Below are 230,082 nucleotides of genomic sequence, written 5' to 3' on the forward strand. Positions count from 1 at the left end.
CCAAATAAAACAATACAAGCAAAGAAAAAGCGAATTTACTTGCGTTTCAAACACACTGATTTACATGAGGTGTAGCCTGAAGGTAGCGACTCAAGTTTAAACTTATAGGGCTGCTGAAACCCACCAACAAACACATAAAGTAACAAAGCCATGGGACTTAACGGTAATAAAGTGTTTTTAACTGTAGGAAGAGTTTGCCTTTGGCAAATGACTTGGTAAAAAGCCGTTTATATGGTGCATCCAATAGCCTTAAGACAGTCTGAGACCTTACACTCTAAAGGAAAGGTGTTAATGCTCCCTGGAGATAGAGTAAGTAATACCAAACATACACCTATGATGTTTTTTTTTTTTAATTTAATTTCATTTTGTGTTTTTCGTTCGTTCATTTTATGTTGCGGGATGCCTTCAAAATAGTGCGCAGTTTGCATCATTTACATCATAAACTGTCTATTAGAAGCATGGGATATTAAACAAACAAACAAAAAAATTATAATAACATGAGTATGTTTTGAACGAAGTAAAATTCAGTAACACTTGCAAATATTTGACCGACGGTGTCAAATTAATTTAATATAATCATTATAATTCACTCCAGTAACTGTCATTTAAGGTTCAGCGACACAAAATATTCAGACAAAATATTTAGTTTAATTTTAATGAATGATTTCATTCATTTAAATCATGGAACAGTGCATACCACATTTTAATGGTAATAGATGATACAGTAATCTGGAAATAAATCTGACCTCAGGGGATTTTCAGCATCTTAATGATATTTAGAACAAGCGCACTTATAATTTTACACACTAGTCTAAAAATACATTGGTTTTATAGATGAGTTTAACAGTTTATATTTAGTTTTTTCCTCTAATAATTTAATAGATGGAAATTGATGAATATATACCCGAATATTCACTGCGTGTAATATATTAATACAGTTTAATGTACTGTGCGCGTGTAAATGCATAGATATACGTTTTTTCCCTTACGGCGGCATTTTTCTGCATTTTTTTAATAAACACAAATATACAAACTATTTTTACTGTAGAGTTTCATTTTTAATTCGACTGCCAAAAGGTGTTTTAAGGGAAAAAGCTGAGTGTTCTACAGCAAACATTCAAGTCATCCTGTCGGTCCAATTTGGGGCAATAAGGGCCACAATAAAACTCTCCTTCCATGTAGTAGTGTCCTTGGCCATGTGCACTCTATTGCTCTCTCCAGGTTGAAGTTAATCTCGGCCAGCTTTGCCATTACCAGGCCCAGGTGGCCGCTAGCCCCCCGGGTTTGGGCACTGAAACGAGGAGATTTGGGAGAAATTCATAAATTGAGTCCATTTAGGTTTTCAAACGCTGTGTCAATGACAGCTCATTTATGCAGACCGACTTAAATCTTTACGCGTGCAAGGTGAACATTTGTCAATCGCTCCTGCTCAAAAGGAACATATTTTAGATGGCTTAAATGAAGGGAAGTTGTTTTTACGTTATTTATGCGAGTATAGATATAGTACAATAACCTGTAAAATGATGGATGAGAGATATATTTACAGAAAGGGACATTTTTTCCTGCTGTGTGAGAGTTTTAAAGACAAAGGCCGTGTGTGTGTTGGATATTTACGCACTGGGTAAATCCCCCCAAATTCTAAAAATAATACCAGTACATGCTACTAAATTCAGATAAACTAACAGCTAGTGGTTCAAAGTCTGTGTACTCTTCCCCACCGTGGCCTGTTCCTTATGGGACACATGAGCCAGCAAGGAAACTAAATACATCAATTAATTATGTGTGCCCAGCATTAAATTGTTTTGGCCCGCACACTTCATGGTATTGTACAGGCATGGGGGCCTATCGATATCTTTGTGTTACAGTTATTAATTGTAGCTATTAAATCTTCATTTTCACAGCTGCCCAGATATTATATCCTCAAAACAGTTTACTCTGACCACTGGCTTTGATCAGGCCCATATAATCGTGGCCGAAGAGGCCGTTTGAGTCGTATCATGTTCGTCCTGAGTGCAGTTATGAACAATAATGCGGCGTTTTATTACATCCAGCGGAAGCATTTATTTTTCACGAGAGACAAAGGAGAAAGACTAGGTCCGCACGCATGAAGGTCCAGAATAGCAACTCGCCACTTGAACTGACACCGAATAGCCTCAGTGCAGCTCTCTGACTATGACAGGAAGCAAAAAGGGAGACGAGACCGCTGCCCTATCACAATCACATCGACTTTGCTAATAACAGTTTTAATACACTTGGCACGTACAGACAGTAATGTGTTTTGGAAGGGCGTCAGATGTTGTTAGTGGGTTCTTTGAAGAGGAAAAAGGGGAAGAAGACAAAGAAGAGTGAGCAGCTACAAACCAGCTGCTGTGCGTAAAGCTGAGCTGCATTAGTCTGAGAACCATCTTAAAAAATGAAATCATTAGGTCTGCATCCAGCAACCACTGCTTTCTGTGGTATCATTAAGATAGTAACTGTGTCCATGTTTACCACTCAAGGCAGAGCTTTCCAAATCCAAAACATTTGTGGCTGAACTGGACGGGATTGCAGATCTCTCCAGGTACAAGCCGGACATGCTGTACTTCAACCATTAAAAAGCCCCAGCTCAGCAAAATGAATAGCACATGCAGCATGAAGGCTTGGCACAGATGTGTTGCCTTATTAGGGCCCCCTGGAAGACTTTCTCTACCGCACGGCCCACTGTGGACCAGAAAGAAATGTGGAAACTAAACAAAAAACGGTTCTTATCTTAAAGTAGAAGGACTCTGATGAAAGAGGAGAGTCCACAGGCAGAAAACGCGACAGGGTTGTTCTTGTAGAAGAGCCAACTATGCAACCTTCAGGCTATGTTGACAACTTTTTACCTGCATGCATTTGAGGTGAGCTTGGAGACGAAAAGATCCACGGCCGTGACATTGGTCCCAATAGCGCCGCCCGGTGGTGGAGTAAAGTCTAATCCGGAGTCCAACCTTTGTCACCAAATCGAGGTGGATAAACCACGGAGGGAAAAACCTCTCAAATACAGTCGATGCAGCCAACAAGCAGAGGCTTTTCCTATATGTCCTCACTCTGTCGTTGCTCTCGCCTCCTTGGTAACACAGTTAATAACCTTGGGTCTCAGACGGTTTATTGCACTGCACTCCAATTGTACAAATGCTCCAGACTCTCAGACAGCTTTTATGGCTGCGTTGCTGCGGCAACGGGGAGGATGTCCCGTAATTAGGGACGGAATTCCTGCGCGCAGTAAAGGATGCGCAACGCAAGGCCGGACTAAGGCAGAGAGAGGCAACCATAAACTTCAGCCTCTCTCCCGCGTTTATGGCCCTTTTGACTGTCATATATGAACGCCAATGCGCTGCGGCTAGCTCCCATAAACACAGTGATAACAGCAGCAAATATGGCGACCCTCGCCAAAGGAGAATGCTGTTGGAACAGGGTTTCCAAAGCCAATCAGTGAAATGACAGCTTGCACAGCAATACGCACAGGCAACAAAGTAAGAGAGAGAGAAAAACGAGAGACAGTAAAAGAAAACAAAGTGTACATGTTGAAATGCTGGAGGTTTCTTCCCAGTAAATATTATGGGGCTAGATAAAGGTGGACTCAGAAGATATCAGCTCAATGACAAAGAGTCTCTGTACATGGAATACAGAGTTGTAAAGCCGCTTATATGGCTCAGAATACTGTGGAACATTTTTCAGAAATACTTTAAACAACACGAAAAGACAGCATGAGGACGAGAAGTTCTTTGTTTTTTGTTAAATTAAATCAATTTATATTATATCTGTTCAAGTTTAAAAACATTTATTATCATATTTGACAACTTTATTGGTTAAATTTTACTGCCCTATTCGATTAAAAATAAATACAACATGTGCATTTAATTTAACCTGAATTTGTGAGTCCGTGCGTACAATACGCTGGACAGTTCATAATTTTCACGTGTGCTCTGAAAGTCTGCTGCTGTTTAATCTTTTTTTTTCTCCTTGTTTACTAAATATCCTGGCACCTAATTGTTAAAGTTCTGCTCTAAGACTGACTTTTGTGTGTTTTTCCTGCGTGCGTAAAGAGCGTCACATGTGCGCACATCTATTTCTATGTTTAAAAGACAAACATATCGTAAAATAAAACAATAACCAGGCACAAATGGATTTTTTCAATTATCTTTTTCATGTGTTTTATTTGGAAATATAGTATAATACACAATAATTTGGGCATACCAAGCAATTGATTCAATGCGATGACCCTGACCAGCCTTGCCCTGGCAGCATGGTTGAAAATGTAGCTTTTCTATTGTTCAGACTGCAAGTACCAAAGGATCATGAGTCATGAAAAAAATATTTTCTTATGCATATCAATATGAGACCGAAGAGGCCCGTTGCATATACCTGTGAGAATATATTGGGCATGTACCTCAGTGCAACTCCACACGGATCCAGTGGACAAGCTTATCTCTCTGGTTTGGCCTGCATTATCAATATTCTTGTGATAGTCTTTTTAAAAAAATCAAAACGACAACATGAATTGGGTATTACACGCAAAACTCCTTTTGAGGTCAACTCAGACTGAACATGGAATTCCATTGGCCTGTCTGTAATCATGGACTTCGACTTGGTTAGCCGTGGCATCAAAGGAGAGAAACGAGTGGCTACAAAATAAATAAGCACACACAACAGAAACACGTTACATTCTCATCCTTTCGGACTCATTATTTGGTCACACCAAAGTTCGTATAGATTTAGTTTTGTCACATATTTTCCATCATCTTAAATTCACCACATTTTTAATCACTTTTCCGATTTTCAAACAGAAAAATGAGAATAATCTTTTGATTACAAAATACACTGGTTCAGTCACTTAATGACTGCTGATTCTGTCCGCGTGAAAACAAAATAAAACAAGGCGTCTGTGAATCACAATAATATTAACACAGGCCTCCGCAAGCACAGTCTTGGCGAGGACAAAATCCATTTCTACATTTTCCAAACAGTTTGAAGAGCGAAATTTAAGTCCACAAACTGTCTTAATTCATGCTCACTCTTCAGTTGATTCAGATCACAGGATACTGATGTCCTCGAACTTGAAATTAACCACTGAGCAATGTTGTTGCACTGTCTCGGCCACTGTGGTACACAATGTACACTGGAGAGTCACAGCCGGAGAATCAGTCTGTAAACGCAGTCAGCCCCACAGCACAGGACTGGAGGAGCTGGGGTGAACCCTAAAGCAGAGGATTAGATGTATAATATTGTAATCTATCTCTGTTCAGTTTCTTCTCCTTCATGCGACGATTCTGAAACCAAATCTTCACTTGTCGGTCGGTGAGGTTGAGCATCCGAGACAGTTGCAGGCGCTTCTCTTTGTTAATATACACACTGAAAAAGAATTCCCTTTCAAGTTCTCTGATCTGGTATTTAGAATAAGGGCACCTTTTCTTGCGGGTCCTCTGTCCACCTGGAGGTAAAACACAAAGTATAGTGGTTAAAAGAAAATATGAGCATTTCAAATGATCCATGACTATGTTATAAAAAGATTTACACGGTGTAGGTGTTACCCAGATTACGCATGAACGGATTTCCTCCACATAAAACATTAATAACATATTTCCCATTTGTACATTTCAAGTGTCATACTCTGCGATATTATATTACACTGAAAAGATTAGCAAACCATTCGCTGCTGAGTCTCTGGACAATACACTTGGGCTTTGACCTTTTCAAGCTAAAGAAAACAGTGCGTTTGTATTCGAATGGAATCAACCAAGGGTTAAACAAAGACCAGAAAACACTGCATCAAACAATTTCTATGAAAATAGTGTCCATATAAAAGACATAAAAGTAAAACGCATAAGTAGAAAAACAGTGCATGATAGCTTTAACACAAGAGCTTGTGTGTGTGCAAAACCTTAAGGCACCACCCTCATTACATGCAAGTGCTCCTTTAACGCTAAGAAACCATGAAACAAGCGCATTTATAAAACATGGAATTAACGCAGGACGATGGAAATTCACATTCATAGGAAGAGTGCTTTTTGGAAACGTCAGGTAGAGTTATAGAAAAATGACTGGCCTGATGTCTTTCACGGCCAATTTCAATTCCAAACACGTGATCCTGCAGTTTATAACAAAGTTTTGTTGGGGGTGGGGGGGTCTACAGGCCCTCTATAAACCTTATATGCTTATAAAACAGCATATAAAATTTTTAACAGCAGCGCGCAAGATTGCAAACTTTCTCTCATAACCGAGGCGCTGACTTTAATACATACTGCTGCTGCTGGATTTCTCCTCATTGTTGCCGGAAGATAACTCCGGGCTGCTCGTCTCATCCCGCGGATCCTTCGCCTCGGTGTCACGGCACGACGCTGCGTCCTCCGGCGCGGAGCTGGGCTGCTTGTTCGCCGTTTTGTCCCCTGAGTAGCCGTTCGCGGAGGAGCTCTCCGACGCGTTCCCGTACGCCGTCTCGTAAAACTGGTCGAAGGCTTGTGGCAGCACGCCATTCCTGCCCACGTTCCCGTAGAAATTGGAGGCAGCGGAGCCGGCGCTTGTGTGGTGGTGGTGGTGGTGGTGATAAGCGGCGGCGGCGGCTGCTGGACTGTTTTTACCGAACATGTCCCCTACCACAGCCGTTTGCGCCGACAGACAGTCCCGGTGCACCATGTCCTCTGCGCTGGGGTAACACTGGGGCAAGTTCCCCCGGTGCGGCCATTTACCGGACGCGTCAATGGCTGCATAGTCCCTGAACGTCACCTCTCTGACGGGTTGGACCTGCGGCAGGTTAGAGGAGTAGGAGTATGTCATGGGGCGGGTGGACGGGGTCTGGGATAAAAACGAGGGAAGACCGGAGAAATCAGCCCCCGCCGAGACGTAATAAGTGCAACTGGGTAAATACATGTTCGATCCGACGGGGACCCTTTCGTCAAAATCCATCATCGTAGTTCACCCTCTACTATAACTCTATGTTGGGCTTTGATTCGTCTATAACCGCCCTGAACATGGCTCTGAAGCGCCGTGCCTCTTGCCTCTTTGAAGCAGGTTCGCTAAGCAGAAATTTGGAGACGTAAGCTGACGTGGAGAGCCATCTCCATCCACTCCACGGAGGCGGAGGTCACGTGACCACGCGGCAAAAATTGACAGATTTTCAGGGCGTGTGTATGTGTGTGTGTATGTGTGTGTGTGTGTGTGTGTGCTTGCTTTCGTGCGTGTGTGTGTGAGTGTGAGAGTGAGAGAGAGCGAGAGCAGGAAAGAGAAGTGTGTGTGAGAGTGCAAAAGACATGACTGCTGTGTGTCCTAAAGCTTGACATTGGTGCTTTATCGCCATGTCGACCTAAAATGAATTCCTTTACATGCAAAACAGTCCAGGGACAGAGAACTGAGATTGGGTGCGGGTTGTCAAAAAAGGAAAGGATGCACGAGACAAAATATCAGCATAAAGTTCCTAGAGTTTTACTTGTAATTTTACTCTTAATCTGCTTTGGAATGAAATGTTTTTACTTCAGTTCAGCCTCAGTTGTTTTTAACTGATGTATCTGATCCACTGGAATAAATGCAACACGCAAACTAACCCTATCTGACAAAAACATCAAATAAAAATGTAGCATTAATATGAACTGGTAACACATTAGTCCTGAACTGGAGGAAGGTGAGCCCAGTTTATCTGCAAGTCTGCTTTTAGAAATGTCTTAGTCATCATCATTTGGTGGTTTACAACATAGCATTTGGCTCTGTGGGCATTTGGTTATCAGGGTCATGTTCAAAGTAGCGGCTAATGTTTCAACAAGCTACAATCGTCTTAGTACCAGTATAACAAGTAAAACCAGTAAAACAAGACTGGCTTAAAATGAATGGTCACTAGAAGCCAAATTTAACTTTAAGCCTCTGGCCAATAACAATATAATATAGACAAGAAATCTCGAAACAATAGCCAGTCTTTTTATATATTTTAAAGTGAAATCTTTTTCAACTAATTCAATCAAAGTCCATATATGACTTCCTATCAGTGATCAATAAGAACTATATTGATATCTAGAACCATTTACATGTTATAAACCATCAAAATAAGTAAAGGCACATTTTTAATATTTCAGAAATTCACATTTTTAAGTTTATATATATTATATTGTAGCATTTAGTTTAAGCCACAAAACAGATGATTCACTGTCAGAAATCACAGAATACTCATTATGGAACGTGCGTAAAAACTATCTGGGGAAGTCTGTGAGCCATAATCGCTAAAACAGCCTCAATAGTCAAAATGTTAGAGGACCTGTAGAATAATAAACTGGTCTTTTTTAAAGTGTAGTTGTTTCCCTGCACTGTTTTGTTTCATATTAATATTTAATGGGCCCTACTAACAGCTCCAAAACTCTTAGCATTCAAGGCCGCTCCATTTTTACGCACGGCTCTTTCTTCGCGTTTTACTTCAAATATTTACCCAAATGAGCGCTGTTTGGTTAGAAGACAGCTTCCAGAAATTTGCTAAAACACGTTAATGGTTTAATAAATAAAGATTTCTATCATGTCTTTGTTTTTTCCCCCTATATTCCAATGTGGCACATAAATGCACATTTGCGTATATTCAACCAATATACGCATAAAAAAGGGAAATGTGGAAATGTATTCTATCTTGTTGGATAAAGTTAATCAGGATTTTATACTACCCACGGCCGTATTTCATAGTTACTCGAAAATACAGACACGGCCTTGTTTCGACAGCTCTGCATAAAATGTAAGTCCTGATATGAAATGCAGATTATTTGGATTGGAGCTTTGCAGTGGAGATAAAACAAATTGAGAAAACCAACATGCGGTATGTTTTGAAACGCATGGATTTCTGCTGTTTGATTTGATAAACATGTCACCGTGCACATTCTCTGGCTCTCAGTTCAGAGGCCACCGTGGAGCTTGTTTTGAAGCGGCTGCAACTTGACTCTAATGTGCTGTGAATGAGAGACCTGAGCTAGGATTAAGACCGCTGCGGCTGGCCTGGCCCCACAGCCCGACACACACTTGGGGATACAAGGGGCGTCTGATGGCACATGTGAAACATAACCTTAAAATATCACATACACTAAGACGGTGCAAGTACCGAGTGGTCCTTTGTGACTGCATCAAAACAAGAAAAAAAAATATTCTCCCTAAGCTACTCTGCTTTCTTGCAAGTCATTTGATTAGGTTAAATTGCAGGGACACAAACAAGTCAACTGTCTTTGTGACCATACGCTCCGCCTCTCAGTCAATCCAGACAAATTCTACGAGTTGTGCTGAAGCTTTTAAGCTGTAATTGAGCACAGGATGCCCAGGAAAACCAAAGCCAGCTCTGCACAGACTTGCGTTTTTATAGCTGCCATAGTATTCTGGTGCGCTTTTTTCTCCTCGGCCAGACAGACACCACAAAACTGGCCATGCGTGATAGGAAGTCGCCACCTACATGGAGTCAAAGTCAGCAGCTGAGGATTTTCAACGACACAGATACATGCCATGTCTTTATACAATTCAGGTAAGAATGTTACCTACATTAAATAAGACTATCTGGAATCCGATGACTCAAATTCACTTGCAAATTTTTTAATTAAAAAAAACAAAACATTAATTAAATTGTTTCAATCAACACAAATGACATTCTGTTTGATATAAAAATGTGCTCTGTATTAGGTTAAGTAGGTCTGGTCATTCTTCTTTTGCTCTTTTGGTGATTAATACTTCTGTCTGGCCTGTGTAAAACCTCTCAAAGCCAAAGCTTTGTCTGTACGGTCGACTTCAAGTTCGGGGGAGGGAGAGGGTTCTTCACAGAGAGCAAAGGGCCCACCGTGCCCCGGATGGAGTTCCTCTAATTGCTTTTGCATTAACGCTGGCTTTAGGTTACATGCTTGGTCGATAATATAAGCCTGCAACTGTAAGAAATGACCATGTGAAGTGAACTTCACCTTCATATTATACTCTAAAATGTCTTATGCTGTTTGGAATAAACAGTTATATAGTGTTAATGGTAAAGGATATGCTGATCGACAGTTTTAAAGAAAAACCCTTGTGTTGCTTTTAGCAAATAATGTGTTTTTATATCATATTTGGGCAAAAGGAAAAATCTTCAGATGTTATCGTGAGTTTCACTCGTTAACAGCCACTATTTGTCACCGGTAAACGCAGACAGTGGATAAGTATTTACACTGGACACTATTGCCTTTAAATCCTAAAGCTAAGTCCTGATCTGCTTTCCCTGTGAATCCAGATAAACATACATTGAAATAAATCCACCAGCTGCTTCAAACAATCATTTCAATGACTAAACAAAGCTTATTTTACTTTTACTTAAGAGTTACTTTCCATTCCAGAGTGTTAAAACGGGCTGGTTTTGTCAGGCGACGTACAGATTGCCCAATCCGTGCGCCATAAAACCTTGTTAGACAACAAGTAAACAATTACGTGTTGGGGGGGGGGCACAAAAAGTATAGTTTAACGCCACGTCAGGTAGACCTAAAAGCTGTAAAGCAGACTAAATAGACGCATTTAGTGTCTTGCAAAGCAGCCTCCTGTAGTGTAAGTCTATGGGTGAAATAAAAAGCCAGAGCTTTAGTACAGGCTGTGTTTTGTTGTTTTGTCATTTTATGGCAGAAAACTGAGCAGCACACCTGCACTTTCCTGCATCTATTGACCAGATTCTTCATCTGAAAATAAGACACTTTAGTGTTGGGTAAGGAGGAGGCCGAATATGACACAAGGGGCAGGCTTTTATACCAAAAAAGAGAAAAATAAATGATCTATTAAATATATGTGTCATTTTCTGTAGTCTGTGTGCTTTCAGAGATAGTAAATAACATGTACTTTTTGTTTTACGCACAGACCTGAGTGCGAGCACAAGACAAAACACAGAGATGACAATGAATACAGATAAAAGCAAACGACTTAATCAAATAATCATAAAATAAAATAAAAGCTCCGTGATTTTATTTGAGGTATTTTCAGTATAATTCAACATTTATGAGATAAAGTTTTTGAACTTGAATGGTCCTCGTAGTCTTGGCTCAGCCGTTATCATGTTGCTGACTACAATGATATGAGCTTGGAGTTGGGGAGGTGGGGGTGGAGGGTTGTGGGGGGTGGATTATAAAACTATTTGACTGAAAAGAAAAACAGCCAGACTTCGCTCTTAGCTGTATACAAATGACCAATCACGAATATATCAGTAAACGTGAACCTTACCCCACGGACAACTGTTGATTTATCCACAGGTGACAGAAATGTGGGCCGACAGCGATGGCGACGACAGACGGACCAGGCGGACCACACAGGGGCCACGCGGGGAAACTGACCAACTCCACGGTCAATGGGAGTAGCCTTGACAAACCAGAGGAGACGCACAATACTGGACTAGTCTGCAGAGAAGATCCTGGAAACAAAGCAGTACATGAGGAGCGGTGCACGACAAAAGGACCAAACAGACTTCTGAAATGTTACCGAAAGCATACAGAACTGAAAAGACTTATTATTATTATTAACTCCAGGGATAAAACAAAGGAAATAAAACAAAACAGGACGCCAGATTATCCTCGGGGATTATGGGATTTAAAAAGTACATATTCAGTGAAGGAGAAAAAGCATTTACACTTTTATATCAGACTGTGTCCTAATGCGTAAAAACTATTTGGAATTTGTTTAATAAAGCCTAGGATTAAGCCTGATAAATAGTGCACATTCCATTGTTTAAATGTGTTTCACATCTGTTTGTTCATTTTCATGTTTTGGCAAAAGTTCCTTTTTGCGCTGTAACATAATTTAACATAATTTGATATTTATATGTGATCGCCAGACGTGATTTTTTTTTTTTAAACAAATATAGCAGGGCCTTAAGGAATTCCTCAAAGCAGAAATCTAAACAAACCAATCCGTGTAGTCTATTTCGAATGTCAAATATGTAAATAGCAGTGCATTTTATCAATTTGTTAAAACAGTTTTTCTTGCATTTACCTTAAAATAAATGTGAAACTAGTCTGAGTCGCAAAGAGAAAGGCCCACATGAAATATTTTTAGATTCAGTCGACATCAAAATGAGGAAAAAATGCACTAAATTCATTTAATTCGGTTTTATGAACACGCGTTCTACAATTGAAGATTAAAAGTTGATCTAAATGTGTCTATAAACTGTGGTTTATTTCACGTATTTCCTATTCGCTACAGAACCGTCCAATCCTATACCCATGAAAATAATATATATAGCTTATGAAGTGGCAAAAAAAATACAAGACTAAAAAACACTAATAACACTAATATTCATTCAAACACTAATATTTATTTTGTTTATTCTTCATCTAGAAGGATTCTGAGCTTGAATTTCCAGTGAAATTAGTTTTTCAGTCGATCACATTGTCAACCCCTCGTATTATTTTTTGTTCTAACCTACATTTGCTACATATACTGGTGTTATATAGGCAGCATCAGCTTCAAGTTTAAGTTTATTTTATTATATTTTCTATTAAAATGTTAATGGGTCAAAACACTGTAATGTCTTGTCAGAGAGCGAATTTAATTGATTGCCATTCCAACATTTATTTCAATATGAAGTAGCTCCTTGTTTTGGATAACCCCTTACGGTCCAACTAAAGCAAAAATTAATTTAAAAGTAAAAAATGTGGGTCATTTAGCAACACTAATCTGTCAGATTGCCTCTAAAATGTCCCGTCAGAGAGATGTTGAATACTGTGTTTTGACTCTAATGTTAAAATGTAGAATTCCAAGGAAATCAACCTGTGCGTAATGACAAAATAAATAACCCGAAGCAAACCCGAGCTCTGTGTATTACGTGGTTTAAAACAAACCCAACGTATGCACCCCGAGCACAATAAATATTTAGGCATTTATATTTCAAAACAAATGAGATGATGTACGAGGGGGACAGGAAAACACCATGTGTGAGAATAAGGCGCCGACTGGGACATGGAGGAGGCTTTCACATAATCTCGGTCAAGTGCTTCTATTTGACCGCTGTCACGGTCTTGGATAAGCTTATGTCTGCTGTGGTATTTGCGAGATTATCCACTAAACTCTGCTTTCAGGCTTGACCAGACTTATATTGTTGAGCTGAGTGAAGGCTACAGGCCTCGACTCTGTTACGCATGGAGACACCGAAGGTCAATGTAAAGAGCATTGTATTGGCCCCTGTCTGCGCGAGACCAGCGTCTGCTGTCAGGGCCCGAGACGCACAGGGCTGTTGGCTGGATGTGTGCTCTATCACAGCAACGCACTGAACCGACAACCTCAACGAACCCTGGCTGTCATGTGTTTATTCGACAATACTGCGTTTGTGCCATGACACTAGAGCGTACAATCTGTATTAACTGCGCATAAACGAAGCTTGTTGAATTCATTTAGATAAAACACAATAATAACCAGGCTAAATAACTGTATTTTAATGTCGTTTTTAATTTTGAGATTAAAAAAAAAATGTGATTCAAAGATGAAAATGACAAACGTTGATGTTAGTTGTAATCACACCTACAGAGGCCTATATGAAATGATCCCCATCCTACATCACTTACTATTTGCTAAATATAAAACGATGCGTAGAATTCCACGTAGACCTATAGCTTTATGCTTTAAATAAGTTTATTGAGCCTTTGCAGTGCAGTAAAATTAAATGCAATTCCCTGTTTGGCCTGAGTGTGGCAGCATAACTCAATACTTGCACAGTGATCCGGCCCAGCTTCCGTGTCTTCCTGCCACGGCTGGTGGGTTGTCCCATCACAGACAGCTAAATAAGAGCCACGGATAGGGGGAGCAATGCGCCTCGAGCCGGCTCTTTAGGTTTTGGAGGCGGGACTTGAAGGCTTGTTTTGGTTTTTGTCGAGCCAATCAGGTGTTGCGTTGCTTCCTCGCAGCCAATAGCCTCTGGGATTGATGACGTCATAGCAGAAACTTCCGCTCCCATTCGTCTCCCGTGATGTTTGGACTCCAGGATGTTCCTGAGCAGTCACACGTCGACTTTTTTTCTCCCATCTTTGACCATATTATGGAAGACGTTCGTGCGTGCCCTGTCGTGCTTACGTCAGAGGACGTGGGAACATGGCTACGCTGCATTCCGTGCGGGCGGACTGGGGCTACTGTCTCGCATTTCTTTCCCTGCGGCATGTCATAAGTAGGCTAAACGTTAGGAGGACTGCTCTGTGTACTCATAGGAGGACTGTAGGAGACACGACGCACGGTTTGTTTATGTGTAGACAAAATCCAATGTCAGATTATGTTTACAAAATAAAAAAAGAACATCTCCTATTGATAAATCATGAAACATTAAAATGGAAAAGACCACACTGCTACTACTTACACAGCAGGATTGGCATTTGGTGCATTATTTGTACTGCACTTATAGGTCTAATGTTTACGATTTACTATGTTTTTGGAATTATACAAAACAAGAAAAAAAAAAAAGGAAAAGAAATGGGACAAACTACAGCACAGGTGGGAAAGCAGGAGGATCTGTAACTCCAGAAGGAGGGATTTGGTTTCGTGCCTGACATTTGACTGCCAGTAACATTGAATCATATTTCATATGAAGCCAAACCAAGCAGTGAATTGATGGCTTTTGGCTGCGGCTGCAGTTACAAGAACACACAGACACAGTGACTCAAAAAGAAAGCTCTCTGGTCCTCTGTATTTGTTAATGCTTTAACAATTTGGAAAATAGAACTATGGCAGGATGGATCAGTTTTTTTCTGTGTGGAAATTACTTCCTGGTTTAACTTTTTTTTTTTTTTTTTTTTTTTTTTACACAGGCCTAGTGAACCGTTTGCAGGACTCAAAACCATTCCGTTAAAATGCAATATAGTAATCCTCATAAGAATCTAGCTTCAATTCACAAGTATTTACTTAACAAAAACGCACATTCATCTCATATTCATAAGCAAAACTATTTCCTCGTATTGCGCTAAAATGATGGGGGAATTATTATTATTATTATTATTATTATTATTATTATTATTATTATTATTATTATTATTAGTGCGCTTTTAGAATTTTCGGCATTTGTTTCGTATTTCGGATAAATCCGTGATCTAAAATGTACAAAATATAAATAAGAGCGAAAGGGGGAAATCAATTTCCGAAATATATTTCAAAAAATAGAAAGTGGGGATAAAATAAATTGATCTGTTTGACTGTTAAATAAATAAAATTATCTATATTTGGTCCCCCCAAAATTGTGGGGGCTTAATTTAATTTAATTTAATTTAATTTAATTTAATTTAATTTAATTTAATTTTTTAATCAATCACATCGTAGCCTACATCATGTTTCATCTCCGTAAACGTCTCAACAATTCCATTATATTTTATTTTTCTTTAGCGTCTTTAACAAGAACGTGGCGAGAACCGAGAATCCATCTGTACTTTAAGCGGATTTATGGACAAAACATATTTACTGAGTACCAATGATAGTTGTAGACGAAACAATATTCTTCATCTCAGTACATTTAAAGAATAAATGTTCAATTTTTTTTGCTGTGAACGGTCGCCTTCCTGTCACTGCTACAGTCACAAAGGCCAGAGCTTTACGCAGTATTTATACGTTTATTAATCCTACATTTTCCTCAGTTTACTCATTTTAACGATGACTCAAACAGTATATTTACAAGTACATGGTCAGTTGTCATTAGTTGTATTATTATTCCATGTGTTGCTGCAGTTTCCGGTTGCAGACACCACCGGTTTGTAAGCGAATAGATGTTCCCTGATGACCTTAACGCACAAAAGCGATAAAAAATAAGATAAGAGGACTCAGCGTAGCAGGAGATAAGATAGTTTAGTAGTAGAAGATTCAGATTAGTGGTAGATAAGGTATTTTAGCAGTAGAGGTTTCAGATTAGCGATAGATAAGAAAGTTTGGATAGTTTAAGCCCTTTTATTATTCAGTGTCGTTTAGAAATTGGCTCTTACGCACAGTAAATATTATCAGTATTATTATTGTTATTATTATATCATTATTTGCAGTAGTAGTAGTAGTAGTAGTAGTAGTAGTAGTAGTAGTAGTAGTGGTGGTGGTGGTGTGTTTGGTTGTAGGCCTTACAATCCGTATGGGGTGTTTTATCCATTCATTTAGTGACACTTGAGTTTGTCACTAAATCGTCGCTAGATGGCGATGTCTGCTCACGTTTCAACACAGTCCATGTTCCACTGACTCCTTAAAGCTTCACCCAGAGCAAAATTACGCACTTAAGTCAGCATTTGCAATACAAAACATTTCATTTGCGTTCTGTATGTATGTGTCAAATAAGGCAAAACGCCTCAAGTCGTCTTCTTTGTGTAGATCTAAAATACACACCATCGGGCGTTGACCTGATAGAAATATTTTAAAATTTCACTTTGGAGATTAATTGAAATGTTTCTTACAAAACATATATATATATATATATATATATATATATATATATATATATATATATATACACACACAAAACATATATATATATATATATATATATATATATATATATATATATATATATATATATAATATAAATATATAGCCTACGGTGGATGAACGAATACAAATGGAAGTGTCCATTTTAATGGTGTCATACGATGAAACCGGTCAATTTAAACCATAACTTTGGGTAAAATTCAACCATATTTTATTGGGACGGACTTTAACACCGACATATTTGACTCACACACAAATAACCTGAATATCATGCCGGAATTGACTTTATATACAACCACATGAATACGCACACATTATAAAAGCTATGATTGATATGAACACATATCCCGGACGATTATCTAAAGCGTTATAATAAGAATTGCACCATGGATTGGATATGAATGAGAGCACGGATTCATATGATAAGACTAAACTTCATACAAGCTAAGCATGTGAATACGTTTCAAAGGAAAGCCAGGAGAGATTAATATTTAACAGTCCCAAGGTCCAAATCCGGAATACCGTCATTTCCTGTGGATCCTGTGCATTTATCACTCTCGTTAAACTTGCAGATAAAGGTGTAGTTCGGTGGCGCACACCTTTCTGAGACTGGGCTCACTTTTCCTGCCTTAAGAGTGAACATGCCAAGAAAAAAAAGTCACACATACTGCAGGTATAGATACATATATCCCCCCTTTTTCCCCCACCTGTCTCCTTAAACAACATTTAACAACATTTGGAGGTGGGGAGGGATGGAGTGTCTTTAAGGAAAGGCCTGACTTCAGTTCCAAAAACTCCAGGAAAACATTTGGCAAGATTTAAATGAGTCATATTCAGTCAGAAAGGAGTTTTGATGTTCCAGTCCATTAGTCCGAACGTGTGTGTATGTGTGTGTATGTGGGAGTGTGTGTTAATGTGTGTGTGGGCCAAGTAGTTTATCTCCCACAGATATTGTCCGTAATTTAACAAAAAAAATAAAAAATAAAAAATTGGAAATTAAAAAACTAGCTGATGGTTTTCAATTTGTTGACAATTTTCTTCTCCTTTACGCGTCTGTTTTGAAACCATATCGTGACCTGCCTCTCAGACAGGTTCGTCTGGGCCGATATCCTCCTCCTTTTGTCCTTCGTTATAAATTTATTGGCGGCGTACTCGCGCTCGAGTTCCTTCAGTTGCACCTTAGTGTATGGCACGCGCTTCTTTCTTCCACGCCGATAAGAGCTGGAGTCTCCTCCGACGTGGGACACTGCGTCTGTGGAAAGACACACAAGAAGCTGTCACAGCCGCTTTCCCAACAAGTGGACACGTCTTTAATGAAGGGAGATTTGCATTTTTCTATTAACACACTGAAATCGACTTCTGATTGAATAAAAATCCACTTCATATAAAATATTTTATTTTTTATTTTTTTCACGGTTTAGTCAGTCTCTTAAAGTTGTAAATACATTAACATAATAATAATAACAATGATAATAATGCTGTTATTACTGTAGCGCCATTTTTATAAAGTGTCCAAATCCACTGGAATATCGTCTTTTAGCTCATTATTGTTGCTGTCACTTTATGAAAACGTACATTTTAAACCTCAACCTGTTGAAACACTTAAAATTATCCCCACATCATGCTGTTATGTTTGTATCTCAACTGAGCAGCTGACGTCTCCTACACTTTACTCCGCACTGTGTGTTCTGTTCGCTGCGTAAAAACCCACTAAGGTGCCAGACTGATTAGCCTGTTCCAGACTGGACCCTAACTCCTACCAGGTATGGGCTTCCACATGTGTCCGGGCTGCGGCTGCTCCTTGGCGCAGTAAACCTGGCCGCCCCATCCGTTAGACAGAGTCCACGGCTGGTAGCTCTCCATAGGCAGCAGGGAGTCGTGTCTGGCTTCAGACGGTGCACTGATAGTAGGCACCACCGGAACGTCCAGGTAACTGGGAACAGGTTGATATGGGCCCGAGGGGTAAGTGGGGTAGAAAGTGAATTCCTTTGCCCGAGAGGTGAAGTCGTCGCCCGAGGCGGAGGAGTCCATATATTTCTCTCCATAGGCGGAGGGGGGCTGCGCTCCGCAAGACTTTATGCTGCTGTGATGCGACATTCTGCACGGGTAATAACTGCTACCGAAGTACCCATAAGGCAAGGACGCACTGGATGAATTCTGAGCTGCAGAGCATGGGCTGCACTGTTTCACTGGCTCGCCCATACCGGAGGTGGGCACATCGCTGGATGAATACGCCGTGCTTGGTGCCAGGGACGCGGGGTGCGCCATCAGATTCCTGCACTGATTCGCAGCAAAGTTGCCACCAGCAAAACCCTCCATGTTCTTGCTCACTTCATCGGAACCTCCGCCGTTATCGTAGAGGAACATCACCGACGGGTCGACCCAGCGAGGACGGAGGAGCAGTGACGTTGTCATAGCACGGCATCCAACATTGAAGCTTCTGGCTCTTTTTTAAAAAGCCCAGAGACTGAAAAAAGGAGATACTGGTTCCCAGAGAGTAAAGCCACTCTGACGTGCGCAAGAGCGCTGAGGGTGAGCTGTCATTGGCTCAGCTCCTGTCACGTGGCCGGGCTATGCAAAGAGGACGGTAAACAGTACATATAATTAAATGGAGGAAAATGCGGCGAAGTAAGGTGACCGTACCTATCCACGGGTTTACCTTGTGTCGTGTCATTAAACTAGAAGCATTTTCAACACTAATAAAACCAGTCACACGCATATTGGAATCTTTTATTTTCTACAAGGTTCATTTACAGAAGATCTACAATTGGTTGAAATAAAAGACTATTGATTTTAAAGCGTCTCGTTGTGTTTAAAATGCAAAAAGAGCTGATTATTCGAATATGATCAACAGATTCGAATATTCATATGACTCATGCGTCTGTGCATGACTAATACACAAACCATATGGCCTTACACAAGCGCAAGGACCCGCATTTGTCTACGGCGCACGTGGAATTAGATGTTAGTACACAGCCAATCACCCACAGAGATCCACATTAATTATAAGTGTATGACATGAGTGGGACTGGTTCATACACTGCTGAAAAACTAGGATCCACAAACAATGAAACACGCTTTCGTCTGTCGCCTGCTGAGGCGTAGATGCTGTGAAGGGGTGTTATAATTGCCCGTGCTCTGAATAAACAGCGCTTTCAGAATGGCTTAGAAAAATATTGAAGAAAATTGTAAAGAAGGACATTTTATCTCCAGTGCATGTGTGCGTGCAGGAGTTATTGGATTCATGATCATGGACAGGGGCCTTCCTAAAACGGGGCCTACTATGGGGAGTTTCGGTTAAAAATAATGGAAATCTAATATGATGCTTAAATTTCATCTTTAAGACACCAGACTTGCGATATATTCACAAAATGCAAAGAGAGAAAAGAGCTGTGGAGCTGGCAGTGCGTGCTTGTTTTTCCATAGGAGGTAGACGCGGCTGGAGGCCAAGGTCAAGTTGAAAGTTGCTGTCTAGCCATCCAGCCTGTCGGGCTATTCAGTCTTTGAAGGAACCGTCTGAGCTCTTGAAAAGAGCGGAAGAGGGGTGAGAATTCCTGTCCCAATGAAAGCTATTGGAGGACATTAACTTTTACTATCATTTTGTTTTCTCCACCTTTATTCTCACAAACTAGTCTGTGCCCGCTATACTAGGGTGGTGCGTATACTTTTGTATCCATGCGCTGGAAATGCATAAGGAATGTTGTTGGTTTTTATTTGCAGATCTTTCGGAGGTGTTTTTGGCAAATACGTGTTAAAATGATGTGAACTCTGGAAAAGAGGGGACTGGATAGACATGTCGTGTGTGTGTGTGTGTTTGTGTGTGTGTGTGTGTGTGTGTCTCGTCTGCTGGTTCTTGTTTACGACCTGGGTGACTTTCCCGTCTCATTCTGTTTTGGAGGAAATGGACCTAGATAGCTTTCACTGCACTCTATCAAAAATCCTGCATGAGATTTGGTCTAGTTACATGTTGAATTTGTTTTTTTGTTGTTGTTTTTTTTTCTTGCAATGATCAGTTTAACTGAAGCTGCCTCTGAAAAGCATATATCAATTAGACAGATGTTAGGTTGCCAGTCTGTGGGCGGATTTTACGCATCAAAAGGTAAAACCCTGGCAAATATGAATAAACCTATTTTATAATGACATTTTGATATTAAATAAAAGTCCAAATTCATAAACTCTGATCACAGTTTGAGGTGTTTAAGTGACTTTAGTCTACTGCCAGTGTGAAAAATGCAAATGCGCAATCATAACCAAAACAAATGTCAATCAGCTGAAGCTATAGAGGCAATAAAGCTTCACTAATAATACGTAGCTCCCATTATATCTACCAAGGGGTTGTACGTTGCAGAAGAAATGTTTAAAAATGTACTATGTTTACTGGAGAAAGTGCAAATTTTTTGATTAAGAGAAAAGTGGAAGTACGTGTGAGTGCATTTATTATACATTTGTGTGTGTTTTTTTGGATCCAACTGATACAGTCAACCTGTCGGAATTTATATTTAAAAACCAAATAAAAGAAAAATAAAGGATTTTATTTCAAGTTGAAGGTTTAAAATGAGCTTATCGTTTAAATAATAATTAAGATATTATGTTTTTAAATAAAGATTATGAACACGGGCTCACGCAGCTCACTGGATGGAAGCTGATTGTGCGTAAAAACACAATAAGATGCCAAATGTTTTATGTTTCCCAGATCAGAATGCAAAAGATAAAGACATGTTCCTGTATTTTGACTACAGGAATAGTTGGAAATTGACTATGTAAGCCTACTTTTAGTATTGAAAAACGTTATTTTACATCTTTATGCTGCACATATGTACTTTAATTATGATTAAAAAAAAGCGACACCTTTAATTGAATTGAAGTGCACTTGGAGAAAACCCAGATAAAACGTAACGTAATTCATGTGTAACTGTGTGTACAGTAGCCTGGATCTGTCTGACATGTAAGACAAAGCGATGAAATCATTTCAGCAGTAACATGCAGCAACAGCTATGAGTCATGGTGTAACTGTTCAAGGTTTCGTTGGTTGCGCACTGCCCTGTGGCGTTTTTCTCCAACGTAGGCAAATCAAGCCTCAAAATAAATACAGTTTGAGTTAATGATTAATTGTTGCATTCATCGTGTTGTACAATTTAGATTTGTGATTTGTATAAAACCCCTCGTTTTCCCATCTCACCATGGATTTCCTTTCCCATCCTGTTGACTTTTGATGATTTAAGTTTTATGTTTTATTTTTGTTCTGCTTAGATCCGTTGCTCGGATCCGTGGGTTCTTTGTGTCCAGTGGTCCTCGCCAAGGTGGCCTCCGGCGCTCACATGTGGTCAGTCCAGACACGAGACATCCCACAGTACAATGAATCCACACTTGTGTGCAACAGGGGCGCGCGCAGTGTCCCGCCAAAGAGACGAGCATCGCACAATGGACTTGCACAATATGGCCTGGGGGGCCTTATGCAAGAAGTTAATTATTGTTGATTTGGTACTAGATTTTCATTCAGTTTTGTGAAATATACCGATGGTAATGGTAATGACACCGAAGATTTATGATCAGAAATGATATGCTACAAATTGTGGTATTCTTATTCCATGTCAGATTAGTCATGTAAAGTCACGCCAGAGTATTCCTGAGCTGATGTGCAGCCCCTGGTCCTTCACAGGGATCTCTGGAGGTTCCTTTTCCACTCTAGGAGTCACTGCTTGGCATCATAGCCTGCCAGGTTTTCTCTGAGGTCATTATCAAGGTTCAACCCCCTGTTTGTACTGGCATCCAAATTACGCAGTGAGGGAGAGAAAGAGCACATTTATTCCTCGGCCTGTGCGCCTGAAGCCTGGGCAGACCAGGCAAAGTAGGGGCTATATAAAGTTATGCTCAGCTATAAATTTATATGGATAATAACATAACTTGGGATAGAAAATGGGTTACTAAAAGGAGCTGCAGTCGGATTTGAGCCTTGGTGATGAGTTATTTTTAACGAAGACGGCTGTCAAAAAAGTGTCAAAACATAAGGGCCAATATGTTTTTGTGGTCAGAGCAGTGAACCACAGGGCGGTCACACATTTGACTTTTTTCATATTTTCTGGATGGTCGCCTGTGGTGCGATTATGAAGGCGTGCATAAGAAAAACACAAACCAACCGTCTCATTTTCGGACACACACACACACGAAGCCACCTAAAGCTCTGTGGTTCTAACAGAAAAAAAAGTTCCACCCTTAAGGTGCTTTTAATGTGTGATTTTGACTGACATGTTCCATTTACTGTGCGCTCTGATACACTTTCTCCTGCAGAAGTCTTAAATGTTGCGTTAACAGCCTGCTAAAGCTTCAGCCTCTGAGAACCACGTGAAATCATTTATTGGCATATACAGGAATGTGAGGGAATGTAAAGCTCTGCAGTGTCTTATCAGAGGCTTGCGTTTTGCATCTGTTCATGGATATTCGGGATTGCAGAGGCCACCGGCGTCTAACATCAGCTACTTTTTCATTTCCATTGTTTTAGCAGAGGTCTATAATCATTGTGACTGCACACACACAGGCGGCGAAAAGAACACCGCATTACAGAGCACAGTTTTACATGATTTACTTCATAAATGTAGTGTTATTTTGCCTATTTGATGGAAAGTCTGCCACCTTTCATCTATTCTTTTTAGATTATTATTTATAAAATCATCGCTTAATTAGTATTATTATTATTATTTCGTTTGTCGGGGGATGATGTGGAATCAATAATTGCTTTGGTCTTTTGTCTTATATAAAACTTTTAAAGCAAATAATATAATCACATAATAGCCAAGGTTTCTTGGCGTGTGCAAAATACGTACTATGATGCGAAAAACATATCAAATACTCCCGGAAACAGGAGTTTTAAGTGTTTATCACTTCTTATGGCCTTATTCATAAATTAAAAAAAAAATCACAGTGAAGATTTTGTGTTGCATAACTTTTCCGAAGTTATGGCACAAGTCAAAACTACACTAAATATTCACAAGGTTATGTAGAAGAATCAGATTCTAAAGTCCAATCATTTTCTAAAGAATTCGAATTAAAAAAAGAATAATCACATAAAATTTCCCCCATCAGCTAAACTAAGCAAAAAAAAAAAATCCTCTAAAAGAATGGAGGCTCATTTAGAAAAACAAGTAATTAAAATAGACTTCTAAATGCAAAAATGCGTTGTTTGTTTATTCTAAATAAGCATCTACTTATCGGATTACAAACTGTGAATATTTGCAGCTTTATTATTTTTCATTCCGACTCGTGTGATTTTTTTTAATGCGATCATAATTAATAAAATTGTTTGTTTAAAGTGACATTTTCTTCACACAAATGTTATCAAATCGAATTGATACTGGCTAAACTCTAACATTTCTTTACAATGTCTTTATTTAGTATTCTTCACTATTACATCGAATTATTAAACTAATGCAACTGCAAATATGGAGTAGATCCGGGCTATAAAAGGGGAAGTTACAGTTGAAACACACCTCAAATCACATGCATATCAGTCGGAAGCGTTTTGTAAATGTTAGACTGAACCCACTAAACATCTGTAACTGAACAGCGAGTCTCTATTACTAAAAAAAAAAAAAAAAAAGACAGGTCGAGACACAGGAAAAGAAATGTTAATGTAAGAATCGACAGCCTTATGTCAGTACCACCCAATAAACTAACACACAGAATAGTATATTAAAAAAAACGGTAATGGGGATATACAGTATACTTGCAACGGAGCTGATGACAGCAACATACTCCAAAAATAAAAGACCATTTGCAACGAGACGGACTTGTAAATATCTTTCTCAGAAGGTGGCAGGGACGCAGAAACCGGTCTGAAGAATTACATGCACTCTTGTGAAACGTCAGGGATTTGCACCTGGTGTGTTTCCTTGCTACTGCTGAATTGGTGGTAAGCCATGCCCCATGATGTTTTCCTCTTTAATAGGGTTACACGGGCCTGATTTCAGTGCCTTGCTAAGCCCTTCTTGTAATAGCGCACGGTTTGCTGGATGGCGCAGGGAATAGTGATAAAAAAAAAAAAAAAAAAAGAGTGAGAAAAAAGCGCAGAAATTTCCAGTTGTATAGTCATCAAGACATGTTTCGCTCCAAGGTCAGTGAGTTAGCTCTCTGGTAGCTGCGTCATCCTGTTTCAAGGCCAAGTTGAAGCAACAGGGACGGGAGGGGCCACGATAATGAAGGCTTGGCAATTGTTTTTTTTTTTTTTTTTTTTCTTCCAGGACCTGACTACTTATACTAGCTGCACATTTACCCATTTACGACACACTCAACATCCACTCAGACCCACTCATGCAAAATTCATCATCACATACTGAAAACATCTTTGGTGCGAGAAGGAAATATTCTGTCGGGTCTCTGCGCTGCCAGGGCCACGGATTGGATTACAAGCGTACTGCGCAGGCTCCATGGTCAAGTTCAAGTTGGACTGGCTAGTAAAACCGGGGGGCGCATTCTGCAGTGTCTGCCGAGGGGGGCGCTCCCCGTCTTTGATCTCCCCCCTGCAAAAGTAGACACTGAAGCCTTGCCTTTAACTGCACTCCAACGCTCTGCTCTTCTGCCTCTGAGTATGTGTAGGTTTAGAGCTGACTATTCAAACTAACTAAACGCTAATTTCCTCCATTTGGATGAGGATTCCACAATCAGTAAACTCTCCAAACCCATCCGCTGTCCTTCACTATCTAAAACACACACAGTATAAGTGACACCACTGCAAGGCCATTCATCTGTTGCGCAAAACCCTTTGTTGGGTGTTATCTCCGGATGATCACAAGATCCCATCTGCCCCGGCCACGACCTATTGCATAAGTCCCGTTAAGTAGCACAACAATGGGACCTTTGCCATCCGTCATAATAAAACATAGAAATGAATATGAAAGTAGAGGGAATGCAGCCCATGTTCAAGACAAATGTACAGAAGTGAGTAGAAGACGGATAACATTTGTCTCCAAATAAAAACACGTGTATCTTGTCTTCAACACTAGATTTATGATTAGATAGATAGATAGATAGATAGATAGATAGATAGATAGATAGATAGATAGATAGATAGATAGATAGATAGATAGATAGATAGATAGATAGATAGATAGATAGATAGATAGATAGATAGATAGATAGATAGATAGATAGATAGATAGATAGATAGATAGATAGATAGATAGATAGATAGATAGATAGATAGATAGATAGATCTTCTTTACTGCTTTTCTCAGTCATATTGTGCAGGCCACATAAAAGAGTCGGGGGAGAAAGCCAAAGGAATTTCCCTCTCCTCCTCTCTGCCTGCTTGGGGGATGGGGCTACCACCGCCGGGGTCCATTCCCTCTTTCGGACAGGCGAGGGCGCACAAGGACAGCAGAGGCTCCTGGAGCTCCACAGTCGGACTCAGCCTCCCTCTCCTCAGTTAAGACCACATGGCTCCACCTCTACACAACATCACCACCGGCCACAGTAGACCACCGTGTCTTAAATACACAAGAGGAATCACAACCAAAATGGGCTTTTTCAGGGGCATCAGGTATGTTCAGGTTCACCACAGGTTTCCAGTGTTGTCTAATATGTGAAGTATCTGCGGAGTGGAAGGAGTTATATGCGTGGTTCTGTGAAATAATTATAATGTCAAGGTAAGAGAACAGGTGCAAGTGGAGCTTCTGCAATAATTAAGTCGATTTTCATTTTATTTTTTGTGACAAGTGATGAAGCATGTGATCACATCAAGACTCACTGACGCTGTAAAGAAGTTCACATTTATTGCACTCCATACAAAACAGCCTGTGCCAATATTTGCACTTTCATGGAACAAGCACTTCACAGATACTGATCTAAATCGACCGTTTGACTTTCTGTATACAGTTTAATCAATAGCTAATACACCTAAACTGTGTTAAATCCAAATTAAACTGGCTCACCAGTAGATCCCCTCATCCGTTCCCTGGAGGCACAGGAAGTGAAAATGTGCTCATCAAATAAATCATATTTATCCTGAGAGAAAAAAAAAATAGAAGGTAAGTCTATGTGGAGGGAAATGGGATGGATGAGTTATATTAAAGAACTGAAACATGGACAGTGTAGGGCGAAATCTGTGTTTTCCATGAAACACACCGATATTATAACTATTAAAAGAATGAGTTTTTATATATGTAGCCGATGCAAACATTTGTTTATTTTAAAAAAAAATACAAACTGCATGTGTGTTAATGTGTTTGCAGTCAGGCTTTAAAATAAGACGAATAAGGCAAAACAAAACAAAATAATATATAATAGTATATATGAATTTTCCCCTTGTGTGTGTTGACCTTTTATTAAAACCCTGACCGCGACACCTGACCTATGTGGACTTAACTTTACTCCACTATATAAAGAGGGAAAAAAGAGAGAACAAAAGGGAGAACAAGGATACTAGGGTTTGGACATATACATGTAAGCCAATGATTTTGTATTGAATTTCAATAAAAAAAATAATATGTTAATATGCATTATTAGTGACTGAATTCATGACTGTGATATTTTCCAATAAAACCGCTGTGTTTCATGAAAATACTGTTTCAGATTAGCCTTTAAAAGTGTATTTATCTGTATTTATCTACACAGATGGAGATAAATACATGTATGGACAAAAAGACAGACAGACAGATCCATAGAAATGGTGTGTTTTACTGCTCCTCGTGCCCTTTGATACCCCCCCCCCCCCCCACCTCCATTTCGTCCTTCTGTTTACCCATAACCAATCAATGCGTGTCGTCATCGGGGGGGACCATCATGACGACTGGCCTATTAAGAATGACAGCTCCGGAGAAAGAGAGAGAGAGAGAGGGTAAATGGTGATCCCTCCCAGAGCTCCCTCTCCGCACTCTGGAGCGCTCTCCTCTCAGGGTCAGACCGGATTGGATTGCATCCCCTCTTTTTCCAGAAGCCTCTCCTTCTCCTCAGGACTCTTCCCCCCTTCCCACCACCACCGCCGCCACCACTAACATCATCACCACTATACACACACACACACACACACACACATATACACACCCCTCCAACCTGAAAGTCATCGCCTGGGTTGACGGCTTGCACTCTCCCGCAAAGTCGAGGTTTTTGAAGTCGTGCTTGTAATGGAAAGCAGAGAGGAGATGGTGATGCTGGCGGAGGGAGGTCAGCGTGGCAAGAGCGGCTCCAATTTGTCGGAGGCAATCGGAAGCCCCCTGCGAGAACCGCAAGGGAAGCCGGGCCACAGGAGCTGCCTGAGCCCCGGGGCTGCGCCTTACTCCCGGGACAGGACGGAGGTGGTTGTGGGGGAAGGTGCAAGGAGGAATATGTGCGCCGATACCAGGACAGTTGGCACGTCCTCCTCCGGAGAGAGACACCGGAGTGAGCACCCCAACAACAAAGACGCCAGCAGCTCAGACACTGAGTCAGACTTCTATGAAGAAATAGATGTGAGCTGCACGCCTGAAAGCATGGACTACCCAACAGCTAAAGGTAGGCACAGCTGCATGCCACTGCAGGTTTTCCGTGACTGCATGATTGTACTAAAGAAGTTCATATGCAAGACTAAACCACATGCACCACGGAGTATTCACTGATTATATATTTTTTAAACACTATAAAAAATTAAACGCAGAGGAGCGTTTATTATAACGCGGTGAAATGGGTCTGCAGTCGGTGTTGCACAGCTGTTCTGTCAAGTGACCACTGTGGCTGGAAACCCACTGAGGTGACACCCACAATCTAACCACGCATTTTCCACACTAGTACAGGAAATAAGCCCATAGCCTGCATAGTATTTTCTGTATAAATGTAAAGAAAACATGCGCAGAATGCCAAAAGGAAGGCCAGAGGATTTTTTTTTTTTTTTATCCGACATGTTCTAAAATGTAAAGACCCATGAGTGTTCACAATAATCGTTTTTTTTTTTAACTCGACAGTTTGGATCAAATACTGTTTCTAGAATATATTTTAATCACTCGTTGATGAAAGTAAGCAGATAAACTAATCACTACAGCCACATTATTTATTTTCCTAGTATACTATTATTAAAGAAAATGTTCATATTTCTTCAAGCAGCTCCAGCGAATAATTTTTTTAACTATTAGTATTCAGAACAGCAGCCAAAAAGCTTGGACTTGTCAAGAAAAAGTGAAATATTGTGCAATAATAATAATAATAAAATTGATAGAAAAATAGACACATTGAATAAACGAATTAAATGGATCCATGTAATTAATCCTTCCTAAATATTGCTTTACTTGTTTGCAGTTAATTATATCTGACAAATTCTGTTCACTATCTCAGGTCCAAATGGGGATTCTCCGGGTCATCCAAGTGAGACCGGTAATGACCCGGGTAAGGCCGTCCCAGGTCAGGGCTCTCTGTCCTACTCTGCAGACCAGATCCGCCGGTACCGGACAGCCTTCACCCGGGAGCAGATCGCGAGGCTGGAGAAGGAGTTTTACCGGGAGAATTACGTGTCCAGGCCGCGGAGATGCGAACTGGCGGCAGCGTTAAATCTACCTGAAACCACCATTAAAGTAAGACATCCAGGTCCCAAAGGGGCAGGTCTCTGTGGTACATCTGGGAGATTTCAGAGGCTTGACTGGCAAATTATCAAAGATGGAGTGGGCTAGAAATATTAGATGTTGGCAGGTTATTTTACACAGGATTAAACATTAAAAAAAACTAATACATGAGACAAATATTAACAAGTAACAACCACATACAGGCTTTGATTATGAGCAGAGGCCTTTAGTCTTATATTATTTTTGTCTAATAACAGAATTAGTTCATTTATAGAATTTATTTCCCCAATTTTCATCAAAGCACAATCTTACTGTAAATTCACCTCATACTCGTGCGTAAAAGCGCAACTCCTGCAAATGCTGTTGATGCTTTGTTGTTATGTGGTGTGTTTCTGTCACTATGTACAATGGTTAATATTTGACCCTTGTTCCCTCATTTCCAGGTGTGGTTTCAGAACCGCAGGATGAAGGACAAGCGTCAGCGTCTGGCCATGACTTGGCCTCACCCCGCGGACCCAGCCTTCTACACCTACATGATGAGCCACGCAGCCGCCACGGGGAACCTGCCTTACCCCTTCCCATCTCACCTGCCTCTGCCCTACTACTCCCACCTGGGGGTCGGAGCGGGTTCGGCCCCTGCAGCCACCCCTTTCTCCAATCCCCTGCGATCTCTCGACAGTTTCCGAATGCTGTCTCACCCCTACCAGAGGCCGGAACTGCTTTGCGCGTTCAGACACCCCTCCCTGTACCCGGGTCCGACCCACGGCCTCGGTCCCGGTGGAAGCCCCTGCTCCTGCCTGGCCTGTCACTCCAGTCAGTCTAATGGTATCTCATCCAGGCCCACCGGCTCGGACTTCGCTTGTTCCCCAACGAGCAGGACTGACGCTTTTGTCACTTTCACGCCTTCAGTTCTCAGCAAATCCTCATCTGTGACATTAGACCAGAGGGAAGAAGTTCCTCTAACAAGATAAAACCAAAACAAGCGACTCTTGTTCTGTATACGCCTTTTACCATAAGCTTTTTAATATATATTACATGATCAAGACTGAAACAGCATGAAGATGTAGCCTGTGCGCAGTGAAAGCCAGCTTAAACCTGGGCCATGATAATTAGCCAGATCTTCAGCTCTGTAACGCACAACGGATCTCCCATTTACACCCAGAAGAAAAATAATAATCCCCGCGTAGAACAAAGACAGTGGGGGCTGAAATATGACGGCATGGACTGAAAACTAGATTTGATTTTTACAAGATTAATTTGATGTGAAGGGGAGAGGAGGAAATCCAGCGAAACGTTTAAATCCCAGTGATGGATAGCGTCAAGGTTTTTATCATTATTTGTCGTCTCTTTACGCATCCAAATCGACTTACGTGTATTGTTAGTTACGCGAGAATGATGCTTTCCATCTCTCTTTTTAACAAGGGGATTTGTTAACATACTGCGGCCGTCTCATTATAAGCAGCTCTCCACCGGGGCCCTCAGTGCGGCCCGGGCCGAAATGTGCAGATGCTGGTAAAATTAGTAAGTGATGTATATGTACGACCGGGTGAATTTTGAGTGTTGAATTAATGATAATACCATGAAGGGATCGTTGCTGCCAAAAGGTAACAAGGCGTCAGGGGAACGGATTACAGCCCACATGGTTTTGACGAGGGGGGAAGAAGAAGAAGAGGAAGAAGAAGAAGAAGAAGAAGAGGAAGAAGAAGAGGATGGAGAGACAGAAACAGAGAGGACAATCATGATGAAAAACAGAAAATCTGGACATTTTTAAAGGACATCAGACTCGTCCTTTCAGTACCATCTTCAACAATAAGACTCTCTTTTTAGACCGATTTAAAAATAATAATAATAATAATAATAATAATAATAATGTGATTAATATATACCTATAGGCCTATTACCCTTTTAATAATATTTTTTATCGCTTTGCACTGCTGCAGTGGCACCGGTTAAATTGCATTTCGTGGAGAGAGCAGACTAAGAAATGATTTTTTTTTTTTTTTTTTAGATTTTTTTTTAAAGTTGTTTTTGTTTTCTTTCTTGGCTGGGTTGTCCTCGACGTCTAATTTGCAATAAACACTGTCAAAGAATCATTGGAGCAACTGAGTGTTTGTCACCTTAAAAAAATGTCCAAAACGCAGTTACAAAATGAAGATTCGTATCCAAATGTGACTTGAAAAAATAAGGATGAGTAGTTTAGAATAACTTTGGCACCCTTTAGATAATTTCGGGCTATTTTATTTAGCACAAGTGGACTATTACATCTTTTCGATACTCATAATTGGTCTACTCCCTCCTCCCACCCAGAACAATAATAACACTAATTTTGTTCTCAAGTGGTCGCTGTCAAAACACCACAACGCCCCCCCCCCCCCCCCCCCCCTTATCTCCTGACGTGACCGCTAGATTGACCGTGACAGTTAAGTGGTCCCCGGGCTCCGTTAACGCCACTCATATTTTTCTCTGCGACCACTTAATAGACACTGCAGAATTAGATGTCTGAAGATATTGGAAATGCAAAGAGATCGATGAGTCAGAGGCCCGCCACCAATCAGCGGGATCCTAATTGGCCGCGGATTTGCTCGGGTTGCGCAAATTAAAGGAGTTTTGTGAGTGTAATGGGATTGGAGAGATAGTACACGGTGGCCCACGAAGGGAAACAAATCACATTTTAAAGAGGGGGGGTCTTTTTTGCGTCATTGGTATAAATCAGAAGTTATGCATTAATATGTAAAATTAAAAAAAAAAAAAAAAAAGCATGCGTCTTTATGTGCGCAAAACCATTTGATCAAATGCAAAACTGCATTTTGAGAAACACCTATGTTGCATTTAAAGACGCATCCTCCAGCTTCCGAAGTAAATATAACAGAATATAATTAATTTCTGCAAGATGAGGTTATCACAGGACAAAAAAAAACTAAAAGTGTACGCCATTTTAAAAAAAAACAGTATTCTCATTTTCCTGTGATGCTGAGGTACAGGTTCATCCTCATCCTCATCCTCATCAGACAGACAGTGCTGCACCCACACACACATTGCAGCCCTCCCTCTCCACGCTCTCCCACCCGCACACGCGTTTGATTGATGGCCTTATTAACTGGAGTTCTTGTAAGTGTGACCAAGCTGATTAAAATGCATATGTTTGGAATAATACACCGTTTAAGCCGCCCGGGTCGAGGCAAAACTACAAGGCAGATTTATGTAAACTATCAGCCGGTGTCTTTAAGCCTGATGGGGACACGGGTCATGCAGGAAAATGGTTTTGGTTTGTGAATAATAAAACCCTTCCATAAAATAAAAAAACGAACGGATCGGGGTAGTTGAATATTTAAAGACGCAGGCTATCCAAAATTCTGCGGGTTTTCTTTTTAACAGTCTGGAAAGATTGGATCTGATTTTCATTTGGTTGCACAGGAGCAGCAGCACTATACGATCATCTTCTAAACCCGCGTCACACTGTGCCAGAATGACACATTAAATTGAGGCAAATTACAACCACATTTACCCGGCGACGCATATGGATCTCAATCTCTCTTTGCTGCATAAACTATCCGTCTGAATTCTCAGCGGCCTAATCCAGCAACAACATGCCATTTAATCGCCGGAAGATTGCCTATGACTGAGCTTCAAGATATGATGTGCTCGTAGACTGCGCACATAACAGCAATTACATCAGCCTTATAAGATCCTATTAGTGAGAAATGGCTCAGGGCTCCCCAGCTCCCAGAACTAGCACAAAGCATTTTGATAGGGGCGGTGCAGTGCAGCTGTCCACCGACGGCAAAATTCAGAGGAAAAAAAAAAAAAACACCAAATGGATCTGTGACTGCTGCTACTGCTGTTTAAATTGGATTACACCTAATTTACAGGCCCTTGTCGTAACGCAAGGGGCTGGTGGAGGCGTGGACGGACCAATCACACAGTAATGATGATGAATGGGAGATTAATGCGCATACAAGCAAGACAATTTAAGCCTTCATCTGTTTAAATAGGCTTCCAATATCATTTGGAAACGGAGGTCACGTTAAATCAATCGGGGGACGCGTGAAAGTCGTTTTCGGCTGCGTCTTTATCAACATTATTTACGGTGCACTGGAGACAGCTATATGCAGCAGGAAAATGGTCCGGCTGCTACGTGCTTATGTGACATAGAAGAGTCACAAAAAAAAAAAAAAAAAAAAAAAAACGGGATGGATTCAGGACAGCCTGGAAAAACACCCTGGTTAATCCTTTCATTCTGTTGGTCAAATGAAGTCTGAGATGCTCCATGGAGTTTCAGTGCGCATTTTTGCTCATTTTTTTTCGTTCTTGACAAGTGAACATCTCTAATCCAAACGTCCTAAATTGGATTTTTGTATAATGGTAACCTATAACACAATAGAACTCAATGAAGGGAAGTCCGGATGTGAAATAAATTGTCTAATAGGCACAGCTACTTGTGCAGGGTGAATAAAGTGCTCTTCATTTTATGCTGGCAATTTAATTCTGTAAATGACTGAAGTCCATGCAAATCAGAATATGCACCAAATCGGATTTGGAAGCTTTTACTTTACAGAAATGTCTCCCAATAGTAGATGTATTCAACTGTAACTATAAATCTTATATGTCCAGTAATCTCAACTCATAGCTGCAAAGTATAAGACATACAAAATATATATAAAATCAATAAATGTTCACCAAATAAATGAAAAGGAAACACCACAGATTAGATGTTTTATAAGATACTGAACTAGGAATGCCTGCCGCAGAGAACTTCATATCAAAACACTAAAATACAATAATGTAGACAGCATTTACATAAAACCTGCACAAACACTCAGTCAGTCTATATTCAAACACAACAAATCTATTTACATAAATACAAACTCATAGAACTGAACTATTGCAATGAGTCAAAGGAACAAATACAACAACATATCTAAGCTATTGCATATCTGCTTTATACTACCTTTATTTTTTAAGGCGGACTATTCCTGAGCTCTTAAGGAGGTCAGAGAAGTATTTTACCCCTGCATCATATACTTGGAAGTAAAAATAGGTGAGTTTGTTCAGTGCACTGAAGTGTTTTTGTCTATTATTTTGGTTCACACTTGCTGCAAAACTGCTGGAAAAAAAAAAAAATGAGCGTAATACTTTGCAAAGACAAGTGATGCATCAGTTCTCCATTGATTAAGATTAAAGGTTTAGGATGTGGACAGCGCTGGTTAAGAGTGTAAAACATCTGTTGGGGTGATGGGTGGTGAACCAGAACAGACACCCAAAGGATCCTTATTTGCATCAGAGTGGTGATCCCCTTTCATAGACTCCTCAGCATCGCTCCACTTTATGGAGGACAGAGAGTACAAGGACTGGTGTTACACTGGGTTTTATTTGTATCTTTTAAAAAGGACAGCATTTTTTGTCTTTAAATGGATCAGAAAAGGTATCGTTCTGTGATTTAATGTATTGTTAAAGTGAAAACTGAAATGGTGAGTGTGATCAGTAAGCAAAAAAGCTTGTATTTGTTCTAAAAATCACTTTCTATTCTTGATTTTTATGGTTCATTTCCAGTAATTGGTCACATCTATAATTGTTTGCTGGCTTCCCTCAGCTGTACATGTTCATATCAGACAGAGCTGCTGTCTGACACCAGCTGTTATCTAATTCCATCATATAATTAAAATAATTATAACTGAAATATTCAGGAGCAATAAGCCAAAAGGTATGATCCCGGAATGCAACCAGGACACCCAACAGGATGAGACTATTAATAAGTGAAATGTTATCGATTTTTTGATCAGTTTGACTCTAAAATTTCCCTCCTTTTTGCATAGCACGACTGATTCTAACCTTCTATATAATTCTCTAACACCATTGGTTGATGATGTTTTTTTTATTTTTTATATATATATTTATAAATTATCTCCTCCAGAGATTAAATTTCCTAAATCTTACACTTTAATCAGGTGAATTGGAAAACAAATGACAAAAGTGCTGGTTAGCCAATGTTTTACTGTATATGTTAAAGTGTTACTATACATATGCAGTCACAGAAAAAAATTATTAGACCATCAAAAGTCATTAAAAACAATGGTTATGCAATCAAATACTAACTCCTGTGTGTATCATGTGACTAAAACAGACAGAAAAGAAAACATGGAATGCCTAAAAGCACTGTTTTTGTCAGTACAATGCCATAGCTCTTGATGTAAGAACTTGGGTGATTTTGGTTATTATCAAGAAAACATGGAAAAGGGTTAGATATCAGCTCTGAAATTAAACTCTCGTGAACTATTTTAGTTGTTATCATTAAATTTGTCCAAACAAATGTACCTTTAGTTGTACCAGGCATTAAAATGAACAAGAAATTGAAGAAAACAAGGGTGGTCTAATAATTTTTTCCCCGACTGTATATTGGTTTATGTACATTTATATGTTACATTTAAAAATCTTCCACTAGACAGAACCTGTAAGGTGAAAGTGTTATAATGTGTAGACAGTGTATTGAAGTAGATCTAGCTGCTTTGAGACAGTACAACCCATTCTATCATTAATTTTCAGATTTTGACCAATGACTGTATCTTGGAAACTACATCCAAACAAAATTTTTAACTTAATTTTCATTCATTAGTGACTCAAATTTGGTAAAATTTCAGTACTTATATTCTATAGAAATGTTATTTGTTGACCAGTGTAGTCAAAGGAACCAAAATGTACTGGTTCTTCTTATGTTATGGTAGACAAGTTTGATATTTTTGAGGTTACGGGTCAGTATTACTTTAACTACTGACTACTAACTTATTTACATAAATGGTATAAGGCAATCAGGATTCTTAAAGAAAATTAAAAAAAAAAAAAAAACAACAACTAGTGAATAAACAAAGACATGCAAGAAAGTAGTTAGTGCAATGACCCAAATAAGAGGGCACAGGAAAAAAAAAACAGTTCAAATCCTTTTTGATATTGAGATAGTACAGTATGTTACACTCCTTTACATATTGATAATGTTGCTTTCCTAACCACACAGCAGTTCAGTGCATTCTCTGTTACTGAGCTGCACCACTTTACAGCCTCTCATTACTGTAATGATACACAAATCCATGTGGAGCCTCCTGTCAGAATGACCGCGCTCATGAGGTACCACTGATAGTGCAAGAATCCCCTCACAGAAGATCAATACAGCGTGAGTTTTACTTCAGCATCTATAGCAAGTGTGAGAGGACGAGTGCAGATAGTAAATGCAGTAGGACATGTGTTTTTGTATTGCTGTCAGCCTGATATAAAGACTGCTCGTAGCACTGCCTCAGGAGAAAATCCAGCATATGACAAACCAGTTCATACTGTTTGGGTACATTAGTGCCTGAGCTACCACGACCACACAGAAATACAAAGGCAGCTGTGCTCCTATTCTTCTGATGTAGGGTATGATAAGGGGGAATTGTAACATCATAAATTCTTGCAATAAGATACAGCATGTCATGTGATCAGTTCAGTATTTAGCCACTTCTACCTAAAATAAGAATTAATCACCCAAAGAGTAACTTGTAAGTGAGATATAAGAACTTATTTTTAGACTATTGATCTTGAAAATCTGAATTCAAGAAATCTTGCCAAGTTAATTTTCACTTGTTCCATTGGCAGATTTTTTTTGCTTAATTCAAGATTTCTTTTGCTTAATCCAAGCAAAAAAATCTACAGAGGAGGATTAGGGCCACTCAAAAAAAGGTCAAATATTTGATTATTATTATTATTATTATTATTATTATTATTATTATTATTATTATTATTATTATGAGGAAAAAAGTCAGAATTCTGAGAAATAAGTCAGGATTCTGACTTTTATCCCAGAATTCTGTCAGAATTAGTTTTACCGTCTGTCATCCTGTTGGGGGTGGTTTGGCAAAGCTGCTGCTCCTGGATCAGATCAGAATTCTGACTTTAATCTCCGTATTCTGACTTTTTTCTCTGAATTCTGACTTTTTTCCCCGAATTCTGACTTTTTTCTCAGAATTCTGAATTTAATCTCCGAATTCTGACTTTATCTCTGAATTCAGACTTTAATCTCCAAATTCTGAATTTTATCTCAGAATAATGCTAAAAAAAATTTTTTTTTTTTCTTCCCAGTGGCCCCAGTCCTCTTCCGTAAAAATCTGCCAATGGAACAAGTGAAAATTATGTTGGTAAAATTTCTTGAATTAAGATTTTCAAGATCTACTGTCTAAAAATAAGTTCTTATATCTCACTTACTAGTTACTTTTTAGGTGATTATGTCTTATTTTAAGTGTGATGAGATATTTTGACTAGAAATGAGAAAAATACACTTGATAAGATTTAGATTTTTGCAGTGTAAGTACATTTCCACTCAAAACTATACATTTTAGTACTTATATAACACCAGATAAACTCCTCTGACTTACATTAGATGATAATGTAGATTCTCAGGTGTTAGAGCTTTATGCAGGTACTCCGTAGAGTTGAAAAAAAATGACCAACACCTGTTATTAAACTTAAAATCTGGCCAAGTTTTCTGATAATGGTAACATGTGTTAGAATATACCATTGTCAATGAAGCATTGCAGTGCTACACAGATGCCCTTTTCTACAAATCATGTTCTCCAGGCATAAGGGAACAGGCTTGTTTTGTACAGATACTAGCAAAATCACACCACAATCATTCTTATATGTTTTTAGTGGAAAAATATTGGAATCACAATATGAGCTTTTTTGTATATCATTCTGCCCTAGATGTGGTAACTACTTGTTGAGATGAATCACATGGTGTAACAGCTGTTTTTCTTTTTTTATGCAACTCTAACAACCTACAGTAGCATGTGTTTCAACTGGATAGATTCTAATGTGTCATATATAACAATGAAAACTACTCATGCTACATTAAAAAAAAAAAAAAAAATCCCCATTCAGAGACTTTGCAATCCCTCCCAAGAACTTTTCATTTCTAAGACTTTTCTAAGATAATGATTAATTCAATACCAAATAGCTTTTCATGCCAGAAACATTCATTTTCATTGTTAGCTAATTTGTTGGGCACATACTCAAAGATGAAACAGTGCAGTCTCTCGGAGCTATCACCAGTTCCCCCTGTGGTGAAAAAACCTGCTGTCCAAAACATAATTCTCCATAGAACACAATGATAAAAGAGATGTCAGACAGGACACCAAAAACAGCAAAAATGTTAATATATTACTCTGTTTATTGCCTTTTTTTAAATAACAAGGAGGTTTTAAAAGTACTACACCCTCTGAATGGCCAACAAGGAGATATGCTCAACTGGTTTGATTGGGAAGGGTCAGACTGGGGTACCAGACGATGTGCTAGTCCACCTGAACAGTGAGTCGAGTAATCCAGATGCAACATGAAAGTTAGAAATATTTTAATAGGACAGGTGCAGGAGTAATATAAATGTGTATGTGGATAGGATTGTAAAGCCTCATCAACTCAAGGCTTATTAAGAAGTCTGTGGATACAGTATATATGCATATTTGTTACCCTATTTTTGGACATTTTGTTTGACTATGACATGGAACTGAGCTGGAGGTGATATCAGATACCAAGCTACCAAAACACTTATATATTTAAGAACTGAAATGATTCCATTAGAGAAGAATCATGCAGCAACGGAGCTACTTTTCCGTCATTACATCCTGAAAGCAGTTCATACAAAGCACTGTAGGTCTAATCTCTGCCACTGTAATAAATAAATAAATAAATAAATAAATAAATAAATAATAAAATAAAAATCCTGTTGTTGTTACAGAAAAGAACTGGTAGCTATGGTTACCAGAACACCACTGTAAAAAACACATCAAACTGTAAACATATTTAAGGAGTAACATGTAGATTTAACAATTTAAACATGTATATTTAACATTGGATTTAAATGGTAAATGGACTGCACTTATATAGCACATTTTATACACCTACATGGTGCCCAAAGTCCTTTCCAAAGCCACCAGGCCCTACTGGGACCACTCTAGGGTTCAGTGTTCTGCAAGGACACTTCAACATGTGGACAGTCGGGGTCAAGATTCAGACCCTTTGGTCACTGGACGACCCGCTCTACCAACTGAGCCATAGCTGCCTGTTAATTTACATGTTTGAAATGTTAAATTGTTAGATGTTTACTTTTTTATTACTTTTTTATTTAAAAAAAAAAAAAGCAAATAGGCTGTTATTTCAACATTGTGACATACGCCTGAATCATTCAGAAAATACTGTAATTTTATTGCTGACCAATCTTGCATATAGTGCTGTACATTACACATCTCTGTTCTGGAAACACTGGTATGACTGCCTCTTGAAAGTATAGAGTTTTTTATTTATTCATTTATATATATATTTTTTATTGTGTTTGTATTTATCTGTTTGCTTTTTAATGTGGACCATGAGTCTGAAATAAAGCTTATCTATCTATTGTGGTCTTGCAATTTAAACAACACCCCGTAGTGTTTAAATTTACATTTCATTTTCTAAAAACAATAGAAAGACATAATTTCTACATACAAATATGGTTTTGTTTACATACTTTTCCTGTAAAAACAACAGCTATATTTGATTTAATCATTAATACAAAAATCTTTTATGCATCGTATATCCACTTACAGTTTTTTTATGTTGCAATTTTACAACTTTTCGGTGTTAAATTCTATGGTAATTTTTTCATAGTGTGTTTCCATGTTATTTACAAACTAAATAATAAAATTAAACAATTATAGGCGTTTTGATAAGAAGTTACACCTAATTTTCATTCACAATCATCATTGGCTGATCCACACCTCTGTCATTTTGGACTGAAAACACCAAAAAAGCAGGTTCACCATATAGTTTTTGGAGTTACTATGGACTTTCCTGGAGAATAAATGTATTTCTCTGGAAATGTGAGTTATTTATTTTCTCCCCTGTTTCACAAGACTTGGCCTATGAGTGGTTATACATTTGCATGACATGACTGCAGTGAGATCTTGGGTTGTACATAGGTGAACTTGATCATGTGTAACAGGATTGAGGTTAGATAATACACAAGGAGACCAACCTGGCAAAATATAAGAAAAAAAAAATGGTTTAGACACTAGAGCATTAAGGTCCCAGTAATGGCTACATAATGTACAAGCATTGCTTTATTGATGATAGCTGCAGTAGGAGCTGAGCCACTTAGCTCTCCCAAAAGTCTCACTCACTCTTACTCAGCGTTGTGATGATGATCAACTAATTAAATTTCATTTGATTGTTCAGCCCAAGTGATCTTTTTGTTTTGTGGAACCATGGAGCACACCACGTTGCACGATATTGTTTAAAAATGATTTAATAAGCACTTTGTTTTATGACTCGGTGTTATTATTTTACAACCCTCTCGGCAGCCAATGGCTTTGCAGATCAGTCCAATTCTCTCCGCACCTCATTTTATTTTACTACACTTTGGCCGCTTTACTGCTCGGCAACGGTGGTGGCTGAGGGCGACAGGAAAAAGTTGTGCCCCTTCTTTCCCAGAGAATCATCAAACAAACTAACAAAAAAAAAAGCCTGTTCCCACAGTCAAACCGAACTACAGCATGTTGGATTTTACAGTGTGATTGTGCTGCAATTGAGGCTTGTCTGATACATTTGACTATTACACAATGATCAGCTCAGAGGTGTGATGGGGATGTGATGTTAGTATGGGCCATTGGTGCCTGTTGTAGCTGCATGTTGGTGTAAATACAGTAGGTGTGCGTCTGCTTATGTACGCCGAGTGTGGCTGTGATAGAGCACCTCATTTCTGCAGTGATGTATCCTCATTATGTCCCCATCCCATGACCGTCACACCCTGCCTATTGGTCCTCTCCTAGGGAATTGTTTTGTCTGGGTTTCCTCTTCTCTCTGCTCCTCCATCTCCCGGCCTCCCTCCTCCCTCCTCCCTCCTCCCTCCTCCCCATCCTCCAACGTGCTCTATATGAAGTGCTGAGTCGTCCTGCTGACCTCTGGCTGCTGCTGACCAATGGTTGTGGTTTTGTAAACACGATGCTGAAAAGCTTACGTTTGAGAAGTACTCCCCTGGTGGAACTTTGGGTCATATACTCTGCGCATAATAATTGAAAACATAGACAAAAACTATCAGAAATCGATCTGACAGATGTTAAAGATGTTCTGCAATTGTGTAGAACAGCATTGTGTGTGTGTGTGTGTGTGTGTGTGTGTGTGTGTGTGTGGTACTGTGTTTGCGTGTGTGGCTGGGGAAAGATACATTCGGGAGGTAAGGTTACACCATGGGAAAAGGAGAAGAGGAGATGGTGGTACCAGATAGTGAGGGCATCAGAAGAAAGGCTAAGAGCCTGTGCTTAGTGCCTTAATGGATGATTTGAAGGAACACTTACACTGTTTGCCAGGGAGCAGACCTCCGCAAAACTATAAAACCATAGTGACTGACAAGGTAGAGCCGGGGTCAGTGTGTCTCTGTGTGTGTTTCATGTCTTTTTCATGTCAGCTCAAAAGTCTCCATAAACAAGGCAGCGATAACCTGTCACACAGCGATCTCACTGAAAACACCAGAAATGAAAAAGATTTTTGTATTTCAATGAAGTAAATAAACTTACATTTGTTCTTTTTACACAAATGCAATAACCCAGTGGTTTCCAACCTTTTTTGACTCGTGACCACATTTTAACATCACAAAATTCAAAATGGAGAATTTATTTTTGCTAAAATTAATATGTTTTTGATCATCTAATAGTTTGCTATACTATGTTGCAAATAAACATTAATTTTAGATGACATTTAGTCTATATAATGTATATTATTATGGACAGAGGCAGAAAAGCCAGGTGTAGATTACTGCACAAAGTAAGAATTTTATTGTCCTTGGTCAGGAAATGTACAGTCAGTCCAGCTTGGATTTACAAGGATGACAAATAATACTGAACAAAATAATTCAAACTATGAATTATGAAAGAGCTGCAGCATCTGAAACTGACCACAATGAACATTTGACAGATAAACAGAACCACAGTGCTTCAGTTTCAGCTTCAATTTGTCATGTCTTTTATGGATTGGGATTGTCTCTCAGCTCTATATTTTTTAATTGGTAAGTTATTTTTTTATTTCTCTAAATTACTAGAATTTTCAGGCAACCCCATTTGAATTCCAGGTGACCCCACATGGGGTCCTGACCCCAAGGTTGAAAAACACTGCAATAATGCATCTGCTTTACATTATATTCTTGTACATTTTGAATTAATGTTTCTAGATTGTTTTCAAGATTCAAGATTTTTCTTTGTCACATGCTCAGGGGATGAACAGTGAAATGCAAGAACTGCCCACAAAGGCCAATCAATACAAATTATACATTCAAATTGCACATTAAAAAACTTATTCTTAAGGAGTGAAGCCATATAACATATGAAATATAAAATGTAAAATTAAACTACCAAAACAAACCAAAAAACAAAGTCTTATATGCACATAGTGCAGACACCAGAGAATGTGCATTGTGCAATATGTATTTTGAGTAATGTCCAAATGTAACATGTGTGTGTGTGTGTGTGTGTGTGTGTGTGTGACATCAAATGTTACTTGTTATTGAGAACATTTTTACTGTTAAATTAAATACTACTCATTTCTTTATCAGAGCTGTAAAGCAAATATTTCATGTGCAATATTTTCATGTGCAAGGTCTACTACTTAATTACAACGATGAATACATTTTCATTTTAATAATGTCAGAACTGTAAAATATGGCTGTGTTTCAATGTTTCATAAAGTACTGATTAAAATTAAAACCTCATTCTATTGGGATAATGTATCAATGGAAGGACTGGTGTTTTCCTGCAGAAGTGGATGAAACTGTTGGAAGCTTTAGGACTGAATTGTAATTTGGACTCATCTAGACATTAATTGTGTAAATGATTAAACAAATGGTTGCATCCATGTCTGAAGGAACTGTTTATTTCCTTTTGTAAAATTTTATTGTACTTATTCTGTTTGACCAGTCTTAATTTAATCTAAAATAAAGTTTAAAAAAAGATTTAAAAAGTAATTCTCTGCCACTATTTTATAGTTTTTGATACTCATGTCCTAATTATTTCTTCAGTTCAACATAGTTTGTATTTTACAACAATATAAAACACAACTGAGAAAGTAAAGGAAAGAGAAAATTAACAACCAAGTGTGAAGACTGCCATGCTGAGCTCATTACCAAATGGTGACAAAATTAAATGAAGTACACCCCGATTACCATTCGACAGTGTGTTCTTACTCTGTTTCTGCATAAACTGATTTTCTTATTTAACCAGATGCTTCTTGTGTGTAAGCAGAGTACTAGATTTTACACTCTATAAACACACTGTAACCAAATTTATTGTAGACCTGAAAGCTGTTAGTGAACGGACATGGACGTATGGCGAGACGGTTTAATAAGATAGACACTGTGACGCTGACAGATAGACCTGTGGCGTCTTCAGGTTGTGACTCACAGACCAGGAACCCAGGATTGAATGGGAAGGAGGCGTAACGATGGACTCTTGTTTTGGTCAGACGCGGTGGAGGGGGAGTTTGATATTTTAACCCATAAACACAATGCTACTTTGTGGCAGTTCCCAAATGAATTTTTCCCTGTCTTTAACCTTTATTAAGTGATACATCACCATTTATTCTAATATTATCCTCTGTATTTTAAGTGAAAATCAGATATTTTCTTATATTTAATTCGCTGATCATGTAGATGTTCATAAAACCTCAGATTAAAGTTGAGAGTATTATACCAGAAACAGAGAAAACTGAAGAAAAAGTGAAGTTTTCAGCAAAATATAATATTAATTGAGCATAAACTCAGTGTCTCCATCCACTGTCATTAGTTAAACTCCATGGGTTTTACTGGTGAATCAATGTTGTAGAAGATGACGGTGTTTCCACATTCACTACGGAGCCTCTGAACGTCCAAATGGGTCATATCTGATGACCATTAAAAGATGACAAACTGCATTTTACACCAATTATTTCCATGTTTTGATAGGATTAGTGGATCAACAGGTATTAAACATTTTACATCAGGAGATGGTTTATGTCGGTGGTGGATATGTGGGTCTTTATGGGTTAAAGACAAAAGGTAAGGAAGAGGGAATCTTGGTTTTGTGTATTTATATTTACACTGATTACACAGTTCCAATCTGATTTCAGAAGAAGGGAAAAGAGTGAAATAACTAAATGTAGGGTAGGATTCAAGAAAGATGGAACAGAAAACATGGAAGTAAGAGAAGAAGATGTGGTTAATGGTGATGCTCTGTGTGTGACGGCTGTCTGCTGGATGAAAACAGGGCCTCTTTAACTCCTCGCAGTTAATGGAACTTTTATGAGTTTGTCCTGCAATCATGTAACCCCTGGCGTCTCCTTTACTTTGTGTCTCTGTCCCTTTTTCTCTCTCATTCGCTCTTGTTGCCCTATCACAAGGCAGATCAGAGCTGTGCCGCTCCTGTCTTTCTATAAACATTGCTCTCTCTGCATTAGGTTTATGAGGACAAGGCCAGTTAGGAGGAGGTGGTGAGTCACTGGTCTGGCTAAGTTTACATTGGGTAAAGACGTGTTTAGGTAGTGGTCAATGTAGTCAGGTGACGACTGTGGATGGCTGCAGTATAATGTCTTAGTGATCGAGGATTTAAGCAAATCCAAGACTGATCAGAAGTGTTGGGAGTAATGCATCACAAAAGTAATGCATTACTGTAACGGATCACTTTTTGCTGTAACACAGTAGTGTAAGGCATTACTAATCAATTTTCAGTAATATTTTACACAGTGCGTTTAATAGTGCTTGCATTACAACACACTTTTCACCCATAATTTAACCCATAAAAACCCAAACAGCCACTGGCAACCAAACCATCTACTGATCTAAACTGTTTAATAACTTTTGAACCACTAAATCCATCAACACGTTGAAATAATTGGTGTAAAATGCAGTTTGTCATCTTTTAATGGTCATCAGATATGACCCATTTGGACGTTCAGAGGCTCCGTAGTGAACTTGGAAACACCGTCACCTTCTACAACATTAATTCACCAGTAAAACCCATGGAGTTGGATCAATGACAGTGGATGGACACACTTGGTTTATGTTCAGTTAATGATAGATTTTGCTGAAAACTTCACTTTTTCTTCAGTTTTCTCTGTTTCTGATATCATACTCTCAACTTTAATCTGAGCTTTTATGAACCTCTACATGATCAGCAAATCAAATATAAGAAATACCTGATTTTCATCTTTTGAAATTTTCTACAACATTGATTCACCAGTAAAACCCATGGAGTTTGATCAGTGACAGTGGATGGAGACACTTGTTTTATGTTCAGTTAATGACATACTTATTTTACTGAAAAAGTCACTATTTCTTCAGTTTTCTCTTTCTGATATAATGTCTTTTGACTGTACTCTAAGCTTTAATGAACATCTACATGACCACTGAATTAAATATAGGAAAATACATGATTTACACAGAAAAATGCAAAACACAGAGAATAATATTACAATAAGTGGTGATAAATCACTTAAGAAAGGTTCGATATAGAGGAAAATATATTTGGGAACTACCACAAAAGTAGCTTTGGGTCTTTATGGGTTAATTGCTCAAATGAGGGGGAAAAAAACCCAAAACAGCAAGACTGCAAGACCTTAAGGAATCAAAAATGAGGGAGGAAAGTTCTATTTCCTGTTGGTGTTCAGCCAAATGAGCCAATGGATGAAGATGGAAGAAGACAGTACATTGGCCACATGGACATACGCTAATTACTAACCCTAACCCTGCTTTAAGAAGCTAGTTAGCATGATCCCTGTGACCAGCAATGACAAGGTAATGGACATGGGTTCTACTGTGCATGCGTTATTTATGATGAGAGTTTGTATGTAACTCAAAAGTAATATAGGAGTCTTGTAACGCATTATGATTTTGAGACAGTGATATTGTAAGGCAAGGAATTACTTTTAAATAACAGTAACAAGTAATCTGTAATAGATTACAGTTTGGAAGTGACCTGCACAGCACTGCTGATCAGTGGTCCCTTATGTCTATCTGTGGCCTGTACCAGTGTGGGAAATAATTAGTTGCACTTTCCAGTGTGGCAATTAAAAACAAAAAGTAGTAGCTCATTTGTTTTATTACAGCAACCACATTTGCAACCCCAGACACCAAGACTTCTGTGGAACCACTCGCCCAAACCCCACAACTAAAAACGCTCCCACCACCCAGATAAAAGCGGTTAGACGCCAGACAGAGTGAGGTACATTAAGGAGGTGATGCTAGGGTGAGCAGCGGGAGCAGGGGCTCTGTAGGTGTGGATTGATGGCAGAAAAAGGCATTGGGAACCCGACCAGGTCTCCCATCATAAAGCACGGCTGAGAGATGAACCACCACCGGCCAGACGCAACTTTTAATGCTCGGCCATGACTCACGCTGACTGTCAGTAATGAGTTTTATTCACTTCCATCATTTGAGTGTCGATTGCGATCATGGGCTATCTGAGAGGCGTGATTGACGGGATGGACTCAGCGATATGGGGTGGGAGAGAGGGATAAAGGAGGACAGCACTGCCTTGGACACTGCTCCTGCCATGTAACCATCTTTGGTAGAAAAAGTGTGCAGCAAGCAGATATCGACTAGTTTAGAGCAATACAAAAAGAAAATGCCTTACAAGAAGATTCAGAGCATCATTTACAAATAAACAAAGTAATTTCAAAGACTGAATTTAGCTCTTATAGCCATATCAAACCATTTTCCCAACATATTTCTCAGTATTTCATCTTTGCATTCATATTCCACTTCCCCTTTGAGTCACAAAACTCCCCCAAATAATAAAACCCAAACAAAACTCATCAGAGTTTTTATATTGTTTCCTCAAACCTTCACTTTTCTGTAACATCTCCGGGGTATATGAGCTCCTGAAGCACACATGTTCAAAGACAGGCAGTTTAAAGATGATAATCAATATTGATCACAGAGTTATGGAGTCCGTGTGAGGCGGTGTGAGGGGGAGGGGGTCCTTATGTTGTCTGGATCTTGAGAGAATCAATGAGCTAGAGGATTAGAAATGGATAGTGTGTTGTGTATAGGCTCTGTGCTGACAAGAGAGATTACCCAACACGGGCCCCCACATCTCTCACATCCTCTCTCTGTTTCCAATTGTTCTACGTCTCAACGCTGTGATGAACATACATTTGAAAATGTCTGCGTGCGAAAGGTGTATGTGTCCAAGAAAGATGCTGCAGTGACTGGAGATGAATCGCTAGCCTTATTTTTTTCCCTGCTCTTCTGTATTGATTTGGAGGTAATTAGGCAGTAATGTGCCGGGCAGTTACATTAAGAAGACATGTGATGCAGCGGTCCTGTCACTGATCGTGGGTAAAGCACACACTGGCGCACACACACAGTAATACAGTGCATTCATTACATTCCCATTGTCTTACATCCAATCTTAATATCTCTCATATCATAATAGACAACAAAGAGTGCATGACTGGCAGCTCTACTCAACCACCTATAGCATATAACACACTTGAATACTCTTATTTTGTTTAGATGTGTCCTTAATGACTGAAATGAGCCAGAAGTGTATAAGTGGCAGCTACAATGAGATCCAATCAAAGTCTCTAAATGCCAAGGTGAAGTGCTCCAGTGCATCCTGTCACATCTCCTTCAGCATAAAACGCACTGGACCATCCTTTAACCCTTACATGCACGAATTATGAGAACCTTAATCAAAATTTTTTCCTGAGTGTTTTTATTCCTCTTTAGGCATGAAAAAAACAATGCGATTGAAAATTTTCTTCTGAAAAATAAATAAAAATAAATAAATAAAATAAAAATAATCAAAAATTAAAAAAAAAAAAACATAAAAAACAATAATGAAAAAAAAAAAAAATCTTATGAACCTATTTTTCATGAAGTTGCAAAAAATTTCCACTCAACTGGACACCATGTGTTTAATTTTTGACGCACAGAAACATGTATTTACTGATAAACTGTGTGAAAACTATGGGGAGGGCTTATGATTCTGGGGGTTTATGCTCAAGAGAGATCTACATGATGTTACCAATTCATGTCAGAAAAGATATGTAGTGTCTTAAAACTTTAATAAAGATATGTGTAAAAAAAAAAAACTAACAAAAACAATACAAAACAAAAAACCGAAAAAGAACAACAAAATCCATGAATATGCAAGAGAACAGCTGTAGAATAGCTGTCCACCGTAGTGACCAGTATACATGAAAGGGTTAAAAAAAAAGAAAGGAGATAATACTGTCCTACAATTCCTTTTAGTAGTAATATCTACAGTTGTGCTTCTAAGTTTATATACCCTGACAGAATGTGGATGGAAAGGTCTTCTAACATTTTCTTTGCTCTATTTATTATTATCGTGACTTCAAATTTTTAAATTTTATGTTCTTGTCCTGGTTTTTATCCCAGACTGTTTTTATCTTGTCTGGGTTTTTATTGTGTTCTATTGCATCTTGTTTTTATTCATTTGATCTTATTTATTTATTTTATTCTTTTATTTATCCATGCTGCTATACTGATGAATGGTGGAACACTGAGCACTTTTTGTCCTGTCTTTTTGTTCTGTCTGTAAGCTCTATCAAGTACCTGTCTCACATGTTCAATGTATGTCTTGTTGTAATATCAAAGCAATCACCTAGACTGCAAAACAAATCTACCTGCGGGTACAAATGAAGAAACCTTGAACCTTTTATATGTTGGTTCAGTGTTTTAACTATGAAAGACAAGAACAGTCTGCATGCCATGGTAAAAATATGTTCCAAGATCATCTGAGTCAGACTAAGAGACTTGTCTTACCTCTGGGAGCTTCAGATTGTGAGGAAAGCAGATACCATCATAAGGGACCCTCACTGTGTGTTGTGTAAGAAGTTTGTTTTGATGCCTTCAGGCCAGCGTTACTATGCACCTCAGAGGAGAACCAACAGATATTCAAAATCTTTTATTCCTTCAGCTATCAGACTTTTAAATTCTGACAGCAGCCATTTTAGTTATTTTATATGAGATTTTTTTTTCTGATCGCAGAACCAATAGGGTCTTTTAGTCTTCATTGGTATTTATTGATTATTTATTTTTGATTATTTAAATGCGTTTACTCATAGTTGCTTTCAATGATCTTGTATTTGTGCACTGATTTATTTATGTTTGTCATATTGCACTTTGGATGTGGGCCGACGTCTGTGGTAAGCTACAAATGAATTGCCCATATGGGATAAATAAAGTTTTCTGAGTCTGAATCTGAATCTGACAATGTCCTAAAACACAAGGCCAAGTCGCCCTGTCATTGCCTACAGCAGAAAAAGCGAAGGTGAAGGAGTGTCCATCTCAGTCTCCTGACCTCAGTATCATTGAGCCACTTTGGGGAGGTCTCAAACATGCAGTTCATGCAAGAAAACCCAAAATCTTAAAGGAACTGAAGGTGTTTTGCCAAGAAGAATTTGCAGCTTTACCATCTGAGAAAATAAAGTACCTCATCCACAACTACCACAAAAGACTTCAAGCTGTCATTGAGGTTAAAGGGGCCAATACAGAGGATTAAGAACTAGGGTATGTAAACTTTGGATCAGGATCATTTGGATAGTTTCTGTTGTCATTGTGATTTAAAAAGAGCAAACACATTTGTTTGATCATTTTTGGCTTCACCCAACCACTATCCATGAGGGAAAGAAAAGTTTTTGTATTCATATTATTATATCATATTATTAATTCATATTCTCTGAAAAATGGCCAAAGAATGACAAATTCTGCTAGGGTATGTAAACTTATGAGCACAACCGTATCACCAATGGGAGCTGGTGCTAAATAAGATTAGCAAGAGAGTGTAAAAACTACATTTTTGATGCATTAAGTGTGTGTCTGTGTGTTTGACTGAACACTGTATTTTAATGTCTCTTCTGACTAAAATCTGAAAAGAAAAATAATTGTAGGAATCAAACCCCACCTTCCCACATGCCCAACCTTCCACTGAGTGACCCAGTCACTAAGTATTTATTGTATACACTGGAAAAAATCTAAATCTTGCCAAGTGTACTTTTCTCACTTCTAGTCAAAATATCTCATCACACTTAAAATGAGACATAATCACCTAAAGATTAACTTTTCAGTGACATATAAGAACTTATTTTTAGACAATAGATCTTGAAAATCTTATTTCAAGAAATCTTACCAAGATAATTTTCACTTTTTTTTTTTTTTTTTGCTTAATTCAAGATTTTGTTGCTTAATTCAAGCAAAAAAATCTGCCAATGGAACAAGTGAAAATTATCTTGGTAAGATTTCTTGAAATAAGATTTTCAAGATCTATTGTCTAAAATTAAGTTCTTATGTGTCACTGAAAAGTTATTCTTTAAGTCTTTATGTCTTATTTTAAGTGTGATGAGATATTTTGACTAGAAATGAGAAAAATACACTTGGTAAGATTTTTTATTTTTTTGCAGTGTAGGAGTCTCACATTGTCTAGACGAACAGCCAAGCAGTGATTGACCCTATTTTTAATGTAAAACACAGAGGTAGACTGGACTACACAGAGGATTTAAGTAGCTCAAGAAAAAAACATTGTTCCAAGTTCTATCTAGAGTGGATGAACTGACTGATTTATGTCTGTTACTCTAATGAGTGTTTTTTTTGCTCACTAAAGATGAAAAAGGAAGTGTCTAGGGCCTTTGAACGATAACTTGTTGTAAAAGTTTTGTAATTTTCATCATCAGTCCTGCACCCCATGAACAGAAAGTGTGAACACACAGAGAAACGAAGTAAGTAAACAGTTAAAAACAACTTCAATACATATGAACATGGACTCCAGAGCATGGGATTAGTGTTATAATCTAGAAATTGTTCTTTTTTTTTTTACTTTTTAGAAACTTTTTTTCTCAAATATAAAGTAACAAAAATATCCTTTCTACTACAAGTCATGTAAAGTGGGTGTGGGGTCCCTGCACCCACCATGGAGCAGCTTCTACTGTCCACAGCAAAACATCATCTAACCATTCATTCATTCATGTAGATATATATGAGCAGACTGGAGGCTGAACATGTGTAACCATTCTTAGTGTCACAGTCATTTTGTTTTACTTTGTGATTGTAGCTTCTCTTCCTTTTCTATTTCAGTTCCAGCCTTGGTATTGAAATTATTTTTCTCAGTGTGTCACTGGGTTGTCCATGTTTACAGGTTCTGTGAATAAAACAAGTGAAAATGAATTGGGGAAAGTTCCTAATATTGTCTATTGGAACTCCATCTATTGATCCATCAACTTTTTTTGGATGATATCCAACCTCAAGTCATGTCTACTGTGTGTTAAAGTGCAGAATGTGCAGGAAGAATTGTGATATACAAACATCACTTAACATTCACTACCTTACAACCTAAAGAAATGGTTGTGAATGCAATATACAGTAGTGCCCTATTGGTGTTTTCATATTTTTAGAGCCAAATTATTGGGAGAGCCTCCTGCATTGTTCAATTTTTAAAGGGGAACAAAGTCCATCATAATAAGAAATGGACATAATAAGAAATACAACATCCTTGCAATGAATTACTTTTGAGTGGTACAGAAAATAGCAGGTCTGAGACAGAGGGAATAGCTGGGGAAGACTTGGACTCTGGGTGTGGAGGTGCAGATCCATCCCAATTGGTCATGCTTATCCTTGACAGTAACAAAGCTTTTTCTGTTCTAATAAAGCCTGTCCTCGCTATATTTACCAGCTTAGCACAGTCCACTGCTCTGGGGCCACTGTGACCTGGCTGCCTGTGTGTGTATGAGTGTGTGTGTGTGTGTGAGCTGTAGAGACACATAATGGTGACTTAGCACCTGGACACGTCAACAATATGTAGTAGATTCAGCGATGTTGATAGACTGGAATTGGCAGCAAATTTATTTGTGACCAATGTGTGCGCAGAGGGAGAGAGTTGACGATGTGTACTGATATTTGGGACATTTTGGGGCTGTGACGACCTTTTAGTCTGTTCTCATAAGGTTTTGAGGGTGAAGGAGGAGTTTTAAGGTTAGTGTTAGGCACAGGATAAGGGATGGGGGAATACAGTGTGTTCTCACAAAGATGCAGACATATACGTGTATGTGTGCACATATACAAGAATGAAATGTTTAACCCTTTATCGGGCGAGGGACTACTTTTGGTTATTTCCACATACATTACAAGACAGTGGCAGCAACAGTTCCAGTGAGGACAGTGAGTCCATAATCTCAGGTCCAATGTGGTCTACAGGGTCTGTAAGGTCCACCTCTGCATGAATGGTGAGTGTACCTGCTTTGTTAGGTACCATGAAGTAATGGTACTAATGTAAGGAATGATGTTCAAAGGGAGAATGTGGATGTGGACAGGGGTCTGGATCAGCACTTATGTTGGTCTAATGTTCTAAAAGTGTTATTCTAATGTTCTAAAATACATGTTCCTTTCAACTTTCATATTTTTTTCTTGTATTTTTCATATTTACTTCTTGTTTTTTTGTTTTTTTTTGCCTCATATGGGCAAGGAACCAAATTTGGTAACTTCACTGACCTTGATTTTCTATTTAACAATAAAAACATTTTGAAAAATTTCACAAAAGTAATAAAATCTTGTTATGTCCTCCAATAACAAACTAAGGTTGAAATTTTGAATATGAGTGCCAGTGTTTTTCAACCATGGGGTCGCCTGAAATTTCTAGTAATTGATAAAAAAATTTTTTAAAAAAGCTTACTAATAAAAAATAGATGGTGAGTTGAGAGAGACAATCACAATCCATAACAGACATGACAAACTCTGAAACTGAATCTGAAGCACTGTGGTACTGTTTATCTTTCAAATGTTCGTTGTGGTCGGTTTCAGATGCTGCAGCTCTTTCCTAATTCATAGTTTGAGTTCTTGTTTGTTCAGTATTAATTGTCAGCCATGTAAATCACAGCTGGACTGACTGTACATATCCTGACCAAGGAAAATAAAATTCTCACTTTGTGCAGTAATCTACACCTGGCTTTTCTGCCTCTGTCCATAATAATACACATTATATAGACTAAATGTCATCTAAAATTAACACTTATTTGCAACATAGTATAACAAACTAATACATGATCAAAAACATATTAATTTTAGCAAAAAAATTCTCTGTTTTGAATGTCTGGGGTTGCCAGAAATTTGTGATGTTAAAATGGGGTCACAAGCCAAAAAAGGTTGGGAACCAGTGGGTTAAGCATTTGAGGATATTGTGGCTGGTCCTACTGGGCTTAAATGTGTTTTGAGGGTTAATACCTGGTTTTAAGGTTAGAACTAGGTAAAGGTTAAGTTGAGGCTAAGGGGTTATGGAATATACAATATCGCATGCCCTCACAAGGATAGAAGAACGTGAGGTGTGGGCATGTAGGCACACGCTGCATCAGAGAAAGATGAAGATTTAGCTGTGTGGGTGAGAGAAGTGGATTAGAGATGACAGCCAGGACCGAGGAATCCCATCATGCCACGTCCAGGGAGCGCTCCATTCATCCGCTGACATGGCCTGTTGGGGTGGAGTAGGAAGGGGGTTGGTGGTGGTGGGGGGTGATGGTTACACCCTGTCAGAGAGTCTTATGACCTGATGAATATGGTGTTACGCGACATGGGGAACACCCTGAATATTGCCTCTCACACAGTGTCATTCTGCGGTACGCTCACTGACATGAATGCGGCAGGATCCAGAGCTCCTACAGCTGTCTGAATCTCACAGTGTCTTTTCGGTTCGCCATGGTTTTAAGCTCAGTACAGCTGCACAAATGCACAGATGAGCACGCAGGCACTTTGCAGGATCCCGTGTGAGAGTGGTGAGGAGCTATCCACGACTATCACTGAAATGAAACGCCCCAAAGTTGCATGTTCTTTTATTAGGATGGTATAATAACTATCCATCAACTCGGCCAGCCAACCGTATCTCTCCCTCCTGACTCCTCCATCCAATCGCCTACCTCGATATTTGAGAGCCAATTTGTCACAGTCAGCAGCGTCCCTCCCATTTCTACCTTTCCCTTAAGTGAGTGTTACTGTCATCCCAACTCTCTGAGGATGGTTTTATCATTCCTGCTTAGTACAGCACTGGGACACATGAGACACACACACACAAACATGTATCCACCCACACCATCCACCCTACCAGCCGCTTCTGATGCCTTTTATAAGCATTTAATTTTGCTCTTCTTTTTTTCCCTCTCTATTAGTTCCACACATTCCACATCCCAGTATTGGGTTTGTGTGTGTTTGTGTTTGTGTGCTGTCTCCCTCCACTCTGCTCTAAACGAACCAATTATGGGTGTTTATGTAGCTTTAATGCGTGTAAGTGTCAGGAGAGAAACATTGCATCGCTCACCACCTAATCAATGAGGCCTTGCATGCTACACCACCTCTCGCTTTTCTCCTCTCACTCGTCCTCTGTCTCATCACTCGTTCCTCCTCAGTCCCCTTCATTTTCTCCTTCTCCTCTCCTCTCCCTCCTTCCCTGTTCCTTCTCTGTTCAATTAGCGAGAGACAAGAAAGAGGCATCGGGTCAATTGGCCATGAAGAGAGCTTTAAACAGAGCGAGATGAGGCCATCACAGAGTTGCAACTAAGGCGTAATGGCTGGAGTTTGGTATATTCAGATTGAATTTAGGTTCAGTGTTTCAGATTGTGCAGCAGTCGTGGATTTTATCTAAAAAAAATTGCTGTCGTCTGATCCCATGAGAAAAGGTTATACTTTTTTTTCTTTTTTTTTTTTAAATTAGACTATAACACACATGGCATCACACTATCCTAAAACAAACAACCCCTAGATTTTAAAGCGTGCATCTTGTGATGTTCTGTATAAAGTGCTGCAATTAGGATGATGCATTTTTGTAGGCTAACTTGGAAGGTTGCATCACCCATGTTCCCTCTACCAAAGCCAATGGGATTTTTCTCGTTATAGAACAGGGGTGTCAAACTGGTTTTAGTTCAGGGTCCACATTCAGCCTAATATGATCTCAACTGGGCCAAACCAGTAAAATAATTAGTGAAAAAAGTTAAATTATATAATAAAAATGTTTACATCTACAAACAATCCTTTAAAAAATATGAATAACACGAACAACCTGAAATGTCCTAAGAAAAATAAGCGCAATTTTAACAATATTCTGGCTCAGTTTATCATTTACACATGTGCATTACAACTTACAGATCACAGTGGATCTACAAATACACCAAACATTTAGTAACAGGGAGAATATTGGTAAAATTATGCTTTCTTGTCTAAAAGGGGTCATATTTTGCTTAATCCACTTTTATTAGTTTATGGTCATTTATTTGTGTATTTGGGGACCCTAATAGTTAAAAAAAAGTTTGAATTTGAACCCTCCAGGTGCTGCAAAGCTATCTTTATGTTCATTTTGGCAAAAATCAAGAGGATTTCTACAACCTGTTTTAATTCCTGTTTAATTTGTTTCGTTTTATAACTAGTTACGTTGCAACATTTGCACATATAAGGTCAAGACTTCCGACAAACATTTCTCTGAGTTACCTAAAATGTTCAGTTGTTGGCTGTATTAATGAACACAAGTCCCTGAGCAGCACAGCCAACAATCTGGAGGGGGCGGGGTGTGAAGTGGCTCATTTGCATTTAAAGGGCCAGCGCTCAAAACGACCTTTCTAATGTCATTACTCAGAAATACAGTTGAAGATGGACCTGTGGAGTTGAATTAATGAAGAATTCAGACCCAGGGATTGTATTTACACTTTATATAGACCACAGAGAAATGTTTTAAAATGCATAATTCCATTTAAAAAAGCAAAATATCACTCCTTCAAGACATCTCAGGTTGATGTTTATTCAGGTTATTCACATTTTTGGTAAAAGGATAGTTTGTATATGTAAAGATTTTCATGTAATTTTACCATTTTACACTAAAACAAAGACAACCTATTGTAGTAGTCATTATTTATAGGTTATTTTGGTATTATTTTACTGGTCTGGCCCACTTTAGGTCACATTGGTCTGTATGTGACCCCTGAACTAAAATGATTTTGGAACCCTTGACTGGTAATATATACAGTGTAAATTTTGCATTTCACAAATTCATCCCACGAGCCGGATTGGACCTTGTGACGAGCCAGTTTTGGCCTGTGGGCCGTACGTTTAACACCTGTGTTATAGAAGATAATCTCTGTAGCAACCAAAAGTTTATGATACTTTCACATTTTGTTCTGCAAGATCATCTTCACATGAATGCCATTTTTATGATCTTTTGAATGTAAATGCAATCATGAAAAGTAAAACACTTAGATTAGGCTAAAAACAAACTACACCATGGTGGCTAGACACTGACATCACCAGTTTCTAAGATAATTTCATATGGGTGCTTCTGTGAAACTGGTCCCTGAAAACAGGACATGGGGCTAAAAATTCAAACCAGATGTAGATTAATGTTATGAAGCAAGTTTGGAAGCACTTTGGGTCTACTTTAAAAATAAATACTTACTGACATAAAATAGAAACTATTTTTCAGATAAAACACATTTTTATATTATTTTACATGATATTTAATACAAAAATCTGCATGTAACATGGTCAAAAGGACACGAAAATTATGCGCTACAATTTTTTTTTACTATCTCTTTATTCTCTCACAGGTACATTTTGGGAATGGAACTAATTATGCAAGGTAGAGTGTTTCACAAAAATGGCCGCTGTTGCAAAATCATTCACGATTAATGTGTTTAACTGGGTAGGTTCTGCATGTAACGCAAGTGGACACGATGGGTTACATACAAAACATGGAATGAGACTGAGATTCATGAAAAACCTGCATGTCTGGATGTCAAATTTAACACAGGTTCTTTATTTATTGCGGTATATAAGACCATTTCAAGCCATGTTTTCCAGATAAAATGCACTGACACCTAGGTAGTTTTTCATGTCCCAGTTTTGGTCCTATTTTTGGCCCCAATATTTTATTAAAACTTCATTAATTTTGGGATGGCTCAGAGCAAGAGTATAATTTTTTTGCATTTATCCGCGGTCATCATTAGGTACATCCTGGGGGGAAATATGTCTAAGTTTCTCTTTTTTTGTTGGGTCTAAAATGTACCCAGTTTCATAGAAGCGTCTATATTTTTTCTCTTTTCTCTGGGTATCTGCAGGTTTGATGAAGCATTTTTCAAGGGGTTTTCTTACATTCACAACAATAACAGTATAACAGGCCTCATACTTATTGCCTTGAAACAAATACAGCGACATCAATTATTGTCTGTAGAATTTTTAAGACCTTTGGGTGCCAGAATTAAGGATTAATTCTGAATTTTAAGAATAACTAAGGTTTTAATTTAGGACAATCAAATTCATGACTTTTTAAGGATCCATGTACTCCATCCTGTACTCTACAAATACCTGAGTGAATAGAAGAGTGTGTAACATAACAAGACTAAAGGCAGACTGGGGATTAGATGAGTGTTTGTTGTCAGCATTTTATCATCATCAAGCCACCTCTTAGTGTTTTAAAGACAAAAAAAGACTTGCATATTTTGCATCATTGAAAACAAATGTGAAACTCTTTTGAGGCTGTGTTTACCATAATTATTATTTTAAGCATCTAAATAAAAAAACGGGTTGAAAATCACAAGAGAAATGAAAAGTTGAAAATGCTGACATACTTGTGGGTTTTAAGTCTAATCTCTGCAGAACTCTATATTTATCATCGCATTCACTGAAAAGCCCTTAAACAACAATGAGCTGAGACCACAAAATGGTATGGCCTTAGACATCTATTTCATTGTAATTGAAAATGACTGAAAATCTATCACTGGTCCACATAGCCACTGATCCACATATTGTATCATCACAATGAATGCAGTCACAGTTCGTTTTATGTCCGATAGCAGTTTCAATATAACCAGCTTACAAAAAAGCTAAGCATCAATAAAGGCTGTAGTTTGACCTCAGTTCTACTTTATATACAGGAACTGCTGAGTAACTGGGTGTTGTCAGACGTAAAAAAAAATGACATCTAAAACTGACTGGATTTTGAATATTTTTGGGATTGTATGGTTGAGAATATGTTGACTTCCTTACACCATTTTCAACTATACTCATAAGCTTTTGTGGCCCAGTTTTTCCCAGCTTAAAAAAATTGAACTGAAATATTTCAGTTTGATGAACCGCACAGCCAATGCCCGAGTGGTACACGACCTGCGATTGCCTTTACAGTGTGTGTTGGTTTGCTCCAAAGCCTATAAATTAGTTGGGGCTCAGTATCTAATTTGTCATTTGAAACCATTATTATTACCCCACAAAGATCCTACTAGTTTTTCAGAGGCTGGTGTAAAACAGAAGGTGTTATTCCCTTCTTGATTAGACTTTTTTTTTATTCTCTGCTCTCACCCACCCTCTCACCTACTACCAGTCTGAAACAGCACCGGCAGCGTCGGGATCAGGCCTTACAGCTACTGTCTCCCCAAGCTGGTGGCAGAGATGAATGTGGCTCAGCAGGTTCTGCACCCCCCTGGGTATTTAGGGCCCACCCTGGTGGGTCCGACAGGATCGGCGGGGGCCGGAGCCCTGTACCGTTGCTAGTGATTATTTACTGGGCCTTTGGTCTCTGTGGGAACCAGGTGGTGATGGATTCTGACGGGCCTGATGATCACTCTTCCAATAAGAGTAATTAATATAATGAAGAGCTACTGAGCATGTGCAGAAGTGTGTGATGAATAGAGTGTGTGTGCTGTCGTTACTCACAGGTGACAGAGGGTGTGTGGGGGGTAACTAAAAGAAGGAAATGTACTGTAGGAGAGGAGGAGAGAGCAGACAGGGAGAACAAGATAGGAAGCAAGTAGGAATCAGTATGTTAGAGTATAGGAGTGTTTATTTTGTGAGCGAATGATTTAAACCATCTAAAATGAACACTACTTCTGGAGGTGGACAGTACTGTACTTAAGGACTTTACTTTGAGGTACCTGTACTTTGAGTATTTGCACTTAATTCTATTTTTTGTAGTTTATAACTGCAGATACTGTGCTTTTCACTCCACTACATTTGTCTGAAAGCTTTTATAAGATGGACATTTTACACAATGGATAATTTAACAAGCTGTGTGTAACACATTGTTAAAGATTAAACATGTGCTCTCCAACTTTTTTGGCTTCTGACATGTTGCAAAAAGCAGTGTTTAGTCAGTCACATTTCAGTGATTTTTCCCTCTTAAATTTCTCACACTGATCAACGTTCATACCATCAAATATCTTACCAAAAGTCATGTCTGGTTTCTCTATATAAAAAGGGTATATAAACGAGACCAAACTTTCTCCACCTCCAGCGGAAACAACACTGAAGCTTCACTATTAATATTAATATTAACCTAACAGAGTCACACAGGACAGTGACCAGGACCTGAATATTTCATCTATCACTGATCATGTCCAATTGTATAAAGGAATTAAAAACTGAATAGGAAAGAAAAAAGTTTACAGTTTGTCAAATCCAAGGCCAAGAAAGTAAGAGTGAAACCGAGGTGACGATATGACAAGCAGAGGTAGAACACACCGGTCCCCTTCTCCCTCAAATGTTTACTCATATTGTTAAAGTACACCCCTCTACCCAGGTAGTGTGTCTGTTTCACAACAACTCCCTGCATCCTTATAGATATTCTAATGAGGACTTCATAGTTATAATTAGCTGCTGTTATGTGCCTTGCTGTTGTTGTGACATGTCATGCTGACCTGCTGTCTGGTGTGGAATTATCTTCACTAATGAACCTAAGCGGAGTCAATGACTCAGGAGGGGGGGAATGTGTGTCTACAAAACAGGAAGAAGACTTGTGTGGGTGTTGTGCTGATGTGCAGACGCTGGGGTGTGGATATGGGCTAGGACTAAATAGCCTGACTATTATTGGTGGCTTCATGTAAAAGATATCAGGGCCACTTTACTACACAGTGAGACAGTGGCTCGTTACGCACCGCCAGGCGAGCTATTATACCTGCTAGATTCCAGCCACTAATTTAGCCACATGCCACTTTACGTGCGTTTGATATGAATCACAGGGTGCTTAGAGGAGCCTTGGCCCCCCTCCCTGCGCCGTGACCCCACTGCTCTCACTTCCTTAAAGAGCGAGTCGTTAAACAGCCGAGAGGATCCACCAGCACTTATAATGGGGAAATAATGAACGCTGTTGCCTCAGGTATTTATCACAGCAGCAACTCTCAGAGCTGAGGCCATTTTATTCTCTAAATAGCTGTGCATGGGAGGCAGGATCAGGGGGAAGGGGTTTACCAGGTGGGCAATTAACGTCAAAGTCTGAGAACACACCAGCAGAAATAAGAAAGATGCTGAATCTGATCATCTGTCTATGTTCATAAAGTCCACTTCAAGACTACTCAACACTGATTCAGTCTGATTTCAGGGCCTAGTAATTGAACATTGTTGCAGGATGCTTGGAGAACAGACTCCTATCCCAGCTCTGTACTAGGAGACAGAGCTGTAGTTCACAACCCACAATACAAACAAGAGTCAAGCATCAAAGAGTGAACTCTTGCTGACACACCAGACTGTCTTCTATCCTGGTGTGGACACAGTTCAGTGTGGTGTGTCTGGTGTCCCACCACTGGCTGCCTGGCTAAGAGGGTGAGGCCCTCTGGCTCAGACCGGCTGGCTCAGGACTCGGTCGGTCCTTCGGTCGCTCGCGTCCCCTTCAGACGTCAGCGCAGGCTGGTCTCACCACGGCTCCTTTACAGCCTGCTTTCATGTGTCCTTTAATGGGGAAACCGCCGGCTCAGCAGCCTGCTATAAAACACAAGCAAATTAAAACACCCAAATATGAATCAGCTACGTTGCCTAATTCAGTAGGCAAAGCCAGAGGCGTTGTTCTTCTTAAGACCTCATGAAGACCAGAGCCTATTGTCTGCAAAGGCCAAGAGAGATACTAAATCATGTCAAATCATGCCTGATAAGTGACCACTGCATCAAGTGTTACAGAGGAAGAGAGGAGACATTTGATAGTAAAGGCTCTTTAATCTGAGCCTGGAAGTATTTCCCTTCTTTTACACTTAGATGAAGATAATCTTCAAAGCACACAGCCAAGGCAAGTGCATATTTCACAAAGAACAATAACAGAGTGAGTCACAAGCCCACGACACAAACCCTGCCACCAATGACTCGCCACAGTCTGCTACAACTGCGGCTGCCACTTAGACAACAGCAGCTCCATAAAATGTCGCGAAGAAACACCAGCTTTAAAAAAAAAATTGTTAAAATAAAACTAAACCGCATTTGTTTTTTAACTCTCATTTCATTGTAATGATGGAAATAAGGGCATCATTCTGAGATTAGTGCTGCTATTTCGCCTCTACTGACGTTAAATGTTCTGCTGAAGAGCTTTGGAGAAACAATGGAACAACAGACCACTGAAAAGACAGGATGATTGGATCATAGACAGTTTGCACTTTTAAAACTACAGAAGACTGGTGTGTCAGCATCCAAAATATAGAAGCAGAGGAGTACAGATGCAAATACAAAAATAAAGCATTCAATGTTTTGTGCATTTTAACCCATAAAGACCCAAACAGCTACTGGCCACCAAAATTATCTACTGATCTTAAATGTTCAATTAACTTCTGAACCACTAAACTTATCAATATGTTGAAATATTTCAGATAAAATTCAATTTGTCATCAGATATGACCCATCTGGATATTCAGAGGCTCTGATGTGAACGTGAAAACACCATCATCTTTTACAACATTGATTCACCAGTAAAACCCATGGAGTTTAATACCTAACAGTAGATGGACACACTTGGTTCATGTTCAGTTAATGATATCTTTGTTAAAAAAAAAGTCACTTTTTCCTTCAGTTTCCCTTGTTTTTATATAATAATCTTTGAATTTACTCTGTGCTTTAATGAACATCTACATGATCAGTGTATTAAATATAAAGAAATACCTGATTTTCACCGAAAAAATCATTACAGAAGGTAATATTATAATAAACAGTGATAAATCCATTAAGAAAAGTTAAACAGAGAGAGAAATTCATTTTAAGAGCTGCCACAGAAGTAGCACTGGGTCTTTATGGGTTAAAGTAAATATCCAAATCTATTTATATAGGTGGAAATAACAGATTTTACTTTGAGAGCCTCTCCTTCATCCTCCTCTGGATGAAGAAAACCTTTAAAATGTTTGACACTATTAAAGACAATTCCTAAATCACGAATACACACACACACACATAGAGAGAACATCTTTTATTTAAGGCTACAGCGTGACCGATAGTCTCATGGAGCAAAGACAAACTGTAGACACTATGAATGATTTTTACTTTAAAAAAAAAAAAAAAGAAAAAGTGTTAGACCACTTAGATTCCTCTTTGATACTACACATCAATATGAAATATACACTATTTACATTTGTTCAGAGCAGAGAAGAACAAGTCCTCACTGACATTTTACACATTTTACAGGTGTCACAGGAGAGCGAGAGAGAGAGAGAGACAGAAAGAGAGAGAGAGAGAGACACAGAAAAAGAGATGGGAGGAACATATAAGAATACAACTTAGTTAAAGTAAAAAGGGGTACGAAAATAGCCAAACTTTAAGAACATTTTGTAGTGAACAATATAAAATTTCAACAGTATTGGTCACAAAGTAATACTCTGATGGCTCGATAAGCAGATGTAGACAGTAGAGTAGAGGTAATAGATTGTGTAACTATTTATCAAAATGGCGCAGCGTGTCACGCCACAATGTGCGTTGTAAAAATAACCAGACACATGTCACAGTATTTAGAAGAGCAGAACTGGCTGATCCAGCAAGTAGTGGCTTAAATGTAGTACCAAAACTCTGAAACCATTGCAACTGTAGTGCATTTGTGAGGTAAAAAGAAATAATACACATACTGGAGGATTGAAGGTTGAAGAGAACAAACATTAAAGCCATAAAATGTAACAAAAGCCCAGAGTGTGGCCATTTTTGGTTGCCTTAATTTATTGTTACCGGCTTAGTTTTTCCATCAGGAAAGGGGTCATCCCTAACTCTGCACTCTCTTGCATTTTCTGTTCAATAAAATTTTCAACACTATGTGAATGTTATCATGAATTTTTCCCCTTGTCCGCTGTCACTCAACAGAGACAGGCCTGAGTCAAGTATTTCAGTACCAGGCGAACACCAGTAACTCAGGAAAAACATACTAAAACAGTCGATAATCAATCATGCAAGTACTTCTCACCAAGCGTCCTGAAAAAGCACATAGTAATTGCATTGCTACACGTAAACCTGCAGTGCCTCATCCTACCTCATGTCCCCTCTCTGGTCTTTCACACCAAACAGGGAAGATAGTTGCTAAAGAGGAAGGGCTTTGTCTCTAGATACTGATCTAAGGTCAGTTTTAGCATTTCCTCCATGCAGAGAGAGCGTCATGAATTGAAAATATGATTCAGCTAATGCAATGAGGGGACATATGCCGACATACGGTGTATTAATTGGCCTGCAGATCTGTGCCTGAGGGCAAGGCCTTAGTCTCTCCTGAGCATAGTGGGATGAGGGGCACTGGGGTGTGTGCATATTTGCGTGTGTGTGTGTGCATATGTGTGTTTATGTATAACACCACAGTCGGCTGTGCTCCTTCTCATTTCACTGTCCTTCTTCCTCGCGTAGGAATTGGAAGACGGATGAGAAGTCCTTGTTAGCGTAGCCACGTGAGCACATAACTCGGAAGATCTGGTGGGCGAGGGAGCCCAGAGGGATGGGTGTCTTAGTGTTGGTGGCAGTGCTTTGGGCCAAACCGAGATCCTGGAAATCAGGCCGCAAAGAGAAACAAAAGCAAAGACAGGCAGCGAGAGGCAGGTGTTAAATGACTGGAATTAAATAATAACTACAACTAGGGGTTTACGTCTCTCCCTTGCGAGATGATTTACTATGTATGTAACCACGGAGAAGTCACAGATGATACATTTTTATACATAAGTTGTTTGGTATGATTCAATGTGATGTAACCTTGTTTTTTTGCTTAAAATAGACTTTTTTTTAATATATAAATATATACATTTTTAAATATTTCAGAAAAGACCAGGTAATCCTAGATGTAGTGAGCTGTGACTGTCAGATAGGAATTCAGTTTGCATATGACGTCCATGCATTGGATGTTATTACCACTTTTCTGCATTGGAGCAGTGGCAGGTTTTGGCTGGAAAAACTCATTACTATCCATGCCTTTGCCTTCTTGTTCTTGCTTGTGCTACCTGTGGCACCCACAAAGTCTTCAATGCCATCACAAGTTTACAATATCTCACAAGGAGATCGGTAATATTTGTTGTGCACCCTTAGACTTAAATGTTGTGCTCCAGAGTTTACAAGTAGCCAGCATTTTATCCAGCTTCCTTTCATTCTTATGAAATCCAAAACACTTGGAGACTCTGGGTTTTAGATTTGACGGTGCTCTCGAACACTGCATCTGTGTTGTCAGACATAGTTTGTTGATGATACAGTGATATTATTCAAGTTGGTCTCATAGAAAGAGAAAGGTCAGTGTGAGTTGATGCATGACTGACCCAAAAGTGGAGAAACTCTGCAGACTTGGCTGCCTCCACTGACCGATTCATAAGTCAAAACCAGGTCATCAGTGAGTTCAAGTTACATTTAGATTGATTCATGTGTCTGTAAGTTGGCAACGTCATATATTTAAAGTTAAGACTGGTTTCTGATTTGTATCTAAAACTTCTTACTGATTACTCAAAGTGTGTATCCTGATTCTATCAGATCTCCTGAGTTTGGTGAGTGTGATACAGCTACTAAGGCTAATGTATGCAGAGCACACTTTGCAGGTGTATTAATAGACACGGAGATGCACTGAGTAATACAGAGACATAGTCTGACCAGCACAGAGGAGCTAAAGCTGTGACAGTAAAATCAAGTAGCAGAAGAAGTCACAGATGGACTACTGAAAAGGAGAACCCCGGCAAAAGAACAATTCAAACAAAACAAATTACAGGGATGAGAGAGTGACAAAAGACACTAAAGAAAGAAGAGAAAACAGGGAATGAAGTGACAAAGCACTGAAGCACTAAATTAGTCTGCAACTACATTAACAGTCATTGATTCATTATTGTTTAACAGGAAACAAATGGAGCATTTACAGATAGCACTGCAACTACAGAAATCTATTTTTCTGTTTTAATTGACTGTAACATACAATTGTCTACATTCTCATGCTATGAAAACACTAATGAAGATGTTTTTTTTTATAATGAATGAATCATCACATGGTTAAGGTGATGATGAAGTGACATAAAAACAGAGAGTTGGTACCTTAGCCATTAATGTGGTTCCGAAGCCGCCCTGGTAGTTGTTTCCAGAGGGGACGCCCTCCATGACGCCAGGGACCGGATTGTACGTGTCACTAGACCAGCAACGCCCTGATGACATGTTGAGGATCTTTGCCAATAGCTTCGGGTCTAAACCCAGTCTGGAAGAGAGTGACGAGGATACAGTTGGTAACAGGGAAATCTATGATTGAATTTCCACCTAATATATAAACTGTGCAAAAGCTACTTGAAGAACAGTGTTTTAATCCACATTAAGCAGCGGCTCCATGCTGAAAGGAAAAACTTTTGATGAGATGTATGATGTAGAGTGTGTATACTTGTAATTTACGTATGTGGAGGCCAATGTAACACTGTCAGGGAAAGGAGGTTGGATATGGAATTCATTTTTAAAAGAGGTGTGGAGAAAGATGGGTGTTGGGTGGCCAGTGATTGTAGTGACCCCCAGTGAACCCTACGGTCGGCTGTGACCATTCCTCAGCGTTAATGGCTGAAGGCTTTGTAATGCTGGCTAATGCAGTATTGATGTTTACCAGCACATCTATCCTTCATCATCCCCCTTTCATGAGGAAAAAAAGTAAAGTGGAGAAGGAAGAGAAGTGGTTAAGCAGCACAAGGGAGCCATAAAGCTACCTGTCACCTACAGAGGCACACTCTTAGGTCTGCTGTCCCATTTTGCAGCAACCTATTTTCATATGCAAGAGGACAAATCTCCAGACTATGATAAGAATAAGCAAAAAAAGTGTAGACAGACAGAAGCAGGGAGTGAAACAAAGTGTCAAGCAGTACAGTGGGGAGGGTGTAACTGTAAGGTCTGTGTCGGTTGCTCAATCTGCCTGTGTAGTGCAGCTTTTGCATATTAACAGTTTAAAGGCCAGTGTAAAGCTGACCACATCAAGCCCTGGCAGCTTCAGTTCAGTATTACTTACAGGCCTGTAACTCTATTCTGCTCTCAATATGACTATTAAACCATCATAGGTCCTTAAGGCCAGCAGCCTCCCTCCCTCCCTCCCTCCCTCCACCTGGCTCTCATTCTGCCATTACTAGCACAGTTTTTATTAGCCGTCTACTAACTAATTAAAAATGGGAATTGCATTAACACTCTCTCCCTCCTCTTTTGCTCGACGTCTCTTTTGTGTCTGCTTACCCTCCCTTCATTTTTTAACAACCAGAACTGTTTTGGAAATGTGTCATAAATGATTCTCGCCGAAGTGTGTATACATGTGTTTTAGCTCAAAGTTTTTAAAAGGCAGTCTCGCTCATGATGGCTTTTTTAGTTTATGTCTGTAAGCATCCCTCGCCATCCTGCTCTCCTCTCCACTCATTCGCCTCTTCCTTCCTACCCCCTCCTTGTCTTCACTGCTGACACCTCCCTGTCTGAGGACTCTGGGGGACATATGTTTGACATCGCACACAATCCCCCCCCCGATCTGTCCACATACACACACAAGCAGCCAGCCCCTCCCTCCGTTCTGGGTCAGCAGCTGAAAAGGTTACTGGCTGAGCTACAATAAAGCGCGTCCGAGCGCGCAGATCGTTTGTTATAGCGACCAGAGACGCTGACGGGGAGCTGTTGTCCTCTGTTAACGATAAATCAATGAAGTTCCCCTCCTGCTCCCATCACACATACACACACCGGGACTCGCATACGTACAGCGGTGTGGTTATTAGCTGACGCAGTGGTGTTGTTCCTCGCCTGCAGTAATTTGCGTGGAGAAGAGGACATGTCACGCTTTAACAAGATTGACATGGATAAACACACACAGACATAGTCGGTGTTAACAAACGTGTTGCTGTGTGATGCTGCTGCAGATTAAAGAAATGTGCGAGATGGAAAAAAAAAAGAGGAGAGAAGAGGGGAGGCTGTTTATGATTTTATGATCTGAGAGCTCTGGCAGGTGGAGTTCATTTGCAGCGGTGATATTAACTGTCTGTTTCATTGCGATTAGGTCCTCATCCTTGTCTGACAGGAGAGGAAGCCCAGCCCGATCCCCATTTATTATTACATTAAAGAGGTAACGAGCACATATACACACACAAGCATTTACTATCCCATTTACAGAGGCAACAAGCGCATTTATCACCCAACTTTAATCTTCATCGGAACATATGCTGACAATTTATTTGAGCAACGGAGAGAGGGGAGAAGGAGAAATGTGTGTTTGTGCCATGTGTGCTGTAGAAAAGCAATTTATGTGTCTCAACACAAAAGGACTGTGTCTTGTTATAGCCTTTGATTCGCCTGTCGTTCTCCTCATAAAATGAATAAAGAGATAAATATCTGTGTGTCTATTTTTACAAAAAAAAAAATCACCATGTGGATCAGACGAGTGTATGCTTGTATGCATGAATGAGTGCAGGTACACAGGCATGCAAGGTGAACTGTAAGCTAGTAAAAGATCATATCCCTTCCTTGGCCAGGAGTCTCTTTCCTCCTCTTCCCCTCCTTTCATCTTCATGTGCGTCGTTAAAAATCGCTGCTGCCTCTCTGCTCTTTGCTTCTCATCTCCCTCTTTCACTGACTGCTTGGCTGCATGCAGAAATTACGGCGGGCGAAGGAGAGATGAGGGGATTAAAAGAATGGAATAAAAGGGAAGGAGGTAAAGCAAATAGGCATGGGGAAGAAAAACCAAAAGAGAAGGAAGAAAGGAAGGCGAGGAGACATGGTGCATGTGTGTGTCTGTGTGTGTCTGCGTGTGCACTCATAATTGTCATGCGTGGCCATTCCTTGCACTAAGAGAACGTCACGCTCTGTTGGAGACGGCCCGGGCTTCCATCTGAGATCAACAAATTAGCTCCACGGACATAAGTGTGTGTGTGTGTGTGTGTGTGTGTCAGTGTGGGTGTTTCTGCATGTACAGGTAAAAAACCGCAAATGCACATTTGAAGAAAGGGCAGCTCTATCGGTCCTAACTCCAGGATGATAAAATGTTATTTCTAGTTTCCTGTAAATTGGCTGTTGAGTGTTTCTTTTGTGTCACTGCGTGTCTGTACATATACACCTCTTTGCATACAAGCCTGGGCCGCAATGCAGCATGGGAGATTTACGGGTGTAGGCTCTCTCTAAACGACGACAGTCTTTGTCAAACCCTCTAATAAAGCCCTAGAGATAGGTTAGTAAGGAGAGGGGAAACACACACACACACACACACACACACACACACACACAGAGGCTTAGCATGGCTCAGTCATTCTAAGTTAGCATTTGTATATATTTTTTACAGGCTTAGATTATGAAGATGTGCGCAGTGAGTGGAAGTCATAGTTTGGTAGAGAACTACGGTGTCTGTGGATGTAAATCTGTGTGTCTGTATATGCGCATCAGAGATAGTGTGGCAATGTGTAAATCTGTGTTGCTCCCTTAATGCCTCCATATTTCAGAGGCCTAGTGGGGGGATTTATGTGCGACTGCTCATGCCAATTTTCCTCCTCTGTCTCAGCACAGATAAATCAGCTGCACTAACACAGCTGCACTTTGTGAGGAGGAATTCATGTACATGTGCACACACACAAATGTGAGATGCACACACCATTTAAGTTGCAAAACCCATAAAAACATCTAACAGCAATACGGAGTAGAGAGGAAACGTTCTGGTATTGAAAGAGGTTATGTATAAAGAGGGGTGATCATAAATTAAAATAAAAACACATCTTAAGTGAAAAATGAAAGTGAGGGTTTAGATAATTTTATGCATCAAGGAGATAACTAAAACATATTCATATAATAACCAAATCTTAAAAAAAATAATTATAATCTCCCTACCTGCTCCTATCCTCAGGTGAATCCATACTTTGATCAGACTTTAAACTATAACCTCATCATACTCTTGTTTTAATTTAGAAAAATTTACATCTCATCATTCTATATTTTTGTACAAAGAAGCTTTGTGCCAGGATAAGGTGAAATGAATGATGGTGTTTTAGCGACAGGGTTGTGACAGGATACTGCTGAGAGCTCAATCAGCAGATGTAAATCAGAGTCTGTGGCTCCACCCCCTCATTCATCTCCCTCTCACAGAGACAGGCCTGACTTTGGGCTGGGCTGACCTCTTTTCACTTCCATAAACTACACACACAGACACACATTTTAAACCAGTATTGAAGTAGTAAATCGTCACAGTTACAGCTATATTACTTGTACAGTAATTGTTTTTATAGTGACGGCTATATCTGAGCAAGTTCATAGATGAACTCATGCTCGACTAAAACATGCCACCTTTGCTCATACTATTCATACTATCAAAATGCCTGGAAGCTGTGATAGTTTGTTAACTCAGCAGCATATCCCTCAATAACCAGACCATAATGGACCTACTGAACCCCTGTTTAAAATACTCTTTTACATACAGTACTTGCAAACGTAACCAACTCACAGTGAATACATCTGCATGTAAACACCATACTGTGATTACAAATTCATTTTCTATTCAAGGTCTTAGTTGGAAGGTTGGAAACAGCTTAGCACAGCACTGGCTGACAATACCTGATGCCAAGGTTCATGGTCTCTGCAGTCCCAATCATTCCGATGGCCAGCAGCATGTTGTTGCAGATCTTAGCTGCCTAGAGGGATGGGCCGGAAAGAAGAAGAGACATTTTCACTATGTGTGTAAACTGGTAGCTTTGCAAAGACTTCAGAGATGATGTACAGGGTGGGGAAGCAAAATTTACAGTGAACATTTAGTTGTTTTTTCTCAGCAGGCACTACGTCAATTGTTTTGAAACCAAACATATATTGATGTCATAATCATACCTAACACTATTATCCATACCTTTTCAGAAACTTTTGCCCATATGAGTAATCAGGAAAGCAAACGTCAAAGAGTGTGTGATTTGCTGAATGCACTCGTCACACCAAAGGAGATTTGAAAAAATAGTTGGAGTGTCCATAAAGACTGTTTATAATGTAAAGAAGAGAATGACTATGAGCAAAACTATTACGAGAAAGTCTGGAAGATACTATTAAAGAAGAATGGGAGAAGTTGTCACCCGAATATTTGAGGAACACTTGTACAAGTTTCAGGAGGCGTGTGAAGGCAGTTATTGAGAAAGAAGGAGGACACATAGAATAAAAACATTTTCTATTATGTAAATTTTCTTGTGGCAAATAAATTCTCATGACTTTCAATAAACTAATTGGTCATACACTGTCTTTCAATCCCTGCCTCAAAATATTGTAAATTTTGCTTCCCCACCCTGTATAATACAATGTAAATAGATTTAAAGTAGGAAGTTCATAAACCCATGAAAAGGGGTAGAAGCTCTGGAAACATCAGATTTGACACAATAAAATGACTCCATAATTGAGATGTACAATATTTGTAACTAAGGGAATAGCAGAGTAATTTGAGACACAGCCTACAACGTTAACAGTATCCGGGTAATGGTTCTGTGATACTTAACACACTGCACGACAAACATCTACAATGTATCATGAGGTCTGTGTAATTAAAGAAAAAAATACCCTTGAAGCAAACCATAAGCAAGAATTGTGAATTTATTCACTATATTTGATGCCATACACACACTAATATGGATATTTTCCTTCTACTACTCTGTACACATGACCTTCTTCTTCTTTTTTTTTTTTTTTTTTTTTTTTTTTATAAAATATCTCTGGCCACATGCCAAATACTTGTACACTTCTCCTGGTGGACTTGGACACATGAGAGGCAGAGATTTTAGTCTGTCATGAAGCTCAGCAGCAACAAGTTACCTTAAGTTCGGTGTATAATCGAAGTGCATTCTGTATATTTTATCAATTTCACCGTAACAGCAGTACACACGTCTGTGTTGACTGCATCTGGGTAATACACTGACTTATGTACCTGTATAACCGATGTTCGATGGTTCAGGTCCATGTTCATTATACAAAGCAACAAAAAGCAAGAGCATGTTCAGTGCCATTTTGTTATAAGGTTCATAGATGCACACAAACTGGAGTTAATAAAAATGTTTACACTCTTTAAAAAAATAAATAAAAATACATTTTTAGCATCCTAAAACACTGTTCCACATTAGTGAGGACAAGGCATTCATTTGTTCCATTTATTTTGATGGGTTTTAATAATAACAATAAAACTAATAATGCTAATAATAATAATAATAATAATAATAATAATACTGATATCCGGCACTAGTGTGGTGAGAACACAGAAAAAGGAGGTATAATGATACAGTCCTCCAATGTTTGTAATGAAGTTACTGAAACAGAGTGTAAACCTGGAGTGTGTGTGTGTGTTTACCTGTCCAGTGCCAACTTGTCCACAGTAGACAACATTTGCTCCCATGCAGGTTAGTAGCTCCTGTGCAGCGTGGTATTCCTCCTCTACTCCACCCACCATAAAGGTCAATTTGGCCATGCTAGCAGCTCCAACACCTAAACACACAAAATATATACAAACTTCAGTGTTGTGTTCAACTGAGATAAATGGTACCTGAAAGTGCACATAAAAGCCATCATCTTGGTACTAAAATGATTTGCAAGACACAAATGTTGAGCCAGGAGCAAAAAAAAAAAACAGTTTTCAAAACTATAGATGAACTCATAACAGCCAACACTGGTAAAACAGGTGTATAGAGCTTAGATATCGGGATTTACTGCACAGAAGGAAACAATTTATCAGGCAGTTGATTGTTCCAGCACTACCAACTGTGTTTAAAAGGTCAGATGTGTACTTTTGTGTGTGTGTATGTGAGACACATAGTAGAACAGACGTGTTAAGTTGTGGTGCACCAGAGGGACAGAGGCATCTTTAAAAGCTGATTGTTGCCATCATCCATTGCATAACCCTCACGGGAGCCCTTGCCTTTTGTCCTGTCACCCTTACTTTCGCTGTCCACACACACACACACACACACACACACACACACACACACACACACACACACACACACACACACACACACACACACAGACCAACAGCTGTGCCTGAGGCTGGCCCCCTCATGGGTGTATCAGTGACAGGCGAGAGGGGTAATTAACTTTACACTTTATCATGTTCAATTAGGCGTCCCTCCCCGTGCCCGATGGCTTAAGGAGCGTGGCATGTTGTATGAGGCAACACCACCCCCCTCGACTCACCCACAGGGTCTTTAATGCAGAATTAAGCCCTTTTCAATGAGGGCTGGACATTGTAGGATTTGCTGTCCAACTAGACAGACTTTTTAACACAATAAATTGCTGGTGTACTGACAAGCAGGAAAAGACAAAAAACACTAATCTTTAACACAGTTTTGTAAACAGTGCTATAGCAGAGTCAAAGTGTTGTTGCAGGTCAGAAATAGGCAGCTTGGATAATTGTGCAAAGGGACAGGACAATTCACATGCCTAAAAGAAGGAACAGAAGAGAGAGATGGAGGGAGACGGGAGTTGAAATCCCTCTTTAGGGTGCCATCTAGCTGTAATGAAAGGCCTCTTAATAGTGAAAGCCTAATAATGTAAGTGTTAATAATTAAAAGGGAATTAGCCAGGACAAAACAGCTGAAATCACATTTTCAGAGAGGAGAGGAGAGGCGAAACAAGGAGAAACGAAGAAGAGGAGAGGAGAGATGAAGTGGAGAGGAGAGGAGAGATGAAGTGGAAAGGAGAGGAGAGGAGAGGAGAGGAGAGGAGAGGAGAGGAGAGGAGAGGAGAGGAGAGGAGAGGAGAGGAGAGGAGAGGAGAGGAGAGGAGAGGAGAGGAGAGGAGAGACTTCTACTGTACATTTTCATGACCTATAAACATAAATATACATCAGTTTTCGTCCCCTCCCCCTTCTATAATTGGCTATGGTGTTGTCAAGTGCGTGATGATGCCACTACACTGTATGTGTGTAGTGCGTGTATGTCAGTGATGAGCTGTCAGCGGGTCATTAAGGCCACATAATGAAGCCCACGCTGCGGCAGCTGCCTATGGACCAGAGCAAACACACGCTCAACATAAGGCCGCCACACACACCAATCATAGACACATATGGTCCACAGACCATGGACATGATAGATCTACTTTCTTTTCTGTTACTTGTTAATGTTTGGTGTAGTATTCACATCTGATTTAGAATGGATCTATTGTAGTTTAGGTTCATCCAGTTGCAAACTAACTTACAGACTGTGCCATATTTGTGAACACCATTTTTATGTATGATGTAGTGCGGAACTTCCACTGACAAAGTGTTTATTATACTTTTAGGTGGGTAAAACACCTTGCTGTAGTGTTGGAAGTGCATCTTGAAAGTTAAACTGTTCTATTGGTTCTGTTTATTATTTTACTGTTTCATGCCTAAAGGCTGAGCCTCTATTTATCTCTAAAATAAAAGTAAATATACACAAAGACACACACATAGAAAGAGCAGTTTGACAACTGTGCTGGTTCATTAGTGGAGATCACTGTTTGTGGAAGGACTAAAGAGGAGATTATTGATAACACAGTCAACATGCTGATCAATATATCGCACTGAGGATAGAAGGAATGGGAAGGAGGGAGAGGAGGGAGAGGAGGAAGGAGTGAGAGCCAACAAAGAAGAGAGCAGAGAGGGTAAAAAAGATGTAGAGACAACAGCGAAGAAGAAAAACAATCTTTCTTCTTCTACCTCCCAGCATCCCTCCCAACTCTCCCTCCCTCAAATTAACTAATCACCCATAATAAGCTCTTATGATCTGTAGTGGATTTCTATAAGCAGTGACAGAGGCATGATGGAAGATCCTTGTTGCTGGAGGAATAACACATCATTAGCATAACAATGTGTACGCGCGTGTTGGGGTTAGCACCAAGTCTGTTCATTGTGCATTGACTACAGTGCATTTGTGTTTGTTGGTGCGCTGTGCGAGTCCATGTTTGTGTCTATGTAGTGTGTACACCTCTATAGCAACCGTGTGTGTGAGGGGACGTCCCGTTCGTGGGCCGGTCCTGTCAGAGACGGATTAAAGAGGAATCCTAATGAGGCTTCCTGAGCACCGGGTCCGCCAGCTCATCCATCCCAGCGGGAGTGACAGTCCTGGATCGTTAGCACTGCACAACTACACAACGCCCCCTAGGGGGAGAAACACAGCGTGTGTGTATGTGTGTGTGTGTTAGGGGGTGGGGTGCACCTATGATAGAAGATACGAGGAAGAGAGACGAGAGGAAAGAAGCAAGGAGCGATAACACTAAGAAATTCAGAAGACAGTATGACGGAAGTTATGTATGATGCTACAGCAAATACTTATGACTGAAATGAGCAGATTTGGTCCAAAAAATATTACATACTGCCAAAAAGTGTTGAAAAAGGACAGAAATGATACTATCATGTGTAGCAGAAGATGGGCATTAATTCCCTTGAGAGAGAATCTGCTTTCTCCACAGCTCCTTTATTTCAATGTAGAGGTTTTGGCTGGGTGGGCAGTGGGTTTCCACCTCTTCACCCCCCAAACCATCCCATCCAATCCTGCTCTGCATCACTGGCTGAACTATTAATGAACAAGTCTTTGGCCTTGGTGCAACTGCAAGGATGAAGTCCTACAGTTAAGATGTATTATTGCGGGGGGGGGGGGGGGGAGTACTGCATGGTGTGTATGTCTGAGTTTTTGTGCAACTGCATGTGGCCTGTGTTTCTGTTAAGCTGCAGACACACACAACATGCTCATTCATCTGATCTCCATAATTAACAAGATTCAAGTTAATAAGCAAGGAATCAAACACTATTAGGAGAGATGCTTAACAGCAGGTTTTTGGCAGGCACAAACTATGATGAAAAAACAGATCAGAGGCACGACTCTGATTTAGCCTGTTTGTAGTCAACATTAAATTCATTAGCACTCCTTTCATTACGCACTCACACACACAATCAACCAAAGCATTTCATGAGAGCCTTATAACCTTTTAAAGACGAGTTCTTTTTGAAGTGGTGAAATGAAGTGGCATGTGTGTACAAATAGAGAGAATCTCTTTGTACATAGAAGTGCAGTGTCTGTGTCTATGTTTGTTTTTGTGTGTGTGTGTGTGTGTGTACCAGGAACAGGTGCAGATCCCAGAGCCGGCCACCAAGAAGACGTCAGTTGGAGCTTCTGAGGCCGTGTCTGAGAATTACGAGCCGAATGTAAACCAGTAGGCACTTTTTATTGGTGGTGGGTTTAAATTAAACTACATTTGTGAGTATGAGGCTGCACAAACAACGATCACACTCACAGATTCACACACACACATACACACAAAAAGGGGATGTTCCCAGGGTTTGGTAATGAATGACGCATTTGACAATGTGCCACAACACTGCTTTTTTTCCCCCCGCGAGAGTGTACGGAAAAACACTTCAAGCCAAACAACACCTATAATATCATTAGAGCTCCAAACACCTCATTTCCTTAAAAGATAATGCAAAGGCTGTTACTTTAGGAATGCAAGGAAAGATTTAGGGATATGCCAAATTTTATGTCACACCATAATCCAAATGCAGTTGGTGTAAACAAACTCTTTTGCCTTGGCAAACTATTACCTTGTTTGCTACTAAGTTTTTAACTATATGCACATGTAAGGTTAGTGTTTTGGCTCAGTAGCAGTCATCTATAATTTAGACTGAAACAGCTTTCACACTTAATAGTGTAACAGCCTTGAGTCAATGGGAGTTGACTGCTTGCAGCATAAGCCAGTGGGGGTAGGATGTTTACAGGCCAACAACACAGCCTCATGTGGTTCACCATTATAATTACACCCAAGGGCAGATCTTTTTCTCAAACAAATTAAAAACCCAAACAGGCCCTGTAAAAAGCATAACGGATATCAAGTAAATAAGTGAAATGGTACGAGGGTGTGCATTAACCAAAATCGCTTGCACACATAAAAAACAAAACAAAAAAAGAAATCAGCACTTTCAACGCTTTATCTGCCAACTTTGCTAATGCCGCTCTGCTATGTTAAAAACAGACTCTATATCGGTTCCACTTAACGAGCACAGAGCCATGAGAACCGACTGCTGCGCACGAAAACTTCATGAGAACCTCGAGCAAGTAGGTGACTACAGAAATGTGAGACGTGAGGGAAGATTTAATGCAGGTTCTTTTATAGTGTAAATAGTTTCTTGTGTTTACTACAGTCTTAAGGGTTTGCTAAATCTGTCCACTGACCACCAGACCAGCCATCATCATCATTATCATCATCATCATCGGTAACTGGTCTTTTCCGTAGGGGAGAGTCTGGTCAATGGTAAGTGACAGAGAATTGAGGAAGCCGTAGAGGTTCACAATCAATCCTTTCCCTTGGCCCAATGAGACTCATCTAGGATAGAGCAAGTTAATAATGATCCCCAATTAGGCTGTTAGTGGGCAGGGTCAGATGTACACAAACACACACATATACTCACACTCACATGGTTCAGGTGGACAAACTGTCCTTCATATAGACAGGATGCTAATTTCCTTTTATATGAGTGACATGTAGTTTGACATTTGGGATGCATTTGACAGACAGAGACTTTTTGGGTAACTCATACACCAGCTGACTATGTGTCCGCGTACACACACAGCAGATGACATAGGGCCAGAGATGCTAGAGCCAAAATGAGCCAGTTCCCAGCTGCTGTGGGTCTACCTCCATCTGGAGCATGCCCCCCCACACACACTCCCCTCCATTACCAGCCTCCCTCTCAATATCCCTGGTCACTTTAGTGCCCTGCACCCTCCCACTGCCCCCCCTTTTCTTCCTCTGTGTCACCACTCACCAGCACCCGTCAGTTAGAGGCTTGTTATGCTAATCTAGACGGCGGACCACTTTCTCTTCCTAGGACTAGTTAGCCATCAATGTGACAGACTACAGCAGCACCGGCCCCTGCACATGTGAGCTGAGTCTTTAACTCAGCCTCACAGAGTCATCATCACTAACCTCCACTAAACTGCCTTCAGGCTCACATTCTCATTAATCCCATTCCCAGACTAGATTAGGTTAACATAAGTACTCTCCTGTTCCTTCCTCAAACATTATCCATTAACAAACATAAGTTAGCCTTGACGTGCAGGAGATTAGGCAAGTCTTAAGCATGACACCATATTCGCTTTCCATTACTTTATTTAGTTGAATTACGGCAATCAAAGAAGTACTTCCACATGTGCACACTGCCACTACTGTTAAATTCCCAGTGCAAAATATATCAGCAAAATATTGTAGCAAAAATATTTCTTAATGTCTGATGTTTCAAATTACTTGTCCAGAGTAAACTACTCAGTGTTAATTATGTTGTAAAAGAGACATTCAGATACAAAGAGTGGTGTTTAGGGGTGATGACTGATATGATGACATTAGATTGTGAAGGATTAGAACGTATTGACGATCCAACAAAGCAGAGAGATCGTGGAATAGTCTATAATATGATGTAGTCGGAGCCATAGAGTATTCAACAGCTCTAGATGTAGTTATATGCTAACACAGATGCATCACAATGGTTAATGTCCACATCATGTGGATTCCACATTGTGTAGCAGGAGTCATGGCTGACACTGAGACGGACAAGTTGCTTCCTAAAAAGAACTCCACTTCCATCAATTGGAATTGGTTTGGCTTTTCCCCAAACGACAAAGCGCAAACAGTACCGTATTTTCTGGACTGTAAGCTGCTACTTTTTTCTCACGCTTTGAACCCTGCAGCTTATACAACGATGCAGCTCAAGTATAGATTTTTATGCTCTAATGGGCTCCAGGGGGCGCTCAAGCAGAAAGCGCAAAAGCGAGACAGACAGGTGGAAGAGGTAATGCGAAGAGAAGTTTTAATCTTAACTTTTAACAATCATTTTGCGTGTCATGTACAAATCCTCATCATGGAAAACACACGAAAAAATGCATATGATGCAGCTTTTAAGTTAAAAGCAATCGATCTGTCTGTCCAAGAAGGAAGTAGAGCTGCAGCACGTAAGTGTCATTGAGAGCGACAACAGAAGAGAGACTGAGGTGGTGTGTGACAGAGCCTTTCTGAGGCTGTTCAACTCCAAAACTGAAGAAGACCACTTCAGTGGTTTCAATGCGCAGAAGGAAGATGAAGATAGAGATCAATGACTTTTCTGGGTTTTTTGACCAGCCGTGTTACTGCCGTTTTACTGCCGTGTTACAGGCGCTGTTTGGAAAAAAGTGGTTAAGGTATGGAAATAAATATTTAAATAATCTTTCTGTGTAAATATCTGATGTTACAACGTGGACACCTGCAGCTTATAGTCAGGTGCGGCCTATATATGTACAATTTTTTTTTCTTTTAAAATTTGGTGGGTGCGGCTTATATTCAGGTGCGGCTTATATTCAGGCACGCTCTATAGTCCGGAAAATACGGTAATTTGCAAAATTTGCAGAGACATGGTGGCAACACTATGAACCTGTTCAATCACCTGAAGAGACAGCATCCCAAACAGTGTGCTGAGAGCCAAACTGATGGAGGACTAGCCATACCGCAGCCAGAGGCAACAGGTAGCATTAAACAAAAGCAAGCAACTTTTACACAACCATTTAGTAAAGGTACTCTTTATGAGGAAAGTAGCAAACGGTGGAAAGAGGTAATGGAAGCAGTGATTTTTTACCTGGCAAAAGATATGCAAATAAGTCTCAAAGATCAATGTAAAGAATCGTGATAAAATCGAGATCATGATTTTATTTTTTAAAAATCGTGATATGACATTTTTGCCATATCGCTCACCCCAAGTTTATACTTACTAACGTATATATCACAGATAATAGAGGTTATAAGGAGATTAATTAGCACCAATGGGATGTTTTACAAAAGCTTAGCATTGGTAGACTATGATTCCAATACTAATGTGACACTTCTTCATTGGAACTTCTGACTTAAAAAGGAAAATAATAATATTTTAACCAAACTTTAACAAAAATTCATCCCATCTTGACTTTTATGGGTGGTTTGACATTCAGTTCCAGAGATATTAATTACAAAGACGTTAATGTTTCGTTCAGTATTTATCAAGTTTCTAATTGTCACAGATGGTTCATGTCTGGACTTGCCAATTTTTTTTTTTCCAGGGGAGAGGAAGGGAAATTAATATTGGCTAATTCACTATTGGTTTATTACTGTACCAAATAGTCATTATTATATCCCATTTTAAATTTTGTGACCTTGTCAAACTGTCCTAAGAGACAAAAAATAAACATTTGATGAGACAGTTTTAATTCAAGGTCAATTATCTTCAGTTCTCAACCTCAGGAGATGCAGAAGTCTATTCTCATGTGAGGTTTTTATCCATTTTGATTTATCCACACTTTAAGACATTTTGATCTTGTCTACAATGGCATAAGAGACAATAAAAAGAGAAAACAAAAAATTGGGTCATGGCCATCAAAATTATAGCAATAAAAGAAAGAGACAAGTGACAAGACAATGTGAATGGACTTTGGGATTGTCTGTCAACTGTGACATTAATAACCATTACTAATCGAGTCAAAGTAGATTTTTATCAATGCAGCCTCAGGTCCTGTGGGAATGGATGGTGAGAAATAAAGGCTAGGTCTGTCAGCAGAGCAGTGGATTGGCAGCGTTGACTGACGACCCAACTGGTGCCAGCTTTGGCTCAAACAAGCTCCTACAGGATGGAGGATGACGTTCGAACTGTCGGCAAATGACACACTGCAACGCTCAGGCTTCAGTTGATGTGGTATGGATATGATTAGAGTGGTGTTGAGACTCAGCCTAAATAGGTAGTTAGCTGAGGATTATAAGACCTCGCAAATAAGCAACATTAGCCAGCGTGCCCATGGTCTCACAGCAACAAGGCTCCTTTTTGCTTTCATTTGCACCGATAGCTGATTTTCTCAGCGCTGGGAAAAACACAATGAAAGATTTTTTTTTTTTTAGGGCCTGTTTAAAGCCATCGTCCGTTAGCAATGTGGCAGCCCACCATAGGCACACAGACACAAAACACAGGCATTCTGGGTAATTACTGCTAACGACCCTGCCGCTTGTTAGCCAGACCTCCTATTTTTGCCATTACTGTGCCAACACCCTGAGCCTGTGACATCAGAGCTTGTTTTGTTGTGGGTCAACTTTGCATGCGGACACTTTTAAAGACACCAGACAGTGGAAGTGCTGTGTGTCTGTAAGCAAGCGTAAGCCTGCCTACAGAACCAGTGTCTGAATATAACGCTCTATGGTGGATGGCAGAAACAACAATGTGTGTGTTTATCATGATGCAGCTGGGTCATACAGGCTTAGGGCCAACACATTGGTCAGTTTGCAAGACTGAAAAGCAGCAGGATGCCAATGAGATAATGACAGGAGCTGAAAAATGGTGAGAAGTTGTTTTTTTTTTTCCTTGTTCTTTTTTAAAAAAAACGGTTTTGACTTTGCAGTTCGGCTCCCACAGTTGGCTGCCAAACCCCTAGTGACGCACAAAACATACACACACATTTTTCTGTTAAATATGCCACCTCACATACAAGAAAAGATTAGTTTTATATTGAAAGGAAAATCTAAATTAAAAAGTAAAAACCAATACAGAAGCCACAAAAACAACAGGCTGCATTTGCAAAAGTATAGGGGTAAGAAAAAACACAGTATGTTGGAATGTCTGTGTTGTGTGTATTGTTATCCCCTACAAACTAAAGGAATTTTAGTTCAACAATGCCTCTCCTTCAATAAGCAGTATGCGATTACTGCCACTAGGGGTCTCTCAATCATGAAAATAACAAAATACATCAGCAAAAACGGTGATTTTTTGTTGTCCCGTTCCCCTAGGAGACTAGTGGCAGATTCAGAACCATTCATTCCAATGGGAGAAGTGAACATGATTTACAGATTTGCACTGATTCTGCAATCACACACTCACCATAGAAAACATCAGATCCATTTCTCACAAGCTACATATCCTCCAAACATTCTGACATTAATGCGACATTTTTCAGAAATCAGAAGAAAACTGACTAAGCTCTAAGTCCATCTCAAACTTTCATGAGATCTGACAATAATATCTCATCTAAAATGATAATAAAAAAAGATTTAGACTATATCTATACTGCAGACAAAAGAGGCCTAAATGTGACTTCTTTCCCCATATGACCCATATCTGGTTTTTATGAGCCACTTTCATATGTAGTCCTAAATTGGATACATATATTTTCAGCAACAAAATCTGAATTGAGCATTAAGGAACAAAAGGTGAAGTATTTCATACTATAGGTTAAGCATACACTGTACCATCTTTGTATAGGAGATTTATAATGTAGTTTAATGATGTTGTGAGTTAGTGTCATATCATGGGAGTTGTTTTTACCAGCAATACTGATGAAAATGTATCTGATGTGACTCAATAATGTCAAATGCTACCTTTATATTAGATGGGTTGATGTATCCAATGATAAATAAGCTATTAACATTATGCAATTGTACACTTTATCTCTACTGGTCACTCTCTGTAGTAAAGTGGATCAAGACTGAAATATCACTGAAGTCGGTATCAACTGCATCACTATGTTTCAAAAAGACATGTAAAAAAAAAAAAAAAAAAAAAGACCTGGAAACTTGTTTAGTTGTCTTAACTTACAACATAACAGGTGTGCAATGTAAGACAGATGTGTCATATTAACTTATGTTCCTATTAACAAGTGTTTATTGTGATTTCATGTAAGGACAAGCTGTCAAAGCTGACCAACCAAATGAATCTGGCTGTTACACTGAATAAGAATACATAATTTACTCATATTTAATGTCACTGTAAAACACATATAAAACTGACTGATTAAATTTTTAAATGTATACAGCAAAATCGTCCAGTTGCCAATAAACAAACATATAAAAAATGTATTGTACGTAAGATGTATGTATGTAAGAGTATTATTTTTGTTCATGAAGGTACTACATATGCAGCAGCCAGAATCTTGAGCCCATTAATATTATTAGCTTAATAATAATAATAATAATAATAATAATAATAATTATTATTATTATTATTATTATTATTATTATTATTATTATTTATAATAATAAAAACAAACCAATAATATTACTTAGTAATAAAGGTCCTGAGCAGAAAAAGCCTCCTGATCATAATAGCCCTGTTGTCACTCATGCTGTCTTACTAACAAACCTTGTGACAGTACCTTATTTGGGTAGAGTGCCATCTACTGGTAGGAGCACAGCATGCAACTTCTTATCTGACTTAAAAGATCTGGAAAGTAGGGTAAGTGGGGGATGGGGGGGGGGTCTTGCAAAAGCTGCAAAATGCTAAAATGCTGAAACCTGGAACCCTCTTTTATGACCAGTTTCCACAGGTCTAACCTGGCTCCACAAGGTCAAACCATCACCACCAACAGTCAACTCAATCTGGAGCATGGGGAGAGGCTAAATCTGCAGCTTTCTTTTATCCATCAATAAATACTGATTGTTGTTTAGGTGACACAATTAATGTTTTTGATTTAGAAATGCCCGTTGCATATTCATTGAAGCTCAAGTTTACATTTTTTATTTATTTATTTTAATCTGTGGACTGTAACTCATAACATGCAGTAGTTCAGCATTTCCATTTTATGCAATTTTACATTTTAAATCAACCACATTTCACAGGGACAGATTGTATTTTTTTTTTACTTCACTGCATGATTAGACTTACCATTACTCAATCAATCAATCAAATTTTATTTACATAGCGCCAAATCATAACAAGAGTTATCTCATGACACTTTACATATAGAGCTTGTCGAAACCAGACTCTCATTATCATCAGGTACTATGCTATAATAACACTTTGAAAGGCGGCATTTTGCATAATGAGTACTTTGTACTTTAAACGATATTCTGCTGATGAACACATGTACTCTCACTTAAGTAACACTTTGAACTTTGACTTTTAGTTCTAATGGCATATTTTCATATTTGTACTTTCACTTAAGTTAAATATGAGTAATTCCTCCAGCTCTTGCTACTTTTTTATTCACTTACATTCACAATGAAATAAAATGAAGAAAACACAAGCAGAATTCTTGCTTGATATCTAATTTATCGCTGAGTAGTAAAATTACTCTTTTACTGTGTTATGTGAGCTTACTGTTTTTGTATTGTAAGATAAATATGAATCAATCTTTACTGTGGACAGGAGATGACAGTGGGTGGGCTGATGCATTCAGCAGGTATGCATGCATGCATACTTCTGTGCGTGTGTGTGTGCGTGTGTGCGTGCGTGTTACTTTGCAGAACAAGCTGCAGAGGCCAGAAAATTTAGGTAAATTATTGGTCATCTTAGACTAGTAGAAAAAAAAAGGCTTAGTTAAGAGACAGGAGAGGAAGGACCTTCACAGCCTGACTGCACACACTAAACGTGTCGTGTCTATAGTATGTAAACAGTGTGTGTGTGTTAAGAGAGTAACAGGCTTAAGACTCTGATCTCACCGACTGCAGTTGGTCTGTACTGCAGACGCCAGCTAGTAAACATGTCCGTGTGGGGTAAGTCTATGTTTGTATGGAAGTGGGAGGGAACTACAGTGTATTGTACAAAAACGAAAGCAGCACGAAGCAAACTGAGTAAAAAGTCAGTTACGCGGTCGTGTTAGGATATAGCATGCCTTAGCCGCATACTTGAAACTAAAAAAATATGCACGTGTGAATGAAAAAGAGAGAAAGCCAGAGAAAGGGAGAGATGGACAGTTTTACTGCGATGTGTCTCCTTGTCGTCTTATCTCCCACTTCTCTCCTCCACTCCATGCGAGGGCAGTTTCTCTCCTCTTTATGACTCTTTATCTGACATGAAAGGCACTAACATGGGATACCCGCCATTACGGCTCCATCAACATGAAAAGCTCTGACATGGGATTCTCCACTGCAGCTCAGCCCATTAAGGACGACTGGTGATCCTGTGCTCTGTCAAGAAGCCGTCACAAGTAGACAGCGCCAACATAATGAGGACTTAAAACCTTAACCTTGCCTTTAAGACCCTCGGTCAAAAGCAGCAATAAAACCTCAAGAGGGCACCTACTGGCTGGCCCACTCAGTAATTACAACCGATGTCCTAGCACTTACCCAAAAGGTCCCATAGTTTAGATATACAAAAGAGTGCAAGACAGTGCTGAGGAAAGACTAAAGGTCCAAATGCCTACCACTAGGACTGCCGTTGTCAAATGTGCACACTAGCTCTGATTCTGATGACACAGCCTCCTCTACTTCTTTCTTTTTATATAATGCCTGGGCAGGTGTGAGAGGATAAGAGGTTAGCCCTAACCATCACCAAATAAGAAGCCTGTCATACAATTTACAGATACACTACAGTTAAAAGTCCAGATATAGGAGTTATTATTTTGAGTGAACAGCAGAAGTGGAATTTTAAAAAATTAATGCAACCTCATGTATATAGTATATGTTAATATAGAATGGACATATGGACACAAACATTCATACTCCAGTGTGAGTGACACTGGAGGGAAGGTGGGTGAAGTGTCTAGCCCAAGGACACAACAGTACATGACTGGGGCAAGTTGGATTTGAACCACCAACCCTCTGCTCTACCTCCTGTGCCACAGCTGGCCTCTGATATGGCCAGTATGTATGTTTGAGTTGGAAAAAAAAAGCACAATTCACATTTCTATGCATTTCACATCAAGTAAACAGACTCAAATTGCAATCCCAAATCACGATACCCATAATAATCCCACTTTTTCAACCAATCATGCAGCCTTGGCTGTAGCGTATCCTTTCAGGCACAGCTTGCAGGAGCAATATCATATTCCATTTTGCGTATCTCGATTATCCAGCACTTTGAAAAGAAGCCAATGATAGTGACATGGACTACTCTTTATGTTATCAATTATGCAGAAGCAACAGAAACATTAACAGTGTTGTATGAATAGTTTATAACTATTAAACACAAAATCAATTATGCACAGGTACCTTTGTTGACATAAGATGTTTGGAATCAAAGACGAACCAAAAAAGGGATCATGAGAGAAACATTACCTCCTGACACTGGAGCATCCATGAACACAGCTCCCATCTTCTCTGCAGCTATAGCCATCTCCTTTGACACAGCGGGATCAATGGTGGAGGAGTCAATCAAAAGTGTTCCTTTCTTCACCTTCCTGAAAAGGAAAAAGAAAAAGCATTAACCCATGGATATGCACAAAAGACATTTACGGTTATCAGATTACAGGAACAATGTGTAGCATTCTTAAAATACATGTATTTGATAACATCCAGGGCTGCAGTCAGCATCCTGATGCTCGTGCTTGTACCCGAGTCAACCTGTGTGTATCTATGTCACATGGAGTTTAGGTTGCAGTCTGTGTTGTATAAGCTGGTAATTTGTCAGTGTTAGTGGGCTCCAGTTCTAAGCAAACAGTAGATAGTATTACATATCATTGCTGCTGTGGGAAGGAGATGAGAGGAAAATCCAATCTGCAACATGCACATCTTCTACAGGCTGATATCGCGATGCTGGCACTTGAGAAAGTCAGGTAATGTGCTAATTTCTTTAAAGGTATCTGTAACAATCTGTTCATATATTAGAAATAATAAAGCGATTAATACGTTTGAACTTCCTCACATTGTACACATGGTTTCTCATTGCCAGAGCCATATCTACATGTCATTAGTCCTGTCAGAGATGTGTCTGCCACAATCTACACTTATTTTTAATTTTTTTGTAAATTGGTATTTCACAGTCATCTTCAGCAGAAATTGCAGAATGCAATGCAATGACAGCGCCCTTGCAGAATAGCACTGGGGAAAAAGTTGGAACATTTGCATATTGAGAGGCAACTTATTCTTTGATGTTGTGGTACTTTAAAAATGGTAACACACAACTCAACAGATTATATTAAAACTTCACAGATTATATTAAAAAAAAGATGGGACATAGAATTGAATACTGTTATATCATGTGAACCATGGGACAATATGTGTGAATCTGCTACTTCAACCTCCTCTTCAGCCTGCTGGTGAGAATTTAGTTGGAAAAATTTAGTATGGTTCTTTATTTACATTTACATTTATGCATTTGGCAGATGCTTTTTTCCAAAGCGATTTACTGGGGAAGATTAACAATTAAGATCTCTCTCTCTTTACTTCTTTTGTAAAACACCTTAAAACAACCACAGTGGACCTAAGTGCTGTACGGAAGAATAAATAAAAACTAAGAATGGATTAAAAACCATAAAACAGCTGTACAATTAAAAACAGCATCGTACAGAAGAATAAAAATGCAAAATGACAGAATAAAAAACAAGAACAGATTGAAAAGACGTAACAACAGTTTTGTAGAAACTTAAATGCTTCTTCATGCTGGAGGGGTTGCGGGGACACAGAGGCAAACCACACCCACATTTTTTGGTCCTGTATGAAAATTACAACTTTTTGGCAAGATGTTGGAACAAAAATTGAACAGATTTGGGGCTTTAAATTACAGCAACCCACTTTGTCTCTATTGTTAGGAGATCCTCCTGATGATTTGACAACAAGTGATAAATACCTTCAAAAATCTTTGGTGCTGAAGCAAAAAAAAATATATATATATCACTCGAAAATATCTTTAACTTGATCCACCGGTGCTGGAGGACTGGTTGAAAATTGTTGATGAAATTCACAAATTGGAGAGATAAACATTCATACTGAGGCTGCAAGCTGAACTTTACATAATAAGATTAGTTTCTTTAAATATAAAAAATGTGTGGTTTGTCTCATAGTCCTGTGAAATACTTTGTAAACTGCAGCTCTAAAAATGTAACTTATTAGGTAACTTGATTGCCATTTCATAACTGTAACTTAAATTATTATTACTATTAAACTGTGACTATTATCTGCCGCTAATTGTTTAATAATAATAATAATAATAATAATAATAATACATTTTATTTATAGGCGCCTTTCTTGGCACTCAAGGACACCGTACAGTAAAAGAGTAAAACAGGACAGTATAAAACAAGCAATAAAGCAGGGTAAAAAATAAAAGGCAGGTTAAAAAATTGGACAATGCAATGCAATGTTTGTTATGTTCTGTATGACAAAATAATGAATAACTAATCAAAACTAAGTGTCAAAAAAAAAAAAAAAAGGTAATACACAGATACAGACAGTCATGCACAATAACGGAGACCATGGCAGTAAATTTGGCTTACTTGAGGATGCCATTGGGGCCTGTGTAGACCTCTAGGACGTTGGGACTGGAAGGCAACATTGTTATGATGCGGTCTGCTTTCTCTGCAACATCTGCTGGGGTGTCCATTACCTTAATATGGGACAGTTAGAAAAGTACAAACACAAAATAAATACCTTCATGAATTTATTGCCACATTCATTTATGTTGACCACAGCTCAGATGCATACACTTAAGTCAGAAACTTACAGGAACTGACCTTGGCCTTTTACATAATTGGTCAAATGTTAGCATAGAATATACAGGTTACTGAATATGTTTTACCTGAGCACCAAGGTCCTGCAGTTCTTTGCAGGACTCAGGGAAGACATCCGTGGCAATAACAGGATAACCGTTCTTTAACAGGTTTCTGGCCATGGGAGTGCCCATGTTTCCCAGACCAATAAACCCCACTGGAGTTTTTGAGGCCATTGATCGTGTTGACACTGAATGAGGAAAAGGAATAGGATGTTAGAGAGAGAGTAAAAGAAATATTATTACATTTTAAATGGTGTCCAAAAGACCCTTGTTTCTAAGTTCGAGACGTAAAAGAGGAGCTAAGACAGACTGAACATAAATCTGTGGTAGCACATTCATATTGTTGATATCCTGTAAGACTTCATGTAGAACCCACAACAAATTCTCATGTTTTCCCATGAGAATTGGAGTTATTGGACCCAATGATTAAGGAACAAAGAAATCTCTGTACTGTAACTCACAACCAGCTTCTGAGGAGTCTGGCCAGACTATTAAACACTACTGGCTTAGACAAGGTCTAGCCAGGTTAATAGATACTAAACAAGTGGAAACTGGCGATGAACCAGCCAGACTACAACAACAGGATTAAACCTGGTCAGTGAAGCTGAAACAAAAGTCTACTTTGATTTCTACTACAGCATTCTCTACTATCAATATGAAATGACCATAAACAATTATCTAACCTTTACATCAACTGTTTTGTTAGAGGCATATTCAACCAGACACACTATTGCGTGACACGGGGACTCAAAATGAACATTTTGGGGTTTTTTTTAACTTTACGCAAATGTACAAAACAGGCTGTTCTCCAAAGAAATTGATATTAAATGAAACATAGGGCTTTAGCTATGATGTTAAACTACAATTGTGATCAATATTGGATAAAAATGTTTAATGATTAGTTTTTCTGAACACAAATATGTTGTGACATGGGGACAGCAGCTTGTCACTTTGTTCAGTAGTCAGAATAAAAGACTGGAACTAAAACACTACAAATATGCTAATAAACTTTTATTTGACAAACATATTACAACTGAAGTGATATTTACAGCTAACAACAGAGCATATTTGACAAATAATTTGATTGTACATAACCATTCTATATTCTTGTACTGTTGAATAATTAGTTCCTACAGATTCACAGACTTAAAATATCACTTATACAAGCAAGAAAAAAATATTATTATTAAAGGTAATAGTGCATTTACATATTTTTGTTATTTTTAGGTTTCATTTTATATTGATTATATCTTTAAATCGTTTTTCTACAAGTGATACTGAAAACAGTTCCATGAAACAGAGTTCTTAAGCTAATAAATAAGCCTATTTGAGAAATAACAGATAAAACTTTAATTTTTGACACTGATGTTCTCTTTTGCTTGGTCCGGCCCTGTGGTTTACCACCGTTATATGAATTCAGGAAAAAAATTATGAATTATTATTCAGTCCATTGCAATATACTTATTTGATTGGGAAGTTTTGGTATGAAACAGAGAAAATGTGTTCAAATACACAACATTTTTTTTTTTTTAGCAAACACACTGAAAATCTTCAGACTACAAGTTATGTAAGTAATATAAATATGAGCTGTGTGTAGTACAGATGTGTAAACTCATAAGAAGCAGCTGTAGCAATACTTTGCACTGGACTTTGCCACACACTACACAAGGACGGGGTAAAGACCATATCTGTTTAGCAACATTGCACTGCAGTTTCAGCTGCAACAAGACAGAAGCCTTGCAGAAAATGTCTATGCTGGTGCAGTAATATGCAAAAAATAGGATAATTTCAGGTATTATCTGAACTAAGATCATCAGATGAATGAAGACTGTTGCTGGATCATAAGGTGGATGGTGGATAGTGGGATGGGCAGGGAGCAGTGCATTAGACAGGGTTTAGGAAGTGATGGATATATAACACTTAGAGATCTATTGTATTGGAAATGAGAACACCTAAATTAGGGCACAGCAACGTGGAAAGCAACAGATATTACAATTAAGATCTCACAAGTGTATACTGCAAACGGACTACTGTTAGTTGTTCTTCCTGGCCAAAGCTTCACATTTCATTACGCTCCTCTTCATTAAGCACATTGTCCAAACCCACCGAATGAATGCGAAACACACAGCAGGAGGTTAATTCAGGCACATTGTGTCCAAACTGAAACACTAAATTAGCCGGTAAGTACACACTTCCTGAGAGGGCTAACAAGCTAGCTAACAGGCTGCATGATTCGTCTGTCTTTCCCTCCAAACACACATTTGCAAACGGGCTAACGAAACAAGAGCACCGACTGTTAATGCAAATACGTTACCGAAGGCAAGGTCGACATGCTTATTCCACCTTCGCAATAAATTTCGTGACCCTCTAAATAACGCTGCCATGCTTCTTTCCCCTTGACCTCGGCGTGTAGTGACAGCTGTCAAGCCAGGAAAGCTACATAGAAGTGGTATGATTGATTGTTATTTGACCAATCGCTGCTGTCGGATTTTTCATTCAGCCAATAGAAATAGCGTTAAGGCGGGATATCCTGTTCTTTTATTTGTCAATGCCCTTTAGCTTCTACAGTGTATATTATGTGATGTACTGCATGGAAAACTCAAAATCTGTAATATTAAAAGATATTAAAATAAATCTGAGGGTTATGTATGTATATGAATAGTTTGCTTTAGAGGTAAAAATTAAGATTATCTCCAGAAATAAACGCCGGTACTGGTTTAAATCACCGGTGAAAGGCAACAGTATAGAATCAGTTATGTAATTTAAGTAACTTTATGCATTAATTGCACTCTTTTGAGCTGCAGAGACATCTCATTTTCAGTCGTTAGCTTCCTCAGCATCCTTGTTGCCACTCAGCATCCCGGAAGTTCAGCATCATTTGCTCCTCCAGGAAGGGACGCATCATCGGCAGGGCTTTGACAACAAGAGGAACAGGGGCACAAACATCGGCCTGTCCGCAGAAATTCACTCTTAATTGCGAGTGGAATATATATATATAATGGGTACTGTTGTTCTCCATTCCCAGCCCAATTTATGCCTGTAATTTTCGCCTGTTGTTTCCGACAGCTAGCTGTTCTACAAAGGTAATGTTTTGCTAGCTAGTGACTTGACAGGACATGGCCTGTTCATAAGCTAATGTTAGCAGCCGAGCTACCGTTAATGAGATTATCCTCTGGTTAACTCAGCTAAGCTAGTTTTATATGTCAAGCTGTATCGTGTGCGCTTTATGATACGTGTACTTTGGTTTATTTTGGTTGTTATACTTCAGTGTAGCTCGTATGCAATGTTTGGTGGGTGGTTTTAGCTGAGCTTTGCTGCAAAAACACCTCATTACTCTCATATGCATTATTTCCTGTTAGCTGTTAGTCCAGGGTTAGATATATGGAAATATAGGGCGGGGTGTTGTTTCAGATCCATTCACAGTCCCGAGGAAGATAAATGGAAAGCAGCTAAATACATTTACACTCACTGTTCTTCCTCCTATCTTGACAACACCCTGTGCTCACATGGAGGACTCCCTCCTCCCTAACCTATATTAAATATTGTTATCTACTCGGGAATACTTATTATCCCAATCAGTAATAAAAAACAAAATCAATGTCATCCTTTTAGTTGTAACATTTATGCAGGTTATGAAGTTAATTCAGTGTCCTAGTTATCCCAGTTATATTTTCTGAGATGGTGAAAGAAATCTGATGATTAGTTTAGTTTATGTGGGTCCTTGAAAAGCCTAAAATAAAGTTGAATCTGCATTTTATGTCTAAAATATCTTGAATACAGTTTGAAAGGCCTTAAAATCAGGTGGATTTAGTGGTTAGCTGTTGAACTTTGTGATAGAAATGCTCAAATTAAGGATAAAGCCACTAGTCATATGAGATAAAAATCTGCTGCAAATGCTTGTCATCACCTAATATTGTTTTGTAGTCACATTAGGAACATCCCTAAAAGCTCAGTCCCAGTGCAACAGGATGTGGAATAGATCTTAAACTTGTATTTGTCTTAAATATTTAAACTTACAGAGACTTCACTGTTTGAAGCCTGCATTTATTTTTATAGCGCTTATTTGCCTTTTGGTTGGGCATACATGAACTAAATAAGTCAAGATATCTTTCCATTCAACTAAATAATATCCTGCTTGTTCTTTTTTCCTTGCAGACAAATGAAGTGACCAACAGGATACAATGTCATCGTTCCAGGTGGTGGACTCGTCACCAGGCAGCAGCGTCAGCATCATGGAAACATCCAACTTTGCCCATGTCATCTTCCAGAATGTGGGAAAGAGTTTCCTTCCTCAAGTACCCCTTGAGTGCCGGTACACCCTGACTCCTTATATTACCCCCCACCCCAAAGACTGGGTGGGCATCTTCAAGGTAAGATCCATGCACCACAGGAGCTGTAATTTTGACTGAGCTGGAAAGACAGAACAGATTAAAGACTAGTCTGTTAATCATGTATGTTACACACTAATATTTAGAGACTGAAATTATAGCCATTACTGTGTATGACAAGGTGTTTGTGACATAGATTATGTGTTAGGGTTTTATTAATTGGCCATAGGTTTGCAGATGGACCACTAACACATACATCTGCTTTAACACTAATGGCTAAGCTCTTCACTACAAGCCTAAAACCTTACCACAACCTTTAGTGTGGTTGCTCTGCCTGCAGACGGAGGAAGAGTGTACATGGTGGGCTGGTTGCAGTGGGTCTCGCTGGGGGGCAAACATTTGGTGCTCTTTATGACACACTCTGATTCTTATTAGAACCTGCTTCCCCACTCCACTTCACTTGTTCATTCCCCACTGCCTTTCCATCAGTTGTTCTCTACTTCCTGCTAACCGCCCTTTCCCCTGCTCTTTTATCAAGACCATCAAATCTCACACGTAATTAAGAGGAAATGTGAACTAGGAAACTTAATGTCTCGTAAAGTCAAAAGACAAACATTTTATCGTTGTTTAAGAACTGACTTCAAATCCACCATGTTAATTACAAAGACATAAAGACGCTGGGTTTATTTGGAAAAAGTTGATTGGAAAATGCAATTATTTTAATGCATGCTAATGAAACCTGTTTGATGGTTAGATGATGTTTCATGTTGGGAAGCATGAAGACTCTTTAATCCCATTGACGTACTTGTCTGCCTTTTGTAAGTGTTTGTAAAAAATGTTTATACATTCATGTTATCACAAGAAGTTTAGAGAGATTAAGCGTTGGATAATTTCCTCCTTATTCATGTAAGGCAAGTCATTCATGCACCAATAAGTCCTCCATTATCTGTTTTGTATGCACCATTGAAAATAATAATTAGTCATTACTTAGGGTGGGGAAATAAATTATAATAATCATGGAGGATGTCTGAAAGCCCTGATGTTTGCCTGATCAGTAAAAATTGTTGATATCATTTGAAGTTGCAACAACTAGTGTGTCTTCTTTGAGTCTTTTTGTGTTGAACTCCCAGAGGCAAAACGTCAGCACAGGAATGACTCAGGGAGAGACTATTCCTCCCTCCTTTCCTTTCACATCTACAGGTGTTACCTGTTTCAGAGACAAAGAGAGAGACTGAGCATTACAGCTGCTTTGCTACAAAGATGACTCAGGCTGCTCATATACAGTTGAGTTGAGCACAGACACCCCCTAGTGGCTGAAAATGCTCACTGTCTTCTTCAGAGGGATCCTGATACAACAGGCTTTGCTGTTAGATGATACACACAAGCATTACTCACAAAGAGCATACTATACCCTCTGATCCAGCATTTTTTTTTTTTTTTAGCTATTTTCCAGCATGATAAGGAGTTTTTCCCGTACATAGGCTGTAGATGTGGCGTATTTATTTGAGCATATTTATCTTTCAAAACTTTTAGGCTTAGTGTGATTTGGTTCAGTTGTCACACACATACCCGAACAAAACTCCCTAAAAAGCCCTGTGGAGGATTTTGGTTGTGGCATGTTTGCAGGGAGAAACCCGTTGTGTGAGTGTATAATTAACATGTCATCAGGCTGTTCCCTCACACCTTGGCTGAATGATTGATAGCTGCTTTGCCTGTGATTATTTTATAACATCACTCCTGTGCTGGAATGCTACACCATACCTAACCAAATGTCAGTCAACTTCACTCTACAATTAGCAAAATTATTTATGTCTGTTCTCTCTTAAGCAAACACACGTGAGCGTAAAAGCAGGGCTGGCAGGAGTCCATTGAGAGCCTAGCCTCTCGCTGAGATACTGTGGAGGTGGAAAGAATGTTCTTGGCCCAGCTCTCCATGCTGACAATTACCATTTGTTTTGCACGGCATAATACCCACTGTAATGGTTTGATAAAGCAAACGCTGCAATTATGTATCATTTAAGAGCATTATCAAGACCTGAAATTTTGACAAATGTTTTAGTTGCTCATTTGATTTACAGTTAAGGCTTAAAATGCTTTGCCAGACCTGTTTCATGATTTACTGTTTACTTAAATTCATTCAACTGTCAATGTGATTGTTGATATTTTTATCAGATTTAAATATTTAACAGTACAAGTGGTGTTTCTTGAGGAGGTCTATTTGTGTGTTACTGTACAAGTTTTGAGAGTTAATTTTGATATAAACAAAAGTGGGGCACCCTGAGTGTTTAGTACATCCTATAGTTTCCTGAAGCATAGCCTGCCAACTACCCGAACTGGAATCTAACACGATTACAATGTGACAGAAATGACAAACTCTCAAAATGCCTCCTTCAGAATTTTTTGAATGTATAAATGTCCTAAAGTAAAACAGCTGGGTGAGTTATCCAGAGCCTAAGTGCAGTTATGTAACGTCACAAACATGTACTACACATGTGAGTTGAAATGAGGTGTGGGTATGTGTGCGAAGGGCCTCGACAGCTCCAGTGTGTGGTTGTGAGCGACAGATTTACGATGCAGGGCCTGAGTTATGATGTTCACTTTTCCCTTTCATCATATGTCACCTAACAACACATGAAATCCATAGAATTACATCTCCCTTGCCATTTTGTGTAAAATTTTCACCTTTTTTTCTCCTCGTTCTTATTTTTTTTCCGCCCTTGTATTTCCATGTGGGTCTCTAAAAATCTCATAAGTCTGTGCGTGTGTGTGTCTGTGCGTGTGTGTGTGTGTGTGTGTGTGTGTGTGTGTGTGTGTGTGTGTGTGTGTGTGTGTGTGTGTGTGTGTGTGTACACGCATGCTAAGCTACAAAACATATACCCTCCTCCTTCTCACACCTTCACTGCCCCTTTTTTGTGTATCCAAAAGGGGCAGGGACCCGGGGAGGAAGGAGGAAAGGGGGAGGTGGTGTGAGTGGAAGAATGAGTGGACTTTAAATGTTTCCATGCTTTTCCTTGAATTTTGCTAATAATCCACTTTTCTTAATGAAGCACATTTCCTAAAAACAGAAAAGTTTCACAGATTTCTTGTTTTTTCACCCTACAGTATTATTTTATGTTTTTGCTGCTGACTTGGGCCTGTTTCTTTTTTTTGTTTGTTTTATATAGTGTTGTATTCATCTGTGTTTATGTCCTTAGGTGGGATGGAGCACAGCCAGAGATTACTACACCTTCCTCTGGTCTCCAATGCCTGAAAACTACGAACCAGGAAGTACTGTGCACAGGACTGTGGTGTTCCAAGGTATGAAAACACACACACACTATGTAAACCACTATACAGACTCAGGGTATTCCAAAGTAACTCCTCCATTTTACGGTGCATATAAAAACCAGCACTTTTATTTAATAAGGGAACACAACCGCAAACGGCGGCCTGGGACCTGAGCACCTCTCAAACCACACACACAACACACAATCACACACACACACTGAAGGCCTGCAAACTGGTTTTACTGAGCCTCTAACGGTCAGATATTACACAGTGAAAATATGAGAGCAAGCTGTGGTGTGTTAGTAGTCAGTAAAACCGGTTGGCTACTGTGTGTACTGTACTTTGTCTGTTCCAGAGGCCCAGGTTTAATACATGGATTATTTGTTTGATTTGGATCCCATTGCGTGTGTCTATGGGCTCTATAATAATAAGCTTTATTTGTGTAATGCTTTTCCTAGTGTAATATTACAACAGAGGGGAGTAACGAGGATAACGATTGTAACACAATTTTAAGGTAAAGTTAAATACAAGACAATGTGTATACATATAATGGTGTGTATAGAATGTGTTTTACCTACTGAAACCCTTTCCCCAAATTGTGTCCACTCTGCTGTGTAATAGTCACCATTTTTCAAGGACTATAGTACTGGTCAAATAATTTTTTGGCCAGTGGTACTTGTACTGCAACCCAAATATATTGTTCTTACTATTGCTGGTCTGTGCTGTTTTTTACTATTAGTGGTATTTTAGTTTTCTTTACCATTGTTGGTATGTAATTATTGGTATAATGTAAATACTGTTGAATGAGTTTATTATGATTTGGTATAGGCCTATTTGTTCATTGTCATCAGCCCTGCGATGAACTGGTGAAATGTCCAGAGTGTACCCCGCCTTCACCCATAAGTAGCTGGGATAGGCTCCAGTGAGCCCCCCTGACCCTAGTGAGGATAAAGTGGGTTCAGAAAATGAATGAGTGTATTAGTTTGAAGTTTAAAGACAGGAGTAAGTATTTGAAACTATGTTAAGTTATTGATGAGAAACGGAGGTGGGATTAAGTAAATTTTCTTCTTCCCACTCCTTTTTGAGCATAAATGAATGAATTTGAAATATTGTACCTGTATTTATTCTGTTGATTGTATTTGTTGTATGCAGGTCATTTGTGTTGTAAAAGCTTACTCACTCAAAATAAATTAATAAATGAATGAAATAATAATAATAATAATAATAATAATAATAATAATAATAATAAAAGTAATAATAATAATAATAATGATACTAAGTCAGAACAGAACAGAAAAAAAAAAGCTTTTAAATGTTCTGTTCCCACTGCTTGGAACAGCCTACAGAAGGAGCAAATAATGAAGGAGCTGGTGTCTGTTAATACATTTAGACATTTTAAATGAATGGGAAAAGGATAAATCTGGATGTAGATGTCATTGGTGGTGTTTTGTGCGTATGTTTTTAGTGTAGTGTGTTATGTATGGTTTTAGAAGTTTAGAAGTTAGAGTTTTATTATGTGTTTTATGTATGTTTTTTGTGTGGATGTATGGCTGTAATTTCTATTTTCTGTAACTTCTGCTGCTGCTGTCTTGGCCAGGACACTCTAGCGAAAGAGATTTTCAATCTCAACTAACCTTTTTCCTGGTTAAATAACGATTAATGAATGACATATAAGGTTGTGTATCGGAAAGAATCTTGTGTTGTCACGAAGTAGGGGGCACAATTCAGTATTCCGTGTTTTTGCAATACTGGTACCTTTTTTTTTTCATTTTTGTAGTTGGGAAACTAGCACATTGTGTCTCAGTTTATGTTATGTTGGAGTTGAAGAGTCAAGTGAATGAAGAAAACAAACACTGTCTCCTATGAATCGTTGCATGTGAACAATACATGCAAAATCAACACACTGTTTTACTAATAGACACAGTATCACAGAAAGTAATACTGTGATACTCAGGTGTATTGACATTTTTGTATCACATTGCTAGTAAATTAGCAAAACAAATAGGGTTAGCTTAAGTGAAGATAATTTATAGCCTTTCTTTCTTAATTTGTTTTTTAGGGTATTATGTTCCAAAGTCTGATGGAGAGTTCTACCAGTTCTGTTATGTGACACATGCTGGTGACATACGAGGCGCCAGCACGCCCTTCCAGTTCAGGTCTGCAACACCCACCGAAGAGCTGCTGACTGTTACCGAGGACGACAGTAACTCAGACATACTGGTCGTCACCACCAAGACCGGTCTACTAGAGGTAGGCCACACACAAACAGTACAAAATACAGGCCGTGGTATTTATTTTGTTTGGTTTTATTTAGATTTATCCTGGATTTAGCCCCCAAACAGAGAGTCTCACACAAAAAACAGTATCACATGTAAAACAAATCACACCAATGTAAGGGCAATAGGTAAAGAAAGTATAAAAGAAGCATATAGGCCATAATAGTAATGTTTGTAACACATGTCCCCTCAGGTCAAAGATTATGAAACTGTTTATATAATACCTTGAAAGGTATTTTCAAGAAGGGAGTGTTTTTAGGCCAATGTCATTTTACAGCTCATTCCATGCCAAGGGTGCATAAAAAGACAAAGCTTTGAGTGCATTTTAGGAAGGGGTTCTGAGCCCCTTTCTGTGTATAGCCCTCGACTTTGACTTTACCGTCTGTAAGAGTCAGAGAGAATATTCCAGTGTGTAAAGAACTCCTTAGATATAGATTTATTCCTTATGGTGTAAAATATTGAGAACATCACTTACTGAATTTTAATATTGTGGTTGTTTTAATAATTGAATTCACTTACCATTCTTACCTTTTTTTCTCTCTGCGTGCTATCTGTGGCCTGGCAGCGTGTAGAGGAGGCCCAGCAAGAACGCAGAGAGCTGCTGAAGGCCATGCGCCTCCTACAGGAGGAGAAACAGCAGCTGCAGGAGGAGCAGAAGCGACTGGCCAGGGAGAGGGAGCAGGAGAGGGAGACATGCTGCCTTCTGCGGACACACAACCAGGTTCAAGGGAGAGGGCTGTGGAACCCACATTATTTAGAGGGTGGATAATGAGGGGATTTAAAACCAAAATAATGATTGACCATTGATATGATAGAAAAAATATTCAGCAATCAGGAGTCATTCATGTGACATTTGGGTACATTCAGCACGTCACCAAACATTTAACCATCAAATATGTTCGTATGCATCAAATTGGAGGCATGCAGCCAGTTGTTTGTTTTGAGCAAAGGTAACACCCTTTAAACATTGTATAAGGTCATGTGTTATCTGTGCAAATATTCTGGAATATGCCCAAGAGCTGGAGGGATGCACCTGAAACAAAAGACTGGAAGAAGAACAATGTCAGCAGTAACTGGAAACTTATTATTATTAAAGAATTAATTGGAGAGGTGGCACCCCATGCTGGAAATAACAAATACAGGGTTTTTAAAGGGCATCAGTGAGGAAACATTTTTTATTTTCCCCACAGTTTTAGTAATCCAGTCATCATAGGTACATGGTGTTCCATTTTCCTCACATTTAAATATGAAGTTTGTTTGCATTGGCGAGGTCTTTGCTTGCACTTTGTCTTTGGGTTAATTCAGTTTTGTTCAGTATAAAGGTGGTCACACCATTGTGCTACACTTGGATCAGTCAGATTCAATGATCCTGGACCCTAGAACATGTAGAGTGTGAAAATTAGATGCTGTTTTAACGTCTAAACTGTATGTGTAATAAGAATGAGAGCAGAAGAAAAAGAAAAATGTGTTGTATGAGGCTTAATGGGTGGGTATTCAGCTTCAGTACATTTATAGCACAGATCAAATTGCATGGCCCATATTGAAAGATGCCTGGTATCGCTTCATATCTTGTGATAAAATATTTCAGTTAGACATAAATTTCATGAACGTCAGTGCATGAATAGCTTTTTAAGTTCAGCGAGTGTATACAAGTGCAAATGAGTTGAGAAATATAATTAATGATTTGAATAGAAAAGGTATTTGTACCGATACCAGTATGAGGGATTTTGAATGACACTCAGCTCCAGCTCAGTGTGACTTAAGGTGAGGCAGTTTCAGTTTGTTGTACATGTGTGTATTTGCATGTCAGGATGTGTGAGTGTGTGTGTGCATGTGTAGGGGTGATTGTGTGCATAGACGGTCAGCCTCTGTTTGCACATGTGTGGAGCCAGTTCCTCTCCAGTGATCACAGGTCTGAAAACTTCAAAGGCCTGAATTTATGAATAATCTGCGTCCATGTCTGTGAGACGCACAGAAAGCCGCAACACGTGTGTGTGAGTGCAAATGTGTGTGTGTGTGTGCGCGCACGCCAATCTTTCTCTCCTTTTTAATGACCTGACTCAGCGGGCCAGAGCGGAATCGGGACAAAATTTTCCCGGGCATCTGGCGTCAGGGACGATGCCATCGCAACCACAGAGTGAACAAACATGACGTCAAACACACAAACACACACATGCTCATACGCGTACACATTGTGCACCCCCCTGTTTCAATTTCACATTCACATTCAGGTTCTACACCACAGGGCCTCTATAATGTGCATTCACACATGCGCAAGCGAACTCACACACACACATGCACAAACACAAACACGCTCATTATGCCACCCGCTTGCAAACCCTTTTAGTCTGTGTGTGGAATGAGAGGAGGGTAGTCCACAAACCGCCTGCCTGAAAAAAGAGCCCTGCCCAGCCTCAGGGACAAACACCACTCAGTCACGCGATTCAGTGGCCACTGCTTTCTCACTGTCTGTTTCCTCTCAGTCCGTCTGTCCCCCGTCTTCATTTTCACTTTTTTCAGTTGGCGTGACAAACAGAGATGTCTGAACAAAAAACAAGTTCAAGAATAAATAATCAAAATTGAGTCTAGGTTTATATCAGTCCATTTTACTTTTTACACAAACCCATTCTTTTGTCACTCTGGTGAGTCAGATTTTAGTATTCTATGACTTATTTGATAAGCTGTACATTGGCACACAGTGCTAAATGCAGTCAATTCAGGGAAACTCAATGAAAGCATAGAGGGGTGGGAATTGAGAGGGAGGGAGAGAGGAAGGTGAAACACTTGCCAACACTTCTGTGATCTCTAATCCAGTCTCTTATCGCCCCCTAGTGCTGCTCTCTGGTTTAGGCCCAAAGTAAGAACAGGCTGCTTTGAGTTAGTCCTCTGCTCTTTTTTTTTTTTTTTTTTTTTTTTACGAAGGACAAAAGTGCCATAAATTCCACGGTAATACACACACACACGCTGTTATTACCATGCTGCTTTTCATTCAACAGGCATGTCCATCTGTAGATATATGACTTGTGTGGTAAGAGTGTGTAGATAATGTGTGTGTGTGTGAGAGCAAAGTTTTTTTTCTTTCTGTAGAGCATTTACAGTAGGTGTGTTAGCTCATGCCACGCTGATGAAAATATCCTTTGAGTTTAACATGAAAACATAAGTACATATTTTGTGGCTGCTAATTTTACGACTACACTTTTTATAAGGTCTTTATGCACTGCTAAAGTGCTTCCCAAACGCCAGCCGTAAAAATCATACAGTAATCTACACAGAGCCAAGCCCAGAGGGAGACAGGCCTGAGTGCACATTGATGTGTGCATGTGCACTGTGTCTGCTCTGGATTGACGGGTGTACTGTGTGCTGTCTGTCTCTGTATGTCCTTGAATGTGCTGCTGTAGAGTCCATCTTTCTCTCTGCAGTGTGTGTGTGTATGTGAGTATCTGTGTGCACGGTACAAACAGAAACCAGGGTGTGTGCAGAGGTATGTTGTTCTGCCATAACTAATATTCGGTATGAATGATTTAATGTGGTTTGGGCTCCACTAGCCACAAGTTCAAACAAGGACTGTCTTCCGCAGGCACACCACAAGGAGAAAACAGATCTTATACAAGCTGTTGTACAATACCGGAAATTAGTTTTGAATCATTTGTTTATAATAGACATATTTGTCCTTCACCGCATATTGCTACTGTTTGTCTGATTGATCAATTTAACTGAGTGTGTCATACTTTGTAACTAGTGATTTGTGGTTGTTAAGATAAGATAAGATCCACTGAACCCCAGAAGGGAAATTCACATGTTCCAGTAGAAGCGTGAGAAGAAAACAGATCATCAGAGTGGAACAGATATCCAGAATATCCTCGAAGTTAAACTAGATTGTGGTTTTGTTAAACAGGCAGAGCACAGTCGGGTGACAGTAAATCAGCTGAATGAAGAGAAACTCTTCAGGCGTTCTTTTTGCTTCAGGCATCAGTTTAGATTTCTATCTAATGAATGACTCGGATGCTTCCAGATAAGACACTATTTTAAGACACACAAAAATAAGGAAATGCCAACCAAGTGGATAGAAATGAGAGGCAGATACAGCCAAGGAAACTAACACCTTGTGTATACAAATGGGTTCATATGGACATAACAGACAGTACATGTTGTGTTTTATTGTAAATGGCAGTATTGAACAAAACTGCAGAACCCCAACCCCTTCAGATCCGACAGCCTGAATAATTCCTCTGTGTTGTGAATATATAAAGCAACATGTGTTTATAAACCAATTCCTTGACCCTGAAAACATACCCCCAGGATTTAGATTTATGTTTCTGTTTTGTCGTTTCTTAGGGTGGACTGGATGAGATTTCACTGTTAAGACTTTCAGTTGTATTGTCAGACTAAGTATGAATAGATCTAATATGAAAAAAAAAGTCAGCAAAACATGTGAACACCACATCTGAAGTGACATTGCTCAAAAGTGAGGTTACGAATACTATTCAAATATGGCTGATTTAGAAATGGAATGGAAAAAATGCTCATTTCCTGATCATCTTCCGGATCAACAGGAAAATGAATGTGGTGATAGATATTTTAATGCAGCATGTGATGTGTGTGTGATGTGTGTGTGTGTGTGTGTATTTTTGTAAAAGCAGTAGTTTCCCTCATAATCTAGAATGTGGATGTGGATCCAGACTATCTTCAAGGGAACAGAGATATAATAGAAAACTACCTCATGTAAGACTGTCAAGTCCAAATGTGTTGTAGATGTTGAGTTTCTGGTGTAGACTCGATTGGAAAACCCCTGCAAGGGTTTTTCCAGATGACTTGAACGGCTGTATCTGGAAAGAATGAATATTTTACAATGGATGGGATGATCTTACAGGGAAGAGTCTGTGCATATGTACAGGAAATACTATTTTAAACTACTAGATAGATAGATAGATAGATAGATAGATAGATAGATAGATAGATAGATAGATAGATAGATAGATAGATAGATAGATAGATAGATAGATAGATAGATAGATAGATAGATAGATAGATAGAATATACTCTAAAAAAAATTCTAAAAAAAAAAAAAACTCTAAAAAAAAAACTTGCTCTAAACAACTTCCTGTATACTATTGTAAACAAAAGACTTCTAGTTTAAAAAGCTGTAGAAAACTAAATGTATTGTCAGTGTACAGCATTTACACATTTCAGGGCACAGTGATTTAAAGTGAAACAGTGACTCTTCTGTTGTGATTTTTGATAGATAAGGTGCTTAAATCCACTGGTTAACTCACCATGAAGGCTCATAGTATATGTTTTATTATTATCATTACTGCACATCTTCTAATATGAATATTTCACATGTGAACATTGTGGTGATGATGATGATGGTGATGCATGATACATAGTGCAGCTTTAGCAATGCATCTGTAATTGTAGTTTTGCTGTGAGTTTTGCCATAATATCCACCCTCTTCACTATGTCCCACCATTGTATTATGCTGGGGGGCTGTGACTTCAACCATTGTCTTATAATCTCTTTCCTAGCTGTCAAGAGCAACACTCGTAACAAATAACCATTATCTCTGTCTGTTAGGTCCTCAGGTCGTATATAGAGAGTAGTTTTATGTTATTATTTTACTGGTCTGGCCCACTTTAGATCATACTGGGAGGCTGTAGCACCTGAACTAAAATGAGTTCGACACGCCTGCTGTAAACCTCCAGTGGGATGATGTAGGGTGAATATATCCTGTCTGTCATGTAGGAGCTGCTGCGCTCGTCACAGGGTCTGTCAGAAGAAAGAGAGGAGGTGAGGAGGAGGCTCACAGAGGCCACTGACCGGGTCCGCCAGCTGGAGGAGGACCTGCTGGGAGTCACCCAAAGAGGCCTACAAAAGGAGACTGAGCTTGATTGGTGAGTGGGGAATGCTAACACATACCCATCAATCATCCAAACTCATTCATTTCTGTGAGGACATGACTGCCTAAATAACTGTGTTTGAAGAAGATTTCTTTCCTGCCTTCTGCTTTCTCAACATCTTCATCATACCGCTCATCGTATATAACGGAAAGTACAAACTAAGGCCTCAAAAAACTGAACAGAACCATCACATCTGTAAGACATATGTATAAAATGTACAATCATTACCAAGCTTAGTTGAACTATTTCTTACCTCAGTCTCCGTGACCGTCTGAAGAAGCTGACCGTGGAGAGGGACAGCTTAGAGAGCCAGCTGAAGAACGAAAAGGATGAACGAGACCTTTATAAGGTGAGAGGAAGCTATTCTTGGAGAAAAGGAGCCATAAGTGAATAGATTTGTGTTTTTGTGTTGTTGAGCTGTGTATGTGATCAAATGTGTAGGCCCACCTGCGCAGCACTGAGCTCGAGAACACGAAGCTGAGCGCAGAGCTGCAGATGCTCAAGGCTGTGGAGCTCAACAGGGAGGTAACCATCGCCCAGTTTCAGGAGGAGCTGGAGAGGCTTCGGGCCTGTGTGGCCCAGCGGGACAGCCTAGAGAAAGAGCTTCTGGCGCATAAAGCAGACAAGGTAAAAGTCACCATTTCTAAATCTATAGGCAGATTTCACTGTTATCCTGTGTATTACATTACATCATTATTATTATTATTATTATTACACACTGTTCGGAAACTGAGACCAAATATGTGATATAAACATTCACAGTCTTGTGTCACTCTGGTATAACAGAAGTCATTCATTCATTTAGTCATTTAACCATACAATATACTTATTGTTCTATTTAAAGTCAGGGACAGCTGTATACTATTTTTATCTTCAAGAGGGTTCCGTGGGTGCTGAAGTCTATCCCAGCTACCTATGGGCGGGGAACACCCTAGATGTGTCACCAGTTCATCACAGGGCTTATTTAATAATAACATGGGGTGAGTCGCTGGTAACAACATTGAAAAATGAGCAATGAACAAGTGAAAATCACTGAAAACAAAGACTTGGTGCCAAAAAGAAAAGCAACATCAGTTATCTGGAATTATTTCAGCTACAAGAAAGATGATACTGAAACACATGTTCTGCGTTGCCACAATGAGAGGAAACACAACTAATTAGTTTGACCGTTTACGTCAGCACCACACAATTATATCCTCCTGAGTAGTTTTTCATATCGCAATATATATCGCAGGATTAAAAAAAATTGCAATGTCCGTTTTTTCCGATATCATGCAGTCCTGTTATGTAATAAAATCCCTAAATTCAGATGTTCTTTCTTTGCCGATTCTTTAGGCAGAGCTTTCCCGTGTGCGCGAACAGCTCCGTCAGGCCGAGGAGCAGCTCCAGGCGTCCAGGCAACAGGCCTCCCTTCTGGCCTCGGAGATCCGCGACTCAGCCAGCGCCCGTGACCACACAATGACCGAGTTGTACCGCGCACGCGTGGAAGCCGACAAGCTCCGAGCCAGTTTGGCCGATGCTCAGGCTGAGTGCCAGCGCATGGAGAGTCAGCTTGACCGCATGAGGAGCACCGCACAGAAGGAAGTGGTTAGTGTAAAAACGTCCTCAGATTTGATCTCCATCTCACTTTTTATGGATTTTAAATTTATGAAGAAGTCCAGCTGTTTTGACAGAACAAGGGAGCCGCTGCAAATCTGGTGGAAAAAGTCAAATCCTCAGCTGAAGCAGATCTCTTATTTTGCTTCTTTTTTTTTTTTCCTGTTCCAGGGTGTTGGGACCTCTGGGGAGGTGACGCCCAGTCCGATGGTGGTATCAGAGGCTGAGGTGGAGCTGCAAAGAGAGGTGGAGGAGCTGAAGCTGCGTCTCCACATGGCTGCCGAGCACTACAAGGAGAAGTACAGGGAATGTCAGCGCCTTCGCAGGCAGGTGGCCAAACTGAACACGAGCGAATCACAGGGGGTGAGGAACCAGCAGGAGACATTCCAATGAACTCTCAAAAACACATACAATACAAATTAGTATCACAACAACAAATAAATACTGTTGATGATGTGTTTTTAGGAGCCAAAGAGAAATGTATCTACTGAGACAACGCTGGAGCCACTGACCCCCAGTCCAGAGTCCCCCACAGCAGGTACACACACCAAAGTACAAAAAAATAGACGTATTATATAGTTTAGTATCATAGATTTTAACTTAACAACATACAAATTTGCATGTGTGAGCAGCTCATCAGGAATGAAGCTTCAGTTTTTCGTAGTTTTGTGGATGAGCTACTCGCTGTAATGGCTTTTTTTGTTGTTGGTATTTGACTAAAACTATAAATTTTTCCACAGTTTTAACAAAACGGCTCAAAGGAAAACAAAACGAATCATCAAATGGAGTCAACATGTAATTCCAGTATTGTGAATGAAAGATGATGATCCCTGCTTTAAAAACCGTTATTTCTAATGCAAACATTTTGTATGGTGCCTGAAGAAACTGCTAAGTCTAACGTCAGATAACTGCTATACTATGATGTAACATCATATTCATTGCTATGGTCTGTTTTTTAATGATATGAAAGTATAAAAATATAACTTTTAGGCCCAAATGAGCCTTTTTTGTGTCTTTTTAGTCAAATTTGCCTTTATACTCGTTTTTGCTTTTGCTCAAGCTAGGGTTTAGTTTTGTTGAAGTTCAATACATTTTTTCCAGTTCCCAAAATGTATGATAAATTACGGTACACGCCTTGAGTTTTTTGCATTTTTATATTCAGAGCATGGTCATAAAATAAAAATTAATCACAACTTAAAATTGTCTGTTAACATAAATTTGGTATCGATTGTCACTAAACAATACTGGCTTTCTTTGATCATAAATGGTACCTAAGCAGTTTGGTTTGTACCAGTAGTTTGATACCCAGCTGTAGTTAGACTACGTTGGAAGTAAAAATAGTACAACTGTAATTCAAAACAGATAAACAGAGTATAATGAATTGCAAATCTCATAATTCCACAATTTCTTCACGTTGTGTTGCTGTTGTCAAGCTCAGCATTTCATTTTCTCAGTTGAAATATTTGATATGTTGCTTGTATTCTGTTGTGAATAAAAAATAAGTTTATGAGATAAGGAGATTATAACATTTTACATGGTTCTCCAAGCTTTTTTTGGAATTTGTATTGTATATAATTGTCTGTGTTCTATTTTGTATTTTTACAGGGAATATAGCAAATGCAGTTCTTCAAGAATCCGCTGAGATGACAATCACCCCTGAGTTTTCCACACATAAACCCCCCTATTTCGGCACAGACAAGAAGGAAAAGCCGGGAGAGAATAATCTGATGGAGAGGGCTGAGGTGGAGGCTGAAAGAGACGGGAACCGAGGAGAGGAGAAAGACGAGGAGGAGAAGAGGGAGAGCCTGCCAGAGGAGAGTCTGAGGATGACGAGCTGGGTGGAGGTGGAGAACGAGAGGCCGAGCACCAAAGAGGGCGCTGAGGTGGAAGGAGCAGCAAAGCCCGAGGACATCACGGACAGTGTGGAGATGGAGGATGGAGTGAAGGGGAGGAGCATGGGGGAGGCTGAGGACGAGCAGACCCGCTCAGTGGAGGAGGAACTGGCTATGATGGAAGAGAAGTGGAAGGAGCAGTGCGCCATCAATGAGACGCTCAAACAGAGGCTGGCCAATGAGGAGGAGCGATTCAGAGTGAGACGCACACAGACACACAAACAAACACAAAACAGCAAAAGAAACAGCGGAGGGACATTCCTCCATTTTAAGAAAACATACCTACATTTGTCTTAATAAGATACAGTATTCCAGATAATACTGAACCGGATTTAAAGGCCCAGTGAGTCAGACTTAGGAGGACTGAACTGCAGAGTTTAGTTGCACCACCATGTTCTCACAGTACTTGACAGGCTAGTTTTATCTTCTCGTTTATTGTCAAATTCAGTTTTAAGATGATTTACTGTCATTAAGTTCTTATCCCCTTATCTAAAAACCACAGAACAAATTAACCCCCTTAGACCCAACAATGCATTTTTGTCCTCTGTAGAGGACAAAAGTTTCACTGCTTTACTTTAAAAAAAAAAAACACTGTCCACAGCAGAGGACATTCCATAAAAATGTTTCTGGAAAAATGTTGCATTATGTTGTTAAGGAAATGATTTAATGTTAAAAAAAAAAAAAAGGTCAAAACTTTGACTTTCCTGGGTGTCAGGGGGTTAAATAAACACTGCCACCATAGGTAAAGGTTAGAAATGTTCATTTGGTGGCAGTCTGCAGATGTCCCTGAATATTACACACTGAGTCATAAACCATAACAGCTTAAATAACAGGTTTTCATAAAGTACCAGTGGAACAAAATTGCTTTCTTTGAACATGCTTTGTGTAAATTTTAGCTCTTGTTTTATTTTGTTTTCTATTTTGTTAATTTTTCAGTGGCTAAGACATTGTAGTTATAAGAATAGTATCCAAGCAAGTTTTTTTGCTTCTTCATACTATACAATTTGGCTATATTTAAGAATGTTATCTATCTATCTATCTATCTATCTATCTATCTATCTATCTATCTATCTATCTATCTATCTATCTATCTATCTATCTATCTATCTATCTATCTATCTATCTATCTATCTATCTTTCTTTCTTTCTTTCTTTCTTTTTTTAATGTGGCTGTTTGTGCCTGAATAATATGTATGACAGTTGATGGTTGCATAGGTATTTGGAAATGAAAACATAGCTTGTATTTTTTTCATATACATTTAATGATCAAGTAACAATGACTATTTCAATCTGTAGTTAATTTTTTCGTATTTTCTATCTAACATTACAACATAAAATCAGAAAAAGTTAGGATGATATGGAATATGAGCATAAAATATAAAGCAGTGAAGCAATATGAAGACAACATATACTTGCCATAGACATATGGCATATGGTGGTACTGCATGCCCAAAAAAGTTGGGATGGAGGACATTAAGGATTAGTAATGGGATAAGCCCTTGAGGTTGATGTCAGCAGGTGATTTAATTGTGGTTTGGTGCAAAAGTAGCATCAGGGAAAGATCTAGTCCTCCAAGCAATGATCATAAATTCCAATACAAGAGAAAATCATATAGTTTTTACCCTTGGCCACACTGGCCGCAGGGTATTGTCATCAGTTGGTCGTCCGTGTGTCCGTCCGTCCGTCCGTCCGTCCGTCCAAAAACTTTGGCATGCACTGATAAGTCAGGCCACTGGGTGGCAGTAGTGCTCCTGATTAGTCAGGGGGTTTCAAGTGTGTGCACATTAGAGCTGCACAATATATCATTTGAGCATTGTCCTCGCAATGTGCGTGTGCGCAATAGTCACATCGCAGGTCCTGTGATGTAGGAGGCAAATGAACTCAATGTGTTCTCTAGTTTCAGCCTGGGTACCTGACACACACTACGCACAGCATTCCACCAATCACAATCCTTCTTAATCAGTTTTCGCCGAAGCAGACCACACCCCTGTACATGGATGGAGTTGCTGGTAACACCATTGAAAAATGAACAATGAACAAGAGAAAATGACCGAAAATTAAGACTTGGTGCTAAAAAGAAAAGCAACATCAGTTATCTGGAATTATTTCAGCTACAAGAGGGATGATACTGAAACATGTGTTCTGCGGCGATAGTGTCTTGCACCTGTCACCACAACGAGAGGTAACACAACTAGAGGTAACACAATTTGTTTCACCATTTACGTCGACACCACACAGCCATTATATCCTTCTGAGTATTTTTTCATATTGCAATATATACCGCAGGGTTAGAAAATCACAGTGTCAGTTTTTTCCAATATCATGCAGCCCTAGCACACGTTATGTTATAAACATAGGAAGGGCTTTGGATATTTTACATCTGCATACCATAATTTGCAGATTCAAAGACTAGTGCTAGGGTGTAAGATGAACACTTTTTCCAAGTCATTTTCTTGCCTCAAAGGTATCTATGATGGATGACAATGCACTGCTATTTACAGAAGCTGACTAGACAAAACTCAAAAATATAAATACACTTTCTTCACTCTATCTGTAAAGAAAACAAGCTGAAGTAAATTTAGACACAACTGCTTTGAGGCTGTGGTCACATATACTCACTCAACACAGTCACAAGCAGTGTGAGTGCTGATGTTTACGTTATCTTTCTCCTTTTTTTTGTTTCATAAAACTAGAGCTGGAACTTTTATTTAGTTTTATTTCTAATCAGCCTAATAACTAATGAATCTACTAAGTGTTCATTTCGATTAGTAAAAGGTTAGTAGCTCAAGGAGGCATTTTTAATTAAATATTTGGTTTTCAGAAATTCAAACACATAAATAGAAAAGGCATCAGGATGTTAAATTTGCTACCCTGTAGCCTGTAATCGTTGTGCCTTTCTGTATACCTTTATAAGTGATTGAATTAGTTAAGAATTTTTTGTTAAAAAGGACTAGGTTCTTTTAGTTATAAAAATGATACCAAATCCTATTAGACAAATGTCATACAAATAATCCTGTCACTGGTGAGTAGAGGGAAGGTGTAGCTACTAGCAGTACTTACAATACACTGACTATATAAGGTATAGACCATGTATGGTACACACTGGAGGAGGATTGTATGTTTATATAATGATAACAATTCCATTTGGTTCCAGGTTTTCATGATGGTTTACCTGAGTATGCGTAACATGCATGGATCTGCTGTGGTGTATGTTACATGGGTGTTCATCAATGAGAGTGTTATAGCTGCTTATGTCTGTATGGATCTGTTGCATTTTGCGTGCGAGAGTCTGCCAAACTACCTACCAGCGTTTAATCTCCATGAGTGAGTGTGTGTTTATCAGCTCTGTAAATAAGGTTCTGCCCTGGCTTTGATAGAGTCTCCTTTCTGAGGCGATTCGCCCCGGGGCCCGAGCTGCTCTTAATGGCTCGGAGACTGACAGGAGAGGCGGCCGCAGAACGCCATGCTTTACGGCTGTTTACATCAGCCACCCGGAGGAGGGAAAGGAAGAGACGGAGGGAGGCAGACGTGTGTGTGGGTGGGAGTCGGGGAGGCGCAGAAATACACTGATGCAGGCTCCTTTCACCTGAACTTAACCTTCTAATGCTTGGCCGTAAATCCATGAAAGAGGGGGAGAGGACAAAAGGAGATGAAAGAGAGTGAGGGGAGGAGGGGGGTAAAGAAGCATGCAGAATTTAAGACTGAAAAAAGCAGCACAGACATGAAGCAGAAAGAGAAACCGAGAGACAGGAGGGGATTTGGAACCTTTGTAATGTGAAATGAGAGAAGAGCAGGCAACTAGCCATGTAAACTATCCCACAGGGTCAGTCCTGTTAGAAAGGAGGAGATTTACTGCGATCCCCTGGTTTGCTCCAGAGCTGTACTGCTCCCTCGCGCTACAGACCTGGTTCTGTGGCTTTAGTTGTGTGTTTTACAGTAACAACCACTGATGTGATGGAGGTTTAATAAATCTCAATGACCAGATATTTAGTTCATGTTTGCCCCAGTGTTTGCCTGCTCATACTCAGTTATATCACACAAGTAGAGTGAAAGTTAAAGGCTCCGCTTTCCAGTCATTGTAGTAGATGTCAAATTTGTACCTAAGATAATTACAGTCAGGGCAGTCTACACTGGTAACTAAAAATAATCAGCACATTTCAATTAAATTAGAATAATACACAAGGTAGGTCTCAGTCCTCCACAAAGATGGTCCTCATCTGGGTTGTACTGTTTTTTTTATTCTTCACCAGAATGGAATAGAATTAGGGATGTAAACAGTTAATCAGCTATCAATTAATTGTTAATAAGAATTTGCTCAATTAAATTATTAATTGTCGGTTAATTGCCCTTTTCCACATCTTGTCCGAAGACTGCCGGTTTATCCGCGCTGCGATGCCGCAGCTGGGATACCCAGGCGGCAGCAGTGGCATCTCGCTCCATCATGCCAGTGATGCAAACTTAGAAATGCCCATTTCTTCTAAACTGCCCCTCTTCAGATCCATTTATTTAATTGAATTTTTCTGCAGAATTTATTTAATTCTACTACATAAATGTCATTGCCTGTACTGTAGCCAATGGTAAAATAAATCAATCATTAAGGAATATGACGTGCTTTTTTCATGAAGTACATAAATAATATTTAGCTTTTATTCTTATAGACCCTATAGAAAGAGAAATTCAGGTTCTCAGGAAAATCACTGCTTAGCAATTAATCATTAATCGATTGATAAGGTCAACCAATTAACAATTAATGGATTAATTGATCATTTGTATCCCTAAATAGAATGTTTTCATTGTCATTGGAACGAGTACATTACGGGAAATTTGTAGGAGATAGAGCACTCGTTTAATATTTTTGTCTTGTTGCATGAAATCCACAAAAACAGATAAGTGTTCCTGACCTTGGTCCTGACCATAGTAACTTCAGATTTGGTATTTACACCTTCTTTTTACAACTGTCTCTTTTCTATCCGAATCAAAAGACTAAAAATCTACTTTTTGGAAATGATCTTCAGAAATAAAATGCGCTAAATCTTACATACTTTATCAGATGAACTGGAAAACAAATGGCAGAAGTGCTGGAATACTAATGTTATAACATATATGCATGGGTTTATATGTATTTACATAACAGATTTATAAATTTTACAATAGAAGGAATGTGAAAAGTTGATGTACTTTAATGTGCAGACAGTGTTTTGAAGTAGAACTGGTAGGTTAAGGATAAACAATTCTTTCATTAACTCATAGCAAAGCCATCTTTAATCAACATAGTCAAATATTTAACCACTGTACATGTCTGTGATCGGCCAAAATCTTCTGTCACAAAGTAGATTTCCAACAGCCTTTTGACAGATGTGTCCTGTCAGACCGATGGAATTACAATATGCTGAAAGATTAGTATGGAATTGTTCAGGGTTCATACGGGTGCCTGAACTCCTTGAAAATGCTTGAATTTTAATGTTACGTTTTCAAGGTCTGGAAAGTGCTTGAATTTTAGTTTCAAGTGCTTGAAAGTGCATGCTATTATAACTGTGATGAGATTTATTTGTTCATTTTTAATATTAGGGTCTGTCCGTGCTATCTGCATTACATTTTGGTGTCCCCGTTACGCGGTAACATGTATTTTGTCATAGGCCTTCTACGGTTACCGCGTAATGGGGACACCAAAGTGTAATGCAGATAGCACAGACAGACCCATTAACTCTGACAGGTTAGGTCAGCAGCTTCCCCTTTTTTTGGATAAAACTTTGTCTTTTGCCTGCTGGTCAGACTTTTAGTTTACTTTTAAATATATGTACCTGTTTTATTTATCTGAAACCATCGTATAGTGTCGTTCAGCACATCTGCCATGTTCAACCTCTGACAGAAAATAAATCATCCATCCATCCATTTTCACGGGAGCCTGTCCCATCTACTTATGGGCGAAGGCGGGGTACACCCTGGACATGTCGCCACTTCATCGCAGGGCTGAACATATAGAGACAAACAATCACTCACATTCACACCTATTTTAGATTAACCGATTAACCTATCTGTGCATGTCTATGGATGGTGGGATGAAACTGGAGAGAACCCATGCAGACACGGGGAGAACATGCAAACTCCACACAGAAAGGTCCCACCCCCGACTGGTGTTGGAATCGAACCCAGGACCTTCTTGCTATCCACTGCACCACCATGTCACCCTGAAAATAAATCATATTTAAATCAAAAATAACCTTCTGATGTCTTCACAACTAACTTATGAGGAACAGAAAATTTAAGCTTGACAAATATAGTGATTTGATTTATATTGTGATACATATCGATATTGTCTGATATGAAAAACAGTATCGCGATATGATTTTTTTCCCATATCGCCCAGCCCTAGCAGGCAAAGATCCTAATAAGATAAAGTCACATGAAATAAATGCCTTATTTTGTTACTCTGCTCTGATTTTTCTTTTCGTCTTCTGTGTGTTTTAGGTGCAGATGGCAGAGCGAGCGAGTGAGGTGACAGAGCTGAAACTGAATCTGGCCCAGGCCCTGAGGGACAAGGAGCAGCTACAGGAGGTATGGCAAAACAGCTGCACTAGGCTGAAGGAGAGGAGGTTTTCAGTATGATGGAAGTGTATAGTTTCATTTCAAAAAATCTGTTTACGTGCGGAAATTTCAACCGCGGCTGTAGAAATCGCATGTGTTTGGGTAACGCTGGCTCTCGGTCCATTTCAGTGCAAAGTCTGAGCTCACTTGTGTAACCGTTCTTTCTTTTCTTCTCACTCCCCACTAATTAATACACCTATACTTGCTTCTTCCGCCCATCGGTACAGCGCCATTAGACAGTGCAAATGCCATGCGACATGTCTGTTTCACCTTCTCAACCCTGGTTTAAATGTTAAACCTGATAGCAGCGCACTAATGAAGTCATCAAGAGAGGAGGGAAGCGGGTTGAAGGGGAGGTAGAAGAAGGAGAGGGTGAGTGCCTCTATCAGCAAAGCCAGAGCAGAGGGAGCCAGAGTCTGACACCCATTACAGTAATGAGTAGGGTACTAATGCTCTCGCTTTAGAAATAATCACAAAGGGCAGCAACAATGTAGAGAAAAACTTCAACTCTGGGCTCCAACTACTTACTTCCCATGTGGTTCCAACTGTAAAAGTGCATAATGGAAACACTGAGTGAATGTCTTGGATTACATCTCACTTCTCAAACAGATAATGATGGTGGGTCTTTGTTTATAAAATTGATTCTGAAATAGGTTTTAATGAAGAACAAAGCAAAATGGGATTTAAACATAATAGCAAAATCAGGAAAATATGAGAGTTTGAAAATTAAAGTGAGATATTACACAGAGTAAAAATAAAGCAGTAATGTAATATACTTCAGTTTAATATGTTTTAAAACAAAGGGGGTTATTGTTCATGGGCATTATTAAATGAATATAAGAGGATAAGAAGAATACAGAACACCAAGTTGATGAAAAAATGCTTTGACATTTCAGTCCCATTTGGATCTTCATCAGCTCAGAATGTTTGAAGAATGAAAAACACACACATCAGATTCACCAAATGGGTAAAAAAAAAAAAATCTCTACTGCAGGATGACAGGTGTAGTTAACCACGTCAGCTGGCCTGAAGCAGTTCATGGTTCAGTGAAATCCATAGAAGACAGTACAGAAAGTAGAAAGTAAGAGAGTGTTTTTTGCTGTAATTTGCTTCATTTTATTTTATTTTGTTTCTTTGTATGTTTGAAATAAATAAACAAAAAAACAGAAATGCAAAAGCTATAATTAGCATTCATTGGTTACATGTTGGGTTTTTTATGTTTTGTTGTTTAATGTGCAAAACAAAACATAAAAAGTCTTCAGTTTTTTGTTTAATGCCTTATGTCAGCCCTGCGATGAACTGGCAACATGTCCAGGGTGTACCTCGCCTTCACCCATAAAGTAGCTAGGATAGGCCCCAGCGACCCCCATGACCCTAGTGAGGATAAACCCGGTTCAGATAATGAATGAATGAATGTTTAGTGCTCATTTACTGAAGTATATTTTGATGTTTAACCATGTCACACCTATAAATTGTTCCTGCTGATTTGAAATATGATCATAACAAAAATATTGCTGATAATTGTTACGATAAATGTCAACTCAATATTTATTTGAAGCTTAAGAGCCTTTTCCTCCTGAATGAGAGGTGAAGAAACCCTGACAGTTACTTAAGGTTATTTATGGTCAGAATGTGCCAGATGTTTCCAAATTCTGGAGGTAGAACATTTAAAACAATTAGAATGATTTTTTAAAATTTCAGCGTCATTTGTCAGTGCCATTTTAATTCTTGCTTAATTTGTTACGTCTATAACTACACTGAACAAAAATATAAACGCACCACTTTTGTTTTTGCTCCCATTTTTCATGAGCTGAACTCAAAGATCTAAAACTTTTTCTATGTACACAAAAGGCCTATTTCTCCTTCATATTGTTCATAAATTTGTCTAAATCGGTGTTAGTGAGCACTTCTTCTTTGTCCTTTGCTGAGATAATCCATCCACCTCACAGGTGTGGCATATCAAGATGCTGATTAGACAGCAGGATTATTGCACAGGTGTGGCTTAGGCTGGCCACAATAAGAGGCCACTCTAAAATGTGCACTTTTACTGTATTGGGTGGTCCAGGGGGGTCAGAAAACCAGTCAGTATTTGGTGTGACCACCATTTTCCTCGCACAGTCTTCTTCATGAATTCTCTGAAACAGCTTTGGAGATGGCTTATGGTAGAGAAATGAACATTCAATTCACAGGCAAAAGCTCTGGTGGAGATTCCTGAAGTCAGCATGCCAATTGCATATTCCCTCAAAACTTGTGACATCTGTGGTATTGTGCTGTGTGATAAAACTGCACATTTTGGAGTGGCCTTTTATTGTGGCCAGCCTAAGGCACACCTGTGCAAAAATCATGCTGTCTAATCAGCATCTTGATAGGCCACACCTGTGAGGTGGATGGATTATCTCAGCAAAGAAGAAGTGTTCACTAACACAAATTTAGACAGATTTGTGAACAATATTTGAGAGAAATAAACCTTGTGTGTACACAGAAAAAGTTTTAGATCTTTGAGTTCAGCTCATGACAAATGGGAGCAAAAACAAAAGTGGTGCGTTTATATTTTTGTTCAGTGTAGTTACGTCACAACATTTGCACATATAAGGTCAAGACTTATGACGAACATTTCTCTGAGTGCGACATAATTGTTTGTCAGCAGCAGCAGCAGTTGTAGTAAAAGCTGAAAATATGTCCAAACTTCAAGCTGATTACCTAAAATGTTCAGTTGTTGGTTGTATTAATGAACTCAAGTGACTGAACAGGACAGAGCGCACCTGGAGGGGGTGGGATTATATGCATTTAAAGGGCCAGTGCTCAAAACAACCTTTCTGGTGTCATTACTCAAAGATAGGTTTAAAGATGGGCCTGTAGAGTTGAATTAATGAAGAATTCAGACACAAGCATAGAATTTACAGTTTATGTAGACCACAGGGAAATGTTTTAAAAGACAAAATTCCATTTAAAAAAGCAAAATATCACTCCTTTAACCTCAGCGATAAGGTGCTGTGCTGGAAAAATTTGAAAATATCCCTTAAAAATGCTTGATAAGTACTTGAATTTGACCTTGAAAAATGTCTACGAACACTGAATAGAATAGAATAGAATAGAATAGAATAGAATAGAATAGAATAGAATAGAATAGAATAGAATAGAATAGAATAGATCTTTATTGTCACTGTTACAGGAACAATGAAAAGCAGCTCTGTTCTGTTTGGCAGCACAACACTTAATGAAAAAAGGACTGTATAAAAGTATCACACAAAATACTAAACAAAAATGTAAGCATGTGTCCTTATAGTATTTATCATGTTTTGACCATAAACAGCTGTTAAAAATCACAACATAACACCCATGTGGTATCTTTCAGGACCAATACTTAATCTTAAAACTGCTGGGAGAAAAAGTAAACAATGATGTGACATTTATCATGAAGATCAATATCAACACAAAGAGAATCTTAACTGAAATCATGTGTTGAATCCTGTGTTTGCACCAGGAGCTGCAGCGCTACGTGTCCAGGCAGAGGGAGCAGGAGGCTGGTGTTCAAGGTGCCGAGGTTCGGCAGCCGATGGTGCTGCGCTACCCCCTCCCCTACCCCCAGGACCCCTCCCCTCCACCACTGGTACCACAGAGGCCTGCTGAGCTGCAGTACGGAAACCCCTACTCCACAGACACCACAAAAGGTGAGCGGAGTCCACTTCACCCCGGGTCAGTCGGCCTCTGCTACTCCCTCCCTCCTCACTGGGTCCCATCTTTTCTCTTTTTTTAGATCGGGCTGATGTCGCTCTGTCTCCTGACCACATGTCCCGCCCTCCGCCTGAAGCCCCGCCGCCCTGTGCCCCTCCCTGCGCTCCCCCAATCACACCCCCGAGCCCTGGTCCCGGGACACCAGGATGGGACCAAGAGGTGGTCTGCATCCAACCATCACGCAGCACAAGCCCCCCTGAGAGCCTGGAGCACCCACCCGAGGAGCCAGTAAGTGCATATGTAAAGGACTGGTCATTTTGCATAATCAGCTCCATTCACCTGCATGAACACAGCTGAATGAACAGTAGGAGGAATCTCACATGTCCACAGTGTTATTTCCACTGGTTGAGGTTTGATGGGTGCTCTTTTAATGACGTCATCTCACTGCATCCCCTTCTTCTGCCATTTTTATGGTATCTGAGTGGAGAGGTACTGCCACCACCTGAATCTTCATTCAGTCCAGCTCATTTTACTTGAATTAAGCAAAAAAAATCTGACAATGGAACAAGTGAAAATTATCTTGGTAAGATTTCTTGAAATAAGATTTTCAAGATCTATTGTCTAGAATTAAATTGTTATATCTCATTGAAAAGCTACTCTTTAGGAGATTATGTCTTATTTTAAGTGTGATGAGATATTTACCTCCGCCAAGGAGGTTATGTTTTTGCCAGGGTTTGTTTGTCTGTCCGTTAGTGTGCAACATAACTCAAAAAGTTATGGACAGATTTGGATTAAATTTTCAGGGTTTGTTGGAAATGGGATAAGGAAGAAATGGTTAAATTTTGGTGGTGATCGGGGGTGGGGGGGCCCACGGGGGGGGCCACTGATCAGCCTTGGCGGAGGTCTGCGCTCTCCGAGTGCTTCTAGTTTAACTAGAAATTAGAGAAAAACACTTGGTAAGATTTTGATTTTTGCAGTGTGTTATTTTTTGTGATTAATTTTTGTTTTCCAAACTTTGAAAAAGACAGTACATATTAATAACAAATGCAAAAACACAACGACAGACATAACAAGAAAAGCACTCGGAGAGCGCAGACCTCCGCCAAGACAGATCTGCACCCCCACCCCAGATCACCACCAAAATTTAATCATTTCTTCCTTGTGCCAGTATCAACATTTCCTGAAAATTTCATGATAATCCATCCATACCTTTTTGAGTTATCTTGCACACAAGCAAACAAACAAACACGCACGCACAACGCACACAAAGCAAAGTGATCACAATACCTCCTGGCGGAGGTAAAAATGAGAGAATGAGAAATTAGAGACCATGATAGTAAAAAACCAAAACAAACAAACAAACAAAAAAAAACAAAACACACAAAGTAACCCCCTCCCCCTTCCACCACCTCTAAGCCCCTCAGAACTACAAGCTACAAGCAAATTAGACAAAAATCACTGATTACAAAACTAGATTATTGGTGATTTATTGAGATGAAATATTTAAATCAAACCCCATTTTACTGAAACTGACTTTACTGAAAGCACTTTTTACTGCCACTATTCCACTGAAATGTTTCACTTTGTGAGGTTCAAGAAAGAAATTCAATTCAGAAAATTCAGAAAGGTGGTTTTTAAAGTCAAACACATCACATTATTATATCTGGAGCACTAACATTAGATTAATTCCAGGGCGAGTTTTTCCTTTTACTCTGAAGCTAAAATTGACCATAAATCCCTGTTTTAAAGCTGATATTTTAAGGATATTTGCATCTTGGTCACTTTTTCCATTCATAACGAGTGTTCATCCCTGTACTATAATAGTGGCATAAAATGTGATGAAAAAGACAGTTTAATGATCAATTGTCAGCTAAAGTTCCCTGATTGTCACAGCCCCTCATATACCGGGTTCAGTTATGGTTTTGTGGTTTTACAAATATGTATCATATTACATATACATCATGCACACATAAATTAAATCCTGTTTTCTTTAAATTAAAAATAATTTTCCGCTCAGCCTCTTGAAGATGGATTACAAGATGAAAACATTTTGCCACTAAGGTGCAGCTCCATAATTGTTTTGTCGTCGTATGCTAAAATATGCAATTTACACATATTGTTACCATAAATACATGACACATAACTGTGATCCCAGCCTTTATTTTTATTTTTTTCACCCATACATCGTGTTTTCCTGTCACGGTAATCTCTCCGTCTCTCGAGTCCTCCTCTTCACTGAATGAAGGCACTAGTGTCTTGCCCTTAAAGGATGAGGCTTTAAACTCATTTGCATAAAGCTCTAATTAATGTCACTCGCTCAGAGCTCAAGAGAGACGAGGATAACGAGGGCTGGGAGAGCACAATTAGGGGAGATTCTGCATAGGGACAGACCTAAGATCTGTTAGTGTCTGTCGGATTATATCTGCAGTTGTACCAGAGCAAACTGAGCTGAGACTAGTTAGAGGGGTTTACCGTATGCTAATGTCTAAGTTGAAACATGGCCGCACATGCTTTTGAACTAAGTTCTGGACCGGTTCAGTTATTTCATGGAATTTGAGGCTCTTTCAACCTTTATAAATATTTTACAGGCAACATATCTGAAGATGGTGTTTGCTATTCATGCCTCACTTTTGTTTTTGTCTTGTATCACAGGCAGGTGATGCTGCTCAGCCGTCATGTGATCATCAGGCGAATAAACGTGGTGACGCCAGGAGCAGCTTCTGCTTTGACTCCAGGTACGATAACTATGCATCCACCAGAAACCAGCCTCCATCATAACTTTAGTGAGAGCTATGCACTCTCAGTCTTTTACAGTTATAAGTGATTTCATATTCAGGTAACAATGCAGATCAGGTTTGAACACATCTTCAATGCTCCATGCTGCTACACTGCAAAAAATCTAAATTTTGCTGAGTGTATTTTTCTGATTTCTAGTGAAAATATCTCATCACATTTAAAATAAGAATAATCACCTAAGGAGTAACTTTTCAGTGAGATATAAGAACTTATTTTTAGACAATAGATATTGAAAATCTTATTTCAAGAAATCTTGCAAGATAATTTTCACAGATTTTGTTGCTTTATTCAAGATTTTATTTGCTTAATTCAAACAAAAAAATCTGCCAATGGAACAAGTGAAAATTATTTTGGTAAGATTTCTTGAAATAAGATTTTCAAGATCTATTGTCTAAAAATAAGTTCTTATATCTCACTGAAAAGTTACTCCTTAGGTGATTATGTCTTATTGGTTTTCCCCTGTAAGTCGCTTTGGAAAAAAGCGTCTGCCAAATGCGTAAACATAAACATATTTTAAGTGTGATGAGATATTTTGACTAGAAATCAGAAAAATACACTTGGTAAGATTTTGATTTTTTTCCAGTGTAGCACTTTTTTTTTTTTTTTAACATACCTCTGTGTAATTTTTTGTCCCGTATTATCACAGTTTTTGTTCATACCTGCACAGGGCGCTTTCAGCTTCAGCCACTGCTGTATATTTACTGTACATATGATACTGAACAATGTGATCTAACATGTGACTTATATATATGTATATAAAACCTACCCAGGGTTCCAGTGGGGTCTTAAAAAGTCTTAAAGGTCTTGAATTTACAAATCTGCATTCAATACCTTAAAAAAACTCTTTAAAAGGTTTTGTATTTCATATGGTAGGTCTTGAGTTATGTTACCATAAACTTGTTGGTTGTATTATGTTTAAATGTGTCTGGGAAATGTTCAAGCTGTGAAGAAAGGAATGTTATTCTATTTGGTTCCACCTGTTCCAACCCAACAATTTATACTGAAATTCGGAAGCTATTATCGCTAACTTTGCAGCCCCTGGTGAGAAATGACTCGGAACAGTGGGAATTAAGGTGTTGGAGTAAATAAATACATTTTCCTTAATTCTAGGGGTCATGAATTTTTGCCAGTATGGCTGTGAAATGGGCATTCTATTCTTTTCTAAGTAGTCTTAAAAGGGTCTTAAAAAGTCTTGAATTTAAGTTGTACAAATCTGTGGGAACCCTGTTTTATGTACATGTTCTAACTCCCTTTTCTGTATCCCACCCATCCCGTCTCCAGTAGCGACGTTCACAAGCGCTGCCCACTCTGCGAGGTCATCTTCCCGCCTCACTTCGAGCAGCGCAGCTTCGAACAGCACGTGGAAAGTCACTGGAAGGTGTGTCCCGTCTGCTCCGAGCAGTTCCCGCTCAACTGTCAGCAGCAGCTTTTTGAGAGGCACGTCCTCACGCACTTCGACGGCCACGTGCTCAACTTCGACCAGATCGAATAGGACCAGGTTTCAGCATACAGCGAAACCTAGAGTTACTCCTATGGGTAAATGTTTGTTGTCAGCTATTAGTTCATTTTGATCGGGGTTTGGTTAAGTTGTCTTGTTAATATACAATCATTTGCACTTTTTGCAATCAGCAAAACGTTGGAAAGAATGTAAACCACTAAAGAGAAGAAGCAGAGTCTGTAGACAGGTACTAGGTTAGCGTCACCACACTACACTGTTGGTAAAGATTATTAATGTTCTGGAATATCGTCAGTGCAGCCATGACTCACTTGACTTACGCACCATTGGTAGTGCATGCATATATTCTGTGTTTCCAACTACAAATGTTCATATTTTCAAGCTAAAATATTGAATTGTAGCAGGAGCCTTAACCACTTTGGAAAAAAATAAAGAACTTTTACGATGTTGGTTTAACAGAAATCCCTACTCAGCAAGCCAAGGCCATCACATTTTAATGATCAAAGATTAGAAAGGATTCCAGGAACTGTTTTTTAAGGTGTAAATGCAGAGTGAGATCTGAATATGTGATGTCTTAAAGAGTCTGTATTTATATCCGAAAGAGAAGTGTTGTGAGGCGGTATTTTTTTCCACTTGAACGGGACGTGGTCTCCGATCCCTCCCAGCGTACTGTTGTACGTTCCATAGTGTTTTGCAAAGACAGATGGTTTAACAAAAGAAAAAAAAAGCACTACGTTTTCATGTATCTGCACTAAATAAGGCTTTATTTTGAATGTACTGTACATATGAACATATGTGTAAGATGTTGAGAGACTTGTGAATTAATGTCGTGACCCTGCTGCCCCTTCTCCTTCCCCCCTTCACTGTTACTCCCCTCATGTTTTAATGATGAAAGAAATGATGACATGAAGAGGTTTTACTTCCTAGAGTGCACTTTCTGATCTTGGGTCAGTGTGTGAGAAGCTGGGCCTGGTCATTTTTATTTCTTTTTTTGGTATTGGAGAGATGATGTATGTTATTATTTGCAAGCAGACGGCAGGACACCGAGTCGACTCCGTTACGTACTTCCATGTTTTAAAGTCAGAACTGTGAAGAGTAAGTCCCTGCTTCGTGCACAGGTCAGTGTTGGCCCTCATGAATGAATGTCATTTATACGTGGCTGTACGTGTCTCCACAGGGCTCCATAACACCGCTTGTCTATTTTTGTCATTTAAAAAAACACTCCTGACAGTGTATTCAGGCTTTAAAACTTGCACATGCCCAGTAATCCCAAGGCAAACGTGTGTGTACGTCATGTGTCTAATGCAGCCACTTTCACGTGAGAATGTCAAGGTGGTGGTTTAAGTGTGTCCTGTAAAGATCTTTATGAATAAATTAAGCTTATCTTAATGCATCTCACCGTCATGTCCTTCATTATGGATTAAAAATTATAAAACACACACACACTTAAGTGAAGAAAACAAAACAGACAGAGCTTGAGAGGTTTTTACTTTATTTTGCTGTTTTTTTCAAGGTGTTTCCTGTTTACATTTAAGCAGCTTCGGTTTTATATAGAAAGACAGTTTGACATTAACAAGTCACTCTGCTCAGAACCTGTTGTCCCCCCATACAAAAAGGAAACATTGGTCTCCACGTTACATACGAAAATATAATTTAAAAGCACTTGACAACAGACACACGTTACAATACATTCACTGTACATGGTATACTGAAACCCCTCCCTCGGCCCCCTCCTCTGCACACATCCTCCTCCTCCATACGCGTAATACTGAAAGTGGACCCTGTTTAAAGATGAAACCGTCGCCATGGTGACAGTGCTCGCTCTGTGGGTGCAGGGATGTCTTTTTTTTTTTAACGAGTGTTAGACAGAGCTCACCTTGGGAGACACTAAGGCTCTTCCCAGATGTACAGTATGTAAACCGTTATCTCAGTCTACACGCTGATACGGTGATGTTTACAGGCCTCCGTTTGATGAGGTTGTGCTTGTTTGTAGCACAGGCTGAGGTTGGGGATCGAATACATGTCTGGCCACGTGTCTTTCATGACACTGAGTTGTACTTTTAACATTCACTATCACAATAATCATTCAATTAAAGGTTCAGTGTGTGAGATTTAGTGATGGATTGAGATCTGGCTGCAATTTTCCCCCACATTCCCATAAGGTGGTCACAAACAGGCCCCCGTAAGACCCTGTGTTTTGTCTGTTCTGGGCTTTGGGATATTAATTCTAGACCATCCTTAACCCATAAAGACCCAAACATCCACCGGCGACCAAAAGCATCTACTGAACTAAAATGTTTAATATCTGTTCTGAGAATTAATCCTATCAATACATGTAAATAATTGGTGAAAAATGCAGTTTGTCATCTTTTCATGGTCATCAGATATGACCCATCTGGACGTTCAGAGGCTCCATAGTGAAGGTGGAAACACTCATCTTCTACAGCATTGATTCATCAGTAAAACCCATGGAGTTGGATCAATGACAGTGGATGGAGACACTGGGTTTATGTTCAGTTAATGATAGATTTGTTGGAAAAAGTCACTCTTCCTTCAGTTTTCCCTGAATTGATATAATATACCGCAAAAAATTCAAAATTTCAAAAAAATTCAAAATCTTACCAAGTGTATTTTTCTCATTTCTAGTCAAAATATCTCATCACACTTAAAATAAGACATAAACCTATACAACTACCTACTTTTCAGTGAGATATAAGAACTTATTTTTAGACAACAGATCTTGAAAATCTTATTTCAAGAAATCTTACCAAGATAATTTTCACTTTTCAGATTTTTTTTTTTTTTTTTTTGCTTGAATTAAGGAAAAAAAAAAAATCTTGAATTAAGCAAAAAAATCTGCCAATGGAACAAGTGAAAATTATCTTGGTAACATTTCTTGAAATAAGATTTTCAAGATCTATTGTCTAAAAATAAGTTCTTATATCTCATTTACAAGTTACTCTTTACGTGTTTGTCTTATTTTAAATGTGATGAGATATTTTGACTAGAAATGACAAAAGTACACTTGGTAAGATTTAGATTTTTGCAGCGTAACCTTGAACATCTAAATTAAATATAGGAAAAATACATGATTTACACTGAAAAATGCAAAATAGAGGGAATAATAATAAAATAAATGGTGATAAATCACAAAGGTTAAATAGAGGAAACATTCATTCAGGAACTGACAAAACTAGCGCTGGGTCTTTAGGGGTTAAAGCAGGTGACAGTAATGGACAGTGTTGGGTAAAAGTCTGCTGTTTTTGCAGGGTTGTAATGTGCGTGTCTTTATTTCTAACAAGAAATATGCAGGAAATATATGCACAGTATTGAAACGCACGCACATATAGAAAAGGAAAAAAATCAGAATAAAGCAACTTTTGCACATAAAGTCAGTATTAGTGTGATTTGGATTCAGTAAATCTTCGGCTCTCTCAGCTTGACTGTCTAGATGTTTTCTTAAATAGTCATGTTATAGGTACGTTACACAACTTCAGAAGGTCCCAGAGGGATTTTTGTCTTAATACTGTTTACATATCTGCTGTATATTCCAGTACAGTACATGTATTACTACAAAGAATGGGAAATGCATATGGATGTGCATTTAGATATTGTAGAAGTGATATGGAATCATCTGGACATAGAAAGACCTTGAAGCCTCTGAGACACTGGGAAGGGGTGTAATATAAGGCAAGATTATTCCAGAAAACACCCACACAGTCAAGCCAACAGAGGTGAAGATTTAAGCATGTAAATGCAGGTCACACTAAATACTGACTTTACCTGGAGACACTGTTTAGTGATTTTTTTTTTCTTTTTCAATACTGTGCAAATATTTTTGTCATATTACATGTATAAATAAAGACATACACACATTACAACACTGCAAAAACACCACGGTACTGTACTTTTAACACTGGATGCTGCTGCTATAAAATGAAAAAAGTCCAAATCTGATCTGATCTGCTGGTAGAAACATGGCTGACTCCATGAACGCTCATTGACTGTACATATTAACAGCTCATCTAAAGGTGCATTAAAGCAATTTCTTCTGTTATACAATCATCCTGAATCTCACACACTGTACCATTAAAAAAAAAAAACAGCTAAAACATTGAACTTTACCATGGCAATAGCAGACTGGGAGGACAGGAGGATGTTTGCATGTCAGAGGTCATTGTACCCATCACATGAACAAAAACAGAGCTTGTGCTTTCGAGCCTTCGGCAGAATAAGAACTTTGTGCATGAGGAGGAAAATGATGTCATGAATGAATGTGTCTTGGCACGGGCACTGCTCCGCTCTCCTTTTTCTAGAGGCGATGAATGATAACATACCAGTCAGGGGCAACGAGTTTGGCGCCGCCGCAACACTACATGACGCTGCCGTCCTGCTCCATGGGAGCTGAACTGGTGGCGTGGCATGGAAACATGACAGATCTGAACACAGAACCACACAGAATACACAAACACCCTAGGCTGATGACTTGGATACTGCTGAAAAAAGTTAACACACACATCCATGCATACCGTGAACTGGAATGCTCTTGTCTACAACACACACAAATGACAGGTTGTAGATGGTAATCTCTTGAAAATACAAATGAAGGGCATTCGTTCACACACGCGCACATATTTCTTCAATTACAACACAGAAAACATGCATGAAGACATTCCACCAATGTACTACATCCACTCATCCGCACATTTCGGAGGCGTGAAGAACAAGAAAATCATTGCCAAACACTTGGCGACCTCCATGGTGAAACCATTATGGCAGGCTCCCCACCCCATTCCCACCCCCAACCCCTTCATCAGGCACATGGTATGGTCAATGTTTGGCAGTGGAGAGCTGTTGGCAACGATCATGGAAAAACAAAACAACAACAAAAAATAAAATTAAAAAAAGGCTTGGCAACTGGAATACAATGTGACGCTTAGTCTCTGAAACACAGCTCTGGCACTCTGAACGGAGAACCCTATCTGGAAACGCTGGACATCTGAAACACATGAACGTCTCTCTGTGACACTAAAATGATATGGAGCGTTTGTTTAGGAGGTGAATCGTTTGGCCTTGTCCGAATACGATCAGCGCTGAGCACCCCCCTCCTGATGGACAGTAGAATATCAAACCACAAGGCATATCAGCTCCTCAAGTCTAGGATGTGGTAAGAAAAACTAAATCTGAACCTAAACACGGCGAGCTGTTTGAACATTTATCGGACCTCTGAGGTGGAGAAAAAAAAAAAACAAAACAAAAAACTGGCCGTCTCAGTAAATAAGGAATGAAAGGAACACTTACTGATACATAGAAAAAAAACACTATCTAAAACACTGACAAAAATATATCAAATAAAGCTTGAAAATAAAGTGTAACTATTTATGCATATGCTCAAGAATACTTTTATATATCTTTATATACACATACATATCTGTCTGTTTATATATCAATATATCTATTTAAAGTATAACTTAACTCTCGCAGGCTTTGCCCACGTTAACGCCCAGACGTCACTGAAAAGGCAGATCTAAGCTCAGCCGGACTCAGGACTGGAGTGTAACGCCTACTGAGTTTAGATCAGCGCTAAAAGTCAACTTCATCCCGCCCGGAGACGAACGGGAGAAGGGGCGGGGCTTTGTTGCACTTCCTGTTTCATATCTTCTTCAGCTTCTTTCTCTTTTCTTCTCTTCTTTTCTTTCGTATCATTTGTTTTTTTGTCTTTTCTTTCTGTTTTTTTTTTGCAGTTAGCACCTTATGTAAGTCAAACAATAGAGAAACAAAAATGTGATAGCATATACGAATGTGCAAAATTACAACAATAAAAAAATACTACAAAGATACATTTCCAAAAAACACAAGTGATATAGCATGAATAGAAAAAAAATGTAACATAAAAAAATGATTTAAGGGAATCGAAAACAACTTAAAGCATGCACTTAACGTTTTAGTGTAGGGTGGGTAGAAAAGGGTCAGGTAAGGGGAATTGGGGCGGGGCTACGTCGTGGGGTGGGGAGGGAGAGGGGGAGGGGGAGAGTCGACTGTGTGTGGGTTGGCTCGACCGCACGCTCTAGCCTTGAATCTTGCGCAGGATCTCCGTGGAGACGGGTGGGTGGAAGTTGATGGTGTGGTGCCTCAGGCCTTGCGAAGTCTTGTAGCTCTTGCCACAGCGACACTTGAAGGGTTTTCTCACACGGATCTGCGTGCGGTGGCCGTTCTTGGCGTGGTACTTGATACCGTTGACATTCTGAAAAGACAAGACAGATTTTGCACACTTTTACAAACAAACACAAAGCATTATGCCACATCGAGTAATGTAACTGACATTTATACTGGGAGAGTCTGGCATCTGTTCTCCTGTACATATGCACTTCACTGGACGTTTACTGCCACTTCCTTTCATTTTATCCGGTAATACGTCGTAGAAAATAGACGGTGGTATCAACAGGAGTTAGAGTTACAGTCAGTGGACAGTTGACCGACCACAGCTCACAGATCAGACGACTGAACTACACCTGGACACCACGGGGGATTCTGTGAACTATGTAACTGTGACATTTGCACATTTTTTATACTATTATATTGGTTTAATTTTACCCTTTCATACAGTATTCTCTAATTTGCACATATTTCAATTGCACACTATTTTATATATTTTTTATATATGTCTGTATTTTATTGTGTTATTTAAATGTAAGTGCAATGTTGCTGGTACAGACCACCTGCAATTCTGTTGCACAACCAACTTAATGACAATAAAGCCTGTTCTACTCTATTCAATTCTACTCTACTCGATTCTATTCTACTCTTCTATATTCTACTATTCTACTCTATTCAATTGTACTCTATTCTACTCTAATCAATTCAACTCTATTCTATTCTACTCTACTCTGTTCTACTCTACTATATTCAAATCTGTTCTACTCTATTCTATTCTACTCTGTTCTACTCTACTTTATTCTACTCTACTTTATTCTACTCTACTCTGTTCTACTCTACTTTATTCTACTCTATTCTACTCAATAGTATTCAAATCTATTCCACTCTGTTCTACTCTATTCTATTCTACTCTGTTCTACTCCGCTTTATCTACTTTACTCTGTTCTACTCTAGAGTAGTAAAGTAGAGTAGAACAGAGTAGAGTAGAATAAAGTGGAGTAGAATAAAGTACTCTATTCCATTCTACTGTTTTACTCTACTCTGCTCTGTTCTATTCTATTATGTTATCTATTCTACTCTCTGTTCTACTCTTTTCTATTCTACTCTGTTCTACTCCACTTTATTCTACTCTACTCTGTTCTACTCTATTCTATTCTACTCTGTTCTACTCTACTTTATTCTACTCTACTCTGTTCTACTCTACTTTACTACTCTACTCTGTTCTACTCTACTTTATTCTACTCTACTCTGTTCTACTCTACTTTACTACTCTACTCTGTTCTACTCTACTTTATTCTACTCTACTCTATTCTACTTTGTACAACACACCATGTTTCTGTCAAAACTCTCAGCCAATCAGCTGATTGATCAGCTGATAGACAGTTTCCCATCAGGCACTGGGCTTCTGCAGGCACTGGAGGAACACTGTGGTTGCTGAGATCTCATGAGATTACCATTGTCTCCCTCGTGATAACGTTAACATAAGTTGAGATGAGGTCAGACACAAATCTAAGCGGGGGTGCATGGTGTGGTGATCGTCAGTGATCTGTTCTGCAGAAACTGGATTCAATTATAGCAAATGGACCGCTGTAGCAGACCAGCCTCTGCTCTGTTAGATCAATACATTACAGACAGTAAATGCTCTTTATCTGTGCATCACTGCTTTAGTCTGCAGCCACTATGAAGGAACAGTCACACTTATGCATGAATCATGTTTACATTGAGAGTGCTGTAGATCATAATGCTTTCACTTCATAATTTATACACAAAGGTGCCGTTTGTCCAGTTATTTAACATTTGTAAATACGTAACTTGATGAATAGGCTTTGTCTAATTGACATTACTGACTTCCAAATAATACATAATGCACAGAATCACAATAACTCTTTATTCTTGCTGCTGCCCAAAAGAAAAGTGTACATCTGAAAGTCATATTTCAGACATACAGCCACATGCATAGATTTGGTTCTTTCTTGCCATTTAGGAAAATACAAACCCTGCATTAAATGTAGCAATGCCTTATACACTGACCTGTATCAATGCTGAACCAACTGTTTCTGATTGTTTTTCATGCATCTATAGGATCTCTAGGATATTTAATCTATGTGTATATACTGAGTTCACATGTTTTACACACAGAAACTTGTGAAACATGATATAGCTGCATGTATTTCATCAAAAATCTGCAGCTGCTTAAGGTGACAGTTTGATGAAAATGAAGCTTTCTGTACCAATATCTGTACAGTTATATATTTATTTGGTCAAAATAACTCTTCATATTGTTAAATTACCATGTTTGCTGTGTATAAACAGTAGGACTGTAGATGTGTCTCAAAACAATAACAGACAGGGTGTTTCCAAACTTTAGACCAGCAGCGTATGTTGGATGTTTCTGGTGACGGTAAGAACTACAATGTGTTAATAGATTATCAAATGCATTATTATCTTATGATATAAATGCAGGTTTTAATTTAAATGATGGGCACTATCTGCTTCTGCTGGATTATAAGACCACCTCACTGACCCACAGACCCAACAGGAGCTGCTGTATCTGGTTGTTTTTGGCCCATTTTCAATTGATAGAGCATTAATTGTGCTTTTCTGGACCAGAGACTCCACTGTTTCTTATTAACAAAACATCTTTAACACTTTCAGTGCCATGGGCCGATTAAATCGGCTTTACGAAAACAACCTGTAAAGTGCTACGGGCCGATCAGATCGGCTTTGGAGAACACGCCACATTTGTGTACAAACAAACCATCCACCCCCATTTCTTTCTCACATTTCGATGACGTTCTTTCTGTGTCCCCCTTTTGAGACCAAGCAGACGGGAATTTGAGGTCACGCGACCGAATAATATTTTTATATCTTTTTAATGTTTCTTATTCTCCGGTGTTTCATCAGAGGGAGCCCTCCATGCCGGGGGGCAGCTGTGGACTCCGGGGGCTGTGGCGGCGCCTTCTCTCACTGGGGTCCACTCCTTTCTGGTGGGTGGGGGTCCCAGTTGGCCCTCTCCCACTAGTTGGGATGCGGGGCTGTGTTGCTGGTGCCTGGTCGCCGGGGTCGGCGGCTGCCTCCTGGTGCGGATGGCTCCCTGAGACAGCGCCTCCTAAATTGATGTTTTACTTTTACTTGTACATTTTTGTTCTGGTCTACCCGTGCTCAGTCAGTCTTCTTAAGTATGTGTGAGCTTGTGGGTTTGCATGTATATATATGTGTGTGTGTGCGGGTGAGTGGGTGGGTGTGGGTGAGGGGCGGTACTGATTTTTAAACTGATATGTAAAGCACTTTGTGCTACAGTTTTTAATGTATGAAAAGTGCTATATAAATAAAGATTATTATTATTATTATTATTATTATTAATATAAATTATGCAAATTACGATCAATAATGAATCGGCTGCGTCCGGTGCGTTTTGGATCTAATCAGCAATCGGTCGGATGTTATCGAGCGGTTTCCTGCAGGATTCTTCAAATATTATAAAAATGACGTGAAATACTGAAAAACGGCCAAATTCTGTGGCACTTTTAAGGCTTATTAGCCCCTTAACTGTCTGGCACTTAAAGAGTTAAGTAAAGGTTGTGCAGAAAAAAAGCTTGCACTGCAAAAATCTAAATCTTACCAAGTGTATTTTTGTCATTTCTAGTCAAAATATCTCATCACACTTAAAATAAGACATTATCACCTAAAGAGTTCAGTGAGATATAAGAACGCATTTTTAGACAATAGATCTTGAAAATCTTATTTCAAGAAATCTTACCAAGATAATTTTCACTCGTTCCATTGGCAGATTTTTTTTTGCTTAATTCAAGATTTTTTTTTTTGCTTCATTCAAGCAAAAAAAAATCTGCCAATGGAACGAGTGAAAATTATCTTGGTGAGATTTCTTGAAATAAGATTTTCAAGATCTATTGTCTAAAAGTAAGTTCTTAAATGTCACTGCAAAGTTACTCTTTAGGTGATTATGTCTTATTTTAAGTGTGATGAGATATTTTGACGAGAAATGAGAAAAATACACTTGGTAAAATCTAGATTTTTGCAGTGTGTTTCTTTAATCTGCCCCTCAATGGCATTTTCTTAGTCTTTTTTCTTCTTTTGTCTCAAGTTAACATTAGCTCTAACTGTGTTAGCCTGTTGGTTGGAGTTCAAATACTGCGTTAAAGTCAACTTAAACACATATGTTTACTGAGATATTTCCTGATGTTAATTCCAAATTGCTGTCAGTGCACATTTCATAAATCCCATGTAGGAGTTTCTTTTTTTAATTTTCACAGTATTGTTTTGTGCGAAAATAAACAGAAATGAGTCTTAAAAATAAGAAAAATGTAGGCGTGATACGCCAATGTTCCCACTGTCATTCAGTTAAAGGGCAGGAATGAGGAGCTGAATGTAGTTTTTGTTAAACGGCTACAAAATCTAACCAAAGAAAACATGCTGTGATAATTGTATCAGTGCTTCTGATCACACCATCCAAGATTTATAATGTACTTTTTCAAAAATGATGTCTGGACATGTGATAGTCAAACAGTAGCCTCAGTGTGGAGCTCATCAGACGCCCAGACTCAGCGTCCTTTCTGCGCTGTCTTACCTTGTATCTTTTCTTACAGCCGGGGACGGGGCAGGCGAACGGCTTCTCCTCTCCCCCATTCATGCACATGGAGCTGAGGATAGACTCAGAGCTAATGGCGCTTTCTGTGGTCCACGACTCATCGCTGTCCGACTCCTCGTAGTCTACCTCCTCCTCATCATACTCACTGCCTGCAGGCACAATGGAGACACGCAGAACAACAAAAATGCTAGTCATCGCGAATGAAATATGAACGTGGACCAGCCAAAGGGGGCATCACGCTTTGGGAATTTACCAAACAGAAATGACTGATGTGACATTTTATTAATAGTGCTCACTGTGCTCTGCTCTTATTGAGATGCATTAGACGCCCACGTCACTGAACGCACTGCTTAGAGAAAACCAGCCCTGGTGTCCATGTACATGAGCGTGCGTGTGTGTGTGTGTGTGTGTGTGTCTATAGATGTGAGTCAAGACACATGGGTTGGCACTAAGAAAGAGATCATTAAGTGGGAGTGATCCCCATTGCTCAGCCTGGAAAAAAGTGCTTTGCTAAGTGCAGAACATTTTCCACTCACTAACATACATACGTGTACACACACAAACACACACGCACACACACACACACACACAGGCATCCACATACCACATTACTGAAATGGTCATGCAGTCAGGCACACACAAACACATAAAGGCCCGGTGACCCCCCACCATCTCACAGGAAATGCTGCACCTCAGCATGAGGAAATGGATGGCACCCTGGCACATGTTGAAAGAGGGCGTGAGTGTGTGTGTCTGTCTGAGTGTGTGTGTAGTGTAGTGAGTGGTATATAAGCCCAGACCTAACACTACGTTTGGAACCATTTGGGCTGGAATTGGACATCTGCTTCTGAGCTGTGCAACACACAGCCCCATGCGAACACACAGCGTGACAGCTGCTATGTAATTAGCAGAGTGTCGACTGCTCTGCTCACTGCAGGAGCCACCAGCACAACACACACACACACACACACAAATAACACACGCAGCAGTGGAGATCCGGGTTTAGGCCTCATTCCACTTTCCACTGTGGATGCATTCTTTATTTATGGCTTAAATTTTTAAGGAACAATTGGAATTAAAGTGGTTATTTCATCCCATTTTTATAGTAAAAAAGCGCTAATACAATATTAAATATTTTTTACTGGATAAAATGAGAGATGGCAGAAATTTAGATGTTTTGGGGATATTCCTGCTCAGTCATAAGTTGAATATGGAAAGACAAAACAAATCCTGTTTAGGTCCAGGTAAGTCATGTTTTTTATATCAATCCATTAGTATTTATTTTTCGGCTCCACTACATTTTCATACATCCAAAGCAGCACCGTAACATCAAAAAATATAAACCTGTTACTACAGTGTGGTTTTAGCTCCAAGGTTTTGTGTTTCAGCCTCCTGGCATTTTCCACTCACATCAGTTTTACAACCTAAAAAATAAACTGTTTAGCACAACTGTTATCTGTTCACATAAAGTCAATAATATAAATGTATAAAAGCCTTATGTACACCCTGCCGGGAAAGAGGAATTTTACTGTTTTGTACATTTTAACGCAATTTTGGACCATCATTCCCACATTTGTAAAAGAAAAGCATAACAGTTTTGGTGTAGGGGAAACTGTGACTAAACCATCAAATCTTAGTTATTTAAATGCTGAACCACTGCAAAAGAGGAATGGATTGTAATCATAAAAGAAATATACCCTAACCCTAATTTCTGGAGGAAGACAACTCATTTTGATACAGCAGCTCCTCAACATATACATATACACATAAACAGTATACGTCTGTTTCTGGAGTAAAACAGCCCCTATTGTGAGTACCAAAAATACCAAAAGTGGACCTTGGACTTACTTTTTGGACTTTAATTTGAAATGCAATGCACAACATGTAAAGCACATTAACAGAAATGGACTTTTTCTTTCTCAGTTTAAGTTACCATTTTTCCACTATTCTCTGTCCGTTTTCTTACCTGGTTCTTCCTGATCGTGCATTCTTTCCTCTCCATCCTTCCTTTCATCTCTCCCTCTTTGCACTGACAATCATACACAAATATGTGGTATTCAACTAGATGAAAAATTACATAAATGTGAAAAAAATACTAATATGAATATTGATCAATAAAGCCCTCTCTCTGCTCCCCTCTCTCTTTTTGTACTTTAATCAAAAGGCAAATAACCAAACAAGCCTTTTTTATTTAATAAGAGATATAAACTGATACATTTATCCAACTTATAACATCAGTCTAATAGAATATTGGTTGCTGTGGAAAATTAAGTCACAGCATTTGATCTTACACTCTTACCTGAACCTGAAAAAAAACAATCTTTAATCCATGATGATGCTGTCTGTCTACACACACACACACACACACACATACACACACAATAGGAGTTAATGGGCATCCAGTCAGTTAGTTAGTCAGATACAGACAGTATCACCTTGTCTTTAATATTAACACATGTACATGTCAACAGCAGCTTCTCTCATTCCAATTCAACAAAGACAGAGGTTGACTGACCACCTGTAATGTTACCTCGCCAGAAAAAACATCAGCTGACTCCTACCTAACAACATAAACTGTGATCTACATTTCAATGCAGCAAAACTAGGGACTGGTGATGATAATGTGTTGGTATTGAGTGATAGAAGTAAACAAATGTGTCACATACCCTAGTTTAAGCCAGGTACTGTACTTCACCAACTCTGGAAGCACTAAGAGTTCGAGTCGGGGAAAAGGTGGGAGGGATGGGGTGGATCAAACCATTTTTGAGGTGGGGGAAGGGGGGATGCTGCTGTATTTTTGCTGTTAAAATATTGTATTTCAACTGTTTACTGTATATGGTTTTGACATTTCCTCTAGCTTGTCAGAAATGGACATAAAGTAAAAAGAAAAAAAATGAAATAAAAAAACGGCTAGAAACGCCACTGACTGACACTGATGAGATTTACTCACTTACTAGGAACTGAAATTTAGTATTAAATAACACAGCAGTGGCGACAGCAAAATATCCAAATTCAGTTCTACATGTTTTTGTTTGATTTGGATGAAATTACATTTGCAAGCCAAACCCATACAAGACATAAAAGTCAGATGAATATACAATACTGCGCCAAAGTCCAAGGCTGACATTAGATTTGTTGGTTTAGTTTAGTTCTAATGACCACTAATTTCTAATGGTTACACAGTTCCCGCTGCCTCAAAAAAGCACACAACATTAGTAAGGACAATTCACTCCCCGTACACACTGTGAACTGTTGTCGTCAGGCAGACGATGCACAACAACAAAGACAAGGACTGACAGATTCAAGAACAGTTTTACTCAACAGCAGTCACCACACTCAATACTGAAAAACACAAATGATGTGCAATATGTTTTATAAGGGATCAGTGCAATAACAGAATGTATGCTTGTGTGTGAGTGATGGGTTTATGCTGGGTTTTTTTTACCTAATTATTTTAGCTGCTATCATTTGTATGTTTATAATAGATTTTATATATGATGTACAGATTGGATGGCACTTTTATATTTCTTTGTATTTGTTACAATGACAATAAAGATATTCTATTCTATTCTACATATGCATTTCTCAGTCTCTGCATTAAGATCCAATCTGATATATATGAAGTATGTAGAGCAGTAAAAACTAAAGTTTCTGGGAAAACAGCTTCTATAAACCAAAGTGGTCGTATTTAGAGTGACCTCCCTTTGCACTTAACAACTCTTTAACTCTTGTTCAGACAATATGAGATTTATTGCATTCAGTTTCTTATGTTTTATGCCAGGTTTCATTCAACACATGTCAGATGTTTGTAACTGTTTGTGCTGCTTCTTGTTATGAGGTCAGAGGTCACAATAAATAGTCACTTTAACTTTTAGAACGCATTTAGTTCACTTTTTTGTGTATCTTTTAAGGCTGTGCACATATTTCCTGTATTTTGTTATATCTGCAGAAAAAGAGAATGAAAAAAAAATATGTATGCTCATTTCAACCCCTCAAAAACAACATGGCTAAAGGTGGACTAAGACTTTCACACAGAACTGTATGTCCTCTATAACACACCAACAGTATCTGAAAGAAAGTGCTTGGACCAACAGAAAAAAAAAAAAAAAAAATGCGAATAGGCCACAGGTCAACACAATAATAACATGATTCAGATGTGAACAAACTGATTCAAGTTCTGAATATATGAAAACATCAACTACATCATAGGTAAAAATGAGAAATAAGAAAATAAGTAGAATATAAGTATAATAAAAGTAAATAAGTAACATAAAGACCTGTCTCGTACATGCTCTCCATGGTGTTAAAGGTTCAGTGTGAACTATTTAGTGGCATCTTGAACTACTGAATACCCCTCATTTCTGCTATAGTGTCGACAAAAAATGCAAAAATGACATATTGTGTGATCAGTCCTTTAAAAATAGTAACAGTAAAGTATTTTCGAGTCTCTTCATGCTGTATTTATGCAGCTTCTGTATGTAATTACAAAAGTTGGTCGATGGCCCAGGTTTTTGACACTACTTTTCTGTCGGCATTTCCTGTTGATTATGCAATCGGCCGTGCCCTTTCAATAAACAAACAACTTTTTACACAGTTATCTGTCATCTATTGTTACCTGCACATCACCCACACAGGGTATGGGTGTGCACACGAGGAAAGGTGTGGTTGCTAGAGAGCAGTGAAGCATGGACAATAGGAGATATGGGGAAATACATATACAAATTCATTACAAAGACTTTTTCTACTGCAAAAAAGAGCAATAAGAATCGTTCACAATGTTGGTTTTCGTGAACACACAAATCCACTATTTCTCCATTCTAAAACTTTAAAACTCATTGACCTTGTGGAATTCAAAACTATTCAAATAATGTACAAAGCAAAGAATAACTTCCTGCCGGGCAATATTCAACAAATGTTTAGTGAAAAAGAGGGAGGCTATGATTTAAGGGGAAAGTTAAATGTAAAGATTCATAAAGTACGCACTACGTTAAAAAGTTTCTGTATCATCATCTGTGGAGTAAAATTGTGGAACAAATTGTGTGTGGAGATAAAACAAATATCTAACATAATTCAGTTTAAAAAAAGATATTAAAAAAATGATTCTTGAGAGGTACAGTATTAAATAATGACTATAAGGACTGTTTATGGATGATGCTGTACTGATAAATGTGCTGTAATTATTGAAGAAAATGGTTGAATTGTTGAGTCTGCTTGTATGACTGGACTGCCATGATCATATTGTTGGGTGTAATTCAGTTACTGCATTATCTATTTGTCGTGGTTTGATGTTAAAATTAGGAAAATATTGTTTGACTTTTGTATCAAGTTAGCGATAAAGGTGTAAAAGCACTGAGGGGTAGGATTAAATAAGCTCATACTTCTTCCTACTCCTTTTCGACCATGCAAAATTCAGACTTGTATGTGCTTGGAGATAGATTCTGTCCATTTGAATGTTTTATTTTGTTTTTTTTATTATTTATTTATTTATTTATTTTTGCATGTTCGAAATAAATAAATAAATAAATAAAATCAATAGTGTGAGAGGAAAAAGACAAAAAAACATTTATTCAAAAAAACATTCTATATATGATATGCGTTCGATTCATATCAGTCTAAACAAAAGCCCGAGGCATTAGTCATTTTGCTTATCAATGACGCAACTATACATGTTTTCTGTTAAAGCCATTTTGTTTCATTGTATTCAATATCAACATGTGCATTCACTCCACATGAAGACAAACAATCACTCTCGTCCTCTCATATAAAGACACACACACACCTGTCGTACCTGTAGGGGTGCTGCTGCGGAAGGAGGAGGAGGGAGTGATGGGGGGTGTGACGGGAGGCGTCAGGTTACCGCTGGTGTGGCGGGGGGGTGTGGCCGTGCTGTTTCTGGACACTCCGCCTGTGATGGACAGGGACAGTTTGGGCGTGGCCTTCTTCTTCATGGTCTCCTGCTCCCGGCGTGCTGCATCCGTCACGAACCTGGACACACAGCGATGAACATCAAGCCCCTGTTAACCGTTGCCATGCTAATGCTAGACAGCAATATACATGTGCCGGAAGTCCATGTGAAAAGAAAAACGTCAGATAAAAGCTCAACAAAACCCATTTTCAGACGATAGAACACAATCCAAACAAGCACTTGGCCGAAATGCAACAGGCAAATATCGAAAACAATCTAACAGTCCAAGACCAACATGTATAAAGAATAATTACCTCCGCCAAGTGTAACGGCGGAGGTTATGTTTTCATCTGGGTTCATCTGTTTGTCTGTTAGCAAGATAACTCAGAAAGTTATGGATGGATTCAGATGAAATTTTCAGGAAATGTTGATACTGGCACAAGGAACAAATGGTTCAATTTTGGTGGTGATCGGGGGAGGGGGGCTGATCTGCCCTGGTGGAGACTGCGCTTTCTGGTTTCATTTTACATTTGTGTCATTATGCTGATGTGTTGATACTGTCTAAATTCTATACTGTCTGTATTTATGGAATTACCTTAGGTTGTTTTAGAGCAAGGGTTGGGTTTTAGCTTAGGTGGAAATAGGGATTGTCTTCATAATCAGTTGTACTGTTTGCTTAATGTCTTGGGCCCCGTTTGTAAGCTATGGATAGCTTCTGGAGTTACCCTTTTTACAAAATCATATCTTGCTGTAAATTTTGAATACAAGTTGCATAAGTACTTTAATGATTTGTACATAAAATTTGAACTGTAAATTTCATAAAACAACAGACCAATGTGGCAAACCTTACGTCGCTAAGCTAACACTAAACAGACCCATCAGTACAAGTATTGTTTTTCTAAAGCTCAAACCCACTGAATGAGCCAAAGGCTGAGCAAAAAAAGCAAAAATAGAGCGAATATTATAACGTTATGATGTTATTATGAATTTTGTCTCATCTTTGCTGTTTTCGGATCATAGCTTGGTTTTATGTGAATGAAGCTTCTGCTATCAGCTAATCTATTGTTTTCTGTTACATAATAATTACATACTGTCCAGAGTTTAACAGGCTAAATCATCTCCTGTACCTTTTCATTCTTTTGCTTTTTTTCCTACCATTTCTATTATTTACTGCAAGATAAAATTACATTCACTAAGGCCGAACGAGAGAATGATGAAGATAATGATCCAAATTAAGGATGTGATGTTGGTTTATTTTTAATTGATGTGGGGATGGGAGGAGGTTTATGTTAAATTCATCAAGAAGCACAATTAATGTTTATGGTGCTGTTTTTTCCTGTACACAAAATCAAATTGAGTGTTTTAAGTGTTTTATAAAATCTAATGGTAAAACTGTGGTTCACTCAATCCTTGACTGGTCAGTATGTCTTTGGTTTGGGTGGAATGCACATGTTAAAAATAGTCATGACTAATCGACTTCAATTAGTTTAATTATTTAACTGCAGGAACTAATTAAAGTTTCCATCCATAATCCTAATGAAATAGTGTATCTCAATAATTATTGTGATGTCACTGTTTGTGTTATTTTTGGCTCAAAACACTCACAAGACGTTTCAATAATATGTTATAGTTCAATAGTGTCTTAGATCCAGAGTATCTGCAGGTTTGATGAAGCCAAATTCTTGACATTTTTTTTTGACACTAGTTTTTATTAGTTATTTATCATTTTGTCATACAGAGCATGACAAACAACAATTAGCAACAGATAATAGTGACAGTCTAATAGTAATGATAATTTAGGTTACAGTTATGAAATAGCAATCAAGTTACCAAATTAATTACATTTTAGAGCAGAAGTTTATAAAGCATTTCACAGGACCATGAGACAAACCACACATTAATTGCATTTAACCCATAAAGACCCAGTGCTACTTTTACGTCACTTCCCAAATGAATTTTTCTCTGTATTTAACCTTTCTTAAGTGGTTTATCACCATTTATTGTAATATTATCCTCAGTATTTCACATTTTTTCAGTGCAAATCATTATTTTCCTATATTTAATTCACTAATCGTGCAGATATTCTTTTAAGCTTAGAGTAAATTCCTATAGTTATATCACTATTCCTATATTTAATTTAGATGTTCAAACTGAAGAAAAAGTGACTTTTTCAGCAAAGATATCATTAACTGAACATAAACCCAGTGTCTCCATCCACTGTCATTGATCCAACTCCATGGGTTTTACTGGTGAATCAATGTTGTGAAAGAAGATGACAGTGTTTCCACGGTAACTATGGAACCTGTGAACATCCAAATGGGAGATATCTGATGACCATGAAAAGATGAATAACAGTATTTCACACCAATTTCTAACGTTTATTGATAGGATTAGTGGATCAACAGGTATTAAACAGTTTAGATCAGTAGATGGTTTGGTTGCCAATGGCTGTTTGGATCTTTATAGGTTAAATAAATTAATCCATTTGCCCCATTTTATTATATAAGGTTCAGTTTGCAGCCTCAGCATAAATGTTAATCTCTCCATTTTGTGAATTGATTCATGACTTTTTAAGACATTTTTGAAGGTGTCTGATCAAGTTTAAGACCTTACGTTAACAAAAGTAACAGTTCAACAGGTCTCATAATTATTGCTTTAAACTAGTCTTAACCATGTTTTCCATTTGTCCATCACTCATGTTTCTGCTACTGATGTTTAAGCTGCTAAAGCTCATGCCTGAAACTCTGCACTCATGATGTTGGAGGCTCCATTCATTCCCATCTCCATTATAATAAAACATTTGTTACAAATTTGATCAATTCTTTACAAAGAGTTTGAAAGAAAATACTGCAATATCATTTACTGTGAATGTTTTAAGATCTTTGAGTGTCAGATTTAACAATTAATGAGCAACTTTACGGATAATTAAGGTCTTAATCAAATTCTTTCAAAGAATTTTTAGATCATTTTCAATGTCAACACTGAAACATTTTTTGACTATAATTGTAGAATATTGTACCCTTAAATTTCTGAAATACTTCTGCTGCGTGGCATGTGTGTGTCATGTTTTCATTCTAAAAAAAAAACAGCTGGGACTCGTTTCATGTTGTTGAATAAGAAGAACCCATGTTGCATACAGTGTATTTTGTTGGTTTTGATTTTACGCTGGCTTTTGTAACTCATTCACTAGATCACTGACTGCTAGTGTGTTTTTGTGTTGTTAAATCTTCATCATCACTGATATCTTGGTGTGTCTTTTAACTTCATCTTGTTACATCTATTTTGAATAATTAAAAACAAATAAAAAATAAACAAACAACAAGCAAGCAAACAAACAAACAATAAATAAATAAACAAACAACTTCAATTAAATCCAACTTTAAACTTGAAAGAAATAATCATCTGTCATTTATCCTAATTATCAAGGTCTACTATTGTCCAACCTGTGTAGAAAACAAAACAAGGGGTTTCTACATCATTAATCACAAACATGGAATGATATGTATCCCATAAAAATGTACCGCACTCTCTGTAACACACACTATATTTCTTTCTATGCATTATTATTTCTTAAAATAATAATGGGGCTTTCTGGTTTAATTTATTGTAATCATAATTATAGCTGTAAGTGGGAAGTCTGAGGTTTGAGCCGCTGAATGAACTGCTCCTGTAAATATACAGTCATCACAACACAGTACAGTAAATACAGATGACATTTACAACCTCGCCACTTGCAATTACCACAGAAAACAAACTCCACTCTCTCCTTTCTTCCTCTTACCGTTATCTTTCTCAGCGTTGTTGTGTCTTGGAGTGATTTAACGGGGCATTAAGTGGGACATGACACATCGGTTCACCACACTCATCACAAACACACAAACGCACACATGCGGTGGGTGTAATCCTGAAACGCCGCCTTTGGCTCTCGCAGTTTCACGGCGCGGGGAGTAAGGAGTGATTGTCTCGTGCGGTATTTTTTTTTTTTTCCTGCGGATGAGTCACCGCTGTGTGGGAAGACATCAGTCATTGGAGCTGCTCTCCGCAAGCCACATGTGCACCGCTCTCAAACACACAGGCAAGGGGTTTCCACTGGTGAAGCAATGCTGCCATCTACAGATTGACACCTCTGATGGTGTGTGAATGTGTGTGTGTGTGTGTGTGTGTGTGTGTAATGTGTGTGTGTATACCTGTTGATGTAGCTTAGGGCCAGATAAGTGGGCTGCTGTTGCTCCTGCTTCTCCAGGACCCGCGGATCTGTGTCTGAGAGAGAGGGAGAGAGGGGGAGACATTCAGATTAATCACCTCTCTGTGAAAGGAAAATGTTGTCTGAATACTCTTAGTATGTAGCTGACTCATACATCTATTCTTCATGCCAGGCTGCTAGATAGATTACTTCTTGTCTCTCACACTGCGTTCTCTGTATCAGTCCATAATATGTGGGAGCCTGCAGATACGTTTCAGATACTTTCATAAGTGGTGCATTATTACGCCCGCACCAAGCCCGCTCAAATTTATTAGCTATGCGTCTCCCTAAGTGACCCGACTGCTGCTTAATTGCTGCCAGAGTCAAAATGTGGCAAAGAAGAAATCTGTCCAAACGAGTAGGAGGGACTTGATGAATGTACACAGTGTATTACACCGAACACTCACACGCGCTTTTTTCCAGTCGACTTGCTAAGTCAGTAACACTACAGTAGGCAGCTTCCACGGCCTGAGGGGAAGCAGTGTTAACTTCAAAGCCCCACCTCCCGCCGCCCCTTAAAAGAACAGGAGTGAGTGTGTATGAAAACACGGCGGGTGGGGCATCTGTGAAGTACCAGTGCCATCAAGTGTTCAGAACATGAACATCCAGAGGGCTCCCACGCAAGAAATCGAACTGGGTTTCTGCCATGACGTGCAAGTCTGTGTAAGTTTGTGTATAATTACGGCTGCATATGTAATGGCTAGCAGATGTACCGCCATTTAGATCCAAGAACTGGATCATCTCTGAGCAACAATTTACTGCTAACTGCTTTCAACTTATCCCAAGTGTGTGTGTGTGAGTATGTTGGTCTTCATAGTCCTTTAGTTTTTTGAGCTTTCACACCTCATAATTAAAAAAGAATGCAGACTTCCCACAGTGCGGGAGAACACCAAGGAGACCAGCAAACAAGAAAACAGCCTGATAAGAAGAAAAACACACACTGCTGCTGCTGTACAGACCATACATATGATTACACATAAAAACATACTGCAGCCAAACTGTTAAATGTATATATAGTAGGACTTCATCCACAAATTACATCCATAATCACACACGCGCAAACACGCAAACATCCGAGGTGGTCCGCAGCGGTGGTCTAGGAGTCTCTGTTATAGCCGGGCTTTAATAATCCTACCTGCTGCTTAGATTTAGAGACCAGAGCTCCCTGTACATGCATGAGCCTACACACACCTGGACCTACATTGCTGACAGGGCTGAGTCATGGTACAGGGGTAGGCAGCAGCATCATGAAAACGTACCACCACTGAAGACCGTTTGCATTATAATCTGAAGAAAGTGTATTTTGTACTGAACCGTGACAAATACTTTAACACACAGAAGAGCATATACAACATATACTTAGTCCTCACCACAGCAGCCTAAGTTCAACCCTCTCACCTGTCTCTCTCTTTACTGTAACTGTGATAAAGACTCATCAAGGTCCCCAACCCCCCACCCCCGCCCCCCCTTCCAAAACAAACCAAAACTCCACTCAAATGGCTCCATTATCCTTGTATCATAATGTGTTCGTAAAGTTCTCTCGCAAGTTACAGCCAAAAAACTGATTACTGACATTGACCTTTAGCCTTCTGGGTAAAAAACATCACTTACACCATCATACTGTCATATTAGCATAGTACATGTATATCATTTTCTTTATATCTAGCATGTAAAGTCTTTGGTTATGGTCATGGTTATGTTGTCCTTTAGCCACCAAACACTACTCAGTTTATCTCTGAATCCAAGTGAATGTTTGTGGCAAATTTTACAACACTACGCTGAGGTGTTCTTGATATATTGTGTTTTTAAATGCAAAAAGAGACTAACCAATGGACACACCTTACAGAGATTCACAGATGCTTGAGAAAGTTAATACATAAGAAATTTAAATTGTGTCTGATATAGTGTTTTTCAACCTTGGGGTCTGGACCAAACTTGGGGTCACCTGGAATTTAACTGGGGTCACCTGAAATTTATAGTAATTGAAAAAAATTAAGAAAAACTTACTAATAAAAAAATTTATGGTGAGTTGAGAGAGAAAATCACAATCCATAAAAGACATGATAAACACTGAAGCTGAAACTGAAGCACTGTGGTACTGTTTATCTTTCAAATGTTCATTGTGGTTGGTTTCAGATGTTGCAGCTCTTTCATAATTCATAGTTTGAGTTATTGTTTGTTCAGTATTAAATGTCAGCCTTGTGAATACAAGCTGGACTGACTGTACAGATCCTGACCAATCCAGTGACTCTGTCTTGATTCTTAGATGGTATCTCAGAATTTTTCTATCAGAAAATAAAATTCTCACTTTGTGCAGTAATCTACACCTGGCTTTTCTGCCTCTGTCCATAATTAAATACATTATATAGTCTAAATGTCATCTAAAATGAACATTTATTTGCAACATAGTATAGCAAACTATTACATGATTAAAAGCAGATTAATTTTAGCAAAAAAAATGTCTCATTTCTGGGGTTACTAGAAATTTGTGACGTTAAATGGGGGTCACGAGCCAAAAAAGGTTTGAAACCACTGGTCTAATACATTCAATAAGCAAAAATGGACCTTTTTTGTGCATGATAGTTTTTCACATTGTTGGACAGAAATTACATAATTAACTTACTTTCCAGCATATTGTAAATCACGTGGTCTGAGAGGACAAGAGACTTCTACACCTACTAGAAAACAGACAGAAAAAAAAAATACTGAAAATATGATGCCCAGATTGTGTCATATCACGGATGTTTTCACACAGGTGGAAGGGTTGAGGATATGACTGCGAGCTCTAACTACTGATCACTGACCAGATTCTGTCAGATGTGACCCTACTGCTGTACTTTTGATTTGGACAGCATTGACAGAGCTGCAGAAAGAAGGTATATATTTTCAGATTATGACCATTTTTTCTCCTGACGTTAGGTCCAGTAGTTTTGAACCCTGCTGGAACAGGAATATCAATCAATAAATGTGTCGCCTGACTGTAATGGAACCCTTAGAACAACATACTGTATTGCAGTATTAGGTTTTATATATTAATTTCCAACAACATGCAGTGATTTTTTTTAACCGTTTACATGCTAAAATTCTGTGGCTGACTGTCATTCATTTTATGTTGTGTTATAAACAAATGCAAATGGAGATACGACTACCATAAAACCGATTTTCACATTACTGTAGTACTTTAGTAACACAAAGTTAATAGTCATGCATAATCTGCATGTGCAACTGTCACCCAATGTGCCATTTCACTGGCCTCAGTTTTTTGGGTTTTTTTGTAATTATCAATTAATCAAAACTAGAAAATATAAAGAAAATGGCTCAGCATCAAAAAGCCATGTATTTAAAAACCCAAAGCACCGGAAGAAAACCTGCTAACAACGTGAGATGTACAAGGAGCTCAAGATTTTAGTTAAGGGTAAGAGGAGGGGAGTGTGTACGTGCGTGTGTGTGTGTGTGTGTGTGTGTACGGGGGGGGTGTTAGGTGAAAGCCAGTGGGCCAGGTGCAGAGAGAGCTGCAGTAAATGTTCACCAGCTTTACAACTTCCGCTCACCTAGCAGGACAGGAAGCTAACACACTGCTGATCCTGCTGCTGCACTGGAGGGGTGGGGAGGGTGCAAAGACACACACACACACACACACACACAAATACACACAAAAAAGATATATATAAGTCTATTTCATCTATTTCACTTGTTTACTCCCATGTGTTACATTACACATGGGCATCGAGCTACTCTGTTTGTACTGATACGTGTGTGTGAGTGTGTATGCGTGCTACACCTCGGAGACATTTCTGAGTCTCAGGGGTCTATAAATATCTCCCTAATTAGGATTCCTGTCATTAAACGCAGCAACCAATCAACAGTCGCTCCACTCATTTCAACACAGACATCCATCTCTCACCAGCGGCGCACTGCTGCCCTCTGCTGAACACACATTGTGTGTATACGTCCATATGTATGTGCACATGTGTATAGGTTTGTTTCCACATGTGTGTATGTGGGTGTGTTGAAACCAGGCCAAGAATGCATGGCTTGTTTTGCAGGTGGCTAATTAAGCCACAGAGAGCATTTTAACGTGTTTCTCGAGCAGCAGGCAACCGGATGGAGGGAGAGCAGAGGGAGCAGGGGGGTTATGGGTGGGGGAAAAGGCAAACTTCTCTGTAATTACACTTCCCAGTGCTTGGTGGGGAACTCGGGCCCTGCAACTTTCGAAAGGCGTTCTGTGTGACTGTGTGTGTAATGTGAAAAGAGAGGGTCTGCAGTTCCCAGTTTGGGATGCCAATCCACTAATTGCTCTGCTACACCCTGACAGGTCATTTAGGAAGTATGGCAAACACACACTCTAACATGCAGAGACACACACCCCTTCCCGTGTCACACCTCTGAAAGTAGGATGCGAAACAATCTGGCAAGTTAGGCCCGGATGAAATCATTATCAGGATAGGATTAAGGGTATTTTCTGACAGTGATTGATATCCCAACATGGCAAAGGTATGACAGTAAAGAGATGAGAGAAGATTTTGATCAGCAGGTCATTAATCAGGAACCTTGGGAAACATGATAGAAACAGCTGCATGAAACGAGGAAAATCTGCCAAGCACTAGAACATAGTTAAATATTAAGATGACAAGCTAACTTGCATTACAAAAAATAAAGTCTGTTTCCACCACACTGACACCATTTAATCTGTGGGTACAGCACAGTTTGCCGGGGCTATTGGATAAGTCAAATGTTTATAAGCTAGATGTGGATAGAACGGGTGCGTGCAAAATCTGCAGTTTTTGTTATTCATCTTGTTTTGTGTAAAAAGGCAAAATCCTGTCCATCAGGACCTTATTTTGGAAAAAATATGAATGGGAAGCAATAAATATCTTTTCACCCCATTTGAATTTTGTGTGTGTGTGTGTGTGTGTGTGCGTGTGTGTAATATATATATCAACTACACATGTGATGTTTGTCTATTATACAAAATTTTACAAGAAGGTCACAGTTTGTGATAAAGACACTAAAGTAACATGTGGTTGTACATGCTCAGTAAACTGCATCTCTCATCTCACATATTACGTCACCAACACCAAAAGTGCCATTACCTCAGGTGAAAAAGTATTGAGGTGAAAATCACAACAAGTTTGGTTATGATGAGCTGTAGAGACACTTTCAGCAACTTCTAAGGAATGTTATGGTGATGGTTTTGGGGGTGTGTAATCTTCCTATTTATTAATTGTAAAATTTTCTTTTAAAATGATAAATATGATCAACTTATCTCTCACCACTAACTGCAATATAATATTTGTCAAAGATCCCGTAAGGCACAACCAGGACAGGGGCAGGACTTCATTTTTATCTTCTATTGTGATACTGTTTAGTTCACATGTTCATGGTCACACTGATGGGACTATTCAGTATTCTATGATATTTTATTTTATTTCTGACAAAAAAATTATAGCAAAATTATAATGAACATTATTGTGGCCTTGTATTAATATAATTAAATCAAAAATCTGTCAAACTGATGTCAAATTGATAACAGTGAAATACTGAACAATAAGATCATTATAGTTGCAAGTAAGCATTCACTGTTCTTTTAGACATGGAATGCATTTTTTTCCTCAGCTCAACTTTAAAGTTATTTTATTCTTTTATTATCTAGCAGTCATTAAATTCACTACCATTGTATAAAATATAACACTGATGCATATTATGATTACAGACAAACAGCGCTAGTGCTGATACAGCCAACAGTTCATGGCCAATTATGCAACAATTGACTTAAATTGAGCTAACTGCTAACCACTTGTGGTGAAGGTAAGCACAGCATGTGTGTCCTGGAGTAAGAGAACGTTAAAAGATGCATATATGTTCCCTCCACACACGGGCCTATGGAAAGAACACATTATTGTGGCTAAGTTACAAATTCTCTTTCTGGAGCAGCACAGCCTGTTATAGGAAGAGCAGCTCACGTTGCGTTCAAGTACAAGTGGTGGGTAATATTTGCCCTTGGGTTCTGGGGCTTGAGGTCTGTCAGTGTTCCAGGGTTTGCTTTAGTTTAAGACTTTGTACATAAGGTTAATGGGCTATATCCCACAAGAAAACATTATTTGGTCTATTATTCCTCCTCCTTTGGTGTATTATTGTTAACATCTGAATCTACAAAAATGTAACAAACCTACAGCAGATAATAAATAAGTAGTTTAAATAGTTACATATTTAAGATGTTCTGCACATTGGTCCACATTATATTAATTTGGAATGACAAAATAATGGAAGGGAAAACACTGTTGATTAGCTTTACTAAAAGGGCAAAACCTAATACCACCTCAGGGCTCCACAGATGGTGGATGCTTTTAAAAAAGGACTAAAAACCTTCCTTTTTAGAAAAGACTCTTCTGGTTGATTTTATCTGTGGTTTTTTATTGTATAATGTTGCTGTTTCTGTGGTTGTTTTTGTATTCTGCACTTTGAGATTTGGTGTCAAATGTAAAGTGTGTGACAAAAATGTTTTTTTATTATTATTATTATTATTATTATTAACAAAGTTCATATGACTCAAGTGGTAACCAATTTGAGAGCTGCACCAGACAGATGATCTACCCGTCTCAGAGAAAGCCACTGTTGTTTTAACCTGATGGAATGTAACTAAATACTTATACTCAAGTTACATTACTCCATCATTTCCATTTCAACTGTATTCCTCTACTCCACAACATTATACAGACAAATACCATACTTCTTACTCATTTACTTCTTACACATGAATCTGATATGTTTAATTAATTTGCAGATTACAATTTGTTATCTCCTTCCTGTCCAAGGAAAACCACATATCTCAATATACGCTGATTTTTAAAACTGAAGAAATAAACATTCTTCTGTGGGTTATGAAAATTCTCCTTAAACTGAATAAAGCCCTCTTGGGAAAACTGGTCTGTTTTTCTGATCTCATGAAGAGTTGATTTTTTTAGAGACAGACAATGATCTTAGAGAACATGATTATTTCATTCCCTTTCTAAACTGCTTAATTCTCTGGGGTACTGAAGCCTATTCCAACGACCATCCAACGACAGCGCAGTGCACCCTGGATGTGTCTCCAGTTCATCGCAGGGCTGACATATAGAGATATACCATTCATCCTCACATTCAAACCTAGAGGGGATTTACAACAACCGATATTCATCAATTAATGTGCACGTTGTGGGTCAGGAGAAGGAAGCTGGAGAACCTAGAGAGAACCCACGTAGACACAAAGATGCAAACTCCTCACGGAAAGAACCTGGTTGGTGCTGGGTTCATGTAAGGTGACAGCGCGAACCAACACACCCCCACGTGAATATGCAAAAAGTATATAAAGCAGAGCTTAACATTTAAGATCTCCAGCAGTAAAATCCAGCACACACACCAACGCTGCAGTTAAATCAGGGGTGACAAACACGTGGCCCGTGGGCCAAAGCCAGTCCACCAAAGGGTCCAAAGAATTTGAATTTGCAAAGTGCAAAAATTACACTGAAGATATTAACAGTCAAGGAGTTTCCACCCATGTTAGTTCAGGAGCCACATACAGACCAATATAGTCTCTACCATAACAACCTATAAATAATGACAACTACAAATTTTCTTCTTGATTTGATGTGAAAAAATAACATTACACTATGAAAATATTTATATTAAAAAACTATCCTTTAACAATAAATTGTGATCAACCTGAACAAATATAAACAACCTGAAAAGTCTAAAGAAAATTACGTGTAATGTACTGTAATAATGAACATTACACTTAATGTAATGTAATAACAAGCTCCAAAATTTTAACAATATTATGTCTGTTACCAAATGTTTGTGTAACATTTTGTGTAACGCAGATGTATAGATGATGGGTTGAGGCATAATATTGTTAAAACTGTACTTATTTTCCTTATAAAATTTCTGTTTTTTCAGGTTATTCACATCTATTTTTGTAGATAGACGGACGGGCAGATAGATAGATAGATAGATAGATAGATAGATAGATAGATAGATAGATAGATAGATAGATAGATAGATAGATAGATAGATAGATAGATAGATAGATAGATAGTGACAGTAGTACTTTAAAGTTGAGGGTCTGAGTACAGTAGATCTTCTACAGCTGTTGTTTACTTTTGGTTTTTTTCTTTGTTCTGTTGTTTGTTTGTTTGCTGCCCCCAGAGGGATTTGGACAGTGAACCCCCCACCCCCTCTTCAAAGACCCTAAAACTCACACACAATACCCACCATCGACCCGGCCCCCCAGGGACACACCCTCTCTACAACCCTAACACTTAAAGTCATTAGCATATGGATTAACACCTACACAGACCACTCCCCCAACAGGTTTTTTAAATCCAATTTCCTCCACCAGTTATTAGGACTGAAGAAGAGTCTTGGACGAGTGACAAAACGTTTTCAAAAGAGCTAAACCAGCCCAGTTGAACCGAGAACAACTACCAAGAAGAATGATGACTTGGGCAAATGAGAACCTACACAAAGACCTTTGGTTTCCTTTGATCAGTGCATGATGAGATAAGACCTTGCTCAGCCAGGAGGTTAAATGCTGATGTGTTGAAAAGTTCCTGTAGGTTAATTATCAGCATGCTTCAGCAGAGCCAGCATTATTACAACAATGAGTCAGCCAAGTCACAGTGTTTTTTTATTGTTAAACAAAAAAATCTAAATGAGAAATGTTTTTTAAGAACTAAAGCTGACATGTTTGGGATTCCCCTGTGCTCACCCCCAGATTTTTTTCCCTTTCCCCAACCACCTCTTCAAACCTCCCCCACACTTTTAATCTCTTTGCGCCTTATCTACCTCCCTCGCTGCACCTTTTTTTTCTCCAGGTAACAGACAGGTACGTACTTGCATAGGTGAGAACAGAACACAGTGCTACACACAGGCAGATGAGGCTGACATCATTACATTCCTCAGGCCTTACCTCGAGGCAGCGCACAAAGCCTACAACAACAACTAAACGCCGCAAAAACACAGCTCGCTGAATGCCCTTCCTCCTGCATTCAGCTGTAATCTAAACAGTGCAGGTATGTAATTGGTGAGCTGCTCTCCTTTTGTCTGGGATGAGGTCAGTGCCTTTAAACCAGCACATTACCTAATTTTCTCACGGAAAGGTTCACCACAGGCTCATCTGGTGTTCACTCCTGTTTGCTGCCGGCTATTCTGTGGAGTTCAAATGCGATACAAGCTCACATAACTGTGTTACACCTGAGGCCAAACCAAGGACTGAGCACCACTTTTCCCATCTTCTCAGCACAATGTATCTTCTACCACAAGAGGGCAGCACTGTCTATGATATTTCAGTCCTACTGCTCTCTTCGCCTTGACCTGAGACCCACTGACTCACTTTTTCTACAGCTATTTCTGTCTGCTAGCACAAGCCTGTTGTCAACTCTAGATTATGTGATTTATGTTTAGTGTCAGCTTTTCACTTAATCTATTTGCTCACCGCCACATGAGCGACCACAGTCACCCTGTTATCTACAAAACCTCAAACCTTAACAGTTTCCCTCACATGAAGGACCTCAGAGGATCACATGAGCTCAACCTGATTGATTACTGACTCTCACCTCAACCCCCCTCCATCTGTCACGCCAATCCCCGAGGTAACTGAGCCTTATTGATTAGAGTGTGTGTGTGATATTGACGTTTGCTGATGAGCGGCACCGTGATAAAGCAAACAAAGAGGAAACTCATTAATCCAGGGGGTCTGAGTGGAAAACAGCCATTCTGCTCAGCTGGCAGTCAGGGGTCAAAAGGTCAAGCTAAGAACCAGATGGGGCATCTATCTGAGTCTGTGGGGTCTGGGTCGGGTAAATGAGGAGACACTATCCATCCTACTGGCATAGATGTCAGCTTATGTCTATAATTGGTTCAGAGACAGACAGAGTTATTATAGTCTTGAAATTTTCATTGGTTTTTATTTTTATTCAGTCTTTAGTTTTGCAGGCACAAACTGTTTTATCCCATCTTATTAAATTGACAAGCTTTAGTTTAGTCAATTTTTTTAGTATTATTTTTAGCACTAGTTTTTCAGATTTAATATGAAAAAAAAATGTATATACAAACAGATGTGCACAGCAACAAATATTACATATAAATCCATTTTTATAGGTTTGAAATCATGCACAAAATCATACCATAGAAACTGAACTCAAGTGAATGTATTAGATAGTATTAAGTAGGGATTTGCACAATTAGCAGATTAGTCTATTAGTCAAAGCATTATGCATCATTCACATCTTTTTTAAAGAGTCAACTAATTGTTACTGAGGATGGGGGTGGAGGGAGATTTATGTCTTACTTCATAGAGATGTTTAGCCAATGTTTATGGTGCTGTCTCTGTCTAAGTAAAGCACATGTAACATCTGAAAAAGGGTTTAAAATGTTTTACAACATTAAATGGTGTACTCTTGGCAGTCACTTTGCCCATTAATATTATTTTGGTTTGGGTGGAGGCACATGTTAACAACTGCTAAACAACTTATCAGCTTGATTGGATTCAGTTAAGTTGATTACTGGTCTTAAAAGATAAGTAAAATTCCAACCCCTGCTATCAAGGGTCAAAAAATGCCTGATGTCATCAGGTATATTTGCTGAACAAATTGAAGTAACTGATGATTAATTCAGTGTCAGTGTATAGAGTATGATAATATGTGAACAGATTACCTTGAGTTATAGTAAAACTGGAAGGAATGCTAAAAAAAAATAAATAAATGGTGCCAGGCACAACAAACCACATTTTTCACCCATTATGAGAAAATGGGAAGATTTTTTTTTTTTTAAATCATAAAAATTTTTAACTTTGACCTACCTTTCCCAAAATGTAATGACATCTATTTTGGGTCACTGGCAATCTATAAACCCAATTTGGTATGAATTGTACTAACAGTTTCATGCTAAAGTGTTAACAAACAAAGAAGCAAAGAAACTGAACCAAAAACAATACCCTTGCCTCCCCTTCAGGGGCAGGGTAAAAAAAAAAAAAAAGCAAATGAGCTGAAAAAGGTAAAGACCTGTATGGTTTAATTTGGGTAAAATTGGAAATAGACATTAAAAAACTACTAGTATCTAACACCATTAACCATAAAGTTAGAATAATTCTGATTCCATACACATTTCTCTTTTTATTCCGTTTAGACAAATCTGTAAACGCCTTTGACCTGGTGTAATAATTACAGACTGAATCCCACTTACACTTTATATATCAAGAATAAATTACAGTGTCACAATCATTTAATGAGAAGATGGAAAAATATTTTATTCCAACTTTATGGGCAACAGTGTGGAATAATGTCCAACACTACACACAGGAATCCTAAAGGTATCTACAAGTTAAATTTAAGACTTTTTATGACCTATTTTAGTCAACTTAGACCACTTCACAGCCATACTGGCAAAAATGTGTGACTCCAAGAATGTAGGAAAATGTTTGTTTTTGTTTACTCCAATGCCTTGATTCCCAACATTCCGAGTAATTTCTCACCATAGGCTGCAAAGTTAGTGATAACCAGTTTGTAATTTCAATATAAATGAGACCTAGCATGTCAAATTTAATACCTTTTAAAGACGTTTTAAAGATTTTTGAGATTTTACCTGCACTTGTACTTAATTCTTATTTCAATGCCCTGTTCTATCTCACTTAACAAAACCATGTCCTCACTGCTTAGTTTTAGGTGTAGAATAAGTTTTCATAGAGGTACTATTATAGTACTGCAAAAAAAAAACACACACACACACACACGGTTAATTTGGAACTGATCCACGGGACATATGGCTGGACAGAGTGACACGTACTTCTACCCCATTCCCACACCAAACCTCAACACTCGTTTTAAACCTCGTCACATCAGCCACGACCCGCTGTGACGTCACTCGACTCCGGGTGTCCTCCCCACAGCTGGCCGCTCAGGAGCGCTCTTTGTTGGTGAGACAGCAGGTGTGCAATAACTCAGCCATTTGTCCCCAGCCCCTTTAGAGACAGCCAGTTGCCATGGAGACTGGCTCAATGAAGCATCCACTTTCCCCTGCCCCCCTCTAAACAGCCTCCTGAGGATCAATACACGCCACAAATAATGATTAGCCCAGATCGAATATTTAATTATTAGTGTGGTGCAGTTTTTTTTCTTGCAGCGTTTCGGTGCTGCATGTTTTTTTATTATTATTATTTAACTTTATAATACAGTATTGCTGAAAATACATTCATCTCCAAAAGTTGATTATTTATATTGAGGCAACACCAACGTATGTTCTCAATGAAATCCAAGCATGATTGACTTAAACCAGTACACATTTCTGCTAATGTTTTGTAACTGAGCTCCTATGTCTTCACAGATTAGTATATGACCTGTTCCTATTTTAGTTCAATGTTGGGTAAACTGATTTCAGGAGATCACCACATGTCAGATGACAGTGGTCAAAGAGTTTGTTGTCAGATGAAAATGTAATAAAGTAGTGCAACAAGTTGAAGCTTGTGCGTGTGGGAGAAAATCTAATTCCCTGACTTGTTAAAAAACCGGTGGTTTAAGAGGAGACACCGGTTTAAGTGACAGACACTGCACAAGATGATGTCCTGGCACAGTAAGGCACCTGGGGTGGCCAAAGGGACAGCCTTTAAGTCAGTACCATATAGAAGCGGGTCCACAGGAGCCTCCGGCGGCTCTGCATCAGGCCTGAAAACGTAAACACACTCGTCTGCAGCGTTAGCTCTGGAACCACTGTCTGACCGGGATGCTAGTTACACCTATGGGACCTACGCGGCCCTCCTAGTCCAGTTACCGCTGCAAAAGGTAACTACCGTGTTGAATAGGATACTCACTAAACCCACACCTTATCTTACACAGAAGCATTGGTTTTTATTGAAGGGAAGCCCCGTGTCGCTGAATAACTCCAACTCCGACGAGCATCGACGGAGAGCGAGCAGCGGGAATAGCGGAATGCAAGCACAGCCTGTCTATGTTTAGCTAACTAGCTAGGACGCTAGCTCCTACCAGCTAGCTCCTAGCTCCGTCCCCCTCCGGCCTGACTCACCGATGTGATTGTCCTCGATGTGGACGATGAGCTCGGCGAGAGAGTCGAAGTGGAGACCGCAGCCCCCGAACCTGCAGGTATTAGAGAAGAAAGAAGCGGCGGCGATGCCCGTCATGTTTTCGGCCGTGGTGCATTCACCGGGTGGAGGGGTCCGGGAGCCGGGGTGGTGAACGAGGAGGCAGAGGCTTCGGGTCCGGGGTGGGAGCGGGGCAGAGCGCGGAGCGGCGGAGCAGACACCGGGCGGCGGAGCAGACTGGACAGCGGCGGACGCAGCTGGGAGGCAGGAGGGACGCTGGGGGTGGGGACGGAGGGAGGAGGAGGAGGGCTGGCGGGTGGCAGACTACGTCACGACCTGCCTACCTGTTGGAACTGATGCCCCCAACACTGTCATGAATCCCACCCCTCACACTGAACTGAATTAAAGTCCCGTTTTTGGACATTTGCATGTGTGACAGGCTACTGAGATAAAGACATCAACATGAGACTGAAATGAATTAAAGTCACGTTTTAGGACATTTGCATGTGTGATACTGAGACAAAGAAATACACACAGGACTGTATGCACAACACTGGGTGCACAACAGGGGGGAGTCTGGGATCAAAGGTTCAGGGGGGTTGAGCAGTCAGAGTACTGACCAGCCTGGCAAGAAAAATGTCACTGTTTTGTACATTTTAAAGCAATTTTGGACCATCACTCACATTTGTGAAAGAAAAGCAAAGCACTTTTGAGTAGGGGAAACTCTGTGACAAAACCATCAAATCTGATTAAAAAAATATATGTAAATGCTGAACCACAGCAAAAGAGGAGTGGATTAGAATCATAAAATAAATATACCCTAACCCTAATTTCTGGAGAAGGCCAACTCATTTTGATACAGCATCACACATAAATAGTATATGTATGTTTCTGAAGTAAAACAGCCCATATAGTGAGTACCAAAAATACCAAAAATTGACTTATTTTTTTGACTTTTATTTGAAATGCAATGCACACGTACAGCACATTAACAGAAATATACTTTTTCATTATTTGTCTTTTGTCTGTATCATATAATACAAATACATACATAAAAATAAACTTCAAAAAAGAAAAGTGCTTGAAATCTACAAAATAATAATAATACATAATAAAAGAAATGATAAGAGAGGCAACCCTGCCTGAGGTACGATGTATACAATGCCTGTAATCATCTTTGTATTTATCCTCTGCAGATGATTCCTTCTACTTTAATCTGTCACCTCACCTTAAAGGTGGCAAACCTGTCAAATACCTTTTTAGTACAGACAATAGCAACTTTTCTTTAATATTAACACATGCACATGACACAACAGATAACTCATCTCACTCCAATTCATAGGACAGAGGTTGACTGACCACCTGGAATGTTTCCTAGTTCTGAAAAACATCAGATGTAACTCCTACCTAACAACATAAAAAGTGATCTACATGACAAGTACTGCCCTCCCCAGGGACAAGCTCTGTCCCTCTGTGAAATGTCCTGTCCAGCCTGCCAGAGTTGAATGGACCCCTGTTTGACAGTCATGGATGCCATGCAATTATCTGAAAGATGAAATGTTAATTTTTAGAGGTACATGGTTCTTGCGGGAAACAAGAAACATGGAATTACCTTATGCAACATTTAGACAACAGCAGTAGTGGCTCATCAATAGAGGCTGCTGGGGCACCGCCCCACCTGTCTCACATTAAGAAGAAAGGAATAGGAATCACCTAAAATAATTTTACAAAAACATTAATATTTAAATAAAAATAGAGGACATGAGTACCATGTATTATCTACATTCAAGTGTAGTTCAAAAATGTTTTTACTCATTTAGTGAGCATTTAAGTGACATATTTCCTGTTTGGGGTGCAAAAATCTTCACCCGAGGCTTTCTGTTTACCATAATGGGGATGGAAAGTGACGACGTAGCCGTCACATGATTTCCTGGTTCTGGGTCCAATCAAATCCAAGACATGCAATCTACAATGCAAGTGGCTGAGCTGGTGACTTTTTGTTTACCTTTACAAACTACGTTTCTGATGTGCCCAGACAGTATAAAAAGGGTTTGAACTCTTTTGAGTCGAACCATGTTAGTTCTGTTGTTGTCACCAGCTGCAGTCTGTTTTTCAATGTTTTGTCTTTAGTTCATGAAGCTCGCTCTGCATGGATGTAAATTACTGTATTTACCTTCCACTGAACTGGACAGAACAGATAAAAGAATGATAAACAAAATATGAAGTATGAAGATGTGGAAACACCTCTTAAAAGCTTTATTCTATATCATGTGAATGCATAAAGATCCTGTTAAACAGGGCGCTAATTAGCTAAGATGCTAACGTTCGCTAGCACCAAACTTCCTGATTTTCTCATTTGTTTAATACTTGTAACTTTTTTATCAGCTTCATCCTCTTCTTCTATACTGCATCTTGACGTGAAGTGGTAGAATGACAACTGGATGAGTTTTATGGACTCAGGGACAAAGAACTGCAGCAGATTGAATGCAAATGAAGTGGATCCAGAAACGGGAATCAGACTTGAATTTTTTTTTAGCATATTTATTATTTAAAAAAAAAAAAAACGTACATGTGGGTAACAAAACTTCGAGATTACAGACAAAAACGTTCAACTATTTTGCACGTGCTCAAATATTTGTTTGTCTAGATCATTCTGTGTCAATGTTGACAACTTATTTTTTTATTATTTCACCAGAATAATACAGAAAAAAATCAATGGGGATAAAAAAAAAAAAAAAAATCAGCAAAACTCGCCAAAACACAGCAAAACAGCACATTCACTATACAATTATTTGCAAGAATTCACTGTGACAGAACAGCTAAAACCTTGTTAAAATGCTCCTAAAAGTAATGTCTCTCACTGACCGTACCTGCTGAAACGACCACCCATATATTACTGCTCAAATCTAAGGCTACGTTCAGACTGCAGGCAAATGTGGCCCAAATCCAACTTTTTTTTGCTCACATGTGACCTGTATTTGATCTATTAAAGACTGTTTGAAGAGCACAAATCCAATTTTTTTTCAAATCCACCCCAGGCTAATTTCATATGTGGTCCTAAATCCGATACGTATCCGATATTTTGCGATGCGACTTCAGTGTGAACGGCCAGATCGCATTCATCTGACCTTTACGTCATTGAAATGCAATAAACGTCACAATTCTGCATTTCAGGAGGAGAAGCAGCAGTAAAAATATACTTACTTCTGTAAACACAGTGTGTGCCTGCATGGTCACATATTACCTCAGGACCTCGTTTGCGCATGCGGGTCACTTCAGGGTTGTATTCAGTTCATACTCAAAACTGATAGAAGTTGCATTTAATGTGTAATATGAATGAAAACACAAAAAATTGGGTTTCACCCAAAAATTTGAATTGTGTATTAAGACCTGCTGTCTGAACGTACAGCCTTTGTCACCTGTCAGTTCACCGCATCACACACAGTGAACCTGAACCTCAACTGACACTCCGTTTCTTTCAAAATTAGAAGGTGTTTGGCATATCCACCCAAAGAGTTGCAGCCATCCGGTCTTTTCCTTTTTTCTTAACAGGGAAGTGATTGCAATAGAGTTTTTGGTACATCTCGGAGCGTTTGACACAATGAGACAAACAACAGTGTGGCATGGTGAACCAGTGTTATAGAGCAGGGAAAGTTTGGTGCTTTCTTTGTTTGGACCTGGAAACAGGAAAATCACGTGAGAGTTACATCACACTTACATCCACATAGACTCCCCTCATAAATGGCACATGCACATTAGATTCCGCCTCCAATACAAGAAACAGGAGAACCTTGGAGTGCAGAAATTTGCGCCGAAGCACCACCCACAGGAGTAAACATGACATCCCAAAAAGAGCCAAGACTTTCCTCAGAAATGCAATTAACAAATACCTCCATAAGTAATCGAACTGAGATGTGTAAATGTGGCAGGATAGCTCAGTGGGTAATACTACTGGCCTCAAAGCAGGAGGCCAGGATTGGAATTTCAGCACATGTGGTAACATTGCCATCTTTTAACCCTTGCCTTGATTTTTTATTTTTTTTAATGCTATGTGATCTACCTGCACTACCTTCACCCCTGGTCTAAATGCATTGGACATATTACACTGGTCAACAACAAATTTATTGTTTAACTTTTTGAGGTGATTTAGGATAATTTTGGTGTGCTGAATCCAAAAATCACATTCATTTTGCTCAGTCAGGTCAACTTTCTGAACTATGCTACATATTGGCTTTTTAACATTTTTGCTTACATTAATGGGCATTTTCACATCATATGATACAAAATTCTTTCATATTTCTTGCAATAAACGAGTTCTGAAGATTTTACTTTTGCCAATTTATGTTTAATGGTTTTTTTAATATTACAGGTGAATGAAATGGCTTCGACTAGAAGATCTTGCAAAAATAAGCCTAACGTATTCTGCTACATCTGCGGTGAAATTATTTTTTTTCTCTTAAAACCTATTGTGGGTGAGAACTATATAAAAAATCAACTGATAAAGTCACAAAAATGTTATCAATTTTGTGAGAAGATCAAATTTTTCAAAATCAAATTAGCAAAAAAACCTGACCTGATTGAGAAAAACAGATGTCATTTTTGGATTTAGCGGTTCAAAATGGTCCTAATTCAGTTGAAAAAACCTAGACAACTTGCAAAAAACATGTTTTTGTAACCCATTGTTATCAGTGGTAAAGACACTTGTCAGGGACATGCCTGACTTTAATAGAGTCAAATGTGCATGTTTGAAAGATAGACAAATAAAATTTAGACATAAAAAATAAGTGACTGAAAACACATACTGTGTATTTTATTTTAACCCTATAGCACCAAATGCATCATATTTGATACATGAGTTCTGAAGCCCTCTACACAATCAGTGTGATATTTTTTGTCTTGAAAAACCTGATGTATACAATTAGATACATGCAATACACAGATGATCCATCGGAGGGAGGAATTCGTTCACTAGAGGCCTTTCCAGTTACACTACAAGATTGTCATTAATGAAGAAGGAGGCAGAACTTTGCCAATTTTGAAAAGGAATTACCAATTTGTTAGACATGTTTGTGTTATATTATGTTTTTGTTTGTTCAAAAACAATAGTATTTGAGCGTTGAGACTCAATGTTTCAAATATGATCCAAAATTGAAAATCATACATGGAAATTGATATTTGACAAACATTATTTTTTGGTTGTTCAGAAGGACCAATAAAGGCTCCAGTTTAAAAGAACTGGAATTTTCTGTCAATGATTTAATGGTTCAGGATTTACAGGGTTAAGTTGAATTAATATTTTAAAATAGTGCTGCGTGTGCTTTGGTGTAGCCTAGTGGTGACATGGTTTATAGTGCATCTGAAAACCGACTTGCATACTGTGTCCCACCAAAAAATTATTTCACTAGCCACCACTGGTCAACAGTATATAAAGAAGTTATAAAATGGGCTCAACTTTAAGCAACCTACAGCTGTAAAATTCAACTTACACATTACTGAAGCAGTAATATGAAGACAGAAAACCCATAATTATCCCATAAAGACCCAGCGCTACTTTTGTGGCAGTCCCCAAGTGATTTTTTTAAAACCTTTCTTTAGTGATTTGTCACCATTTATTTTAATATTATGCTCCGTATTTTGCATTTTTTAAGTGAAAATGAGGTATTTTCCTATATTTATTGTCCTAATCGTGTAGATAACCATCGAAACTCAGATCAAAGTTGAAGGTTATTATATCAAAAACAGAGAAAACTAAGGATTAAGTGACTTTTTCAGTAAAAGATATCAATAACTGAACATAAAAATAAGTGTCTCCATCCACTGTCATTGATCCAACTAGATGGGTTTTACTGGTGAATCAATGTTGTAGAAGATGACAGTGTTTTCATGTTCATTATGGAGCCTCTGAACATCCAGATGGGTCATATCTGATGACTATAAAAAAGATAACAAACTGCATTTTACACCAATTATTTACATGTATTGATAGAATTAGTGGAACAACAGGTATTAAACATGTTATATCAGTAAAGGATTTTGGTCGCTGGTGGATGTTTGGGTCTTTATGGGTTAAAAGTCACTGCATTAATGATGATGCTGTGTTGGGATTTAATTGTCATTTTTAGGTTGTGGTTTGCAATGCTGATATGTTATGCTGAGAAGGAAGTTATAAGATTTTCCACATTTTTTTTCTCTCCCATGAATTGTACATAATTAAACTGACCTTTAGTGTGTCACTAGGAGTCTGCATATGATTATTCAGTGGGTTTTTTTTATGTTACCTTTTCTAAATATACAATGAAATAACAAAGTAAGATAACTACAAAAGAAAAAATTAATTAAATGAAGACATGAATAATATTGGTACATGATGAACAGATAAACTCTGTCTTTCAGGACAAAGACAGGACCCAAAAGACAGACTTTAAAAGTATAAGTGAGAAAGAGGTTTTGCAAAACCGTGAACCTTTTTCAAACTCATTTGAACATGTTTTATGATATTCACAACTGCTTCAAGGGCACAATGCTCTGCTTTTCCTGCTCCTTCTTGCAAATCCTGAGGAAAAGATTAACTTATATGTGTTGTTTAGGTTTTGTGCTGGACAACATATTCATTTTCGTGCATTTTATTATATTTCACTATATTTTTACATCCCGTAATTAGTGGAGGGGGTAAATGTAGGGACCAAACAGCGTGCATATATGCCCTCTGAATATGTTATTTTCATGTATTTATGTCTTATCTGAGTGGAAATGTGCAGAAAACATGAGTTTTATTCACCCTTAAATAACCTTTTTAGATGCACTTGTGTATTTGTATCAGGAGGTTTATTCGCCAGTTTGTCAGTTGTGTTTCCAAATGCCATATCTCAGAAACAGTTTGGCAGAATGTCGTGAAACTTGGAACAAAGATTGACTTCAACTTGAGGATGAACTGAAACAATAGTTGTCAACATTTTATTTTAAATTGTGTTTTACTGATTATCATTTTTACATAACTAATGAGGTTTACACTGTCGGGGGCCGACAGCAAGGGTATATCCCCAAAATCCCCCCAATCCTCTACTATATAATAAAGCAAATAAACAACACAATATACAAAAGACACCAGCTTAATTTTGGATGATCTTTATGAATCAAATTTGAGCTTGATTGGCCTGATTGATATCTATTAATAATGTCCAAAAAAACTGATTTTTCAACAGAAGCACCCCCATTTGGACAAGTGACAATTTTCATGGAACACCCAAAATCGATAGGGTTCTTCCCTTAGGGGTCACCTGTGTTGGTGCTAAAGGGGGATGTTATCACCTTTGCCTGAATAATGTCTGAAAAGAAATTAGATATTTGTTGGACGATCAATATGAGCTAAGTATGAGCTTGATTGGCCTACTATTTCCTTAATAATGTCCAAAAAAAACAACGACAGATTTTTCAACAGAAGCTCCCCAACCATTTGTAAAAACACACCACCTGGTCTCAAAATATGACATCATGTAAACTTAAGGTAGTGGCATGAAGAAAGATAATTGTTAGACAATCAATATGAACTCAGTTTGAGGTACATCGACCTGATAGTGGCAGAATAATGGTCAGAGAACCCAATTTTTCCCTCTCCACCTAGTGAATGAAAATGACACCATATGAACTCTGGATGGAAGCAAGAAAATAGACATTTGTAAGATGATTAATATGAACCAAATTTTATCTCAGTCTACCTATTATTGCTTGATTCATGTACAAAAAACTGATTTTCAAAAAAGTGCCCCCATTTGGATCAAGGTTATAGTAGTTGTAGTTTTGTTTAATTTAGTTTTGACTTTTTTTCTCTAATTCAGTTAGTTTTAATTAGTTTTTGGAGCAAGTTTGCTAGTTTTTATTATTTTTTGTTTTTTCCAAAATGCTAAGTTTTAGTTTTTTCATATCTTTTATCTTCCTCATCATATTCCCACAAATCCCATACAGGACTCTGCTGCTTTCTCCCAACTTTAGTCTCCATGTTGCCAGCTAAAATTGCTTGAGCGAAACAAATCGATTTCATATCAATCCGGCATTGACAAAGATGAAAACGAAGGGAATTTTAGCCATAATTTTGAAAGGTTTTTGTTAGTTTTGTAAGCACACAATACAGTTTCAGTTATTGTTTTTTTAATTTTAATTATAGTTTTTATTTATTTCAGCTAAAGAAAATATTTTTTCAATTGTAGTTTTTGTCATTTCGTTAGTTTTTGTTAACAATAATAACCTTGGTTTGGATGACATAATACTCATAGAGCTGAAATTGATAGAGTTCTTCTCCTAGGGGTCCTCTATGTTGGTTATCAAGGGATAATAAATCCAACCAAATCTGTCTTAGTTATCACATTCACATGAAGGATATCCGGCAACAGCGGATCCGATGGCGGCGGCATTTGAGGTAAAACCATTATATCCCCAAAATTGAGTTTCGGGGACATAATGATATAATATTAATAATAATAATCTGATAACTTCAGAAATCAGATAATGATCTTTCAGCTTCTTCAGTACAGCCAATGATGGCTCTGAAGCTGCTCCAGAATTGCTCATGTCTGAGGGTCTTGTACCAGACAAAGATCCAAGAACTCTAAGCAGTCTGCAATGAAAGGAGGAAAAGAGGAGATGAGTTGAGTGATCTAATCAAAAACAAACTACAAAACTACACCCTATGGTCTAGATGTGTGGTAATGTCACTGAAATGAAGAAAAATTCAAATGGGGGTTAAGGTTTTAAATGCACTGACTTGCATTTCAGAAAATATATTTAGAGTATATCACTTTTTTTTTTCTTGTGAACTAAACACTTTATTATTTAAGACTTTAATCTTGACCCACACTTACTCTTATTGTGCACAGTAAAATATTGTTAGCCTCATAACATAATTGCCTAAATTATATGTTTGGCCTCTCCTAACACTGCTGCTTCATTTTTCCTCATCGGATATAACCTGGAAAAAAATCTGACATAGGCAATTATGCTATGAGGTTAATGGTATGTAGAATTTTGAAATGTGAGCTGAATGAAATTGGTCTACTGTGATGATTACATTTAGAGTTAATATAGTATATTTTATTGCTGTTTATTTCATCTAGTTTTCAGCTCACCAGCTGATAGGCCATGAGCTTTTGTAAAGGCACTGTGTCTTCATTGTCTTCATTAGCAAACATCTCCTCCAACTAAACTACTGGTCAGACTCATTTCAAGTTGTGTATGTAACTTCCTTCAGACAATGTCTACAAAATTTTGAGAACTTTAGATGTTTTTAAATCTGCCTTCACTTAAAATTGGCCTTATTTTGATGGCTTATAGCATGGCTACAGATATTAATATAGTTTCTATTGAGCACTGATAGGAAGCAAGGTTATAATAGTTTTGGATTTTTCATTATAGTTTAGTTTTATTTAGTTTTGACTTTTTTTTCTTTCTCTAATTCAGTTAGTTTTAATTTGTTTTTAGAGCAGATTTGCAAGTTTTTGTTAGTTTTCATTTTTTTCTAAATGCTTAGTTTTAGTATTAATTTTAGTTTTGTCGCATCTTTTGTCTTCTTCGCCGTCGTATTCAAATAAATCCCAGACAGGACTCTGCTGCTTTCTCCCAACTTTAGTCTCCATGTTTCCAGGTAGAGTGGGGACCAGAAGACGACTGTAAACGAGTGACGAGAAGTGACGGACCATCATTTTTATCTGTTTTAGTTAGTTTTGTAAGCACACAATACAGTTTCAGTTATGTTTTTTTTCTTTTAATTATAGTTTTTATTTATTTCAGTTAACGAAAATGTTTTTTCAATTCTAGTTTTCGTCATTTCGTTAGTTTTCGTTAACGATATTAACCTTTATAGGAAGACATATATGGGCTTTCATTTAATTAGTTGAGTTCTCCTCCAGTGAAAGAACCACCCACTTCTACTGGGAGATTGAGCTCCTGCATCAAGACCACAGGACTCTAACATAGAGACAGAACCTGACAACCTCTGAAATTCAAGTTGTTAATGATTCTTGATAGAGCATGCAGGTGGAAGACAGGGACATTGGTCCTATTTTTTATATACTGTGAGAAAGTGTGGTAGAGTCTAACTAAGCAGCTGAGTAATTGAGTTTCCTTCGGGATTAGAAGGTATCTATCTAATTCTTCTTGGTGGTTCTTCAAGGTTCAACTGGACTTGTTTAGCTCTTTTGAAAACATTTTGTCTCTCATCCAAGAGACTTCTTCAGTTGTTATAGCTGGTGGGGGAAATTGGATCTATAAACCTGTGGGGGGAGTGGTCTGTGTAGGTGTTTATCCATATGCTAATGGGTTTAATCCCTGGGGGGCCGGGTCATTGGTGGGTATTGTGTGTGAGTTTCAGGGTCATTGACAAGGGGGTGGGTCACTGTCCAAATCCTTCAATGGGGGTTAGTTTGCTTTCAGGTGAGTCCAGGTGTGGAAGGTTCACACGCAATACCCACCAACAACCCTGACCAGAACAATGTGGGTGGGTGGGGGGGGGTTAACAACGTTAACAACAGGCAACAATGGCAGCACAAGCACCTCTTGTTCTGCTGTTATATGTTGTGATGAATAACAGTGTCAAATGCCCCCCCATTTCTGTCTGAGCATCCCCTTCTGAGTTTTCTCATTCAAAACACACCCTGACATTGGCCCAACACCCCCTGGGGGGCAGTACTGCCCCCGTTGAGAAACACTGACCTACACAGACGTATCTATCTAATCTATCAATCTGATGTATATATTGAATTAATTTGATCAATAGAGATTTTCTCTCTGAAAATTGTGGAAAAATGCCTCAGTTGTGAAACCATTCCCCTGGAGACATTTTTTCAATCAACAAAAATCTAAATTGCAGCCTCCTTGCTTCCTACATGGTGTTTGTGAATATGTTTCTCCAGTTATAAATGCAATATAGGTTTAGGGAAAAAAGAGTGTTTTAGAATTGAGCTTTATTTTCAGTTCAAGGGAAGAGAATGCAATTGATTGAAATCCTTAATCTCCCTTAACAGTGAAAGAAACTGAGATTAATTTTTTTGTCTCAGCACTAAGTAAAACACAAGAGCAGAAATCTTACCACTAAAACATTATAAGTCACTTTATTTTAACAAAACTGCTGCAGTCAGTCACTATACTGTGGAACAATGGCTCTCTTTTCCACGAGGACATTTGAACATTTGATGTCACGGTGAAACACCTGAATGCAAGCATCGACCAATTGTTTGAGGATCCCCTGTGATTAAAGAACAAGAGGAGGGTAATGGATGAGAGGACGGTGGATGGAGGAATCAACCGATCAGTAGACTGAACAACATTTCTACCAGCCGTCCTTACCTTTGCCTCATGCAGGCATTTTCCTGGTTTTTCTTCCTGGTGTTTGAGGAGGTCTGTAAATGAAAATGACCTCTCCATCACAAGGATAACAGTCTTTAAAGGGGTCAAATTTTGCTAAACCCACTTTTATTAGTCTTTGGTACATTTATTTGTATATTTGGGACCCCAATAGTTCCAAAAGTTTGCATTTGAACCCTCCAAGTGCTGCAAAGCTATCTTTATATTCATTTTGGCAAAAATCGAGTGGACTTCTACAACCCGTTTCAATTCCTTCTTAATTTGTTACGTCTATAACTAGTTACGTCACGACATTTCGCAACACCAATAAAGTCCCAGCGCTGCTTTTGTGGTTTTTCCCAAATGATTTTTTTCTCCATATTTAACATTTCTTAAGTGATTTGTTACCATTTATAATGAAATAATCCTCTGTATTTTGCATTTTTCCAATGAGAATGTTATATTTTCCAATATTTAAGTCACTGATCATACAGACGCTCACAAAAGCTCAGAATAAACCTGAGGGTTATTATACCAAAAAACAGAGATAACTGAAGAAAAACTGACTTTTTCAGTCAAACATATCATTAACTGAACATAAAAATAAGTGTATTCATTCACTGTCATTGATTCCACTCCATGGGTTTTACTGGTGAATTAGTGTTGTAGAAGATGACGGTGTTTCCACAGTAACTACGGAACCTCTGAACGTCCAAATGGGTCATATCTGATGACCATGAACAGATGACAAACTGCATTTTACACCAATTATTTACATGTATTGATAGGATTAGTGGATCAACAGTTATGAAACAGTTTAGATCAGTAGTGGTTTAGGTCGCTGGTGGATGTTTGGGTCTTTATGGGTTGAGTACATATTTTTTTTAATACATCTTTGTTCTGTGAGTTATCAAGATTGTCACAGTTTGGGTACATATCTCAATGAAACAAGTACAAGTCCATTGCTTAAATAGAACTATTAAATGTTAATGAACTATTACTCACCATGAATTGTTGTTTATATTGAGTTAGTTCAGCCAACAAGTCTATTAACACAGTCTTACCACCACAACATGTCCAGTTATGTTATGTTAGGAGAGGGACCTTGAAATATGTAAGACAATGTGGAGAAAAATCAAGTTATCGAGCCAAATTTCTTAAGTTAGAATAACTCGAATTTTGTTTATAACTCATCAACGATGGAATTTGAGTTTTATTTACATGCAAAATTAAGTTGATGTAATTACCGACATTATTATTTCATCAGAACTTATAAAAGTAAAGTTTGCAACTTAAAAGGTTTATCTAAATCAATTAATTACAATTTTTAACTTGCATCTATGTACAAAATCATGTGGCAGTAACAGGTCCAGTGAGTTACTTATATGAACTGCCAAATTATCTACATTTTTAACCGACACTTCTATTGTCAAAACAATGGGGTCGTTTACATGGCCAGAAAAATCCCATAACAGGAAGAAATCAGATAATTGTACGAACCACATTTGATGCATTTACATGCACTTTACAAAACTGATAATTGAAAAACCCAGGTTTAGACATTTTAGTCTATTATTATCAGTATCATCATTATTACTATTATTACTATTATTGTCTTCTGTTCACATTTAAATACGTTACTTCTGTTTCTTCTGATTTCTTTCCTTCTTCTTCTTTTTTTTTTTTTTTTTTTTTTTTTTTTTTACAATCGTGCAGATTTAAAATAACAAAATAAATCAGAATAACCTGTATACATGCATGGAGACATCAGAGTTTTGGGGAAATCCAGGTGTGTTAATCTGATTTCTCATCTATATAATAACAGCCAAGTGGCCTCTGTGTGTATACATGCATGTATGTGTGTCTAGGAATTCACACAAAATCCGGAAAGACCTGACTGCTGCAGTTTGGCATACGTAGGTATTTTTGGTCAAGGAACAGACTAGCAAAAATGGCAAGTTGACAGGACTATTTTAGGAGATATTAGTAATTTTAGAATACATCACGTTGCTATACCTTGAACGCTTTGGCGGTGACTGCTGGACAAATGTGGTACAGGATGCACGAATACACAACAGCATAAAAACTACCACATCTAGAACCCAGGTTTGGTCCCCGGGCTGCCTGTTTGACACCTGTGCCACAGACGGTTTTGTTAAAATAAAACCCACAGATGTAAAATTTTTAATGTAATAACATCAAATTTCAGCCACATATGAAAACACAAAGGCTTAAAATTTTTTATCCTGAAACTGACTGAACCAATTCACAAAAAAAACTTTGAAATTAATCTCATTCCAGCTAATGTAGTAGTTTATTATTACAGCAATATATTGATATAATTCAGTTTATTCAATCTAAAATTATCCATCTTTACAAGCCAGTTTAACTTACAACTACCCCAAAACCAACCTGAAAGTATGTTGTAAATCTGAAAATTATTTGCAGAGCGCATTCAAAATAGTGTATTTGTTGTGTTTCTTTTTAAGGTGGTGTTACAGTACACCTGTATGTGTGTGTATTAATGTTTTAACTGTAACTGGTGCATTTATTGACAACAGAATCTATTACATCCATAAAGTTCACTGATTAATGTGAGCCTATAATGGTTCAGTGGTGAGGGAAGGGAACTGTGGTGCTCTGTAAAGTGTGTGTCTGTGTGTGTGAGTGGAGAGAGGAGAATGTCCTTAAATCACTGGACCGGCTGGCCTATGTTGGACCTGTTAATCGAGCGTTAAAATGGCCTGTCATAAACCACCGCCCAGTGACTTCAGCAAACAACCTTAAGACCTGGGAACACACTCGCTCTTTTTCTGACCATTCTTTGTCTAGCCATCCGTGCAAACCACACATAGAGCTATAACATGAAATACACACTGATTCACAAATACAGTTAGCACCAACTGTCGCAGGCCCACACTCACACTCACACAAAACAACATGACTTCACCAGTGGTCACAGTCGCTCACACACGTACAGTATAGAAATTCAGTGACTTCATCAGCCGAACACAGATGTTTTCTCTTACACACAAACATGCAGTCGCACAAGCTCAACATAAACACACTCATTACACACACATGTTGTATCAGAAGTGTAATAGTGACGCAGTTCCCAGCAACCGTTACGTAAATGAGAAGTACTAGCATGTGTTGTGAAAGGCAAGAGGGAAAGAGAGGCAAAGGGAGAGAGACGGGGAGAGTTTATAGTGCATGACATCATCTGATCTGGTGTCGGTGGGTGGCTCACAATGTTACAGTTTGGGATATGTTTCTTTGGCTAGCATGGATTTTGTGATCATCGGCTCTGCTCTTTTTGCTGACGTTCCAAGCAGCGTGACGACTGATATACTGCTGCACTCAGAGTTAGCGCTCTGCTCTTGACACTGGTGGAAAAAGAACTTTACTTAAATAAAAGTATAAATACTGCAATAGAGTGTGACGAATCTCTACTACAAGTTAAAGTTACACATTTATAACCTTACTTAAGTGAAAATATTTAAGCACTGTCAGAAAAAATGTGGCTTGTCTATAATGTAATATTATAAAGGCTTCTTTCTGCAATGGAGAAGCCAGCACAAAAAAAGAAAGCCAAATGGCCTACTTACAGTGGAGGTATAAATAGTCACTGTGCAATAGAATCGTTCTCATCAGTGTTTTATTATTATTACATATGGTATTTTTAGTGTCAGTGTTAATGTGTATGTTGCATTTTACTGCTGTACATGTTTAAGGTGGAGCTCTTTTAACTCAGCATTTTTCAACCTTCGGGTCAGGACTCCATGTGGGGTTGCCTGGAATTCAAATGGGGTCACCTGAAATTTCTAGTAATTATAAAAAAAAAACAAAAAAAACAACAACAACAACTTACTAATAAAAAACATACTGTGAGTTGAGAGAGACAATCCCAATACATAAAAGACATGACAAACACTGAAGCTGAAACTGAAGCACTGTGGTATTGTTTATCTTTCAAATGTTCATTGTGGTCGGTTTAAGATGATGCAGCTCTTTCATAATTCATATTTTGAGTTAGTGTTTGTTCAGTATTAATTTGCAGCCTTGTAAATACAAGCTGACTGTACATATCCTGACCAAGGAAAATAAAATTCTCACTTTGTGCAATAATCTACACCTGGCTTTTTTGCCTCCTTCTATAAAATATATATTATATAGCCTAAATGTTGTCTAAAATTAACATTTATTTTCAACATAGTATTGCAAACTATTACATGATCAAAAACAAATTAATTTTCACAAAAAAAAAAAAAAAAAAAAAAAAATCTTCATTTTGAATGTCTGGGGTCACCAGAAATTTGTGATGTTAAAATGGGGTCACGAGCCAAAAAAGGTTGGGAACCACTGTTTTAACTACTTCATAGACCATTGGTAGTTAAACCTACAGCATCCATATTCTAAAAGTTGATCATATTATTAGCCTCCTAGCATAACTGCCTAAGTCATATTTTTGGCCAAATTGTGATGTCTGCATAAAATGAAGCAGCAGTGTTAGGAGAGTAAAGCTACTCCTAATATCACTGCTTCATTTTATGCAGATATCACAATTGGCCAAAAATATGACTTAGGCAGTTACGCTAGGAGGCTAATGATATGTTTATAGTGTCACTGACCTGTGAGAGCCATCTATCTCTACAAAGACCACTTTTCGTATGCACTGGACAAAGTCCTGTTTTCAGCTTTGTGACAATGCTTTTCCGGCAATTCCAAGAGGGTTTTTAAAGAGTTAATACTTCAGTTTTATCACAAACATTAATACCAACCAGTGGTGACATTATTTTTTGGTGCGTGGGCACAGTATGCAAGTCAGTTTTCAGATGCACTATAACCACATATCACCAATCGGATATGCCAAAGCGCATGTGCTGCTATTTTAAAGTATTAATCTAAATTTAAGAAAAAATACACATTATATGTTTTCAGTAATTTATTTTCTATATGTAAATTTCGCTTGTCTGTCCTTAAAACGTGTACATTTTTCTATGACTCTACTGTTAAAGTCAGACATGTTCCTGACAAATGTCTTTCCACTGATAACATGGACAATGCATTTAGACCAGCGGTGAAGGCAGTGCAGGTAGATCGCATGGCACTGAAAATAGAAGTTAAAATACAGATCAAATGATGTTGTTATTGCTCCTGGCTGGATTCAAACTCAGGTCTACGGCATGGAAGTCAGTAGTTTTACCCACAGAGCTATGCAGTCATTGTAATGTATCACAGTAGTAGGTTATACCTACTGTAATAGCTACTTTCTGAGGAAATACAAGAGTGACGTATACTCCTGTGGGTGATGTTTGGGCAGAATTTTTTGGCGCCCCCGAGGCTCTCCTATCTCTTGTATTGGCAGGGGGGAGGGTCTACTGCACATGCGCCATTTATAACAAGAGTCTATTATGGTAAACGACAGCCCCAAAGAGGAAACATGTCACACGACTGCTCACTTGCTCTAAACCAGTGATACTCAAAGTGTGGTCCGCGTGCCCCCAAGTGGTCCGCGAGAAGATGTCATAAAAAAAGTCCGATTTATATCAGTGTTTCTCAAATCACCCTCATCTGATTTCCAAAGCAAAGTTACGAGTACAGAAAATTGTTTTCTAAATTAACAGCAAATTGAATGTAGCCTAAATAAGCCTAAGAGTAGACTTTTTTTGAATTTGTCTATGCAAACCCATGTTTTGCATCACCATCTCTGTACAGTTAGGTTACCTAGGTTGCCTATTGTCATATTAAAGACCTCTCGTGAGTTGTGAATTGTGGTGGAAATGAAGTAGAATAGCTAACTAATCAGAAATGGACAGTGAAACGAAATGAAACAAAGAGCTACTTGAACAGTTCTAAAATAGGACAATGGATCGGTGACTGAAGAGAAAAGCTGGAGAAACAACAACCAATGTTAGCAACAAGTTGCAAAGACATTCTGTTAGCATCGAGCTGTTAGCACCATTTGTAATATACTGCGGTCTTAAATTGTAATATACAAAATATAATAATATTGTAACATAGGCTGTTTAAAAAATTTTTTTTTAAGGGTGGGAGTTAGAAACTGGTTAGGTGGTTCGTGAATGTTTTTTTTTTTTTTTATGATAAAGTGGTCCTTGGTGTGAAAAAGTTTGAGAACCCCTGCCCTCACTGATTGAAAACATTTTAAAACTACACTTGAATGGAGATTATACATGGTACTCACGGGCTGTATCACATATAGTTCGTTTGCTTAAATATTCATGTTTTTGTACAATTATTTTATGTGATTCCCACCGTCTTCTTCATGTGAGACAGGTTGGGTAGCGCGCTAGCGCCCTCTATTGACCAGTTGCCACTGATAGCAACACATCTTTCAATGGACAGGAATGGAAAGATAAAATTGCAGTCTGAAAAATAATTGTAGCTGTCAGACAGATGTAGGAGTTGAGTCAAATACTTTCAATTTGTACTAAAGCATACTTGAGTAAAAGTCCACTGATAGATGTAAATGTAACTCTGGCATTGTATTACATAATCAGATGACAGTAACTTGGATACTTATACTACACATGTCGGTTTCCAGTTACTATTTTAGTTGCTTTGCTCCCACATTACTTTGCAACTCACTGAAAAACTACCAAGTATCAAATTAAAACCGTTTGGCAGTTAATGTGTGATGTAACCACAGTAAGCATACTGCTAAGTGTAGAGTTGAAAGTTATGACCTTTGACCTACAGCACTACATTTTTACAGACTAGTAGGTGACATCAGGTTCTGAGAAGGCAGCTCTCTAAAGCTCCCGGGCTGGCTGTTAAAAACCATACCAAGGCGACGATGCCAGATGGTAATTGCCAGTAAAGCCATTGAGTTATGGAGGTAGCTGAAATCTCAGTGACATTGTCTGCTGCAGGGCACCAGCTAGAGACTTCCTGGCTGCCGTCATACTTTTTAATGTAACTACACTGCTCTCTGTTTTCACTCCGCACACACACGTGCTGTAAAACATCCCCTATCTTCGCGGAAAACAGAACTCAGTGATTCACATCCACAGAGGAGAAGAGCTCAAAACACAGTGAGATCATCACAACTTCCTGTTTCTTTTTGTTGCCATGACCAGCAGAATTTGCATACTTTAGGGGATTGGTGGATGATGAGTCAGTGGGGTTTGGTCCTACATCGCACTTCAGCCACAACAAAACCATATCCCTCTGTTCAGCACCGGAAATTGTGACCAAACATGGCAGAGATTACTCCCAGTCTTAGATCAGTGAATATGTGAATGACCTAAACCCCTTTGTGCTGTTTTGTGACTTCATGGCATCATATCAGTTACTTTAACAAAGTTTTATCAACTGGTGATCACTGGTTCTGACCTGGACTGAATAATAACTGCACTTGGTTTGGTATTCCTAATAAAAGAGTAACAACTCTTTTAGTGGTGCAGATAGTCCTGCTCACACTAAGTTTCACACAAAAACTTTAAGAGATATTGTTGGCTCTGACTCGGTTGTTGTTTACATGGGTATAATGTTTGAGTCAGGGTTAAAATGTGTGTGTATGTGTACTTGTATGTTGTGTATATGTATAAATATATGTATGTGCATATGGATGAATGAGTGTGTGTGTATGTGTGTGTGTGTGTGTGTGTGTGTGTGTGTGTGTGTGAATATAAATATAAATATAGAGGAGGAATGTAAAAGGAAGAGGGACATATATATTATCAATAATATTTTAGGGGGAGGGGGTGGGATTAAATAAATTGCACTTCTTCCCACCCCTTTTCGGGCATGTAAATGGAATAATTGTGCTATTCCTCTGTCTAAGATTGTGTGATTCTTAATATTTATATCATGTATGTTTTGTTAGTTTGCATATATGTTAAATTTCATTGCATGTTCGGAATAAATCACTAAATAACAAAAATCACAAAAAATGACATCTTGTTGAAGTTAGTGAGCCAGTATTTTATAGTGTTAAGTTAGCCATTTAACTTAATCTTGTCTCCTTCTTCTTCTTCTGATGAATAATAATAATAATAATAATAATAATAATAATAATAATAATAATAATAATAATAATAAAAGGTAGCCTATAGTCTATTCATGTTGCTCTCGTTATTTTTTTGGGAAGACTGTCATAAAATTCTTTACTTTATTTTTTTATTCACCGTAATGAATCACTTTGAAACACAAACTTCTGTATACAGAGTACGTGTCTAATTTTAAAGCAAGTAGCCTATCATCACATCAATAAAACTAATACAAAGCTTATGGGGAAAAAAACCTTGCGGGCTGTTGCTCATTTTTGTCGCATAAATTCGATTCCGACGCTGGGACGTCCCGTTTCAGACAGAGCGAGGGGAAACAAATGGGTCTCATCCGCCCACCCGGTCTGCCCCGTGTCCCGTCACGTTGCCGTCGGTGTGTCTGGGAGGTAGGTCTGGTCCGGGCCCGGGGAGGACGCCGTCCCGTTCCCCTATGTCTGCCGGCCGGTGCGGTGCGGTGCGGCGGCCACGCCCCTCTGGACCCTCCGGCTCCGCCCCTCCGTACGGGACGGGACCGCTATGATTTAGAACTTCAGGAATCCCGTGTGACGTCACCGGGAGGGTGATGTAATGCTGCTGTAAATAGATCGTATTGTAATCTCGCTCCAGTCCAACGTGGTTCCTCTCTGGAGCGCCGCTTGTCCCTCTCTACTTGTAGGTAAGCCTCCGCAATTTACTTCCATTCACAAAACTTTAGACACCGTAGCCGCCGCTGTCCTGGCTCTACTCTCAGTTTACTGAATGCGCTGTCCTGTCGTGACTGTATTTTTATTCGCTAACGGAAAGTTGCAGTGTAAGTTTTTTAAGCTAGCTGTCCCGGATAGTGTCATTTCAGCGGACGTGTGTCTATTTGGGGGGTGTGACAGCACTCTCCATACAGCTGTGCCCGGCTTGTTTATGGGTTAAACAGGTTGCTTAGGGTGCTGTGGGACAGGAAACACACCGGGTCATGTTCTGGAGAAACACACGGACACTTACCACCGATTTGTCCTGGGACTTACCGGTTGGAGCCGCTGCTTAAATTAAAGTGAATGAGCGACAAGCCGACACGAATGTTCATCTATAAAACACTGCAGTTACTTAGTAGTAGTAAGTAAACAGATAGCTACTGGCTCATTTTGACTTTTTTTTTTTTTTACAATTTGCTTTTATACTTATACCTGCGCGCGAGACATGCTGTAGTATTTGAATATTTGTGTATAATTGTAAGTGTATAATTCGCGCGCGCAGGTGGTTTTAGGATGTGTGCATGCGTGGATTATGTCACTGTCATGAGTGGGAGACAGGAGGAGGCCTGAAAAAAAAAAATTAAAAAAAAAAAAAAAAAAAAAACTCTTAATTTCGTTGCCCATTGGCTGTTTCTTATTCACAGTCATTAATCCGTCTTCAATTGGCAACATGTTGTCTGGTCTGTTGTTGGATTTATGTATTAAGGTTGACGTCATTGTGTATTGATGTAACCACACTGACAGAAGGTTTTGCTGGAAATGTGCTGAGTCCGCTCTTATACAAAGTGCTGCCGAAATGAGGACATGAGAGTTAAAACTGTTCAGCTACTGGCAACTGTTCTCAGGTGCTAAAAGGAGCTCAGGATGATCATTGTAATAATGTTAAACTGATCATTAAATATTCAAACAAAATCAATTACATCACATGTATTTGTAATTTTATCAGTTTTTCCCCAAGAGCAATGCATATTGATCACCATATAAGTAAAATCCCCAAAAAGACAGGCAATAAATAGTATGGTTTAGAAGCCTTTAGGCAGGTTATAACAAACTACTGTTTAAATGTGTGCTTCTGCAAGTATCACACAATACTAGACATAATGTTAGTACAGTAAAGAAGTAACAGGGATAAATAAACAATATGAATGTATAAAGGCAGTGCCAGGTGCAAAATAGAAAGATTACTCATGACTGCAGTTTTGGCTTGTCTTAAGCTGTGCCTTAAATTTATTATATTATGTTCTGTCTTAACTCCAGGGGAAAAGTGGGTAATCTATCTATCTATCTATCTATCTATCTATCTATCTATCTATCTATCTATCTATCTATCTATCTATCTATCTATCTATCTATCTATCTATCTATCTATCTATCTATCTATCTATCTATCTATCTATCTATCTATCTATCTATCTATCTATCTGCTGTGGTGTTGTGGATGTTCATGTATTCACTTGCACTTGCCTGTTCTTTTTGCTAACACACAAACTCTTGCACGCAGTCACACACACATACACACACACCTATGAAATCATCTCTACTTGTCAGGGGTTGGAAAATGGGGGCTGAGGCAGGTTCAAACCTGTCAGGAGTATGGGCCTACACAGTGCAACCCTCCCTCTGTCGCCTCCCACATTCATGCTCTCTCTCTTCCATTCATTGTGTTCTCCTCCTCCAACTCCAAGTATTACTGCTTGCCCTTTCCATATCCCTCTCCATCGTCTTAATGCCCCCCCACCAGTCCCCTCCCCTCCCCACCACACGGCGCACACACACACTTTTCCATTTCTTATGGAAGCATGTATTTTTGGTCTCTCTCACTCTCCTCTTTAGCTCTCACTCTTTCCCATAACATCAGGTCCCACTTTACCGTCCTCTCAGCTCTCCACTCACACAGACCTGAAGTTTTTAAGAGAGGTTTCCATAGCAACAGATACTGTCACTTTGATTATATATGTTTTAGACACTAATCACAAATACACTTGATTTCTAAATCACTTCCTCACAATAGTATTAATCACTAACTATTTGTATGTATTGTAGTTGTATGAAAGTTCAAGGAGGGGTCACTCTGTTGAACTCTGTGTGTAAATCTTGTTTGGTGACACACGGCTCAGAGGAATGTCTGAGGCTTCCTTTGCTCTCAGTGGAAAATGAAGAGCCAGCAGCAGTAGCACAAACAACTCATAATTATCTCTGCTGTCACATCACTGACCTAATACCTCCACCAAAAGGCCGACTGGGTTAAGCCAGCACTGCAATTCAGTTTATTATTGTGCTTCATTTTGCATTCGTGTTGATATTTTTATCCAATGATGACTTGATTTTTATGGTATGCATGGCAAGCACGCGTCCTTTCATCACACCCATATTATTAACTGATGCCCTGGTGAAAGACTAATTGTGGCCTGAAACAATTGTAGTGCACTTAGCACTTCACTACATAATCATGAAAGCTGTAGATCATGATGCTGTTTAGATTGTGGTCTTCCGCTTGTTCTTACATGTTTTATGATGAATAATGAGGGGTTAAAAATCCACAAACAGATTGTATGTGTTATTGTCTAAATAAAATTGCTACCTGCAACAAGAGCCAAAGGCTCTGCTTGTGGCACCTCCTGCTGGTGCTAAGGAGATCATTTTGAGTGAAACACCCATCATCTGTGGCATTTTCACGCACGACTTCGACCGTAATGTCATGATAATGGGAGGGCCATTATAATACAAGCAAAGACTGTGTGATTTATGTGTAATATCATCTCTGATTAACCAAAACAATAGGGTGGCGAAATGATATCTTTAAACTGTAATCATAAAACAACTATGACCTTGACAAAGATGTTGTATTTTCCTTTACATGATGGTGATGCTCTTGTTTCTTGTGTTTGTGAAGGTGTTTGTGTGACATGAATGACAAACAGGACAGGCCTTATGTGTGCGGCGCCCCAGGCTGCTCTCAGGTCAGTTGGACACAGTATGTTCATATGTAGATGCACTTTAACACCAACAATTAGCAGTGATACGATCAAAATATTATCATGATGAAAAGTTTTCATATCAGTTGATATCAAATTAATAAATTGGTCTTAGACTGTTCCTTATTGTCATAAAGTGACAAACATTTGGCAAGCAGCAGAACATCTCAGAAATCTAGAGGCAGAACATTCCAAACCATTGTAATCATTTTGTTTTCAACAGATACATGCAAGAGTACAATTAAGTAAAACAACATTCAACAAGTCTTTTAGAACATGAACATGAGATGGAGTTGTGATGTTATTGTTTGATCATATCTAACTGATGTATTGTGAGAGTAATTGAATATTTTCACTGATCTTTTTCATTTTGCTCTTGTTGTTTTGGCCCAAAATATTCCTGTTTGATGGTGAACAATGGTAGTTGTTTTTTAAAAGGTTAAATTTAAAGAGTGAGTATAAAATACAAAAGGGTAGGATTAGAAAATTATTTTCTTACTGGCCCTTATCTACATATGCATATATGGTCATGCTGATAATGTTGTTTTTGGCTTTTATTTGGTTTATATAGTTTTTCAATTTGTATTTTATTTTACAAAGGCTAAAGCAATGCCAACAAAATAAACCCCAAAGACAGAAGAAAGATGTAAATTGTGATGATGATAAGCATTATGCATCATTTATCAATCAGCTCTAGCTACCATGATGATCCACAATATATGGCACAAACATGATTGTATAGTGCAATCATTGGTTCTTATATAACACATGTGCATGGCATTATTTGTTTGTAATTTATAAAGCTGTTAGAAGTTTTGCTTAAAAAGCTGAGAGGTTTTTCATCTATTCGTCATCTTGAGCGATAAATGTGACTAAGCCTTTTACGACTTATTAGTAATCTGCAGTAAGAAGCATCACCTGATTGAACTGAACATGTCATCTCATGTGTCATATTGTACAGCTGCATGCATCTCTTCATATCTTTCTCACTCTGTTGGCGTGCTGCAGCGCTTCCAGTTAGAGGAACATCTCATCATCCACAGACACAAGCATGAGATGACCCTCAAGTTTCCCTCCATCAAGACAGATAATGCTTTTACAGGTGAGGCAAAAAAAACCAAAACACCAAAAACCATTACAAGATTCTCTGTCTTCTTTCCCGTTTACATACAGTATATGTCACACAGTTTGGCTGCTGTCGTTGTTTGTGTGCATTGTGCGTTGCGACCTCTTTTCGGTATCAGTCCTTGATGAAAAAATGATGACGCTACGTTATACAGTATGAAATCAGATAAGGCTGATGCAGGCTTCCTTCCCTCAGATAGTCTGTTCTGTGAAACAGAGCTGCTCATGTTGCAATATATACAGTATACTCCATCAGATTAGACCAAACATACTGATAAGACCCATCACACAAGCATCACTGTGAGTCAAAATACACAGAGAAAGTGTACGGGGGTCTTCAGTCACACCATCTGTAAAGTTTCATGTCTGAACACTGGAAAAGAGAAACTAATTTTATTAAGTTTGTACAGTTTTTAGCATGTAGCCCACCGAAGGCAGCTGTAGTGTTTATTTTCACTTCTTTTTAAACGTGATTCATATACTTATTATTGTTCAGGATTTAAGTGAAGAGAATAGACATCATCCTGTTCAGTGCATCATGGGATTGATTGAAGAGTTGTGGCTGCCTGTAATGGCTTGAATTGTGCTTGATATTATTTTTTCATAATGACTAACATCCCCACTGTGGTGCTGGTAAATTATTAAGCCAGAGTTAATATTAAATATTAAACTATCAAAATAAATATTAAAATAGGTAAAGTAGAATAGATATGTAGTTATTCCAAGGCATAAAGACAGTAAATTAAAAACTTTTGGTGCAATTTACACTTTAGTTAATTTTACAAAGTTATAAAAGCTGATAGTTGCCTGCCCCCAAAAATGATGACACTGAAAATGCATTGTGCACGTCTGAATGTCACATTTTATTTCACTTCATTAGAAATCATTCAACTGCTTCACTGAAATTTGAAGTCAAACTAATTAATTAGTAAATGTGTAGTGAACGGGTGACACGGTGGTGCAGTGGATAGCACTGTCACCTCACAGCAAGAAGGTCCGGGATCGATTCCAACCAGGGACCTTTCTGTGTGCGTTCTCTGTGTGGAGTTTGCATGTTCTCTTTGGGTACTCCGGCTTCCTCTCACCATCTTAAGATGTGCGCTGATAGGTTAATTGGTTAATATAAGTTGCCCATAGGTGTGAATGTGAGAGTGATTGGTTGTTTGTCTCTATATGTTGGCCCTGTGATGAACTGGCGACTTGTCCAGGGTGTACCCCGCCTTCACCCATAGGTAGCTGGGATAGGCTCCAGCACCATAAAGCGGGTTCAGGAGATGAATGAATGAATGTTTAAGTGAACATCAAACTAAGCACTTTTTATATTTAAAGATGTTACTGATACTGAGCTTGTCATTGCAGTCTATCTAGTTTATTTGATAGGGACAGATACAGTATACACAATATCATAGCATTAGTAGTGAGTGCTAGTTTTAAAATTTCTTTGATTTTCTTGTATTCATTTATCCCTTATTCATCCAGGTAGAAGGAGATTCAAGATCTTTTCATCTACGGAGTCCTGGTCAAAATGCTTGCAACAGCTTTGCATAGAAAACAATTTCATATATAAATCACCCTAATAAAATAAAAGTAACATAAAAAAAATCAACAACAGGTTTCTTTTGTAACAGTCTATAAAATACCTTTAAGGTACTTTGACAAGGAGGTGTTTCAAATGGGATGATACCCTGCAAGTCCTTCCATGCACATGGTGTGTATTATGATAATTTGCAGCACCCTTTCCTGGCATGGCTTTTAGGAAACAAAAAAGTAAAACGTGTTAGTTAAAAGGAAATAAAGTGATTACAGCAAGTGCTGTAAGGCTCAAATGAACTGAACACCAACATTACATTATATACATTACATATAAGTACATTTAAATATATAGTGTGCATTGGTTTTATTAATAATTCTTAAGCATTTATTTCCATAAAGTCATGGTCAAAACACTGTGACGTGACAGTGTCTGTAACCATAGAAACAGCTGTCTGTCTGGATGTAAAACATCAGCGTGACATCTGACCTCTGCAGGCTGTCCCTCCCTCTCCCTCTTCTATCAGAGTGCCCCAGTCCTACAGCCTGTTACACCTCCTGCAGCAAATCTCATGTCAAAACAAAGAGCCCAGCCGACCTTTGACCCCTGCACGTTTAGACGGCTCAGAGAGACAGACTGATGTTATCACTTAGCTCTGCTGAAAATCAAATCTCCTTTCAGGGTTATGACAGTTGATTCAAAAAGTAAATAACCTCAAACAAACTAGGCTAGTTTAGGAAAAGGCAAAAAAATATGACTCCAATAAATCAGTGTTGTGCATCTGTATGTATGTGTGTGTGCCTTTCTTTGTTAGCAGACCAGACTCCGACACCAACCAGGTTTTTGCAGAACTGTGATGAGGCTGGTCTGTTTAAGGAGATAGAGGAAGAGTTTCTTCAGGCACAAGAAGAGGAAAAGAGTAAACAGGTAAAATAATAAACACCATGAAATCACATAGAAAAATGCTAAATGCTTTACAGCTGTTTGGAGCTGAAGTGAGTTTAAAACACTGGAATTATGAGACAATATCAGGTGTATTTTATTGCTAAAAGGTGGCTGTTTGACCTGTCAGATGAGTGTTTTGATCGACAGTTGAGTGTGAGGGAGATAAAAGCAGTCAGACCCAATTAGCGGACTTCAGATATCTGACCTGCTGCAGGAAAGACACACCAGGCGATCACATTCTCCTCTGTAAATTAAACAGCTAGACACACTTACCAAAACAAATACATGCATGAATACCCTCACACATCATTCTCACCATCATCTTAGATCACAATGCGGATCAAATGATTGGCCAGGCTTATTATCACATATGATATTCAGCATTTTTATGATCATCAGTATATATTTTAGCCACTGTATGGAAATATAAAGCATGTGATGAGTCTGTTTGTAGTCATCATTACAAGAAGGTAACTGTAAAATGAGAAACAAAATCTCAGTTTATTCTTATTTATTATTCAACCAGTTCATTGTGAACACAGACAATATATATTATTGAAACATTATCGATATTGATTATTAGTACTTTATTTGATTTGAACCATAGACAAAGTGTAAGACATGTACGATGAGGGCTGTGATACAGTTTCCTCCTGCTACTAAAGCTCCATCAAAGTCTGTGTAGGAGAAACACAGGAGTGTGACTTGACCCTAACCTGCCCAAACAGTCTGATGGACTGCACTTGGTCATTAGGCTTATCAACGGTATCTTGATGTCATCAAGTAACTTATTTAAAACAGTCTGATCAGATAGATGATATTTTGAAAACAAATCAATCAGCAATCATTCAAGAGATCAAATCACACCATGTACATGTAAATATCTACTGGATATGTACCTTGACTTCTTCATCTCAGTGAATAACATGAAGAGGTTAGGACTTTGGACCAGTACTGCAACTGGCCACTAGGGGGAGATTGAGATGTTTTGGCTTCACTTTTGGGGAGCAGTCACTTCTCACTGTCACTCACATTCTATGAATACCATCTTAAAGGTGGTTCACCCAAGTACTATGTTGTAGTTCCTGCAAAATGCCAAGACTTTAATTTTTATTGCACATGGTTGGTCTCCTTAACTACTAATACATTACATCATTATCTGCCCTGATTATAGACATAATGACCCATCCCAGATCCCAAAACACACATATAAAATGGTCCCTGCTGTTTGTTGCTCCCACCTCTCCCTACAGACGCTTTCCCATAATGGGCCTTCCTGTATGAACCAGCATCAGCTCAAACCCCAGCTTCAGCTCCAGCACCCACCCCAGCCTCAGCACCCACATCCCCAGCCACCGCTGCACCATCCCCAGACCCACCCCCTGCAGCACCCCCTGCCCCACGGCCCCCTGATGGGCCCAAGTTGCAGCCTGGCTACCCAGCAAGCTCTGTCCTCCTCCCAGTCTGGATCAGTCATCACCCAGGCTCCCTCCACTCTTACACACTCAGGGTGAGTACATTAGGGGTGCACACATACACACTCACGCACATACTGGTTTCACTTTACCCAATCATTCATGCAGAACACTTGCTCTCCTCATCATATGCCTACCCATACCGTATTTCCTTTAGATGTTGCCTTCTCTCAGCCTTTCTTCCTTTTCTTTTCACTGTCTCGCCCATCCTGTTTTGGAGATATTGTAACTCCTTCTGTCTGGCACAGACTGGCATTTCCCCCTGCATAATTTATCACTACACTAATGAACTGAGAGAAAGGAGGGAAAAACAAGGAGTGAGAGTCAAACATTAATTGACAGAGAACAAAGTAAAGGCCTAAGAGATGGAGAACCGCTGGCTGACACCCACTCAAACCCACTGACACTACCCACCCTGTCACCCAACTATCATCTCTGTTAAGTCTGTTAAGACTCAGAACCAGACTGGAGTCTCTCAGCGCCTGTGCAGCTTCCATGGCTCCCTGGTTATCACGCAGTTCAGCAGACAGATTAGAGGAGTTCCTGTCTTTCATCTGCCCAGCTCCCAGCAGCTGCACTCCATCTTCCTGACGTTTTAACTTTGGCTTTATTGGAACTCAGCAGACATTCAGTCATCTAAATTACTGAATATAGATGCACACATATACTGTCTGTACATAGTGTACTGTACAGAACACACACAGCAAGTCATTTGATAAACATTTTGTCAAGTTAGACTTAACATAAATTCAGTGTTAAACACATTATTTGACAAAAGGGAACTAAAGAAACACATTTATTAAAAAGCACAAACATACCTTGAGATCTCCCAATTTGGATTTTAAGGTTTTTTGGCAGTCTGTAAGTGAAATTGCAAAACACAAATGCAAACAAGTTATAGATAATATCACATTTTTCAATTTGACCTATCAGTTATGATAAATTAAAATAAAACATGAAACCTTTTGCCTGTTAAGCAAAAAAAAAAAAATTTTTTTGTGTTGTAGTCATCACCAAATAAACTATAATAAGATTAAGATATTACATTAGAGCTTTGGTAAACCTGTTTTAAATAATTTCCTCTTTTCTTATCTTAACACCATGTCTTGCAAACAGCCTCCTCATCCCAACAAACCCATAACTAATTTCTACTTGGAACACTTACTGTAGATAACAAAGCTGCAGTCATGTTCTTAAAGCTGATGAGATGAGTCAAGGTACTCGAAGTAAGTCAGTGACATAAAGAACTCCAAACATCTGTCCAGGACCAGACAGGACATGACAGGACAGTGGGGAGAGTTGGCGGTCGGTTATAGCAGAGTAAATCAGTGCCAGCTGAATCCAGACAGCATGTTAGTCAGTGAAACCAGTTAAGTGTTGCTAAATGAACCACGGATCGGGTGTCTGACTGTTTCTCCCCATGTTTACCACCAGTTTCTATAGCGACCGAGTCTCTGACTGTCTGGCGTTCAGCCCGGTAGAACTGTTGTGGTTACGTTAGGAAATGCTGTTTTGGTTTGTCTGTGCTTTGTTGTACGTTAAACGGGGCTGCATACCCCAGATTCAGTGATGACATCATTAGCGATGACTTCAGCGTGGTCACGGAGGCCCACGCTGTCCGACTGGCCACGATCCAGAGCGTTTAGGTCAGCACATGGCACCCCCGGGTCTCTGCATCTCCCGCTGTGATCCCTGAGCATCACTCCTCCCTCTCAAGCTGTCACTTTTTTCCATATCTCTGTTTTCTTTCACTTTTTTCAATCCTTCATATTTTCCATTATCATTAATTCAGTTAAATTAATTTAGAAAACTCTTATTTATTGCTTTTTGCTTATATAAAGTATATATTTTCCTTTCAGTGATCAGATCCAATCCATATTTAAAGGACTAGTTCACAGAGATTACAAAACTTTTAGGTGTAGTTTGTGGATCATATTTTGAGATATCGGCCTCCTCTATCCCCATACAATATATACTAGTAAAATAATATTAATAATAATATATAATATAACAATACAATAAAAAATGAGTTTGCAGTACTAATAAAAATATATGAACCCCTAGAAAACACAACATTTTTATTTGGGAGTTCCAATAAAAACTGTTTACTACAAGGTTTGTGGAGGAACTAGTTTTCTTCATGTTTGCAGAAAAAATAACTTCAGTTTCTCTCCTTGTGGAAAGATAACAGAAATCTCAAAATTAAATGTATATTTGGCTCAATTTTATATAGATACACAGTATGGTGCTTAGTAATAACCTCATTTTGAGAAACAGCTGGGACACTTTCTGAAATATAATATAAACTGAAACATTGGATTTGTTACTTTGTTAATTGAACCTTCAATTAACTGTTAGAAGCAATAAGATCAATTAAACTGCATTTAGTAACTATAATCTAATGTACATTTTGATGCCTGCCACACAGCCTGAAACACTGGGACAGAGACATGTTTACCACTGTTACATCACTTTTTCTATCTATTACAGTTTCAGACATGAGGATGCTAACACTTTCTGTTCATTTGACTTCAGCTGCTCATAGACTGTGGTGGCTGTTGTCTGATTCTTCTCTTCACAACAATATGTTGCATTTTCAGTAGGAGACAGATGTGGACTGTTAAATACAACCTGTTGAACCTGCTGAAATAACCACAGACTCATATCAGGGTTCCTGTCGGGTCTTAAAAAGTCTTAAAAGTCTTGAATTTACAAATCTGCATTTAATACCTTCAAAAAGTATTTAAAAGGTATTGAATTTGATGTGGTTGGTCTTAAGTTATGTTGCCATAAACTGGTTCACTGTATTGTGTTTAAATGTGTCTGGGAAATGTTTAAGCAAAGAAACTAACGTTAGTCTACTCAGTTCCCCTTGTTCCAACCAGATAATTTATAGTGAAAATAGGAACCAATTATCACTGACTTTGCAGCCCCCAGTGAGAAATTATCACAGAACATTCAGTTCTGTGTACAGTATGTATGTAATATTCAATCTCAGCTGATGTAAATAAATAGGTTTTACTAAATTCTAGGCGTCACAAATTTTTGCCAGTATGGCTGAGAAATAGGATGTGAAATAGGCATTAAATTCTGTTCTAAGTAGTCTTAAAAAAAAGTCTGAGATTTAACTTGTAGAAACCTGTAGGAACCCTGTCATATGAAAAGAAGTCAGTTTGATTCTGATCTATGCCAGAGTGTGAATGTGTGAGTCAATGAATATTGGATCCACTGTATGCGCTTTGAGTATGCGTTCATAGAAAAGTGCTACATAAATCTAATCCATTACTATGCCTTCATGTCAGTCTCACCTTCAGACATGCAGGTCAGCCAAGTTGGCACTGATGCAGCCCCGGACCATCACAGATGCATATTTTGCACTTTTCAGTATAAAAGTCTAAATTTTTGACATGTAGAACCTGAAATCTACTTTCCACAGAGCTGATGCAGGGCTTTCTCCTTATGTAATAGAATTTCAGATTTAACTGGTGGATACAGAGGTGAACTATGTTAAGTGACAATGGTTTTCCTAAGTCCTCTTGAAACCATCTGACTGTAAACCTCACAGTAATATGATGGCTTCTCATGCAGTACCACCTGAAGACTTCACCAATGGTTTTATGAACTGAGATTCCCTGAATCTTTTCACTATACTTACTATAGAAGGTGAAAAAACAAAATTCTTTGCAATTTTGTGTTGAGCAGTATTATTTTTGGTCTGACAATTTCTCATGAAGTTTGGCAGAAAGCATTGAACCACAACCCACCAAATGTCTGAATGTTTAGTGAAATTAATATACACCATATAGTTGACTCAAACTATCCAACACTCCACTGTGAAAAGTGGTGACCATGGTATGTTCTGTTCTGTTAACTATCCCACAGTACCATATGATGCATTTTTCAGTTTAGAACATTTGGATCCAAATTGTTTGGTGTCTAAAGTCTCGGTTGCTCACTACTGAGTGTTTATCATGTTGGGAGTAATGAACGAGTGAATAAGGGAGGGATTTTGGACACAGATTAAGCCTTTTACAGGCCCAATCCCAATCCACTCAGCTGTTAACACTTAAACTGTTACTTGTAGAATCTTTCACACTAGCTTTAGTTGTATGTTTGGTAAAATTTTCAGTCTTACTTTGTCTCCTTCTCAACTTTTTTTTTTTGTTTTTTCTAGGCATCAAAATGTAAATTACAAAATACAATGAAGTTAGTCATGGAAAAATTTTAAATACTGTGTCAATTTCAAGCAAAAAAAAAAAAAAAAACCCACATATTCCTGTTTTTATTATACTTTAGAAAATCAATACAAGCTTTCTATTTCGCTGGTTTAGGCAGATAAATAATGAGCGGTCAAGTCTTGTAGATTTCTTCCTTCCATATCCAGTTCCCACCTTGACTTTTTTAACCATGTCCATTTATCTCAGCGTCACCTCCATCTGCCATGAAAGCCCGGCTATAAATGTTTCAAATCCCAACTCTCTCTGAACCCGGATCAGTGAAACTGTAGCCGTGGCTGGCTGTCTGGTATGACCCATCCCTCTCTCCCTCTCTGTGGCTGACCACAGGCCGGTTCCCGGGCCGCTGTCCTCCCTCCTCCACATGCGGAACAGACACAGACAACCGCTGCCAGCCTCCCTGCCTGGCACGCTGCCAGACCCCGCCATGCAAGGGGCATCTGCTCAGCACATGCCCGTAAGTATGAGGGGCCCAGTTTGTCCTCACGCTCAAAGATATACATTCACATCCCGACATGCGTGCATCATCATTTATAGATACAATTATAGTGGCCAAAGTGGTCAACACACCCAAAATATTCATGCCTGACAGAAAAACTCACTTCACTCTTGTGGATGAATTAATCAAAAGTGTCAAACTGCAGATGGATGTGACCTTATGGGGAACTCTTTACGCTTAAGATTAAGTATGTGCTGAAGCTTTTACTTGTCGCACTCAAAAGGTTATTTTCGTGTCAATTTTCCTGGCTTTTTTCAGATGGAGAAGCAGATGTCATGTGTAATGGGTATACCTGGACCTGTACACAACCCCTCCTGTTCCTCGCCTCAGGTACTGACTAGTCACTTTCAAGCTATTTCAAGCTATTCAACATTCAAGGTATTTGCTTTCTGTTTTTGTGGCTCATTCCTTTCTCCTCTGGTAATAACATCATGCCTCAACAAAAGGGCTTTATACAATCTACTGGCAGTTATGGAATAAATCTGATTAGTTTTTACATATTTTCACTTTGAACAATTCACCAGAATGAACAGTGATTTGATCTTGCAGGTATTGGTGGCATAATTCCTGCAAGCAAAAATACCTAATGAGAAAGCACGTTTTAAATTCTTTTTCAGTCATTTTACACCTACAGTGTTCAGGCTTTTTTAGGTTTGTGGGGTTGGAGCTTCACTACCTCAGACATCACAGAGAAGTTGGAGAGTATATACAGATGAACTGATGCACACATGGTTTGATGTTTCAACTGACACTAAAAAATGTAATTCTTCCATCATATAATTCAACCAAGTACCCTTTCAAAGTGTAAAACTTTATCCTGTGAAATTCCTACTGTACAATCAGAAGAGTTCAGTATTTTACAGTATTTTATGCTTGGAACAGTGACAAATATCAGTGTAAACAGCACTTGCCGTGGCTGACAAGCTCTATGATGATTGGTATGGTTAATGCCTGTAGTTTGGATGCACAGAAGTAAAAGTAAAAAAAAATACATGTATAAAATCATAAACTGTAATAACTGATTAGACTGTGCAAAACTGTCACGTTTACTAGCTGATCGACACATTAGAATTGTAATTTTTAAACACGCTATCCCTTTTTTTGCTTTCAGTCTGTTGTCTTTCAATCAAGGCAGGCAGGAAACAGGGTTGTAACTCAATACTCAACACACACACAGGTCTGGACTTCAGGAAGTCACAATCTATGCTCACGCTTTCCATGGCTTTCTTGCTTGTTTTATTTACCTTGTGTCAACATGCTCTCAATCTCCTCCCCTTGTAAATTTTACATTTTCTCTTTCTAGGTGCATGTAGTATCAATTGTTAAAAGCTATGTGTGCTATCAAAAGCAACTTCAGAGTGAAAACTGTGAAATTGCCCTCCACTTACGCCACACAAGCACACACACTCATCACTTCTGACTTAGACTTGAAGATGGAGTTGTGAGTAAAAAGCCGTTTCAGGTTTCAGAGACACTCAGGTTGAAGGTTCAGATGTGAACCACTCTCTTTGTCTTGTTACCTATAACTCTTCTTCTCAGTACTTCAGTATAGTTTTCAGGTATTTGCACTTTATTTGAATATTTCCTCTCTTTTTTTCAGTTTCCCTACATTTTAACACAAATATCTGTAGTTTCTACTAACACCCTTTACAACAGTTTTGGAATAATGGAACCTATATGTACAGGAAAGTAACATGAAAAAAACAGTCCTTTAGCATATCCATCAGTACAAATCAAAGATAATAAACCAAAGGGAACAAAAACAACATATAACAAAACAAAATCTTGCAAAATAAACAAAATGAGCTCAATCTGAGATCTTGTATACCAGGTGAAACTGATGTAAAACACATAATGAGACAAAAAAAAAAGATGAAGATGAAACAAGACTAAAATGACACAAGGGACGAAATTATTCTCATTTTAGTCTTTGTTTTGTTGATTTTATTTTGATTAAATATTTAATATTCATGTTGTAGTGGGAGTTCTTATTCAACAAAAGGAAAGTGAAATGACAGACAGGATGAAACAAGGCAAAACAAGACAAAAATGACATAAAAAAGACAACAAAAAGATAGAGAGGAAGAAAACAAACCGGACAAATACAACATAAAAGACAAGAGAAAGTGATGTAAAAGAGGAAAACAAGATGAAAACTAGAAAAGCACTCGGAGAGCGCAGGCCTCTGCCAAGGCAGATCAGTGGGCCCCCCCATGGGTCCCCCGTGCCCCCCCGATCACCACCAAAATTTAATCATTTGTTCCTTGTGCCAGTATCAACATTTCCTGAAATTTTCATCCAAATCCGTCTATAACTTTTTGAGTTATCTTGCACACGGACAGACAGACAAACAGACAGACAAACAGACAGACAAACCAACGCCAGCAAAAACATAACCTCCTTGGCGGAGGTAACAATGTAAATGCTGTAACAAGAGCTGTTGTGACAGGTCTGACGGCTTCTCTACACCTTGGACTAAACACACATTTTTTATCCCTTTTTCTTCTTTATCACTAAAACCAAAGATAAAAAAGTAACTAAACTCACCAAACATTAACTGATCTCCCAAATCAGGGCTAAGAAATCCAGTCATCTGCACCACAAGAGACCTGATAGCATCAGCTCATAGTGCTACACATGATCGAAACTTCAGATAATCTGCAGCAGCTTAGTCTTAGGCCATGTCCACACTTCTTTTCCTATCCTATCTTCTTCTTTGTTGTTTTCAAAAAAGTGCTCCGTAAACATGGAGTCGTTTCAGGAAATATCTGTGTCTACACGAAACCACTGAAAATGACTGAAAACGATGTAGTACAAATGTCAGGCCTGTATGTGGCGTTGTAATGCTCTCACAAAAAAACAGAGAAGATGTGAAGCAAGCACATAAAGCATTTGGTTCTACCAGGTCTGATCCAATATTCTCTTCTGGTTGTCCCTCTCCGCGCAAGAGCATGTAGGGAATATTGTTAGTTTGTTTGTTGCCCATTGTAATGAAACAGTAGCTAAAGATTTTGATTCAATATTTCCAATAAGCTCAATAGCTGTTGTAGCACCAGCACTACTCTGTAGTCCACCGGTGTTGCTGTTGTGAAGTGGTGTCTTGCTTCTAGGGATGAAAGGTTAGAGAGGTGGGGCTACAACATCATTGTTTTAGAAAAGTTGCTGTTTGGTCATACAGACGAAGACATGAAACCGCCGTTTTCAAATGTATTCACTCTGGGACCCACTTTCAAAACATTGCCGTTTCAGTGACTGAAAATGCCAGTTTCTTGTGGACGAAAGGCCTATCTGATACAAAAGTTTTGCGGATATGACCGTAGCCATCTTCATATGTACAGGACTTTCACTGTCAACAGCTAAACTGGCTAGAGTGGAATCTTTCATCTGTTGTCCTATGTATCTTTGACTGAAATGATTCTGATGGCCAAAGGTCAAAAGTCGAGGTCACTGTGACCTCATGTCTGTCTGTTTTTATGAGCATTAAATCTCAAAAATTCGTTGAGATAATGTCTTCAGATTTGGTGCAAACAGTCATTAGTACTCAAGGATGAATCAAAAATATTTTGGTGGCTAGAGGCCAGCGTTATAGTTCAGTGTGACCTCATGTCTGTCCATTCTTAAAATGTGAACGGCTTGAGGGGTTTTCTTCTAATTTGGCACATTCACTGGGATGAATTTAGTTTTAGTGGTCAAAGGTCAAGGCCATTGTGATCCCACAGAATACATTTTTGGTTATAACTGCTATTAATTATGAAAACTCTACTTCACCTTCTAACTTGAAACACTGAATGCTGTGAGCACTTTTTTTTAAATATACCTCTATGCTGCAGTTCTTTGTACTGTATTACTGCAGTTTTTGTTTATACCTGCAATACACTAGAATACACATGCCAATACACATATATTCACAGAGCACTTTCATCCTCAGCCACTGCTGTATACACACTGTACATATAGCACTAAACTGTGTGATTTAATATGTGAGTTGTATATAACACCTCCTGTAAATAGTCATCATTCCCAGTCACTGTTAATATACTTAGTCTTTTTAATTGCAAACATACTGATTTCTATTTTATTTACTTTTTTGCTCTCCTCTACTGCGGCAGGAGGGAGAGCCAACAAGTATTTTATTATATGGTGCAACTGCTAGTGAACACATCTGATAAAAAAAACAAAAAAAAAACCTTATGGTTCATCTTACATATAACTACTGTATCTGCACTTGTAGTTGCATAAAGAAAGCGTGTACTTTTGCCATCTTTGTACAACACTTCACCAACGTCTCATTTACATTAATCAGGTTGTCTTTTGCACATCTAAGGTTTGAAACAGGACTCTGCTTCTACAGTATGTATAAAACCACAGCCGGTACATTACATGCCTCTGTTGTACTGTCAGCTAAAGCGGAAAGTAAACATTTGACAAGTGGATCATTGTTTTCATGTACAGTTTTGTGTCTTCATTCACTGATCGCTCCAGACAGAAATATCAACGTGGTGTGTCATCCAGGCCAAGGAGACCCATGATGTAATCACAGGCCCCAGTGTCAGGGTGTTTCTATGTAGTAAACAGAGCTGAAATATTCTCGTGTTCCGTCCTGCACAGTGTGTATGTGTGTGTATGTGTGTTTGACTGGCAGGCGGGCTGGCTGGCAAAGCTGGCACAGACAGTGTGGTGACCTCATCTTTGGCACCAGCTAAATGTGCTCACTTTTTTCACTTTGAATGGTGGAAGGAGGGGAAAGAAATCAGCTTCTTCTCTTAAAGAAATATTGCGTAACAGCGACCAGATAGCAATATTGCCAGGGAGGGTTGTGTATGGGGGGGGTGATGTCATGCTCCAAACATGACCTCTCCCTCTCTCCCTTTTCTCTGCTGAGTGTAGGAGAAAGGTGAGATGAGGTTTAATTTAGCTCTTACAGTCTGTTTAGTCAGATGATACATGGGAATGATAAAGTGTGAAGGTATCAAGCTGCAGACAGCAGCATTTATTAAAGCACATCTCCTCTCTTATCTACAGCTGTCTTCACAAATGTTAATGATTAGCAGAGATGTCTCGGTGATGATGGACTGAGTAGGGGTTGAGAGTTATGATATTAATTGTGAGACAAAAGTAGGATACTGTGGGGATCCAGAGGAGGGGGGTGGGCTTTGTATAGAGCTAATAAGTGAGGCCCATTTGACCTGAGGCGACCTGTAGATTAGGAGCTTATCTGCTGTGACTAATTTAGCTGGTTGTTTCAGGGGGTGGGGGTATCCAACATAACCCACTATGAGTGATGGAAAAAGTTCATATATAATCACAACCTACACAAATGAAGCACTGAAGTTATCAATAGCCACTAATATGGGGCTATTAAATGAAATAGAGTTTTAATCAATAAAGACCCAGGGCTACTTTTGTGTCAGTTCCCAAATGAATTTTTCTCTCTATTTTACCTTTCATAAGTGATTTATCACTATTTATTCTAATATTATCCTATGTATTTTGCTTTTTTCAGTGTAAGTCATGTATTTTTCTCTATATTTAATTAACTGATCATGTATATGTTCATGAAAACTCAGAGTAAATTCAAAGGTTATTATATCAAAATATAGAAAACTGAAGAAAAAGTGACTTTTTCAGTCAAACATATCATTAACTGAACATAAACCCAATGTTTCCATCCACCGTCATTGATCCAACCCCATGGGTTTACTGGTGAATCAATGTTGTAGAAGATGACAGTGTTTCCATGGTCACTACAGAGCCTCTAAACGTCCAAATGGGTCATATCTGATGACCATGAAAAGATGGCAAACTGCATTTTACACCAATTATTTACATGCATTGATAGGATTAGTGGCTCTATAGTTATTCAACCTTCTATATCAGTAGATGCTTTTGGTCATCAGTGGATGTTTGGGTCTTTGTGGGTTAAGTAAATATATTGTGTTAAATTTGACTTTGTGGATGGGTTTAAAAAATGTAACATGGTCTTGACAAAATGCAATTGGACACAGATTCTGATGTTTTAATATAAAACATGGGATTAGATAAAAATCATTTTCCTTGGACTATTATTGTGATATCCTTTTATGTTACAATAATGATGACTTTCAGACAAACCCTTTCACAGTTTTAATATCAAACAAACATTTCATCATTTAATTGAATGTTCTAGCCCAGGTATTCTAACATGTTCTGACCTTTAAAACAAATAACTACAAATAACCATCTTGTTTTTTCAGTTTTCACTTTACACCAGAATTTAACCTTTACATTGGAAAGAAATAATCATTTTACATTTATCATGATATAACAATTGTCATTTCTTGAAAATAAATGTTCTACATTACAATATTTTTATTACGATTTATTTATTTATTTGGGAGTAATTTTTGATTGTTTTACTCAAGTACAAACTTATTCATGGTAAAACCAGTGGTCTCTTAATGTTTTCCAGAAGTGAGAAATGTATCACAATAAATCCTAAAACTCTAAAAGCTGCAGAAAATAGAAACCGGGGAGAAAAGTGTTCCTTCTGCAGCTCTCTCCTCTCTATCTAAATCAAAAGATAGATCACCTGATACTGTTTCTGAAGCCAAAGGGCTCACGCACATTTATGGGACGTACTATTGCTTATGTGTTTCAGATGGAATCTCAACAGTCATCGGTAAATGACATGATCGGTCAGTCACATGTATAACCTCCCTACCTCTATAAACAGTCAAAAGGAGGTGCAGAAAGCTTGTTTCTGCCAGACTGTTTCAGTTACATTACACTGAACAGTGATGCTACAAAAATATTTTGTGAGGGGATAACAAGAGTGGCACTATGTGATATCACAGTCTTTAAAGGAGTGATATTTTTCTTTTTTTAAATGGAATTATGCATCTTAAAACATTTCCCTGTGGTCTACATAAACTGTAAATGCTATGCTTGGGTCTGAATTCTTCATTAATTCAACTCCACAGGTCCATCTTCAACCCTATTTCTGTGTAATGACACCAGAAAGGTTGTTCTGAACGTTGGCCCTTTAAATGCAAATGAGCCACTTCACGCCCCACCCTCTTCAGGTTGTTGGCTGTGCTGCCCTGTCCCAATCAACCAACAACTGAACATTTTAGGAAATCGGCTTCAAGTTTGGACATGTTTTCAATATGGACTACAACTGCCGCTGCTGACAAACAATTATGGCGTACTCTGAGAAATTTTCATCGGAAGTCTTGACCTTAAATGTGCAAATGTCATGATGTAACTAGTTATAGACATAACAAATTAAACAGGAATTAAAACAGGTTGTAGAAATCCATTCAATTTTTGCCAAAATGAATTAAAGATTAAAGATAGCTTTGTAGCACCTGGAGGGTTCAAATTCAAACTTTTTGAACTATTCGGGTCGCCAAATACACAAATAAATGACTACAATAAAAGACTAATAAAACTGGGTTTAGCAAAATATGACCCCTTTAAACTGACTTTTTAAAAAATTGAATTAAAGGTGTAAAATGGTTGGCTCACATTGGCTTGTGCACGTGTTTTTCATAACGTTTGTCTCTGTTTTTTGCTGGTTGCATGTCCTTTTTTTGACTCTGCTTAACTCCATTGCTAAGTGAACAGCTGTCTAAATTTTCACTATCCTCGATAACCACATATTACTGATTTCTATAACGAGGTTTCAGATCAGTTTTTCCACCAAAACCCTCATGTTTTCCCCTCATGGTCTTCATTGCCTCTCTCTTCTGCTTTTCTACTACTATAAACATTATTCATCTTATACATACAATACAGAACCTTTAAAGCACAGGTGTCAAACATACAGCCAGCAGGCCAAAACTAGCCCGCTAAAGGATCCACTCCAGCCTGTGGGATGAATTTGTGAAATACAAAAATGACACTGAAGATATTAACAATCATTTTAGTTCAGGAGCCACATTCAGACCAATATGAGCTCCAGTGGGTCGGATCAGTACAATACTACCATAATAACCTATAAGTAATGACAACTCCAAATTATTCTATTTGTTTTAGTGTAAAATGGTAAAATTACATGAAAATATTTACATTAACAAACTGTCCTTTTGCCAAAAATGTGAATAACCTCAGCAAATATCAACAACATGAAATATCTTAAGAGAAGTAAGTGTAATTTTAACAATATTCTACCTGTTACTAAATGTTTTATGCATTTGTAGATCTTCTGTGATCTGTTAATTGCATCATAATGCACACATGTAAATGATAAACTGAGGCACAATATTGTCAAAATTGCACTTATTTTTCTTAAGACATTTCAGGTTGTTCATGTTATCCATATTTTTAAGGAACCTTTATAGATGTTAACATTTTCATCATGTAATTTTACTTCTTTCACTTCAATTATTTTACTAGTCACTTGAGATCATATTGGTTTGTATGTGGCTCCTGAACTAAGATGAGTTTGACACACCTGCTTTAAATTGTCAGATTAAATTTAATATCTCCTGATCTGCACTCTCTCCACCCAGAGATCCAAACAGACCGTGGGCCACCATTATCAGCAACACCATCCACGCATGGTCGCCATCAACAACCCTGTTACACCCATGGGTCACATGCTGGAAATGATGTCACAGCGCCAGCAAGTGCCTCCGCTTCAGCACCACCATCATCACCATCCACAGCTTCCAGCTCCACCCATCAGCTACCAACAGCAATTCCATACTCCACCTCCTCAGCATCTGGGAAGCACTCATACCCACCAGCTTCACCAGTCAGGGAATGTACCCCACACTCAGGCCCACCAGTCACCACCTCCTCGTCTGCATCAGGGCTCACCTCCTGCACCTACCATGTCTGTTCCAGCCCAGGTGGGGTTCTATTAACTGAATATACTTTAAAAAATGTACTTAAAGGGGTCATATTTAGCTAAACCCACTTTTATTAGTCTTTGGTACATTTATTTGTGTATTTGGACCCTAATAGTTCCAAAAGTTTGAATTTGAACCCTCCAGGTGCTGCAAAGCTATCTTTATATTCATTCCGGCAAAAATCAAGTGGATTTCTAAAACCTGTTTTAATTCCTGCTTCATTTGTAACATCTATTTCTAGTTACGTCACAACATTTGCACAAATAAGGTCAAGACTTCCAATGAACATTTCTTCGAGTACGCCATAACTGTTTGTCAGCGGCAGCAGTTGTAGTACATACTGAAAATATGTCCAAACTTGGAGCTGATTACTTAAAATGTTCAGCTGTTGATTGAACGGGACACAGCAGCACAGCCAACAACCTGGAGGGGGTGGGGCGAGAAGTGGCTTATTTGCATTTAAAGGGCCAGCACTCAAAACCACCTTTCTGGCGTCATTAGTCAAAAATATGGTTGAAGATGGGCCTGTGGACTAGAATTAATGAAGGATTCAGACCCAAACATACCATTTACAGTTTATGTAGACCACAGGGAAATGTTTTAAAATGCATAATTCCATTTAAAAAAAGAAAAATATCACTCCTTTAAGTGAAGTTCTGACTCCAGAAATTTTACATAACCCATAAAAACCCAAACAGCCACTGGCGACCAAATCATCTACTGATCTACAATGTTTAATAGCTTGTGAACCACTAATCCTATCAATATGTTGAAATAATGCAGGTAAAATACAGTTTGTCATCTTTTCATGGTCATCAGATATGACCCATTTGGATGTTCAGAGGCTCCGTAGTAAACACCATTATCTTCTACAACATTGATTCACCAGTAAACCCCATGGAGTTTTATAAATGACAGTGGATGGAGACACTTGTTTTTGTGTTCAGTTATTGATATCTTTGCTGAAAAAGTCCCTTTTTCTTCATTTTTCTCTGTTTCTGATATAATAACCCTCAACTTTAATCTGAGCTTTTATGAACATCTACATGATCCGTAAATTGAATATAGGAAAATACCTGATTTTCACAGAAAAAACACAAAGTACAGAGGATAATATTATAATAAATGAGAACAAGCACATAAGAAAAGTTAAATATGGAGAAAAAAATATTTTGGAACTGCCACAAGAGTAACACTGGGTCTTTATGGGTTAAAAAATTATTATGTAGACTTTGAGTTAAGATTTTCTTTTCATTGAATTATCAAATTTAAGAATGAATACTTAACTATATGATGATGTGCATAATATAATGTGATCTTCCCTGTCTCTACTGTTGATGTAAACAAAATGGGCTATGGGTTAAGGACAGAAAAAAACAGTATACAGTAAAGAGATCCCTGTTTGTGTTTTACTATTCTATGCAATGCTTTAAGATTGTTATTACTGTTGCATTTACTGCTTTACATGTTTAAGGTCACTTGAAGTACTTTAATCTACAGTAAAGCATCAATTTGTGCAAGATTATCATATAGTTCTAGAATTGCTGTCCTGTAAGTACCATGTATTTCTAATTAGTCCTGTTTTCAGCATTGTGACCATGCATTTTCCAGCTTGGATTCAGTGGAAAATGACAGGGTTTATTCCACATCAGAGGGAGAAGAGTTTTCTCAACTTCAGCTTTCATAGGAGCTCTTCATCCTTCACTTTATTATACAGTAAATGTTCAAATCAGCACATTTAGAAATACATGATTTTCACCAGACAAGACAATGAGGACGATAATAATATGAAGAGTAATTAACGTTGTCAGATAAATATAGTAAAAACAAATATTTACCTTTGAGATTCAGTGGAATAAAAGTATAATGTTGAATAAAATGTAAATACCCAAGTAAACTACAACCAAAGACACATCAGAGTAAGACAGTTCACAGGGTCACATGGGTGTCTGTGAGATCCTGCCCTAAAGAGGACTTTCTTTTTTCCACTTGCAGAAGTGAACATAAGTTACAAATTTCTACCACATCTTGTGACCAAAAGTCATCATAGTCTTAGGCCCATTTTCCACAGGCCACATGTTTTCTGACATTTTTAAGACACGCAAATCAGGAAAAAATGGTTTTTGTTTGAGGCCTGTCTCTGAGCAATGTATTCTCACAAGATCTTACAAACCAAGTCTCATCTAAAGGAGGTAAAAGTCAGAGGGAAAATTTGATTAGTATTAAAAAATAATGGTAGGTACCAGCAAAACATGCTATTACCTATTATTTATATTGTATTTAGACCTTATTAAACTACTTTTCTTATATCTACACAGGAAACAGGACATGAACTATAGTGCACCATCTTTGTAAATAGAGGATCTTTGGTAGAGCTACCTTCATTCACTCATTTTTTTTAACCTCATAATCCTCGGAGGGTCACGGGGGGATGGAGTTCATCACAGGGCTGGGCATATAGAGACAAACAATTATTCATTCTTACATTCACACCTACGGGGGATTTAGATTGACTGATTAACCTGTTAATTGTCCTTGGTGCATGCAAGGAAAGAGATCCCTACCTCAGAATTATTCTTAAGTAACTGTACTTGGATAAAATTACTTAGTTACATCTAATCACTGCAATGAAGACTGAATTAATCTTTCAAAATTGTTGCTCTTTGTTTGTAGGTGTCACCAATAGCGCAGCAAATGCAGCCTTCCTCCCAGCCATCCCAGTGCCACCATGCAGTGCAGGCAGGTGGAAGCTGCAGCAACACAGGAGGAGGAGGGGGAGGAGGAGGAGGGGGAGGGGGAGGGGGAGGTAACCGTCGCAGGAGGACAACAGAGCAGGACCCAGATGAGCGCAGGCAAAAGTTTCTGGAACGTAACCGGGCAGCAGCCACGCGCTGCCGACAGAAGAGGAAACTATGGGTGTCATCGTTGGAGAAGAAAGCGGAGGAGCTGACACACACGAACCTGCAGTTACAGGTGGGACATGCTCCATGCACATACACACAAATGCTGTTTGCGGTTGGAGGGTGCTCATTTCTCTGTGTGTGTTTTCCTAGAACGAGGTGACATCATTAAGGTCGGAGGTGGGCCAGCTGAAGCAGATTCTACTCACCCACAAAGACTGTCCCGTCACCGCCCGGCAGAGAGAGTCACAGGGTTACCCCAGTGAGTAAAATATCCCACCCTGCACCCCAGATCCAGATGTCTGACACCCATCATCTCTATTCACCAATGAGGGTAGAACTCAGAAAAGTTGCACCTTAGAAAACGTCCCATGGTTACAGTATATCCTGTTATGACAAACCACCTCTCAAGGCTAACAGGAACCATACACTTAAAGGCACTGCAACACAACGCAGCACTTAAGAGTTAAAATTCTGCTTTTAACCCACAATCTCCAAATATTAGTACATGCACTTTTATTTTTGTGGAGAGCCAATCAGGGGTAAGCATTGCACTCTTAATTCGCCTATTAAATGAAACTCTTGCCATATTGTTTTTTTCCTGTTTATCGAAAAAAAAACTAGAATCTAATGGTATCGGAATCTCGCAACATGAAGCTAGAACTAAATGAAATGCACACCATGCTCGTCTTGCACTTGGGGCAGGGTAAAGTTAATGTTCAACAATAAATTAACCTGACCCTGGCCTGTTGTACAAAAGATATAAGAAAACACTGTACCTTGAGGCTTAAATAAAAAGTCATTTTGTTAAGTGTTGAGCTTCAAAGAAAGCAAAGAAATGGATGCTATACTGGCATGTGGTCATTTATATATTTCTATTGTTGCCTTTTTACCTGTATGTACAGTATTGGTTAAAATAAAAGAGATATTTTCCTTTACTCTGAACTGTAACGGGTTTTTATTCAACGGTTCCACATGCAAAACACCCACCGGCCAAAGAGACACACTCAGACAATGGACAATCACCACAGCATCAGTGACTTTGATTGACAGCTGTCTCTGTGTCCAGCTGCAGGGGTGAGTCCAGCAGGAAGTCCCACCCCTATAGGGCCTGGGTCTCATCTGCAGGCCATTCAGCACAACAGCATCTCCACGTCCTCGAGTGCTGGGGGCAACGCAGGCCATGACCCCCAGCCTGGATGTTAGCCCTCACCATATAATAAAGGAAGGGAGGGTGGAACTGGATGGTTGAATCCAAACAGACTGAAAAAATTAGTCTCAGCAAGCTGTGGATGCACGTCTTCTAACATTACACAAGTGGAAAACTGAACTGGATAGGAGAATTTAACAATCTCTGTGAACACTGTTATTTTTTCTTGTTGTTTTCATTCATTTTAGTTAAAGATCAGACCAGTAGCATCACATACAAGATGCAAAAAAAACCCCACCTTTTCTGGATGCCTTGTACGGTTTCACACCAACTGGATCCTATTATTTGTTGTCATTTACAGCAATTTGACCATTGCCTGCTGCCCACTGACTATGCACGCACATTGTCATGACACATCTTTTCAGTCTTTTTTTTTTTTTTTTTTGCTCCTATATCTTGCACTAAAATTTGAGTATTTATAGTCTTTGTGTAAGTATATTTTTGACTGAGCAACTGCAAATGCACACCTTATGCCTTGTCTTGGAAGCAAAGACAGAATTGTTAAAATCAATGAAACAGTGTATTTTTCTACAAATATCATGTGTGTATGTTAAGTTCTGAGTCTTGTAAAGGAAACCCACATGTTTTTGGAAGCCATTTCAATGTAACTGTACAGTATGTCTTTATAGCACTTGATTTTTTTGCTCTTATTTTCTAACATAACGTCCCTATAAACTGCACTTCATGTCTCAGCCTCTGTCCATTTCAATTACACTTAAGTTACTCTTTTTGTACTGTAAAGGTGTTGAAAATTGCTGTAAATCTAATGCTATAATAAAAACCTTTATTCTGTTTCCTGCTTGTGATCCTTTATATCAGTACAGTATGTGGTCTAGGCTGCCATCTAGTGGCTGATTTTGTTAGTGGTTATCCTTCAGAACTGCCGTAGTTAAAAAGTAGTTGAAGGTTTCCAGTTGTAGGCTTCACTGGTGCAAATACAATAGAGGACATTTACTCATATGTAACAGAGAGAACCAATAGACTGAAAAATGTGACTACTCTGTTTTCACCGTCAGTATAAAGACCTAACTTGGTTTAGACTGTGACTAAACAACACTGTGACCCAGATTATTGATATCAGATGCCAACAGCTCCCCTCTGAAACACTGATTGTTTGAAAATGCATGAAAATTAAAATACTTTGCATGCGTGCATATGTGTGTGATTTGGACCAAGTGTGGGAGGCACTCCACCCTGTCGACTCAAAACAAAGGGACTGCTTAACTATTGCCAGATCCCATCTTGACACGCACACAAAGTATGGATGCGCACACTCACATACACACTCTCGAACATGCTATTGTAATTATCTTCTCCACCCTCAGAGTACTTGGGTCTCCCTCTGAAACAGAAATTAATGACTGTTTACAAAAAAAACTCTGTATTGTATTTTTATGCACAAACAATCCATTACGTAAAGGCTAATGTTAATTTCCAAACTGAAAATACCAAACCCCCATGCCAAACACAGACATTTTCAGTACCTTAGACAATCCTGAAGATACTATAGAGAAACTGAAAAAATGAAATGATAATGCATTTAATAAAAAAAACTGTGAGATTGGATGGAATTAGAGAAGTACGTTTTTTTTGGGTGTACAGTATATGCTATAACACTCTTAAAACGGTCACAATTGCCATATAACAGTATTAAGTAAAAACTCAAACCACTAACCAGTCACATTGTTGGGGATTTTACTTGTGTAATGCAGAATAATACAAGTTTCCATATAAAAGTATAAAACATTAAAGATATAATACAAAACCATTATCATTTCTCTGCCAACCAGCAGCCATCATTACATTCTGTACACATTCTTGTCAACAGACCTTGCCTATGAATTCAATATTAGCACCATCAGTGAAATCAGTGATGAATCATTCATGCATTCACACTTGCACTCACACAAAATCACACGTCCAGAATCACTTGCAGGTGTAAGGAAATGAAAGAGGAAAGACGTAAATCAGGAAGAGGAAGTCATAGGGATTTGACTTCCTGTAGAGTCTGAAAAAAGCCCTCATGAGCTCAGCAGCTCTATTGTCACAATCACCCCTGCAATAACAACAGACTCAAGTTAGTCCTGTGGTCAACTGAAAAAACATAACACATAAAGATAGGATTGCAGTCTTGGATGGTTCACAACCACAAACACACCCAATGGTTTTACTGTAATGAGATATGGTACTGTACTGTGTCAACAAACTGTGAAGTAGACTGAATTAAAGAAGAACAGCCAAAGGATTTCAACACTAACCACTTAACATATCGTTGTGTTGTACAGTGTTCTTTGTCAACATTGTGGATGTTCTCATGGTTCTAGTCAGAGAACCTCTGCATGTCACTGTCTCTGCGCACACAAGTGTTGTCCAGAAAGCGGTCACATGGGAACTCAATGAGGTCCCCTTCCTCTAATGGTGCAAGTCGTGTTGGACGACTGCTCTGATAAGTGGTAAAGTCAGTGGACACGGAGGCGGTCGCCATGGCTGGACGGAACGGTCTTCTTGTGGAGTACATGTGACGCACATGAACAGCTGACTTTCTCCTCTGCAGCCTCCTCTTGAGGCTCCGCCCCAACCAGACCCCGCCAATCACAAGCAGCAGCACAGCATTCCCAGCCAGTGTCGCCACGGTCACCAGCTGGAGGTCAGAGGTCAGCGAACCTTCACGACTGAAGCCCTCAGATAGAGTGACCAGCCCTGCACAGTGGTCCCGGGGAGCCACTTGGCACACAGATCCACCAACAACTCCCTCCACACACACCATGTAGGTCACATCAGAGCTGAGTTCCCGAAGGGTCACAGAGCGAGCTGTGCCACGAGCATAAACGTAGCGAGGGAAGCGGTCTGGGGTCCCAAAGCGGTCAAACAGAATCCTGTAGTGGACTTCAACCAGGCCTGAGCCAGGTCCAGGTCCAGGTGTGTAGCGGTGGTGATCCCTGGTGGTCCAGTACACGGTGACGGTGCTGGATGTGACCTGATCCACAGACACATTAGTGATGACATGGCGGTTGAACACACAGGGGTCAGTGATCACAGGCAGATCTGACCTGAGGAGGTCAAACTTCTCTGGTGACTCAACAGGAGACTGTGTGGTGAGCTCTGTGTTTGGATCAGATGACCGTCTGTCCTGCTTTCCAGAAAAACTTGTTGTGAGGAGGGCCGGCGGATCAGTTCTGGAAATGACATTTGACCTTCGCCTCCCTTTCGGTCGTTTCCCAGCAGCCTCTGCATCAGGCCGTGACCTTATGCTGAGGAAATCCTTCTTCGGTTTTTTTCTTTCCAGTGAAGGAGAGGATTCTTCCACCTCTGGACCCCCTTGGTCTCCTTGGATCCCCACCTGATCCTGCTCCCCTCTAGTTCTATTCTCTTCGTTCCTTTTCTCCTCACTTAATTCCACATGCTCTTCCTGCAACAACTCCTCCTTTTTATTTTCCTTTTCTTCTACCAGACCTTCTTCATCCCTCTCATTCTGGATCACTGCATCCACCTGTCCACTGTCTTTGCCCTCCACCTTTACCAACACCCCCCCACTCCTGCTCTCCTCAGGCCCCGTCCTGCACAGATGAGTCCAGTTCCCAAGAGGCTGCAGCTGGGAACTGTTCACATAATCCAGATATTTGCCCCTCAGAGATGCTGGGTGGTGACACTGCACAAAGACAGTCAGCAGTTTACCCTGAGAGTGTGCTACTGTCATCCACCTTTTCAGCTCCTCAAGGCGGCAGTCACAAGTCCAGTTGTTGCCATGGAGATCCAGGTCGTAAAGCACATTGTTGAGGGCAAAAATGTCACCGGACAGGCTGGTGAGCAGGTTGTTTTTCAGCTTCAGAACCTTAAGATGTTTAAGATGAGAGAAAGCCTTGGAGTCAACATTGGAAATCCGGTTGCGACTGAAGTCCAGCTCCTCAATGCGCTCCAGAGGGTCCAGGAGACCGGCGGGGATTTCCTCCAGCTCGTTGCCGTCAATCAGGAACTCTCTGAGGCTCGACAGCCCCTTCAGAGCCCCGCTGTCCAGACGAGAAATTCTGTTATTGCTGAGCGACAGTTTGGACAGCTTTGTGAGACTCTGGAAGACCTGGTTCCCCACGTACTGGATTTCATTCTCAGACAGCAGCAGAGTTGTCAGGGCTTTGAGTTGGGAAAAAGTGAATCCATTACGCACGGCCGCCTGCTTGTTATGGGCCAGGTTTAGAAAGCGCAGGTTTGTGAGTTTAGAAAAAGCGTTTCTGTGGATGTGGTGCAGCTGGTTGTACTCCAGGTGGAGGTGATGTAAACTGGTCAAACTTTTTAAGTCAGAATCCTGCAGGACCTCTATGGCGTTACCATCCAGGCGCAATTTAACAAGATTATCCAAGTTGGCAAAGAGCTCTGGGGCGATTTTCTTGATGGCATTATTATTACAGTAGAGAATAGTCAACTTCTTTAGAGGCTGTAAGGTTCCAGCAGGTACAGATGATAAAATATTATGTCCCAAGTACAGCTCCTCCAGCCTCGAAAGCTTCTCAAAAGCTTTGGGATGAATGGCTTGTATTTGATTATACTGTAAATTCAACCTTAAGAGGTTACTATACCTTGAAAAGTCGAATGCAGAGATGTTACTGATGAAATTGCCCCCAAGACTGAAGACCAGCACCTCCTCGGGAACCCGCACGGCGGGTTTTGGCACAGTGCGCAACCCGCGGTTTGTGCACATAAGGTGCAGCGGGTGTTGACAGTCGCAGCGGTCTGGACAAAAACCTGTCCCCGATGAGGAGAAGACCAACCCCAGGAGAAACAGACATGTCACCGCCACTAGATTGCCGGTCTCCATCCCCACAGAGCGGCTGGCACTGCGGCATTCGCTTTGGGTTTTTCACGTGCAGGCGCCTCTCTCCTCTGTTAGGCTGGAGACCGACTCGTCCATAATTCACTTGTTGCGCTGAAAAGTGGAGAGAAAAGTGTTGCACATATTAAACACGAGGCTCCATCACCGAGGAGCATCATCCACAGAGCACATCACAACTGTGCCTGGCGCTCTGATGCCGTTCACCTCCCCAGTAAAAGCCTCCATCCCCCCAAGTGGTCATCTGCTGCGAATTACAGAGTTCCGCAAAAAAAAAAAAAAAAGAGTTCAGACGCAGAGCGCGCTCACATGCACGCACGCACACACTGATGCAGTCCCTTCCCCCGCAACGACCCTGCCAAAACCAGATGTGCACAGCTCTTGACGCACGAGATCCAGAATGCTGTGAGTTTTTGCGCGAACATGCAGGTAATCTAATACACACAAACACACACATGCACACACACAGAGAGAGAGAGAGAGAGAGAGAGAGTCTGGAAGGGAAAGATTAGGAAACCCTCTGACCGAGTTTTGTGCGCGCCCCCGCAGTCACCAGGGGTCTGAGATCTGGATCCGATCCCTGGTATGGACAAAGCAGACAGGAAGATCTCCTTCCCACGGAATCCCAAGAGAACCCCAAAGTCTTACATTCCCCTCGTATCAGGGTGCACATGATCTAACCAGAGTCACGTACAAGACATTAAACAATCCCAGAGGTTTAACAATAGGCCTATACTTTGATACACATTTTATAGCTTTTGATAAGATATAAAAATGGCCCTGACATACTGTGAGACATACTGTCTGGCTCACTGACACTGCAAACATAAACAGAATGAGTCTAAGCTGCCATCAACACATCACCAGTCCAGACTGCTTGCATGCAGTACAGTACAAACACCATCATCATGCAGCTTAACTGTAATTTACCATTCTCTCATTAACGCCCCTTGTGTTGCTTGTGGGCCATAAGGAGCACAGATGGTTCGCATTTGCAGATGAGGAGGAATTTGGGTGACGAGGAAAGGTGCCAAATCTGAGTTAAAGATCTCCAACTTGAAAGTAGAAAAATAAATGTAGGGTGAGCGGAGCATGTAAAGATTTTTGTGCAGAGTTTTGCAGACGTTTGCTGTGCTCCAGTCTGCAAAGCATGCGATGGTATTTGCCAAGACATCTGCACATTTATGGCACATAAGGCAGAACGCTTACACAGTGACAGAGACATAGCAGCAGGCTGTACATACAGGAGGGTGTTTTTCTGCATTACACACATATCTTCTGTCTTTGTAATGGGCTTGTTTGATGCATTAAACCACTTGTTTCTTTTTTGCATTAAAATTTTCTTAGTACATACGAGTGACAAAAACACTTTTAGAGCAGAGCTGATGGATAACAGTTGGAAGCTCCTTGTATTTCCAGCACAGAGAAGAAAAAAAAAAGCTCCAAACACTCCCCCGACTGGCCTCATTCTCATGCATATCTGCTGGTATACATCATGGACAGAAGTCTTATAGCTCTGTGTGTGACTGAACGCCTATGTATGACACGAGGGGTTCTGGAGAAAATACAGCCCTTGGGGATGCACCCTGCTCTCTGGGAGGTCATTTCCTGTCTGGCTGTTTTTTTGGAGCGTTTCTCCATTTGCGCTCCCTCTCTGTATCACTGACTCCTGTCTCTCATTCTGTTTCTCAGAGGAACACACACAGTGAGAAAACACTCAGAGATTTGGCCTCAGACACAGTGGGACCAGTGCAGTTGTTTTATGATGGTCGCCTGGTTTGTGTCAGAGCTAAGGAGAATGCACAAAAGATTTCATCATCATAGATTGGCTTTCACAGATTACTTATGCCTAATATTAGTGCAGAACCACCAAGAGCAGGAGGATGGAGGTACACCGGAAAAAATCTAAATGTTACCAAGTGTATTTTTCTCATTTCTGGTCAAAATATCTCATCACACTTAAAATAAGACATAATCACCTAAAGAGTAACTTTTCAGTGAGATATAAGAACTTATTTTTAGGTAATACAGGGTGTATCAAAAAAAATTATACACTTTGAAAAGTCACCCTCAGTTCCGCATTTAATAATTTTTTGAATTTTCTTTTATGGACGTCGGTAGGTAGGGGATTGGTGGATATTTGCCCAAATTTACAGACCCAGGTTTTCATGCATGAGTGAGCAGGGGCAAACTGCGCAATCCAAGCTAAAACTGGTTTGCGCAAAGTAGCGGTGGGATTTAAATCCAGACAAAGGTCATGGGAGGGGACCCTAACCCTAACCCTAACTTGGCCTGTCCTCAGTGACATTTTCAGGCCTAAACAAGTTGACTTAACATTGAAAGGCAGGAACAGCTGCCATGGGTAAAGAAATGAAACTGACATGGTGGCAAAAGTGTTAATGCTGTGACCTGGTAATTTTGTGGAAAACAAGATGGATGCCCATTGTCCCCTCCCATGACCTTTGATTGGATTTCAATCCCACCGTTACTTCACGCACACCAGTTTTAACTTGGATTGTGCAGTTTGCCCCTGCTCACTCATGCATGAAAACCTGGGTCTGTAAATTTGGACAAATATCCACCAGTCCCCTACCTACTGACGTCCATAAAAGAAAATTCCAAAAATTATCAAATGCGAAACTGGGGGTAATGTTTCAAAATGTATAGTTTTTTTTTTTAGACACCCTGTAGATCTTGAAAATCTTATTTCAAGAAATCTTACCAAGATAATTTTCATTTGTTTCATTGGCAGATTTTTTTGCTTGAATTAAGGCAAAAAAAAAATCTTGAATTAAGCAAAAAAAATCTGCCAATGGAACAAGTGCAAATTATCTTGGTAAGATCCTTGGGTTGGAGGGCTCCTGGCTGTTCCAAGGTTGAGGTTTAAATCCAAAGGTGACTGTACCTTCTCCATCAGGGCCCCTCGACTTTGGAACAGCCTGCCCGAGGAGATAAGGCTTGCAGAATCAGTAACATCTTTTAAATCACTTCTTAAAACACATTTTTATAGACTTGCCCTTATGTGATGTTGTCTCCTTTTTTTTTTTTTGATCAGTTTTTTATTTATTTTCCTTGTGCAGCTCCAAAAGTACAATACAAAAAAGAGAAAGAAATTCACATTTTATGATGTAAGATTTTGTGACACACAAAGTATAAACCCCACCGCCCCAGAACCAATGGTGACCCCCATACCAACCCAACCTGGATCTCAAAATATGAAAACCACTAATAAAAAAAATACATATAGCTGTATATAGATGAAAGAGAATATAATTTACATATACAAACAGATCGGCGATCAGGATAGTCATAGACAATCATGTTGCACTCTTTCTTTAACCATAATATAAACAGCATCCCACATACTAAGGGTTTTTCAACTGCCTGCATGCATCCGGACCACTGACCACTCCATCATAACTATATCTAGAAAATAATTGATCCATTGTTGCCGTGATAATGTATGAGGCAGCTGCCATCTCAATGCCAGCATTTTCTTGGCTGCAGTGAAATGTTGTCTCCATTAAATGTTTATTATGTTGAATATTTAATTTTACCCTATTTTGGTTATTCATTTATATTGACATACATGATGTTTTATTCCAATCCTTCATTTTTGCATCGATTTGACAGCATCATGTTATGTTATTTCTGCCCTCTCTACTACGATACATTCAAATTTATTTGGAGTGTCATATTTTTGTGTTTGCTGTGCATATCTCTTTTATTGTGTTGTTTTCTATGTTTTAGTGTCTTTGCTTGTGTCTTGTTTTTTTCTTTGTCTGTAAAAGTACTTTGTAAGCTCACTTTTTAAAGGTGCTATATAAATAAAGTTATTATTTCTTGAAATAAGATTTTCAAGATCTATTGTCTAAAAATAAGTTCTTATATCTCACTGAAAAGTTACTCTTTAGGTGATTATGTCTTATTTGAAGAGTGATGAGATATTTTGACTAGAAATGAGAAAAATACACTTGGTAAGATTTTGATTTTTGCAGTGTACATGAGAACTAATTAGAGCCTTTGCAGAAAAAAGTTAAGAGTAAGAAAATTAAAAAATAACAGAAAACTTACATTGTATTGAAATTATACAGAGCATTTACATGTACAGGAATACAATGTGAGTTACTTCTTCAGAAAAGTGTTGAGTAAAACATCTGGCTGTAATCACACTGGTAAACAAGCTGCACAAGCCACTTCGGAGCATGTGTTTATATTTGTATGTATATCCATGAGACCCAACAAGTAAAAGTTTTGGCTTTTTTTTTTTACATTAAATAATTGGCTTAACTGGAAATAGCATAACAGCAATAGCATTTTCAGATACATTATTTATTTATTTATTTAAGGAATGTCCTTTGCAGTGGATGGTGTGTTTTTTTTTTTTTTTTAGAGATGTGAAACTCTTTTCCACTACAGGGGACAAAAATACATTGCTAGATCTCTGGAGGATATTTAAGTTTTTATCTTTTTATCTTACTGTTTATTCCAGTGTTGTTTATTGGGTTTTATTTTCTTAACCCATGTCTTGTATGGTATTTCTTTCATGGCGCTTTTAATTATTTCTTTTTTGGTTTGTGGCGTTGTTTACCAGTCCTTTAATTACATATATTTATTTGTTTTGTGGTGTCAAAACTGTGATGACTGCTATGACTCAAGTATTTTACATATGGGTACCAATAAAGTTACCTGAACCTCTACCGAATCTCACCCAAATAAATATTAGCTCCATCCATACTCATCAATAGTTTAGTCCCTCTATGCATTGTTTTCCTTAAATAAAGTTATCATTTTTCTCCTGCAAAAACCTTGTTTGTGAACAGTATGAAATGGGTATGAAAACAGTTGCTGAATCACTTTCCCCCCATTTTCCTTGAGGAGGTCAGTGTGCAAATGAGACGGTCATAGAATAATGGAAACAACAACAACATATTACTCTGCGTCAAATAAATGTGCTACACTGGGGATGAGATTAGGAGGGAGGCATGTACAGTGTCAGACTGATGTAGACTGAGATTGTTGCGAGGGGGGAAAGTGCTCTAGAGCTGACCCAGATTCACAAAGATGCTGGTACAATAGGCAGCATTGAGGACCTGGTGCAGAGCTATCTGCGTCTGTGCCCGCACACAATGCGGATTGTAAACTGGTTTGGCCATCTCATCCTTTCATCACCTCTGTCTCCTCCCAGTGGGCCTCTCACTGTCCAATTAACCAACCGTATGACATTTCAGTCTGTAGCAGAGAAAGAAAGAGAATTTGTCTGTTGGAGAGAAACCCAATTCCATCATTAACAGAGAGGTAGAAAGTGTCTGAATGTCTGCACCTGAGCATGTCTGTTCCATGTGGGGCTGACTAATTCACTTCTGTGTAAAAGCATCAAAGTGTGTCTGCATGAAATAAAGAAAATCCAGGTCAGTCTAGGCAGGTGAGTTGTGTGTGTGTTTGTGTGTGCACATGCATACATGCACATGTAAATGAGATGATGCTGCACAGTATGTAGGTCAGGTACGAGTGTTACATTTCTCCAACCCCTCAGGTGTTGGAACAGTGTGAATGAATGAGGGAGAGCGAGTGTAAAAGACAAAAAGAGACAGAGGTTGTGTGTGTTTGGGATATGCAGTCAGTTATGATTCATGACAGCTGAAGCAACAATAAAATGCATTATGATTCATGTTAAGGGGAAACTGTTACAGTGCGGAACCCATGTTGACAAAATATAGATCAAGATAATCTAAAGTTTAGATATTTTCTGTTATGTACTTCAAAGGTCGATAAACTGCTATGCTCAGCACCAGATGCACATATAAAATACCATGAGTGGGGAATATTCTTATTCATTCATGCTATAGTATATACAACCACATCACTAATGATCCTCACACGATGTCATAAACTTACAGGAAGTTGTGTTACTGGTAACATATGCATCTTATTGCAGCTCAGAAGTCTGGGATCTCAGTGACTCTTTTTTCCCTGCGGGCTAAACATGCATGAGACAGAGACTGTCTGTGTGGGATACATCCTGGTAACATAACACTGCATGAAACAAGGATGTATCTGGGGTTTATCGTAATAATCTGTGCAAAGGATAGACCACAAAGAAGAAGATATGCAGCTCTGTTCCACAGATTAGCCCTTCAACAGTGTTTTAAACAACAGGATAGAGTTCAAACAAATGGCAGATTGTCTCTGTGTGGCAGTGATCACGGTGGGTCCGTGGATACGCAAGTGTATGTTTGCATGTTTATGAGCATGTACTGAATATCTGCTGTTTGATTATACTTTGGTTGCTTTATTAAAGAGGAAGAACGGCGCGTAAGGAGGGGAAAGAGAAGATGAATGGGTGGTGTGTGTGGGGAGTTTACATGGGCAACAGCTGTTGGGGTCATTAAGTGCCTTAACTAGAGCTGGGAATCACAGATCTACTTCATGCTCACATGCATTAACTGTGTGTATGTCGGAATGTTTGAGTGAATGAGCGAGTGTATGAGTGTGTTTATGCACTTAGAGGGAGGTGGTGAAAGATATCCCTCTCTCAGGAACATGTGTCTGCATCTGTGCTTACAGTCACTGTGAGCAGAGATTTAAGGACACTCTATATTACATGTACTGTATATAAAGAAGCCACAACTCGACTTAAAGTTTGCCTAAAAATGACAGAATGAGGAACACACCTGGGGCCCATGCCTGTAACCCCTCATGCTGTCCGACTCAACCTTTTCCAGCTGGTTCCCATTGAAGAAGGCAGAAAAGGAGAGCAAGATGTTGGGAAAAAAAACAGACGAGGGAGGGAGTCAAGTTGCAGCACCTAAGACTCTTAATAAGTCTTTAAAACTTTGATTAATCAATCAAAATTAGCAGGAGGATGACATTAAATTAAAAAATGTACTCAACAGCTATTTGCAGCTACGCTTCATTCACATCCTGCACCGTGGACATTCCTTTCTTCTTTGGGAAAACTGCAGCCTCTCTAAACTGACCTCCCAGGGTCAAGTTTTGTCGTTGAAACCAATATGGGGAAAGCACAAGGGGAGAAAAGGGGGGGTAGAACTTCCCAGATTTCAGTCGACACTGTGAGAGCTAGGAATGGAGGGAAAAGTGCAGGGAAAAGGAGGAAGGGAGGTACTCGACATCTGGAAAAAATTAAAGAGCATGCTATTGCCCTGTTGAAGGGTGGAGAGAGTGGAGGGGTAGATAGAGGAATAAGGAGGGTAGTGTAAAGGAGTGTGTGTGTGTGTGTGTGTGTGTGTGTGTGTGTGTGTGTGTGTGTGTGGTGTGTGTGTGTGTGTGTGTGTTGGTAAGGCAATGCTTTGATCTGCAGTGTTTGATAGAAACTGTCTGCATGCACATAATCAGCTACAATCACATAATGACACAGAGAGAACATAATGTCTCCTTAAGATCTTAAGACCACTGGTTTGCACAGAAGATAACGCTCAGGAACTCCAACACTAATAACTGTTAGAGGCAGTGCATGAGGGCACATAAAGATGAAAGCATGCGTCAAACCGCAACAATACATGCACAAAAACTCTGCATTAGCATGAATCGACCTAACACAATACAAGAATGTGAGCTGTATGAGTCATTGAAACTAAGTCATCAGTTGGTGATTTGCAGAGAGGAGACATCTGATGAGCAGCTGTCCCACACTGCATTGTTTTTGTGCAACATCTCCCTCTGCAGACAGGGAATGTCATAGCATGTATAGACAACAGCACATGAACAGTTTTGTTTTCAGAGACTCTCCGCTTGTCTTGGCTATAACAGCAAGGTCAGTCCAAGCCGGGATTAGCAACGTGACAATTTTGTCATGTTTTTAGAAATGTGATCATCTGTTAAACAGTTTTTGAACTATATGCTCCATCATAAAATAAAAGGAAATAATGACAAACAGCACTTTACCCTACATTGAATGAGGGGTTCAGTTAAAGCCAGATTTGAGAGTGTTGGACTTGTTTAGTAAATACCCTATGGAGTATTTTCTGAAAAAATTGCTTAATCATTAAGTTTTCATACTGTATTTTAACTTGAACTATACAGCACTGTCCAAAGTTTTAGGACACCTTTAGCTTTGTTCTTTTTGGAGGGTTATTTCTCAATCTTCAGGTACAAGAAAATACAAGCAATGTGTGCACAACCTTAAGACACACAAAAACTGAAACTAAATTGGATCTGAAGGTTAAAGTCAGTATTCAGTTTGACCCCTGACCCCATGACAAGAAGCACCAAAAACAGTTAGAAACATCTGACATGTGTTAAATGAAACCTGGTATAAAACATCAGAAAATTAATGCAATAAATCTCAAACTGTCTGAACCTAAAGACATGCTAAGTGTAAAGGGAGGTCACACTAAATATGACCACTTTGGTTTATAGAAGCTGTTTTTCCCTGAAACGTGTTACATACTTCACATATTATATCCAGATTGGATCTTGATACAGAGACTGAGAAATACATGTGTGGACATTATAATTTTATTAAACCATCAAACCTAACGTTGGACTTGGACTTTTGTACAGTACTGTGTATCAACATGAAGGCATCTCTAACATAGCTTGGTAAAACAATTACTATAAAATCCCCTTGCTTATACAAAAACAATCATACAAAAGCAATTCAGTAAAATTAACCCTATAAATAATTGTAGTTAAAGCAAAATGTGATGGAATTAGACATGTAAAATGCCCGGAGGGTAAAAATACAGAGAGTTTACAATCTTTCTAAGAGCTGTTTGACATAGCAGATGCAGAGTGATTAAAACTATATATTCCAATCTGGGTAAAACAACGCCTGAACTTGCAACATAATCCAGTCATATGAGCGTATACTGTAAGGGCCAATGTTAAAACACAGGAGTGATATGATATAGGGGTGTAAAAAACCAGCTACAGTCTTATAAATAAGTAAAATGTAGGATATGTCACACACGCACAGAGCTTATAATGATGTGTGTTTTAATCATAACAAGTAATAAATCTATGTGCAGAGTAAAACATGATGTCCAATTGATTAAGAGCTGCATCTGAAGCCTGCATTAATAATATGTCACCATAATCCTAATCCAATGATGATGATAGATAAATGCTATCGAGAGACAATTACATAATACACACAGCACTAAAGACAGACATGCATTAGTTCAGGGTGTTGCCTCTGCTCATTATCCCTTCTTTAAGGTCAAATGTCATGTTGCCATAAATAAATGACAGACTTTGCCTTCCATACTGACTGACAATAAGCAGCACACACTGAGCAGAGCGGTAGAGAAAACAGAGTGGCGACACTTCCATAGAGTCTCACTGGAAAAATGGCAGACGAAATATGGACCTACTTCCAGGTTCTGGAGGCGTGAATAGTTCCAAACATTAAGTATTGCAGTCGGAACACATTAATTTCTATAAGTTATAAGCTATAAATTAATAAGATATCATCATCTTTCAAATTATCAAGTGTATTTCCTGTATTTGCGGACATTTTTGTTGTAAATTCTGTTTTCTTTGGTATGTGTTTGTATTTGTATAAACTTATATCTTATACAACTGTTATGTTCGATTGTCAGCTGTAGCCTGATAGTTAGCTAGCTTGACTTCACCAGCTGTTGAGATGTAACCACTATAACTACAAATTATGGCGTTTCTAAGGTAAGGTAACGTTAGTACAAATTTGGTTATCAGTGGGCTTTATTACCCTGCCCCTCCGAAAGGGAGGCAAGGGGTATTGTTTTTGGTTCAGTTTGTTGTTTGTTCACACTCTAGCAGCAAAACTATTGGTTGAATTCATACCAAACTGGGTTTATAGACTGCCAGTGACCCAGAATAGATGTGGTTACATTTTGGAAAAAGTAGGTCAAAGTTTAAATTTTTTATGATTTTTTAAATCTTTTTTCTTCTCTCATTTACTTATAATGGGTGAAATTTTAAATGTCCATGAAAACATCAGTTTTGTTTCAATTTACTTCAAACCTGGCACATATATAGAAACGGTTGATATGCTGACATCACCACACGCACATACATGATAACATCCACTGGATCGATGCCAAAATAAACTACAATACATGCAAGGGGTGGCATTTGTTGTGGCACCACTTGTTTTAGTTATTTTGCTGAACCTGATGGTGTTCGGTTAAGTTTATCAGCTGAGGTAATGTGCTAATTAGTGTCTGTGGGTAGAAATATGGGTCCACTTTGCCAGTTATTTTATTCTATTTGTAATTTATTAATGTTTCATAATGGCATGTGATGCCTGTAAGTAGTTTTATTCGTCCTGTGCTCATTTCGTATACCTACTTGCTGTAGTTATGAAGCTAGATGGCTAACTTTATGTCAAGTTTAAAATTTTTCAAAGTAATAAATGCAGTCCTTTTAGTGGTCAACCCCACTACTCAAAAGAATAACTGACACAAACATACATACAGTAGTGGAAATATACTTGTGTGTGGCTTATTTTGATATTTACCATGCAATAACGCACTCGCTGCTGTCTGTCCCATAGAAAAACATGACAGTGTGAAGTTTGTTTTGGAACTTTTGAGGCTTACATGAACCATGTGATCACCATAGCGGCAACATCAAAGCGTGTCGCAACTGTCTCTCTATGGTTCTAACACTGAGGCTTTAGTACAAGCTCCTTCAGTGCAGTAACCACATCTGACCTGCAGATGACATTGCTGTACACATTCTGCATGTACTCTTCTGTGTGATAGGGAGTGTGACAGAAACGTGATAGGCGATAGGCCTATAAATAGTTTTACCAGTATACACAGACTTAGAGTGTAAGCTATCTCTACTCATTATTGTATTGATGAGTGTCTCATTGTTTCCCTGATCTGTCCTTTTTAAAAGATTCAGACTGTTACGTAAACAATATGTAGTTATTAGGAGTAAGAATGCATGAGTAATGAAAGGCTTTTTTATTTTTACTTTTTGTACGTCAATGCATATTCTCATTTGCTGCCTTAATGTATGTTTATTTGTGTAGACAGGTGTGGTTCAGTGTGTAGTCCTTTCAGGCATGCCAGGGTGTGTTTCTGTCTGACTACAACTATGCATTCCTTTGATCATACAAGGAAATCCACCTGTGTTGACAACAAAATGATAAAAATCTTTTCTTCCTTTCTGTTTCAACATAACACAGCTAGATGTCAGCAATCAACAATGACTCTCAGTCAGCCTCACATGCCAGTGAACTCTTATCGTCGTCATTAGCTTGTTGATTCCAAGTTTCAGGACACACCCAACACACTGACTCTCTCTTTCAAAGATATTTTTTCCCCCCTGTTTTATGTGTTTCCTTCTCGCTGTTGCCATGGAAATAAGCCCCGGCAGGAAGTGACAGTCATGCAAAGAAGGAAATTTGTTTTGTTGAGTAAACAAATCTAAAGCTTGAGGGTGGTACAGAGAGCTCCAAGGGCAGTCGGCTGCACGGCTGGCGGCTTTCTCTGAAAAGGGTGTTTGGAACGGTTGACGGGCAGTAGAAGCAGAAACTCATAAACACATGCTCGCTCACTCACCCACACACTCATTCCGTCTGGCTCCAATCATACGACTTCTCACTTACTCATTGTTTCAGAAAACAGTCAGAAGTTATGGATGAAACATCTTTTGCAAGTAAGAAAAATCCCCATCAGGAGTGTGTGGTGAAGTCAGACAGATTATGTTCTTACAGCTGTTATATTTCAGAGCAGAAGCAGCAGGACAACAGGAGCAGTTATTTAAAACACACTACAATACCACAAAGTTCTAAGTTGTGGATGCTTTGTTTGTTTCTAATAATAATCAGTGTTGTGTGTAATGAGTTACAAAGTAAAGCGTAACAGTGACGTAACTACTTTTTTTGGGTAAAAAGTAGTGTAATGCGTTACTACTGAAAATTTGGTAATGAAATGTAGCTCCTTTTTCAATTCGGCACAACGTTACTTTTCTTAGGGACAGATTTGACAAGTGTCACATACAATTTTTTCCCCAAATTTTTTTACGCCCTAAGAATTATGTGCATGCTCCAAACTGCTGGGCATGTGCAAACGCATTCTTTTCACTGGAAACATCCGATAGTGAAACAGCTCCAACTGCGTAATAGTCACAGGCTCTCATTTCAATTCGTTTCACCAGGTAACTAAACAAGAGTTGGACAAAAAATAATAAGCCCTTATGTATTCTGTGTTCACCTATATGCCCATAAGACGTATGGAGGCTATGTTATTTCATATAGTTTAATAGGGCTTAGTGGTGGTGTTAAAACCTATAGTAGTCCAATGTTTTTTTATGTCAAGTGCTCTGTTCTGTGTAACGTAAAAGTAATGAGTAACATAAAAAGTTACTTTCAATAGAGGGTGACTAAATAAAGTAATGGATTATTTTTCAAAGAAGTAACGAGTAATGAGCAAAAGTTACTTTTTAAAAGTATCTTCCCCAACACTGATAATAATAGATGACTGTGTAAACATCCTAAATCTCTTATAGACATCCTAAATCTCTTATAGATGTTCGTTAGGGGCTAAACGGTTTACAAACTTACTAATCATCGTATGACAGACGTCTGCTTTTCATGACTCCTGAGTCAGATATGGCTCTTCAACCACTCTCCAGTCGCTCTCTTTGAATCTGTCCAAAAAAACCCAAGGCAAATATGCAAATAAAAAAATGTATTCATTTTTTTAACATTCAACATTTTGCTATTGTTGTAAGCCTAAAATCATTCTTACTCGTCCCGCTATAAAAACGTGTAATGTATGAAAGATTTTTTAAAATTTCATCATCAAAAATGTATGTCTTTTATCTCTATCGCTCTCTCTTTTTCTCTTTCTTTACCCTCTCTCTTTCACCCCAACTGGTCAAGGCAGACAGCCATCCTCCAGGAGTCTGGGTCTGCTCGAGGTTTCTGCTGTTAAAGGGAAGTTTTTCCTCGCCACTGTCACCAGTCACAAGTGTTTGCTCCTGGAGGATTCTGTTGGGTTTCTGTAAATTGGCTTAGAGTCTGGTTTTGACCAACTCTATATATAAAGTGTCATGAGATAACTTTTTTTTGATCTGGCGCTATATAAATAAAATTTGATTGATTGAGTGATTTAATTGGTTTTCCCCTGTAAGTCGCTTTGGAAAAAAGTGTCTGCCAAATGCATAAACATAAACATAAACATGTATGTGTTAGGTCCTTTTTTCTGCCAAACCCAGTAGCCCAAACACTATTTGCATACACTAGTGTATTTCTGGTAAGCCTTGACATCCCAGTAGATATTTTTCTGTAACACAAAGAATCCATTTTGTGTTTTGGAAAATGTACCACAGAGTAAAATTAATAAGAATCTGAACGCTTTTCTTGATGTAGTTGCATGATTTCATACATAAGCCAAACAATGCATTACTGTAATGAAAAGTAAATATAATAAATAATCCAAGTATACCTATATATGGAATTTTTTTTATTTTTTTTTTCAAAGTTGAAGACATATTTGTTTCTTTTTCTCTTTCAGGTCAGACAGGTTCATTAGATGGTGAATGTTGGTGACTATTTCTGCGCTTATTTTCTAACATTTAACCCCCTTTACTGGCAATGTAATGACCACACAGTGACACATTAACACACAATAGAGCGTCATATGGTACATGTGTGATTTTAGGTCACTTGAACAGCTGTGTCTTACCAGCCCTGCCATTGTTTGATGTTAAACAATGTTGTTTTTTGCCAAACCTTGTAGCCCGACCTCCACTTTTTCTTAACTACTGTACTTCTGTAATGTTTTCACTACCTCAGCAGAGCCACCAAGATTATCAAAGACTCCCCTCACCCCAGGAACCACCTGTTTGAACTGCTGCCCTCAGGCCACCACTACAGGTCACATAAACCCTGGACAAACAGACTGAGGGATAGTTTGTTCCCCAAAGCTACCACTATGATAAATAACCAAACAAAACATCAATAGAACACCCGCAAGGACACCATTGTTCACTGCAATAACCTCACCATACCCTATAACATGTGCAATATCTGTCTAATGTTGACAGCCTTCTATATTATTTTATCCTTTCACTCTATTTATCCTACAGTATTTATTTCTCATGTCATTTGCACTTTTTCAATACTATTTTTAAAAAAATAAATATTCCTAGTTATACCTCTATCTTTTATTTTTCCTAACGTAAATAAGTGTGCCTTCTACTGCCTTTTGTTGTGCCTTGTAATTTCTTGCACTAAGCTGGAGAGCTCTATCTCAATTTCGTTGTACTTGTACAACGACAATAAAGAGATTCTGATTCTGACTCTGACTTGTGGTAAGCCTTCACATCCCAGCATATTTTTCCCTGTAGCACAAAGAATAAATTTTGTGTTTTGGAAAAAAGCAGCCCTAAATATATTCAATACAAATCTCAACTCTTTTCTTTATTGTAGCTGCATAATTTCATACATGCACCAAACACTGAATTACTGCATCTATCTACATAAAAATATAACATTTCCTCAAGGCTCAGGACAGATATGTTCCTTTTTCTCTTTCAAGCCAAAGTTATTCATTAGAATGCAAATGTTTTCCCTGTCTTGAGTTTATTTTTAACATTTGAGCCACTTTTATTAATTCAAAACCACTCTGCACGTATAATATTAATGGTTGGAGGGTAGTTGCAGCTTATTTCAGGATGTTATACTTGTCAAAGCTGTATCAGACTTTAGGTAATATAAAAATTAGTTTTTGTTATTATTATTATTATTATTATTATTAATAATAATAATAATAATAATAATATAGTAATATGTAATATACAGAGCTATGCAAGAATGGAACAAACTACCGGAACACATCACACAAGAAAACTGTAAAATGAAATTCAAGAAATCAGTCAAGAAGCCTCTATTGACCATAAATGATTGATACTTTGGCTAATTGAATATATGTACTGTTTATACTATACTGCTACTGAACTAAAGGAGCTGTCGAGTCTGTATTTTGTCTGTTATTTATTTTCTTTTATGTTATGTAGTATGTGAAAAATTGTTTTGTATGATTATATTGTACGTTATTTGCATTGACCAGTTGTAAAGATTATTGTAAGGACCCCAGGAAGAATAGTTGTAGCTATGGTACAGCTAATGGGGACCCGAAAGAAAGAAAGAAAGAAAGAAAGAAAGAAAGAAAGAAAGAAAGAAAGAAAAAGATGGTACAGCCAATGGGGACCCTAAAGAAAGAAAGAAAGAAAGAAAGAAAAAGATGGTACAGCTAATGGGGACCCGAAAGAAAGAAAGAAAGAAAGAAAGAAAGATGGTACAGCTAATGGGAACCCGAAAGAAAGAAAGAAAGAAAGAAAGGAAGAAAGACAGAAAGAAAGAAAGAAAGAAAGATGGTACAGCTAATGGGGACCCGAAAGAAAGAAAGAAAGAAAGAAATTAGGACAGACAGACAGAAAGAAAGACAGAAAGAAAGAAAGAAAGAAAGAAAGAAAGAAAGAAAGAAAGAAAGAAAGAAAGAAAGAAAGAAAGAAAGAAAGAAATTAGGACAGACAGACAGAAAGAAAGAAAGAAAGAAAGAAAGAAAGAAAGATGGTACAGCTAATGGGGACCTGAAAGAAAGAAAGAAAGAAAGAAAGAAAGAAAGAAAGAAAGTATTGGTATAGTGGAAGGTGACCCAGTTCATTAGTTTGTTTTTAATTTCCACCTGTTGCGCAAAGTGAACGTGTGAGAATATAAAACAACCACGTCATTGAGGGTGTAATGTCCATTCAGTGATCCATTAACACACACTAGAGCCTCACATGTGGTATAAATGTGATTTTAGGACACCTGAACAGCTGTGCAGGTTTGTCTTACCTGCCCCTCCATTGTTTGCCGTCAAACTCTCACCTGTACGTGTTTCTTCTTCTGCTACGTCATCTCGCGGTTCGTTCAGAAACGGAGAACCGTGTCAGCCCAGCCTCTAAAACCCGCCCCTCCTGATTCGACTCGCACCTGTGATTGGCTCCGAGCAGCGTCGGTTACTCCTGCCCACCGCCAAAGCCCCTCCCCCGTCCACATCGCTCGGTCATTGAAGCTCGGAGCGGCAGCCCCGCAGCCCGGTTCAGCCGCCCTTTACCACCGACATAGGATGCTGTAGCTGTCACCTAAGAACTGTAAGCGTCTTCTTTTATTTGACTGTCCCAACTTGTGTGTAAATGTGAGCTGGCTTTGTGGCTGCTGTGTGGCTTCCGTTTGAATGAAGTGTCGGAGTTGACTGCTCCTGTCGTCTGTCGGTTTGAGCCTCACATGAAATGTCCTTTTCGATAGAATTATTAATGCACTTCCTCGTTGCATTTTAAGCTTAATTAATGTTTGCTAACCCCTTGTGCAGATTAACGTGATGTTTGGCTTTTATGGCGGTGATTTGGCCGCTTGGTTGTCGACCACATGGAATATGTTGGACGTTTTTTTTTTTTTTTTTTTTTTTTTTTTTTCTGCTGACAAGTTTGTTTGCTGGCTGCTGACAACAGGAACTCGGGCTGTGAAAGTAAACGGGACACCTGTGGTTCCAGTCTGGACACTTTACCCTCATTAATGGATTTATGTATGCCACCAGTGTTCATTAGTTAGCTTAGTATATCATCATTAGCATTTAAACTGCATGTAGCCTGATAAATATTGATGTTATAACGTCAGTCTGCAGAGCTCATGAGTTTAAGTTATTGTATGCAGTTTGTCTGATGTGTTGCATAGGAGAATATGCACTTATACATAGTACAATGTAAAGTGAATTTTTGCATCTGCAGCCAGTAATAACATAGAGATTACACATGCACCATACAGGAAAAAAATATAAATTATATCTAAATGTAAAATTACAAGGACTAGCTCTAGTGTATAAAAACAACTTACAGTAATGCAGATGTGAGGATAAGGTGCATGATACAGTATTTTTTCCCTTAAAGTAGTCCTGTTAAGGGTCAGAGTTGAGCAGACAGATGGCTGTTGTGTTGCATTTTATGGCTAACTTCACAGAAGCCCATGTTTGTATTGCTCACTACATCAGACAATTATTATGTATTCATTTATTCATGAAATCATCCCGAGCCTTTCAGAACTCTCACCTCGGGCTTTCGAGGTGTTTTGTTTTTATTATTTTAAATCAGTACTATTCCAGACAGGGTCATTTTATGCATGAGTGGTGATGGCATCACTGTCACTGTGGCATTCACAGATAGTCTGTTGGCACACTCTTCAGTTAGTGTAAACAAAACTGAGAAGATCAAGTTGTTGTTGTTTTTTTTTTGTTTTTTTTTTTAAAAATCTTCTCAACATCTACCATGAGGTTGAAAGTTTATATGATAAACTTGACTCAACAGTAGATCTATCTCCATAACCAAGTTCATTGTTTCATTGAACAAGTTGTAAATTCTCACATTGCAACCCATTTAGTGTGCAGATTTTTGTGTTTCTTGCTATTTTATGCAATTTAAGCCTTAAGTCTAGTGACATTTATAAAATAAAGTCTTCAATACAGAATCTATAGTGAAAAATAATCTTCAGGTGCAGTTACAGGAGTGCAGTGAACAAATTGCTGTAAATAAATATAGTATATAGGAAAATTCTTGTTATTTTTACCCAATTTCAATACAGTGTATCTCATCAGTGAATTTTCTACAGTATTATGAATGATTTGTGTTTAAAACAACTACAAATATTGGAAAATATTTTCTTTTTGTTATGAAATTGCTTTGACAGTAAGAAAAGATGCTTATTAGCTGAAAGAGTAAAGATTGCACTATAATGTTTGGTTTGTTTGTTTATTTATTTTTTGTTGAAACAGATAATTATGATTTTTTTAAGATAGTGTTTCTCCTGAATTTGGATTTGTAAAAACAAATAGTTTTGAATGAAACCCACCTTATGTGCAGCCGGATGTAAAGTGGCCTATATGATTATCGAGGCTTACCTGCCCCCACACCTAAGTACAATCACACCAAAATCTACCTGCATGGTAGGACCTGGACATGGTGTGTATAAGTTTACACACCAAATCTTTGCCATATAGCTTACACCCATCAGTCAGACTGCAGCCACGCCTTCTCACATGCTTAGTGCAGTGGTGGTGTAAAATCTGTTGTGACCACGCCTTGTGTTGGGGTGCATCTACCTTCTCAAAGTACCCTTGAGCAATACATTGTGGCTGAATCCTCACCATTTCCACAGGGCATTCTTCAGAACAGCTCACTCTGCATTGTGATGATCTCAAGCTGTAAGTGGATTGCGCCACAAGACATACAAAGGTATTTCACACAGCTGATTGCTGTTTATTTCCACTGCAACATATCTGGGCGTCAACATCCAGTGTGGCCGACTTGACTCACTGAGTTATCTCTACGTCACTCTCTCCTTGACACAACACCCACTTAAAAGCTGGTAAATACGGAGTCCTTCCGCCTAGCACATGTAGGGGCCACTCTGAGAATAGTCTGTCTGGGATCTAGTTTGTTTTTTAAGGTTATAGGATATTGTGCCCTACTTCCAGCCAAGACTAATGTGAAATCATTTTCAGCTGGTAACGGCACAGGTTCTATAAATAGCCCCATGTTTTATGCCCTCAGATTTTCCATAAAGAACAAACAAACTGAACATATTCTCTCTTTTCTCTTTTTTTTTTGTTGTATCCATAGCAACCTGTGATTGAGCAGTAGCACAAAGTGTCCGTTGTCTCAGCAGGAATGTGACAGAAAGACATCTTTTGTGAAGTAGCTTTTCAAAGATACATTGGTCAAGAATCAGAGTGCATGTGGGCCCTCGAGCTCCCTGTCTGCCTGTCTCCTCATATACTGCTGAATGGCATATTGAGGCTGCTTCACTCACTGATGCCCAAATTAGTTTTTCTCTGCCTGCACAGATGAAGAGTATGTGGAGTTGTAGAGTATTTTTAACAGTATGGCTACACATATGTTACTATTAATAGTGGGTCCACTCATTCAGATGTTTTTAGGAGTCAGATAAGATAAGATAAGTGCTGCTGCCACTAACCAACCCAGGAGCATATGCTGCCACACAGTACTTACATTATTTAGTTAGAAAGTTGGGTGTTAATGGAGGAAGTGGCCTGATAATATTGCCAGATGCGGGTCTATTTAAAGGGAATCATGTTGGCTCTCAGTTTGATAATCTGTCGATCATGAACGGCTCGATAATTCTCTGAAGAAGCTTAACCAGGAGATTCTGGCGTATTAAATAGATAGAGTCACAGATGGGCCATCTGTGACGACCTTTTTGCCGCCAGTCAGTAATGGGAGGATGTACAACTATGTGATATGTCAGGTTGATGGCAGTCCTGCTGTTGAAGGAATGTATAGGCAGAAAGCAGATGGAATGGCTGCTGAATCAACGTCTGTCTGTGTGTTTGTCATGCCAGGACTGGAAACTCCAGCCTGACAGATCCTTAGGCTTCAGCCTCATTGTCTTGAGATTCTGCCATGGAAACTGCAGAAAAGCAGACAAGGCTTTGCTTTACGAAAGCCACAGGGATTCCTTTAAAAATACAGCATGCGTTGCCTGTAGCCACATTTAACTCTTAAAGGAAATAACAATGGACCCTGTGACCGGTTGAATTATTTGTTTAAGTTTAGGTGAGTGATACTAAGAGTTTGCTCTGCGGGCGTTTTTGAGAAATCAGTTTCCTTTGCAGCCTGTTTGGAATCCTGAGCTCATTGTTAGCTGGTGAGAAGCAGGAGAGCAGAACTTATTTTCTCTGACTTGGGTGAATTTGCATCTGCTTTTTCCCCCTGAAGCTGTGGTGCACCTTAGACGCCGGTGAATTTTAGGGGAGATGTCTTTTTTTTTCACTCTCTCTATAAGGGACTTGTTGGTACTTTACCTTCACTGCAGTGAAAAAAAAAAGTGAAGCGGGGAGAAAGAGACACTGAAGTTAGATTCATTTATTGTGCGTGGGTTGGCTGTATGAACAAACGATACAAAATATGTGGTTTTTCAAAGTCTTCTTCACAGTCGCGTACATCTGAAATAGAAAATAAATGCTGATGTGGAAAAAAAGAAGTAAAGGTTATACTAAGAGGTCAATTTGCATCACCTTTTCATCACCTTCAAGCCTCTTATTCTCCTCTTATTGGCCCTTGCCTTGAGACTGATCCCTTTCCATCTTAACAGATCATTTACAAGGTGTTGTGTCATTAATGATTGACTCTCATTACACAACACTGAAGGCAAAGCCCTGCACTTCTAGTCTTACAGTGCAGTAGCCTCAGTGGCGTATAGCCCTACAGTAATCACTCAGTGGAGGTAAGTAGGGCGCTCAGTGGGACGTTTAGGGACTTGCATCATTCGGTTTCATTTACAGATTTTACTGTGCATTTGTGACAGATTCTGCTCCACAGCTAGTAGGCCAAACATAGCTTTCACAAATGAGTTAAATCCAGTGCTCTGAGGAAGTGACAAGACGTGGTAACACTTCAGCACCAAAGTGAAGGCAATTTCTGAGGTTTAACTCTAAGGAAGTGTTTTGTTGCAAAGTTTGCTGCTGAGTTGTGTGAAAGGGAAAAGACTGTGGAATGGAAACACGGTCAGGTGTGTTATGTAAACTGGTGCTTCTCATTCACCACTTACTGTGTTCAAAGTATGTCTTTATTTTGCAAGAGCATCCACTGGAGTTGGATATTAACACTGAAAACCCTAAAGTCCCACACGCATGTTTATACGGTGTGTTTTATATATATACATCCCTCTACAGATATACATGTAAATATGCAGGAGCTGTGTGTAATGAAGGCCGTTTTTTTTTAAATTTCTTCAATCTTAAAAAACAGTTTTGCATGTAGGCATGTAACAGCTTGAGCCAACTGAGTTTTCTAACTTAACGTGGTCTCAAATATGTTGTCTCTTTTCATCAGTTTGTGCTACAGAGCTGTGAAATAAGTGGGCCATCCCTGTGTTTTCGGTCTGCTTTTAGCTCAGTGTTGACTGTAGCTAGCTGTGTGTTATGGTGTGTCGAGGGTATCGAGGCACGGAGCACATTCTTTCCTGTTGATGACTCACGTCCTGGGCATGGTTCTGACTGCTAGTGAGGCTTTAGGGAGTGACAGAATACACACACATTCACTCAAACCACTAGACCATTTGCAGAGGATGTAGTTAGCAGCACCATCCAAACGTAAAAGTTTATACAAATTTGCTCGCATGAAAGGACACAGAGACTACAGGGATTCCTCACTTTGTTAAACCAGCGGATTTTGTTGTACCTGCTTACAAGTGCTGCCCACGTCAACGCAAACGCACTCTGCTTTGTTTTTGCAGTTCACAAAGTATCAGCATAGTAACGCAGTGGCTACAAAGCATACGAAGTGGAATACAGCACCAGGTCGGGACTTGTCATTTGTGGCAAGAAGAGGAATGAATGTTACATCACAGTGTGAATGGAGCATTCCCTCCCATTCAATCATAAACATGTACCAGGACATGCTGTACAAATCCAGACACATGAGACTGTTAAACATGGCTGAACATAATGATTATTGTCACTGCTCGGTCTATAAAACGTCAGAAATGCTGAAAAAGTGAACAACAAAAGCCTTAATTGGTCCCAAAGCCAAAGGTCTCAAATTTACTGGAAATAAACCATAAACTTTTCATAGCTAAGATGGAATCAGAGAAATTGTACTTTTTTCCCTTAAAAGTTACTGAAACCATCGGCTATATCACAATAGTTTCCATCGACGACTTGAGGTGCACAATTAATCTATTCACAAAGTAAGCCTATACAATGTCTAGCTACAGGATAGAGGTGTAATGGTACAGAAAAATTTCGGTTCGATACAGGTGTCTTTGGTTTAATACATTTTCTATACGTTTTCAGTACAGTGGAGACCAGTGAAGGGGGGGGGGGGGGGGTGCGCTCCATAACTACTGAAAGTGAAACTTAACATACTTCAAACATCTGACCAGGCTTCTGTGCCTCTGTTATACTCTCTGTTGTCATGTTTACCCCCCCTTATGTGAGCCCCAGCCTCAGAATACAGTGGGGGGTTTTTGCAGCGGCGCCACTGCCGAATATAGGGGAAACCCTGCACATTGGTTCTGCCTGCTGTCACCCTGCTTCCTGTGTGTTTGCGTTCTTCACATAGGCTACACACTGCAAAAATCGAAATCTTACCAAGTGTATTTTTCTCATTTCAAGTCAAAATATCTCATCACACTTAAAATAAGACATAATCACCTAAAGAGTAACTTTTCAGTGAGATATAAGAACTTATTTTTAGGTAATAGATCTTGAAAATATTATTTCAAGAAATCTTACCAAGATAATTCTTGAATTAAGCAAAAACAATCTTGAATTGAGCAAAAAAATCTGCCAATGGAACAAGTGAAAATTATCTTGGTAAGATTTCTTGAAAAAGATTTTCAAGATCTGTTGTCTAAAAATACGTTCTTATATCTCACTGAAAAGTTACTCTTTAGGTGATTATGTCGTATTTTAAGTGTGATGAGATATTTTGACTAGAAATGAGAAAAATACACTTGGTAAGATTCTGATTTTTGCAGTGCATGTATTCATTTGGTACACCTCCATATTGTATCGAAGGTCCCAAACCAAAACAATTCAGTACAAAGGAGTGCACTGTTACACCCCTACTACAGGAGGATTTAGGGTGAACTAATACCAAAAAAGGGAAAAATACACACAAACCGCTGTTAATAATGTCGATTATGCAGGCAAAATAAAAGTCTCCACTTGAAAACCATTATAAAATGAGTAATCCATACATTTTCCTTTAGAACCAAACAAGTATACTCAATGTTTCTTTATCAAATTGTGCAGTTCTGGCAACAACTATTCAATAAATTGTTGTAGCTCTACTGTTACACATATACAGGGGAAGTAGAAGAGTAGTGTAATATGACTAACATGATTACAACAAGTTTGTGGACCCCAGCTGGTTTCACTACAAAAGAACGCCTTTACCTGCTTGAGCTACAGTGAAGGTCCTTTATCATCCGGCTTTGTCATCATGAGCCTCATGTGTTTCGGTCCATATAGTGTCACATCTGCATGCATACGAGACATGAAACTACACACAAACCAAACTCCTTTGGCCTGTCATTTGGTCAGTAAAGCCTCACAGCTTCACTTAGCAAATGATAGTCTTGTTTGTGTGACGGTCTTCAAATTCCAGAGGGATTTCTCATCACATGCTTGTTTACAATGGGACCTTTGATTATTATTGATCTTCTGCTAATAACATGGTAGCAGAAATGGTAAATGGGAAAGATTTGTTGCCTTTTTTTTTCTGTGTGCAGCAAAGCGTGTACATGAATTCAGTCTAATGCAAAAGAGTTAATGAGAAAACCAAGTGAATTGCCATCCCTTAGTTTTCTCTTTGCATTTAATCTCTAGCTTTGTTTAAAAATAAGTAAAATGGACTGGAAAGTGCATGATGGAATGACACACAGTTTGAAAGATAGTCCATGATTTCTGTGTCAATCTGTTTGCACTACCGTTTGTAAGAATATGAAAAAGTCTCCAAAATAAAGCTGTTCATCTCCTGTTTAAATATTGTTGAGTCTCTGAAGGAGATGCACAGCTGTCATTCTCTATCCAGTTACATAATCAAATGTTTGTAGTATAATTAACCATCAAATTTCTCTACAAGCTACCACTGTGCTTCCTGTGCAACCCTCGTCTGCTCTCGTGTGCTGCGTCTGTTCTCTTAAAAGTATGAGTAACCTTTGTGCTGCTCTTACGTCACTTTGTTTTTAACCTTTCTCTGCAGTGCTGACTGTTGCGGTGTGGCCTTCAAAGGTCAAAGTGATGCTCCTGGCAGCTCCACTGTGATCTCAGTCGCTGCAGTTTCCACAGAGACAAGTCAACAGTGGGCAGAGAGCGGTCAAGTCGCAGGAAGATGACATCGCCGTCGCCGACTCACAGTGACAGCAGCGGCTCCTCTAAACATGACAGCAACCAGGTACGTGTGTGTGTGTTGACGTGTCTTTAGAAGAAAAAAAAGGCAACTGTTTCAACAATGTTTACCTTCTCAGTTAATTTAACCAAACCTCAGATGTGCTACATGCGCCACGTGTCATCCTGAGGCTTTGTGGGTTTGTTATAACTGTGTAAATCTGTGTAGGTCTCAAGCTGAAATACGTACACTTATTTAGCAGTTTTTTAGAAATGACAACAATTACATCCATTAACGCACAAAAAAGTGTTGACCCTCTGAGACTGGAACATGCACCTGTTATTTA

The 230,082-nt window shown here is 38.9% G+C and overlaps 9 protein-coding genes across 16 annotated transcripts in view; 4 read left to right on the forward strand and 5 right to left on the reverse strand.

Moving 5' to 3' along the window:
• Nucleotides 1-4,400: 4,400 nt before the first annotated feature.
• hoxa11a (homeobox A11a) lies at nucleotides 4,401-7,067 on the reverse strand. The gene is made up of 2 exons (XM_030147599.1): nucleotides 6,264-7,067; nucleotides 4,401-5,452 (listed from the first exon to the last, which is right to left on the reverse strand). The coding sequence occupies exons 1-2, from the start codon at nucleotides 6,925-6,927 to the stop codon at nucleotides 5,220-5,222; spliced, it is 897 nt and encodes a 298-aa protein (XP_030003459.1). The 5' UTR covers nucleotides 6,928-7,067; the 3' UTR covers nucleotides 4,401-5,219.
• Nucleotides 7,068-16,982: 9,915 nt separating this feature from the next.
• On the reverse strand, nucleotides 16,983-18,813 carry LOC115428532 (homeobox protein Hox-A13a). Its single transcript, XM_030147630.1, has 2 exons — nucleotides 18,159-18,813; nucleotides 16,983-17,650 (listed from the first exon to the last, which is right to left on the reverse strand). Exons 1-2 carry the CDS (start codon nucleotides 18,811-18,813, stop codon nucleotides 17,403-17,405), a joined length of 903 nt encoding a protein of 300 aa, XP_030003490.1. The 3' UTR covers nucleotides 16,983-17,402.
• Nucleotides 18,814-27,512: 8,699 nt separating this feature from the next.
• On the forward strand, nucleotides 27,513-29,887 carry evx1 (even-skipped homeobox 1). Its single transcript, XM_030147865.1, has 3 exons — nucleotides 27,513-27,879; nucleotides 28,693-28,928; nucleotides 29,360-29,887. Exons 1-3 carry the CDS (start codon nucleotides 27,513-27,515, stop codon nucleotides 29,885-29,887), a joined length of 1,131 nt encoding a protein of 376 aa, XP_030003725.1.
• Nucleotides 29,888-62,107: 32,220 nt separating this feature from the next.
• On the reverse strand, nucleotides 62,108-89,943 carry hibadha (3-hydroxyisobutyrate dehydrogenase a). Its single transcript, XM_030147514.1, has 8 exons — nucleotides 89,811-89,943; nucleotides 87,524-87,684; nucleotides 87,222-87,331; nucleotides 85,066-85,187; nucleotides 71,435-71,568; nucleotides 69,676-69,752; nucleotides 65,179-65,335; nucleotides 62,108-63,663 (listed from the first exon to the last, which is right to left on the reverse strand). Exons 1-8 carry the CDS (start codon nucleotides 89,878-89,880, stop codon nucleotides 63,505-63,507), a joined length of 990 nt encoding a protein of 329 aa, XP_030003374.1. The 5' UTR covers nucleotides 89,881-89,943; the 3' UTR covers nucleotides 62,108-63,504.
• Nucleotides 89,944-90,356: 413 nt separating this feature from the next.
• On the forward strand, nucleotides 90,357-122,657 carry tax1bp1a (Tax1 (human T-cell leukemia virus type I) binding protein 1a). Of its 3 annotated transcripts, XM_030147101.1 has the most exons (17): nucleotides 90,358-90,579; nucleotides 91,652-91,866; nucleotides 95,019-95,121; nucleotides 97,151-97,341; nucleotides 97,933-98,088; nucleotides 103,110-103,258; nucleotides 103,523-103,613; nucleotides 103,706-103,891; nucleotides 104,600-104,851; nucleotides 105,032-105,223; nucleotides 105,326-105,398; nucleotides 106,466-106,950; nucleotides 113,221-113,307; nucleotides 116,822-117,008; nucleotides 117,095-117,300; nucleotides 119,665-119,747; nucleotides 121,090-122,657. In XM_030147101.1, exons 2-17 carry the CDS (start codon nucleotides 91,678-91,680, stop codon nucleotides 121,298-121,300), a joined length of 2,841 nt encoding a protein of 946 aa, XP_030002961.1. In that variant the 5' UTR covers nucleotides 90,358-90,579; nucleotides 91,652-91,677; the 3' UTR covers nucleotides 121,301-122,657. The 3 variants fall into 3 exon arrangements, with proteins under 3 accessions (XP_030002959.1, XP_030002961.1, XP_030002960.1); XM_030147099.1 differs by having other exon boundaries at nucleotides 90,357-90,579; nucleotides 104,600-105,223; XM_030147100.1 differs by having other exon boundaries at nucleotides 90,365-90,498; nucleotides 104,600-105,223.
• A 4,302-nt stretch (nucleotides 122,658-126,959) lies between these two features.
• On the reverse strand, nucleotides 126,960-155,480 carry jazf1a (JAZF zinc finger 1a). Its single transcript, XM_030148087.1, has 5 exons — nucleotides 155,231-155,480; nucleotides 142,122-142,194; nucleotides 137,818-138,014; nucleotides 132,009-132,178; nucleotides 126,960-127,508 (listed from the first exon to the last, which is right to left on the reverse strand). The coding sequence occupies exons 1-5, from the start codon at nucleotides 155,343-155,345 to the stop codon at nucleotides 127,332-127,334; spliced, it is 732 nt and encodes a 243-aa protein (XP_030003947.1). The 5' UTR covers nucleotides 155,346-155,480; the 3' UTR covers nucleotides 126,960-127,331.
• Nucleotides 155,481-175,214: 19,734 nt separating this feature from the next.
• Nucleotides 175,215-201,855, forward strand: LOC115428832 (cyclic AMP-responsive element-binding protein 5-like). Of its 5 annotated transcripts, none has more exons than XM_030148055.1 (11): nucleotides 175,215-175,262; nucleotides 178,226-178,292; nucleotides 179,269-179,409; nucleotides 181,781-181,890; nucleotides 183,162-183,418; nucleotides 187,949-188,075; nucleotides 188,376-188,447; nucleotides 196,610-196,951; nucleotides 199,625-199,924; nucleotides 200,005-200,113; nucleotides 200,921-201,855. In XM_030148055.1, the coding sequence occupies exons 3-11, from the start codon at nucleotides 179,364-179,366 to the stop codon at nucleotides 201,055-201,057; spliced, it is 1,500 nt and encodes a 499-aa protein (XP_030003915.1). In that variant the 5' UTR covers nucleotides 175,215-175,262; nucleotides 178,226-178,292; nucleotides 179,269-179,363; the 3' UTR covers nucleotides 201,058-201,855. The 5 variants fall into 5 exon arrangements, with proteins under 5 accessions (XP_030003915.1, XP_030003912.1, XP_030003913.1 ...); XM_030148052.1 differs by having other exon boundaries at nucleotides 175,218-175,262; nucleotides 179,316-179,409; XM_030148053.1 differs by having other exon boundaries at nucleotides 175,219-175,258; nucleotides 179,316-179,409.
• Nucleotides 201,856-202,641: 786 nt separating this feature from the next.
• tril (TLR4 interactor with leucine-rich repeats) lies at nucleotides 202,642-206,119 on the reverse strand. Its single transcript, XM_030148220.1, has one exon. The coding sequence runs from the start codon at nucleotides 205,869-205,871 to the stop codon at nucleotides 203,382-203,384; it is 2,490 nt and encodes an 829-aa protein (XP_030004080.1). The 5' UTR covers nucleotides 205,872-206,119; the 3' UTR covers nucleotides 202,642-203,381.
• A 15,752-nt stretch (nucleotides 206,120-221,871) lies between these two features.
• The window catches only part of LOC115428786 (oxysterol-binding protein-related protein 3-like), a 27,971-nt gene continuing 19,760 nt past the window's right edge, over nucleotides 221,872-230,082 (forward strand). For both annotated transcript variants that reach the window (XM_030148004.1, XM_030148005.1), the window contains exons 1-2: nucleotides 221,872-221,984; nucleotides 229,611-229,802. In XM_030148004.1, the coding sequence (XP_030003864.1) occupies nucleotides 229,740-229,802 (63 nt within the window). In that variant the 5' untranslated portion in view covers nucleotides 221,872-221,984; nucleotides 229,611-229,739. The remainder of the gene's footprint in view (nucleotides 221,985-229,610; nucleotides 229,803-230,082) is intronic.

The sequence above is a fragment of the Sphaeramia orbicularis genome, chromosome 11, assembly GCF_902148855.1.
Source record: "Sphaeramia orbicularis chromosome 11, fSphaOr1.1, whole genome shotgun sequence".
NCBI classification, from domain to species: domain Eukaryota; kingdom Metazoa; phylum Chordata; class Actinopteri; order Kurtiformes; family Apogonidae; genus Sphaeramia; species Sphaeramia orbicularis.

What these genes read in the sequence shown, in the direction of transcription:
- hoxa11a (XM_030147599.1), bottom strand. Translation starts at nt 6,927, where the DNA reads ATGATGGATTTTGACGAAAGGGTCCCCGTCGGATCGAACATGTATTTA. An exon ending in GGAGAAATCCAGCAGCAGCA is followed by an intron (nt 5,453 to 6,263) that starts GTATGTATTAAA and finishes TTTTACCTCCAG; the next exon opens with GTGGACAGAGGACCCGCAAG.
- LOC115428532 (XM_030147630.1), bottom strand. Translation starts at nt 18,813, where the DNA reads ATGACAACGTCACTGCTCCTCCGTCCTCGCTGGGTCGACCCGTCGGTG. An exon ending in CATGTGGAAGCCCATACCTG is followed by an intron (nt 17,651 to 18,158) that starts GTAGGAGTTAGG and finishes GTCTTTCCACAG; the next exon opens with ACGCAGTGTCCCACGTCGGA.
- evx1 (XM_030147865.1), top strand. Translation starts at nt 27,513, where the DNA reads ATGGAAAGCAGAGAGGAGATGGTGATGCTGGCGGAGGGAGGTCAGCGT. An exon ending in GGACTACCCAACAGCTAAAG is followed by an intron (nt 27,880 to 28,692) that starts GTAGGCACAGCT and finishes TCACTATCTCAG; the next exon opens with GTCCAAATGGGGATTCTCCG. An exon ending in TACCTGAAACCACCATTAAA is followed by an intron (nt 28,929 to 29,359) that starts GTAAGACATCCA and finishes CCTCATTTCCAG; the next exon opens with GTGTGGTTTCAGAACCGCAG.
- hibadha (XM_030147514.1), bottom strand. Translation starts at nt 89,880, where the DNA reads ATGGCAGCGTTATTTAGAGGGTCACGAAATTTATTGCGAAGGTGGAAT. An exon ending in ACCATGAACCTTGGCATCAG is followed by an intron (nt 65,336 to 69,675) that starts GTATTGTCAGCC and finishes ACTCTCTTCCAG; the next exon opens with ACTGGGTTTAGACCCGAAGC. An exon ending in GAACCACATTAATGGCTAAG is followed by an intron (nt 63,664 to 65,178) that starts GTACCAACTCTC and finishes CCTGATTTCCAG; the next exon opens with GATCTCGGTTTGGCCCAAAG.
- tax1bp1a (XM_030147099.1), top strand. Translation starts at nt 91,678, where the DNA reads ATGTCATCGTTCCAGGTGGTGGACTCGTCACCAGGCAGCAGCGTCAGC. An exon ending in ATGAACGAGACCTTTATAAG is followed by an intron (nt 103,614 to 103,705) that starts GTGAGAGGAAGC and finishes TCAAATGTGTAG; the next exon opens with GCCCACCTGCGCAGCACTGA. An exon ending in ACACGAGCGAATCACAGGGG is followed by an intron (nt 105,224 to 105,325) that starts GTGAGGAACCAG and finishes ATGTGTTTTTAG; the next exon opens with GAGCCAAAGAGAAATGTATC.
- jazf1a (XM_030148087.1), bottom strand. Translation starts at nt 155,345, where the DNA reads ATGACGGGCATCGCCGCCGCTTCTTTCTTCTCTAATACCTGCAGGTTC. An exon ending in GCCCTAAGCTACATCAACAG is followed by an intron (nt 138,015 to 142,121) that starts GTATACACACAC and finishes CTGTGTGTCCAG; the next exon opens with GTTCGTGACGGATGCAGCAC. An exon ending in GCTGTAAGAAAAGATACAAG is followed by an intron (nt 127,509 to 132,008) that starts GTAAGACAGCGC and finishes TTGTCTTTTCAG; the next exon opens with AATGTCAACGGTATCAAGTA.
- LOC115428832 (XM_030148052.1), top strand. Translation starts at nt 178,239, where the DNA reads ATGAATGACAAACAGGACAGGCCTTATGTGTGCGGCGCCCCAGGCTGC. An exon ending in TCCACTCTTACACACTCAGG is followed by an intron (nt 183,419 to 187,948) that starts GTGAGTACATTA and finishes GGCTGACCACAG; the next exon opens with GCCGGTTCCCGGGCCGCTGT. An exon ending in CATCTGCTCAGCACATGCCC is followed by an intron (nt 188,076 to 188,375) that starts GTAAGTATGAGG and finishes GGCTTTTTTCAG; the next exon opens with ATGGAGAAGCAGATGTCATG.
- tril (XM_030148220.1), bottom strand. Translation starts at nt 205,871, where the DNA reads ATGGAGACCGGCAATCTAGTGGCGGTGACATGTCTGTTTCTCCTGGGG.